General features: G+C 34.5%; 12 protein-coding genes across 22 annotated transcripts in view; 8 read left to right on the forward strand and 4 right to left on the reverse strand.

The window, feature by feature from the left end:
* Positions 1-4,556: 4,556 nt before the first annotated feature.
* On the reverse strand, positions 4,557-22,105 carry si:dkey-24p1.6 (protein sel-1 homolog 3). Of its 3 annotated transcripts, none has more exons than XM_078792653.1 (24): positions 21,514-22,105; positions 19,502-19,569; positions 18,945-19,416; positions 17,106-17,232; positions 16,917-17,038; positions 14,089-14,204; positions 13,952-14,013; positions 13,753-13,885; positions 13,545-13,680; positions 13,360-13,476; positions 11,838-12,043; positions 11,578-11,757; positions 9,567-9,686; positions 9,354-9,494; positions 8,485-8,547; positions 7,680-7,853; positions 7,488-7,615; positions 7,314-7,397; positions 7,161-7,251; positions 6,993-7,080; positions 5,555-5,664; positions 5,338-5,465; positions 5,161-5,263; positions 4,557-5,084 (listed from the first exon to the last, which is right to left on the reverse strand). In XM_078792653.1, the coding sequence occupies exons 2-24, from the start codon at positions 19,550-19,552 to the stop codon at positions 4,995-4,997; spliced, it is 3,042 nt and encodes a 1,013-aa protein (XP_078648779.1). In that variant the 5' UTR covers positions 19,553-19,569; positions 21,514-22,105; the 3' UTR covers positions 4,557-4,994. The 3 variants fall into 3 exon arrangements, with proteins under 3 accessions (XP_078648779.1, XP_078648778.1, XP_057936866.2); XM_078792652.1 differs by having other exon boundaries at positions 5,161-5,221; positions 19,479-19,569; XM_058080883.2 differs by having other exon boundaries at positions 19,479-19,569.
* A 616-nt stretch (positions 22,106-22,721) lies between these two features.
* LOC131134430 (stromal interaction molecule 1) lies at positions 22,722-53,654 on the reverse strand. Of its 4 annotated transcripts, none has more exons than XM_078792664.1 (14): positions 53,490-53,654; positions 52,511-52,635; positions 47,273-47,403; positions 44,774-44,888; positions 40,286-40,397; positions 40,045-40,160; positions 35,185-35,362; positions 30,876-31,053; positions 29,101-29,268; positions 28,910-29,010; positions 27,362-27,594; positions 26,751-26,831; positions 26,311-26,374; positions 22,722-24,324 (listed from the first exon to the last, which is right to left on the reverse strand). In XM_078792664.1, exons 2-14 carry the CDS (start codon positions 52,605-52,607, stop codon positions 23,829-23,831), a joined length of 2,070 nt encoding a protein of 689 aa, XP_078648790.1. In that variant the 5' UTR covers positions 52,608-52,635; positions 53,490-53,654; the 3' UTR covers positions 22,722-23,828. The 4 variants fall into 4 exon arrangements, with proteins under 4 accessions (XP_078648790.1, XP_057935689.2, XP_078648791.1 ...); XM_058079706.2 differs by having other exon boundaries at positions 53,521-53,651; XM_078792665.1 differs by lacking the exon at positions 26,751-26,831.
* An 888-nt stretch (positions 53,655-54,542) lies between these two features.
* Positions 54,543-59,568, reverse strand: LOC131134432 (acyltransferase PGAP2-like). 4 transcript variants are annotated; one of them, XM_058079716.2, is made up of 7 exons: positions 59,319-59,568; positions 59,192-59,241; positions 57,699-57,872; positions 57,373-57,622; positions 56,500-56,606; positions 55,013-55,121; positions 54,543-54,931 (listed from the first exon to the last, which is right to left on the reverse strand). In XM_058079716.2, exons 3-7 carry the CDS (start codon positions 57,858-57,860, stop codon positions 54,801-54,803), a joined length of 759 nt encoding a protein of 252 aa, XP_057935699.2. In that variant the 5' UTR covers positions 57,861-57,872; positions 59,192-59,241; positions 59,319-59,568; the 3' UTR covers positions 54,543-54,800. The 4 variants fall into 4 exon arrangements, with proteins under 4 accessions (XP_057935699.2, XP_057935700.2, XP_057935697.2 ...); XM_058079717.2 differs by lacking the exon at positions 59,192-59,241; XM_058079714.2 differs by lacking the exon at positions 59,192-59,241 and having other exon boundaries at positions 59,315-59,568.
* A 17-nt stretch (positions 59,569-59,585) lies between these two features.
* Positions 59,586-68,801, forward strand: chrna10a (cholinergic receptor, nicotinic, alpha 10a). Of its 2 annotated transcripts, XM_078792654.1 has the most exons (6): positions 59,586-59,750; positions 61,927-62,072; positions 63,584-63,738; positions 65,206-65,738; positions 67,969-68,087; positions 68,157-68,801. In XM_078792654.1, exons 1-6 carry the CDS (start codon positions 59,672-59,674, stop codon positions 68,607-68,609), a joined length of 1,485 nt encoding a protein of 494 aa, XP_078648780.1. In that variant the 5' UTR covers positions 59,586-59,671; the 3' UTR covers positions 68,610-68,801. The 2 variants fall into 2 exon arrangements, with proteins under 2 accessions (XP_078648780.1, XP_057935695.2); XM_058079712.2 differs by having other exon boundaries at positions 67,969-68,801.
* Positions 68,802-73,781: 4,980 nt separating this feature from the next.
* On the forward strand, positions 73,782-74,968 carry LOC131134902 (olfactory receptor 52N2-like). The gene is given in 2 exon segments (XM_078792954.1): positions 73,782-74,776; positions 74,958-74,968. Coding segments are annotated over 2 exon segments (978 nt in total). The 5' UTR covers positions 73,782-73,809.
* Positions 74,969-78,654: 3,686 nt separating this feature from the next.
* LOC131134903 (olfactory receptor 2A12-like) lies at positions 78,655-79,599 on the forward strand. Its single transcript, XM_058080590.2, has one exon. It carries the CDS (start codon positions 78,655-78,657, stop codon positions 79,597-79,599), a length of 945 nt encoding a protein of 314 aa, XP_057936573.2.
* Positions 79,600-84,798: 5,199 nt separating this feature from the next.
* Positions 84,799-85,764, forward strand: LOC131134523 (olfactory receptor 52E8-like). The gene has a single exon (XM_058079910.2). It carries the CDS (start codon positions 84,799-84,801, stop codon positions 85,762-85,764), a length of 966 nt encoding a protein of 321 aa, XP_057935893.2.
* Positions 85,765-94,274: 8,510 nt separating this feature from the next.
* LOC131134904 (olfactory receptor 52E8-like) lies at positions 94,275-95,225 on the forward strand. Its single transcript, XM_058080591.2, has one exon. It carries the CDS (start codon positions 94,275-94,277, stop codon positions 95,223-95,225), a length of 951 nt encoding a protein of 316 aa, XP_057936574.2.
* Positions 95,226-98,409: 3,184 nt separating this feature from the next.
* On the reverse strand, positions 98,410-104,621 carry hmgb1b (high mobility group box 1b). Its single transcript, XM_058080582.2, has 5 exons — positions 104,428-104,621; positions 103,155-103,310; positions 102,924-103,069; positions 100,843-101,017; positions 98,410-98,979 (listed from the first exon to the last, which is right to left on the reverse strand). Exons 2-5 carry the CDS (start codon positions 103,299-103,301, stop codon positions 98,836-98,838), a joined length of 612 nt encoding a protein of 203 aa, XP_057936565.1. The 5' UTR covers positions 103,302-103,310; positions 104,428-104,621; the 3' UTR covers positions 98,410-98,835.
* wdr95 (WD40 repeat domain 95) lies at positions 103,463-136,374 on the forward strand. The gene is made up of 29 exons (XM_078792666.1): positions 103,463-104,300; positions 108,390-108,458; positions 109,459-109,600; positions 113,052-113,105; positions 113,184-113,261; positions 114,387-114,452; positions 116,279-116,512; positions 116,572-116,645; positions 116,765-116,857; positions 116,919-116,964; positions 117,039-117,085; positions 119,197-119,314; positions 119,389-119,458; positions 119,524-119,764; positions 120,041-120,146; positions 120,800-120,951; positions 125,004-125,106; positions 125,170-125,276; positions 125,346-125,425; positions 125,485-125,539; positions 125,612-125,657; positions 127,471-127,530; positions 129,704-129,854; positions 129,923-130,012; positions 130,095-130,153; positions 132,667-132,799; positions 132,866-132,905; positions 134,625-134,713; positions 136,021-136,374. The coding sequence occupies exons 1-29, from the start codon at positions 104,197-104,199 to the stop codon at positions 136,197-136,199; spliced, it is 2,886 nt and encodes a 961-aa protein (XP_078648792.1). The 5' UTR covers positions 103,463-104,196; the 3' UTR covers positions 136,200-136,374.
* A 3,566-nt stretch (positions 136,375-139,940) lies between these two features.
* On the forward strand, positions 139,941-208,966 carry b3glcta (beta 3-glucosyltransferase a). Its single transcript, XM_058079025.2, has 15 exons — positions 139,941-140,170; positions 149,691-149,734; positions 162,245-162,284; positions 178,729-178,838; positions 184,138-184,214; positions 184,559-184,670; positions 188,152-188,288; positions 188,376-188,439; positions 189,949-190,080; positions 192,921-192,990; positions 194,743-194,856; positions 205,051-205,150; positions 205,407-205,526; positions 207,462-207,606; positions 208,571-208,966. The coding sequence occupies exons 1-15, from the start codon at positions 140,110-140,112 to the stop codon at positions 208,730-208,732; spliced, it is 1,488 nt and encodes a 495-aa protein (XP_057935008.2). The 5' UTR covers positions 139,941-140,109; the 3' UTR covers positions 208,733-208,966.
* Positions 208,967-230,190: 21,224 nt separating this feature from the next.
* The window catches only part of LOC131134128 (protein furry homolog), an 84,333-nt gene continuing 26,165 nt past the window's right edge, over positions 230,191-288,358 (forward strand). Inside the window, exons 1-40 of one of the 2 annotated variants that reach the window (XM_058079020.2) lie at positions 230,191-230,461; positions 244,438-244,637; positions 248,663-248,716; positions 249,135-249,274; positions 249,352-249,442; positions 251,314-251,393; positions 251,472-251,552; positions 253,917-254,085; positions 255,445-255,537; positions 255,626-255,724; positions 256,577-256,678; positions 258,011-258,114; positions 258,215-258,323; positions 258,393-258,479; positions 258,554-258,725; positions 258,807-258,939; positions 259,020-259,127; positions 260,924-261,164; positions 261,238-261,408; positions 261,479-261,565; positions 261,637-261,908; positions 263,597-263,786; positions 266,732-266,859; positions 267,777-267,834; positions 268,847-268,938; positions 269,006-269,178; positions 271,883-272,043; positions 276,060-276,170; positions 276,281-276,435; positions 277,608-277,707; positions 277,775-277,946; positions 279,912-280,171; positions 280,285-280,431; positions 282,013-282,184; positions 282,258-282,345; positions 283,532-283,614; positions 285,288-285,438; positions 285,546-285,649; positions 286,986-287,171; positions 287,520-287,718. In XM_058079020.2, the coding sequence (XP_057935003.2) occupies positions 230,269-230,461; positions 244,438-244,637; positions 248,663-248,716; positions 249,135-249,274; positions 249,352-249,442; positions 251,314-251,393; positions 251,472-251,552; positions 253,917-254,085; positions 255,445-255,537; positions 255,626-255,724; positions 256,577-256,678; positions 258,011-258,114; positions 258,215-258,323; positions 258,393-258,479; positions 258,554-258,725; positions 258,807-258,939; positions 259,020-259,127; positions 260,924-261,164; positions 261,238-261,408; positions 261,479-261,565; positions 261,637-261,908; positions 263,597-263,786; positions 266,732-266,859; positions 267,777-267,834; positions 268,847-268,938; positions 269,006-269,178; positions 271,883-272,043; positions 276,060-276,170; positions 276,281-276,435; positions 277,608-277,707; positions 277,775-277,946; positions 279,912-280,171; positions 280,285-280,431; positions 282,013-282,184; positions 282,258-282,345; positions 283,532-283,614; positions 285,288-285,438; positions 285,546-285,649; positions 286,986-287,171; positions 287,520-287,718 (5,516 nt within the window). In that variant the 5' untranslated portion in view covers positions 230,191-230,268. Of the gene's footprint in view, positions 230,462-236,024; positions 236,255-244,437; positions 244,638-248,662; positions 248,717-249,134; positions 249,275-249,351; positions 249,443-251,313; positions 251,394-251,471; positions 251,553-253,916; positions 254,086-255,444; positions 255,538-255,625; positions 255,725-256,576; positions 256,679-258,010; positions 258,115-258,214; positions 258,324-258,392; positions 258,480-258,553; positions 258,726-258,806; positions 258,940-259,019; positions 259,128-260,923; positions 261,165-261,237; positions 261,409-261,478; positions 261,566-261,636; positions 261,909-263,596; positions 263,787-266,731; positions 266,860-267,776; positions 267,835-268,846; positions 268,939-269,005; positions 269,179-271,882; positions 272,044-276,059; positions 276,171-276,280; positions 276,436-277,607; positions 277,708-277,774; positions 277,947-279,911; positions 280,172-280,284; positions 280,432-282,012; positions 282,185-282,257; positions 282,346-283,531; positions 283,615-285,287; positions 285,439-285,545; positions 285,650-286,985; positions 287,172-287,519; positions 287,719-288,358 lie in introns of those variants that run through there. The other variant, XM_058079024.2, reaches the window with a different exon arrangement.

Raw genomic sequence — 288,358 nt, forward strand, 5'->3', positions numbered from 1 at the left:
ACATATTTCAATTAGCCTGCTTCATGCTATTAACTGTACATTAAGGCTTGCTAGCATTAGCCATTTCGCTTATGTTCAAATGATCTACAACACATTTTGTAACAAACATTTAGCAGTCAGCTGTTTACTCTAGCAATTTTCTAAACTCTTTATACGTAGCCGTTAAAATATAAATTATCTCTACTTTGTACTAACCTGTGGTACAGAATATGGAAGACAATCCACGATGACTTGACGTATATTCACCCTCTGGATTTATTCTTCCTCTGTCGTTTTGTCACCTACTCTATACCACCATCGCTGCTAGCACCCCCTAGTGGACATTGCGGTATTACACCCAAACGCCAACAATGGAGATTTGGTTATTTTAGACTTGACATATATTCACATATATTCACACTCAAGATTTATTCTTCCTCTCAAAAATAGCAACATTTCAGATCTCATAAGATGATAACATCAACAATTACCAATTTGTTTCCAGACACATTGCACATATTTCAATTAGCCTGCTTCATGCTATTAACTGTACATTCAGGCTTGCTAGCATTAGCCATTTCGCTTATGTTCAAATGCTCTACAACACATTTTGTAACAAATACTTAGCAGTCAGCTGTTTACTCTAGCAACTTTCTAAACTCTTTACAGCCGTTAAAATATAAATTATCTCTACTTTGTACTAACCTGTGGTACAGAATAAGGAAGACAATCCACGATGACTTGACGTATATTGACCCGCTGGATTTCTTCTTCCTCTGTCGTTTTGTCACCTACTCTATACCACCATCGCTGCTAGCACCCCCTAGTGGACATTGCGGTATTACACCCAAACGCCAACAATGGAGATTTGGTTATTTTAGAAACAAACAACTGAATTTTATATGTATGACATGAACTATTACTACTCTTAAATACTCTAATCATATTTATGCATTTCAAACATTTTTTTAAAACCATGTTACCTTATCTTTTATGTACCTTACACAAACGTTTTCCTTCTTTGCATGTGGGACAACAGGTTCCATACCATCTGCCTCCCTATGCAATGCTTCTACTTCTAAGGCTTGTCCCCCTACCCCCGTTTGCGTGCCTCACAAGCAGCCCCCCCATCCTTGTCGCGACTCTATTTTTCCACAGCCCCCCGAGTGCCGTCTTCAGAATTGTGATGCTTTGTTGGAGAATTCCAAGGCTATGGAGAGCAGGTGCAGGGGCATTGTGACAAGTGCAATTTATCGGCTGCTCCCAAGCAGGGGGAACGCATTCAATAATGTGCTGGGAAAGATTAATCCTTCCACACAAACACCAAACACGGGGCTGGGCTCGCAGGGTTGCGGCGCCAGAGGTAATTTAAACAAGCAGCACGCCCAACACGGTAGTTAGTTGTAAAATAGCAAAATATTTGCATCCCAAATCCATTTAATTACACTTAATCTCTCTAGCGTGATATCACGTCATAAATCAAAGACTGGCAAGCTACCACTGAGGCCATACATTACGCTTTTGGACAATTTGTCTCTCGCTATAATTTGTTCTGGAGGCGATGCAGTTGTGACTTTGTGTGCAGGAAAAGGTCAAGACAAGACAAATGAATTGCCAGCGAGCATCAGGCTTTTGTGGCTTTCACCTCACCTGTAGATATAAATAACATCGTATGGCACAAAGCAACGGGAGTGCACCCTACACAAAGATGACAGTAGGAGTTCTTCTCGGCACGAAGGATGAAGCACCATCGACGGTCTTGGAGGTAGGGGGGTTTTAGCAGCCAGACGTGAAGAACATCTGCATAGAGACTGCATTTGGTGAAAGGTCGATCGCATGACCACAACTTATTTGACAGACGGATGGATGTTTGCATATTATGTGTACAGAGTAGAAAAAAACAGACCACTGGAACGTCACAGTGCTTGGAGTTGGGTAAAAAAAAAAAGGATACTTAAGACTTGATGGCCCCGGTGACTCCCCAGTAGAGAGCGGACCAGCAATGGCTTTTACAGCATTCTCTATTTCTATTTCTCTTTAAGTTTGGTAAATTAAAACCAGGCAGACCAAAATAAATGGCATCTATGTTAATCTAAAACAGGGGTCTCAAACATGCGGCCCGCGGGCCAAATGTAGCCCGCAGGACACTAGTTTGAGGCCCCTGCCTTGATATGAAAGTTTAATAGTTTGATATGGATGCTATATGGTATCAGAAAAAATTATTACGTTTGATTAATGTTCATGTTAAAGGTTAAATAACTGTTAATAGTTATCCTCCCTATCCGTGTGGAAGTGGTAAGTTTTTGGCTATTTAAGTTGAAAGGAAATAACTTGGAGGCTACCGTTTAGGTCGCTAGCTCTCTAGTTTGCGAGTTAGCATGTGTCTCAAGACCCTGCAGTTGCGGAATATGTTGTAAATAAAAAGAGTATAAATGTGACTATAGTCGTGTTTTGTCATGTCTACAGGGCTCTAATAATGCTTTGTTCATTTTAATCCGAAAAAAATCATTTGTCTACCCACCAACTATATGTGGTTTCTTAAGTTTTTATTATTATTATTATATTTATTTATTTATTACTGATGGGTTGATTTTCTTTATTCTTGATTTGTTTATTTATTTTTCATCTTATTTTGTGTAGAAAAATAAAAATTAAGATATTTGAGAACAGTGGAATGTTTTATCAGAGCTTTTCTTGTAGAAAATCGGAACCAAAGCACTGAAAAAGTTTGTATATTTTTCTGTTTTTAATCATCATGTACATCATGTGAATAACTAGCACAAAAAACAACCTCACAAGAAATGACACATATATTAAAACAAAAGAAAATAATAGATTTACTCAATAGAGAGATATTACAGGCCAGATTATACTATAGGAAAATGTATATATAGGATAATATAGTAATAACTACTAAATAATTGAAGCTTATGACACAAATTGTCCCCATCTCAGAACATCATTAGCACTGCAATGACGCAACACTGCCATCTAGTGGTAAAAGAAAAGACATTCATAAACATAAATAATGATTCAACTGTAAAGCACTGGTGTCCAACCGTTTTCCACAAACTGATTTTTTTTATGTGACTGCAAAACTTGATATTTATTTAAATTTTTAAAAAATTAAGGCTAAAAAATATATATATATTATATGTTTTGTGTTAAAATATGTTATTATTGTCAAGCTTTTGCTATACATTGGGTCTAAATGCTGTATATTTCGAAATTTTGAAAACAAATCATGGGCAGCAAATGGCTCATGGGCCACACTTTGAACAACCCTGCTGTAAATAATAAGATAATAAGATAAGACACCTCATACTGGAGTTTTATTCTTTTGTCACCGAATTGAATTCTGCACACGTCAATGTGATTTTTTTAATGTACACATATTGAAAACAAATAAACCATTACCACGTTCCTTCTCCTATGCTAAGAAAAAAGCACCTGACGTTCTCAATTGTACACAAGTGCTACCGCTCTTACATAACATGCAGGAGGAGGTGGTCTCCAGCAGCTCTTACGGTGCTCTTGTGTCAGCAAATTATGCATAATATGGATTCCACAGCGAGATAAATGTCCAACACCAAAATAGAGCACAGTTAATCAAACAGCGGTCTGTGTATGAGAGTGAAATATGGAAGCGCTGCCCGGAAAAAGGTCGTTAGTCTCGGTGTCCCACTTGGTGGTACTTGGTACAAACTTTTATACGAATACCAAATGTGGCCTGTAAACTTATTATTTTACTATATGTTTTACGATGCCTATGTATTTCATATACTCAAACTGAGCTGCTATAGAAGGACTTTCAGTTCTTACCTTGACCTTCTGGTCTCCAGGCGAACTCCAGAGGGTAGGATGCAGAGGATGGAGTGGTTTTGCTGTAACATGTGACTCGAGTGTTAGCACAACACAATACACGACTCTGGAACGTCTGAGACTTCCTTAAAAATGTTTGGCCTAAACAAACCGAGCAGATATTAGATACTCACCATTGAGGGCCATAGTGCAGTAGCCAGTCAGATCCGATAGATGGCAGCGTTTGTCTCCCAATTTTTTTTTCCTGGGTATTGTATGGCAACCTTTTTTGAGCCACGGCACGTTTTTTTTTACATTGGAAAACATCACTAAGTCTATAGGACAGGGGTCTCAAACACGCTGCCCGCTGGCCATATGTGGCCCGCAGGACGATAGTTTAGGCCCCCGCCTTGATATGAAAGTTTAATGTAAAAAATTATTACGTTTGATTCATGGTCATGTTAAAGGTTAAATAGGTTATCCTCCCTAGCCGTGTGGAAGTGGTAAGTTTTTGGCTATTTAAGTTTAAAGGAAATAACTTGAAGGCTACCGTTTAGGTCGCTAGCTCTCTAGTTTGCGAGTTAGCATGTGTCTCAAGACGCTGCAGTTGCGCAATATGTTGTAAATAAAAAGAGTATAAATGTGACTATAGTCGTGTTTTGTCATGCCTACAGGGCTCTAATAATGCTTTGTTCATTTTAATCTGAAAAAAATCATTTGTCTACCCACCAACTATATGTGGTTTCTTAAGTTTTTAGTATTTGGCGTTTTTTAATTATTATTATATTTATTTATTTATTACTAATTGATTGATTTTCTTTATTCTTGATTTGTTTATTTATTTTTCATTTTATTTTGTGTAGAAAAATAAAAAGTAGGATATTTGAGAACAGTGGAATGTTTTATCAGAGCTTTTCTCGTAGAAAATTGGAACCAAAGTGAAGTTTTTTAAATTTTTTAATTTTTAATAAATGCTTTTTTTTTTTTTTTTTGAAAACCTGATGCGATCCAGTCTCACCCAGACCCTAGCTCCAGTGGCCCCCAAGTAAATTGATTTTGAGACCCCTGCTGTACAGTCATGTCTCATGGCATTTATTAAAAAATCTATGATATCAATCAATACATTACTTTCACACTCAAACTACTGTACCAATCAATTAGTTCTACACAAGGCAAGATGTCGACTTCATCGATACTGGTAGAATTTTGGAGTACTAGTTGACAGACAAAACATGTCTTCTGAGGAAGCGCAGGACCATTAGGACAATAACGGGAGCGCCGACTGCAACAATGGTGGTGCGGTACTGTGACATGGAATATGAAATTGTATATAACCAGTGCACACTTTTACAAAAAAAACCATGTCCATGCTGCACAAACCTTAATAAAAGTGCTGAATTCCTTTCGGAAGTCTTGTAGATACACTTTAAAAAGAGCCAGGCTGCAAGGCAGGTAGGAGTCAGAATTTTCAGAGTCTCTACACCTTTTGCAAGAGAAAAAAAAGGAGGAAAACAATAAAATATCATTCTGTTGTAGGGATATGATTGCAAAACAAACCTTTGGTACAAAACACTTGGAAGTGTATCGCCGTCTGCCAAATACAACTCCAAAAGGCCCAGTTCAGACAACAGAGGCAATGGCAGTCTGTAACCATCTTCAACAAGGAGCCCGAGGTTGTACCACCCCTTATGTGACAGGTACACAGCAATAATTGTAATAATGATGATACATATACAGTATTTAAAAAAAAAAAAAACAGAAAAGGATGACTGACCTGCGGCTCGTTCCGTAGTGCTGCCAGTTTGTACATTTCTGCTGCGTACTGCAGTCTTTTCTGCCCGTCGACCTGCCCCTCGTACCACATGTCACCCATGCGGATCAACGCTGAAAAAAATGCGTAAATCAGGGGTCTCAAACTCAATTGTTAGTGCGGCCCACGCAAGTTTGATATGGATGCTGTATGGTATCATGTACCCAGAAAAAATTATTACGTTTGATTAATGTTCATGTTAAAGGTTAAATAACTGTTAATAGTTATCCTCCCTATCCGTGTGGAAGTGGTAAGTTTTTGGCTACTTAAGTTTAAAGGAAATAACTTGAAGGCTACTGTTTAGGTCAGTAGCTCTCTGGTTTGCGAGTTAGCATGTGTCTCAAGACCCTGCAGTAGCCACTGGAGCTCGGGTCTGGGTGAGACTGGACCGCATCAGGTTTTCAAAAAAAAACGCATTTATTAAAAACAAAAAAATAAAAACAACTTCGATTTGGTTCCAATTTTCTACAAGAAAAGCTCTGATAAAACATTCCACTGTTCTCAAATATCTTAATTTTTATATTTCGGCACAAAATAAGATGAATAATAATAAATCAAGAATAAAGAAAATCAATCAATCAGTAATAAATAAATATAATAATAAAAGGGCAAAATAAAAACTTAAGAAAGCACATATAGTTGGTGGGTAGACAAATGATTTTTTTCAGATTAAAATGAACAAAGCATTATTAGAACCCTGTAGACATGACAAAACACGACTATAGTCACATTTATACTCTTTTTATTTACAACATATTGCGCAACTGCAGGGTCTTGAGACACATGCTAACTCGCAAACTAGAGAGCTAGCCACCTAAACGGTAGCCTTCAAGTTATTTCCTTTCAACTTAAACAGCCAAAAACTTACCACTTCCACACGGATAGGGAGGATAACTATTAACAGTTATTTAACCTTTAACATGAACATGAATCAAACGTAATAATTTTTTCTGGGTACATGATACCATACAGCATCCATATCAAACTTGCGCGGGCCGCACTAACATTAAACTTTCATATCGAGGCGGGGCCCTCAAACTAGTGTCCGCATGTTTGAGACCCCTGATCTACAGTAACTCTGCCGAGTTCAAAAGACTGTTTCTGGAATACTGACTACACTATGAGAAGAAAATATTTGTTTGCTGCCATTACTTTGAACCAAGCTGCCACATAAACACAAAGAATATCTAAGAAAACCTTCCAAAATGCTGCTGCTCGAGTATTACTAGAACTAGGAGAAAAGGTCTTGTTTTTGCTGTTATTAAACTGGTGTTAAGTACCAACTAAGTAGCCACGTGATATATCAAGCAGACAACCAAGGTCACTACAGACCCATGACCCGGTCCTCGAAGCTGCGGTTCGAGTACCGATGAATGCAATCACTGAGTACTCTTGAGTGTACCGTATGGATCATGCTTCTGATTCTGTATGGTTAGGTTGTAATATCTTCGCATGCACTGCGATGCAAACACGGGATCCAGAAAATCGCCCTACGAACAAACGCAGCATGAATACAAACGATAAAAAAAACACAAACCGGTAACATGACTCCATCTTGGATCAGACTCACCTTGTGTTGATCACAAAGATAAGCCACGTTAAACTGAGCTGCTGCGTAGCCCAGCTCTGCGGCCATCATGTAATACACCAACGAACCAAACCTGGACACCAAATATCAGCAGAAGCGTTGGAGGTGGCGTTCAAGCACATTAATTCCACTTACATGTCACTCTTCAGGAAGCAGTCCAGGGCCCGCCTCAAAAGGCGACCCAGGTACCCGTTGTGCTCTGCTGCCCATTTTGCCCATCTGTAATCAAATAAAAAAAAAACATCAGAATTCCATAAGAAAGCAAAAAAGTTCTCATCATGCCAAGTGCGGAATAATTAAGGAGCCAACAAGACTGCATCCGACGGACGCCGAGTCACACGTCCGTGGATCCCCGTGGACCAGATGTTGGCGACCTCAGCTGCACCCCTGATGTGTCCTCGCTCTGCTGCCTTAAGGTAGTACTTATAGGCCGTGTACTGCAGGAAGTACACGCTAATTAGAAAAATTCACTGAAATACATTTTAGTGAAATGTGCCCCACCTGGTCGGGGGCCCGTCTTGGATAAAGACCGACTGAGTACACGACACCGAGATTCAGGGCTGCATCCGGGCTCCCGAGGTGGTCCGCTTTCTCCCAGAGCTGCACCGCCTTGTCGTAGTCACGCTCGGATTGTTCGTAGTACCACGCCAGGGCGCTGATTGCAGGTACGAAACCCTAAGGTTTGGAAAGACAGACCATTTATCCATTTTGTCTGCTTATCCGGGTCCGGGTCGCGGGGGCAGCAGTCTTAGTAGGGAAGCCCAGACCTCCTCCAGCTCCACCTGGAGGACACCAAGGCGTTCCCAGGCCAGCTATGAGACATAATCCCTCCAGCGTGTCCTAGGTCTGCCCCGGGGCCTTTTCCCGTCTGGGGATGCCCGGAACACCTCACTAGGGAGGCGTCCGGGAGGCATCCGGACTAGATACCCGACTCGACTCCTCTCGATGTGAAGGAGAAGCGGCTCCTCACCATATCTCTTAGGGTGAGTCCAGCTACCCTACGGAGGAAACTCATTCCAGCCGCCTGGAATTCTTTCGGTCATGAGCTTTGGGTCAAGACTGAAAGAATTCCAGGTGAGTTTAGGAACATAGATCAAACGGTAAATTGATAGCTTTTCACCACGACGGATCGGTACAGCGACCGCATTACTGCTGAGGCTGCACCGATCCATCTGAGGGACAGACATGGATCATAAAAGCCGCAGTGTCAGCATATGAAAGTCCAGTTTGACCTTAGAACAGACTATTTCTGTAATTTCCAATGAGAAAACTGGTATTGAAATTTTTTTTTCGGACAATACCATACCTTGTCCATTGCTTTTTTCAAAAACATGATCGCTTTCGGAATGTCCTTTTGGAGCCCGTGTCCCTACGGAGAAACACAATGCAACATCAGTTAAAACAAACGAACAAAACAAACACTAGTGTTTTTCAACCTTTTTTCAGCCATGGCACGTTTTTTTTTACATTGGAAAACATCACTATTATTATTATATTTATTTATAACTGATTTGATTTTCTTTATTCTTGATTTGTTTATTTATATTTCATCTTATTTTGTGCAGAAAAATAAAAATGAAGATATTTGAGAACAGTGGAATGTTTTATCAGAGCTTTTCTTGTAGAAAATCGAAACCAAAGCAAAGTTTATTCATTTTTCTGGTTTTAATAAATGCGTTTTTTTGGGGGTTTTTTTGGAAAACCTGATGCGGCCCAGACCCTAGCTCCAGTGGCCCCCAGGTAAATTGAGTTTCAGACCCCTGGTTTAGATTCTGTTCCACAGATGGCACTAATGCACACGAAAGCTGCTTGCCAACCGCCAATAAACAACAGAAGAAGAAAAACGCACCCTGACAACTTTCTGTTTGAGCGGGTACAAGATACCTCAATCGGATTGGGGAAAGGAATATTCCACCCCTGTTAATCTGATTATATGTTCATTCGGATTGGCACTATTCTTTGGGAATGAGGTGTATAAGGTTAAATTCTTTCCGTTTGAGCAAATAAACCAAATGCAATTGGAATATGAGTCCACATATACGTGGATATTGACATAATATTTGCAAATGATGATTAATGAATGTTAATTATAAAAAGTGATATTGGATATTGGCACAGTGGTTGAAAATCACTGCTGTACATTAAAGCTATGAACACTTCAGGGATGAATCTGACCTGCAGGAGCGCGATGCCAAAATCATACATGGATACTGGGTCCTCCAACAGCACCGCCCCCCTCTCATAGTGCCGCAGGGCCGCCTGGATGTTAGGAGAAACTCCCTGCTGACCCCAGAACAGCATGCGGGCAATAGCTTGCTAGGAAAAAATACATTAGTACAAATACATGTGTACATTATTGATTTTACTCCTTCCCATGAGATGAGTTACCTCTGCATCAGGTGCACCTCTACCGGCCTGATGTTTCAGCCACTGGAAGATGTGATGGTCTTCATTGGTTTGAAGATTTAGGACTTCCTCGTTGTGCAAGTAAATGTCCTCCACATACACCTGGAAAGAAACATGGAAAAAAGAGAGTAGTTTAGGACCTGAACCTGCAACAACTCAAAATTTAAACTGAGGAAAATATGATTCAAACTTGAACCACTTAAAACCAAAAAAATCTGTATGCATTCTACAGTACAGGTTACCAAAGTGCGATCTGGGGGCCATTTTCAGCCTGCAGTTGTTGTTTTTTTTTTTGGCCTTCAGCATGTTCTAAAAATGGTAATGGTAATGGTTTTACTTCATTTGAACATGCGTCAGATTCCAATTGAGTGCATCCTATAAGTAGGAAGAAGCACAGCTTATTAAATCCTACCCCTCCATCTGGTACTTTTATAGTACTTTTATACTTTTTATCAGTAACTGTTACATTTGTTCACTTCTTGCTTTCCTCCTTTAATTAATTTTTTTTGTTTTGTTTTTTTATTAATTTAATTAATTTTTATTTAATTAATTTTAAAAAATAATATATATTTTTTAATTTTTTAAATTTTCTAAAAAAAATGTAAATTTTTGTCCCGTACCAAAATACGAGGTGATATGAGCATCCAATGCCATAATGGGTACCATAGTAAGTGTCAATATAGTGATATATATAGCACATCATGACTGGTCCTACCCCTCCATCTGGTACTTTTACAATCAGTAACTGTTACATTTGTTCACTTCCTGCTTTCCTAATATAGTTTAAGGGATTTTATTTTATGTTATGTTATGTTATGTTATGTTATGTTATGTTATGTTATGTTATGTTATGTTATGTTATGTTATGTTATGTTATGTTATGTTATGTTATGTTATGTTATGTTATGTTATGTTATGTTATGTTATGTTATGTTATGTTATGTTATGTTATGTTATGTTATGTTATTTTATTTTATTTTATTACAATCAGTAACTGTTACATTTGTTCACTTCCTGCTTTCCTAATATAATTTAAGGGTCAATATAGAGTTCAAGGTTCAAGACTCTTCATCCTTGTATTTAGCATCATCTGCTTGTATTGTTTCTTGAATTGGCTCATCGTTGTGCATTGTTTGATTTCCTTACTCAATCCATTCCATAGTTTGATTCCACATACTGAAATGCTATGGCTAGCATAACGTAGTCCTCGCATAGAAGTGTTTCAAATGTACTTCTACCCTGAGATCATATTTCTTCTCTCTTGTAGAGAAGTATTAGATGACATTGGGTACCATATTAACTGTAAAAGTAACATTTAAAAAAAACAAAAATGGGGGGAAAAGTGGAATAATTTCATGTGATTCAAGTGCAAATATTATAACAAGTTATAACACTAACAGAATATTTCAAGAAAAAAAACATGAAGGGAAATGTTTAATTTAGAAGCATATATGGAAAAGAAAAATATTGTCCATACTAGGTATGAATGTGAGTGTGAATGGTTGTTTGTCTATATGTGCCCTGTGATTGGCTGGCCACCAGTCCAGGGTGTACCCCACCTATTGTCCCTAGACAGCTGGGATAGGCTCCAGCATACCCACAACCCTTAGTGAGGCATAGAAAATGGATGGATGGAAGTTATAATATTTGGGGAATAAAGTGAAAGAAAGACCTAATTTACAATAAAAGTTCATAGTAATAATTAGGGATGTCCGATAATTATCGATTATCGATATCAGCATAACAATGCAATATCGGTTGATGTCAGTATTTTTTTTACCGATCATGAAAACCGCTAAAAAATAATTGCTGTATATTACCCAGCACATTACACATATCGGTATCGTTATCGGGTGATATCGGTATCAGAAATCGAGCGCTGGACAATATCGGCAAAAAATTTTCAGTAAAAAAGCTAATGCATTTTGTCAACTATGACGCAAAGCTGAGCTAAATGCAAATATAAACTAATAAAATGTTATTTGTGTAGCACCTGCTCCGGCGATGGATTCTGACGGTCCACTGTGGTCTGTTTGGCGATGTTTGCATAGTACGCGTAGGCCACATCTGGGTCAGCGTGGACCCCGTGGAGGCCCTGGTGGTGCAGGTGGCCCAGTCGCAGGAGAGCTAATCGATCATCTTTCTGGGCAGCCAGTAAAGCCAGCAGCCATGCCTGCACGACATATCTTGACAGGTATCACCAAAATAGAAAACAATTTTATTTTTACAAAAAAAACAAAACAAAACACGCACCTTGCTGGGATCTTTGTCGACCCCCAGGCCTGAGCTGTAGATGACGGAGGACATGTGCAGAGCTCGAGTGTCACCTAAGCAGCCGGCTTCCATCAGCAGCGGTAATATTTCGCCGAGCACTTTCACGTTGTTGCCGATGTCGAGTTTGTGAATCGCGAGTGAGTACAGCGCTCTGCCCACGGCTTGAACGCTGAGCCTTCTTCCTCCTGAAAGTGTTATTCGGTCAGTTTAATAAGAAACCTCCACATTCAAACACCCCTGAGGTCATATATTCAGATTCCCACTGATACAGTGGTATGAAAAAGTATCTGAACCTTTTGGAATTTCTCACATTTCTGCATAAAATCACCAACAAATGTGATCTGATCTTTGTCAAAATCACACAGATGAAAAAAACAGTGTCTGTTTTAACTAAAACCGCCCAAACATTTATAGGTTTTCATATTTTAATGAGGATAGCATGCAAACATGCTATGCATGGTGTTTTCCACTTCATCGTATCACAGTATAGAAGTAAAGTAATCCCTTGTTTATCGCGACTAACTGGTTCCACACTAAACCGTGAGAAGTGAACTTCTGCAAAGTAGGATTCCTTATTTATAAATGGAAGGTTTCATAGTTAGAGCATAGAAAACCTGTTTATGACCTTCCAAATACAGATTTCTGAGCCCTCTAGACATTAAATAACACCCCTTAGTCAGGCTCATCAAAATGTCTGATCCACTTGTGATACTCTTCCTCATCTCTCAAGCAAACCCAGCCATCATCATTACCATTTACAGCAGTTTCTTGGTTTTATACATTTGTGTTATTTTAGGAGAAACATGAGATTTATACAGTGGTATGAAAAAGTATCTGAACCTTTTGGAATTTCTCCCATTTCTGCATAAAATCACCATCAAATGTGATCTGATCTTTGTCAAAATCACACAGATGAAAAAACAGTGTCTGCTTTAACTAAAACCACCCAAACATTTATAGGTTTGTGTGTTCCTCTCAAAGAAATCAGTCCACAAAATATTAAACAGTGCAGCTTTAAGCCACTCATCAGTGATTGGGCACACACCTGACTTCAACCAAAAAATGGTTTCAATTGCTCTTCAAGTCTCCTTAGGCAGAGGGTTCAGTTATTTATTCCTTCTGTCATTGTTTACATGCTATCCTCATTAAAATATGAAAACCTAGAAATGTTTGGGTGGTTTTAGTTAAAGCAGACACTGTTTTTTTCATCTGTGTGATTTTGACAAAGATCAGATCACATTTGATGGTGATTTTATGCAGAAATGTGAGAAATTCCAAAAGGTTCAGATACTCTTCCATACCACTGTATACATCATGTTTCAGCTAAAATAACACAAATGTTTAAAGCCAAGATCCTGCTGTAAATGGTGATGATGATGGCTGGGTTTGCTTGAGAGATGAGGCAGAGTATCACAAGTGGATCAGACATTTTGATGAGCCAAATTCCAAAATTACAAAAAGTTCAGATACTTTTTCATACCACTGATAGTTTGCCTCATACCATGTTTGAGAGACAAATATTTGGCAACTTTGGCACCATATCGAGGACTCGGTGCCTCCCACGGCTCACACTTCTTTAACGAGTCTTCACGTGTCTCATTATGGAAAACGTCCGCGCCTGAGACAAAAATGGTGGTTTTATACACGGTTGTAGCAGCATCTAGTGGCACAATAGAATTCTACTACCTGATTTGTTGCCTTGTTGGGCCAGAAGAGAGTAAAAACTGATACTTTGCTGTATACTAAGAGTCATATCTTGGCAGTCTTGCAGCCACCCGGGTAGGTTGACATCCTTAATGACTTGTGGAATAGCAACATCTGACTGAGGATGAGAAGAATAACGAAATAAAAGCCAAAACTGGTTACAAATGAACAGTGTAGTGTATTACCATACCAGGCTTTGAGGGGACGCTCTGTTTCGGTAGTAAACCAAGGGTCCAAAGTAACCTTCAACGCCTTTTATGTACCTCCCGCCTCCGATCACAAAGTAGCCGTCAGTGTCGATCATCGTGACGTCATGGCTCAACCTACGCAAGAGGAAAAACATCAACAGAAGCTCAGCTTATGACCCGCATCCGCTGCATGAGTGCCACCTGTTTTCCGTGGACTCCACTTGTCTGGGCTGCGTGCCCAAGCACACCATGGCGACGGTCACCTGACGACACCATCACATGACTTTTACTTTTTTTTATCTTACCGTTTTTTTTGCACTGTTTGGAACTCTGCTTACTATTCTGCCTTGCAACGTCAAACTGAGCTGACACCACGCCCTCAACGGCACTTTAAAGAGAGATAAGATGGCGGTAGATTCATTCGGACCTCCGTGGACTTGGACATGCAGCTGACCTGAGCACAAAGTCGATGAACAATGAATGAGCATTTAGACTTCAGCAGGCATTTTAAAAACGACTCATTGAATGACGCCATTGAAAATGACTCAATGGCGCTCCGGAGGCTGCACAAGTGCTGCCGACATTGGTGTAGCTGTGGTTCATTGAGGGGAATCATGAATTCCAACATGTGATACTGTGAAGCACACCGCGATCACCTTGTGGTGACCTTGAAAGTTGACCTTATGACAACGTGATAAGGGGTCCAAACACACATCATGGGATGTCATGCCCAAGAGGATTAAGGCCATGGTAATAATAAAAATAAAAATAAAAATAAAAATAAAAATAAAAATAAAAATAAAAATAAAAATAAAAATAAAAATAAAAATAAAAATAAAAATAAAAATAAAAATAAAAATAAAAATAAAAATAAAAATAAAAATAAAAATAAAAATAAAAATAAAAATAAAAATAAAAATTGATTATTGATTATTTAGTCTTTTTAAGACAGAAAGAATAAAAAAAAACAATCTTCACTAAATGTACTGCAAAAAAGGCCAGTAAGGCTAATTCATAATGCCGCCGACAGAGAAGATACTAACTCCTTATTTCTAAAATCACAAATACTTCAACTTGCTGATATAGTTCATCTTCAAACAGCTAAAATAATGCATAAGGCTAAAAATAACCAATTAGCTAAAAATGTCATCCAATACTTCTCTACAAGAGATGAGAAATATGATCTAAAATAAAAATAAAAATAAAAATAAAAATAAAAATAAAAATAAAAATAAAAATAAAAATAAAAATAAAAATAAAAATAAAAATAAAAATAAAAATAAAAATAAAAATAAAAATAAAAATAAAAATAAAAATAATTTTGGATGGTGTACCGTAGAGCAGGGGTCTCAAACTCAATTTACCTGGGGGCCACCAGAGCTAGGTTCTGGGTGAAGCCGGGCCACATCAGGTTTTCAAAAAAAACCCAAAAAAACAAAAAAAAACGCATTTATTAAAAACTGGAAAAAAAATCAATATAAAAACTATCTTCAATGCTTTTGCTTCTGCTATACCCTACACTTTTTCAGTACTTTGGTTCCGGTTTTCTACACCAAAATATCTGATAAAACATTCCACTGTTCTCAAATATCTTCATTTTTATTTTTCTATACACAAAATAAGATAAAAAAAATAAATAAACAAATTAAGAATAAAGACAATAAATCAATCAATCAGTAATAAATAAGTAAAATAATAATAAAACAGCAAATAAGAAAAACGTAAGAAACCACATACAGTTGGTAGAGAAATTATTTTTTTCAGATTCAAATGTACAGTATTAGGTTATTTAACCTTTAAGATGAACATTAATGAAACTTAATAATTTGACCCAATTAGCAAGTTAGCATGTTAGACGTGTATTTTCCGTTTTATTCCAAATCATTTCCTGCATTTATTCGTACCCAGCGTCATAAGCTTTTAGCTTTGTTGCTAATCCAAAGCAAAAAAGGGCGGGGTACAACAGGGTAGGGTAACAGTATGGGCGGGGCAAAATCATGTTAATTGTGTCCAGTGGGCACACATTTCAACATTAAACTTTGGTATCAAGGTGGGGGGCTCAAACTAGCGTCTCGCGGGCCAAATGCGGCCGTAGAAAATACTGTTGCAGTAGTCCATTCTGGGTGTGGATTCAGTGGCAGAGAATGTAAGTGATGTTCTTAAGATGGCAAAAATTAAAAAATGCAATCCGGGTTAATTGTTTTTAAGTGGGGCTCGAAAGAAAGGGTGGATGCCGATGAGCGGGGATGGAATGACGTGAGGCTCTATCGAGTTTGAGACAAAAGTTATGGGTGGGTGTTGTGATGTTTTTGGGACCGATGATGATAATATCTGTTTTGTCACTATTAAGTTTAAGAAAATTTTGTTCCATACAAATTTTGATATCAGCTAAGCAGTTGGTGAGGGTGGAGTAGATGTTGGAGTTGATGGAGGTGTTGGAGATGTATAATTGAATATCATCGGCAAAGCTGTAGAAACTGAGGCCATGTCGACGGATGATATTGCCAAGTGGAAGGATGTAGGGGATGAAGAGAAGAGGACCTAGCATTGAACCTTTGGGGACGCCTCGAAGTAAAGGGGCTTTGGAGGCTGATTTTGAGGCGGGACAGGAGGATAGAGTGGCTAATGGGGTGAAGTCTAGGAGGATGAGGATGGTAAGATGGGCGGAGTCGGAGGAGAGAAGAAGATGATTGGTGATTTTAGGATTTTGAAAATCAAGGATTTTGGACAGAAAAGGGAGGTTGGATATGGGACGGAAACTGGAAAGGTTATTGGAATTTTGAGTGTGGGGGTGATTGCCGCCAGCTTGAGAGACTGTGGAACGGAACCAGTGGTAAGGGAGGTGTTTATACTTCCTGTTAGCCACAATGATGCTAACACTGAACGTGTGATTGTGAGGTGTACTCACTTGTGTAAACAGTAATGGTTGCCCTATACAAAATGTATACACCTGGCAACTGCTTGCAATAGTATATTGCAATTAATGCTCCACTAATGAACCGCAGCTCCCCAAAGCCGGCAGCACTCGTGCGCCCCCCGACAATTGTTGATTGCTACTGCAATAATGGCTGTGTTGAGGTATTTTCAGTGTATATACTGTAATAAAAATGTGAGTGGTGCGATGCAGGAAACAGCGATGCATTCTGGGAAGAAGATGTTGGCCAACCTGATTTCGTGAGCAACAGCGTTGGCGTGGCGTAGTCGTTGCGAGAGTCGATGTGGTAAAACAGCCCGCATGTGCTGCCCCGGCAGCTTCTGGTCACGAACACCCACATGGAGAACGTGCACCTGTTTTTTGGACACGTGCTGAGATGATGGCAAGATGTGACGCTCATTTGTCGTGTTTCTTGCTTACCACGGGAAAGAGAAGGCGCCAACTCGCAGATGCTCCAGAGTGTTGCTGCCGTATGGGCGGAGAGACTTCGTGATGCCGAACAGCTCCCCGGTGGAGGCAAATATGGAGGACAGGAAATGGACTGTTTCTGAATATGACAAAGACACGGACATCTCACCAATTATTTATAGGATTAGAATAACATAATCGTTCTTTTAATACGTATGTCATTGCTCACAATTGGCATTTGTGATGTATTTTCTTACACGCAATTCTACTGTCTAACATTTGCAGCATTTCTTGAAATGCTGGCTTTTCAACTGTATTAAAGAGCATCATTTCTTTTGTCATGACAAACAGCTGAAATAACACTAATAAAGCAATTAGCTAACAATGTCATCCAATACTTCTCTACAAGAGAGGAGAAATATGATCTCAGGGAAGAAGTACATTTGAAACACTTCTATGCTAGGACTACGTTATGCTAGCCATAGTATTTCAGTATGTGGAATCAAACTATGGAATGGATTGAGTAAGGAAGTCAAACAATGCACAACGATGAGCCAATTCAAGAAACAATACAAGCCGTTGATGTTTGCTAAATACAAGGATGAAGAGTCTTGAACCAGTCATGATGTGCTATATATATATCACTATATTGACACTATATTGACCCTTAAATTATATTAGGAAAGCAGGAAGTGAACAAATATAACAGTTACTGATTGTAATAAAATAAAATAAAATAAAATAAAATAAAATAAAATAAAATAAAATAAAATAAAATAAAATAAAATAAAATAAAATAAAATAAAATAAAATAAAATAAAATAAAATAAAATAAAATAAAATTCCTTAAACTATATTAGGAATATAGTTTTATATTAGGAATATATATCACTATATTGACACTTACTATGGTAACCATTATGTCATTGGATGCTCATATCAACTCCTACTTCGGTATGTGACAAAAATGTAAAAAAAAATTAGAAAATTAAAAAAAAAATTAAATTGTTAAAAAAAAACTTAATTCAATAAAACTTAATTAAATTAATAAAAAACAAAAAAAACATAAATTACCTCGTACTTCGGTACGTGAAAAAAATTAAATATAAATTTTAAAAATATATGAAAATCAAAAAAAAACTTAAAACTATATTAGGAAAGCAGGAAGCGAACAAATGTAACAGTTACTGATCATAAAAGTACCAGATGGAGGGGTAGGATTTAATAAGCTTTGCTTCTTCCTACTTCTTTTGGACATGTGGAACTGGGAACTGATTATGGGATGCACTCAATTGTAATCTGATGCATGTTCAAATGAAATAAAACCATTACCATTACCATGCACACAATTTTGCACGGTTCTGTTTGCGTATATTGTCCACTGATTATCGACGTCTGAGTTTGATGCATGTTTTTTCCCCAGATGGGAAATTGAGATCGGGTAGATGTGTTTGTTTTCATGTATTATTTGATGATTAATATATGATTTATTTATGTCATTCATTCATTCATTTTCTACCGCTTTTTCCTCACGAGGGTCGCGGGGGTGCTGGAGCCTATCCCAGCTGTCTTTTGGGCGAGAGGCGGGGTACACCCTGGACTGGTGGCCAGCCAATCACAGGGCACATATAGACAAACAACCATTCACACTCACATTCACATGCTAGGTTAATTAGCGACTCCAAATTGTCCATAGGTATGAATGTGAGTGTGAATGGTTGTTTGTCTATATGTGCCCTGTGATTGGCTGGCCACCAGTCCATGACAAGCGGCATAGAAAATGGATGGATTAATTATTAATATTATAACATAATTAAAAACAATAAAAAACAGTATTGGAAAGCCGCCTACCTTCCTCCAGTGGGCACTGTTCCTTAGTAACGTCCCGTCTGAATCCCAACATGAGCCCACCCCAATCAAAGCAGACCTGATGCGGTTTCACAGGTCGACGGTAGGGCGGCCGAGTCTGCAGCGGCGCCACATCCTGCGCCGAGACCGTCCACGCGTCGACTTTCTGGTACCTCACCGACGCTCGAAGGATGCAGCTCAACACCCACTGAGAAGCCGGGACTATTCCGTCCGGTTGATAAACCAACCAATCCGGCAGAGTCACCCGGAGGGTCTTTTTCTTCAATTTTCCAGGGATGCACCTCCATTCCCTCAGCAGGGAGGTGGAGATGTTTCCCACGTCAAAGGTCACCACACAATCCAGTCGCACGAAGGCAGGTGCATCACAAGAGTAGAGAACTTGAAGCGGAGCATGACCCGTAAGAGGCTCCTCGGGAGGGTTCAGGAGTCTCACTGAGTCTAACGCCAAGACGACCTGAAAAATAACAAAGGAGGACAGGTTCTTCTGTGTACTCACAGATTGCCGAGTAGTCGTACCTGCACGCTGAGCCAAAACCTACAGATATATTTGTACTGCAAATCCATTCTCCATGCGGCCTTCTCAGAGCCATTCAAGAAACATCCAAATCTGTAGAACAGACACAAAACGCAAGACGTTAGACCCGGACCAGATCCTGCTCCACCTCCACCGACGGTGCCAAAGTCAATATTGAATAGCAACACATACTAGTAGTGACTGATGGCTGCAGTCATGGGTGCAGCTTTAGGAATTAGCTGTCATGTGGACAACTCATGTACAGCATTCTGTACTGACATTATAATTAGCATTGACATTATAATAGTACAAATACAAAATACAATATAGTACAAATCAATGAGCATTTTTCAAATGGTAATAAAACATTAGGAATCATTCATTGGATGTACCCATAAATAGCAATGAAGCAAAAAAAGGCTGTTTTTTCACAAATAATCATATGAAAATATAAAAAAAATAATTACCCGTAAATAAAATACATGACTAAAAACTAAACAAATCAAAATAAACCAGAAATAATATTACTTATTTAATACCATAGGATAAATATTAATTCATCAGGACATGTAGATTAATTTATATACATTTTACACATTTTAGTTGTGACATATGAAAATACAAAAAAATAATTACCCGTAAATAAAAAACATGAATAAAAACAAAATAAATCATGTATGCATATGTAAAATACCCAAAATAATATTACTTAATACCATAGGATAAATATTAATTCATCAAGACAAGTAGATTAATTTATATACATTTTACACATTTTAGTTGTGACGTATGAAAATATAAAAAAAGAATTACCTGTAAATAAAATACATGAATAAAAACAAAATAAATCATGTATGCATATGTAAAATACCAGAAATAATATTACTTATTTAATACCATAGGATAAATATTAATTCATCAAGACATGTAGATTAATTTATATACATTTTACACATTTTAGTTGTGACATATGAAAATATAAAAAAAAGAATTACCTGTAAATAAAAAACATGAATAAAAACAATATAAATCATGTATGCACACGGAAAATACCAGAAATAATATTACTTATTTAATACCATAAGATAAATATTAATTCATCAAGACATGTAGATAAATTTATATACATTTTACACATTTTAGTTGTGACATATGAAAATATAAAAAAAAGAATTACCTGTAAATAAAAAACATGAATAAAAACAATATAAATCATGTATGCACACGGAAAATACCAGAAATAATATTACTTATTTAATACCATAGGATAAATATTAATTCATCAAGACATGTAGATTAATTTATATACATTTTACACATTTTAGTTGTGACTTGTGAAATATAAAAAAATAATTACCTGTAAATAAAATACATGAATAAAACCAAAATAAATCATGTATGCATACGTAAAATACCAGAAATAATATTACTTATTTAATACCATAGGATGAATATTAATTCAGCAAGACATGTATATTAATTTATGTACATTTTACACATTTGAGTTGTGATGTATGAAAATATAAAAAAAGAATTACCTGTAAATAAAAAACATGAATAAAAACAAAATAAATCATGTATGCATACATAAAATACCAGAAATAATATTACTTATTTAATACCAGAGGATAAATATAAATTAATCAAGACATGTAGATTAATTTATAAAAATTTTACACATTTTAGTTGTGACTTTCTAATTATTCCAACTTGCAACCCAGTATTTTAAAGAAATGGATACCCCAGTAGCCAGGGTTATGCTACAAAATTCAGGGTTCTAGAAGAGTGAGCTGTGAGTACAGTGTTTTTCTCGCTCTTCTCGTTCTAGTCGACACTTGTGCAGCAGCATGCCGGCAGCATTGCAGAGTTCTTATAATAACAAAAATAATCCTGCTTTGTCACTTAACAATATACTCGTTTTTCTGCATTGCATTGAGATTAATAAACGAGGGTGTGCTAAGAGAATAGTACAACCAGTGTGGTTGATAAATGTTAAATATTAATGTAAAATAGATATAAAAATACTGCACACTATACCTCACAGAAGTCATGTGTTAACATGTCTTGTCCAACAGGGGGAGTGCTACTACTAGCTTTACCCTAGCTTACTAGCTTTTGCAGATTTCAGCAGCCACTTAATGGCAAGTGAAATCTGAAATAAAATTTCAGGAAACGCGCCGAATGTTTATCTCATTGGGACAAATCAGCTCCAGTTAATTCCAGTTTTCTTCTCTATAATGGAGGACGAAGCGGAACTAAACTAAAGGAGGAAAGGAGAGGACCTGCTAGCATGTACAGGAAGTCATGCTAACAGAACAAGCACTTAAATGCTAACGACAGAACTACGAACTCCAGTTATGCTGTTCTGTATATTACTGCTGTTTTACACATTATATATTATATATCATATATTACATGTATATTTTACAGTAGTCGCGTTACACAGTGGAGGGAAAAAACGTTGATTTCTTCGAATAGTAAATACTAGCAAAACAGGAAATGCAGTGACAGCAGCCATAACCGGAAATTGCGTAGCACGCTAACCTCATGACGTCACCACGTCGGTAGTAGATGGTGTCAAAACGACAATAAGCTATTGTTATTAGTATTAACTTCGGGCTTTGCTCTTGTTTTTAAATCAATTCGATAATTTTATTTTAGCATTATTATGACATGATGCCCATGATATTTTGACTTTTATTACAATATAATCGGATTATTCCTGATTTTCGACTGACTTAAAAAAACGTTTATAATATTTAAACCGTAATGCTATTTAAATGACATTAATATTTAGATTTTTTTTTCTTAAAATTTGGAATTTACTCTTGTAAAATAGATTTTCCATAACTTGCAGGGTTGTATTTGTTTTTCTTGTTAAATTATTTTTCTATGATTTTATGTGCCAATAAAAAACAGCATGCTGCGGCCCCAAATGGTCCAGACCCCACCCCCACTTTAGACACCCCTGCACAAGCCCAATCTAATAAGTGTCAATAGCTCTTCCAAAATATTTTGAGAACAATTTTAGGAACAATAAATGCAATTAGTACAGTTTGAACCATAAAAGCAAATAGAATTAATTCATTCATTTTGTACCGCTTTTCCTCACGAGGGTCACGGGGGGTGCTGGAGCCTATTCCAGTTGTCTTCGGGCGAGAGGCGGGGTACACCCTGGACTGGTCGCCAGCCAATCACAGCCAATATTCATTTCAATTCATTGTGTTGAGTCATAGTTTGATACGTTCATTTAAAATACTTTATTGCTTTCATGCAAGAGTGCCATAAAAGACAGACATGACAGAAGATGCAAAAGTTATCTCTTTTCTCCCCCACCCCCTGTACAAATATACGGTTTGGATTCATAAATAGAAGCTGAAAAAAAGGTTCTGGAGCGGTTCCCATTGGGTGGTGTAGTTACAGCACTTTGCATGCATCAACAGCACAGTGCAAACAACATGTTCATGGTTTCCTTTGTAGCTCGTCGTGCAAAAACACATACAAACGACTCCTTTTTCAGTAGTAAAAGTAGCTGCTTTTAAAAGCTTCTACATTTGGGAGAAGCAAACTTTGTTTTTTTTTTTTGGTTTGGTTCTTAATACCTACAACTACAAATGCATAGTCATTGTGAGGCTCTGCGACCAATGTAAACATACTAGACAAAAGACTTTGCCGGGTTTTGGCACTTTGATAGGATAAATCGGTCTTCCTCTAATCTTTCACTACAAGTGGCTCGGTATCAAACTGCTGAGTTATGCTTTAGCCCTTTTCCAGCACCCATTAATACATACTTTTAAGATATTGTACCACAATAGGATCCTAGTCATCCGGGAAGAGGATAGTCGTCACAAAAAAACAAGACACCAGATTCAAATAAATAGGTGTTGAATTCACAAAGTATTCCCTCCCGCTCACAACAACAAAAATAGAACAAGTTTCATGGCTACCGTGTAACATAGCTGGCTCTTTTAGTGACAAAAAAACCGCAAACAACCAAAAAGGAGCCCTTTGCTCTCCCGGACAAACACTGACAAGTGTCAGAAGAGGGATCGTTTTGCAGTTCAGTCATCGGAAAAGAAAGAAAAAAAAGCTGATCAGACGTCGGCGTTCCGTTTAAACAAAAAGCCAAGACATGCAAAGCGATCCAAGAAAGGAGTTTTTCCCTTAGAGACTGGCACGATTTACTGCAGAATAAATACATTCTTTACATTGCATTGTACAAACGCCCTCCCATATAAGCAGAGAGGAAGGTTGCTCCCACAGTCCGTAAGGTTTTAAACCTCACAAATATTGAAAGGAAATTAAAATTAAAGACCCCAAACAAGAAAAAAAAAGGTCCCGCCTTGTAGCCCTTATTTCTTCTGCTTCTTGAAGATCTTGAAGGTGTGTTTCTTGCGGCTGGCTGTGGAATCCGTGTCCTCCCCCGTGGAGGCGCTGTCCTCTTCCATTGGACTCTTCTTGGAGGACAGCTGCGGGATACGGCTGTTGCCCTTTGCCCCTGCTTGACCCACTCCTCCAGTGGGCGACGGGGTTTCCGGTTCGGTGGAATTGGGGCTGAGGGAACGGGACGACTCCGCGGGGCTGTTGAGCTCGCCGAAGCCAGGCGAAACCTCCGTGCCGTACGCCCTCCTCATGAGGATGGGGCTGTCCGGGAGGTGGTCGCCGCCCTCGTGGACGCGGTTGCCGCCGTTTGGGGTGTATGCGTGAAGCGAGGTGGTTTCGTGGAGCGGCAGGCCGTGGAGGAGCGAGGAGGGCTTGATCAGGTGGGCCTTGGAACTGAAGGCAGACAGGCGGTCGCCCATTTGGGAGAGGGAAAGTGATGAGTCTGAATCCGAACGGTTTAGGTCCCTGTGTGGGGAAAACCCATGTCAGAGTCCAACAAATATAAGCTGAATGTTTGCAAACCACCGTTATGTACACGCTGGGGTGGGGTAGCGTCCGCACACTCAAACGCTATATTAGTTTGGCAGGAAAGGAAAACCAGGAAAACTGACAAAAATGGAACAGACCAGGAAGTTTGTAGTCACCAATTTTGCAAGGCTGTGTTTGCACTTTCAAATACTTCAATGCAGCTTGTGACTTTATGAATTACTGTGAAATTTTATTTTTTTGTGAAACAGATGAAAAAACAGTGTCTGTTTTAACTAAAACCGCCCAAACATTTGTAGGGTTTCATATTTTAATAGCAAGGATAGCATGCAAACAATGACAAAAGGGGGTAGGAATAAGTAACTGAACCATCACATTTAATAGTTTGTGCCCCCCCTGAACCCCCCTTTGGCAACAATAACTTCAACCAGACTCTTAGACGCCGAACCCTGAAGCTGCAGATCAGTCTGGCCACTCCAGAACCTGCATTTTGTTCTTCTGAAACCATTCTGAAGTTGATTTACTTCTGTGTTTTGGATCATTGTCTTGTTGCAGCATCCATCTTCTTTTTAGCTTCAACTGTCTCACAGACGGCTTCAGGTTTTTTTCCTGCAAAACATCCTGATAAACTTTTGAACGGCCACTCCTTGGGAGGGAATTAAGAGTTCCAAACTCTCTACATTTGTAGACAACTTCTCTGACTTTTAGAGATGGTTTTGTATCCTTTCCCGGCTTTATATAAATCAACAATTCTTGATCGGAAGGTCTTCAGACTGCTTTTTTGAGCGAACCATGGTGCACATCAGACAATGCTTCTCACCAAGACAACTGGGCACACACCTGACTTCAATTGTTTGGTAAAAAATTGGTTTCAATTGCTCTTTAAGTCTCCTTAGGCAGAGTCTGCATGCTATCCTCATTAAAATATGAAAACCTACAAATGTTTGGGCGGTTTTAGTTAAAGCAGACACTGTAGTGCTTGGTTACCGGTACATAATTCACCCCGGATTGATCGATAGGGGAGTGGGTGCCACCCGGAGGGGTGGGTGCGAGGGACAGGGGTTTCCCCCGCTTCTTCCTGTTGTGGTTTGCGAGACGGCGTTCGGGTCTCACGTAGCAAAGAGTGAAAGTTAATGTTTGTGAAGGGAATAAAGTTTTCTCCCAAATTCGACACTCCGCCTCAGACTCCAGTTCTTTGGCGCTTCAACACTACTTTTGTTTTTGTTTGTATTTTACTTCTATACTGTGATACGATGAACTGGAAAACACCATGCATAGCATGTTTGCATGCTATCATTAAAATATGAAAACCTATAAATGTTTGGGCGGTTTTAGTTAAAGCAGACACTGTTTTTTTCATCTGTGTGATATTTACAAAGATCAGATCACATTTGACGGTGATTTTATGCAGAAATTTGAGAAATTCCAAAAGCTTCAGATACTTTTTCATACCACTGTAAATGACAATAATAAAGTATCATTGTCCATATCGATATTTACACTTACATAACAGTTATTACTCCAACAACATCAGCAAGCTCCAAGTACGAACACAGCCAAAAAGTTGCACGCGTCAAAGTGAGTGACAGCCGGTGGTTAACGCGCATGCAACACGAGCTCAGAGGCGGCGGATACCCGAAACTGTCGCTACGCATGGAGCGCGCTTTGGAGACATCGGAGAAGGTGAAATCAGGAATGGGGTCCATGGGCTGGAAAGAAGGGTGATAAATGTGGGAGGAATGAGAGGCGACGGCGCCCCCCGCCGAGCAGGACGATTGCGGGCCCTGCAGACTGGCGCTACAGATGATGGAGGGGTGAGACACAGCGGAGGACAAAGAGGGCGGAGACAGACTCTCCAGGTGCCCGAAAGACTGGCTGCGGGATTCCCGGAAAGTGGAGCGACACCTTGATGGGTGTGAGCTTCCCTCCCCGTGTTGGCCCTCCAGCAAGGGACCCTCTACCAACCTCTGTGAGCTCATAGCCAGGTGGGGGTCAATGTGGCGTTGGCGCAGGGACATCATACTGGGAGCTGTGGGCACAAAGGCGACAATGTTATCGGAGATCACACATGCTGGTCCAAGGTCAGCGGAAAGACACTCCAAAAGTTGCTGGGACTGATTCAGTTCTTTTTTTTAAAATGGACTTCACAATAAAAGCCAATTGCGCAATCCCATCACTTGTCGTATCTTTGCTGATTTCAGGAGGAAGACACAAAAGGGAACTAGGACTCATATGCTAGCATTTTAATCAAATTTTTGCGAATTAAGTGCCGATGAGAAGCAAGGAAGTGCGCTCACGGTGACAAGGTTCAAGATTAAAAGGGTGTTTTTTTTTTTTTTTGTGGAAATAATAAAACGAGGTGTGAGTGGGTTGACAGGGGAAAACGCATCAATAAAATGGCCAACCGAGATAGTTCCACACAGGCTGACAGTCCGAGCCCACGGACCACAGGTCGCTGGCTCGGCGCTCCGACAGCCGGGTGCCGTCTGCGGTCACGGCGACGAGATGCGGCGGTGTAGGTGTGACAGGGTGAGGGAGGAAGAAAGTGGAGTGAGATAGTGATGGAGTGTCAATAATGATTAAAAGACTTACTATTGGAGCCATCATATCTTCTGTGTGATGGTTAAACGCCCGCCCCCCCAAAAAAGATGTCCGTATTTACTACATTGTTGCAGCAAATCACAAGAGCACAGGTCCGCTAAAAAAACTCCAGAACAAAACATTCTTTAAGAAATCTATATTTTGGTTTTGGACACATAAAAAAATCTTACGTCATTATAATGGATCGGTGTCCAAGTGTTTCCAGATGAGCTACAAACCAAAAGCAGCATTCAAAAGGACTGATGACAAAGTAATTGAATGTACATGATTGACAGATACCAAATGAAGCCTAACAAGGTCCAAAACCCTCATGAGGTCTGATGTTTGGGTTTCCCCAGCAGGCTCTTGGGGTGTTTAAGCGTCCGTTTGCTATTTCCCGTAGCAGACGGCCCCAAGGATTCGTACGAACTCTTACATGGCAGAGTCGCGGGCATGATGTCCTCGTCTAAGTCGTCCATGTCGTCGGTCACGATGAAGTGCTGCGGCGTGGCGGCTCGACCCCCAACGAAACTGGGGTCCAGGTTGAGAGCCGACGCAAGCGATGGAAGGCCCGGGTTGCTGACGACGGCGAGACCCGTGAGGATCTCGATCTGCTGCCAGCGGTGGAGCCTCTCTCGAAGGGCGGCCGTGACCTCGCCCAGCGCTTGTCTGAAGGAACACCCCCCCCCTCCATGAGTACCATGTTTTTGGTTTGTACAACCCATAATCTTACCGGAAGATGTTTCTACTATTTTGGAAGCCCTGTTTAACCCTCCTCTTTTTATATTTTAATGCATAAAATTAATCACATAACATTTGTTTACTGCATCAAGGCTTTTTCACTTAAATAAAAAACAAAACCAAAAAAAATATTTTTTACTACATTTTACAATGGTCTGGTTAAAATTATGACCACAGTATTGTACGGTTATAACAATATGACTATAAAGCAGGGGTCTCAAACTTGCGGCCCGCGGGCAAAATGTGGCCCGCCAGATGCTACTTTGAGGCCCCCACCTTGATACCAAAGCTGTGTGCACACTGGACACAATTAACATGATTTTGCCCCGCCCATACTGTTAACCTACCCTGTTACCCCGCCCTGTTTTGCTTTGGATTAGCATTGAAGCTAAAGGCTTATGACGCTGGGTACAAATAAATGCAGGAATAAAACAGAAAATCCACGTCAAGATAAAGCATCTCATCAAACATGTTGTTAAAGTTACGACGCTGCTCCCAGATGGAACTGAGTACGATGCTAACTTGCTAATTGGGTCAAATTATTAATTTATCCATTAATGTTCATGTTAAAGGTTAAATAACTGTTAATACTGTACATTTGAATCTGAAAAAAATAATTTCTCTACCAACTGTATGTGGTTTCTTACGTTTTTCTTATTTGCTGTTTTATTATTATTTTACTTATTTATTACTGATTGATTGATTTATTGTCTTTATTCTTAATTTGTTTATTTTTTTAATCTTATTTTGTGTATAGAAAAATAAAAATGAAGATATTTGAGAACAGTGGAATGTTTTATCAGATATTTTGGTGTGGAAAACCGGAACCAAAGTACTGAAAAAGTGTAGGGTATATATAGCAGAAGCAAAAGCATTGAAGATAGTTTTTTTATTGATTTTTTTTTCCAGTTTTTAATAAATACGTTTTGGGTTTGTTTTGTTTTTTTTGAAAACCTGATGCGGCCCGGCTTCACCCAGAACCTAGCTCTGGTGGCCCCCGGGTTAATTGAGTTTGAGACCCCTGTTTTAGTGTATTTTATAGCTGATTTAATACACGGGTCAAAACCGACCCGTTAACATGAGAGATGATACCAGAAAGCTAGGTTAACAGCATGTAAAGAATACTTCAAACTACAAGTACCTGTGACGTCTCAACTACTACATGACACTCCTCAGTATGATACAGTGCAATTGTACACCACTGCAAACCTCAATAGTATTCTATTGGGGGGTCCTGACTTACTTTGCTGCCAAAATTTTGTGGTCCACATCATCCAGGGACGAGCTGTGCGCCACATGGAACGTCCCAAACAGGGTGTTCCTCTTTTTCTTGATCTTCTCAGCCTGTGGAAGAGGGAAAAAAAGGGTTACGGCATCATAATAAAAAGATGAAGTGTTTCTCCCAATTGGTCACATGACTCCCCCGGTGCATACCCCCTCTTTAGCCACCAGGAGCTGGCGTTCTGCGTTCTGCTTCTTGATGTTGTAGTACTGAACCTCAACCTCATGTGTGAGTTGAAGCCACTTCTGGAGAGCCTCCGGAGGGGACCAGCTACTCCGCGATTCCAGTTCCTTCTCGGCTTTCTTCAGAGCCATGCGCACCTGAGACGGACGTAGAATGTGAGTTGAACACGGGAGAGGAAGTCATGTTTTTCATTTTCTTTGTGCTTCCAGAAAAGACCTGGAAGAGGGCTGTGCTGTGTTCCTGCCATGCTCCTAATACAACATACGTGGAATGGCAATACACTTATGGTAATGGTAATGGTTTTATTTCATTTGAACATGCATCAGATTCCAATTGAGTGCATCCTATAATCAGTTCCCAGTTCCACATGTCCAAAAGGAGTAGGAAGAAGCAAAGTTTATTAAATCCTACCCCTCCATCTGGTACTTTTACAATCAGTAACTGTTACATTTGTTCACTTCCTGCTTTCCTAATATAGTTTACATTTTTTGTTTTTTTTAAATCAATTAAAATAATTTGTATTAATTTTTATTTTATTGATTTTTATTATTATTGATTTTTTATTTTAAAAATTTTGTATTTTTTTTGTCACATACCGAAGTACGAGGTGATATGACCATGGGTACCATATAAACTGTAAAAATTAGTACTTTTACAACCAATAACCATTACATTTGTTCACTTCCTGCTTTCCTAATATAGTTTGTTTTTTTGTTTTTTATTAATTTAATTAATTATTATTTAATACATTTTTATTTTATTGATTTTTATTATTATTGTTTTTTTAATTTTTAAAGATTATTTTTTTATTTATTTTTTGTCACATACCGAAGTAGGAGGTGATATGACCATATAATGACATAATGGGTACCATAGTAACTGTAAAATGTAAAAATTTGTACTTTTACAATCAATAACCACTACATTTGTTCACTTCCTGCTTTCCTAACACAGTTTTTATTTTTATTTTATTTTTTTATTTATTATTTTTGTTTTTTATTTTATTGTATTTTTTTATTTTTTGTCACATACCAAATTGCATCGAGAAGTATGGGATGACATTTTTAGCTAATTGCTTATTTTTAGCCTTATGCATTATTTTAGCTGTTTGAAGATGAACTATATCAGCAAGTTGAAGTATTTGTGATTTTAGAAATAAGGAGTTAGTATGTTCTCTGTAGGCGGCATTATGAATTATCCTTACTGGCCTTTTTTGCAGTACATTTAGCCAGTGAAGATAGCTTTTATAGTCATTAGCCCATATTTCCACACAATAAGTAAGATATGGTAGAACCAGAGAGCAATAAAGAGTGTGGAGTGATTTCTGATTGAGAACAAATTTTGCTTTGTTTAATACTGAAATATTTGTTCACTTCCTGCTTTCCTATAATAATTGAAGTTATTTGTTTATTCTTATTTTTATTTTTCCTGAGATCATATTTCTCCTCTTACATTTGTTCACTTCCTGCTTTCCTAATATGGTTTTATTTTTATGTTATTTTTTTATTTATTATTTTTATGTTTTTTATTTTATTTTATTGGGGTTTTATTTCAAATTTTGCTTTGTTCAATATTGAAATATTTCTGGCCACCTTATGTTGTATATTTGTAATATGAGGTTTCCAGCTCATATTTTCATCTATTGTGATCCCCAGAAATGTATTTTCGGAGTGATTTCTGATTGAGAACAAGTTATGCTTGGCTTATTGTTTGACACCGTGAGCCACACTACAAAATGGAATACCTGCTCAAGCTCCTCTTCTGCGTACTTTTGGCGACTGAGTTCATTCTCCGTGCCCTCTCGGAGATCCCTCAGTCGTTGGGCTTCCTGCTTGGCTGTGCTGATCTCATCCCGCAGCTTCTGCTCCAGGTTGACCTTCTCCACCTCCACTGAGCGATGTTCCTCCTGGGCGATCTGAAGCCTGGGTGGACAAAACGGGGATGCTATGTTTTTGTTTTTTGTGCAAGTGTACCTAATAGTGTGCCGCGTGGGCATGGCTCGAACCATGACTTGCGTCAGCAGAAAGCATGACTGACGAGCATCTAGAGGAGCGAAGAGCTCAGTTCAGCTGCTGGGGCGCTCACAATAAAATGGTGTCGGACGGAGCGAAGCCAAGAATGGGAACAGCTGTTAGCGTACAATTATAGAACAGTACAGTGCGCTGTTCTATGCTTGTATACGTGTGTTTATACGTGGGTTTATTTTTAGACCGGAGCATGACTTTACAAAAGTCTTCCAGAGGAGGAGTTTATCGCCCATGACTTAATTACTTAGTGCTTAGTCACGCACAGGCCCTTTTGAAAAAAGACCTTGATTTGAGTCCAAGCTAATCGTAACGGTGCAATGTGCTTGTGACATTGAAGCGGGACGGTGGCAATACCGTGTTCTGTCACCGAGGAGCAGCATTCTCCTCCCGGTGAAGCACAGAATGGGAATGAAAGGCGATCCAGGCGGCCGTGGTGGAAAAATGAGGCTCGGTCGAGGCTGTCGACCGTGACCTCTCCTACACTTGCAGCTGAGCTTTGAAAGCACCACCGCAACGCCACAGAGAAGATTGTGACAACTGTGGACTCTTTCCGAGAAAAAGGTGATGAATAAGTGGTACTTTCTTGATACAGACTGCTGTGTTTATGAGATTGACTGCCAGAAAATGTGGCCCGCAAGCTCATTCATTGCATCACATGCGCCGTCCTTGTCGCCGGGCCCTTGACGCCACTGCTTTTTTTTTTCCACCACGTCTGTCTGCACACCAGTCCCAGTGTGGCTAAATTAGCGCCACAGCCCACATGTTAGGCGGTCATGCTTAACAGCATCTCCCAGCAGTGAATCAAGAGGGCCCGGGTCAAAGCGGCACTCTCAAAGGGCTCCCAGGAAATCCAGCTCCGGTCAAAAACCTCCTCCCGCTGTCTCCCTACAGGCCGGGCTACTTGATACCATCACAGGACGGGCTTGAAGGTATGGAAAGAAAGCAGCTGGCGGGGGGATCAGGATGAAAAGTGCAACCACAGACATATCTCACCGCCTCAGCTCAAAGACCAGTTCAACAAACGTCATTCCAACTTTGGTCCACTACACCTTTGTCACAAACTCACCAATTTCAACCCAATAATGCGCATGCACTATTGTCAGCAATATATCTATGTTATATATATATACACACACACACACACACATACACATATATATATATACACACATATATATATATATATACACACACACACACACACATATACATACACATATATGCACACACATACATACACATATACATATATATACACACACACATATACACTCACACACATGTGTTTATACACATATATACATATATACACACATACACACACACACATATACACATATATGTATACATAGACACACACACATATGTTTATACACATATATACACACACACACACACATACACATATGTTTATACACATATATATACACACACACACACATATACATATATATACATATACACATATATATACACACATATATACACACACATATTAATATATATATATATATATATATATATATACACACACATATACATATACACACACATTGATACATACACACATACACATATATACACACACACACATACACACACATATATACACACATATACACACACACACACATGTATATACACACAGATACATACACACACACACATATATATATATACACTATATACATACACACACACATATATACATACACACACACATATTTAGATATTGTCAGCAAATATAGAATGTGCATGGTGCACATTCTATATTTATATAGAGAGAGATTACAGGAAAAATTGTGTTTCTGTACTAAGAAAAAAATCCTAGCAGTGAATAAAACATTACCAACATTACATTACCAAGATGCCTTGAAAATTCCAGCAATTTAGGACTCATGAGAAGCAAGAAACTATGACAATATGTGACAAACTAGGACCATTATGACTAATTAAAGCAGCACAAGTACTGGATATGAATGCATGCACATATGTTTTTCATTCAAACTAAATTCCAAGACTGGACGAAGGAAAAACTGGCAATACGGAATTATTCCAACAAGTGGAAGAAAAACTCGAAGTCGGTATCACGTGATGTTGGTGTTTACGTTTTACTGGGCATGCCCCATTGACTATTCTGGTTGATTATAGCGACGCATGTAGACAAGAGATTGGAATATTCCTTTCCATGTATACCATTATTTCCGGAAAAGTCATTCGGAAAGAGAAAAACTCCTCATGTAAACATGGCTACTGTTGAGTGTCCGTGGTGTAAAGACTGCCAGAGTAATGTAATATCGGTCCGTGTGGCAACACCTACCTCGTTCCTCCTATAGACTCAGTGATGTTTTCCAATGTAAAAAAAAAAACGTGCCGTGGCTCAAAAAAGGTTGAAAAACACTGGTCTATCGCATCTAAAAGTCTAAAAGGTGAAAAGGAGCCATGCATGAGATCAACGTATTAGCCTATTAGCCTTGAAAGGAATAAGAAGAGACGGTGCACGCACTTGTAAGCACATTCTGATCATTCCCGGTCCTATTAGCAAGGCCAAGAATAGTCTTAGGCTTCAATCACCTACAACTCGGATGCTTCTGCTGCTTTTGCACAACCCTCAAAAAGGATCAAATCAGTGTTTTATCTTAAAAAAGGCACTGTTGGTCTACTCTGACTAGAGAAACATAATGAATCACTGAAGACTTATTTAAAAGCTGGAAATAATGATTACTGAAAATGCTAGTTTCATGGGCAAGTAAAAGCTACATTGTGTGAAAAGCTCATAGGGCAGGGGCCTCAAACTAGTGTCCTGCGGGCCACACTTGGCCCGCGGGCCGCGCCTTGATATGAAAGTTTAATGTTAGTGCGGCCCGCGCAAGTTTGATATGGATGCTGTATGGTATCATGTGCCCAGAAAAAATGATTACGTTTGATTAATGTTCATGTTAAAGGTTAAATAACTGTTAATAGTTATCCTCCCTATCCGTGTGGAAGTGGTAAGTTTTTGGCTATTTAAGTTGAAAGGAAATAACTTGAAGGCTACCGTTTAGGTCGCTAGCTCTCTAGTTTGCGAGTTAGCATGTGTCTCAAGACCCTGCAGTTGTGCAATATGTTGTAAATAAAAAGAGTATAAATGTGACTATAGTCGTGTTTTGTCATGTCTACAGGGCTCTAATAATGCTTTGTTCATTTTAATCTGAAAAAAATAATTTGGCTACCCACCAACTATATGTGGTTTCTTAAGTTTGTATTATTTGCCCTTTTATTATTATTATTATTATTATATTTATTTATTACTGATTGATTGATTTTCTTTATTCTTGATTTGTTTATTTATTTTTCATCTTATTTTGTGCAGAATAATAAAAAATAATATATTTGAGAACAGTGGAATGTTTTATCAGAGCTTTTATTGTAGAAAATCGGAACCAAAGCACTGAAAAATTTATAATTTTTATTATATTAATATATAACTTTAAATAAATAATATATAATAAATAATATTTTTAATATTAACATATTAAAATATATATTAACATATTAAAATATATATTAACATATTAAAATATATAATATATAATAAATTTATTTTAAATATTTTTCTGTTTTTTATAAATGCGTTTTTTTTGAAAACCTGATGCGGCCCAGTCTTGCCCAGACCCTAGCTCCAGTGGCCCCCAGGTAAATTGAGTTTGAGACCCCTGTCATAGGGTGTTCGTCAAGTTTGCTGCAAAAAGACAGCAACTGGTGATCAAAACCCTGTGACCATACATGGTGACAATATAAAACCGGTGACATCATACAAGTAGCCACTGTCTGTGCTAAAATCCATTAGCGCCTTCACTTCCTGCGGAAGACTACGGTTGTTTGGTGTCAGCAAAAAAACATCATGCAAATTTTCTACAGAACAACAATAGAGTTTATCAGTCATACATGCTATCCATGAGAGCATTTTTATACTTTTAAGCAACTCAACTAAGCGTCTTTCAAAAAACAAGAGTTCCCGCAAAAATGACCCAAATGACTCCTCACTTTTGTTGTAGATCATGAAGACTCTGTTCGGCTCTCTGCAGGCCCTCCAGGTCCTTCATCATCTTCTTCATGTGGTCCTTGGAGTAGCGGTTCTGGATGTAGGCGAACCAGCAGCCGCCCATCCCGATGACGATGGACACCACCAGCATGAAGTCCTTCAAGTGGTTGTGTCTGTTCACTGGAGGGACATTTTAGTTATTTTCTGCTTGATTTATATTTATAATCTTATCTATTATTTTTTAATATTTACAATTTGTAAATCATTTAAAAAAACAGACAACCAGTGCTCCCTAAAGAAAGAAAAAACTATTTAATTTAATGTATTAATTACTGGTTTTCTGACACAGAGCAAATCTGTTTAGCACGTAAGGGCATTTAGATCAGCAATACTATAAAATTTATTAATTACTGGTTAGGCTGCATTGTGTCCGAGTGGTGAGCACGCAGGCCACACAACTAGGAGACTCGGGTTCAATTCCACCCTCGGCTATCTCTGTGTGGAGTTTGCATATGTGGGTTTTCTCCGGGTACTCTGGTTTCCTCCCACATTGCAAAAACATGCTAGGTTAATTAGCGACTCCAAATTGTCCATAGGTATGAATGTGAGTGTGAATGGTTGTTTGTCTATATGTGCCCTGTGATTGGCTGGCCACCAGTCCAGGGTGTACCTCCGCCTCTCGCCCGAAGACGGCTGAGATAGGCTCCAGCACCCCCGACGACCCTCGTGAGGAAAAGCGGTAGAAAATGAATGAATGAATTACTGGTTAGGCTGCATTGCGTCCGAATGGTTAGCGCGCAGGCGACACAACTAGGAGACCCGAGTTCAAATCCCCACTCGGGCATCTCTGTGTGGAGTTTGCATGTGTGGGTTTTCTCCGGGTACTCCGGTCCCATTCCAAAAACATGCTAGGTTAATTGGCCACAGGTATGAATGTGACTGTGAATGGTTGTTTGTCTATTTGTGCCCTGTGATTGGCTCCGGCCCGAAGGCTCCCTCGTGAGGATAAACGGTAGAAAATGAATGAATTACTGTTTATTCCCACAGTCAAATGTTCATTGAATGCCACAAAGGCAACAATGGCTGTATATTCCATCATTAAACCCAGCCACTCCTTGGCACCTGGAAACCAAAGTCATTAAATATTCAAAAGTAAGACAATACAAATATTTGGGTGCAGCCTCGGATCAGGTTTAGACCTGTCCTACAGCTAATCTTAAAGTGTTGCTATGGCCCACTACTCTTTTGATGTTGCTGAGCTGTAAAATGTGCACCCCAGCTTTCAAGGAAAAATATTTCTAAAGTACATTATTGACGTTGCTGAAACAGGAAGCCGTATACTAGTCCTTTTAAAAAAAAAAATCAGCATATTGTGATAAGAAGGCCTTGCACCTTCTTATTTGTCTGATCTGCTTTTACTATATCAACCCCCGCGGACCCTGCGGTACCAAAACCCAGAACAAAAACCCACGGTGAGACCCAGCCTGCTGGATTCTCAGGACTGCAGAGACTGTTGATATTTAAAAAAACAAAAAAAAATTAAAGACGCACCTTTTTAATAAAGGCTTTTAACTGATATTTTAAACTTTTTTTTTATTTTAATTTTTTTTTATCTTTTTAGTCCTATTTTATGCTCTTAGTCTTTGGCTTTTAAACTCCAGTGTTTCCTCAGAGGGGGTCCTCCACACGGGGGGCTGTGTCGGGTCTGCTGTCCTTGGGTCCCTACGACCCGGCCGGCTGGGGGTTCCTCCCTTTGGAGGGGGTCTAGTATGGAATTTTTTGTAATTTTTTTTGTAATTGTTTTTCCTTTTAATTGGTAATTGTTTTTAATTCTGAAAAGCTCTTTGTGTTGCATGTCTTTGCAGGAAAAGTGCTCTACAAATAAAGTTGATTTGATATTAAAACAATAAAAGGCTTGAACTACTTCAGTTGTGTGTAATGAATCTAAAATCAAAGTCTAATGTTTATCGGTACATTACAGAAAATAATGAACTTTTTTTCCACAATATGCAAATTTTTTGAGAAGGACTAGTATGTTAACAAGTCAGACAAGTGTTTGTCAGTCCAAAGCACTCCCTGAATTGCAATGCAGCTGCACAGCTCAGGCTGACACAACAGAAGCTTTCAACATTCATATACTCGTGCCCTGAAGTTATTTCACTTGAGGATTTGCAGGATAATCTACAGCCTAATTCCACTCTTTCCTGCGGCTCTACTGTTGGAAAGGCGCAGATGTGCTTTAATCAGCGTGTTGACTTGTGTAACGTTGGGGCCCGGAAGACGATGGGCTTCATTGTGCGCGTGTCTTAAAATGCTGCTGCAGCGAGGAAGTCACAGTCAGTGTGAGCTTGTCACTTGGAGAGGCTGTCAAAGCCAGACGCCGCTCGCTTTGCATCTTCCTCGAGGTGAGGCAAAATCCAGTGTGACACATGCCACACACAGACGACTGCACAACATGGTTTCTTCCTTATTAAAATTCTCTTTTCCCACTTTTTTTGTAGTAAGGATCGACCGATACATCGGCCGGCCGATATATCGGGTCGATATTTGCATTTTTTCCTTTTATCGTATCGGCCGATACACGCATGAAAACAAAACGGTATCGGCCCCAAAAAAAAAAAACATCGGCCATCGGCTAAAGGTGATGGAAAAAAATCGGTATCTGCATCGGCCGCAAAAAAAAAAAAAACACATGGGTCGATCCCTAGTGTTTACATTTCAATAAATATTTGTTTAAACATGAGACCTGTAATATTTGTTATCATGGTCATTTTTTCATAGAAATTGATTGATCAAAAGCAGTATCGGCCACAAATATCGGCCCAAGCAAAATCGGCCATCGGCCAAGGGTGATGGAAAAAAATCGGTATGGGCATCGGACCCAAAAAACCATATCGGTCGATCCCTAGTGTTTACATTTCAATAAATGTTTGTTTAAAAATGAAACCTGTAATATTTGTTATCATGGTCATTTTTTCATATAAATTGAGTGATCAAAAGCAGTATCGGCCACAAATATCGGCACAAGCAAAATCGGACATCGGCTAAGGGTGATGGAAAAAAAATCGGTATCGGCATCGGCCCAAAAAAAACATATTGGTCGATTCCTAGTGTTTACATTTCAATAAATATTTGTTTAAACATGAGACCTGGAATATTTGTTATGGTCATTTTTTCATAGAAATTGATGGATCAAAAGCAGTATCGGCCACAAATATCGGCCCAAGCAAAATCGGCCATCGGCGATGGGCGATGGAAAAAAATCGGTATCTGCATCGGCCCCAAAAAACCATATCGGTCGATCCCTAGTGTTTACATTTCAATAAATATTTGTTTAAACATGAGATCTGTAATATTTGTTATCATGGTCATTTTTTCATATAAATTGATGGATCAAAAGCAGTATCGGCCCAAGCAAAAATCAGCCATCGGCTAAGGGTGATGGAAAAAAATCGGCATCGGCCCCAAAAAAAACATATCGGTCGATCCCTAGTGTTTACATTTCAATAAATATTTGTTATCATGGTCATTTTTTCATGTAAATTGAGGAATCAAAAGCAGCATTGGCCACAAATATCGGCCCAAGCAAAATCGGCTAAGGGTGATGGAAAAAAATCGGTAGTATCGGCCCCAAAAAAAACACATCAGTCGATCCCTAGTGTTTACATTTCAATAAATATTTGTTTAAACATGAGACCTGGAATATTTCTTATCATGGTCATTTTTTCATGTAAATTGAAGGATCAAAAGCAGTATCGGCCACAAATATTGGCCCAAGCAAAATCGGCCATCAGCTAAGGGTGATGGAAAAAAACGGTATCGGCCCCAAAAAAAAAACATATCGGTCGATCCCTAGTGTTTACATTTCAATAAATATTTGTTATAATGGTAATTTTTTCATATACTAAATTGAGGGATCAAAAGCAGTATCAGACACAAATATCGGCCCAAGCAAAATCGGCCATCAGCTAAGGGTGATGGAAAAAAATCGGTATCGGCCCCAAAAAAAACATATCGGTCGATCCCTAGTGTTTACATTTCAATAAATATTTGTTATCATGGACATTTTTTCATATAAATTGAGGGATCAAAAGCAGTATCGGCCACAAATATCGGCCCAAGCAAAATCGGCCATCGGCTAAGGGTAATGGAAAAAAATCGGTATCGGCCCCAAAAAAAACATATCGGTCGATCCCTAGTGTTTACATTTCAATAAATATTTGTTATCATGGTCATTTCTTCTTATAAATTGAGGGATCAAAAGCAGTATCAGACACAAATATCGTCCCGAGCAAAATCGGCCATCGGCTAAGGGTGATGGAAAAAAATCGGTATCTGCATCGGCCGCAAAAAAACCATATCGGTCGATCCCTAGTGTTTACATTTCAATAAATATTTGTTTAAACATGAGACCTGGAATATTTGTTATCATGGTCATTTTTTCATATAAATTGAGCGATCAAAAGCAGTATTGGCCCCCAAAAAACCATATTGGTCGATCTCTAATTTGTAGTAGCGGATGTAAGCTTGTCAATGTAGGACAACCATTGTTGCATAGTCGCTTGATGCTATTTGTCATTTGTATTAACTGGCACGCACTAGCTGGTCGCATGTGGTGAGATTACCAGGCAAGATAAATCCATCATTACACTGACTGACATTTCCTGCTTTCACACACGGCTTCCGTCTGACTGAGCTGAACATTTTAGGAATATTTTGCAGTCCACCTCGTGACCCTGGACTGTGACCCCTCCCTGCCTCGAGGCTCCTTTCAAGTTTAGAACTATCTGGAATTAACCAGCGATGCATGAACAAGCGGGAGAATCACACATAAAAGCCAATTACGCGATGATGCCACTTACTGAGAGGCGCTCCGAACAGCACGGTGTCCAAAGCTTTGAGCTGCAACTTTTGAACGTGGCTGCGATCCAGAATCTTGAGAATCGTGTGTGTCAGAGTGTTGTTCTTCACCGCCAGCCTGAAAGAGAGCAGACACGCGTAAACGGAAGTCAATGCCAGATGCATAAGCTCCGCTTAGCAAAGTGGGAAATACAACCACACGGCATGCCATTTGAAAATATTAGACATTTTATGCCGTCTTACCTCGGCATGGTGCTCCCGTTAAAGCTCATCTTGCGGAAGGCCTCAACATACTGAGGCAGTTCCACGTAGGTGATGAGCCACTCAACCACCTCGTCCACAGTCCAGTTATACACTGAAAAAAACAGTAAGAAGTAATACTGCATTTATAGTGCAATTTATTTTCATTTTATGCATTCATATATTTGAATTTTTCTAATTCGTCTTTGTATGCCAAAAAAAATTGCGATCTTGATTCGACGAGCGAGCAAGCTGTCATTTCTAAATGACTTTTTTTTAATTTGACATTGTCAGTTAGGGTGGTCCTTATATGGGGGGGGTCAGAAATTTGTTTTGGAAATGTTCAACTCTCACCCTCTAAATGTGTTAGGATATCAATAAAAACTCACTGTGCAAAATTTTGAATTTTTTTAACAATATTTAGAGGTTGCTCAAGGCCTCTGAATATTTCCAGAATTGCTCTTTTTTGAGGAAATTGTACCATTTTAAGAACGCAAAGCAAAATAAAATAAAACTTTATTGACTAGTCACTGTGACAGAGTGGTAACCAGCAAAATACAAGTAAATGACATCATTGAAATAAAAGATGAAACAAACTTCTTATGCTTGTATCTCAAATAATGAAATCAGAACCATAGTATAATCTAAGCAATAATCAAAACTGAACAAAGCATTATAAGAGCCCTGTAGACATGACAAAACACGACTATAGTCACATTTATACTCTTTTTATTTACAACATATTGCGCAACTGCAGGGTCTTGAGACACATGCTAACTCGCAAACTAGAGAGCTCGCCACCTAAACGGTAGCCTTCAAGTTATTTCTTTTCAACTTAAATAGCCAAAAACTTACCACTTCCACACGGATAGGGAGGATAACTATTAACAGTTATTTAACCTTTAACATGAACATGAATCAAACGTAATAATTTTTTCTGGATACATGATACCATACAGCATCCATATCAAACTTGCGCGGGCCGCACTAACATTAAACTTTCATATCAAGGCGGGGGCCTCAAACTAGTGTCCTGCGGGCCACATTTGGCCCGCGGGCCGCGTGTTTGAGACCCCTGGTATAATCTAACCAATAATGCAATTGAACTGTTGTCACTCATATTTAATATGTAGTTCACAGTGGTGCAACATCAACCACTAACACAGCGCAGGTAAACCTAATGGTTTGTTCTAGGCTTGTTCTAGGCTTGAGTTCCCAAATGAGTTCGCAGATATCAGGTGTCATAACAGTGAAGCCGGAGGGGGAGGGTAACCTGCTCCACAGCTGCTGGCGTGAAGTGTACTTACTACGAGTGTGAAAAAGGCAGCCGGCAGAAAGGGTGTAAAAGATGAGATAGCCAGATACGGCACAGCACATAAAAGAGCCCTCGTGATGGTCTGACCAGACTTGCCGGTTGAGAGACGGCGACAGTGTGTGTGCTGATTTGGTGATGACAGGCTGGAGGATATCGCAGAGTGCCCGGCAAATTTCCTCCACACGCCTTGACCGTGCGGACTGCGCTTGCATGGGAAAAGCTAAATATCATTTCACAGCATTGTCACAAGAAAGACAACTAAAAGAGAATACACATCTGCAAGTTCATATATTACGTGCGGAGTTCCCCAGGGGTCAACACTGGGGCCAAAACTGTTCAACTTGTACATCAATGATATCTCCAAAGTTACAAAAAACTTAAATCTGGTATTATTTGCGGATGATACCACTGCTTTTTGTTCTGGAGGGGGTACAGACAAAATCATTAGAAAGGTCAAACACTAAAAAGATGCTTTGATGATAATAGATTGTCCTTGAACTTAAATAAAACTAAAATCATGCTGTTTGCTAACAGCAGAAAGGACACGCACCAGCAAATACAAATAGACGGTGTAGACATTGAAAGGGTGAAGGAAAATACATTTCTGGGGATCACAATAGATGAAAATATGAGCTGGAAACCTCATATTACAAATATACAACATAAGGTGGCCAGAAATATTTCAATATTGAACAAAGCAAAAATTGTTCTCAATCAGAAATCACTCCACACTCTTTATTGCTCTCTGGTTCTACCATATCTTACTTATTGTGTGGAAATATGGGCTAATAACTATAAAAGCAATCTTCACTGGCTAAATGTACTGCAAAAAAGGTCAGTAAGGATAATTCATAATGCCGCCTACAGAGAACATACTAACTCCTTATTTCTAAAATCACAAATATTTCAAGTTGTTGATATATTTCATCTTCAAACAGCTAAAATAATGCATAAGGCTAAAAATAAGCAAATAGCTAAAAATGTCATCCAATACTTCTCTAGAGAGGAGAAATATGATCTCAGGGAAGAAGTACAAGCAGTTGATGTTTGCTAAATACAAGGATGAAAAGTCTTGAACCAGTCATGATGTGCTATACAGTGAAGAAAATAAGTATTTGAACACCCTGCTATTTTGCTATTTCTCCCACTTAGAAATCATGGAGGGGTCTGAAATTTTCATCGTAGGTGCATGTCCACTGTGAGAGAGATAAACTAAAAAGAAAAATCCAGAAATCACAATGCATGATTTTTTAACAATTTATTTGTGTGATACAGCTGCAAATAAGTATTTGAACACCTGTGTATCATCTAGAATTCTGACCCTGAAAGACCTGTTAGTCTGCCCATTAGAAGTCCACCTGCACTCCATGTATCATCCTGAATCAGATGCACCTGTTTGAGGTCGTTAGCTGCATAAAGACACCTGTCCACCCCATACAATCAGTAAGACTTTAACTTGTAACATGGCGAAGACCAAAGAGCTGTCCAAAGACACCAGAGACAAAATTGTACACCTCCACAAGGCTGGAAAGGGCTACGGAGCAATTACCAAGCAGCTTGGTGAAAAAAGGTCCACTGTTGGAGCTATCATTAGAAAATGGAAGAAGCTAAACATGACGGTCAATCTCAATCGGAGTGGAGCCCCATGCAAGATATCACCTCGTGGAGTCTCAATGATTCTAAGAAAGGTGAGGAATCAGCCCAGAACTACACGACAGGACTTGGTCAATGACCTGAAAAGAGCTGGGACCACCGTTTCCAAGGTTACTGTAGGTAATACACTAAGACGTCATGATGTGAAATCATGCATGGCACGAAAGGTTCCCCTGCTTAAACCAGCACATGTCAAGGCCCGTCTTAAGTTTGCATATGACCATTTGGATGATACAGAGGAGTCATGGGAGAAAGTTTTATGGTCAGATGAGACCAAAATAGAACTTTTTGGTCATAATTCCAATAAGCGTGTTTGGAGGAAGAAGAATGAAGAGTACAATCCGAAGAACACCATCCCTACTGTGAAGCATGGGGGTGGTAGCATCATGCTTTGGGGGTGTTTTTCTGCACATGGGACAGGACGAGTGCACTGCATTAAAGAGAGGATGACTGGGGCCGTGTATTGTGAGATTTTGGGGAACAACCTCCTTCCCTCTGTCAGAGCATTGAAGATGGGTCGTGGCTGGGTCTTCCAACACGACAACGACCCGAAGCACACAGCCAGGAAAACCAAGGAGTGGCTCCGTAAGAAGCATATCAAGGTTCTAGCATGGCCCAGCCAGTCTCCAGACCTGAACCCAATCGAAAATCTTTGGAGGGAGCTCAAACTCCGTGTTTCTCAGCGACAGCCCAGAAACCTGACTGATCTAGAGAAGATCTGTGTGGAGGAGTGGGCCAAGATCCCTCCTGCAGTGTGTGCAAACCTGGTGAAAAACTACAGGAAACGTTTGACCTCTGTAATAGCAAACAAAGGCTACTGTACCAAATATTAACATTCATTTTCTCAGGTGTTCAAATACTTATTAGCAGCTGTATCACACAAATAAATTGTTAAAAAATCATGCATTGTGATTTCTGGATTTTTCTTTTTAGTTTATCTGTCTCACAGTGGACATGCACCTACGATGAAAATTTCAGACCCCTCCATGATTTCTAAGTGAGAGAAATAGCAAAATAGCAGGGTGTTCAAATACTTATTTTCTTCACTGTATATATCACTATATTGACACTTACTATGGTACCCATTATGGCATTGGATGCGCATATCACCTCCTACTTCGGTATGTGACAAAAAATTTAAAAAAATTTAGAAAATTAATTTTTTTTTTAAAATAATTAAAAATTAATTAAATAAAAAATAATTAAAATAATTTAAATAAAAACTTAAACAATATTAGGAAAGCAGGTAGTGAACAAATGTAACAGTTACTGATTGTAAAAGTACCGATGGAGGGGTAGGATTTAATAAGCTTTGCTTCTTCCTACTCCTTTTGGACATGTGGAACTGGGAACTGATTATGGGATGCACTCAATTGGAATCTAATGCATGTTCAAATGAAATTAAACCATTACCATTACCATAAAAGGGTCACAGTGAGGACACCCACATCAACCACTGATTTGACCTTTCAACAATCTCATGTCAAGAATAACTTGACGTTTACTTGGATTCAATGCAGTACCTTCAGAGCCCTTCCATGTGTTCCACAGGTCCTCCACGCTGATGAACTGGTCATCGCCATGGAAGCTGTTGTGCTTGGCCTTGGGGTCGTGGTAGTTCAGATCCTCCCTCAGGAACTGCAGGGCAAGCACATGATGATTTGGTAACTAGGACATGACTCTCTGTGTCCTAATGGGAATGATGTGCTAGGACAGCAGAGAACTTGTAGTACTCTTGTCGATTTGTTCTACATGTCAATAAACATGTCAAACAAGTTCAGATAAGAAGCCACTCTTACTATCGCCACTGAATTCAACCTCTCGCTTGTCAGTAGACAAAGATGGGCTATCTTGTTGCAGGCCGCAGTGTGAGCCAACTCGGTCACCATGTCAATGCTTTGTCATCAAGGATGGGTGGAGGACCTCATGCTTCTCTTGCTTGTTTGATGAATTGATGGAGGTCAGACGGCACCCCTCCAAATCTCCGTGTCATGCTAGTAACGTTGGTAACCATTAGGGCAGGGGTCTCAAACACGCTGCGCAGGACACTAGTTTGAGGCCCCCGCCTTGATATGAAAGTTTAATAGTAATAGTGAGGATAGTGAGTATAATAGTGAGGATAGTTATCCTCACTATCCGTGTGGAAGTGGTAAGTTTTTGGCTATTTAAGTTGAAAGGAAATAACTTGAAGGCTACCGTTTAGGTCGCTAGCTCTCTAGTTTGCGAGTTAGCATGTGTCTCAAGACCCTGCAGTTGCACAATATGTTGTAAATAAAAAGAGTATAAATGTGACTATAGTCGTGTTTTGTCATGTCTACAGGGCTCTAATAATGCTTTGTTCATTTTAATCTGAAAAAAATCATTTGTCTACCCACCAACTATATGTGGTTTCTTAAGTTTTTATTATTTGTCATTTTATTATTTTTATTATATTTATTTATTACTGATTGATTGATTTTCTTTATTCTTGATTTGTTTATTTTTCATCTTATTTTGTGTAGAAAAATAAAAATTAAGATATTTGAGAACAGTGGAATGTTTTATCAGAGCTTTTATTGTAGAAAATTGCAACCAAAGCACTGAAAAAGTTTGTATATTTTTCTGTTTTTAATAAATGCGGGGTTTTTTTTGTTTTTTTTTTGAAAACCTGAAGCGACCCAGCCTTGCCCAGACCCTAGCTTTAGTGGCCCCCAGGTAAATTGAGTTTGAGACCCCTGCATTAGGGGTTCCATTTTTTCCTCATCAGAATAAAACTTTCTTCCATTTTTCAATGTCCATGTTTGGCGCTCTCAGTTTTGTGGCGTGGAAGTAGACAAGGGCTTTGAAGATGTTTTTGTTCTTAAAACCATTTTCTCGCAGACGCCATCTGATGGTTATTAGCCTATGCTCGGTACCAGTAACAACTTCATTTGGGCTGAGGATCGTTCTATGTCTTGATAGAGAGCCAATCGGATCCTCCGGCTCAGGGCCTCTGACAATTTTTGGGTGTACCTACGATTTTTTCATTCCACAACCATAACCAATCATAATCAGGTTCTTTTAAGAGGTTTAAAATTACTGTCAGCCATGTGCAATGAGATCGGGAGCATGGTGAATTTCTTATAAATTGTAAAAACTGACTCATATATTAACCAAGCTACATTGTTATTGTAGCAGCTAACATAAAAAACTATATTTACCTGGCGGACTAACACTACACCTCGCTAACTGCTTGTCTCTGCGTCATTTACACACTGAAGAGTGAATACCGAGACGCAACAAGATGCTTGATTGCAGTCAGTATTTTTACCCGAGGACTGGAGAGCACGTCATGTGCTGGAAGACACAGCCATCCCGAGGAGATCGGACATGTCACTGAATCTATGCTGTTGTTGTTGACGGAACTAGCATAAGTAAGTGTATGAACGCTACCAAGGAAAGAAGTTTCGGTAGTGTTTTGAATCATTAAAATACAGCAAGATACTGCAACTATTAAATGTTACATCATCAAATCATATACAGACTGTGAATGACGGGCAAAATTCCAAATAGAGTGCAGTTCCCCTTTAAGACAACATCTTCTGTAGTTTCAAAGAAGTGCATTTGTAATACAAGCAAACAAAAATGCTTGACCTATCAAAGCATAAACGGGCGAAGTGACGGCACCGCCTTCTTTAGCTTGAATCAAAGCATCATGAGACTCCAGAAGAAGTCACCCTGAGGTCTCGCTGGCCCGTTTACAGATGATCAAGCATGATAAATGAACCGCAGGCAGCTCTGATGATTAAGAGCTGCTCACACTAAAAGTTAGTTTAAGAAACGACGTAAACCTGTTAATGGCAGAGCATCTTCATTTGCAGCGATGCAGAATAACATGAGGTCAGCCGTGTGTGCTTTACGTTAATTATTGACACAAACTGCACGGAAAAGGGCAGCGGGGCATACAAATGACAATACCTCTTTGGACGAAGGAATGACGTTATTAAGAACTTCTTGATCCAAAATATTCCCAGGAGTGAATCAACTGCCATGTTTGTACCTACCCCGTCTGTCTCCACCTCGTCCACGTTGCCGTTTTTATCGTCGTCCATCTGCTTGTGGATGCTGCGGATGGCCTCATAGCTGAGAGCGCCATTCTCATCCCTGCACAGCGGCTCGTCGATGCGACAAAAATCTGTTGGAGGTCATATAGAAGTGCGTGAAAAACACACTCTTGTGATAACATGCGGTTGCTGGCTTTGATTATTTAGTCTTTTTAAGACAGAAAGACAGAAAGAAGAAAAAAAAAGCAATCTTCACTCGCTAAATGTACTGCAAAAAAGGCCAGTAAGGATAATTCATAATGCCACCTACAGACAACATACTAACTCCTTATTTCTAAAATGACAAATACTTCAACTTGCTGATATAGTTCATCTTCAAACAGCTAAAATAATGCATAAGGCTAAAAATTAGCAATTAGCTAAAAATATCATCCAATACGAGAAATATGATCTCAGGGAAGAAGTACATTTGAAACACTTCTATGCTAGGACTACGTTAAAAAGTCATAGCATTTCATGTGGAATCAAACTATGGAATGGATTGAGTAAATAAAAATAAAAATAAAAAATAAAAAATAAAAATAAAAATAAAAATAAAAATAAAAATAAAAATAAAAATAAAAATAAAAATAAAAATAAAAATAAAAATAAAAATAAAAATAAAAATATAAAAAAATAAAAACTTAAATTATATTAGGAAAGCAGGAAGTGAACAAATGTAACAGTTAGTGATTGTAAAAGTACCAGATGGAGGGGTAGGATTTAATAAGCTTTGCTTCTTCCTACTCCTTTTGGACATGTGGAACTGGGAACTGATTATGGGATGCACTCAATTGTAATCTGATGCATGTTCAAATGAAATAAAACCATTACTATTACCAAAGAACGCAGTCCCCATCTGGGCTGCCCCTCGCTTAACCACCATAGACTGAATATAGGAGACCTTGTTGGGGATGCAGTGCCGATATGGAGCTGTGTGAAGACTAAGATAAACTGAACTGCGTTTGTGCAAAGAGTCAGTACAAAACAAACAAAAAGTTTGTGTATCTGCTGCTGGAAAGCACCAAACCAGATCGACAAGCTTTCCTGCGCTGTGGCTTGTTTAGACAAGGGCCCAATTTAAAAGCTTGGATTTATTATTGTCTGTTTGATGACTCGTCGCTCGAAGTATTGACATGTTAGTGACACTGAAAGATGATGATATAATTACGTAATCGGGCAGTCTGTCAATCTGTCAGTGAAGCCTTATCGAATGATTCCCGTCTTCCACGCACCGCCAAAGCACTTTCTCTCTTTCCCAAAGTCTCACAGAAAAAGCGGATGATCCCACATATGAGAGACCTTGTTGGGAACGCACTGTAGATATGGAGCTGTGGGAAGCCACAAGATGTGTGGATAAGGTGTACGCAGCAGGTATAAGAAAGGAATATTCTCTGGCTTTTAACTCGGAGTGAATCGTATGGTCCTGTGTCTTTTAGTTCTTCCTTTTTATTTTAATTGGTTTTATTTTTTATATTTTTTTGCTTTGCTTCTTGTTTTTAATATTTTTTTACTATTTTATTTCTTATTATATTAAAATTATTATTATTCAATAAATTATTAAATAAATACATTTAATTTATTTATTATTAAATAAATTATTATTATTAAAATTATTATATTATTTGATCTTTTAGTTTGGGATTAAATTCAATTTGTGCCTTTATTTATTGTATTTTATTTTTACTTTATTTTACTAGTTTGTGCAGCACTTTGTAAACTATTTTAATATTTATTTTACTATTTTATTTCTTATTATATTAAAAAGTATTATTAAATAAATTATTAAATAAATAAATGTAATTTATTTGTTATTAAATAACTTATTATTATTAAAATTATTATACTATTTGATCTTTTAGCTTTGGATTAAATTCAATTTGTGCCTTTATTTATTGTATTTTATTTTTACTTTATTTTACTAGTTTGTGCAGCACTTTGTAAACTATTTTAATATTTATTTTACTATTTATTTCTTATTATATTAAAATTATTATTATTAAATAAACAAATGTAATTTATTTATTATAAAATAAATTATTATTATTAAAATTATTATATTATTTGATCTTTTATTTTTGGATTAAATTCAATTTGTGCCTTTATTTATTGTATTTTTACTTTATTTTACTAGTTTGTGCAGCACTTTGTAAACTATAAAATGTGCTATATAAATAAAGTGGATTGGATTGAATAGGAATGTGTTACTAACATTTACGGCTGAAACCATAAAGCAAAATAAACTCCCAAGGTTGTACAATATCACTAAAATTCATATCTGCCGATACATTTGCCAATATCAGAGCTCTATTTATTTACTATGCAACCTGCATATGTGTAGCACCGTACACACAGAATCACTGACATGTTCAAGGACTCACAGGCAGTCGGATTATTCACATCGCATACAACCTCCGGGTTGCTACATTATCATTCTTGTTGATTATTTTACATGAGGCTGTGATGACCTCCTCTTTCCAGGCAAGTATGATATCGCCACGACCTGTCAGTTTTGTATGTGTTAAGAGTTGTTGAGATGTCCGACTGTTTTATGAGGCCATGAATGCGTCAGTGAGTGTGTTGATATCCTACTGACAAGATTAAAGCATGGCTCATGGACTAAAAATGTCTGCAGGTGGTATCGGCAATTTCCGATGTGTTAATTACGCCAGCATCGGAATCAGATATCGATACTGATATCGTGATGACCCCATCAATCAATCAATCAAACTTTATTTGTAGAGCACTTTTCATACATTATGTAGCACAAAGTGCTTTATATGTTAAAAAAAAAAAAAGAAAGACAACAACAAGACATGGCGGTCTAGTGGTTAGCGCGCAGACCTCACAGCTAGTAGACCAGGGTTCAATTCCACCCTCGGCCATCTCTGTGTGGAGTCTGCATGTTTTCTCCGGGTACTCCGGTTTCCTCCCACATTCCAAAAACATGCTAGGTTAATTAGCGACTCCAAATTGTCCAAAGTTTGATTGATTAATTGTCCATAGGTATGAATGTGAGTGTGAATGGTTGTTTTGTCTATATGTGCCCTGTGATTGGCTGGCCACCAGTCCAGGGTGTACCCCGCCTCTCGCCCAAAGACAGCTGGGATAGGCTCCAGCACCCCCTGCAACCCTCGTGAGGAAAAAGCGGTAGAAAATGAATGAATGAATGAACAACAAGACACATACACACACACACACACACTCGCACAGACACCGCCACAGAGCTCCCAGCCACCCCAGTCGGTAAGCCCCACGAGAGGAGACACCCCAGCCCCCAGCGCAGAGAGCCCCCACTGAGGAAACACTGGATATATGGGATAAGAAATAAGAATATAGAAAGTATATATAGCAATAAACATAAAACTTGAAAAAATAAAAAAACATTCATAGTTTGTTGTTATTAAACATCACATGAAAGTTAAGCAACTAGTCTCATATTCAATCAGCACCACAATAAGCAATGTCAATAAAAAAAAAAAAACATGTGGTGGTAGTGTGTGTTTATTTTATTTATCTCGAGTGCTGAACTTCTTTTTAAAGTTGTGTGACTATAATTAAAAAATAAAAATAAACCGCAGTATCACACTGGCATTAGCTGAAAAGTCTATTTTTTATTTTTATTTTTTTTGCAATGTGACAGCATGTGGCCATTAATTGCCGTCACAGACACGCCGCATGACGTTTGCAGCAGACTAATTCGCCGTGCGATGTTCGCATACCATTTAGTGCTCTCTTTATTCCCAGAGGAATGTTATGTTACATGTTATGACAAGCAAGAGAGCCTGAACAGAAAGTAATGTGTGAATCCTTGCAACTGGGGCACCGAGTTTGTGCAAAGAGTCGGTACAAAACAAACCAAAAAAAAAAAAGTTTGTGTATCTGCTGCTGGAAAGCACCAATCCAGAAGTTTCTGAGCCGGGAGGTCAAAATACCAATAATGCACACACTGGATCACCATGGTAACAACAAAGAATGACAGGTGGCTAGACAACAAGATAAGAGATTTGCAAAACCAGTCAGCCTGCTTTTTTTTTTTTAAGAGAACTCCAGTTATGCAAGACGTCAACCGTTGACTGCAGAAGCCATAAGGCCTCAATGCTGTGCTGCACAATATTGGTAACTAGTGCAATATGGGTGTCTAATTTATTCTGGCTTTTGCATGCATTAAATAGAATTTATCGTGCATCTTATCGCGATATTTTTTCGATATATATATAGTTACTGCAGCACGGGAAAGATGTAATACTTGACCATGTGTGTAAGAATTGTGTGCAAACCACACACATTCCACAAATGCACAACAATAATGAAAACCACATTTTAAAGACTTGACCATATTTATTCTAATAGGGTTCTAAAATATAGCTAAAATATATAAATATAGCTATAGCTAAGGTGGAATTTCCATTTTAGTGATAAAACACAGGTGGAATTACGCCGTGGTAATAATTTATCTTTACAGTACCATCACTGCAACTGATCTACTCTCCAGAGCAGCAGACATTTATGGTGTTTTAGTAAAAAAAAAAAAAAAAAGCTAAACATTTCAACACTGACCCAAAAAAGAATGAAAGGCTTGCGGGGGATGAAGAACAAAGTACTGCTTTTAAAAAACGTCCCTTTTGTGTGTGTCGCTGTCCTGAATACATGGAGCACCAACACTGGACAAAGTCCAAACAAACAAAGAGAGATAAGAGTGAGTATGTAAATTATTTATTATAATTTCAATTTCCCGGGAAAAAATATTTAAATTTGGGAAAATTCAGTCATCAATTGACGATGTTTCCCAATTATATAAAGTAAATCTCGACTAATTTTTAAGTTTTTTTGTCTTTGTGACACCTTTTTGATACACTACACTGCCTTTCCGACTATGGATTGAATTACAGTCTGCATGAAAGCTCATTATATTTTCAAAATCCATAAAGTCTTAAAGATTGCTTAGAAATCCCGCTCCACCATAACTCTGCAAATGATAAACAACACCGGCGGGCCATTAGGTCAACTGCTTCCTGTCTGACTAAGCGGTTTGATGTTTGTTAGAGGACGTGGCTTATTGGAGAATGCGGGCCGGACTATTCTCAGCATGGCTACAAATAGTACCTGCATAATCACAAAAGACGCATGCAGACAGAGTACTGCAAAAGTATAGCCGCCAAACTTTAACACCAATTAATATCATCACTGATCACTCACCCGATATTCCATTTTCGGCGATGTGGCCATCCGAACTTGGTTTATCTGTCTGACTTCCTCCAATTAGACACAAGCAAAATATCCACAAGGTCACCATTTTGTTGAACTCTGTGATTGCTTCACGGCTGAAAAGACAAGAGAATGGCGCTGAATCATCCTTGCATTATTCATTTGCAGTGCATCGGTGTTGGCAAGCGAGCATTGCTTTCTAATGTCATCAGAACAGGAAGTGCAGCAATATTACCTCAGAAGACAAGGAAATGGTTGCACAAACATGATTATTTGCCAAATGAGGCTCTCGTGGTCATTTAAATGTGTCAAATAAAAGCTATTTGTGCTCCTTGGGGAAATATGATTATGAATTATAAATATGATAATGAAAACTAACATTTGCTCTGTGCAAACACTGAAGAGACAGTGACTAAAAACATCAATTTGAACGTGTACTGTTCACGTAATCCAGCTCGCAGATTCGTTTTTTTGTATATAAAATATTATTATTATTTTACCTTATTCCATCCCGCTGTGCTTGTTGAATTGTTATTTTTTAGCCACTTTGTGCTATCGGCACATTATCAACATAATACTTCACATTACCTGATATGTGTACTATTTACCGCTATATAGCTCAATTACTCTTGTCCTGTTTAAAAATGTGGCGAATCTGCGAACGAGAAACTAAACATTGATCTACAATAAATCACAGTAGTTTGTAAGCAAAAAAAATGCCTACTAGCTAGCTAGATGACACATAAGCTAACGAGGAAGTGAACTCGCCCATCAGTTTCAATGTACTTACACATTATTCACATTAAAGCCTGTTAAGTGTTTTTTTTCTATTACGTTTATCGACTGTTAAAAGTCCCGGTGGGACGTTTACGACCACTTGATGTTGAGCTAAGTCGCCGCAAGTCAAGCTACCACATCTGCACGGTAAGTAGTAACACGCTGCGGCGTTCAATTGACAGGCAAAACTTACGTGTCATGAATAAGAGCCGTCAGATACGTACTTCTGTTAGTCGTGCATTGTCGTCGCAGTGGAAAACCGAGAGGAAGCAAAAAAAACCAGGACGGCGCCCCCCTTTCAAAGATCTCTCGGTCTTTCCCCCCCCAGATGGAGGGACTGAACCGAAAAAGCCGCAGAATGTGCAAGAGACAAGCTTGGTGGTCTTCTTCTACGCTTTGATGTTGCCTGGGTTGTCCGGCGGCAACAGTCGCCCCCTAGAGTGTAGAGTTAGTACGGTTGCCGCTTCGCATAGCTCAATGTTGCCATCTTGTGGATAAGAAAAGCACTTACTGTACTGTACTGTACTGGTGTGCCATTACTACTACTATTCTAATATTCTATTTATGGTTTTATTGTAAAGGTAGTAAAAGGCGCATATAATATAATATAATATAATATAATATAATATAATATAATATAATATAATATAACATAACATAACATAACATAACATAACATAACATAACATAACACAACACAACACAACACAACACAACACAACACAACACAACACAACACAACACAACACAACACAACACAACACAACACAACACAACATAATATAATATAATATAATATAATACAATATAATACAATATAATACAATATAATATAACATTACATTACATTATAATATATTATATTATAATATATAATATAATATTATATTATAATAATATATATATTATATTTAATAATATTTATATTATATTATATTATATTATTATATAATAACAATATATTATTAATACATAATTATATTATATTTAATAATATTATATTTATATTATATAATATTATATCAATATTATAATAATAATATATATACATTGTATTTAATAATATAATATTTAATCATATTATATTATATTATTATTATTATTATTATTATTATTATTATTATTATTATTATTATTATTATTATTATTATTATTATTATTATTATTATAACATTATTATCCAGTTTCAGGATTACATTTAGAACGAGAACTCACAATAAATAATATGCGCTCTCCATTCTGCAATATGTAGTATGTATTTATTGAAGTTTTTTGATAATACTGCCAAGAACGGTGACTGTGGTACAAAAGTTGACATTTACATTGACGTGACACACTGTAATGTAAACCAACAAGCGGGACATGGAACCTCGCCTCACATCCACGTCGTTGTCTGGATTTCATCATAGAAACACGGAGGAAAAAGGCCTTCCAAGTCTAAACCTTTGGCACCAGGCAGAAGGTCCATCTTGATACCTCCTCCTACTCTTTTGGGAGTCTCTAGTCAGAAAGCGTTGTCTTCTGAAGACGAAATGACCATCATCTCACGACCCCCGAAGTCCCAAACGGCCGTCAGGTGGAAGGCCATGTTGGAGAAGACAATGAGATACTCAAACAGTGCGAAGAACGTGTAGACTGTGGAGAGATTAATCGTTTGTCATTTTTAATCATCTTTAACCTTTAATAATAATAATACTTATTTAATTTAATACTTACTCCCTGACTGACAGTACAGGTTGTGTTTGATGTAAAAGAAGCCAGCGAAAGCGCAGAAGCAAACGTTGAGAAGTAAAAAACGGACTTTCCAGTGATGAGATTTAGCATCCTGGGATACAAAAAGGAAAACAACTGTAAAAAAAAATTTTTAGCTTTTAGTTCTGTCAACATTTTGTGTGTCAGGTCAATAAAATTTTGCCAAAAGTTGCTGATACATTCTGTAAAAAATTCCAAGTTGACCCAAAAATTGTAACCCCGCTGCCTTAAAATTTGGATTAAATCTGGCAAATTATTTCACATTATTTCAACACAGAATTAAGTTTCTCCAAATTAAAAGACCAAGTTCACGGGACTTATTGATTTGTTTTGGGAACTTTCCTTTTAAATTAAACTAAACTAAACTAAACTAAACTAAACTAAACTAAACTAAACTAAACTAAACTAAACTAAACTAAACTAAACTAAACTAAACTAAACTAAACTAAACTAAATTAAATTAAATTAAATTAAATTAAATTAAATTAAATTAAATTAAATTAAATTAAATTAAATTAAATTAAATTAAATTAAATTAAATTAAATTGGAGGCTACCGTTTAGGTCGCGAGCTCTCTAGTTTGCGAGTTAGCATGTGTCTCAAGACCCTGCAGTTGCACAATATGTTGTAATAAAGAGTATAAATGTGACTATAGTCGTGTTTTGTCATGTCTACAGGGCTCTAATAATGCTTTGTTCATTTTAATCTGAAAAAATCATTTGTCTACCCACCAACTATATGTGGTTTCTTAAGTTTTTATTATTATTATATTTATTTATTACTGATTGATTTTCTTTATTCTTGATTTTTTTATTTATTTTTCATCTTATTTTGTGTAGAAAAATAAAAATTAAGATATTTGAAAACAGTGGAATGTTTTATCAGAGCTTTTATTGTAGAAAATCGGAACCAAAGTTCCAAAAGTTTGTATATTTTTCTGTTTTTAATAAATGCTTTTTTTTTTTGGAAAACCTGATGCGGCCCAGCCTTGCCCAGACCCTAGCTCCAGTGGCCCCCAGGTAAATTGAGTTTGAGACCCCTGAGTTAGACTAAATCAAAAGTGAGTTGACATGACTTGAGCTCTATTGTTCATACAACAAAAATATTTATTTGACCTAATAAAGATGTTAAAATTTAATTTAATTTAATTTAATTTAATTTAATTTAATTTAATTTAATTTAATTTAATTTAATTTAATTTAATTTAATTTAATTTAAAAAGAAAGTTCCCAAAAAAAGCAATAAGTCACGTGAACTTGATCTTTTAATTTGGAGAAACTTACTTGTGAGTTGAAATTATCTGAAATAATTTGCTAGATTTAATCCAAATTTTAAGGCAGCGAGGTTAAAAAAATTTTTAAGTTGAGTCAACTTGTATTTTTTTTTACAGTGCACACATAAGAAATAATATGAACAATCAGAGAGGTGGTGGTGGGGGGGGGGTTGCTTACCTCAGGATTTAACGAGTACTTCTTAATGGCCTTCCATAAACGACACGTTATCAGCATGTTGATCAGCGAGCTTAAAATGAAGAGGATGAAGCCTTCCTTGTGGACAACTTAGATATGAAAGATATGAAAAAATGAAAAGTATCTACATAATTCCATAACATTTTCTGTGGCTTTTAATGTATGCATACTTTATATGATAGAAGTACTCAACTACATGGGTGTGGCCCGAAAGTTGTTTTTGGTTCTAGCTCATTTTCTAGCGGCTCTGCATATTCTAAAAATAACATCAATGAAGTATTATTAAGATATGTAATTAGATAGGGCTGCACGTTGGACGAGTGGTCGGCATGTTGGAGACACCGGGATCGAATCTCAGCTCTGTGTGGAGTTTGCATGCGTGGCTTTTCTCCCCCGTTCCAAAAACATGCTAAGTTAATTAGCCACTCCAAATTGTCCATCAGTATGAATTTGAGTGTGAATGGTTGTTTGTCTATATGTGCCTTGTGATTGGCTGGCCACCAGTTCGGGGTTGACCCCGCCTCTTGTCCAGCTAACGCTAATGATGATATTTGCATTAGCTAGGCTAATGTGTTGAGGTTTTCAGCATATCCTGTAATGTCCATACAACAACAACAACAACAACAACAACAACAACATGCTAACTGTAGCTAAGTAAATAGCATGAAGCTAAAGGCACAATGTTGACTAAAGACTAGGGAAGCTATACTTTGTTTTAGTAGTATTTTGTTTCTTTACAGTGAAAATGTTACTGTTGTGTACATTGTAGTGGCAACAGTTTGACCCTGGAACAGACTAATTCAGTGTTTTTGACTTTCCAGCGTTATTTGAAGTGTATTTTGTGCAACAACTCACAGTACGTCTCTTTGGATGACACGTAGGAAAGGAGCAGAAGTCCGAGGTTTTCCAAAACGGAGAAAGCTAAGCTCAAGTAAGCGAGTGACCTTTCAGGGAACCTGGAGGTGAATCGCATCTTGTAGAACTTAAAGTAAATAAACGCCACCAGGAACCTCGGCGCCGAGTGCAGGCCAATGCAGAAACGCCATATGTGGCATTCGGGGCTCTGACTGATGGAGGCACTGATGGACGGCAGGTAGTTCTGAACCTGGAGAAACACCCCAAAAATGATGCTTCATCAGAAAAAACACGGACGTACGCCATTGTTTAGTTGAAGTTCTTACGTGGCAGTGTGTGTACGTGGATTCATCGAAGTGATAAACAGAGGATATAAGGACACAGGTGATAAGGCCCAGCAGTGGGAGGCACACGGTACACAGGACAAACGTGGTGAAGGAGATCCTGATGATGAGCGGCCTCTCGTGGTCGTAGGAGCCTGGTATCATCTTGATGTGGTTCTGGAACAACGACAACATCTGATATTCTTATATCTGGAATTGATTTCTATTATTATATCAAGTAATTAATACTCCGCTACGCTACTTGAGTGAGTTTTGGGAGTTTGTATTCGGAACCCCTGAAATACCAGCACTGTAAAAAAAAAGTTGACTCAACTTAAAAAAAATTGTAACCTCGCTGCCTTAAAATTTGGATTAAATCTAGGAAATTATTTCAGGTAATTTGAACTCACAACTATGTTTCTCCAAATTAAAAGATCAAGTTCACGCGACTTATTGCTTTTTTGGGGGAACTTTGTAATTTAATTTAATTTAATTTAATTTAATTTAATTTAATTTAATTTAATTTAATTTAATTTAATTTAATTTAATTTAATTTAATTTAATTTAATTTAATTTAATTTAATTTAATTTAATTTAGTTTAGTTTAGTTTAGTTTAGTTTAGTTTAGTTTAGTTTAGTTTAGTTTAGTTTAGTTTAGTTTAGTTTAGTTTAGTTTAGTTTAGTTTAGTTTAGTTCGGGTCGAATCAGTTCAGTTCAGTGTAGTTTAAGTGTATTTAATTTAATTTAATTTAATTTAATTTAATTTAATTTAATTTAATTTAATTTAATTTAATTTAATTTAATTTAATTTAATTTAATTTAATTTAATTTAATTTAATTTAATTTAATTTCCTCACAAGGGTCGCGGGGGTGCTGGAGCCTATCCCAGCTGTTTAATAAAATAAAATAAAATAAAATAAAATAAAATAAAATAAAATAAAATAAAATAAAATAAAATAAAATAAAATAAAATAAAATAAAATAAAATAAAATAAAATAAAATAAAATAAAATAAAATAAAAAAGCAGGAAGTAAACAAATGTATCAGTTACTGATTGTAAAAGTACCAGATGGAGGGGTAGGATTTAATAAGCTTTGCTTCTTCCTACTCCTTTTGGACATGTGGAACTGGGAACTGATTATGGGATGCATTCAATTGTAATCTGATGCATGTTCAAATGAAATAAAACCATTACCATTACCAAATGTATAAATACCTTATTAGTAAATAAATGAAGAAATAGAATATAGCTGTAAATGGACATATATATATATATATATATATATATATACACAAACTATAACAGGCTATGACTATGATACAGTGTGGATATATACAGGGATATAAATGACTATAGTATGGCTATTGCAGATTATAGAGATTACAGTATGAACTATGAATATGACAAGCTATAATAACAGTAATATGTACAGTTAATGAATATTAATGCACATATTGTCAAAAATTGAGCCTTCTTGCATTGGATCTCGTGTACCTAATGAAGTGGCCTTGTAAAGATGGCTTCCATTGCACTGATGGATCTGACTGATGCAGGCAAAAGACACGCAGATTCTAAGGCATCACACGAAGAGACACGAACAGAAGAACACGTTTGCACCCACTAGATGAGAGTCCAGTAATCCCAGTAGACGGGGCGCCAGTGGAATCCTTTGCAGCAAACCAGCAGCGTAAAGGAGGATGCGCTCTGATCACGTGATAATACACGCGTGACCGAAGACTTATCCCATTCAAATGTGGCAACAAGATGAGTGGTTTTGATTTGAGGAGGCGCGGGAGCTGTCCTCGGTGCTGAAGCCAACAATTGATGGTGGCGGTGAGGCTACCCGTGACGTTCTTGCAGGCTTCCTGCCCCGCCTCTCCGGGCGCTGCGAGTTCACACACAAAACGCACCTCCGTGTGATGTTGCGCTGCTGTTTTTTGGCTGTTTTTTATGTTATTATTGTTATTTTAGTGAATGTCACATGGTTTCATCATGAAACGACTGGATTTCTCTACTTTATTTTGCTTGTTGCTTTGTGTCACAGGGTTGCCAGGTAAGTTTTAAAGCCGTTTTATCCTACAATAATACAATTAATGGAGATTTGTCAAAAACAACTGAAGAAAATGTAATACAAATATTTATTTTCGTAATATTTTCTACATATATGTATATATATATATATATATAATAAGCCTGCTCAGACTTGCTCATATGTGAAAAACAGTAATTTATCATATATAAATAAATATTATACAAATAATAATTACATAGTATGATATGAAATGCGTGTACTCACAAAAATGTTTTACTTAATAATTTTTTTTTACAAAAATCAGACCTTCGTAATGAACAAGTGTTTTTAAGACAAAAATAGAATGTAAATTCTACGTATATATATATATATATTATATTAATTATATATATATATTAATATATAAATAACGGCTTGCTCATATGTGAAAAACAGTAATATATCATATATAAATAAATATTATACAAATAATAATTACACAATATAATATGAAATGCGTGTACTCACAAAAATGTTTTTACTTCCTAACCTTCCTAATGAACAAGCGTTTTTAAGAAAAAAATTGAATGTAATTTCTAATTATATTATATTATATTATATTATATTATATTATATTATATTATATTATATTATATTATATTATATTATATTATATTATATTATATTATATTATATTATATTATATTATATTATATTATATTATATTATATTATATTATATTATATTATATTATATTATATTATATTATATTTCTTTATAAATTACTTCAATTTTTTTCTTTAAAACGCTTGTTTATTAGGAAGGTCTGATTTTTGTAAAAAAAAAAATAAATGTAAAAAAAATTGTGAGTACACACATTTGATCATTAATACATTGCATTCAAATGATGGCAAACATAAAAATATTAGGTAAGTTTTAAAGCCGTTTTATCCAACAATAATGCAATTAATGGAGACATTTGTCAAAAACAACTAAAGAAAATGGAATACTAGTAATATTTTCTTTGTGTGGATTATATGTAGATTTAATGCACAATCAAATTTTTAAAAAAGTGCAATTACTTCATGTATGCAATATTTACTTTAATCTCTGTAGCTTTAAAAAATGCCCACAATAATTTCCTTTCACAATAATTTTCTTTATAATAATTTCACAATCTTTCTCAAAGAGTCCAGTCCCATCCAGTGCATCTGCAGACTTGCATCCATCTGTTTAGGGATTTCGCCGCCATCATAATCCCTACTGTGGGCCTTCTTTGCATCTCACTCACTCTCAGCTTTTAGTGCATCTGCGATTCACATAAAACATCTGGCTCATCCACATGTCCAAATCCAACCTCCAGTCCATGTGCCGTCATTGTTTTATTTTTTTTTACAGTTTACATTCATATTTAAAACAGCATCTTTCATCTTGGCGGGCAAATTCCTAAATCCATTCATTCATTCAGCACAGCATAAAAGTACATTGAATGCATTTGATTTTCTGCTAGCTAATGCTAACAGAAAGAAAAAAAAACACTGGCTTTTCCTCTATGGAAGTGCGTTTTATTGTCAAATTGGCAAAAATAATAACATCACACTTTTTACATCATTTCCGATGTACTTTTTTGTTAAATTTTGAACGCTGTGGCTTATACAACATTGTAACTAATTCATGACTGCGTTATAATTTTGTGCTACTTCAGAAATACTACTTATTTTCATGAGGTCAAGCCAGGGAATAATGTATTATAGGAAGACGTTAGTTCAGTTACTTATTGGTATTGTATATTTCTTAGCTACCTTTGAGTGTTAAGTCGCTGTGCGATGATTTAGTCTTTTAATAATAATAATAATACATTTTATTTGTATAGCGCTTTTCAAAATACTCAAAGACACTTTACAGAAGAATGGAGTTGAATAAACGGAGTAAAAGATACAACATACAACAACATACAACATTCATTCGTTAATACACAGTTAAAACATGAGAAAAGTGGGGCGGGGCACTTTTATGTTACAGGAGTGAGTCAGACTATTATTTTGAGTAATCCCCATTATGTCGACAGTCAGTGTAAAAACTACCAGCATGAGGCAAAATTTCAAAATTTCCAAAAGTTCAGTTTTCCTTTAAAATTACATGTTTTTTAAACATTAAATTCAATGCAAATGTACAAATACTTTTTGTATAACATGTTTTATTTATCGTGTTCTCACAGCTAGCCGGTGCGCCCACAGCAAATACGCACAGAAGCTCCTGACCGATCTGTTCGCCAACTACACGAGTGCTCTGAGGCCGGTGCAGGACACCGACGGCATACTGAACGTCACCCTGCAGGTCACGCTATCGCAAATTATCGACATGGTAAAATCCAAAAAGGGTACACAGTATAATTAGTAGAAAAACCCCACTCAACTACACATAATTGACAGAAAAATATTCAAGACTAAACAGCACCTCTGGTGGTTGGAACCTAGTACTGCACTCATTTTGCTATACATGCTTTAATTATAGCTAAGGGATATTTACTTACCGAAGCCGTTATTGTGTTATGGTGTTATTTGGAGACTTTTAATTCTTAGTTAATAGACTAGGCCAGGGGTCGGCAACCTGCGGCTTCAGAGCCACATGAGGCCATTTTCTGCATGAATACATTATCATATGTGCCCTTCATCGTTTCGCTGCATTGTTTATGGGAGCTCTATCGACAATTTTACTTTGCATATTATGTACTGTTTCTTGGCTGTTGGAGGATAGGTAGCTAGCTAGCAAGCTACACTTCCAAGTCCTCAATGGAGCATCGCTGAACATTCTTCCAGGTGGTTCCGTTTTACATTTTTGAGTTGCAACCATGTTTTTTTAAAATATTTTTTTATATTTTTATATTTATATTTTTATATTTTTTAGATTTTTAGATTTTTTATATATTTTTATATTTTTTTATATAAAAAACATGCATCAGATTCCAATTGAGTGCATCCCATAATCAGTTCCCAGTTCCACATGTCCAAAAGGAGTAGGAAGAAGCAAAGCTTATTAAATCCTACCCCTCCATCTGGTACTTTTACAATCAGTAACTGTTACATTTGTTCACTTCCTGCAACATTTTATTTTATTTTATTTTATTTTATTTTATTTTATTTTATTTTATTTTATTTTATTTTATTTTATTTATTTTGTATTTTTTATTATTTTTTATTATTTTTTAATTTAATTTAATTTAATTTAATTTAATTTAATTTAATTTAATTTAATTTAATTTAATTTAATTTAATTTAATTTAATTTAATTTAATTTAATTTAATTTAATTTAATTTTTCATTCATTCATTCATTTTCTACCGTTTTTTTCCTCACAGCCAATCACAGGGCACATATAGACAAACAACCATTCACACTCACATTCATACCTATGGACAATTTGGAGTGGCTAATTAACCTAGCATGTTTTTGGAATGTGGGAGGAAATCGGAGTACCCGGAGAAAACCCACGCATGCACGGGGAGAACATGCAAACTCCACACAGAGATGACCGAGGGTGGAATTAAACCCGGGTCTCCTAGTTGTGTGGCCTGCGTGCTAACCACTCGGACGCAATGCAGCCTAACCAGTAATTAATAAATTTTATAGTATTGTTGATCTAATTTTATTTTATTTCATTTCATTTCATTTCATTTCATTTCATTTCATTTCATTTCATTTCATTTCATTTCATTTCATTTTATTTTATTTTATTTTATTTTATTTTATTTTATTTTATTTTATTTTATTTTATTTACTATGGTTACCATAGTAAGTGTCAATATAGTGATGGGCCCAGTCCTAACTGGCCAATGTGTTTCCTTTTAATCCCATCAAATGAATAATGTCTTGCAGGACGAGCGAAACCAAATTCTGACTGCTTACTTGTGGATAAGGCAAGTCTGGCTGGATGCACATCTTAAATGGAGTAGAGACGACTACGATGGCCTCGATACCATCCGTATACCTAGCAGTTATGTATGGAGACCTGATATTGTCCTATATAACAAGTAGGTCGGACTGGTGTCGAGTTACCATGTTGTTGTCAGTACAAAAAAGGCACAAGCTGGACATATCTTGAAGGAATTATTCATGGGAGTCTGTTTTTATAGCACCGGTAAATGTCATGATAAAAAACAAAAATACAAAATACAAAAAAACACAATAATAGTAATACGTTGATTTTATATAGAGATAACATAGCGGGCCGAAATGGAAGCGTCCTGATGCTTATTATTACTATTATATATAATCTTTGTCATCTTTGTGTTCTTTTCACATATTGGTAATGGTAATGGTAATGGTTTTATTATTAATAAGCAAAGCTCATTAAATCCTACCCCTCCATCTGGTACTTTTACAATCACTAACTGTTACATTTGTTCACGTCCTGCTTTCCTAATATATTTTAATTTTAATTTTAATTTTAATTTTAATTTTAATTTTAATTTTAATTTTAATTTTAATTTTAATTTTAATTTTAATTTTAATTTTAATTTTAATTTTAATTTTAATTTTGTCTAGGCAAGGCTGGGCCACATCAGGTTTTCCCTGAAAAAAAACGCATTTATTTAAAACAGAAAAATATACAAACTTTTTCAGTGCTTTGGTTCCAATTTTCTACAATAAAAGCTCTGATAAAACATTCCACTGTTCTCAAATTTTTATTTTTCTGCACAAAATAAGATGGAAAATAAATAAACAAATCAAGAATAAAGAAAATCAATTAATCAGTAATAAATAAATATAATAATAGTAATAAAAACTTAAGAAACCACATATAGTTGGTGGGTAGACAAATTATTTTTTCCAGATTAAAATGAACAAAGAATTATTAGAGCCCTGTAGACATGACAAAACACGACTATAGTCACATTTATACTCTTTTTATTTACAACATATTGCGCAACTGCAGGGTCTTGAGACACATGCTATCTCGCAAACTAGAGAGCTAGCCACCTAAACGGTAGCCTTCAAGTTATTTCTTTTCAACTTAATTAGCCAAAAACTTACCACTTCCACACGGATAGGGAGGATAACTATTAACAGTTATTTAACCTTTAACATGAACATTAATCAAACGTAATAATTTTTTCTGGGTACATGATACCATACAGCATCCATATCAAACTTTAACATTAAACTTTCATATCAAGGCGGGGGCCTCAAACTAGTGTCCTGCGGGCCACATTTGGCCCACGGGCCGCGTGTTTGAGACCCTTGATCTACTGTGTTCTGAGGAGCTCCATTTTAGAAGAAAAAGTTATTTTTCGCTTCTTCGGACCTGATTAGAATCAGACGTGCATTACCGGGTTGTCATAAAACACAGACGTAGAAACTGAGGAACGAGTTCAATCCCCCGAAAGAGTGTGGACCCGTCCCTCAGTGGGTACACTTGTGCCTTTTTACACAATCCCAAATATTCAACAGTGCCATCAAATCTGTCTTCTACTTGATGGATGTTTCTTGACTTCTAGCGCTGATGACCACTTCACGGGTTCCATGGACACCAACGTGGTGATCCGCCATGACGGTCAGATCACATGGGACTCGCCGGCCATCACCAAAAGCTCCTGCAAAGTGGACGTGTCTTTTTTTCCCTTTGATGCTCAGCAGTGCAGATTCACATACGGTTCCTGGACCTACAACGGCAACCACTTGGACATCCTGAACGCCATGGAGAGCGCCGACCTTGCAGACTTGGTGGACAACGTGGAATGGGAGGTGCTGGGAATGCCGGCCAAGAGGAATGTGATTCTTTACGGATGCTGCGCCGACCCGTACCCGGATATTACTTACACTTTAAAACTCAAAAGAAGGGCGTCATTTTATGTGTTCAACTTATTGATACCCTGCGTCATGATCTCCTTCTTGGCTCCTCTGGGTTTCTACTTACCTGCTGATTCTGGAGAGAAGGTGTCGTTGGGTGTTACGGTGATGCTGGCGCTGACTGTGTTTCAGCTGTTGGTTGCGGAGATCATGCCGCCATCGGAGAATGTACCGCTCATTGGTAGGAACAGGAGTCATTACTGTTGTGTAGTAATAATAATAATAACTAGAAAATTCCCGCAGAAATTTTGATGGGCTTGCCACCTGGGCTGTGAACCTTGGGCCCGGTGCGCCAACGGCTACCATGCTAGCACCTAGCAAGACAGCCTCAAGTACCGAAAAGGTTGATGCAGTCCCATAGTGTCCCCACATCATGCCATGTGTCTATTCGCCTTTAGAAATGAGTAAATTAGCTAAAATGCTAACATGCTAACAGTCATCATGCTAGCACCTAGAAAGAGAGACTCAAGTTTAGAAAGTGCCAAGGTTGTCCTATAACCTTCCTACATCATGCCATGTGTGTATTTGCCTTTAGAAATGAGTAAATTAGCTAACATGCTAACAGTCATCCCGCTAGCACCTAGAAAGAGAGACTCAAGTTTAGAAAGTGCCAAGGTTGTCCTATAACCTTCCTACATCATGTCATGTGTCTATTTGCCTTTAGAAATTAGTAAATTAGCTAAAATGCTAACATGCTAACAGTCATCATGCTAGCACCTAGCAAGAGGGCCTCAAGTTTAGAATGTGCCAAGGTTGTTCTATAACCTTCCTACATCATGCCATGTGTCTATTTGCCTTTAGAAATGAGTGAATTAGCTAAAATGCTAACATGCTAACAGTCATCATGCTAGCACCTAGCAAGAGGGCCTCAAGTTTAGAATGTGCCTAGGTTGTTCTATAACCTTCCTACATCATGCCATGTGTCTATTTGCCTTTAGAAATGAGTGAATTAGCTAAAATGCTAACATGCTAACAGTCATCATGCTAGCACCTAGCAAGAGGGCCTCAAGTTTAGAATGTGCCAAGGTTGTTCTATAACCTTCCTACATCATGCCATGTGTCTATTTGCCTTTAGAAATGAGCGAATTAGCTAAAATGCTAACATGCTAACAGTCATCATGCTAGCACCTAGCAAGAGGGCCTCAAGTTGAGAAAGTGCCAAGGTTGTCCTATAACCTTCCTACATCATGCCATGTGTGTATTTGCCTTTAGAAATGAGTAAATTAGCTAAAATGCTAACATGCTAACAGTCATCATGCTAGCACCTAGCAAGAGGGCCTCAAGTTGAGAAAGTGCCAAGGTTGTCCTATAACCTTCCTACATCATGCCATGTGTGTATTTGCCTTTAGAAATGAGTAAATTAGCTAAAATGCTAACATGCTAACAGTCATCATGCTAGCACCTAGCAAGAGGGCCTCAAGTTTAGAAAGTGCCAAGGTTGTCCTATAACCTTCCTACATCATGCCATGTGTGTATTTGCCTTTAGAAATGAGTAAATTAGCTAACATGCTAACAGTCATCACGCTAGCACCTAGCAAGAGAGCCTCAAGTTTAGAAATGCCAAGGTTGTCCTATAACCTTCCTACATCAGGCCATGTGTGTATTTGCCTTTAGAAATTAGTACATTAGCTAAAATGATAACATGCTAACAGTCATCATGCTAGCACCTAGCAAGAGGGCCTCAAGTTTAGAAAGTGCCAAGGTTGTCCTATAACCTTCCTACATCATGCCATGTGTCTATTTGCCTTTAGAAATGAGTAAATTAGCTAAAATGCTAACATGCTAACAGTCATCATGCTAGCACCTAGCATGAGAGCCTCAAGTTGAGAAAGTGCCATGGTTGTCCTATAACCTCCCTACATTATACCATGTGTGTATTTGCCTTTAGACATGAGTAAATTAGCTTAAATGCTAACACGCTAACAGTCATGCTAGCCCCTAGCAAGAGAGCCTCGAGGTTAGAAAGTGCCAAGGTTGTCCTATAACCTCCCTACACCATGCCATGTGTGTATTATCCTTTAGACATGAGTAAATTAGCTTAAATGCTAACATGCTAACGGCTACCATGCTAGCACCTAGCAAGAAGGCCTCAAGTTGTCCTATAACCTTCCTACATCATGCCATGTGTCTATTTGCCTTTAGAAATGAGTAATGAGTAAAGCAGCAGTCTATGGGCTTGCATTACTGAGCAAGCCCATAATAATAACTAAACATCACAAGGAATAACAATATGGGCTTGCTCAGTAATGCAAGCCCCATAGACAGCAAGCCCATAATAATAACTAAACATCACAAGGAATAACAATATGGGCTTGCTCAGTAATGCAAGCCCCATAGACAGCTGCTGTCTATGGGGCTTGCATTACTGAGCAAGCCCATAAATAGAAAAGTCCTGTTTCTTGTGTCTACAGGAAAGTACTACATCGCCACCATGACTATGATCACAGCATCCACGGCTTTGACTATCTTCATCATGAATATCCACCACTGCGGCCCGGACGCCAAACCAGTCCCGGTGTGGGCCAAGAAGGTCATTCTACAGTACATGGCTAGAATATGTTTCGTTTATGAAGTCGGCGAGAACTGCTTGTCTACTCAGGCGGAGAAACGGGATACTTCAGTAGTGAACCGCAACATGAACGGCCGAGTGGGGGCCTCCATGGAGGACCGTACGTTTGTAATGGAAAGGGGGCACGAGGAAGCCGGCTTGGATCAACTCATGAGTCCTGATGAGTCCTCGATGGGCGTCAACCCTACTAATCACTTCAACTTCTGGAAAAATGGTGCGTTTATGAGCCCGGATTGTGAGGATTCGGCCGCCGGGATGAGATACCGGAAAGGCGGAGTCAGCGAAGTAGAACGTAAAGACGAGAGATTGTTGATTCTGCCCAACGTTGAGTACATCGCAAACTACTACAGAGAGCAGAGGGCCACCCAGAAGAGGACTGGGGAGTGGAAGAAGGTGGCCAAGGTTTTAGATCGCTTCTTCATGTGGTTGTTCTTCATTATGGTCTTTTTTATGAGTCTTCTCATCATCGGGAAAGCCGTCTGAACCCCAGTTATTCATAATCCCGAAAAATCCTTTCCAGATGCTGGAACTGCTCCAATGAACGCCACGCCATCTACCTCACTTATGTATATTTGTTGTCTTAATGCTGATTGAACAATTTGCTCCTTACCACTACTAACCTTTCCACTTTCTCATGCATCCTACATTATTATTATTAAAGTCATTCCAATTGCACGCTTCAAATTCATGTCTCTTGCATTTGAGCATTTATGGTATTTTTTTCTATAGAGGACAATAGACGGCTTTCACCATGTTTAATGTTTAACTCTTAGATGCATAAGTGGGTCAAAAATCACCCAGTCAGGTTGTTTTCTTGAAATATCTTCGTTATTAAAATTTTTTATCATTTCATATTCCAGGTATTCTTAAAAAAACATGTTTTTGATATCATGCCATTCACATTTTTAATTTAACTTTTATACATTTTAAGAAATTTTAAGAAATCTTCCATAAGTGGGTCAAAAATGACCGGGTCAGGTTGTTTTCTTGAAATATCTTCATAATGAAAATTTTTTCATCATTTCATATTCCAGGTATTCCTCAAAAAGCATCTTTTGATATCATACCATTCACATTTTTAACTTACCTTTTATACATTTTAAGAAATTTTTGGTTTTGTGTTACTACCCCAACCTTCCATAAGTGGGTCAAAAATGACCCAGTCAGGTTGTTTTTTTTAAATATATTAGTAATGAATATTTGTTATCATTTCATATTCCAGGTATTCCTCAAAAAACATGTTTTTGATATCATGCCATTCACATTTTATGCATTTTAAGAAATTTTAAGAAATCTTCCATAAGTGGGTCAAAAATGACCCGGTCAGGTTGTTTTCTTGAAATATCTTCATAATGAACATTTTTATCATTTCATATTCCAGGTATTCCTCAAAAAACATATTTTTGATATCATGCCATTCACATTTTTAACTTACCTTTTATACATTTTAAGATATTTTTAGTTTTGTGTTACTACCCCAACCTTCCATACGTGGGTCAAAAATGACCCGGTCAGGTTGTTTTCTTGAAATATCTTAGTAATGAAATTTTTTTATCATTTCATATTCCAGGTATTCCTCAAAAACATGTTTTTGATATCATGCCATTCACATTTTTAACTTACCTTTTATACATTTTAAGAAATTTTAGTTTTTGTGTTACTACCCCAACCTTCCATAAGTGGGTCAAAAATGACCCGGTCAGGTTGTTTTCTTGAAATATGTTTTTAATGAAAATTTTTCATCATTTCATATTCCAGGTATTCCTCAAAAAACATATTTTTGATATCATACCATTCACATTTTTAACTTACCTTTTATACATTTTAAGAAATTTTTGGTTTTGTGTTACTACCCCAACCTTCCATAAGTGGGTCAAAAATGACCCGGTCAGGTTGTTTTTTTTAAATATATTAGTAATGAATATTTGTTATCATTTCATATTCCAGGTATTCCTCAAAAAACATGTTTTTGATATTATGCCATTCACATTTTATGCATTTTAAGAAATTTTAAGAAATCTTCCATAAGTTTGTCAAAAATGACCCGGTCAGGTTGTTTTCTTGAAATATCTTCATAATGAACATTTTTATCATTTCATATTTCAGGTATTCCTCAAAAAACATATTTTTGATATCATGCCATTCACATTTTTAACTTACCTTTTATACATTTTAAGATATTTTTAGTTTTGTGTTACTACCCCAACCTTCCATACGTGGGTCAAAAATGACCCGGTCAGGTTGTTTTCTTGAAATATCTTAGTAATGAAATTTTTTTATCATTTCATATTCCAGGTATTCCTCAAAAACATGTTTTTGATATCATGCCGTTCACATTTTTTAACTTACCTTTTATACATTTTAAGAAATTTTAAGAAATCTTCCATAAGTGGGTCAAAAATGACCCGGTCAGGTTGTTTTCTTGAAATATCTTAGAAATGAATTTTTTTTATCATTTCATATTCCAGGTATTCCTCAAAAACATGTTTTTGATATCATACCATTCACATTTTTAACTTATCTTTTATACATTTTAAGAAATTTTAGTTTTTGTGTTACTACCCCAACCTTCCATAAGTGGGTCAAAAATGACCCGGTCAGGTTGTTTTCTTGAAATATCTTCATAATGAAAATTTTTCATCATTTCATATTCCAGGTATTCCTCAAAAATCATATTTTTGATATCATGCCATTCACATTTTTAACTTCCCTTTATGCAACACACAATGGATCCTCCCATTTTCTATTGTTGTACGGGGTCATTTTCTTTTTCAAAGATGTAAAAAAGTGAAAAATGAAGATGTTTCTAACATGAAATCATTCTTGTGTGGTCCTAAATATAATACTAAATATCATACAAGTTAACCAAAATGGCAAAATGGTCATAAAAAGGCATTGATTCTAGTATGGGTGATTTTTGAGCCACTTATGGAAGAGTGTAGGGTCCAGTCACTCGTGCATTTAAGACTTAAGCGGGCGTCTTGCGTGTCCTTGGGTCCAAAGGTAATTTCCAGCAGCAATTAGAAGGTCAAATCAATTATGGAAGCCACTTAGGGTCCATGATGTCCATACTGTGCCTCCTGGGAGGCACCATTAATTTTAAACTGGCCTTTCATGTGTATTCACTCTGTGTTCATTGACACTGCATGTATTGACCTTGTGTTCTTTTCCAACTGTTATTTTGTTGTTGTTATGATCAATGCTCAAGCTAAGGGGCTAATTTAAATGGGGAAAAGTGTCATTTAAGGTTGACAAAACATGTTGTCACGCTCGGATGTCGACTTCCTTCCTCAGGGTGTTGTTAAACAGTTGCCAAATAACAACGTCATTAACCACCAGAGGTTTGACAAGCGTACAGGGGAATAATTACAAACGCGAGACGCTTAATAACAATAACAATATTTACTTCAATCCCACAGGGGCTCATTAATAAAGATGATGTTTTGACCAAGTAATGAGGCTGATGTCATAATCTCTTCAGTCTCATCGTTGGCAGTGTAATATAGCCATATTATATATTTCAGTAAATGCATATCATCATTAAAAAATGTTTTTCTTACACTTATTATATTGACAGCACATTATTTTTGATTTTTCAAGCAATATTTAACATAAATTGATGGAATTATGTCATTGTTAGTGTTTTTTACTCATATAGCATGCAGTTTGACACATAAACAACAAACGTAACAATGACAAAACAGCCTTAAAATGTTAAGTACAAAATCAAAAAAGGTGACTTTACCAATAGTTTTACATAATTAGATTGCACTAGTATTTTTTTTTTTCATTTTTTTAAGAATATAAAAATATTATTATTATATATCCCATAATCAGTTACCAGTTCCACATGTCCAAAAGAAGTAAGAAGAAGCAAAGTTTATTAAATCCTACCCCTCCATCTGGTACTTTTACAATCACTAACTGTTACATTTGTTCACTTCCTGCTTTCCTAATATAGTTTAAGTCTATTTTTGTTAAAAAATGTTATGTTTTTTTATTTAAAAAATTATACTTTTTTTTGTCAACTTCCTACTTTCCTAATATAGTTTTAAGTTGTTTTTTTTTTATTTCTATATATTTTTTCACGTACCAAAGTAGGAGGTGATATGACCATATAATGACATAATGGGTACCATAGTAACTGTAAAATGTAAAAATGAGTACTTTTACGATCAGTAACTTTTACATTTGTTCACTTTCTGCTTTACTGATAAAGTTTAAGTCTATTTATAAATTTTCCATTTTTCTATTAAATTTTTCTATTTTAAAATTATTTTTGTCAACTTCCTGCTTTCCTAATATAGTTTTAAGTTGTTTTATACATATATATATATATTTATTATTTATTTATTTTCACATACAGAAGTACAAGGTACTTCGTGCTTTCCTTCCTGCTTTCCTAATATAGTTGAAGTTATTTATTTATAAATTTTTATTTTTATTTTCATTTTCATTTTTATTTTTATTTTTATTTTTATTTTTATTTTTATTTTTATTTTTATTTTTATTTTTATTTTTATTTTTATTTTTATTTTTATTTTTATTTTTATTTTTATTTTTATTTTTATTTTTATTTTTATTTTTATTCTAAATAAATAGCATTTATTATGCTAAATAAATGCTATGGCGTTTTAACGTAGTCCTAGCAAGTGTTTCAAATGTACTTCTTCCCTGAGATCATATTTCTCCTCTCTTGTAGAGAAGTATTGGATGACATTTTTAGCTAATTGCTTATTTTTAGCCTTATGCATTATTTTAGCTGTTTGAAGATGAACTATATCAGCAAGTTGAAGTATTTGTGATTTTAGAAATAAGGAGTTAGTATGTTCTCTGTAGGCGGCATTATGAATTATCCTTACTGGCCTTTTTTGCAGTACATTTAGCCAGTGAGGATTGCTTTTATAGTTATTAGCCCATATTTCCACACAATAAGTAAGATATGGTAGAACCAGAGATCAATAAAGAGTGTGGAGTGATTTCTGATTGAGAACAAATTTTGCTTTGTTCAATATTGAAATATTTCTGGCCACCTTATGTTGTATATTTGTAATATGAGGTTTCCAGCTCATATTTTCATCTATTGTGATCCTAATGTATTTTTCCTTCACCCTTTCAATGTCTACACCGTCTATTTGTATTTGCTGGTACGTGTCCTTTCTGCTGTTAGCAAACAGCATGATTTTAGTTTTATTTAGGTTCAAGGACAATCTATTATCATCAAAGCATCTTTTTAGTGTGACCATTTCTTCTCTGACCTTTCTAATGATTTTTTCTGTACTCCCTCCAGAACAAAAAGCAGTGGTATCAACCGCATATAATACCAGATTTAAGTTTTTTGTAACTTTGGAGATATCATTGATGTACAAGTTGAACAGTTTTGGCCCCAGTATTGACCCCTGGGGAACTCCGCATGTAATATATGATCCCCAGAAATTTATTTTCCTTCACCCTTTAAATGTCTACACCGTCTATTTGTGTTCTAATCAGACACACTCTTCTCATGTAACTAATATGATGTAATATATTCTAATTTTTGATACGAGTGAGTGCTCACTAAAGAGCCAATGTTCCCATAGGAGGACGCTGACGTCAACATAACATTAAGACGGCTTTAAAAGCACGCCACTGCTTCAGACTGACTGATTGTTAGTATTGCATTAGAATCTCGAATCATCTGAAAATGCTCAATGAATCTTTGGCGTTCGGCCCCTACGTGAGCCTGGACACCTTCGCCATTCCGCACGGAGGCAGGTACCCCATCTTTTTTCTGGGCCTCTTCATTTATCTGTTTTGCGTCTTTTGCAACGTGACGTTGCTGAGCTTGATCATCCTGCGGCGAAACCTCCACAAGCCCATGTATTTCATCCTCTTCAGCCTCCCCCTCAACGACCTGATGGGCATCACCGCCATGCTCCCGAAGGTCCTGTCGGACATCGTCACCGAGACCAACCAGATCTCCTACAATCTGTGCGTGTTCCAAGCTTTTCTCCTGCACTTGTACGGCGGCGGGATTCTCTTCATCCTGGCGGCCATGTCTTTGGATCGCTACATCGCCATCTGCATGCCTTTACGCTACAGCGCCATCATGACCCCCAAAACTGTCGTATGCGTCGTCTCGCTCACGTGGGGTCTGGACTTCATCCTCATCGCCGTGCTCTTCTCGCTTCAAACCAGACTCCCTCGCTGCAAATTCGTTATCAAAAACGTCTTCTGCGATAATCCATCGCTTGTGAAGCTACGGTGCGGAAACGCCACCGTCAACAACGTCATTGGTCTCTTCGCTACTACGCTCATGCAAGCGATAAGCGTGTCGATTCAGGCTTTTTCATACGTGAAGATTCTGATCACTTGCTTGGTTACGAGGAGATCCGATGCCAAGAAGAAGGCCATCAACACTTGCGTGGCGCAGCTGGTGATTATTATCATATTCGAGGTTGTGGGCACTTTTACTATTTTATCCCATCGCTTCCAAAACGTGTCGAGTGACCTGCAAAAGATTATGGGGGTGTTGATATTTCTCATATCGCCGTTTTTGAACCCGTTGGTGTACGGGCTGTACACCAGCGAGATACGACAAACGATGCTGAGGGTCTTACAAAATAGACCCTCTTTCTAAAAAAAACAGGTTTCACTTTTGGGGCTGAGAGGTAGCCTCAAAATTGTTTTTTTTAAATATTGTCCGCATCTAAATTGCTTTTTTTGTTGCATTACTGATATTTTCTTTGATGCTTTCATTTACTTTAATGTATTTTTTTATTATGTGTGTGATTTATTCATCTATTATTCAAAAACCATTGCATCTTCCTGCTCTTATTGGAATCATCATAGTGACCATGTGAAAAAGAATACAATTAATAAACAAAAAATAAAACAATAAAGGAAATAGCAGTGACAATTGGGAAGTAGTAAGACTCAATTGTGATTATTTAATTTTAGGTATTTTAACCCTTAGATGCATAAGTGCGTCAAAAATGACCCGGTCAGGTTGTTTTCTTGAAATTTCTTCCTAATGAAAATTTTTTATCATTTCATATTCCAGGTATTCCTCAAAAAACATGTTTTTAATATCATGCCTTTCACATTTTTAACTTACCTTTTATACATTTTAAGAAATTTTAAGAAATCTTCCATAAGTGGGTCAAAAATGACCCGGTCAGGTTGTTTTCTTGAAATATTTTCCTAATGAAAATTTTTTATTATTTTATATTCCAGGTATTCCTAAAAAACATGTTTTTGATATCATGCCATTCACATTTTTAACTTACCTTTTATACATTTTAAGAAATTTTAAGAAATCTTCCATAAGTGGGTCAAAAATGACCCAGTCAGGTTGTTTTCGTGAAATATCTTTGTAAGGATTTTTTTTTTATCATTTCATATTCCAGGTATTCCTGAAAAAAAACATGTTTTCAATATCATGTCATTCACATTTTTAACTTACCTTTTATACATTTTAAGAAATTTTAGTTTTTGTGTTACTACCCCAACCTTCCATAAGTGGGTCAAAAATGACCCGGTCAGGTTGTTTTCTTGAAATATCTTCGTAATGAACATTTTTTTTATCATTTCATATTCCAGGTATCCCTCAAAAAACATGTTTTTCATATCATGCCATTCACATTTTTAACTTGCCTTTTATACATTTAAAAATTTTTTAAGAAATCTTCCATAAGTGGGTCAAAAATGACCCGGTCAGGTTGTTTTCTTGAAATATCTTCGTAATGAAATTTTTTAAAATCATTTTATATTCCAGGTATTCTTCAAAAAACATGTTTTTGATATCATGCCATTCACATTTTTAACTTAAATTTAATACATTTTAAGAAATTTTTATTTTTGTGTTACTACCTCAACCTTCCATAAGTGGGTCAAAAATGACCCGGTCAGGTTGTTTTCTTGAAATATCTTCATAATGAAAATTTTTCATCATTTCATATTCCAGGTATTCCTCAAAAAACATGTTTTTGATATCATGCCATTGACATTTTTAACTTACCTTTATGCAACACACAATGGATCCTCATATTTTCTATTGTTGTATGGGGTCATTTTCTTTTTCAAAGATGTAAAAAAGTGAAAAATGAAGATGTTTCTAACATGAAATCATTCTTGTGTGGTCCTAAATATAATACTAAATATCATACAAGTGATTATTCCTAACCAAAATAGAAAAAAATTGTCATAAAAAGGCATTGATTCTAGTATGGGTGATTTTTGAGCCACTAATGGAAGAGTGTAGGGTCCAGTCACTCGTGCATCGAAGGGTTATAGAATATTTTTTTCTCTCACATACTTTTATTTTTCAAACAGTGATGTTTTTATATCCTTGTTAGCTTGTGATGACTGGTGTGGTTTCTTATTTTCTTTTGTACTGGACTATGTACATAGGATGACTAGTAATGAATTGGGACGAGATAAGTCTTGACTTCTTCCCACTCCCTTTCGAACATGTGTACGTTTATATACATATACATGGGTATTTTTATTTGTATTTATTTTGGTTGGTTTGTTGTGCTTTGGATGTTTTTCATGTTTGAAATAAAGAAGAAAAAAAAGTGTGTTAATTTTTTAATTTTCCAATGAGGGTATTATGAAATACTTCATCTGTAAGTACCAGAATATGGACTCAATTGAGAATTATATCATTGTAGAAACCAGGGATTACTATCATCATTATTTTTCTTCTGACTATTACTACTACTACTACTACTAGTAGTAGTAGTAGGCTAGTATTAGCCTGCTGTTGCCCTATCATATGAAATTTGTCAGAGATTTTTTTGGGTAAAAAATAAAAATAAAAATAAAAATAAAAATAAAAATAAAAATAAAAATAAAAATAAAAATAAAAATAAAAATAAAAATAAAAATAAAAATAAAAATAAAAATAAAAATAAAAATAAAAATAAAAATAAAAATAAAAATAAAATAAAAAAATATTTAGTGGGGTCTTAAGAACATTTTAAAATAGGCCTAATGACGCCACTGTTGTTTCGCAACTTGTCTTTGTGATTTTCTGAAAAAAAAAAAAAATCAGATTTCAATAATTTATTGTCAAAAAACTGCTGGATTTTCTCGGTTTTATCACATCCATCCTGCCGAAGCCAAAGCACATTCGGAATTAAGAAGTTAATGGGGGTACACCCTGGACTGGTCGCCAGCCAATCACAGGGCACATATAGACAAACAACCATTCACACTCACATTCATACCTATGGACAATTTGGAGTGGCCAATTAACCTAGCCTGTTTTTGGAATGTGGGAAGAAACCGGAGTACCCGGAGAAAACCCACACACGCACGGGGAGAACATTCAACTCCACATGCCCGATGGTGGAATCGAATGCCCGTCTCCTAGCTGTGTGGCCTGTGTGCTAACCACTTGTCCATCGTTAGCTATAGTATTTAAGCTATTTAGTGATATTGTTTTACATCAAAATTGCATCTGTTTATACAATAGATTTGAGCATTTTTGCTTTAAATTAATTTAAGTTAATTAAATTTAATTAAATTTAAATTTAGGCTGGCAACCAGTCCAGGGTGTACCCCACCTCTCGCCCGAAGACAGCTGGGATAGGCTCCAGCACCCCTGCGACCCTCGTGAGGAAAAGCAGTAGAAAATTAATTTTAATTTTAATTTTAATTTTAATTTTAATTTTAATTTTAATTTTAATTTTAATTTTAATTTTAATTTTAATTTTAATTTTAATTTTAATTTTAATTTTAATTTTAATTTTAATTTTAATTTTAATTAAATTTCATTATTCAGTCCAGGGTCTTCTCGCCCGGTGTCAGGTTCAAACTCCTGTGACACTTGTTAAAACACTTAAATACAATAAGAGACAGACAACAATATTCAAAGTTACTCGCAGCGAAGAGAGTGAAACAACATACTCAGTGACATGCCGCTCTAATCTGAATATGCAGTTTCTTTTTATTCTCTTTCGGGGGTCCCTACTACATGGTCGTGCAACTCTAAGTGGGGGGGGGCTGTATTTGTTTGTTTTTGAGAGTAATTACTTTTATTGTTTTATGAGTTCTTATTGCACATTCTTGCACATTCTTTAACATGAACATCTGCAGGGTCGCAGTTGGCGCATCCAGGCACCTCCAGGACCTGGGGGGGGGGTCGCTGGGGGTCTCTGATCGGGGTCACGGGAACCTTCTTCAGCACATTCAAACACTTTCTATAGTTTAAGAAAATGCATATAAGGGTGATAACTAACATTATGTTCATTCTGTTTACATTTTATTCTAACGCCGGAACACAGCTGGGATAGGCTCCAGCATACCCAACGGATGGCGGATCACCCCGTAGTTGCTTAGAAACCAGATTGCATCACAAACAGAAGAGGTTGTGTTGGTTAATCTCTTGGGTTAGCATCTGCGAATAAAAGACGCTAACGCTGAGGCGGTGTCTTACCAACTGCGGTGCAGTTGAGGATAAGCCAGGTGAGGCGTTTGAGGAACCAATTCCCTGCATGATGATGAATCTTGTACATTGCTAACGAGTCAATTTTTTTCAGGCATGACGGACACCAATGCGTCTTCTCAGTGGTTGTTGCTGCAATCGCTGGAATTGTCTTGGATTCAAGTTTATCCATCGTTTGTGTTTGGCGCTTTAACTTATCTAATTATTATCGTTTGCAACTTGCTGGTGTCGGCGACCATCGCCATGAACAAGAAGCTCCACAAGCCCATGTTCATCCTGCTCTTCAACTTGCCTCTAAGCGACCTGCTGGGAGCTACAGCTTTCTTCCCGCAATTTTTATTCAGCATCCTGTCGCACAATAGACTCATTTCTACCGACGCGTGCATGCTACAAGCGTTTCTTATTCACGTCTACGGCACGGCAAATTTGTTAACATTGGCCGCCATGGCGTACGACCGATATATCGCTATATGTTCGCCTCTGAGGTACCACATCATTATGAGTCCAAAGAAGCTCGTTAAAATAATATTTTTTATCTGGTTCATCGATTTCTCCATCATGGCCGTCCTGTTTGCGTTGTTCGCACGGCTCACATTTTGCAGTCGTAAAATGGTGGATTTGTTTTGTAACAATCCGTCGCTGCTGAAGCTGACTTGCGAGGACAAAACGGTGAACAACATTTACGGTTTGGTGGGCATCGTTTTTCTGCAAGGCGGCACTTTGTCGATAGTGATATACACCTACGCGCAAATACTGCGAGTGTGCGTCATGACTAATAATATGGACACGCGCAAAAAGGCGATACAGACGTGCGGCACACATTTGACCGTTTTTGTCATCCTGCAGGTCAATACCGTTTTCACGCTGCTGGCGCACAGGATTGAAAGCGCCTCGCCGGCAATGAGGAGGCTGCTCGGTTTGTCTGTTTTAGTCTTTCCGCCTTTTTTGGACCCCATGATTTACGGGCTGAAGCTCACTGAGCTGAAGGAAAGCATTCAGTTCATTCTAAGAAAGACGCTAAGCAAATTGCGTCGGGAGTGAATAATTCAGTGTATATACACAAATATCCATATATATGCATACTTATTATATGTATGAATTAGTGATATGTCGCTCAGGAGGTGAATGAGCCATCGTGTTTATCATCTGATGTGTCGACACGAAGCAGAAGTGTGATGGGAAGGTTTACACGCATAATTAAGCTGGAAATGTACGGTGCGCTATACTTTATTTATTTATGTGATTATTTTTCATTTATTATTGTTTATTTATGTCACAAGTAAGGAACATTTTGGCATTTACATTTTCTTATCTTCCTCTCTAAAAAGAAAGAAACGTGTTAATATAACAAATAATAAAAACCCTAATAATAATAATAATAATAATAAACCTAACTATAAATAAAACTCTTAAGAAGCACATGGGAGTTAAAAATAATCAGACTCTAAACCAGGGGTCTCAAACACCGCAAATGTGGCCCCACATGACACTAGTTTGAGGCCCCCGCTTTGATATGAAAGTTTAAAAAACTACATCGGAGGTTGCCTACAGCCACAACTCTCCTCACAAATGGATTATGTGGAATAACCAATACATTTTGCACAGAAACAAGTCCATGTTCCACAAACAATGCCTGGAAAAGACATCATTTTTATATCAGTAAATATGAAACAAACACATAAGGAACACGTTTAGTTTAGATCAGGGGTCTCAAACACGTGGCCCGCAGGACACTAGTTTGAGGCCCCCGCCTTGATATGAAAGCTTAATGTTTGATATGCATGCTGTATGGTATCATGTACCCAGAAAAAATGATTACGTTTGATTCATGTTCATGTTAAAGGTTAAATAACTGTTAATAGTTATCCTCCCTATCCGTGTGGAAGTGGTAAGTTTTTGGCTATTTAAGTTGAAAAGAAATAACTTGAAGGCTACCGTTTAGGTGGCTAGCTCTCTAGTTTGCGAGTTAGCATGTGTCTCAAGACCCTGCAGTTGCGCAATATGTTGTAAATAAAAAGAGTATAAATGTGACTATAGGCGTGTTTTGTCATGTCTACAAGGCTCTAATAATGCTTTGTTCATTTTAATCTGAAAAAAATCATTTGTCTACCCACCAACTATATGTGGTTTCTTAAGTTTTTATTATTTGTCGTTTTATTATTATTATTATTATATTTATTCATTTATTACTGATTGATTGATTTTCTTTATTCTTGATTTGTTTATTTATTTTTCACCCCTGCTCTAAACCTTGTGCAGTGTTAATTAAAAGGAAAATATAAATATGGAAAACGAAGGATAAAATAAGATTAAAAATAGGCATAAAATCATCCCTGTGTATAATTTGATCAGTAGATTATTGCTTATATCAGCTATATTATTGTGGCGTGATTGTAGTTGAGATAAAGTTGAGGAAAAAAACAATCTGAGGCTCACAGATGCTGCTTTTTTTTCATTTTGCTCAATTTCATGTCTATTTGTTTATGTAGTGTATTTCATAATAGTTTGACATGCGTTAATAATTATGGATTAGATTTTATATCGTGCTTTTCAAGGCAACCAAAGCGCTTCGCAATGAAGTGAACCCATTATTCAATCAGACACTGGTGGTAACCTCCAGCTGTCCTCGGGCGAGAGACTGGTGGCCAGCCAATCACAGGGCACATATAGACAAACAACCATTCACACTCACATTCATACCTATGGACAATTTGGAGTCGCTAATTAACCTAGCATGTTTTTGGAATGTGGGAATTTACAGTAATACATTAATTTTAATTTTAATTTTAATTTTAATTTTAATTTTAATTTTAATTTTAATTTTAATTTTAATTTTAATTTTAATTTTAATTTTAATTTTAATTTTAATTTTAATTTTAATTTTAATTTTAATTTTAATTTTAATTTTAATTTTATGGCTAATTGGTTCCAGTGCATCCATTCCATCCTTCCATCCTTCCATCCTTCCATCCTTCCATCCTTCCATCCTTCCATCCATCCATCCATCCATCCATCCTTCCATCCATCCTTCCATCATCCATCCATCCTTCCATACATACTTCCATACTTCCATCATCCTTCCATCATCCATCCATCCTTTCATCATCCATCCATCCATCCATCCTTCCATCATCCATCCATCCTTCCATCAATCCAACCATCCTTTCATCCATCCTTCCATCATCCTTCCATCATCCATCTATCCTGCCATACATACTTCCATACATCCATCCTTTCATCATCCATCCATCCTTCCATACATCCATCCTTCCATCATCCATCCATCCTTTCATCATCCATCCATCCATCCATCCTTCCATCATCCATCCATCCTTCCATCAATCCAACCATCCTTTCATCCATCCTTCCATCATCCTTCCATCATCCATCTATCCTGCCATACATACTTCCATACATCCATCCTTTCATCATCCATCCATCCTTCCATACATCCATCCTTTCATCATCCATCCATCCTTCCATACATCCATCCTTTCATCATCCATCCATCCTTCCATACATCCATCCTTTCATCATCTATCCATCCTTCCATACATACTTCCATACATACTTCCATACATCCATCCTTCCATCATCCATCCATCCTTCCATACATACTTCCATACATCCATCCTTCCATCATCCATCCATCCTTCCATACATACTTCCATCCATCCATCCTTCCATTATCCATCCATCCATCCATCCTTCCATACATACTTCCATACATCCATCTTTCCATCATCCAACCATCCTTTTATCCATCTTTCCATCAGCCATCATCTATCCATCTATCCATCTATCCATCCATCCTTCCATCATCCATCCATCCTTCCATACATACTTCCATCCATCCATCCTTCCATTATCCATCCATCCATCCATCCTTCCATACATACTTCCATACATCCATCTTTCCATCATCCAACCATCCTTTCATCCATCTTTCCATCCAGCCATCATCTATCCATCCATCCATTCATCCATCATCCATCCATCCATCTGTAACCCATGTCATGCCACGACACTAATGAGGAGCAGTCCTATGACTTGGTCAGCTGACGTGAGGTCCCCTCCTGATTGGCTGTCTGTGCTGGAAGGAAGCAGTAAAGGACCAGCAGGTGTAGGCAATCAGTGGCTCCTGCTGTGGCTGGTCAACAAGTGGCACGCTCACAACCCTTTTTTAGAATCAAACCTAAAGAAAAGAACTTTGGGGTAAACTTTTCCCTTTCATCGCCCACGTCTGAGGCTGATCCATGTGTATGTTTAGACGTACGTATGATTCAACTGCTCAACGTATTGCTAGCCAGGAAAGTGGGATGAATGGCACATGAGTGAATTGTTAAAGTGTAAATTGACTACGGCCATCTTGAATTGGAAATGTAATTGTTTCAAATGTTTACCGGTAAATCATGGCTGACATGTTGATGCCTGTTTCTGGTCTACAGGTCAGGTTTTTATGGACACCTTTGGTTCTGCACCAAGCAAGGAAGCCTTCACAAGTGGCAGCGAACGGGTAGGACTGTCTTTCCTTTTGACTCTGTGGATAGTGGACTGGATAGTGGACTGGATAGTGGACTGGATAGTGGACTAAAAGATGGAGGACCATTCCTCCACAGTGGAGTTCCTCAATCCACCTTTACCACCTATACCAGCTACTTGACAAAGGTTGCTGTGATCTTCTGTTTGTGAATATTTGCTTTTGTCGGCCATTTTGTTCACCTTACCCCCCCCATGGTTCTGTTTCATTTACACCAGTTCAGACTCTTAAGAACCTTAAGAAGTATTCTTCTGCATTTAGTCAGCCTAAAATAAGCCTGCACTACATATCCTTCCATCCATACACCCATTTATCCATCCTTTCATCCTTCCAATATCCATCCTTCCATTATCCTTCCTCCATCCATCCATCCTTCCTTCCTTCCTTCCTTCCATTATCCATCCATCCTTCCTTCCATCATCCATTTATCCATCCATCATCCATCCGTTCATCAATCCTTCCATCCTTCCATCTATCCATCTATCCATTCTTCCATCATCATCCTTCCATCCATCCTTTCACCATCTATCCATCCTTTCTTCCATTATCCATGTATCCATCATCCATCGTTCCATTATCCATCCATCCTTCCATTATCCATCCATCCTTCCATCAATCCTTTCATCTATCCATCCATTCTTCCATCATCCATCCTTTCATCTATCATCCATCCATCTATTCATCAATCATTTCATCTATCTATCCATCCATCCATCCTTTCATCAATCCTTTCATCCATCCATCCATCCTTTCATCTATCTATCCATCCATCCATTCATCAAACCTTTTATCCATCCATCCTTTCATCTATCTATCCATCCATCCATTCATCAAACCTTTCATCCATCCATCCATCCTTTCATCAATCATTTCATCATCCATCCATCCATTCTTCTATTCTTCCATCCATCCATTCATCAATCCTTTCATCCATCCATCCATCTATCCTTCCATCCATCCTTTCATCAATCCTTTCATCTATCTATCATCCATCCATTCTTCTATTCTTCCACCCATCCATTCATCAATCCTTCCACCCATCCATTCATCAATCCTTTCATCCATTCATCCTTTCATCTATCTATCCATCCATCCATCCTTTCATCAATCCTTTCATCTATCTATCCATCCATCCATTCGTCAGTCCTTTCATCCATCCTTCCATTATCCATCCATCCTATCTTCCTTTCATTCATTCTTCCATCATCCATTCATCAATCCATCCTTCCATCATAAATTCAAGCGAAGATTCAAACCCAAATCTTCCCGATGTCCTGACTGTGTCCAACATTTATTTATTTACTGCTATTTATTTTCCAGTGCATGTAAAGGTACGGGGTGTGGGGGTGGGGGGGGGGTCTCTCCAGGAGTGCTATGAATAACAACAAACACAATAATCAACAAAAAAAATCAAACATTAGAAAATTCAGTAGACTGTCTCTTATTTTCTACTTGAAATAAGAACCTTTAATAATTCACCCTTTGTCTCTTTGCCTGTTTGCTGTGTACGCATGTGGGTGGCCATAGTGAAAAATATCTTCCTCTTGGAGGCCCCTGGAGCCTTAATGGGTGTCACTCACCTCTTCTCCTCTTATTATATAAAGCAGCCAGTCTTAGTCAGTGTTTGATCAGTGTGGCAATGACATATCTTATATATTCTATATCTTATATATCTTATATATCCTATATATTCTATATCTATGGAGAGCCTGCACAACGTATCTTCTGCTATAACGTTGGAGAGCTTCAACATACCACCCCAGGGCGTCATACCCGCCTTCCTCTTCGCCAGCCTCAGCTACATGATCATCCTTCTCTGCAACCTCATCCTCATCTTCACCATCGTCCTGAGCAAAAACCTGCACCAGGCCAAGAACCTTTTCCTGCTCAACATGCCCATCAACGACCTGATTGGCTCGTCGGCCTTCTTCCTGCAACTCATCAAAGAGATCCTGACCGACAGCAGGAGCATCGAATACTCGCCGTGCGTCACGCAGGCTTTCTTCATTCACGTCTACGCCGCCGCCACCGTGCTCATTCTCACCGCCATGGCGTACGACCGCTACGTCGCCATATGTTTGCCTCTGAAATACAACGCCGTCATGACGCACGCGCACATTACGAGAATAATCGCCGCCGTCTGGGTGACTTCTCTGCTGATGATGGCGGCGCTCTTCTACTTGCTGCTTCGTTTGCCTCGTTGCCGCTCCAAGATCACGCAACTGTACTGCGACAACCCCAGCCTGCTGAGTCTCGTCTGCGCCAGCACGGCGGTTAATAACATTTACGGGCTCTGCACGGTGGCGTTCACTCAGCTGTTCGCCAACGGTATGATTTTATACACGTATCTCCACATCCTGGTGGCGTGCTTCCGGTCCAAGCGCTCGGACACGAAAGCCAAAGCTCTGCAGACGTGCGCCACGCATTTGTTTGTCTTTCTGCTGCTGGAGTGTCTCGGTCTTTTCACCATCATCTCGTATCGAGTGAAGGAGATGACGCCGAATTTGCGGAGATTCATGGGGTCTTTGACTTTGATTTTTCCGCCCACGCTCAACCCCATCGTTTACGGACTGAAAACTCGAGAGATCCGTGAAAATGTCATGCGATTTTTTAGAACGGTCACCTCATCCCGGTGCAGGAATCGGGTTTTACATCCCTCATGTTGAACCCTGAACGCATCACTTAAATGTACTTCCATTGTACAGTACTTATTTGATTTTTTTAAGATTATTTATACATATTTTAATCATTTGAAAATTTTTTACTTTGTTGTCAAACTCACTGATTTTCATTTATTAATCATTTTGTGCAAATATTATGTCATTGTCAAGTGTTCCTGCTGTAAAGCCTGGCAGAGACAAAAAGTCCTCGGTTTGTTTTTTTCCAACCTTTTGTTTGAAAAATACAAAACAAAAAAAATTAAATAAAAAACATAAAAATAATAAATAAAAAAATAAAATTAAAATAAAAACTATATTAGGAAAGCAGGAAGTGAACAAATGTAAAAGGAGAAATATGATCTCAGGAAAAATAAAAAATAAAAACAAATGACTTCAATTATTATAGGAAAGCAGGAAGTGAACAAATATTTCAATATTGCAAAAATATACAAAATTAGTTCTCAATCAGAAATCACTCCACACTCTTTATTGCTCTCTGGTTCTACCATATCTTACTTATTGTGTGGAAATATGGGCTAATAACTATAAAAGCAATCTTCACTGGCTAAATGTACTGCAAAAAAGGTCAGTAAGGATAATTCATAATGCCGCCTACAGAGAACATACTAACTCCTTATTTCTAAAATCACAAATACTTCAACTTGCTGATATATTTCATCTTCAAACAGCTAAAATAATGCATAATGCTAAAAATAAGCAATTAGCTAAAAATGTCATCCAATACTTTTCTATGCAATTTGGTATGTGACAAAAACAAAATTAAAAAAATAATAAAATAAAAAACATAAATAATTTAAAAGTAAAAATTATATCAAGCATACAATGACATAATGGGTACCATAGTAACTGTAAATGTAAAAATTATTACTTTTACAATCAGTAACTGTTACATTTGTTCACTTCCTGCTTTCCGAATATAGTTTTAAGTTGTTTTTTTATTTATATATATATTTTTTTTCACGTACCGAAGTAGGAGGTGATATGACCATACAATGACTTAGTAACTGTAAAATGTAAAAAATTATTACTTTTACAATCAGTAACTGTTACATTTGTTCACTTCCTGCTTTCCTAATATAGTTTAAGTCTATTTTTCAATTTTTTTTAATGTTTTTACATTTTTTAAATGTTATTTTTGTCAACTTCCTTCACACTTTCAATGTCTACACCGTCTATTTGTATTAAAACCAAAATCACCTCACTTACAAACAAACAAGTTTGCTTTTAAACTTTAATAATGATATGGAGTGCATGATAAAGTAAAGAAGAAAACCAACTTTGACCACGGGGTTTACTTATTGGCAAGGAAGCAACAGAACCAATTTTGTAATGGCGCTATGGAGGCTGATGCCATCTTTTGGTGTTGATACCAAAACTACATCGGAGGTTGCCTACAGCCACAGTTGTTGGTTTTTTTTTTAACTTTTTATGTCTAATACTCTTGACATAAAAATGGAAATGGTCTTATTTCTACAATGCAACCTTCATAAAGATTTACAGAATGCTGTGAAATTTATGTGTTTATTAGGAAAATTCTATATTCACAAATCCAGAGTCATGTTATGTAAGCCAAATATAATCAAAAACAGAATAGCAGTAAAAACCTTCCATTGGAGAACGTTCTAAAAACAATTCATATGAAGAACAAGCTTAAGTGACATGTTTTCTATTTTTATTTTCTTGTTTTTATTTTCAAGCAACATCCCTCGTACATTCCTTTCTTTATATACTTTTTCTTATTTATGTTATTGTTCTGTAGAATTTCACTTTTAAGTTCCTGTAATTCTGCTTATATTGTTTTATACTGTTTTGTAATTGAAGTTTGTAATAAAATATATATTTAACCCTAAAAAAGCCTGGGAGAGCAATGTAATATTGGTCCGTGTGGCAACACGTCGCTGATTGCCTGGTTCCTTTATTATTATTCCGCTAAGATTTTTCCAATGTAAAAAAATCGTGCTGTGGCTCAAAAAAGGTTGAAAATCACTGCTTGAACTTATGGGGACTTATGGGGGACTGCATGAATAAAATGAACCACTAGATGGAGCCAAAGTCAAACGATATGATTATGAAATCTTCATTTGGACGTTTTGCTTCCCCCTTTTGGTCATTTGCGGTAGGAGCGGTATCGAGTGTAAACTTTGGCATAAAAATAAACACGGTTTCTTAATGAAACTCGGTATAAGTCCATAAGCATAAATGACAGAAGAAGCTTTTTATTTCACAACAATAATGGCTACTGTCGGTAGTAACCACGCCGCTAAAATTACAGCCAGCAACTCAATCGTACTTCCTCAACGACATGGTGCATTCACAGTCACCCGGAACAGTCAGACACTCAAGAGCACAACATGTCAACATGAACACGTCAGTATATTTAACTACTTCATTCTTGTAATACTGCTGTACATTCGTGTGCTTTTCAGGGTTAAAACGAAGTAATCAGGATTAGATGCGTGCACATCTGAATCCGAATTGAATCACTGGAATGAACATGAATTATGAAGTGAATTTGGAAATGAGCGGAAAAAAACGGATTGTAGTGCTTGGTTACCGGTACATAATTCACCCCGGAACGATTGATACGGCAGTGGTTGCCACCCGGAGGGGTGGGCACGCTTCTTCCTGTTGTGGTTGCGAATGTTTGTGAAGAGAATAAAGTTTTCTCCCAAATTCGACACTCCGCCTCAGACTCCAGTTCTTCGGCGTTTCAGGATCTTATTTTCTTTGGGTGTAATGACTAAATGTGTCCTTGTGGAAACGGCGATTTTACACAAAATGTTCCGCCTCATTAACTTATATGCAGCTAGGTAGGAACCAAAAACCAACATAGGTAGGAACTTAAAACTGACATTAAACACTCACTGAGAGGCAGTTACAATCTTGAAAAATGCACTTTTAACATGACGTGTTGAAATAACCCAGTGGGCGCCCAAATGTAATTTAAAAAAATAGTTTTTGAACATGTTATCATATTTATATTCACCGTGAGTGTAAAATATGATCTTGTCTGTTATTTGTATGCAACATATACTGTCTTGTCATCTCTGATTGACTGATATGAGAAACGTAAGAATACCACCTTAATACCCTTGCAACTATAAATTGGTAGAAGTACCTAGGCTAATCATACATAAATATTATCATTATTGTTATTAATTATTACTTTACAAAAAAATAGTAATAATGGACAGCAAGACATAATTGCTTGATGATCATTGCAATGAAGTCTGTAAAATTAAATAATTTTAAAAAAATCCCGAAATTGTTAACTATAATGATGAGAATGGTAATATTAATGATGGTAATAATGAGAAAGATTATACAATAATGATAATAATGATAATAACAATAATAATATTACAATGATAATAATAAGAGGGGAAAACAAGACTGTGGCATGAATATGATTATATCTTGCAAAAAGGGGTAGGCATTTATAAGCTTTTGCTTCAGCCTACTCCTTTTCGGCTTGTGATCAGATAGTTGAATACAAATGGAAATAATGGAAAATAACAATAATAAAAAATAATAAATAATTTAGAAAAACATGATTATATCTTGCAAAAAGGAGTAAGCATTTATAAGCTTTTGCTTCAGCCTACTCCTTTTGGGCTTGTGATCAGATAGTTGAATACAAATGGAAATAATGGAAAGTTATATTTTGATTGATGTAAGAAATGCACTGTAATGGTTCATATATTTGCCCAAATTAAAAAAAAATATATGGCTGCATGCATGTCTATGTGGTTGTTGTTTCATTTTCCCTATTGGGCCTTGAGTGGAACAACACTGTGCCCCGCATGCGTCATATCTTCGTAAATGTTTGTCTTCCTCTTTGTTCATTATGGTAATGACTTGTTTGTTTGTGAGCTGTTGCTGTTACATAGGAAAGACATGTCAAACTCTAAGACTCCAGAGGCGACACTAAAGTCTGTTAATGAATCTCAGGGGAAGGAGCCGGGCTTCCTCGCGGAGTAAACAGCTACCGGTGTGTTTTGCAACACTTTCAACACCATCCAAGTGATCTCGAATACATCTCCGATACAAAATGGAGCACACTTGACGTTAAAAGGAAAATAACCGCATGGAAATGAGTGATAGCACTAAAAAGATGCTTTGATGATAATAGATTGTCCTTGAACCTAAATAAAACTAAAATCATGCTGTTTGCTAACAGCAGAAAGGACACGTACCAGCAAATACAAATAGACGGTGTAGACATTGAAAGGGTGAAGGAAAATACATTTCTGGGGATCACAATAGATGAAAATATGAGCTGGAAACCTCATATTACAAATATACAACATAAGGTGGACAGAAATATTTCAATATTGAACAAAGCAAAATTTGTTCTCAATCAGAAATCACTCCACACTCTTTATTGCTCTCTGGTTCTACCATATCTTACTTATTGTGTGGAAATATGGGCTAATAACTATAAAAGCAATCTTCACTGGCTAAATGTACTGCAAAAAAGGTCAGTAAGGATAATTCATAATGCCGCCTACAGAGAACATACTAACTCCTTATTTCTAAAATCACAAATACTTCAACTTGCTGATATAGTTCATCTACTACTTTGGTACGGGACAAAAATTAAATTAAAATTAATAAATTAATAAAAAATAAATAACTTCAACCCTAACCCAATTATAACCCAAAATTAAAATTAAAATTAAAATTAAAATTAAAATTAAAATTAAAATTAAAATTAAAATTAAAATTAAAATTAAAATTAAAATTAAAATTAAAATTAAAATTAAAATTAAAATTAAAATTAAAATTAATTATATCAGGAAAGCAGGAAGTGAACAAATGTAAATGAAAGGGTGAAGGAAGTTGACAAAAATAAAATTTAAAAACATTTAAAAAATTAAAAAACAACTTAAACAACTTAAAAACAACTTAAAACTATATTAGGAAAGCAGGAAGTTGACAAATATAAAATTCTTATAAAAAAAAAATAAAAAAATAAAAAAAATAGACTTAAACTATATTAGGAAAGCAGGAAGTGAACAAATGTAACAGTTAGTGATTGTAAAAGTAGCAGATGGAGGGGTAGGATTTAATAAGCTTTGCTTCTTCCTACTCCTTTTGGACATGTGGAACTGGGAACTGATTATGGGATGCACTCAATTGTAATCTGATGCATGTTCAAATGAAATTAAACCATTACCATTACCATTACCATTACAGTAGTACTTCACTGCCAGGGAGTATCAAACACGGGATATTGAAGGGTGGAAAACATATTTATTTTCCGATAAAAAAAAATGTACCTTGACGGTCCAGATGGCTTCCAACATAACTGGCATTCAAGTAGATCCTTCCTGAGATGTTTTCTACCCGACACACTGGAGCTTCGGGTGGTGCAGGGTCGTCAAACGGTGGATGGTTCCATGCAGATGTTGCAGTGGGTATCCCTCACAACTGAGGGCCCTGGTCTGTGTGGTAACAGCTGTGTTTTTCACCGGGACAATGCTGCAATTCCCAATGCTCTCTTAACTCTGAACCCCATGACGCCACTTCCTGTCCACACCCCCGGAACACATTGACAGCAAAACACACAAGCACGAGTCGTTTTATGTCTTAAATGGCTTATTTTCAGTTATTTTGTCGACTATATTGGGTAATAGGAGATTAAAATGTGACTATAGGGGTGTTATTTCATGTCTGGGGTCTCTATTTAGAAGGTCGTCAACAGGTTTTCTAAGCTTTGATTACTAAAATATTCAAATTAAAAGTAGGGAATCCTCAGTGGAAATTCCCCAATCACAGTCTGGACCCACTGAATATACAGTGCATCCGGAAAGTATTCACAGCGCTTCACTTTTTCTACATTTTGTCATGTTACAGCCTCATTCCAAATTGTATTAAATTCATCTCTTACCTCAAAATTCTACACAAAATACTCCATTATGACAATGTGAAAAAAGGTTTTTTTGACATGTTTTGAATTTATTAAAAATAGAAAACAAAAGAATCACATTTATATAAGTATTCACAGCCTTTGCCATGAAGCTCAAAATTGAGCTCAGGTGCATCTTTTTTCCACTGATCATCCTTGAGATCTTTCTACAGCTTAATTGGAGTCCACCTGCAGTAAATTCAGTTGATTGGACATGATTTGGAAATATAATAACTGTCTATATAAGGTCCCACAGTTGACTGTGCATGTCAGAGCACAAACACCAAGCATGAAGTCAAAAGAACTGTCTGTAGACCTGCGAGACAGGATTGTCTTGAGGCACAAATCTGGGGAAGGATACAGAAACATTTCTGCTGCTTTGAAGGTCCCAATGAGCACAGTGGCCTCCATTATTCGTACATGGAAGACGTTTGGAACCACCAGGACTCTTCCTAGAGCTGGCCGGCCTTCTAAACTGAGCGATCGGGGAAGAAGGGCCTTAGTCAGGGAGGTGACCAAGGCCCCGATGGTCACTCTGTCAGAGCTCCAGCGTTCCTCTGTGGAGAGAGGAGAGCCTTCCAGAAGGACAACCATCTCTGCAGCAATCCACCAATCAGGCCTGTATGGTAGAGTGGCCAGACGAAAGCCATCAGACCAGAGAATTTTGTTTCTCATGGTCTGAGAGTCATTCAGGTGCTTTTTGGCAAATTCCAGACGGGCTGCCGTGTTCCTTTTACTAAGGAGTGGCTTTCATGTAAATGTGATTTTTTTTTGGTTTTCTATTTTTAATAAATTCAAAACATGTCAAAAAAACCTTTTTTCACATTGTCATAATGGAGGATTTTGTGTAGAATTTTGAGGTAAGAGATGAATTTAATTCAGTTTGGAATGAGGCTGTAACATGACAAAATGTAGAAAAAGTGAAGCGCTGTGAATACTTTCCGGATGCACTGTAAACATAAACAAGGGATTACTATATACTATGTACTATATATTATATACTATATATTATATACACATGTACTCATCCTGTGCTGCATTAGTCAGTGACAATACTGTGATGACGCACACGCCTACTGTATTAAAGGCCCAGTGCCAAGAGACCAGCATTAAACACAAGGGATAACACCACCAATCAATTTCAATACACAGTGGGGGGGTTCCTCAACACTTCTTCATGTCACCCCTGGGGGGTTATAATTCATTAGGATGATTAAATCAGTGTTTGAATGCTTTTACTGTACTGCATGTACCGAAGTAGGAGGTGATATGACCATACAATGACATAATGGGTACCATAGTAACTGTAAAATGTAAAAATGAGTACTTTTAAAATCAGTAACTGTTACATTTGTTCACTTCCTGCTTTCCTAATATAGTTTAAGTCTATTTTTACATTTTTTTTAAAATGTTTTTAATTTAAAAATTCATCAGATTCCAATTGAGTGCATCCCATAATCAGTTCCCAGTTCCACATGTCCAAAAGGAGTAGGAAGAAGCAAAGCTTATTAAATCCTACCCCTCCATCTGGCACTTTTACAATCAGTAACTGTTACATTTGTTCACTTCCTGCTTTCCTAATATAGTTTAAGGTCTTTTAATTTTTTTTTACAATCAGTAACTTACATTTGTTCACTTCCTGCTTTCCTAATATAATTTAAGGGTTTTTTGCTTTGTTTTTTGTTTAATTTATTTTACTAATTTTATGGTATAAATTTATTCATTTTAATTTTTTTAATTAATTTATTTTATTTATTTTAGTCCCGTACCAAAGTAGGAGGTGATATGAGCATCCATTACTTTTACAATCAGTAACTGTTACATTTGTTCACTTCCTGCTTTCCTAATATAATTTAAGTTTTTTTTGTTTTTATTTTATTTATTTTAAGTCTATTTTTTAAATATTTTTTATTTTAAAAATATGTATATTTTTGTCAACTTCCTGCTTTCCTAATATAGTTTTAAGTTTGTTTTTTTTTTAATTTGTATATATCTTTAATTTTTAATTTTATTTTTTTCACGTACCAAAGTAGGAGGTGATATGACCATACAATGACATAATGGGTACCATAGTAACTGTAAAATGTAAAAATGAGTACTTTTACAATCAGTAACAGTTACATTTGTTCACTTCCTGCTTTCCTAATATAGTTTAAGTCTATTTTTTAAATTTTTAAAAATGTTTTTAATTCAAAAAAATGTTTTTATTTCATTTTTGTCAACTTCCTGCTTTCCTAATATAGTTTTAAGTTGTTTTTTTTGTTGTTTTGGTGTTAACATCAACAGGTCTATAAAAATATATCAAATATACTCTAAATATGTTTTTTGTCAGCATATCAGTTACATGCAGTGTGTCAACATCAAGAAACGTCAATCCACCGGGTGGGGGTGGGTAGGGTATGGGGGGGGGGGTGTTCACATAAAATAAGGTATCAACGGAGGGTTTGAGCAGGTGAGGCGACACTCAGGTGAGATGTTGCAGGATGAGCCTGACAAGGTGTGGCACGTTTTGTCGCTTTGGTTTGAAACACGCAACGACTTGTATGTTCTCTTTGCAGATCCAGATCTTGAACATCCAGGGAAGATGCTGTCCACCAACGTGACCAGGATTAGACACTTCATTCTTCTTGGATTTCCAGGCCTTCCTGCAATGTATTACACTCCCGTGTCCATCTTGCTTCTGGTTGTCTTCCTCGCCATCGCCGTGGGGAATATTTTCATTTTAGTCATCATTAAGATGGACCGGATGCTTCAAAAGCCGACGTATTTGATCTTCTGCCACTTGGCTCTCTCCGATTTAGCATTCGGGACCGTTACCCTGCCGAAGATCATATGGAAGTACTGGTTAGGCGATAGCGTCATCGCTTTTTCCACTTGTTTTGTTCAGATGTACTTTGTTCACTTCCTGGGCGCCACGCACTCCTTCATCTTGATGGTGATGGCGTTGGATCGCTTCTTGGCCGTTTGTCTCCCGTTACGCTACGCCACCATCTTCACCAACGCCGCCGTGACCGTGCTGTGCGGGGCGTCCTGGCTGATGCCCATTTCCTGGATGGTGGGCATCGTCTTGGACGCGCTGACATTGCCGTACTGCGACTCCAACTTGATCGTTCAGTGCTACTGCGACCATATCGCTATCACGGCGCTGGCGTGCGAGAACGTGTACAAGGTTCAGATCGTTGCTTTTGGTCTCGCTATGTTCAGCCTGCTTTTCCCGCTTGCGTTTGTTATCTTTTCCTACTTTTTTATCATCGTGACCGTAATGAGGATGTCCAGCGGCGTCGGGCGTAGAAAGACGCTGTCCACGTGCACACCGCAGCTGCTCGTCACGTGTCTTTACTACATGCCTAGGTGCTTCGTGTACGTGGCCAATAACGTGGGCTTCACCTTCAGCGCGCCCATTCGGATCATCATGGTCATGACGTACAGTCTCTTGCCCGCCGCCATCAACCCGGTCATCTACTGCTTCAAAACGCAGGAAATTAAGGAGAAGCTGAAAAGGAAGTTCTACAGAAGGAAAACAGGAGCACAGTAACGTCTAATTATAATTCTAATTTATATTCTTTCTTTTATTATTAGCTTTGCTAATCATTTGATTTTAGGTCATTTTTAGGTAATTTTTAGGTAATCTTTGGGTATTTTTAAGGTAATTTTGCTTGCTTTTTTATTTGAATGTTAATCAGCTACGATGCATTTTTTTAGATGTAATTTAACGTTTTAACAAAACATGGCAATAATATTCTTTCTTTTATTATTAGCTTTGCTAATCATTTGATTTTAGGTAATTTTTAAGTTAATTTTTAAGTTAATTTTTAGGTAATTTTTAGGTAATTTTTAGGTAATTTTTAGGTAATTTTTAGGTAATTTTTAGGTAATTTTTAGGTAATTTTGCTCGCTTTTTTACTTGAATATTAATCAGCTACGATGCACTTTTTTAATGTAATTTAACGTTTTAACATAAGATGGCAATAATATTCTTTCTTTTATTATTAGCTTTCTTAATCATTTGATTTTAGGTAATTTTTAGTTAATTTTTTGTTAATTTTTAGGTAATTTTTAGGTAATTTTAGGTAATTTTGCTCGCTTTTTTACTTGAATGTTAATCAGCTACGATGCACTTTTTTTATGTAATTTAACGTTTTAACATAACATGGCAATAATATTCTTTCTTTTATTATTAGCTTTGCTAATCATTTGATTTTAGGTAATTTTTAGGTAATTTTTAGGTAATTTTGCTCGCTTTTTTACTTGAATGTTAATCAGCTACGATGCACTTTTTTTTAATGTAATTTAATGTTTTAACGTAACATGGCAATAATATTCTTTCTTTTATTATTAGCTTTGCTAATCATTTGATTTTAGGTAATTTTTAGGTAATTTTGCTCGCTTTTTTCTTGAATGTTAATCAGCTACGATGCAAAAAAAAAATGTAATTTAATGTTTTATCCTTACACTGTAAAAAATTTTTTTTTAGCTTTTAGTTCCGTCAACTTATTTTTGTGCGTGAGGTCAACGCACTAGACAACTAGAAATGTTTCTAGTTTTCCCAAAACAAATCAATAAGTTCACGTGAACTTGGTCTTTTAATATGGAAAAACTTAGTTGTGAGTTGAAATGACCAAGTTGACGTGACTTATTGATTTGTTGTGGGAACTTCATTTTTTAGGTCAAATAACCAAATATTTTGGTCGTAAATCAAGTCATCTCAACTCATTTTCAATTAATTTCAATGTAATTGTGAGTTGAATTTACTTGAGCTAATTAGACTAAATCAAAAGTGAGTTGAGATGACTTGAGTTCTATTGTTTGTACAACAAAAATATTTATTTGACCTAATAAAGAAAGTTCCCAAAACAAAGCAACAAGTCACGTGAACTTGGTCTTTTAAGTTGGAGAAAGTTGGAATTGAATGAAAAAGGCAGCGAGGTTAAAACATTTTTAAGTTGGGTCAATTTTTTTACAGAACGTATCAGCTTCTTAAATCATAACAAAGAGAAATGCCATGTTAAATCAACTATTTTGTTACAAAACAATAGGCTACCAAACAGAAATTTGGATTACAATTACAAATTTTTTTAAGTTGAGTCAACTTGGATTTTTTCTTTTACAGTGTATGTGATCAGGAAGAAAACACACATTCAAAAAAACAAATGGAATATTAGAAATGTTGTCTGTGCTGGTTCTCATTTTGCTTGATTTATTGCTATTTTGTGTGTACTTTGCTGAAAAAAACAATATAGTTTCATAATTTAATCTGCCATTATGCTTGTACTCATATTCAATGTAATATTTTTATGTTATTCATTTGTCATAATGTAACTTTTAGTGTAACATGACGTGAATTTTTGTTTTTCAATCAACATTTTGCATTTAGATGTAATCAGCGGGAACATAATACTTGTAGGTTATTTTTATGAGCTTTTTTTAAAATTGCAATTTCTGGTGCATTTTAATAAAATGCAGAAATAACACGGGTTGGATATATTATTTTGCTGATAAATATGGCCTTTTTTTATTCCTGACCATTGCTGAGAACATGCTGAATAATCCAATAATCCACATAACATAAAATAATAATAATCATAATAAATAACAAAAAAATAAAAAAATAAGTATTTAAAATTAGCTTTTGACGTCACCTTAACGTTAAATTTTCTGAGCATTTAAAAAAAATATTTGTTATATATATATATATATGACAAAATACATTAGAAAAACACTAAATCAGGGGTCTCAAACATGCGGCCCGCAGGCCAAATGTGGCCCGCAGGACACTAGTTTGAGGCCCCCACCTTGATATGAAAGTTTAATGTTAGTGCGGCCCACGCAAGTTTGATATGGATGCTGTATGGTATCATGTACCCAAAAAAAATTATTACGTTTGATTAATGTTCATGTTAAAGGTTAAATAACTGTTAATAGTTATCCTCCCTATCCATGTGGAAGTGGTAAGTTTTTGGCTATTTAAGTTGAAAGGAAATAACTTGAAGGCTACCGTTTAGGTGGCTAGCTCTAGTTTGCGAGTTAGCATGTGTCTCAAGACCCTGCAGTTGCGCAATATGTTGTAAATAAAAAGAGTATAAATGTGACTATAGTCGTGTTTTGTCATGTCTACAGGGCTCTAATAATGCTTTGTTCATTTTGATCTGAAAAAAATAATTTGTCTACCCACCAACTATATGTGCTAAGTTTTTATTATTATTATATTTATTTATTACTGATTGAATGATTTTCTTTATTCTTGATTTATTTATTTTTCATCTTATTTTGTGTAGAAAAATAAAAATTAAGATATTTGAGAACAGTGGAATGTTTTATCAGAGCTTTTCTTGTAGAAAATTGGAACCAAAGCGAAGTTTTTTAAATTTTTTTGTTTTTAATATATGCTTTTTTTTTTTGGAAAACCTGATGCGGTCCAGTCTCACCCCGACCTGAGCTCCAGTGGCCCCCAAGTAAATTGAGACCCCTGAACTAAATGCATGGCAACACTTGCTTTAATCTAATTTTCAAGGTTTTTAAAATAATATATAGTATATTAAATATAAACTCTAATCAGCAGAAAGGACAATGAAGTAGTGGAGGGAAGCCATCCATCCATTTTTATGCGGCTTATCCTTATTAGGGTATGATTGACTTCACCGTAAAAAACATTTGCCAATTAACCTAGCATGTTTTTGAAACGCGGGATTCCAACGAATGACTTCTTAAAAGAACAAAAAAACAGAAAAACATTTATTCAATTAAATAGGACATTCTGGAATGTCGACAGCTGCACTTCATAGTGGTGTGGTATTCAAATGACAATAAAAATACAGGATGGCACATGAAAAAAGTAATAAAAAAAATAACAATACCTTACAATCAACTCAGAAGTCTCATTTTTGAGTGGAAACACCTAAAGACTAATACTGTCCTGCCGACGGAGACGGCAGTGATAAAGAAGGACCACCAGAGAAGTCCCAAAAGGGAAGATATGTGGTTTTGTTTTTTGTTTTTGTTTCTTTTTTTTTTTTAACACTGTACAGTACATCGTAAAAACATTAAATATACACATTATTGACGTCAACGTGGTGGCTGGAGTACATTGTGGTTGGTTATATACGGAATCGACCAATATCAGGCCCCCGCCCCTTCCTCCCTGACAACTACTCATCCTCCTCGTCGTCTTCATCGTCGTCTTCGCCCTCTTCGTCTTCATCCTCCTCGTCCTCCTCATCGTCATCTGCCGCTGCGGCGGCTGCAGCAGAGCCGGAGTCTACTTTGCCCTTTGTGCGGTAGGCCACGATGTCCTGTGGGAACGCAGTTGGTTTTTTTTTTTACTTCGTAAAGTAATGGTTTTATTTCATTTGAACATGCATCAGATTCCAATTGAGTGCATCCCATAATCAGTTCCCAGTTCCACATGTCCAAAAGGAGTAGGAAGAAGCAAAGCAATCACTAACTGTTACATTTGTTCACTTCCTGCTTTCCTAATTTAATTTAAGGTTTTTTTTGTTTTTATTTTTTTACAATCAGTAACTGTTACATTTGTTCACTTCCTGCTTTCCTAGTATGTTTGTTTTTTTTTTTTTTTTTACAATCAGTAACTGTTACATTTGTTCACTTCCTGCTTTCCTAATATAATTTAAGTTTTTTTTTGCTTTGTTTTTAATTTATTTTACTAATTTTTATTTTATAAATTTATTCATTTAAATTTTTCTAATTAATTTATATTTTTTCCACCCTCGGCCATCTCTGTGTGGAGTTTGCATGTTCTCCCCGTGCATGCGTGAGTTTTCTCCGGGTACTCCGGTTTCCTCCGACATTCCAAAAACATGCTAGGTTAATTGGCCACTCCAAATTGTCCATAGGTATGAATGTGAGTGTGAATGGTTGTTTGTCTATATGTGCCCTGTGACTGGCTGGCCACCAGTCCAGGGTGTACCCCGCCTCTTGCCCGAAGACAGCTGGGATAGGCTCCAGCACCTCCCCCGACCCTCGTGAGGAAAAAGCGGTAGAAAATGAATGAATGAATTTTTTTTTTTAGTCCCGTACCAAAGTAGGAGGTGATATGAGCATCCTTTACTTTTACAATCAGTAACTGTTACATTGATTCACTTCCTGCTTTCCTAATATAGTTTAAGGTTTTTTTTTGTTTTTATTTTATTTATTTTTTTTTACAATCAGTAACTGTTACATTTGTTCACTTCCTGCTTTCTGTTAAGTGTTTCAAATGTACCCCCCCCAGATCATATTTCTCCTCTCTTGTAGAGAAGTATTGGATGACATTTTTAGCTAATTGCTTATTTTTAGCCTTATGCATTATTTTAGCTGTTTGAAGATGAACTATATCAGCAAGTTGAAGTATTTGTGATTTTAGAAATAAGGAGTTAGTATGTTCTCTGTAGGCGGCATTATGAATTATCCTTACTGACCTTTTTTGCAGTACATTTAGCCAGTGAAGATTGCTTTTATAGTTATTAGCCCATATTTCCACACAATAAGTAAGATATGGTAGAACCAGAGAGCAATAAAGAGTGTGGAGTGATTTCGGATTGAGAACAAATTTTGCTTTGTTCAATATTGAAATATTTCTGGCCACCTTATGTTGTATATTTGTAATATGAGGTTTCCAGCTCATATTTTCATCTATTGTGATCCCCAGAAATGTATTTTCCTTCACCCTTTCAATGTCTACACCGTCTATTTGTATTTGCTGGTGCGTCTCCTTTCTGCTGTTAGCAAACAGCATGATTTTAGTTTTATTTAGGTTCAAGGACAATCTATTATCATCAAAGCATCTTTTTAGTGTGACCATTTCTTCTCTGACCTTTCTAATGATTTCATCTGTACTCCGTCCAGAACAAAAAGCAGTGGTATCATCCGCAAATGATACCAGCTTTAAGTCTTTGGTAACTTTGGAGATATCATTGATGTACAATTTGAACAGTTTTGGTCCCAGTATTGACCCCTGGGGTACTCCGCACGTAATATGTGTATATATTTCATATATGTATACATGTACATCTACAAAAATGTAAGATATATCCTATTTACACTTGATCTTACAAGCTTGTCATAAAAAGGTGCCGCTATGCGTTTCTGGTGCCTTCCTTTCAAAGTAAAAAGATTTTCCACAACAAGCGCACCCAAATCCTTCGCTCTGCGCTCACCTTGTCGTATTTCTCCTTCAACTTGGCCGCCTTCTTCTCGTACGGCTGCTTGTCCTCCATGGAGGAGCCATTCCACATCTCTCCCAGCTTCTTAGCCGTGTCGCCGATTGACAGCCCCGGATTCTCGCCCTTGACCTTGGGGCGGAAGTCGGCACAGAAGAGGAAGAACGCAGACCTGCATGGCGGCACAGAAGAGACGCTGAGTGAGCGTAGCTGGGATCAGCACCGATCAAGTCGAACAGAGGTGCTGTTGAGTCTCAACTCGATTGATAACGGCAAAGGCGGGAATGCGCTGTGTGAAGGAAGCTTCCGTTTACGATCAGTTCCAAGTGTTACTTTTCCAATATTCCCAACGGACGTTAAAAAACATAAAAAAAAATAAATCTATACTATAAATATACACATTTTTTTAAATCTCTGCACCACTTTAACACCAATAGAGACCATTTCAGTAGCAGGGCAGAAAACAGTTAATCGGCGTTAGCTGCATGCTTTCAATGGGGGTAAAATAGTGACATCTGGTGGACAAATAGAAAAATAAATACTTAAGGCAAGCGGTCATATTAAATTTATTTAAAATCATTAGCCTCTGGCAAATTTGACCTGTATTTACAAAAAGGCACACACAGAATTCTAAAAATCACATTATTATAAAAGCCACATTTTTTTTTAAGTTTAAACTCACAAAAATGGAAATATCTGGTCTACAAGGAAAATATGTAATATGATTTTTTTTCTATTCGTTTATATTTTCTGAATGGAAAATGTATGCAAGTATGTCAGAGCATATTGCAAATCACAGCTACGACACAAATTTATTTTTACATGCATATTTTAAAATTGAAAAAAAATATATATATTTATTGTCATTGCCATGATACAACGAAATTAAAGTGCATACCAAAACACACAAGAAACATGCAATCATGAGTCCAATAGATGTTTGTAAAAACATATTTGTAATTATCTTTTAATTAATCTTAATTCTAAATGATATTATATTCATTCTTTTTTTTTCTTTCAAGTTTTAAACTCACAAAAATGGAAATATCTGGTCCACAAGGAAAATATGTCATGTATTATTTTTTTCCATTATTCTTTTATGTTGTATGAATGGAAATTGTATGCAAGTATGTCAGAGCATATTGCAAATCACAGCTTCGACATAAGCTTATTTTTTACATACATATTTTAAAATCGCAAAATAAAGAATAATAAAATATTTATTGTCCTTGTCATGATTCAATGAAATTGAAGTGCATACCAAAACACACAATAAAGTTCAATCATAAATCCAATAGATGTTTGTAATTATCTTTTAATTAATCTTATTTCCAAATAATTATTTTTTTATTATATTCATTATTTTTTTTTAAATATTTTAAGGTTTAAACTCACAAAAATGGAAATATCTGGTCCACAAGGAAAATATATCATATACGATTTTTTTGTATTATGCTTTTATATTTTATGAATGGAAAATGTATATAAATATGTCAAAGCATATTGCAAATCACAGCTACGGCACAAATTTATTTTTACATACATATTTTAAAATTGCAAAAAAAGTCATTATTATAAATAATGTTAGAATTTTTTATATTTATGTTTTTTCCCCTAAAGTATTAAAATGTTCATGAAAGTAACAACCTTAAACCATTTCATACAATAGGCTCCAGCATACGCTCGCAACCCTAATGAAAAAGAGTGGCACAGAAAATGGATGGATGGAACATTTCATACTCTATCAGTAGCTTGTGAGCAGCCCTGATGTGGAAGCGACTTGCTTGTATTTCACTCTCTTCAGTTTCTTAGTGACTTCTTAGAATTGTAAAAATGTCTAAAAACAAAAAAATACTCATAAAATACTATTTTAATTGAAAAAAATACAGGACCGTGTCCCCAAGGTCACTTAAGGCAGATGTGTCCAAAGGGTTACCCATGGCCATTAGCGGCCTGTAACTTGTCCCCTCGTCCCCCACCCCCCATCAGGACTTTGTGGAAATATAATTTAAGCAAAAGGGCACATGTCAACCCCCGGGGTACCGTTACTGGACTTGCTGTTAATGAAGTGTACTCACGGTGGTCTCTTAGGGGCATTGGGGTCCTTAAACCGCTTCATCTTCTGCCCCTTAGGTGGGATGTAATTCTTCATCTCCGCCTCATAACGCACCTTGTCCTGCTTGGCCATATCTTCAAATTTACCTTTCTCCTTCGGGGACATCGTCTGATAACATTTAAAAACAAAATGTCAGTTTTGCAACAATATAAATGTTAACGTAAAAGATTTAAGCTGGAATAGACGCCCCTACCTTCCATCGCTCTGAGCATTTCTTGGAGAACTCTGCAAAGTTGACGCTGGCCTCGGGGTGCTTCTTCTTGTGCTCCTCTCGGCATGTTTGCACAAAGTACGCGTAGGAGGACATCTTGCCCCGGGGCTTCTTTGGATCCTTGCCCATCTTTTTATGCTGAACACAAAAAGAATAAAAAGGATTGTGATTCAAATGCACGTCTACCTAGACCGGAGGGGCACAGGCAATATGTAAATGTGGGCCATCGTCTGGTCTTTGTCTATTGTTTAATGCGGATGGAGAGGGAGGAGTTGGTGGGGGCTGACTGATTATCCTTTGTACATAAGGGACCACCATGATGCTGCAATATTAATCACAATTTACACATTTTTATAATTTAAAAGCAAATTTGCTACTTAATAGACATCATGCGTGTAGGTGCGTTTTAGAAGGACGTGAAAAAAAATGTTGCCGGTATTGTTGCTAGTTAATGAAGACATTAGCATTAGCTCCGCCTTACGCTTAAGCGCTGGCTTTGTGTCCTCCAGCTTTATTAGCATCGGTGCTAGCTGTTAGCACACAAGCTAACCAACCTGTGATTAAAATGGCCTCCAGCGTATTAGCATCGGTGATAGCAGCCATGCTAACACCAAGCGGCGACTAAAATGGCCTCCGGCGTATTAGTATCGGTGCTAGCAGACATGCTAACACCAAGCGGCGATTAAAATGGAGAATAAACCGCTTTAATTCGCCGTGTTCACACTATAGAGAAAGTTAACATTTAAGGTGGAAACGACAGCAGAGCCTGTAATAAGCGGTTTGCTACGGTCACATCCTTGTTGGCATCACTGCTAACATCAAAAAGCCATTACTGCCGGGCTAGGCTAGGCTAACATAGCATGCTATGTTAGCGCTCGCTCGCTAGCATGCTATATTAGCCTAGCGAGCGCTCCATAGTGACACAATGACGGACGTTACGCTGACCCACAGCGTGTGTTGACATTGTGAGGGAGGAGTCACCCCCTTTCCCTCACTTGAGTCCACGCTCCCGTGGACCATATAAATGTCGGGGACATCCGCAAAGACAAGTGACAAACACGCACGCACGCATGCAGATGTGCGACGCTCCTTGCTAGCATCCTTCCTATCCTGTCGCTGTCATTCAAAGTAAGCCCGTTCATTCACACGCAACTTAACCTTGTATGTGCGGCACAACGCATTGCGGTTCGCACACGTACGCACACTTTTGCACACAAAACCCGCAACAAAACACAAGTTGTTAAATGACGCTTACCGCTGGAGGACAGCTGCCGTGTCGCTACGTCTCAAGACAATGGGACAAAAAAAGCACGGTGAGTGCGCAGGGGTGCTTGTGTGTGTTTATCCTGATTGTTAGGAGCCTGACTGGCGGACATTGGCTGCAGCCGAGCGCCGGTAGTGTCTAATTGGGCAAGCACACGCTTCCACTGATGGGACGGTTGGTTGTCTGCAGCTGGACAGTATGGCGCTAAACTTGAATGGCAAACAGCGGCAAGGCTATAGTGAACTTTTAGGGCTGCAAAACGCGTGCAAAGCAAAAGAAGAGTAGGATCGTAAACCGAGTAAATCACGTGGTATTATTGTGATACGATTGCAGGAATTGCGCCGGTAAAGCAAACTATAATTTATTTCAATTTCCCTCAGAAATGCCAAAAAAGGATACAGAAAAAGCAACAGAGGAGGGAAGAAATTAATTAAAAATGTGGGTAAGTACGTCACAGCACCCCTAGTGGCTAGGGATGACATCGCAGCAATTACACTTTAAAAATAGAAAAGAACAGAAGAATAGAATATTTATTGTCATTGTTATGATACAACAAAATACCAGTGCATACCAAAACACACAATAAAGTTCAATTATGAATCCAACATATTTAACGTATATTACAAACTTTCCTTGTGGACCAGATATTTCAATTTTTGTGAGTTTAAAGCTTAAACAATTTTTTAAATTATGAATATAAGAAAAATATAATTATTTAGAAATAAGATTAATTAAAAGATAATTACCTTAAAATTATAAATATAATAAAAGTATAATTATTTAGAAATCCTATTTCTAAATAATTTTATTTTTATTATATTATTTTTTAATTTTTAAAAAAAGTTTTAAACTCACAAAAATGGAAATATCTGGTCCAGAAGGAAAATAAATAATATATGATTTTTTTCCCATTATTCTTTTATATTTTATGAATGGAAAATGTATGTAAGTATGTCAGAGCATATTGCAAATCACATCTACGACACAAATTTTTTTTTACATATACAGTGAAGAAAATAAGTATTTGAACACCCTGCTATTTTGCTATTTCTCCCACTTAGAAATCATGGAGGGGTCTGAAATTTTCATCGTAGGTGCATGTCCACTGTGAGAGAGATAAACTAAAAAGAAAAATCCAGAAATCACAATGCATGATTTTTTAACAATTTATTTGTGTGATACAGCTGCAAATAAGTATTTGAACACCTGAGAAAATGAATGTTAATATTTGGTACAGTAGCCTTTGTTTGCTATTACAGAGGTCAAACGTTTCCTGTAGTTTTTCACCAGGTTTGCACACACTGCAGGAGGGATCTTGGCCCACTCCTCCACACAGATCTTCTCTAGATCAGTCAGGTTTCTGGGCTGTCGCTGAGAAACACGGAGTTTGAGCTCCCTCCAAAGATTTTCGATTGGGTTCAGGTCTGGAGACTGGCTGGGCCATGCTAGAACCTTGATATGCTTCTTACGGAGCCACTCCTTGGTTTTCCTGGCTGTGTGCTTCGGGTCGTTGTCGTGTTGGAAGACCCAGCCACGACCCATCTTCAATGCTCTGACAGAGGGAAGGAGGTTGTTCCCCAAAATCTCACAATACACGGCCCCAGTCATCCTCTCTTTAATGCAGTGCACTCGTCCTGTCCCATGTGCAGAAAAACACCCCCAAAGCATGATGCTACCACCCCCATGCTTCACAGTAGGGATGGTGTTCTTCGGATTGTACTCTTCATTCTTCTTCCTCCAAACACGCTTATTGGAATTATGACCAAAAAGTTCTATTTTGGTCTCATCTGACCATAAAACTTTCTCCCATGACTCCTCTGTATCATCCAAATGGTCATATGCAAACTTAAGACGGGCCTTGACATGTGCTGGTTTAAGCAGGGGAACCTTTCGTGCCATGCATGATTTCACATCATGACGTCTTAGTGTATTACCTACAGTAACCTTGGAAACGGTGGTCCCAGCTCTTTTCAGGTCATTGACCAAGTCCTGTCGTGTAGTTCTGGGCTGATTCCTCACCTTTCTTAGAATCATTGAGACCCCACGAGGTGATATCTTGCATGGGGCTCCACTCCGATTGAGATTGACCGTCATGTTTAGCTTCTTCCATTTTCTAATGATAGCTCCAACAGTGGACCTTTTTTCACCAAGCTGCTTGGTAATTGCTCCGTAGCCCTTTCCAGCCTTGTGGAGGTGTACAATTTTGTCTCTGGTGTCTTTGGACAGCTCTTTGGTCTTCGCCATGTTACAAGTTAAAGTCTTACTGATTGTATGGGGTGGACAGGTGTCTTTATGCAGCTAACGACCTCAAACAGGTGCATCTGATTCAGGATGATACATGGAGTGCAGGTGGACTTCTAATGGGCAGACTAACAGGTCTTTCAGGGTCAGAATTCTAGATGATACACAGGTGTTCAAATACTTATTTGCAGCTGTATCACACAAGTAAATTGTTAAAAAATCATGCATTGTGATTTCTGGATTTTTCTTTTTAGTTTATCTCTCTCACAGTGGACATGCACCTACGATGAAAATTTCAGACCCCTCCATGATTTCTAAGTGGGAGAAATAGCAAAATAGCAGGGTGTTCAAATACTTATTTTCTTCACTGTATATTTTAAAATCGCAAAAAAAAGAATAGAATATTTATTGTCATTGATATGATACAATGAAATTAAAGTGCATACCAGTGCATACCAAAAAACACAATAAAGTTTAATTATGATTCAATAGATGTTTGTAAAAACATAATTGTAATTAGCTTAATTATCTTGATTATCTTAATTATCTTAATTAATCTTATTCTAAATAATTATATTTTTATTATATTAATTATTTTTTATTTCTTTCTTTTTTTATCTGGTACATAAGGAAAATATATAATATGATTTTTTAAAATTCTTTTATATTTTATGAATGGAAAATTTATGTAAGTATATCAGAGCTTATTGCAAATCACAGCTATGACACAAATTTCTTTTTACATACATATTTTTAAAAGTTTTAAACTCATAAAAATGGAAATATCTGGTTCACAAGGAAAATATGTAATATATATATTTTTTCCATTATTCTTTCATATTTTATGAATGGAAGATGTATGTAAGTATGTCAGCGCATATTGCAAAGCACAGCTACGACACAAACTTACGACACAAATTTATTTTTACATACATATTAAAAAGTTGCAAAATAAAGAAGAATATAATATTTATTGTCATTGTTATGACACAATGAAATTAAAGTGCTTACCAAAACACACAATAAAGTTCAATCTTGAATACAATAGATGTTTGTAAAAAACATATTTGTAATTATCTTTTAATTAAACTTATTTAAAAATAATTAGATTTTTTATTATATTAATTATTCTTTTAAAGTTATAAACTCACAAAAATGGAAATATCTGGTCCACAAGGAAAATATGTAATATTAAATTTTTTTCTCTATTATTCTTTTATATTTTATGAATATAAAATGTATGCAAATTTATTTTTACATACATATTTTAAAATTGCAAAAAACCTAATTATTTTAAATAATGTTTTAATTTTTTTATATTTTTGTTTTTTCCCCTAAAGTATTAAAATCTTAAAATGTTCACGAAAGTAATAACCTTAAAACATTTCATACAATAGGCTCCAGCATACGCTCGCAACCCTTATGAAAATAAGTGGCACAGAAAATGAATGGATGGAACATTTCATACCCTCCTATCAGTAGCTTGTGAGCAGCCCTGATGTGTAAGCGACTTGTGTCTTGCAAGTGACGGCTTGTATTTCACTCTCTTAGGTTTCTTAGTGACCACCTGCTCCTCTCAGGTGTAACATGACGAGCGTCCACATGTGACGTCTGGTGTGGTTGACACGACAACGAAGGACATTTGCTAACACTTGGAACTCAACTGTTATTCTTCTTACATTTTTTTTTTTACATTTTTTTGTAACCACTAGGATGCCCTTGAGCGGAACGACTCGCTCTTCATCCGCATCAGGAAGATTGCAAAGCCAAAAAGTTCCCAGGTAATCTTCTTTTATACTGTCCTCGATTATTTTGTTAATTTGCATCTCCTGTCATTGCTCTGTATTATTTATAATCTCTGAGGATGCGATGTTGTGCAGCAAATTGGAATCCAGATTAGATGTTTACTGTTGTCATGACAACACAGTGGCTACCTAACTAGTATTGCAGTTACTGCCATCTTGTAGCGCGAATGAAAACCACATCCGGAGGTTGCCCACAGCCACAGCTGCTACTGGCTGTTAATGACAGACCCTGGTGGTTATTTTTATGGACTACGCACCCGGAAACTACTGCGGTTAATTGAATAAATTGTGTTAATTATTATTATAATACTCTTTTTTGTTCATTTGTGCATGTATTTAGTTATTATTTTAAACAAATCTTTAAATTTTATTTTTGTTTAATTTTTTTTTCTCGTAATATTTTATGTAACATTATGACTTCACCCCAAAATATTTTGACTTTATTTTCATAATATATCCCCCAACCTAACACCCTTATTGTACATTTCTTATTTTTGTTTTCCAATTTTTGAAAAAAAAAATTCCCCCAAAAAAATTGCATTTTTTTCCCCCTCATAATATAACGACTTTCCTTGTAAGACTACCTTTTTTATTTGTTATTGTGATAACTTTTTTCTCTTCATATTTTGACCTTATTCTTGTAAAATTACTGCTCGTCTATATTTTCTGCAGTTTTTTGTTTTCCTATTTAATTGTATCAGAATAAAAAAAAACTGCTGTCCAAATGGCCCCTGGGCCGCAGTTTGGACACCCCAGCAGTAGCCCATCTATGTTCGTCACTCCTCCACATTTTGTGTCTTTGCACATTGCTTGCTACTTTGCGTTATGTTGACAATCACTGAATATTGATTAATCTGTTGATTAATAGACAATCACTGAATATTATTTAATCTATTGGTTAATAGACAATCTCTGTTACTGTGCAGGACAATCTCTTCGCGTTACAGTAACCCACACAACCTTTACATTCTCCCAGCATTCCCTCCGAATCCGGGGGCTTGGGGTGCTCATGCTACCCGGGTGACGACGATAAGGAGGAGCAGCTGGGGCAGAACTGGCGAAGACGCTCGCTCTCCGGGGTGCAACACCGAGCCATCGATCCCGCTCTCAGCTTCAAGGTTCAGCCTCGATAGAAGCCAATGTGACCCTTTTAAATGTCAACTAAACTGACCTTCTCATGACAAGGCCTCCATTATGTAATGCTATTGATTGACAGTGCCTGTTTTAGCCTCAAGGTGTCACTAACGTCACAGTCTTCTACCTGAGCAGCAGGGGGCACATGAAACCAGAGTGATTCAATAAATCACCCTGGTGATCTGTTTTACTTTCAGTTTTACTTTCAGAACAATACATCCCCAGGATGAGGATCATTATGTTTTGCACCAAAAATTTTACCTTCCTCTTTTGTTAGCTTTCTGGTATCATGTCTTAATGGGTCGGTTTTGACCCGAGTATTAAATCAGCTATAAAATACACTAAAAACAATAAGTTACCATCAAATTAGCTTCTCATGTCTTGGTTACCTTCTTAGGCTTCCTCATCCATGAAAATGTTGCTTTTAATACTTTTGGTGTGGGCATGTAGGCCTGTTTTTGTCCTTTTTTTACCCCTCGATTTCTATTTCCAAAATCGTACTTCGTTACGAGGTGCATTATTAAAAAAAAAACAAAAAACCTTAAACTGTATTATGGAAAGCAGGAAGTGAACAAATGTAACAGTTACTGATTGTAAAAGTACCAGATGGAGGGGTAGGATTTAATAAGCTTTGCTTCTTCCTACTCCTTTTGGACAAAAAAACAAAAAAAAGCTTAAAACTATATTAGGAAAGCAGGAAGTGAACAAATGCAACATTTACTGATTGTAAAAGTATGGTCATATCACCTTGTACTTCGGTACGTGAAAAAAATAAAATTTTAAAAATTAAAAAAACAACAAAACTATATTAGGAAAGCAGGAAGTGAACAAATGTGACAGCTACTGATTGTAAAAATATGGTCATATCACCTCATACTTCGGTACGTGAAAAAAATAAAATTAAAAATATATATATATTTTTAAACAACTGAAAACTATATTAGGAAAGCAGGAAGTGAACAAATGTAACAGTTACTGATTGTAAAAGTACCAGATGGAGGGGTAGGATTTAATCAGCGTTGCTTCTTCCTACTCCTTTTGGACATGTGGAACTGGGAACTGGTTATGGGATGCACTCAATTGGAATCTGATGATTTTTTAAATTAAAAACATTAAAAAAAATTAAAAATAGACTTACGTATACTATATTAGGAAAGCAGGAAGTGAACAAATGTAACAGTTACAAATTTTATATTTTACTATGGTACCCATTATGTCATTGTATGGCTATATCACCTCCTACTTCAGTACATGAACAAAATAAAATAGAAAAATAAAAAAATATATAAAAATTTGAAAAACAACTTAAAACTATAGTAGGAAAGCAGGAAGTTGACAAAATTTAAAATAAAATCAATAAAAAACATTATTTTATAATTTTTTTAATAGACTTAAACTATATTAGGAAAGCAGGAAGTGAACAAATGTAACAGTTACTGATTGTAAAAGTACTAAATTTTACATTTTACACTTACTATGGTACCCATTATGTCATTGTATGGTCATGTTCAAATGAAATAAAACCATTACCATTACCAAAAATGGTAAAATGAACCTCAAAAGAATCATATTAATAAGTTGAAGGTTCTTTTGTTAATTGGCTATTACTTAGTGCGATAGAACATATCTCTTAAATCAATTAGTTTTATTTATTTTCTCATTTTAATGTTAATCACTAAAGAAACATCTATGGTGTTGAGGTGAATTTTGACTCATATATATTCATGTCAAAAAAAGGTAGAAAAAGTTATTGTTTTCAGCAACAGAACTTTAGTATAAACTGAAATCAAAAAGCAGAACAGGTCCAGATCTTGGTTCACTGTACTTGTTGCCATTCTTTCCATGATCCAAATTGTAAATGTGAAATCAGCCAATCAAATGAGTGAATTCACCTCACATGTCTGGACGTTGTTTTTATGCTGGTATACTGGAAAAGCGGTCAAAATGAGAATCCCCTGAAGCTTCCATGATGAGAAGAGGAGCTGGTTGTCATTGTGTTGGCTAATTGGACACTTATGATTTCAGTTTTGGCTCAAAATATTGCTTTATAGTCATATTATTATAACCGGGTAGAAACCGACCCTAACAATACAGTGGTCATAATTTCAACCAGACCATTTTAAAATGTAGTAAAAATTATTTTTGGGGGTTTTATTTTGTTGAAATAGAGCAGGGGTCTCAAACTCAATTTACTTGGGGGCCACTGGAGCTCGGGTCTGGGTGAGACTGGGCCGCATCAGGTTTTCCAAAAAAAACAACAATTTATTTAAAAAAGAAAATTTCAAAAAACTTCGCTTTGGTTCCAATTTTTTACAAGAAAAGCTCTGAAAAAACATTCCACTGTTCTCAAATATCTTACTTTTTATTTTTCTACACAAAATAAGATGAAAAATAAATAAACAAATCAAGAATAAAGAAAATCAATCAATCAGTAATAAATAAATATAATAATAATAAAACGGCAAATAATAAAAACTTAAGAAACCACATATAGTTGGTGGGTAGACAAATGATTTTTTTCAGATTAAAATGAACAAAGCATTATTAGAGCCCTGTAGACATGACAAAACACGACTATAGTCACATTTATACTCTTTTTATTTACAACATATTGCGCAACTGCAGGGTCTTGAGACACATGCTAACTCGCAAACTAGAGAGCTAGCGACCTAAACGGTAGCCTTCAAGTTATTTCCTTTCAACTTAAATAGCCAAAAACTTACCACTTCCACACGGATAGGGGGGATAACTATTAACAGTGATTTAACCTTTAACATGAACATGAATCAAACGTAATAATTTTTTCTGGGTACATGATACCATACAGCATGCATATCAACATTAAACTTTCATATCAAGGCGGGGGCCTCAAACTTGTGTCCTGCGGGCCACATTTGGCCCGCGGGCCACATGTTTGACACCCCTGAAATATAGTGTCCTGACAAAGTCAAAAAGCCTTGTTGCAATAAACAAATGTTATGTGATTCTTTTTATGCATTAAAATGTAAAACGGGTCGGTGCCGACCCTAACACAAGAGGAGGGTTAAACATCACAAGATTTAAACATGGCGATACTACAAATATTGGATATCAAGTGAATATGGGGCATTAATGCCAATACTGTACTAATTTTATGCAAAATACATATTTTTATTCAAATGCAATTATAAACACAAGTTGCATTAAAACTACACAAAATAAAAATATTTTATATTTAAGGTGTTTTTATTTGTGTTTTTAAGCACCCAGACATTGCAGTCAACTGCGTGGTGAGTAGATGGAGTGGAGTGGAAATGTAATTTTCCAAATGTAATTTAGATATTAGTTCTACCGTGCCGCTCAAGCATGTAACTAGAAATGATTCAACATGCATGATGGATAATGTCCAATGTTATCTCCTAATGACTTTTTTTTTTAATCCCTCCCCACGGCAAGATTGATGAAAGCATATCGCTTGATTGCCTCCAGAAGATGAAACTGGCATTTGAGGTATGCATCTTGTAAAGACGCTGCAGTTTATTTGTTTTATAAAAAGTACATTTGATTTTTTTTTTTACTTTTTAAAAGGAATTCGAAAAAGACGGCTTGAAGTCCATTGATATGAAGATTTTTGTCCATATCGTAAAGAAATGTTTGCCAACCATGGTAAGACTCTCGGTATTGTAATTCCCCTTCAGTATCTGTACCCAATCGCAGTCATCCAAGACTAGGTCGAGGTTGAATGGCAGGTGGATCTGCAGTAATCCGGACGGTCGTTATGAAGATAGAGCTGAGCTTGATGGCAAAGCTCTCAATTTAAAAGGAATTCGAAAAAGACGGCTTGAAGTCCATTGATGTGAAGAGTTCTGTCCATATCGTAAAGAAATGTTTGCCAAACATGGTAAGACTCTCGGTATTGTAATTCCCCTTCAGTATCAGTACCCATTCGCGGTCATCCAAAACAAGGTCGAGGTAGAATGGAGCGTGAGGTTGACAGATGGATCTGCAGTAATCCGGATCGTTGTAATGTACCGATCTACAGTACGTATGTGTGCACACTCACCAATGGTCATGAGCGTTGGGTCGTGACCAAAATTGCAGATCCAATCGGTCAAAATGAGTCCTCCGACTCACCCTACGAGCTCGGGCGGGATGGTGTTCGGGAGGAGGCCCCGGTCATAACCTAGGACATGTTGAAGAGACTATGTCTCACAACTGGCCTTGGTGTCCTCCTAGTGGAACTGGAGACCAGGAAGTCTGGGATTCCCAATGGAAATTACTGCCCCTAAGACCTGGACCTAAATAAGCTGGGGAAAATGCAATGGAATAGATTCCATACCTCTTTCAAACCAGCGGTCTTCCCTATCCGGAATATCGTTTTTAAATTTTTTGAGATGCAAATGAACTGCTGGTCCAGGCCCGAATAAACGCGGTGCTACGTTGTACCACACGTTTCTGTAAGAGTTGTTTGGTCTCTCCAATGTAGGGGCCATTACACTCCTTGCTACACTGTATAAATAACATTGCTGAGTTTACGCTTTGTAATGCATATGAGAGTTTCTGATAAGGAATCAAATTAGTTCCTTCTTATCAGAACATGGTATCCTAAACATTTCCCAGTCGGGTCTTATACCTGGAAATAGTACTGTGTCAGCAACCACAAAGACTGTGAATGACATTGCTCATGTTTTGGATAACAAACTTGATTGTGTTGCCCTTTTATTGATGTTTGAGGGTTTCACCTTCAACAGATTTGTTCATTTTCTTTCTTTTGTTCCTTGAATTTCACAGGACCAAGGGTTGATTGGAGGGTTATTTAGGAAGATTGATTTCTCAGGGAAAGGAACCATCTCATGGGTAAGTAATATCTAGTAATGTAATGTTTTGGAAGACCAGAAATGAACCAAAAACCTCTTACTCCACTGTAGTACTGTAGTCAATTACCTGATTCATGATGGAAAGCGGAGGTAATAAAGTAAAATATACTGAGGGACTTTAAAAACACATCATTGCCTCATAGTAAATAATCGTCTCCCTGCATGGACCACTCCTTAAAATCACTGGAGCTTGGTGGTATGTCTCAAAAGGGAGTAACTATTGAGTATTACTATCCAGCAATGTACCATTAGGATGGCCTGTAAAAGACCAACCCAAATGGCGTCATTTGTTCAATGTTTCTCGATGCCACGACTAAGTACAGATTCCAGAGACCAGGCGATGGACATGCTGATGGCAGGGATGCGGTAGCCAAACGGATGGGAGTTCTCGATGCCATGACTAAGTACAGATTCCAGAGACCAGGCGATGGACATGCTAATGGAAGGGATGCGGTAGCCAGACGGATGGAAATTCTCGATGCCACGACTAAGTACAGATTCCAGAGACCAGGCGATGGACATGCTGATGGCAGGAAAGCACCGGGATGCGGTAGCCAGACGGATGGGAGTTCTTGATGCCATGACTAAGTACAGATTCCAGAGACCAGGCAATGGACAGACGGGTGGGAGTTCTCGATGCCATGACTAAGTACAGATTCCAGAGACCAGGCGATGGACATGCTTATGGCAGGAATGTGGAACCAGACGGATGGGAGTTCTCGATGCCACGACTAAGTACAGATTCCAGAGACCAGGCAATGGACAGACGGATGGGAGTTCTCGATGCCATGACTAAGTACAGATTCCAGAGACCAGGCGATGGACATGCTTATGGCAGGAATGTGGAACCAGACGGATGGGAGTTCTCGATGCCACGACTAAGTACAGATTCCAGAGACCAGGCGATGGACAGACGGATGGGAGTTCTCGATGCCACGACTAAGTACAGATTCCAGAGACCAGGCGATGGACATGCTGATGGCAGGAATGCACCGGGATGCGGTAGCCAGGGGGATGGGAGTTCTCGATGCCACGACTAAGTACAGATTCCAGAGACCAGGCGATGGACAGACGGATGGGAGTTCTCGATGCCACAACTAAGTACAGATTCCAGAGACCAGGCGATGGACAGACGGATGGGAGTTCTCGATGCCACAACTAAGTACAGATTCCAGAGACCAGGCGATGGACAGACGGATGGGAGTTCTCAATGCCACGACTAAGTACAGATTCCAGAGACCAGGCGATGGACATGCTGATGGCAGGAATGCACCGGGATGCGGTAGCCAGACGAATGGGAGTTCTCGATGCCATGACTAAGTACAGATTCCAGAGACCAGGCGATGGACATGCTTATGGCAGGAATGCACCGGGATGCGGTAGCCAGACGGATGGGAGTCTTCCAGAACAATTATCCGCCTCCAGACACATTTTCATGACCAAGCGCGACCAAGTCGATTGTGATCGATTCCGAACTGCTTCAAAGACTTCACAGCTGCAGAGACCCAGGGACGTGGACGACCGTAGGTTTGGTTCGCTGAAGACTACAAAAACTACAAATTAAACCCCATGGTCCTAAGGAACGGACACAACAAAAATTGCGTTTTTAAAGTCCCTCTGTGTACTACTGAGGTGGTACTTAGTGAAAAAAACGAAGAACCACGAGTTTAAATAATTTCTCGTTCTTATTTTTTTCCTTCTGCGGTCACCACAGCCAGTCAATCGGATGACTAGTTTGGTTTAGTCTTTATGCCGAATGACCAGAACATCACCAATGACTTTGTGTTTGGACAATGTCCTTCACAGAGCAACTTCAGTGCACACATGCTGCAGGAGTACAAGGAAAAAGAGAGGCGATCAAGACGGAGCACACGTGTCGCTTTCGGACTTCCGGCCACCATTAGAACGAGACGCCACGCTGCCAGCCCTATGGTCAAAATCCACAACAGCCCCGACGGCGTTGTTATGACATTGCAAGAAGATGGATCCATATCCTGCTGGAGTCCTCAACTTCACCCTTTGAGAACCAAACACATGTTTGTACGTTTTAACGTCACAACAAAAAATGTAAAAAGTATTTAATTTTTATTGTCTGTCAGAGTGATGCAACCAGGAAGTGGGCGAGTGACTTCATGCTCATGACTGACTTTAACAAGCTGATCATTGCCACAGGGTAACATGCTGTGAAATGGAGTAATTCATTAGACAGTAAAATGAGTGGCTGAGCACTACGTTTTAAATTCCTGTCGTTCTTCATTTTGATGGCCTTTTTTTTTTTTGGTTACATCGCAGCGACAGGGAGCTACAACTTTACGAGTTGTCCACGCTGGAACCTTACTGCCAAATCAATGCCCTGGACACAGTCCCACTGAGTCTGGACTACAGGTATAAAACACAACACAAATATAACATCAAAAATCTGAGGGGTTTTTGTGTTTACTTACAGCTACTTAGGTCCTGACCAATGCTGCGTTATTTACGGAGACATCAACGTGAGTCTCAATGGAACCTAATCATTTGTCTTAACATTTGATTAACACTAATTTATTGACATGTCTGTTTTCAGGGATGTGTCAATATCATTTCAATATCCGCTGTTGAAGATACCCTCAGGTAATAAACGGCAATAAATGTCTAAAACATATTTTTTTTACCTGAAAAAAACCTGCATTTTTCCACCTTTTTCTGTCTATACTGCATAAAAACCACCAACACAGAATAAGGGGATTGAACCCAGCAATTGGCTACCAAAGTACGTAACATCTGTAACACATTTTATGCCACCTGTACTATTTCCCAGCCTTTTTTCTGTGTGGGTTCCTGTAAAAGACAACATTTCCCACCTTTTTTCCCGTCTGTGTCACTTTTCTGTATAAAAGGCCCCAACATGGAAGAGCAATTTTGCCTACGAGTAAGTGTTAGCCATCTAAGCCTGCCTGTAAGTGACTTATAACATTTTTCTGTTTTGCTGTTCTGTATAAAAGGCATCAACACAAACCAGGGGGACCAAGTCCACCTGGCATTTTTGCTCTTTCTTCTGTCTATACTCTGTATAAAAACCACCAACACAGAATAAGGGGATTCAACCCAGCAATTGGCTGCCTTAGTATAACATCTGTAACACAATTTCTGCTGCCTATACTATTTCCCAGCCTTTTTTCTGTATGAAAGGCACCGACATGGTGACCAGCCTAGATGTGGCAGTTTTCCACCGTCTGAGGTATTATATGGTGCCTCCTTTGAGGTTACCTGTAAAAGACAACATTTCCCACCTTTTTTCCTGTGTCGCTTTTCTGTATAAAAGGCACCAACATGGTGGACAGCCTAGATGTGGCAGTTTTCCACCATCTGAGGTATTATATAGTGCCTCCTTTGAGGTTACCTGTAAAAGACAACATTTCCCACCTTTTTTCCTGTGTCGCTTTTCTGTATAAAAGGCACCAACATGGTGGACAGCCTAGATGTGCCAGTTTTCCACCGTCTGAGGCATTACATGGTGCCTCCTTTGAGGGTGCCTGTAAAAGACAACATTTCCCACCTTTTTTCCTGCCTGTGTCACTTTTCTGTATAAAAGGCACCAACATGGAAGAGCATAACAATTTTGCCTACGAGTAAGTGTTCGCCATGTAAGCCATGTAAGCTGCCTGTAAAGTGACTTAAAACATTTTTCTGTTTTGCTGTTCTGTATAAAAGGCACCAACACAAACCACGGGGACCAAGTCCACCTGGCATTTTTGCACTTTCCTAAGTATTACCATTACGACCTTTTATATAGTCTGTAAGATTCTACATTTTCCCACCCTTTTTCCTGTGTCACTATTCTGTATAAAAGGCACCAACATGGAAGAGCATAACAATTTTGCCTACGAGTTAGTGTTAGCCATCTAAGCCTGCCTGTAAGTGACTTATAACATTTTTCTGTTTTGCTGTTCTGTATAAAAGGCACCAACATGGTGACCAGCCTAGATGTGGCAGTTTTCCACCATCTGAGGTATTATATGGTGCCTCCTTTGAGGTTGCCTGTAAAAGGCAACATTTCCCACCTTTTTTCCTGTGTTGCTATTCTGTATAAAAGGCACCAACATGGAAGAGCATAACAATTTTTCCTACGAGTAAGTGTTAGCCATCTAAGCAATGTAAGCTGCCTGTAAGTGACTTATAACATTTTTCTGTTTTGCTGTTCTGTATAAAAGGCACCAACACAAACCAGGCATTTTTGCACTTTCTTAGGTAGTACCATTATGACCTTTTATATAGCCTGTAACATTTTACATACAAGTAAGTGTGAGCCATGTAAGCCATGTAAGGTGCCTGTAAGTGACTTGTAACATTTTTCTTTTTTGCTGTTTTGCTGTTCTGTATAAAAGGCACCAACACAAACCAGGGGGACCAAGTCCACCTGGCATTTTTGCGCCTTCTTAGGTAGTACCATTATGACCTTTTATATAGCCTGTAAGATTCTACATTTCCCCACCCTTTTTCCTGTGTCCCTATTCTGTGTGAAATGCACCAACACTGAATAGGGGATGGATTGACGCTTCTGAAGTAGCTTCAGTATCCCATTGCTAATCCGTATAAATGTCACCATGATGAAAGAGAGGTGACCACTTTTACACTGTCGGTGAAGGCTGACATTTTTCAGCCTTTTTTATTCTGTGTAAAAGGCACATAATGAAATAGTGGACTGAATTCAACCCACTTGTACACTACATTTGTTCCTGTAGGTCGTGGAATAAATCTCCAAAGACCGGAAGGATGCCCAATATCGGTATTGACACCGCAGCGCTTTCGCCAGATGTAAAGTTTGTGCGATGGAAGGTTCATCAGGATTGGGTGACGCAGGTGAGCATGTTTACGTTTTTTTTTTTTTTTTTACATCATTAAATGACAACATGATTTGTTTTAACCGTGTTCAGGTCAAATACGTTCCAAGTTTGAAATCTGTCGTCTCGTCATCAAGCGAAGACGCTTCATCCCTTGTAATAGGTACTAAAAATATACTTTCTAATAATAGCCGTCGACATTTTGTGAAGAACTTTTTGCTTCCAAAGGCTGCTTGCTGCCTCAAACTGATGTCCAGCAGGAACTGAGCAAAATCCGAGAAGCCTGCTACGAGGGAAAAAACACAAAGGACCAACTGAGCTGGACGCCACAGCTCCGGGCGTCATGTGACCAGACGGTGTTTGCCATTCACAAAGGGGTGGAGACTTTTGACCTTTGTGAGAAGAACAGCTTGCTGGTTACTGGAGGAATGGACCGACTCATACGCATGTGGAACCCTCATTCTTCTAGGTGGGGTTAATATTACATCATAATCGATTCTAGAACGGTATAACTCTTGCTTATTCCATCAAATTAATAACATGTTGAATAACTGTGCATGTTAACAAAGCACACCAGACCCAACTCAAAAATCAGTACATTCTTCCTTTGCCCCTTTCTCACAGCTACATAAAGTTCTTTGGAAGTCAACCAAGTCTTTTTTTGTGTATTACTGACAACAAACAAACAAACTGGGATGAAAAAAATGCAAGCTAATACATTTAAAAGCTTTGTTTTTTCTTTCAGAAAGCCGACTGGAATTCTGAAAGGTCATGTTGCTCCCATCGTCTACCTTTGCATCTCAGGGGAAGATGCTCAAATCTTCTCAGTTTCTGTAGACAACACAGCCAAAGTGGGTCCACAATTGCTTTTTATTTCTCATATAGGCCAGTGGTGTCCAAAATGTAGCCCGATTGCTATTTGCGACACACAGATTGTGTTTTATTGGCCCTTGGTAAATGGTAGATTTTCAAATTGAACCAAATCACCCAGCAAAAATGGGAAAAAATAAACAAAAAGTGCAAAATATAAAAAGAAGCTGAGATGTTGATGCTAATTACGAATAATAAAACAAAGTCTTGTCTTATACACATATTTTTTTAGCCATTTTACAAAATAAAAATGCGTAAATAAGACATAATATACAGTCACATTAGCACATTAGCTTTTTTTTGTTTTGGATTTTACTTGTTCTTGTACTTGTTCAGTGTAACATTACTGACACCCAGTGACCAGTGTAGAGTACTACATATCATCTTTCAATGTATCTACTCAATATTTGTTTTTCTGTGCATTTAGTTATTTTTATGCGTGAAAATTAAGCAAATAAATCAGCTTAAATGTGTGTAATTTTAGACAAATATGCAATATATATATTTTTTTAAAACCTGATAGAAAGTGATACAAACGTGATAGAATGAAGCCGCGAAATCGAAACACGTCAACAACAGCTTAGAGCTGACAAATGAACATTTGAATCTCTAATTTCCGTCACTCTTGTTTCAGATCTGGGCGATCCAGGAGCAGTATTGTCTGTTTACAGCAGAATGCAAAGAAAATGGCATCCGCGGTGACATAACGGCTTGCCTATATTTCTCCGCTGCGAGGTCACTCTACATTGCGACTGACTCTTTGGCTGTGCTCGCTTTGGAGACCAGGTGTGTTGCACTTTAAACATCGCTGAGCTTTGGATTTGGGAGCATGCAGACACTATGTAGCACTTTTAGTGCAGGAGGCACTTTACTTGTATGCGGGGCTGACTCCGGATAATGTGTGATGCACTTCAAACGGGTGTTGTGCACACTGATATCACACTGACAGGGAAGTCACAGGGAGTCGGCTGCATCTGCGCTTCAGAAGGCAGCAGATACCTGCTTTCCATTCAGGTTTTCAGTGAATAATCCAAGAAGACTACACATAAATGCACTGTGAAATAAAAAATAAAAAATGAAAATAAACATTACAAAATTAGTAGCTCTTTGCCATTTTCATTAAAAGTAGCTCTCACAAGAAAAAAAAACCCTAATATAGCTAGTAGTACATTTGAACAAACACTGCATGTATATGCTCGGTACCGGTAGATTTTACTCATATAGAATATCAATTTCGGCAACAAAAATTATTGTGTGCAAATACGGGCTAATAACTATAAAAGCAATCTTCACTGGCTAAATGTACTGCAAAAAAGGTCAGTAAGGATAATTCATAATGCCGCCTACAGAGAACATACTAACTCCTTATTTCTAAAATCACAAATACTTCAACTTGCTGATATAGTTCATCTTCAAACAGCTAAAATAATGCATAAGGCTAAAAATAAGCAATTAGCTAAACATGTCGTCCAATACTTCTCTACAAGAGAGGAGAAATATGATCTCAGGGAAGAAGTACATTTTAAACACTTCTATGCTAGGACTACGTTAGCATTAGCATAGCATTTCAGTATGTGGAATCAAAGTATGGAATGGATTGATTAAGGAAAATTAAAATTAAAATTAAAATTAAAATTAAAATTAAAATTAAAATTAAAATTAAAATTAAAATTAAAATTAAAATTAAAATTAAAATTAAAATTAAAATTAATTAAAAACTTTAATTATATTAGGAAAGCAGGAAGTGAACAAATGTAACAGTTACTGATTGTAAAAGTACCAGATGGAGGGGTTGGATTTAATAAGCTTTGCTTCTTCCTACTCCTTTTGGACATGTGGAACTGGGAACTGATTATGGGATGCACTCAATTGTTATCTGATGCATGTTCAAATGAAATTAAACCATTACCAATACCACAACATAAAATCATAATCGGAATATCCCATTAAACGTATATAAAAAAAATTGAATTGAGCCAAAGTACACCACGGTATTGTTATAAAGGCTATATACCGTGTTTAAGTAGTCATAATAGTGTTATAGACATATTATTAATTCATAGTAAACAGTTCTACTACAACTGGATTGCTTGTTTTTTTTTTATATATTTTAAGGTAATGCCACATTCATAGAAATCTTATTATATGCTCATAGCAGTTTATTACATCTTTATAAAGTGTTAACAACCTTCTTAATGATGATTTGTAAGTCATATATAAACCATTTAAAGGGTATCACTGTTGTAAAATGCTACAGATCGTTGTTTCGATTGTTTTGTTTGTAATGGTAATGTAATGGTAATGGTTTAATTTCATTTGAACATGCATCAGATTACAATTGAGTGCATCCCATAATCAGTTCCCAGTTCCACATGTCCAAAAGGAGTAGGAAGAAGCAAAGCTTATTAAATCCTACCCCTCCATCTAGTACTTTTACAATCACATTTGTTCACTTCCTGCTTTCCTAATATAGTTTTTATTTTAATTTTTTTTAATTTTATTTTTGTCATATATGTACCGAATTGCATAGAGAAGTATTGGATGACATTTTTAGGTATTATTATTATTATTATAGCCTTATTATTTTTATTTTTTTTTTAGCCTTATGCATTATTTTAGCTGTTTGAAGATTTACATAAGTATTCACAGCCTTTGCCATGAAGCTCAAAATTGAGCTCAGGTGCATCTTTTTTCCACTGATCATCCTTGAGATCTTTCTACAGCTTAATTGGAGTCCACCTGCAGTAAATTCAGTTGATTGGACATGATTTGGAAATATAATAACTGTCTATATAAGGTCCCACAGTTGACTGTGCATGTCAGAGCACAAACACCAAGCATGAAGTCAAAAGAACTGTCTGTAGACCTGCGAGACAGGATTGTCTTGAGGCACAAATCTGGGGAAGGATACAGAAACATTTCTGCTGCTTTGAAGGTCCCAATGAGCACAGTGGCCTCCATTTTCCTTCGTACATGGAAGACGTTTGGAACCACCAGGACTCTTCCTAGAGCTGGCCGGCCTTCTAAACTGAGTGATCGGGGAAGAAGGGCCTTAGTCAGGGAGGTGACCAAGGCCCCGATGGTCACTCTGTCAGAGCTCCAGCGTTCCTCTGTGGAGAGAGGAGAGCCTTCCAGAAGGACAACCATCTCTGCAGCAATCCACCAATCAGGCCTGTATGGTAGAGTGGCCAGACGAAAGCCACTCCTTAGTAAAAGGAACATGGCAGCCCGTCTGGAATTTGCCAAAAAGCACCTGAATGACTCTCAGACCATGAGAAACAAAATTCTCTGGTCTGATGAGACAAAGATTGAACTCTTTGGTGTGAATGCCAGGCGCCATGTTTGGAGGAAACCAGGCACTGCTCATCACCAGGCCAATACCATCCCTACAGTGAAGCATGGTGGTGGCAGCATCATGCTGTGGGGATGTTTTTCAGCAGCAGGAACTGGCAGACTAGTCAGGATAGAAGGAAAATGAATGCAGCAATATATAGAGATATCCTGGATGAAAACCTGCTCCAGAGCGCTCTTGACCTCAGTAGACTGGTCATGTACCTTGACCATATAGACAGTAGACATTAGCACACAGCCAAGATCTCAAAAGATTGGCTTCAGAACCACTCCGTGAATGTCCTGGAGTGGCCCAGCCAGAGTCCAGACTTGAATCCGATGGAACATCTCTGGAGAGAATGGCTGTGCACAGACGTCTCCCATCCAACCTGATGGAGCTTGAGACTTATTGCAAAGAAGAATGGGCAAAACTGCCTAAAGATAGGTGTGCTAAACTTGTGGGATCATATTCAAAAAGACTTGAGGCTGTAATTGCTGCCAAAGGTGGATCAACAAAGTATTAAGCAAAGGCTGTGAATACTTATGTAAATGTGATTTTTTTATTTTCTATTTTTAATAAATTCAAAACATGTCAAAAAAGCCTTTTTTCACATTGTCATAATGGAGTATTTTGTGTAGAATTTTGAGGTAAGAGATGAATTTAATTCAGTTTGGAATGAGGCTGTAACATGACAAAATGTAGAAAAAGTGAAGCGCTGTGAATACTTTCCGGATGCACTGTATATCAGCAAGTTGAAGTAATTGTGATTTTAGAAATAAGGAGTTAGTATGTTCTCTGTAGGCGGCATTATGAATTATCCTTACTGACCTTTTTTGCAGTACATTTAGCCAGTGAAGATTGCTTTTATAGTTATTAGCCCATATTTCCACACAATAAGTAAGATATGGTAGAACCAGAGAGCAATAAAGAGTGTGGAGTGATTTCTGATTGAGAACAAATTTTGCTTTGTTCAATATTGAAATATTTCTGGCCTCTTTGTCATTTTATTTCGAGCAAAAAAAACAACAACCAAAAAAAAATCGCAAACATAGAACAGGATACACACAAATCAGCACAATCAAGACCACAACAGTCTTGAGCAAGAAGGAATAATATATTTTACACATTGAAAGCTCGAAATGGAGTGGGAAGAAGTAAAACTTATTAAATCCCACCCCAGTATTTATAGGGTAATTTAATAGAAACCAAACGCAGCTTTTTTTTTTGCTTTCTTCCTTGTAATTCCTCAGCATTTATTAATATTTATACATGTGAAGGGATTTCTAATACCAGCCGTAGTCATACAAATACTTCAAAATGTTGTAAGATACTTTAAAAATAAACCTGGCTGTATATAATTTTACTAAATTATGTATTTTTATTTTTATTTTTATTTTTATTTTTATTTTTATTTTTATTTTTATTTTTATTTTTATTTTTATTTTTATTTTTATTTTTATTTTTATTTTTATTTTTATTTTTATTTTTATTTTTATTATTTTTTTAGGCCGCAGCATTCCAGGATTCAACCCGTTTCACACATGGAGCCAGTCACGTGCTGCGGATACAGTAAGGAATTCCGGAAGGTTGTCAGCTGCTCTGAGGGATCAGTGAGTAAATCTTCTTTGTGTCGTCACATAAACAAATTCATATTTTCATCATAATTATCTTAGTCGGTGAAGGTTTGGGATTTCAACACCGGATGCGAGGTTTTTGAGTTTGGCGACACACAACAACGGTCCGAGATCACTTGCGTGACATTTGATACGAAAGGCAGGAGGTACAGAAGAAGAAGAAGTATCACAGTTGTACTAAAAAAAATATACTAACTTCTTGTGTTTTTTGGCAGACTCATCACAGGCGGAAAAGACGGTCAACTGAAGATGTGGAATTTCCAAAATGGCTGCTGCTTGAAGACCCTCATGAGCGGTATGTACCGGGAAAAACATTTCCGATGACTTTTTCCTAAAATAACTTCCAACCTCCAGGGGGCAAATGTTCCGAGGTGCACGACTGCATCTACTTGAACGTTAACAATAATTTGTAAGTTGCGCTTTCACATTTACTGCTTTATGATGATTATTACGTGTTGAGGGTACGGGTTTTTCCTTGCAGCTTCGTGATCTCAGTCGGCCAAAACGCATTCATGAACATCTACCCAGTAAGCACACTTAAAGGCTGTGTTGGAAAGCTCATACTACTACTACTACTACTACTCATACTAACTCTTTGAGTATGCAGTGTGTCTTATGCACATACTGCATTCGCCAGAAATGTTGAGTATGTATCATCAGCTTACTACTCATACCCACATTTCCCAGGATGCAACGCGACGTGACGTCACCACGAAATTTAAACGGTGTTGTCAAGCAGGATATGTATTGTGAGTTGGTTCAATTTTTGTTTTCAAAGTAAAAGCAGTGATTTATCACTATGGTAATGGTAATGGTTTAATTTCATTTTAACATGCATCAGATTCCAATTGAGTGCATCCCATAATCAGTTAATTTGTTCACTTCCTGCTTTCCTTATATAGTTTTAAGTTTTTTTATTTTTTTATTTTTTTATTTTATTTTTTTCATGTACCAGTACGAGGTGATATGACCATACTTTTACAATCAGTAACTGTTACATTTGTTCACTTCCTGCTTTCCTAATATAGTTTTAAGTGTTTTTTAAATTTTTCAGTTTTTTTAATTTTATTTTTTTCCCATACCAAAGTATGAGGTGATATGACCATACTTTTACAATCAGTAACTGTTACATTTGTTCACTTCCTGCTTTCCTAATATAGTTTTAAGTGTTTTTTAAATTTTTCATTTTTTTAATTTTATTTTTTTCCCATACCAAAGTATGAGGTGATATGACCATACTTTTACAATCAGTAACTGTTACATTTGTTCACTTCCTGCTTTCCTAATATAGTTTTAAGTGTTTTTTTAATTTTTCATTTTTTTAATTTTATTTTTTTCCCATACCAAAGTATGAGGTGATATGACCATACTTTTACAATCAGTAACTGTTACATTTGTTCACTTCCTGCTTTCCTAATATGGTTTTAAGTTTAAAAATTGATAATTAAAAAAAATTAATTTATTTTTTTCACGTACCGAAGTACAAGGTGATATGACCATACTTTTACAATCAGTAACTGTTACATTTGTTCACTTCCTGCTTTCCTCATATAGTTTTAAGTTTAAAAAAAAAAAATATATATATATATATATTTTTATTTTTTTTTTCACATACCGAAGTACGAGGGGATATGACCATACTTTTACAATCAGTAACTGTTACATTTGTTCACTTCCTGCTTTCCTAATATAGTTTTAAGTTTTTTTTTATTTTTTTTATTTTTTAATTTTATTTTTTTTCACATACCGAAGTAGGAGGTGATATGAGCATCCAATGCCATAATGGGTACCATAGTAAGTGTCAATATAGTGATATATATAGCACATCATGACTGGTTCATGGTTTTTTCACCGCGAAAAAAAAACGTTGACTGAACACCGAGCAGCAATGGACCAAACGGTGGTGTCAAGCAGGATATATTGCAAGTTGGTTCGCTTCTTGTTTTCAAAGTAAAAGCAGTGATTTATCACTATGGTTTTTTATATGAGAAAAGTAAGGGGTGTTTTATTTTGTGAAAAGTACTGGAAGTGCGTTGCTCACTTCAGCTAGCTTAAATGTTGCCGATTTTGTCCAAACAAAATTGTAAAAGTTTCGAGCGAAAGTGAAATCAGCCTCAGGCTGTCGTTTTCGGCTCGGGTAGGAGCGCAATGCATTGTGGGTTATCATGTAGTACACTGTAGTGTAAACACTTTGCATACTGTCTGATGGATTGGGTATGCAGTATGGAAGTATGTAGTAGTTAGTATGTGGTTTCCAACACAGCCATAGTATTTTTATTTTTTTAATTTTTTTAGACTTCTTTATAATCCAAACATAAGAAATGTTGTTTTTGTCCTCAGGACTTACCCGAGGAGCCGCATCATGTCCAGAGACCACAATCTTCATGGCACGATGATGTGGTAAAATGAAATAAAATAAAAGTACTGTAGTATGCATTACATTACATAATATCAAATTAAAAATACATAAAATCAAATAAAATTACTCAATTAAAATTACATTATTCAATCCCATTAACTTATTTAATATAAATAAGTTAAAACTAGTTTAATGTGCTGTTAGCCTTTATTAGCCTTTAATACAGATTCTTAATGATTTTGATGGAGAGGTAAGGTAGAAAGAAAGCTTTCCATATCTTCCAGAATCTGCACCTATTCCACGGGTATTTTTTTGGATTTTGTGCTTCCCGCAAAAATGGTCTCTTTTCCAGACACGCCTACTCCGCTGTGGTTGGTCACACCCCTGAGTGCATAGTAACACTTCCTGTTTGTGCCGCTAACTTTACTGGAGTTGATAAATGGCGTTGGAGTTCATAATAAACGGAGATTTATCTTTATAAAGTGAGGGCTTTTAACATGCAGCTATATGTGTTGGATCCCAAATCCGATCCGGAAGTGGAGAGTGGACAGTCCGAAGTTTCGAATCGAAAGAAAAGAGGTTACTTCGAGACGTGTCTAAATAGTAAGTAGGGTTAGCATTTTAGCGTTAGGTCTTTTGACAGCATTGGTTACATCTAATTTGGCCACTAATTGTGGAAACAGCTATTAGCTATTAGCTCCCTGTATGCAAGCGCTACGCAAGATAAACACAGACCAAGTAACGTTAGAAAGGAGTCAGGCTTCAGCTAGTTTTTGGCTAGTCCAGCTGCATAGTGGCCCATGTTTACCAAACAGTCCAGTATGAAATGCAGTTGACAGATTAAAATGCATTTCTTTTGCCGGTAGGGAATCAGGAACTCCAACCACTTGTGTCTGATGTTTGCCGTCTTTAGGATTTGGAAACAAATGTAGCTTTGCCTGCAAGTAAACAAGGGAGCAGAACTTGGGGGAGGGCATTATCTGGCTTACAGCCACGCCCATATAAGAAAGTCAGCCCCTCTGTGACATCACAAAGGGTCAGTTTTACCATGCCTTTTCAAACCGAGCATTTAGAACCATCCCAAACATCTTTCCGAGCTCACTTCCGAATGTGCAAACCTCATTATTTGAAACTTTGGCATGGTTTAACACCAGAATACAACATAATAGCTACCCTTTTAATAAAAGAAATATTTTTGTAGCTAGAGCATAGAAAACCTTTTAGGTTTTATCATTCTTAAAACCCAGTAGACATGAAATAAAATCCCAGTAGCCACTGCTATTATACCTTATTTGCCGGCTGCCACTAGCAAAGCTACCTGCTGAGCTAACTAGTCATCCTCTCCAATTTACTTATTCCAAACTCAAAGTGTAGATCAGAAGGAGATGAAATTATTTTATTTTATTTTATTTTATTTTATTTTATTTTATTTTATTTTATTTTATTTTATTTTATTTTATTTTATTTTATTTTATTTTATTTTATTTTATTTTATTTTATTTTATTTTATTTTTCATTCATTCTCTACCGCTTTTTCCTCACGAGGGTCGCGGGGGGGTGCTGGAGCCTATCCCAGCTGTCTTTGGGGCACCCTGGACTGGTGGCCAGCCAATCACAGAGCACATATAGACAAACAACCATTCACACTCACATTCATACCTATGGACAATTTGGAGTGGCCAATTAACCTAGCATGTTTTTGGAATGTGGGAAGAAACCGGAGTACCTGGAGAAAACCCACGCATGCACGGGGAGAACATGCAAACTCCACACAGAGATGGCCGCGGGTGGAATGGAACCCTGGTCCTCCTAGCTGTGAGGTCTGCGCGCTAACCACTCGCCCGCCGTGCCACCTTTATTTTATTTTATTTTATTTTATTTTATTTTATTTTATTTTATTTTATTTTATTTTATTTTATTTTATTTTATTTTATTTTATTTTATTTTATTTTATTTTATTTTTTATTTTATCACGTACCGTAGTGCCGTAGCAGTTATTACGTTTGTGGGTGTAACAGTCCCCATATGTTTTACAGTAATGGCTGCCAGAGAAAGGTCAGTACAGTGTCGGATAAATGCATTTAATTATATAGACTCTCAATGTAGATCTTCACAAAATCTGTCCATACAAGTTTTCCGCTTAAAAATGTACCAGTTTATTATTCTCTGCAAGCGATGTTCGAGAAAACGGGCATAATGGCGTCTCTTCCTCAGAAAAAAGGCCATAAAGAGGACGTCCTCTGCGTGGCACATTGTCCGCCGTCCCTCCTGGCCACTGGCGGCTGTAACAGAGAGATTACAGTGTGGGATTTGATTTCTGGACAAATCCACAGTCGCCTCGTCAGCCCTCTTCCAGCTGAACAAGGTGATCATGGTAACCATTACGGTCGTTAACGTGTCCCTGCAACAAGGTCATATTTTATTGTGAAGCAGAGCTGGACACCAGCGTTCCGTGTATGATCTTCCTCAAATTAGAGCAGGTCTCCTCGGCCGTAGAGTCTCTCCTGTCTTCAGGCACAGTGGGTTAGTGCCGCTGAATGACATCACTTCCTGAGTCTGTCTCGCTTGCTGTACGAGTTTAACGATGTGCTCTCTGTTTTTAAAGGCTGCATAAATCTGTGGGACATTCACGGAGGGGGCGGGCTGGTGAGCTGCTTCAAAGCTGTAAGACACTTTTGAATATGAAAATTGTGCTTTTTTTTGCTGTCACACCAGTTGTTGAACAACTACAAAGCTGCGACAGAGTGCAAAGGTCAATGAACCATTTTTGGTAACCTAAATGGTAATGATAATGGTTTTATTTCATTTAAACATGCATCAGATTACAATTGAATGCATCCCATAATCAGTTCCCAGTTCCACATGTCCAAAAGGAGTAGGAAGAAGCAAAGCTTATTAAATCCTACCCCTCCATCTGGTACTTTTACAATCACTAACTTACATTTGTTCACTTCCTGCTTTCCTAATATAATTAAAGTTTTTATTTTTATTTTTATTTTTATTTTTATTTTTATTTTTATTTTTATTTTTATTTTTATTTTTATTTTTATTTTTATTTTTATTTTTATTTTTCATTTTTTTAATTTTTATTTAATTTCTTTTCATTTCTTTTCATTTCATTTCATTTCATTTCATTTCTATTCATTTCTATTCATTTCTATTCAAATTTTTAGCTTTTAGCTTTTCGCTTTAGATTTTTAGCTTTCATTTCTTTTCATTTGTTTTCATTTCATTTTTATTTTTATTTTTATTTTTATTTTTATTTTTATTTTTATTTTTATTTTTATTTTTATTTTTATTTTTATTTTTATTTTTATTTTTATTTTTATTTTTATTTTTATTTTTATTTTTATTTTAGCTAATTGCTTATTTTTAGCCTTATGCATTATTTTAGCTGTTTGAAGATGAACTATATCAGCAAGTTGAAGTATTTGTGATTTTAGAAATAAGGAGTTAGTATGTTCTCTGTAGGCGGCATTATGAATTATCCTTACTGACCTTTTTTGCAGTACATTTAGCCAGTGAAGATTGCTTTTATAGTTATTAGCCCATATTTCCACACAATAAGTAAGATATGGTAGAACCAGAGAGCAATAAAGAGTGTGGAGTGATTTCTGATTGAGAACAAATTTTGCTTTGTTCAATATTGAAATATTTCTGGCCACCTTATGTTGTATATTTGTAATATGAGGTTCATGTTCAGCTCATATTTTCATCTATTGTGATCCCCAGAAATGTATTTTCCTATTGAGTTGGCTTTTTTTCAATTTCTTTTATACTTGGCTGAAGTTTTATATACATTATATATAAAAAAATAAAGGCTCTATCTTTTCTGGTAACATTTAGGGTAATAACTGTGGTTTTAGTGTATGAGCCGGCCTCTTTTATTATCAGTCATAGCTTTAAGGGAAAAGGCAATGATGTGACTTTTATAAGGTTATAAGCTGGCGCAACCTTTAAAAAGTATGTGTATGTCTTAAAGGTCCCAAATGATATTATTTTTGCACACGCCCAATGTAATAAATGCCATATATTAGCAACAGGAGCACACAAACATTAGCAACACTAGCCTAGCTTGGCACTCCAGTGCTAATATTACAGTTACATTTTCATTTTTACATTTTACAGTTACTATGGTACCCATTATGTCATTGTATGGTCATATCACATTGTACTTTGGTACTTGACAAAAATAAATAAATAAATAAATAAAACAAAAAAAAAACTATATTAGGAAAGCAGGAAGTGAACAAATGTATCCGTTACTGATTGTAAAAGTACTCATTTTTACATTTTACACTTACTATGATACCCATTATGTCATTGGATGGTCATATCACCTCGTACTTTGGTACGTGACAAAAAAAATACAAATTTTAAAAAATTAAAATTAAAATTAAAATTAAAATTAAAATTAAAATTAAAATTAAAATTAAAATTAAAATTAAAATTAAAATTAAAATTAAAATTAAAATTAAAATTAAAAAAAATGATAAAAAATTAATAAATAAAACACTTAAACTATATTAGGAAAGCAGGAAGTGAACAAATGTAATAATTACTGATTGTAAAAGTACAAATTTTTACATTTCACAGTTACTATGGTACCCATTATGTCATTGTATGGTCATACCACCTCGTACTTCGGTACGTGACTTAAAATTAAAATTAAAATTAAAATTAAAATTAAAATTAAAATTAAAATTAAAATTAAAATTAAAATTAAAATTAAAATTAAAGGTTGCTCAAGCTTAGCTTATATTAAATTAAATAATTAAAATTATAAAATGGAAAAAAAAGAAAAAAATTAATAAAAAAAAACACAAAATGTTTAAACTATATTAGGAAAGCAGGAAGTGAACAAATGTAACAGTTAGTGATTGTAAAAGTACCAGATGGAGGGGTAGGATTTAATAAGCTTTGCTTCTTCATACTCCTTTTGGACATGTGGAACTGGGAACTGATTATGGGATGCACTCAATTGGAATCTGATGCGTGTTCAAATGAAATTAAACCATTACCATATATTAGCAACAGGAGCATACAAACATTAGCAACACTAGCATAGCTTGGCACTGCAGTGCTAACATTACAGTTACATTTTCACAACTCGGGCTTTATTTCATTTAAGATGTGATTGGCATATGGTAACGTCCATTTAATCTTTTATTTTCCAGTCTAAATTCCAAGAGAAGATCACAAAAATGGCCAAAACAGACAAGGACACGTTGCTGTATGCTGCTGATTGCATCGGTTACATCTACATTTATGACGTGGAGAAGTTATCCGTTGGCCCAAAGCCGCTGGAAGGTTAGTGTCTCAGGAATAAATGTGCAATATCTGTGCAAACTCACATTTTGGATCCTATTCTTGCAGCCGGAACCTTCTGGCGTGCCCACACCGGCAGAATTACAGGGTGAGATACATTTCTTTTATCATCTCGAAGCAGACCCCAGTGAATATATACAGTGAAGAAAATAAGTATTTGAACACCCTGCTATTTTGCTATTTCTCCCACTTAGAAATCATGGAGGGGTCTGAAATTTTCATCGTAGGTGCATGTCCACTGTGAGAGAGATAAACTAAAAAGAAAAATCCAGAAATCACAATGCATGATTTTTTAACAATTTATTTGTGTGATACAGCTGCTAATAAGTATTTGAACACCTGAGAAAATGAATGTTAATATTTGGTACAGTAGCCTTTGTTTGCTATTACAGAGGTCAAACGTTTCCTGTAGTTTTTCACCAGGTTTGCACACACTGCAGGAGGGATCTTGGCCCACTCCTCCACACAGATCTTCTCTAGATCAGTCAGGTTTCTGGGCTGTCGCTGAGAAACACGGAGTTTGAGCTCCCTCCAAAGATTTTCGATTGGGTTCAGGTCTGGAGACTGGCTGGGCCATGCTAGAACCTTGATATGCTTCTTACGGAGCCACTCCTTGGTTTTCCTGGCTGTGTGCTTCGGGTCGTTGTCGTGTTGGAAGACCCAGCCACGACCCATCTTCAATGCTCTGACAGAGGGAAGGAGGTTGTTCCCCAAAATCTCACAATACACGGCCCCAGTCATCCTCTCTTTAATGCAGTGCACTCGTCCTGTCCCATGTGCAGAAAAACACCCCCAAAGCATGATGCTACCACCCCCATGCTTCACAGTAGGGATGGTGTTCTTCGGATTGTACTCTTCATTCTTCTTCCTCCAAACACGCTTATTGGAATTATGACCAAAAAGTTCTATTTTGGTCTCATCTGACCATAAAACTTTCTCCCATGACTCCTCTGTATCATCCAAATGGTCATATGCAAACTTAAGACGGGCCTTGACATGTGCTGGTTTAAGCAGGGGAACCTTTCGTGCCATGCATGATTTCACATCATGACGTCTTAGTGTATTACCTACAGTAACCTTGGAAACGGTGGTCCCAGCTCTTTTCAGGTCATTGACCAAGTCCTGTCGTGTAGTTCTGGGCTGATTCCTCACCTTTCTTAGAATCATTGAGACCCCACGAGGTGATATCTTGCATGGGGCTCCACTCCGATTGAGATTGACCGTCATGTTTAGCTTCTTCCATTTTCTAATGATAGCTCCAACAGTGGACCTTTTTTCACCAAGCTGCTTGGTAATTGCTCCGTAGCCCTTTCCAGCCTTGTGGAGGTGTACAATTTTGTCTCTGGTGTCTTTGGACAGCTCTTTGGTCTTCGCCATGTTACAAGTTAAAGTCTTACTGATTGTATGGGGTGGACAGGTGTCTTTATGCAGCTAACGACCTCAAACAGGTGCATCTGATTCAGGATGATACATGGAGTGCAGGTGGACTTCTAATGGGCAGACTAACAGGTCTTTCAGGGTCAGAATTCTAGATGATACACAGGTGTTCAAATACTTATTTGCAGCTGTATCACACAAATAAATTGTTAAAAAATCATGCATTGTGATTTCTGGATTTTTCTTTTTAGTTTATCTCTCTCACAGTGGACATGCACCTACGATGAAAATTTCAGACCCCTCCATGATTTCTAAGTGGGAGAAATAGCAAAATAGCAGGGTGTTCAAATACTTATTTTCTTCACTGTAAATCAGCACGGAAATATGACATTCAAAAAGAAAAATCTGCTTTTCCTTCATTGTGCTGCAGCCTGGAGATTGTCGACAATGATCAAGTGGTCCTCACCTCCTCGGTTGACCACACAGTGCGTCTCTGGGGGGCACAGGGACAATTCATAGGTGGGTGTTCCTCCAGAAGACTCTTTCACATAATAACTGTAATAGTAGTTTTTTTTATGCAGAATATTACTGCACACAGGGACACGGTATCACACATCCCATAAATAGTGTGTGATGATGTCATTGCTATCTTAATACGCTATACGATGGTCGCTGTCAACACGTACTGGTGCTGACAAAGTCTTTTAATGTAATGGTTTCATTTCATTTGAACATGCATCAGATTCCAATTGAGTGCATCCCATAATCAGTTCCCAGTTCCACATGTCCAAAAAGAGTAGGAAGAAGCAAAGCTTATTAAATCCTACCCCTCCATCTGGTACTTTTACAATCACTAACTGTTACGGTTGTTCACTTCCTGCTTTCCTAATATAATTGAAGTTATTTTTTAATTTTAATTTTAATTTTAATTTTAATTTTAATTTTAATTTTAATTTTAATTTTAATTTTAATTTTAATTTTAATTTTAAATACGAGGTGATATGACCATATAATGACATAATGGGTACCATAGTAACTGTGAAATGTAAAAATTAGTACTTTTACAATCAGTAACTATTACATTTGTTCACTTCCTGCTTTCCTAATATAGTTTAAGTTTTTTAATTATTAATTTTTTATCATTTTTTTTATTTTAATTAATTTAACATAAGCTGGCGCAACCTTTAATTAATTTTAATTTTAATTTTAATTTTAATTTTAATTTTAATTTTAATTTTAATTTTAATTTTAATTTTAATTTTAATTTTAATTTTAATTTTAATTTTAATTTTAATTTTAATTTTAATTTTGAAAGATTTCAGAATGTGTGCATGATGCCGTGTCGCTGTGTGACAATATCCCTATACTCGGTTCTGTATGAAAGGCAAAGGTGTGTAAATGGACTGTTACAGCTCTTGCGCGTCTTTATTCCTGGACCAGGGCTCTAACAGCACCTCAGAAACTGTAAAAGTTTGGATATTGTCTGTGTGTAAGGTCAGAGATTAGATCACGGAAACAACAAGAATCAGTCTTAAAGCGCCAGAGCTCAGCGAGAGGATTCACACACGACTTGATGAACCCACCAGAGGGCCCTGCAGTGATAATGCCGACATGTCCGAAACACGAAAGCTACGCCGCACACCGCCTGCCTACACAATTCTCCTTGAATGTCAAGTAAACAACTCCTACACTGCGGTTAGGGTTCGGACTCCCTGAAACGGCGTGGCTCATTTGGAATGACACTCCAACCTTTCCACAATGCTTACAATGCTGACTACAAAAACAGTCAAAGCTGCAGTTAGTAGCCTCCATTTTGTTGTCTCTAGGCACCTTTGGCCAATCAGATGTCTGGAACGTCCACATCACGTCTTCCTGGAAGCATCCCGCTGTTCCTTACGAGGTCTTGACTCATCCTCTCAGCATGCCAGACTGGGAACTTGTCAATGGAGCAACATCTGATTCCGTCAATTATGTTGCACAAGGAATCAAACTCAGGGGGAATTAATGGGAATTAATGGGAATTAATAGGAATTAACTGATATTGTTAATTTTTTAAATCAAAAATACATACAATATATTCCAAACTCGCTTCCTCAGCTGAACCCCACAAACGTAATAAACCACAAACGTAATACAAATCTGCAGCTTTTAATGTAATAATCCCACAAATGTAATAAATTTCCCACAAATATGTAAAAATGTAATAACTATTACATTTGCAGGAAATTATTACATTTTGTTTGTGGGTGTACATGTGCGTTTTAGTTACAGTATATTATTGTATGTGTGATTTTGTGTGTATATGGGGAAGAAATAATCAAACAAAATAATAAAATATAATAATAGTAATAATAATTGTATTAAAACAATTATTAATTAATTATCACAATTATGTTATTTTTTAAATTTAAAATAAATTATAATTTAATAAATAAAGATTCCATTAATGTATTCAAATGATACTCTTTGAATAATATTTTTTCCACAAAAAAGAAAAAAAATCTTATTAAAATCCTCAAAATGACATCTAGTAATAATGTAATAATGTAATGTAAATGTAATAAATTTCCCACAAACGTAATAAAATTTGCCTACTGCAAACGTAATACTGAATTTCCTGCAAATGTAATAACTATTATATTTACAGGAAATTATTCCATATGTGGGAAAGTGAAAAACTGTAAATGTAATAACTTCCCCCAAATGTAATATGGGACAAAATAATGATCTTTGTGGTTATTGTTGTTGTTTGTTCTTTCTTCTTTTAATGGGGGAGAAGGTGTAGATGTCATTTGGAGGATTTTAAGGAGATAATTATTTTTTTTCTTTTTTTGTGGAAAAAATATTATATATAAATATATATATTATATATAAATAAATATATTATATTATAATTTGAATACATTAAAGTATTCTTTAATTATTAAATTATAATTTATTTTAAATTAAAAAAGATAATTGTGATAATTGTAATTGTTTTAATAAAATTATTATTACTATTATTATTATTTTTATATTTTATTATTTCTTTTGATTATTTCTTCCCCATATACACACAAAATCACACATACAATAATATACTGTAACTAAAACGCACATGTACGCCCACAAACAAAATGTAATAATTTCCTGCAAATGTAATAGTTATTACATTGTAATATTAAATGTTAAAATTAAAATGTAAAATTACGTTTGCGGGTGTAACACCCCACATGGAAAGTCCAGAAATATTCCATCCCCAAATTGATTTGAAATATTTTCATGCATGCTGGCAATGTGTTCGCACACAACGACACACTCACACACACACACAACTCTGCAAACAAAAATAAACTGTGGCAGAAATATTGGAATAACGTGATGTTGCATCATGGGAAATGCATGGCAAATTGCATTTTGCACAGTCCACTGTGTACAATGTCAGTGAGGCGTTTCATCATCATTAAAATGCAGCGCTTTATCATCCTTTTGCACACGTTCACCTTGACAGGAGCGTGCAGCCATATATATATATTATATATACACGGTATATAGATATGATTATTACATTTGGAGCTGTATGGTACATTTGACTTGTATTTTTCAGACCATGGTGGTTACCCATGGACTGGACTGATGTGGGTGTTGGTCTCAGAGGCTGCAAACTATAAAGTGATGCTTTCATTTCAGTCAACACACTCAATGGGGGACGTCTGAAACCTGTACATATATCTCACAATATACTATCTCATATCATATCTCATATCACATCCCAAATATCTCAAAACAGCCCAAAAATAAACGGAACCGGATTTGTACTGACAGGTGTCACTCTCCTTCCTGAAACGTAAACAATGTATGTTTTTATTTATTTTTACCCCCCAAAAAGTTACACATATGCATATGCACACGTGGTAATAAAAATAATACTGTATAACTATTATGTTTGGATAATTTTATTCCGGTGCTAAATATATAAAATATATTTAACTGCACTTTTTAAAACTGCATTTTCATCTTTTTAAGCTTAAAACTGCTGACTGAAGAGTAAAAAAACCCCAAAAATATATTTAACTGCACTTTTTAAAACTGCATTTTCATCTTTTTAAGCTTAAAACTGCTAACTGAAGAGTAAAAAAAATGTAAATATATTTTAAGCTTAAACCTGCTAACCGAAGAGTTAAAAAAAACTAAAATATATTTAACTGCACTTTTTAAAACTGCATTTTCATCTTTTTAAGCTTAAAACTGCTAACCGGAGAGTAAAAAAAAAACTAAAATATGTTTAACTGCACTTTTTAAAACTGCATTTTCATCTCCTTAAGCTTAAAACTGCTAACTGAAGAGTAAAAAAACCCCAAAAATATATTTAACTGCACTTTTTAAAACTGCATTTTCATCTTTTTAAGCTTAAAACTGCTAACTGAAGAGTTAAAAAAACTAAAATATATTTAACTGCACTTTTTAAAACTGCATTTTCATCTCTTTAAGCTTAAAACTGCTAACTGAAAAGTTAAAAAACCTAAAATATATTTAACTGCACTTTTTAAAACATCATTTTCATCTTTTTAAGCTTAAAACTGCTAACTGAAGAGTAAAAAAAATTAAATATATTTTAAGCTTAAAACTGCAAACCGAAGAGTAAAAAAAAAACTAAAATATATTTAACTGCACTTTTTAAAACTGCATTTTCATCTTTTTAAGCTTAAAACTGCTAACTGCAGAGTAAAAAAAAACCTAAAATATATTTAACTGCACTGTTAAAAACTGCATTTTCTTCTTTTTAAGCTTAAGACTGCTAACCGAAGAGTAAAAAAAACCTAAAATATATTTAAGTGCATTTTTCAAAACTGCTTTTTCATCTTTTTAAGCTTAAAACTGCTAACTGAAGAGTTAAAAAAACAAATATATTTAACTGCATTTTTCAAAACTGCATTTTCATCTTTTTAAGCTTAAAACTGCTAACTGAAGAGTAAAAAAATGAAATATGTTTAACTGCAGTTTTAAAAAAGCTTAAAACTGCTAACTGAAGAGTAAAAAAAAACTAAAATATAATTAGCTGCACTTTTAAAAACTGCTAACTGAAGAGTTAATAAACTAAAATATATTTAACTGCACTTTTTAAAACTGCATTTTCATCTTTTTAAGCTTAAAACTGCAAACTGAAGAGTAAAAAAAGTACAATATTTTTAACCGCACTTTTTAAAACTGCATTTTCATCTTTTTAAGCTTAAAACTGCTAACAGAAGAGTAAAAAAAACTGAAGAGAAAAAAATAAATAAATATATATTTAACTGCACTTTTTAAAACTGCATTTTCATCTTTTTAAGCTTAAAACTGCGAACTGAAGAGTTAAAAAAAAACTAAATATATTTAACTGCACTTTTTAAAACTGCATTTTCATCTTTTTACCTTGAAACTGCTAACTGATGAGTAAAAAAAACCAAAAATATATTTAACTGCACTTTTAAAAACTGCATTTTCATCTTTTTAAACTTAAAACTGCTTTTGTTTAATATCTGCTAACATTAATATCATTTTAAAAAATATATAGGAATAAACTGTAATATATGTATTTATAGAAATCGGTGTGGATTTCTACAAACTCAAATTTCCAATTATACCAGATTATTATTAATTATAAATTTGATAATAAAATCATCAAAAATACATGATAGAATAGCGGTGAAGTTCCCTTGTCTGCCAGGCGATCCTCTCCTGGACAGCAGAGGGCGCCCCTGAGCTGCAGACGTCAAGTGACGAGGCCTCCCACAACAAGGAGAAGAGAACAGAGAGGAGGAATCCCACTCCTCCTCGTTTTCCCGTGGAAGTGTTGGGAGAGCAAAAACAGCCTCCGATGTTCTTTTCCGCCACATAGCCCGAACGCGGCGAGGTGTGCGGGGCGCCGGCATTGGCGACAACTGGACTGTTCGACAATGCTTCGGAACCGCCGACACGTCGGACACGGAGCGGCGGTGACGGTTCTGCTCTTCTTTGGTAAGTGGCCACCTTACTTTTCCTACTATCTATGTGTTTGTTTGTTTTCCAGTGTGTGTTATGTGGTTAAGAAGACGTGACAATTCCATTTGGTGCCCTTGTTTTCTCCAGAGTTCCACAACTAAGCTGTCATTGTCGCTTCCAGCTTCCTGAGAAGTTGCAGGAGACAAAAATAAGCGTACCCAGTAGCCGTAAAACTCACACATTTATCTCCAACCAGACAAAAATGTCAGCTTCTCAAAACCTGCTGCTAAAATATCATATATGAATCACTTACACTTCTTTAAAGCTACTGAAACATGCATATCGAACATTAATGTGCAACATTATTTTCATGTTAGATTTCCAAACGATAACTCGCATGCAAGATACTCAAGCAGCTGTAGAACTATATTTTTTCATTATTATTATTATTATTTTTATGTAATGTATATAATATTATTTTATTATTTTTTAATTTTTTTTTCCTGTTGCCACTTTTCCTCAAGCCAAAAGCTTAAAAAACTGTCAGGTTCTCAAAAGCAGCTGTAGAACTATCTTTTATTTTTAGTTTTAGTTTTAGTTTTAGTTTTAGTTTTAGTTTTAGTTTTAGTTTTAGTTTTAGTTTTAGTTTTAGTTTTAGTTTTATTTTTTTTGTTTTTATTTTTTTAATTTGTTTTTTATATTATTTATTTATTTATTTATTATTTATTTCCTCAAGCCAAAAGCTTAAAAAACTGTCAGGTTCTCAAAAGCAGCTGTAGAACTATCTTTTATTTTATTTTATTTTATTTTATTTTATTTTATTTTATTTTATTTTATTTTATTTTATTTTATTTTATTTTATTTTTGTTTTTATTTTATATACAATATTATTATTTTTATTATTTTTTAATATTTTTTTCCTGTTGACACTTTTTATTATTATTATTATTATAATAATTATTATATATAATAATAATTATTATTATATTACCTAAGTGAAATTATTATTATATGATGATATATAGATATATATATAGTATAATAATAATAATAATAATAATAATAATAATAATAATAATAATAATAATAATAATAATAATAATAATAATAATAATAATAATAAAGTGGCAACAGGAAAAATATATTATTATTATTATTTATTTATTTTTTTCCTGTTGCCACTTCAGTCACTTTACCCAGAAACAAGGACATCAAACAGATTGATTGATTGACATTTCAGATTTGAGAACACACTCAAGGCAAATATTACATATGCAGCCCCCCCCCCTCCCCAAACCCCCCCAACACACACACACTTCACAATAGGTAATATACTGTTTTTAATGTTGTCATTTTAACTAACTTTACTTAACATTGCGGGGGGCCTTGGGGGGGTTAATGCATTTTGGACCCAATCCTATGGCGTCATGTGACTCCTCCAACTAATACTGTACAACTATGCAAATTTTACAGTAGCATCCTGATTGTTTTAGCGACTGTCCTTACATGCCATGATCATGTGCGTGGGGGGGAGTATAGTGCGGTGGGTTTGTGGGTGGGTGGGGGGGGTGTGTGTGCTGTGCCGTGCTGCACACTCTTGCGTGGCTGCAGCTGTGGAGGGAGTTGCAGCAGCAAACCATGTGGAATAGATAGCAGCTGAATGGAGAAAAAGAGGAGTCACACTGCCCTGCAAGCACTGGAAATGGAATCATGTTAAGAAATGACAAAAGTAAAAAAAAAATAATAAAAAAACATAGAGGCTTTTTTTTGTCCTGCAAAAATGTGACTCTTTTAACACTAAGATTATTTGGAAATCCAAAATATAGTTGGAATATATATAATCCATGCGGCAAAGGTGGCTACTAGAGCAGGGGTCTCAAACTCAATTTACTTGGGGGCCACTGGGCCGCATCAGGTTTTCCAAAAAAAAAAAAAGCATTTATTAAAAACAATTTTTTTTTTTTAAAACTTCGCTTTGGTTCCAATTTTCTACAATAAAAGCTCTGATAAAACATTCCACTGTTCTCAAATATCTTACTTTTTACTTTTCTACACAAAATAAGATGAAAAATAAATAAACAAATCAAGAATAAAGAAAATCAATCAATAATAAATAAATATAATAATAATAATAAAAACTTAAGAAAGCACATATAGTTGGTGGGTAGACAAATGATTTTTTTCAGATTAAAATGAACAAAGCATTATTAGAGCCCTGTAGACATGACAAAACACGACTATAGTCACATTTATACTCTTTTTATTTACAACATATTGCGCAACTGCAGGGTCTTGAGACACATGCTAACTCGCAAACTAGAGAGCTAGCCACCTAAACGGTAGCCTTCAAGTTATTTCCTTTCAACTTAAATAGCCAAAAACTTACCACTTCCACACGGATAGGGAGGAACTATTAACAGTTATTTAACCTTTAACATGAACATGAAAAGTTGTCCAGTGTTTATGTAGCATAAACACTTTTTTCATTTATAAGTCGCTCTGGAGTATAAGTCGCAGGAACAGCCAACCTATTCCCATTCTGTCCAGTACGCGTAAATGAATACATCTGATCAGTCTCTTGAGTATTTCAAATCGGAAAATAATTGAGAAGCACTGCCTCAGATAGACGGCTAAAATCACCACACAGCAACTTAACAGTCAAAAGGTAAGCTTGGAAATGTACAAGACAAGTACTAATACAAGTTATAAAACAAAAAAACACATTTAAAAAAATCTTCCGACAATGCATTGTTCCGAGCAGAGCCATTCATTGGCTAATCTATTGCTCACCTAACAAGAACAACAAGAGAATGAATGAATGCCTCAGATAGAGGGCTAAAATCACCACACAGCAACTTAACAGTCAAAAGGTAGCTAGGAAATTACCAATTTACCAAATTAAGTACCAATACAAGTTATAAAACAAAAAAAACATATTTTTAAAAATCTTCCCACAATGCATTATTCCGAGCAGAGTCATTCATTGGCTAATCTATTGCTATCTATAGCAGCTATCTATATATTTTTGTCGAGCTACTCAGCCATGTTCTCCCCGTGCATGCGTGGGTTTTCTCCGGGTACTCCGGTTTCCTCCCACATTCCAAAAACATGCTAGGTTAATTGGCCACTCCAAATGAATGAATGAATGAATGCCTCAGATAGAGGGCTAAAATCACCACACAGCAACTTAACAGTCAAAAGGTAGCTAGGAAATTACCAAATTACCAATTAAGTACCAATACTAGTTATAAAACAAAAAAAACATATTTTTAAAAATTTCGAGCAGAGCCATTCATTGGCTAATCTATTGGTATCTATAACCGCTATCTATATATTTTTGTCGAGCTACTCAGCCATGTTCTCCCCGTACCCGGGACTGGAGTTGAACTGTATTATTATTAAATATTGCCTTTCATGCTTTTTGATTGGCTCACCTAATCTAATTCTTGCAGAACAAGGGGAAGCTCTTAACGAATGCAAAGACGGAAACCATTTCCTAATTAATGTCTGTGAGTTTTTTGAGCGCAATATAGTGTTTGCTGGCATGGTGCTTGGTCTGCATGCTTTAGAAACGGCCTTTTATCTTAATGAACACACTCTGGTTCCTCGTTCCTGTATATGGAGACAAGGGAGTCACACCGCCGGTTCTGGCGTGGAGGCAAACATGTGTTGAATATTCATGATATCAGCAGGAAGCGGTTAGGAATGTGTCCACTTAGGTGACACTTGCAGACATTCTGTGTTTTCTATGCGTTCACCGCCATGTTGGAGGTCTCCTTTCTCTGTTGTGGGCTCGGAGAAAGGGTGGCTGCTCAGAACTGAGTCGGATGCTAACATCTGGACCACGCTCCCAACAGCCTGTCGTCTTGGCAGAAGAATTCATTTGACATGAAAGTCCCACTTTCATTTTTAAAGCTAAAACTCTGCAGCTCTCATTAGCCACGTTTACATGAGGAGTTTTTCTCTTTCCGAAAAACCTTTCCGAAAGCAGGGGTCTCAAACTTGCGGCCCGCGGGCCAAATGCAGGCCTCGAGACGCTAATTTGAGGCCCCCACCTTAATACCAAAGTTTAATGTTGAAATAACAGCTTAAAGCTGTGTGCACACCGGACACAATTAACATGATTTTGCCCCGCCCATACTGTTATCCTACCCTGTTACCCCGCCCTATTTTGCTTTGGATTAGCATTGAAGCTAAAGGCTTATGACGCTGGGTACAAATAAATGCAGGAATAAAAAAGAAAATCCACGTCAAGATAAAGCATCTCATCAAACATGTTGTTAAAGTTACGACGCTGCTCCCAGATGGAACTGAGTACGATGCTAACTTGCTAATTGGGTCAAATTATTAATTTATCCATTAATGTTCATGTTAAAGGTTAAATAACTGTTAATACTGTACATTTGAATCTGAAAAAAATAATTTCTCTACCAACTGTATGTGGTTTCTTACGTTTTTCTTATTTGCTGTTTTATTATTATTTTACTTATTTATTACTGATTAATTGATTTATTGACTTTATTCTTAATTTATTTATTTATTTATTTTTATCTTATTTTGTGTATAGAAAAATAAAAATGAAGAAATTTGAGAACAGTGGAATGTTTTATCAGATATTTTGGTGTGGAAAACCGGAACCAAAGTACTGAAAAAGTGTAGGGTATAGCAGAAGCAAAAGCATTGATTTATTGATTATTTTTTCCAGTTTTTAATAAATACGTTTTTTTTTTTTTTTTTTAAACCTGATGCGGCCCAGCTTCACCCAGAACCTAGCTCCGGTGGCCCCCAGGTAAATTGAGTTTGAGACCCCTGGTATACATGGAAAGGAATATTCCATTCGCGTGTCTACATGCGCCACTATAATCAACCAGAATAGTTAATAGGGCATGCCCAGTAAAACGTAAACACCAACATCACATGTTACCGACTTCCTCGAGTTATTCTTCCGCTTGTTGGAATAACTCCGTATTGCCAGTTTTGAAATTTTGTTTGAATCAAAAACAAACTTTCCGCAGCAATCCAGTGCCGATTGCTAGCCTCCATTTTTTTAACCTTCCTCTTGTGTTAGCTTTCTGGTATCATCTCTTATGTTAACGGGTCGGTTTTGACCCGTGTATTAAATCAGCTATAAAAGAGCTAGCGACCTAAACAGTAGCCTTCAAGTTATTTCCTTTAAACTTAAATAGCCAAAAATTTACCACTTCCACACGGATAGGGAGGATAACTATTAACAGTTATTTAACCTTTAACATGAACATTAATTAAACATAATCATTTTTTCTGTGTACATGATACCATACAGCATCCATATCAAACTTTAATATTAAACTTTCATATCAAGGCGGGGGCCTAAACTAGCGTCCTGCGGGCCACATTTGTCTCGTGGGCCGAGTGTTTGAGACCCCTGACCTACACCTTGCACACTTTTTATTCAAAGCGCTTCGTTTCAATTTTCCACCATTACATCCTTGATTGAGTTCAAAGTTAAATGATTCCCAATCGTGTTATATTTTAATTGCATTCGACATCTGATGCCGGTAATTATAACTTGAGTAGAGTGTGAAAGAATTTTTTTTTTTTTTTTTAAAGCCGGTAAAATCAGCCGCTTGGCCTTGCAGCTCAATAGCAATAGCAATCAAGAGTGGAAGCAAACAAGTTGAGCTCGTGGGTCAAGGACGTGATTGGATGGAGTTGCTGCCATCTGCTTCCCTTTTCCTGTGCGTCCTCTCAAACATATGGATAGAAAATGGAATACTTGGGGATTATGCAATCTTGGTGCCCACTTGGAATATGGAATGAACAATTTTTTTTAGGTATTACGTTCAATGGGGTTGCTCTCTTTGAGTTTTTTGAATTCCTCGATTTATAAGTGTTAGCACAAGTCTTAGCAGGGCTCGACAATAACGATGTGCCGATGGCCCGGGGCAATTAAAACAAAATTCGGGCTAGTAAATCCAATCAGTGATATTCCCGTCTGGGAAGTGCACTTTGGCATGCCATACTGCCAAGAGTTTTTTTAAAAGGGGTTCTTGTTGGGTGTTGGTAAAACACGGACTGCGTAATTAATAATAAAAACGCTAACTGCTACCATGCTAACAACCTACGAGAATGTTGCTTCAATATACATGTCCTAAAATGCTGGAATTCAATGATATACCTCTGCCATGACCTCTGCGACCCCACCCTTAAATAAAAAAAATAAAAAAAATGCATGTCCCTCTGATGGATTCATTCCTGATCCTATCCATCCTGGTCACTCCCAATGAGAAGCTCAGCATCCTCATATCTGCTACCTCTAGTTCCACTTCCTGTCTTTTCCTCAACATGTAATGTCCCTCTGATGGATTCATTCCCGATCCTATCCATCCTGGTCACTCCCAATGAGAAGCTCAGCATCCTCATATCTGCTACCTCTAGTCCCGCTTCCTGTCTTTTCCTCAACATGTAATGTCCCTCTGATGGATTCATTCCTGATCCTATCCATCCTGGTCACTCCCAATGAGAAGCTCAGCATCCTCATATCTGCTACCTCCAGTCCCGCTTCCTGTCTTTTCCTCAACATGTAATGTTCCTCTGATGGATTCATTCCTGATCCTATCCATCCTGGTCACTCCCAATGAGAAGCTCAGCATCCTCATATCTGCTACCTCCAGTCCCGCTTCCTGTCTTTTCCTCAACATGTAATGTTCCTCTGATGGATTCATTCCTGATCCTATCCATCCTGGTCACTCCCAATGAGAAGCTCAGCATCCTCATATCTGCTACCTCTAGTCCCGCTTCCTGTCTTTTCCTCAACATGTAATGTTCCTCTGATGGATTCATTCCTGATTCTATCCATCCTGGTCACTCCCAATGAGAAGCTCAGCATCCTCATATCTGCTACCTCTAGTCCCGCTTCCTGTCTTTTCCTCAACATGTAATGTTCCTCTGATGGATTCATTCCTGATTCTATCCATCCTGGTCACTCCCAATGAGAAGCTCAGCATCCTCATATCTGCTACCTCTCGTCCCGCTTCCTGTCTTTTCCTCAACATGTAAAGTCCCTCTGATGGATTAATTCCCGATCCTATCCATCCTGGTCACTCCCAACAAGAATCTCATCATTTTCATATCTGCTACCTCCAATTTTTTAAAAATTTAAAAAAGGAATTCAATGGTATGCAAAATGGTGAAATGTGTGCAATTTAATGTGAGGATCTGGACCTAACAAGACCTGACACATTTTAATTTAATTTAACATTCTCGTAGGTTGTTAGCATGGTAGCAGTTAGCATTGTTAGATTTTTGATTTGTCGCCATACTACCAAGATTAGTTTAAAAGGCAAAGCCTAAGAGCCAAAAAGTCGGTCTCAAACGGCAGGCAAGCGGTTCGAGATTTAAAATTTCCACATTAATTTTTTTTTTTGTTTTTGCTTTTAACTTTTGGCTGCGCTTTTGCATTTTTTTTTTATGCCTCAAGCATGCTTGGAAGTCAACTCTGAATAATAAATGAGGCTCGCTTTCAATGTGAATGATTGGAATAATATCTGACCAAATGACTGCACGCTGGGTTATAAAAGCCAGCAGCTCCAGGAGAAATATGTGTATTCTTATTAGACACTTTTATTACTATTACTGTGGCCGACTCGGCTGCATAATGAACGTCTGCAGGCTCGTTCCTGGAAAAGAGCTGTTTTTATGTCTTAATCAAGGCACTGGAGTTCCCCTCTAATGGACGCCGCAGCACTTCTACTTTCTCAGCACCGGGATCTAATAGAGGTCAAAATTCTGTTGCGTACTTGTTGGCATGGAGTCTTGATTTAATAACCTAGCATTCGCTGGCATTTTTGGTGCATTGATTTCCCGGGAATCAACCCTACGAGGATGATCAGGATTGATGACAGCGTAATTGGAAATAATCTCATCATGGCAGTGATGGATGAACGGAGTCTAGGCTTGTTTATTTAAAAAAACACTCAGTTTGGTGGAATAATTTGATTAGCTCTGTTCTTACAAGGTATATAAAACTGTGGTGAGACCAGCCATGTTGTTTGGTCTAGAGACAGTGGAAGCGAAACTAGAGCTAGCAAATATGAGGATGCTGAGGTTCTCATTGGGAGTGACCAGGATGGATAGGATCAGGAATGAATCCATCAGATAGACATTACATGTTGAGGAAAAGACAGGAAGCGGAACAACTAGAGGTAGCAGATATGAGGATGCTGAGGTTCTCATTGGGAGTGACCAGGATGGATAGGATCAGGAATGAATCCATCAGAGGGACATTACATGTTGAGGAAAAGACAGGAAGCGGAACTAGAGGTAGCAGATATAAGGATGCTGAGGTTCTCATTAGGAGTGACCAGGATGGATAGGATCAGGAATTAATCCATCAGATAGACATTACATGTTAAGGAAAAGATGGGAAGCAGAACCGGAGGTAGCAAATATGAGGATGCTGAGGTTCTCATTGGGAGTGACCAGGACGGATAGGATCAGGAATGAATCCATCAGAGGGACATTACATGTTGAGGAAAAGACAGGAAGCGAAACTAGAGCTAGCAGATCTGAGGATGCTGAGGTTCTCATTGGGAGTGACAGGGATGGATCGGATCAGGAATGAATCCATCAGATAGACATTCCATGTTGAGGAAAAAACAGGAAGCAGAACTAGAGGTAGCAGATATGAGGATGCTGAGGTTCTCATTGGGAGTGACCAGGATGGATAGGATCAGGAATGAATCCATCAGATAGACATTACATGTTGAGGAAAAGACAGGAAGCAGAACTAGAGGTAGCAGATATGAGGATGCTGAGGTTCTCATTGGGAGTGACCAGGATGGATAGGATCAGGAATGAATCCATCAAGATAGACATTACATGATGAGGAAAAGACAGGAAGCGGAACTGGAGGTAGCAAATATGATGCTGAGGTTCTCATTGGGAGTGACCAGGACGGATAGGATCAGGAATGAATCCATCAGAGGGACATTACATGTTGAGGAAAAGACAGGAAGCGGAACTAGAGGTAGCAGATATAAGGATGCTGAGGTTCTCATTGGGAGTGACCAGGATGGATAGGATCAGGAATGAATCCATCAGATAGACATTACATGTTGAGGAAAAGACAGGAAGCGCAACAACTAGAGGTAGCAGATATGAGGATGCTGAGGTTCTCATTGGGAGTGACCAGGATGGATAGGATCAGGAATTAATCCATCAGAGGGACATTACATGTTGAGGAAAAGACAGGAAGCTGAACTACAGGTAGCAGATATGAGTATGCTGAGGTTCTCATTGGGAGTGACCAGGATGGATAGGATCAGGAATGAATCCATCAGATAGACATTACATGTTGAGGAAAAGACAGGAAGCAGAACTAGAGGTAGCAGATATGAGGATGCCGATGTTCTCATTGGGAGTGACCAAGATGGATAGGATCAGGAATGAATCCACAAACAAAAACTCTCCACTTGTCTTTTTTAGCGACCTAAAAAGCATTTGGTGTGTTGACAAAGCCAAAACTTGACAAAAACTTTGTTGACATGATTTAACTTGTCACTGATTTTCCCTGCAGGTCACATCGTCTTAGCTGCTGGCAGCTCGGAAAAAGCCTCACAGGTAAGAAAACTGCTTTTTTGGGAACAAAGTTGATGGTCCACTCGCTTGTTTGTCGAATGGAGACGTACTCGTTTTCCACGTTAATTACCTGCTCAGAGCTACGCTTCAGCCCAGTGCCCCAAATTACTTCATTACGAGTCTCGGCATCAAACGTGTCATGTGCTTTGCGGCTCTCCCTCTTGCGCTGTTCTTTTTTTTTCCCCCCTCACATCTGAGTAACTTTTTGTGTTTTTCCGCTTTGGCATTGGCTGCTCGCTATAATAAATAATGAACGCGTTGAGTTGCTCTTCTGCTTCTGCTTGCTGTGAGACATGTTGACAGCGAGCCTCCTGGCAGGGCTTGCTTAGCATGGCAGGGATGGCAATTTACCGCCTGGTTTCTCTCTGATCTCGGCCAAAGAGATTTGACTTTGTCTCGATGAAGTATGAACTAGCGGACACACCATGTGGCGGGCATCGAGCCCACCACCATGATTTGATGGGTAAACACCTCCGCCATCGGGTGGAGATATATTTGGAGCTTTGGTGCTTTGCTTTTCACTTGTCATGGTTCCACAATTGATTCGAATTTCGGGGTTCAACTCAGGCTCATAATATTGCATTGCATTTGAAGGCGTGCCCATAAAATTGTAACGGATAAGAACCCTACCAATGGTGTAATGCATCCACAGGCGAATAATAAACCTCGTAGAATATAGAAGAACTGTCCTTAAATCCAAAGAAGGACTACTACAAAGCTTATTAAATCCTACCCCTCCTCTGGTACTTTTACAATCACTAACTGTTACATTTGTTCACTTCCTGCTTTCCTAATTTATTTTATTTTATTTTATTTTATTTTATTTTATTTTATTTTATTTTATTTTATTTTATTTTATTTTATTTTATTTTATTTTATTTTATTTTATTTTATTTTATTTATTTTTATTTATTTTAAGTAGGAAGTGGGAGGTGATATGAGCATCCAATGACATAATGGGTACCATAGTAAGTACGTAATAAAAATCTGCAGCTTTGAATGTAATAATCTGGCAAATGTAATAAATTTCCCACAAACGTAATAAAATTTGCCGACTGCAAACGTAATACTGAATTTCCTGCAAATGTAATAACTAACTATTACATTTGCAGGAAATTATTCCATATGTGGGAAAGTGAAAAACTGTAAATGTAATAACTTCCCCCAAATGTAATATGAGACAAAACTAGAAAATTCCCGCGGAAATTTTGATGGACTGGCCACCTGTGCTGTGAACCTCGGGCCCGCCGTAGCACCTAGCAAGAAAGCCTCAAGTACGGAAAAGGTTGATGCAGTCCCATAGTGTCCCCACATCATGCCAAGTGTGTATTTGCCTTTAAACTTGAGTAAATTAGCTAACATGATAACGGCTACCGTGCTAACACGTAGCAAAACAGCCTCAGGTCCTGAAAAGTTTGGGGCAGTCCTACAGTGTCCCCACATCATGCCATGTGTGTATTTTCCTTTAGACATGAGTAAACTAGGTAAAATGCTAACATGCTAACAGTCATCATGCTAGCACCTAGCAAGAGGGCCTCAACTTTAGAAAGTGCCAAGGTTGTCCTATAACCTCCCTGCATCATGCCATGGGTGTATTTGCCTTTACACATGAGTAAATTAGCTTAAATGCTAACATGCTAACAGTCATCATGCTAGCACCTAGCAAGAGGGCCTCAAGTTTAGAAACTGGCAAGGTTGTCCTATAACCTCCCTACATCATGCCATGTGTGTATTTGCCTTTAAATGTGAGTAAATTAGCTTAAATGCTAACATGCTAACAGTCGTCATGCTAGCACCTAGCAAGAGAGCCTCAAGTTTGGAAAGTGCCAAGGTTGTCCTATAACCTCCCTACATCATGCCATGTGTGTATTTGCCTTTAGACATGAGTAAATTAGCTTAAATGCTAACATGCTAACGGCTAACATGCTAGCACCTAGCAAGACAGCCTCAAGTTTAGAAACTGCCAAGGTTGTCCTATAACCTCCCCACATCATGTCATGTGTGTATTTGCCTTTAAACGTGAGTAAATTAGCTTAAATGCTAACATGCTAACAATCATCATGCTAGCACCTAGCAAGAGAGCCTCAAGTTTAGTAAGTGCCAAGGTTGTCCTATAACCTCCCTACATCATGCCATGTGTGTATTTGCCTTTAGACATGAGTAAATTAGCTTAAATGCTAACATGCTAACGGCTAACATGCTAGCACCTAGCAAGACAGCCTCAAGTTTAGAAACTGCCAAGAATGTCCTATATCGTCCCTGCATCATGCATGTGTGTATTTGCCTTTAAACATGAGCAAATTAGCTTAAATGCTAACATGCTAACAGTCATCATGCTAGATCCTAGCAAGAGAGTCCCACGTTTAGAAAGGGTCAAGGTTGTCCTATAACCTCCCTACATCATGCCATGTGTGTATTTGCATTTAGACATGAGTAAATTAGCTTAAATGCTAACATGCTAACGGCTAACATGCTAGCACTTAGCAAGACAGCCTCAAGTTTAGAAACTGCCAAGTATGTCCTATAACGTCCCTGCATCATGCATGTGTGTATTTGCCTTTAAACATGAGCAAATTAGCTTAAATGCTAACATGCTAACAGTCATCATGCTAGCACCTAACAAGAGAGTCCCAAGTTTAGAAAGTGCCAAGGTTGTCCTATAACCTCCCTACACCATGCCATGTGTGTATTATCCTTTAGACATGAGTAAATTAGCTTAAATGCTAACATGCTAACGGCTACCATGCTAGCACCTAGCAAGAGGGCTTCAAGTTCAGAAACTGCCGAGGTTGTCCTATAACCTTCCTGCATCATGCCATGTGTGTATTTGCCTTTAGACATGAGTAAATTAGCTTAAACGCTAACATGCTAACAGTCATTATACTAGCACCTAGCAAGAAAGCCTCTAGTTTAGAAAGTGCCAAGGTTGTCCTATAACCTCCCAACATCATGCCATGTGTGTATTTGCCTTTAGACATGAGTAAATTAGCTTAAATGCTAACATGCTAACAGTCATCATGCTAGCACCTAGCAAGAGAGCCTCAAGTTTAGAAAGTGCCAAGGTTGTCCTATAACCTCCCCACATCATGTCATGTGTGTATTTGCCTTTAGACATGAGTAAATTAGCTTAATTGTTAACATGCTAACATGCTAGCAATTAGCATTTAGCCACACAGAGAGTTCAGAAGTTTATCTAAAAAATTAGCCATCAATCACGTTTCTGCGCGGCCGTATGGCTGAGCTACAAGGCTGTGAAATGTCTGTAAATTCTCAGTTTTTCTCTGCCATGTGCTGTTCTAAAAATAGAAAGGGTATACCTAATCTAGTGGCCCATTTTTTAACGTTTCGGTTAATAGCGTCGCCATGGTTACACAAAATGTTCCAAAAACTAAATACCGCTGTAGTCCCGAGCGCCACGATTCCGGCGGTGTAACATGTGTGGGGGTCCTTCTTGCGGTTTTGGCCGCATTACGCGCGCAAAAAAGGGAAGATTAAGATATACGGAATAATAATAACTAAACAGCAATAACAATATGGGCTGGCTCAGTAGCCAGCCCATAGACTGCTACTTGCAGTAGCCAGTCCATAATAATGATCTTTGTGGTTGTTGTTGTTTGTTCTTTCTTCTTTTAATGGGGGAGAAGGTGTAGATGTCATTTGGAGGATTTTAACAAGATAATTCATTTTTTTTGTGGAAAAAATATTGTTCAAAGAGTATCATTTGAATACATTATTCATTCATTCATTTTCTACCGCTTTTCCTCACGAGGGTCGCGGGGGGTGATGGAGCCTATCCCAGCTGTCTTCGGGCGAGAGGCGGGGTACACCCCGGACTGGTCGCCAGCCAATCACAGGGCACATATATAGACAAACAACCATTCACACTCACATTCATACCTATGGACAATTTGGAGTCACCAATTAACCTAGCATGTTTTTGGAATGTGGGAGGAAACCGGAGTACCTGGAGAAAACCCACGCATGCACGGGGAGAACATGAAAACTCCACACAGAGATGGCCGAGGGTGGGAATTGAACCCTGGTCTCCTAGCTGTGAGGTCTGCGCGCTAACCACTAGACCGCCTTGAATACATTATTTTTATTTTTATTTTTATTTTTATTTTTATTTTTATTTTTATTTTTATTTTTATTTTTATTTTTATTTTTATTTTTATTTTTATTTTTATTTTTATTTTTATTTTTATTTTTATTTTTATTTTTATAAATAAATAACTTCAATTATATTAGGAAAGCAGGAAGTGAACAAATGTAACAGTTACTGAAATCTGGTAAAAGTACCAGATGGAGGGGTAGGATTTAATAAGCTTTGCTTCTTCCTACTCCTTTTGGACATGTGGAACTGGGAACTGGGATGCACTCAATTGTAATCTGACGCATGTTCAAATCCCAAAATAAAACCCTGACCATTTATTAAAAGAAAGTAACAACACTCTGCTTTTGTCTCGACCAGTTTGTGAGTCACTAAAAGAGTTTGTGTGGTGTGAAGACGAAGGAGACGAAGGACGGTTCTGGTGGCCAGCAGATACACGTTTTTCATCAGACCGCTCTTCTTTCATAATGATGGATTGCTTTTCCATGGAGCAATAAATGTACACAATCAAGAAGCAGGCGGCGATGTCGTTCGTCTCGACCTTTTCAGTACATCTATTCTTAGACTCGACTGACCGCAAAAGACAGAAAATAAATGACCTAAATAAAGTTTTGACCCTGACATGTGGCAGCAAGAGGGGTGTTGCTAAGTTACCGGGTGATGTAGCATTTTGTGTATGTGTGTATGTGAGATGCACACTACTTTAATGTGAATTAATGAGGATTCCCGTAACACTCGCTGCATGCTAATTGCTGATAGAAGGGACCACACGTTTCATTTCATTTGTACTACTTTGTTACACCTGCATATTTCTCACCCCATCTACAAAAAAACTGTTTGACCCGCCTCTTTGTTTTATTTATTTATTTTTTTTACATTTCCTGAACTGGAGGCCAACACAAACAAATTATGGAGGAATGCACATTTTTAGGTCATGGTCGTGCTCCAGTTTAGTCTTGGCTGCAGCTGACAAACAGGACCGTGAATAATTACGTGACATAATTAACGTCGGGGTTATTAACGTCGTAGCTTTGTCAATTTGTTTCGGCTTTAATCTTCTCACGTGTTTTTTTAGTTATTGTTTGTTTGGAGGTTATTGCGCTGAAGGTTGAACAACACAGACTTGACTACAATAACCAAGCTTGAGTGGGTTAACACAGGTTAGAATACAATAAAAACTATTGTGCTCATTTTTCGGCCCTTTGTATTGAGTTGTGGACTCCTATAGAGCAGCTACACACAATAACCAAGCTTGAGTGGGTTAACACAGGTTAGAATACAATAAAAACTATTGTGCTCATTTTTCGGCCCTTTGTATTGAGTTGTGGACTCCTATAGAGCAGCTACACACAATAACCAAGCTTGAGTGGGTTAACAGGTTAGAATACAATAAAAACTGTTATGCTAATTTTTCGGCCCTTTGTATTGAGTTGTTGACTCCTATAGAGCAGCTACACACAATAACCAAGCTTGAGTGGGTCAACAGGTTAGAATACAATAAAAAACTATTATGCAATTTCTTCCGCTCTTTGTATTGAGTTGTTGACTCCTATAGAGCAACTACACACAATAACCAAGCTTGAGTGGGTTAACAGGTTAGAATACAATAAAAACTATTGTGCTCATTTTTCGGCCCTTTGTATTGAGTTGTGGACTCCTATAGAGCAGCTACACACAATAACCAAGCTTGAGTGGGTCAACAGGTTAGAATACAATAAAAACTATTATGCAATTTCTTCCGCTCTTTGTATTGAGTTGTTGACTCCTATAGAGCAACTACACACAATAACCAAGCTTGAGTGGGTTAACAGGTTAGAATACAATAAAAACTATTGTGCTCATTTTTCGGCCCTTTGTATTGAGTTGTGGACTCCTATAGAGCAGCTACACACAATAACCAAGCTTGAGTGGGTTAAAAGGTTAGAATACAATAAAAACTATTATGCTCATTTTTCGGCCCTTTGTATTGAGTTGTGGACTCCTATAGAGCAACTACACACAATAACCAAGCTTGAGTGGGTTAACAGGTTAGAATACAATAAAAACTATTGTGCTCATTTTTCGGCCCTTTGTATTGAGTTGTGGACTCCTATAGAGCAGCTACACACAATAACCAAGCTTGAGTGGGTTAACTTCAGGGGATTTTCATTTTGACCGCTTTTCCATTATACCAGTATAAAAACAATGTCCATACATGTGAGGTAATTAGCTAATTAGCAATCTAATCTAATAGCCAAGAAATTTGGAGTTGAATTTACATTTAAATGTGTAATTAGTTTTCATATCCAGATGTGATTGAAATCACTGTATGAATTGCTAATGCTAATTAGAAATCCAATGCTAATAGCCAAGAAATTTGGAGTTGAATTTACATTTAAATGTGTAATTAGTTTTCATATCCAGATGTGATTGAAATCACTGTATGAATTGCTAATGCTAATTAGCAATCTAATGCTAATAGCCATAAGCACAAACAAAAAACCCCTGAAAAGCGTCTTTTTTGTCACATACACCTCTTTGAATAATGGCACAAAAATATTATGAGGATAATAATAATATGAAAATATGATAATGACAGTATATAAACAGTATATAAAATGTACTTTAATAACATGTATCTGAATTATGTGCATGTTAGAATTAGGGTAGGTGAGTTCAAATTAATTATATTATTATTACTACAGCTAATATTAACATGATTTAATATTAAAAAACCAAAAATGTGCCATTAGAATGTCAAAGCAAGGCAGAAAAATGGACTTTTAAAGGGTATAACACGACAATTAATTGCGGTCTCGCTCATGCAAACGTCATGCATTGTTTGTGTCAGCACGCCAAAGACGGGGCAGTGACGGGACATTGCTGTGCGACATTTGTTATATTTGTTATATATTTTTAGTGTTATTACTTGAAAAAGACTCATTGTGTGCACAGCGACAGTTGCCCCGGGCAACAAGAGTCAGGCCATAGTGAACAATTTGGTCCAGTCCTTTTGGAATTCCGCACATTTCTGCATAAAATCACCCTCAAATGTGATCTGATTTTTGTCAAAATCACACAGATGAAAAAACAGTGTCTGCTTTAACTGAAACCACCCGAACATTTATAGGTTTTCATATTAAAGCAGTTGATCTGCGTTTGTCAAAACTGCCTTTGAACACAGCAGTGTGGGGTTGTCTGAGCGGGACAAGTTGTCACAGCTGCCATGTTGTTAGTTGTCATGTCATATTCATGTCATAAACGTATGCATATGCAGTCATTTTTTGTGGTGGCCCCCCCACAAATAGATTTGCCGCTGCCTGCTTGCCCTCGCTCATCAACATTATAATGGGACTGTGGCTTGTCGTTACAACTCTTTACAGTAGGGGGCGGTATGCATTTTAAAGGTGACTATAGGGGTGTTATTTAATGTCCCGAAGGCTCTAATAATGTAAAAAACACGTTTTTGTAAACAGTTTTTCTATGTTCTAATTACAAAAATAATACATTTCTAAGTAGTATTTGAGTAATTTCTAATTGTAATATGTAAAGGTGACTATAGGGGTGTTATTTCATGTCCACAAGGCTCTAATAATGTAAAAAACACATTTTTGTAAACTGGTTTTCTATGTTCCAATAATGAAAATAATAAATTTCTAAGTAGTATTTAAGTCATTTTTAATTGTAATATGTAAAGGTGATTATAGGGGTGTTATTTCATGTCCAGAAGGCTCTAATAATGTAAAAAACACATTTTTGTAAACAGGTTTTCTATGTTCTAATTACAAAAATAATACATTTCTAAGTAGTATTTGAGTAATTTCTAATTGTAATATGTAAAGGTGACTATAGGGGTGTTATTTCATGTCCACAAGGCTCTAATAATGTAAAAAACACATTTTCGTACAGGTTTTCTATGTTCCAATAATGAAAATAATAAATTTCCAAGTAGTATTTAAGTAATTTTTAATTGTAATATGTAAAGGTGATTATAGGGGTGTTATTTCATGTCCAGAAGGCTCTAATAATGTAAAAAACAAATTTTTGTAAACAGGTTTTCTATGTTCTAATTACAAAAATAATACATTTCTAAGTAGTATTTGAGTAATTTCTAATTGTAATATGTAAAGGTGACTATAGGGGTGTTATTTCATGTCCAGAAGGCTCTAATAATGTAAAAAACACATTTTTGTAAACAGGTTTTCTATGTTCTAATTACAAAAATAATGCATTTCTAAGTAGAATTTGAGTAATTTCTAATTGTAATATGTAAAGGTGACTATAGGGGTGTTATTTCATGTCCCGAAGGCTCTAATAATGTAAAAAACACATTTTTGTAAACAGGTTTTCTATGTTCTAATTACAAAAATAATACATTTCTAAGTAGTATTTAAGTAATTTTGAATTGTAATATGTAAAGGTGACTATAGGGGTGTTATTTTATGTCCAGAAGGCTCTAATAATGTAAATAAACACATTTTTGTAAACCGGTTGTCTATGTTCTAATTACGAAAATAATACATTTCTAAGTAGTATTTAAGCAATTTCTAATTGTAATATGTAAAGGTGACTATAGGGGTGTTATTTCATGTCCACAAGGCTCTAATAATGTAAAAAACACATTTTTGTAAACAGTTTTTCTATGTTCTAGCTACGAAAATAATACATTTCTAAGTAGTATTTAAGTAATTTCTAATTGTAATATGTAAAGGTGACTATAGGGGTGTTATTTCATGTCCCGAAGGCTCTAATAATGTAAAAAACAAATTTTTGTAAACAGGTTTTCTATGTTATAATTACAAAAATAATACCTTTCTAAGTAGTATTTGAGTAATTTCTAATTGTAATATGTAAAGGTGACTATAGGGGTGTTATTTCATGTCCAGAAGGCTCTAATAATGTAAATAAACACATTTTTGTAAACCGGTTGTCTATGTTCTAATTACAAAAATAATACATTTCTAAGTAGTATTTAAGCAATTTCTAATTGTAATATGTAAAGGTGACTATAGGGGTGTTATTTCATGTCCACAAGGCTCTAATAATGTAAAAAACACATTTTCGTAAACAGGTTTTCTATGTTCCAATAATGAAAATAATAAATTTCTAAGTAGTATTTAAGCAATTTCTAATTGTAATATGTAAAGGTGGCTATAGGGGTGTTATTTCATGTCCACAAGGCTCTAATAATGTAAAAAACACATTTTTGTAAACAGTTTTTCTATGTTCTAGCTACGAAAATAATACATTTCTAAGTAGTATTCAAGTAATTTCTAATTGTAATATGTAAAGGTGACTATAGGGGTGTTATTTCATGTCCCGAAGGCTCTAATAATGTAAAAAAAAACCATTTTTGTAAACAGGTTTTCTATGTTCTAATTACAAAAATAATACATTTCTAAGTAGTATTTGAGTAATTTTGAATTGTAATATGTAAAGGTGACTATAGGGGTGTTATTTTATGTCCAGAAGGCTCTAATAATGTAAATAAACACATTTTTGTAAACCGGTTGTCTATGTTCTAATTACGAAAATAATACATTTCTAAGTAGTATTTAAGCAATTTCTAATTGTAATATGTAAAGGTGACTATAGGGGTGTTATTTCATGTCCACAAGGCTCGAATAATGTAAAAAACAAATTTTTGTAAACAGATTTTCTATGTTCTAATTACGAAAATAATACATTCCAATTGTAATATGTAAAGGTGACTATAGGGGTGTTATTGCATCATCATAGCCAATTATGCAAATTGGCCGATGACATCATTACACAACTTGAGCTACAGTATACTGGACCTGTACTCATGTGCGTTAGTACGAATAAGAAAAATGTAATTCAAACGTTGACATCTATAAGATGAGGCCGTCGGTTTCTGTTACCACCTACCGTGGCTGGCGTGATGCTTGTTGCTATGGTTACAGCCCAGCACCCTTCATTTAATCACGGCCCTAATTTACCTTGACTTGGACGTGTATAATTACTCATATGTTATGCGGCTAATAAAGCTGCTAGAGTGATGGACTGTGACAAATAACATCAGCTAACATAACATCGCCCCTGTGTAAATATTTCCATATACTGCTGAGGTGCGGCATGCAAACAGGATGTCAGAATCCATATCCAGTGATGCCGATAGCGCAGGCTGGTGCTTTAGGAGGCGACAAAACGCGTTCATGCATTAATCTCATTATGCATTCATATACTTCATGTTTTTTGGAACCCCTTGAAAGTAAAAAAAAATTGCACTTTAAAGTAATTTTATTCCATCATTATTATCAACGTCAGTATTATCCACCATGCAAAGACCTGCTCGTGTTTGGAAGTATCTCACAAACCCTGCAACCTTCAGTGGATCTCGCCATCACTCCACACAAAGCTAATGTGACCTGACACATCTGCACTGTGTGTGTGTGTGTGTGTGTCCCTGGGCATGGATTGTGGCTCAAGGTATGAGCTTTATGTATGAAGAGCTTCCAAAGCAAAGGTTTAGCGGTTGCTGGCTTGGAGGGCATCTTTGGTTACGTAACTATTTTTTTTTTTTAGGTGAAATGAGTGTGGTTTTTCGAGGAGTTAGATCACACTCACTTCCTCTGACAGGCTTGTACTGAAAGGAAAGAAAAGTAATAAAATCGAAATGTCCAACAACATGGAAGTGAAATACAAATAGGTGTGAGGATACATAGCTAGAAATCTGCAAAATACACAAAACCGTATTTGCTTTTCCTTTGGTTCAGGGTACTGAAGTACTTCCTTTTGCTCCAGCACTGCCCTAAGTCCCCTTTCGGGAAAAATGTATCTCCTGACAAAGCTTTTTACTTCATCGTTGTTACAAATGATGCTGCTGGAAGCCCAGCCAAGCCACATTTAACTGTCATTATCTGGATGGCCTTCAAACTTTGTGTTTTCAGAAACACAATTTTTATGAAGTGATTAAATGTTCCTCATAGTCTTCAATTTCACTGAAAAGTCAACTTTAATGACACATGCAACTTTACATGTTTGTTTATGGCTTTTTGGAAGCTAATTTTTCTACTCCTGAATCACACAAATGCCGAATTTAATTTCATTTGAACATGCATCAGATTCCAATTGAGTGCATCCCATAATCAGTTCCCAATTCCACATGTCCAAAAGGAGTAGGAAGAAGCAAAGGTTATTAAATCCTACCCCTCCATCTGGTACTTTTACAATCACTAACTGTTACATTTGTTCACTTCCTGCTTTTTTATTTTTATTTTTATTTTTATTTTTATTTTTATTTTTATTTTTATTTTTATTTTTATTTTTATTTTTATTTTTATTTTTATTTTTATTTTTATTTTTATTTTTATTTTTATTTTTATTTTTAATGGTAATGGTTTAATTTCATTTGAACATGCATCAGATTCCAATTGAGTGCATCCCATAATCAGTTCCCAGTTCCACATGTCCAAAAGGAGTAGGAAGAAGCAAAGCTTATTAAATCCTACCCCTCCATCTGGTACTTTTACAATCACTAACTGTTACATTTGTTCACTTCCTGCTTTTTTATTTTTATTTTTATTTTTATTTTTATTTTTATTTTTATTTTTATTTTTATTTTTATTTTTATTTTTATTTTTATTTTTATTTTTATTTTTATTTTTATTTTTATTTTTATTTTTATTTTTATTTTTATTTTTATTTTTATTTTTAATAGTAATGGTTTAATTTCATTTGAACATGCATCAGATTCCAATTGAGTGCATCCCATAATCAGTTCCCAGTTCCACATGTCCAAAAGGAGTAGGAAGAAGCAAAGCATCTGGTACTTTTACAATCACTAACTGTTACATTTGTTCACTTCCTGCTTTCAAATGAAACTCTAATTGTAACATCCAATGTACCCTCCACTTATTTGCAGTGACTTTGTTCAAATCCTCAAAAGGCCGCAGCAACATGCTGATGCAGCCGTACGTCATCGTAAATCAAAACAGGCCTCCATTTTTTTTTTCATTATCTATTAATACTACCGCCGCTGCTTTCGCTCCAGCTCCTGCACCGTGTCGTTCTTCACAAAAGTTTCCCTTTTCTTAAAAGGCACAAGCAAAGAAAGATACATCTTCAAAGTTTGCTCGGCTTGTGATTGATTTGCTCGTTGCCTCCGTGGTCTGCTGCACGCGCTCGCAGCTTCAGAGTGTCGATTGCGCAGCTGGCACAGAACACATACACTAAATTAGCGGGGGGAACTAATGGCGTGGCGTAACCGCCATTAATTCTCCATGTCACCCACAGGGCTTCTTAATTAGCCGTAGCAATAGTCAATATTTACACATCATGTTTGTGATGTTTCGTTGAAAAGGAAGCGTTGTTATCATGTGAACTTTTGTTTTCGCAACTCTTGTTTGCTTAATAATTAAAGCGGCTTCTCTCTTTTTCAGAGTCGGGAAGATTCGCATGGGATCGCCCGCAGGCAACTCGGTGAGTCTAATAACAAAAGGGAAGCAAAAGAACAAAACAAAAATCTGAAGGAAGCCCTTTGTTCCACACCCCCGAACATGACTGGGAGAAGGCTGGTGGAGCCGAGACGCTTTAACCCTTCGATGCACGAGTGACTGGACCCTACATTCTTCCATTTTTGACCCACTTATGGAAGGTTGGGGTCGTAACACAAAAACAAAAAAATCTTAAAATGTAAGTTAAAAATGTGAATGGCATGATATTAAAAACATGTTTTTTTAGGAATACCTGGAATATGAAATGATGACAAATTTTAATTACAAAGATATTTCAAGAAAACAACCTGACCGGGTCATTTTTGACCCACTTATGGAAGGTTGGGGTAGTAACACAAAAACCAAAATTTCTTAAAACGTATAAAAGGCAAGTTAAAAATGTGAATGGCATGATGTCAAAAACATGTTTTTTGAGGAATACCAGGAATATGAAATGATAATAAAATTTAATTATGAAGATATTTCAAGAAAACAACCTGACCGGGTCATTTTTGACCCACTTATGGAAGATTTCTTAAAATTTCTTAAAATGCATAAAAGGTAAGTTTAAAATGTGAATGGCATGATATAAAAACATGTTTTTTAAGGAATACCTGGAATATGAAATGATAAAAAATTTTAATTATGAAGATATTTCCAGAAAACAACCTGACCGGGTCATTTTTGACCCACTTATGGAAGGTTGGTGTAGTAACACAAAAACTAAAATTTCTTAAAATGTCTAAAAGGTAAGTTAAAAATGTGAATGGTATGCTATCAAAAACATGTTTTTTGAGGAATACCTGGAATATGAAATGATACAAATTTTTCATTATGAAGATATTTCAAGAAAACAACCTGACCGGGTCATTTTTGACCCACTTATGGAAGATTTCTTAACATTTCTTAAAATGTATAAAAGATAAGTAAAAAATGTGAATGGCATGATATCAAAAACATGTTTTTTTATAGGAGGACCTGGAATATGAAATGACGAAAAATTTCAATTATGAAGATATTTCAAGAAAACAACCTGACCGGGTCATTTTTGACCCACTTATGGAAGGTTGGGGTAGTAACACAAAAACAAAAATTTCTTAAAATGTATAAAAGGTAAGTTAAAAATGTGAACGGCATGATATCAAAAACATGTTTTTTGAGGAATACCTGGAATATGAAATGATAAAAAAATTTAATTATGAAGATATTTCAAGAAAACAACCTGACCGGGTCATTTTTGACCCACTTATGGAAGATTTCTTAAAATTTCTTAAAATGCATAAAAGGTAAGTTAAAAAATGTGAATGGCGTGATATTAAAAACATGTTGAATATGGAATATGAAATGATGACATTTCATTTTTGACCCACTTATATGCATCTAAGGGTTAAGCAATAAAATCAGCACACTTTGTTAAACGCTAGTATTTCAATCTATTATGAAATGTACAGAAGCCTGGTTTATTTTTTGTTTAATACTTTTGCTGAAACCAAAGTTTGACATTCCTTCTAACTATTTTAGTTCATAATTTCATAACCACATGTACCCAAGTGTATTATCCAATTGTGTTACTTGTGCTCTTAATCAAAAGCATTGCTGTTTAATTATGCCTTTTCAGGATAATGAAATATATTTCCCGTATTTTATTTAACACTTCATAAATTGATTAAAACCTTAGCTATGGGAAATAATGCGGATGTATGAAATGTAATGAAGTGTAATTTGTACACAGGAGTGAAGTACCGTTAAATTGTTGAGGGTAGAATTGTTCTTTTTTTTTTTTTTTTTGAATTGCTAAATTATTTAATCTCATCTCCGCCGCAGTTTGGCAGCTGTCAGAGATGTCTCCCGTAAGTAGCGTCCCACTTCGGGCGGGGAGCATATCCCACCGCCATTTTTCTTTTTTTACTCTATTTTTTATTGTTCAGCTTTTATGTGTTTTTCATTCTCACTGCAAATGCAATAGCAGCAAACTTGATGAGGTTCTCGTTTATAGCAGATTAAAAGAATGAGGGGGTGGTGAGAAAACGATGCTATCCAGCACCAACCAAGACGGATTGCCTTTTTTTTTTTTGCACCGGTCTTGTGAAGAACATTGCTATCTATAGGAGGAACAAAGGCCCTGAGATACCTTTAAATATAATACCCAAAAAATAATACAATTTCACTGCAAGCTGCCCATCACTATCAAACATGAATAGAAATAACGAGGGCATAAGCATCATGTGATGCTAAAGAAAGTTTATTATTTGGTCTCACTACTGAGTTATGTAAAAGCACTGTTGGATCCACTATATATAATATTATAATATACGTATGTAATATTACTATTATTGCACTTTCCTAACATTTTTAGGGCCTTAACACATAAAAACACTGAAATGTCATTTATTATATACATTTTATTTATATAAGAAATACATTTATTTATTATATAAATAAATGATTATTTATTAATTTAATTAATTATTACAATAATTATTAATTATTATTAATGAGGAAAATATGCATCTTTGTAATGTGTTTTGAAAATAATCAGACTTTCTGTGAGACCGTATACTAGCAAGAGTACTCGATCAACTCCGCTTTTTCTACTCTGAACTACTTTGATACCCCAAAATTCCCTCCAAATCTGGAAGTCAATTAAAAAAAAAAAAGTTAATTAAATTATTATTATTAAATTATTGTTATTAAATTAGAAAGATTCAAGAGTTTTTTTTCAAAAATAAAAATAAAAATAAAAATAAAAATAAAAATAAAAATAAAAATAAAAATAAAAATAAAAATAAAAATAAAAATTATAGTAAAAGTAAAAGTAAAAATAAAGAAATAATAAAATAGAAAAAATAACAAAATAGAAATAAATAAAATAGAAATAAATAACAAAATAGAAATGAATAAAATAGAAATAAATAACAAAATAGAAATAAATAACAAAATAGAAATAAATAATAAGTAAAAAAAAAGTATTCTCATGACGCTAAAGGTTGCCGACCCCTGTTCTACACAGTCCGATCTTGTCAAAAATGTTCAAGTGGGTTTAGCATAGGACATTATATGACAGCATGGGCACCTTGAGATCAGTGTCAATCCTCATTGTCATAACTACCTTCTCACAGGTGGTCATAAAAGACAATGACTTGCTTACTCCCGTTGGAACGAATCGAGAACACATCACATCCACAGCAAGTTAACGCATAGCATAAATCAACTTCTACGTGGGCTATAAACAACAGCTAAGTGCCAAACATAACGCGTAAAAAATGTTTTATTTTTAAGTGCCGCAAGGCATGCCGGGTATCAACAATATGAGCTATGAACAATAAAACATTGGATATTAAGAGTATGTCGACTTCCCTGACAAACTCAAATCAAGCAAAAATGCAACAAACGCAACAAAATATTGCGAGAGACAGTACCACACTACCCAGCATGCCTTGCGGTAGAACTATATGGGTGTCCTTTTTGTACAAGTTACAGTTAGCATCTGACTATTCCCTGTCCGACTTAAGCGTGCCACAATAGAACTGCACGTCATGTCGCCCGGAGGGCCAGGTTAAGATGGTTGTAGTGTTTAGAACCACTTCTATACTTTATTCACAAGTATAAAATATAAAAAATATATATATAAATATAAATATAATTTAAACATTTTTTTAAAAATAATAAATGATATATAAATATTTTTTTATTTTAATAAAAACGTTAATAAAAAAATATATTTTTTCTATTTTAATAAAACCTTTAATAAACCTTAAAAAAAACGTTCTTCACTTTTAAAAATGGAGGCCAGCATGTTGCCCGGAGGACCAGGTTAAGATGGTTGGCGGACCTACTGTGGCCTACAGGCCGCACCCCAAGCTCTAATCCCCTCCAGATTTTAGAAGTAAAATAGAAATAAATAAAATAAAAATAAATAAAAATAAATAAAAATAAATAAAAATAAATAAAAATAAATAAAAATAAATAAAAATAAATAAAAATAAATAAAAATAAATAAAAATAAATAAAAATAAATAAAAAGGAAAAAAAATAATGATTTCTTTCCAATTTTTCCTTATACAAATACAAATACAAGTAAAATTATAAAAATACAAATAAAAATAAAAATAAAATGAAAAAAATATAAAATGATAAAAATAGAAATAAAAATAAAATGAAAAAAATAATAATAATAAATGAATAATAAAATAGAAATAAATAGAAATAAAATAATTAAAAAGTAAAAATAATAAGTAAAAATAAAAGTATTCTCATGACACTATTATATAATTATCATTTGTAATTACAGTATATTAAATGTAATATTAAGAATTAACTCATCTTTTTTCCCTCCTCACATGACTCATTTGGACAGTGACATTTCCTGAGGAAAGCTGAAGATAAATCGGCCACACTTGTTCTCCTACACGGCAATTATAAGTCTCCATTATTAATCAAGGAATGTCTGATTGAAAGTCACCTCGCTTTTTTTTTTTTTTTAAATAGCTACCTCAAAGTCCTCGCTATTGAAATGGGTTTTTATGATACCTTCAGTTGGTCTCCATGATGCGGGTCGGTGAGGTGACAAAGATTATTTCGTGCAGTAATCTTCATGATGTTTGGATGGCCGGGTAGTCAGATCTGCAGTGTATGGAAATGAGACATTGACAGTCTCCATCACGTGTAATTACGGTTCGGGAGCGAAGACGGCGGTGTCTTGGCAGAATCATTGTTCTCCTTTTTTCCACATGGCCCCCGCTTTGCACATTTAGACTTCAGAACACATTTGTCGTTTCAAATGAGGAGTCCTGTAGCGAGCACAAGTGTGGTACTTGTACACAGTCCGGGTTGTCCTCCATCCTTGGATGCTCAGTTTTTTATTCATTTATTTTCACCAGGTTCTACAGAGATGTTGATGTTTTGGCTTTCCCTTTTCATGACTGTTGTGCTGGTGTAATTACGATAGTCGTTAAAACTAATAGCATTTCAAGGTAAGAAAGAGCGATGGCGCTTGCAAAGTAGCAACTGTAACAGTTTGAGTGGAGACGGATATTTTTCATTGGGTGGTCAAGGTGAGACGATAACTCACAAGGAATGGCAATTAGTTGATATGAAATGTCTAGATGGACGTTAGCCACGTTTACATGGACCCAAATATAAATATAATATATTGCATTCGTTTTATTTGCCGAAACAGAAAGAATGTAATCTTTGTATACACCTCATTCCCAAAGAAAAGTACCAATCCCAATGAATATATAATGGGATTCATGGGGGTGGAATATTCAGTTTCCCAATCCGATTGAGATATCTTGTACCCGCTCAAACGGAAAGTTGTCAGACTGCGTTCTTCTTCGTGGTGTTTTTCTTCTTCTGTTGTTTATTGCAGCTTTCATGTGCATTAGCGCCATCTGTGGAACAGAATCTAAACACTTATATACGCCATTCACAAGTCCACTTTTATTCATTCATTCATTCATTCATTTTCTACCGCTTTTTTTCCTCATGAGGGTCGCGGGGGTGCTGGAGCCTATCCCAGCTGTCTTCGGGCGAGAGGCGGGGTACACCCTGGACTGGTGGCCAGCCAATCACAGGGCACATATAGACAAACAACCATTCACACTCACATTCATACCTATGGACAATTTGGAGTCGCTAATTAACCCGGAGAGAACCCACGCATGCACGGGGAGAACATGCAAACTCCACAAAGAGATGCCCAAGGGTGGCCAGTTTTTATTAATATATAAAAAATAAATAAATAAAACATTTTTATAATTTTTTAAATATTTTAATAAAAAAATAAATAATATAAAATGAATAAATAAGAATATATATAATATTAATATTTTAATAAAAACCTAAATAAAATACATAAATATTTTTTTTTATAAAAACTTTAATAAAAAAAATATATACATATATCTATATGAAAAATGTCTAGAGTTTAATTCTAAAATATTAGCAAGATTGAATTTTATCTTTTCCTATTTAAATTTATCCCGGGTTCGAGCAATCGGCACTGGACTGCTAAGGAAAGTTTGTTTTTGATTCAAACTAAATTCCAAGACTGGACGAAGGAAAAACTGGCAATACGGAGTTATTCCAACAAGTGAAAGAAAAACTCGGGGAAGTCGGTATCACGTGATGTTGATGTTTACGTTTTACTGGGCATGCCCTGACTATTTTGCGGCGCATGGAGACAAGAGATTGGAATATTGCTTTCCATGTATACCATTTTTCAGTTTTCGGAAAGATTCCATTCAGAAAGAGGACAAACTCATATAAACGTGGCTACTGGGGTGGCCGAGGGTGGAATCGAACTCTGGTCTCGGAGCTGTGAGGTCTGCGCGCTAACCACTCGACCGCCGTGCTGCCCCCTGACTTAAATTGTTTGGTAAAAATTGGATTCAATTGCTCTTTAAGTCTCCTTAGGAAGAAGGTTCAGTTATTTATTCCTTCCCCTTCTGTCATTGTTTGCTATCCTCATTAAAATATGAAATCCTACAAATGTTTGGGTGGTTTTAGTTAAAGCAGACACTGTTTTTTCAGGTGCAAGTTTTGACAAATTTATTTTCCTGGTTAGTACCTTTAGTCAAGGTGCTGACACAAGATATCTAGATGCTCTTGGGGAGATGCTGACTTCCTCCTGACACGACCTCGTGCTTCCCGAGATTCTCTTCCGTATGCGGGTTGCATAATGTTCACATTGAGACGTCAAAAGACACGTAATGAAACCTTTCCACACACCTGCACGGCGCGCTGATGAAGATGACAGGAGCGCCCTCCATGCCTCCTCCTCGTCATCCGCCGTGCCCGTCGCTGGAAGGAAGTGTCATCATTGATTTGTGTTAATGAGGCAAAGAGGCTGCAGGCGGTGCGGCATATGTACACTCACACGCCTACAAACGCGTAACATATTTCACTTTGGCGCCCTTGATCCTTTTAATCACGCCGAGGGGGGTGGCGAGCCTCGTATGCGGAGATGGCGAGCAGACTGAGTTTGCCAGAGGCCAGACATCGGCGGTCTTAGGATGAAGGCTCCACACTCTGAGAAGATGAGAAGGAGGAGGAGGCCTCCTGTGTCTCATTTCATTCAATATATCTCAATGTCTTTTTTTTCCCCCTCCTAAGCTCTTTCACCGGAATATTAAAGGAGTCGGGAGGTCGAAGGAACACAGTATTTTTCTCCTCCCGATTCCTCTGGTGAATTAATCTGCTCCAAGGTGACCGAGGCTTTTTGACTTTAGACCCCCAAGGAACCCTCAGTGTTACATTTTAAAGGTATACCATTTTTAACCGAGTTGCATCTTTCATCACGTATCTGGTGTTGCTCGTTTGAGATAATTTTTTTTGTACACTTTTTCACGTTCATACAGCACTGGAGGCATATACAAAATAATAATAATAATGATAACATTAAATATGAATTTATATCAAGCTGTACAGCGGTCGTGTGGTTAGCGCGCAGACCTCACAGCTGAGTTCAATTCCACCCAGTTAGCATGTTCTCCCCGTGCATGCGTGGGTTTTCTCCGGGTTTCTTTGAAAAGGGCGAGAATTTGTCAAAACTTGCACGTGAAAAAACAGTGTCTGCTTGAACTAAAACCACCCAAACATTTGTAGGTTTTCATATTTTAATGAGGATAGCAAACAATGACAGAAGGGGGAGGAATAAATAACTGAACCCTCTGCCTAAGGAGACTAAAAGAGCAATTAAAACCAATTTTTACCGAAAATTTAAGTCAAGGGGCAGCACGGCGGTCGAGTGATTAGCGTGCAGACCTCACAGCTCGGAGACCAGGGTTTGATTCCACCCTCTCGCCCGTATGAATGTGAGTGTGAATGGTTGTTTGTCTATATGTGCACTGTGATTGGCTGGCCACCAGTCCAGGGTGTACCCCGCCTCTTGCCCCAAGACAGCTGGGGTAGGCTCCAGCACCCCCGCGACACTCGTGAGGAAAAAGCAGTAGAAAATGAATGAATAACATTAATTATGAATTTATATCAAGCTGTACGGCGGTTGTGTGGTTAGCGCGCAGACCTCACAGCTAGTTCACAACTGAGTTCAATTCCACCCTCGGAGTTGGCATGTTCTCCCTGTGCATGCGTGGGTTTTCTCCGGGTTTTTTAATTTTTTTTTTTTTTAAAGGGCGAGAATTTGTCAAAACTTGCACCTGAAAAAACAGTGTCTGCTTGAACTAAAACCACCCAAACATTTGTAGGATTTCATATTTTAATGAGGATAGCAAACAACACAGCTCGGAGACCAGGGTTCGACCCTCGGCCATCTCTGTGTGGAGTTTGCATGTTCTCCCCGTGCATGCGTGGGTTTTCTCCGGGTACTCCGGTTTCCTCCCACATTCCAAAAATATGCTAGGTTAATTAGCGACAAATTGTCCATAGGTATGAATGTGAGTGTGAATGGTTGTTTGTCTATATGTGCCCTGTGATTGGCTGGCCACCAGTCCATGGTGTACTGTACTGTACTGTACCTCTCGCCCAATGACAGCTGGGATAGGCTCCAGCAACCCCCGCGATAGACCCTAGCGGTAGAAAATGAATGAATAATAATAATAATAATTACCACTGTTATTATTATTCCTGATACTACTATTCCTTTTACCACTACTTCTACAAATACTACTACTAATAATGATGTTCTTTATTATTCATTATATTTCAATTACATTTTAATGAGATTTTATGTTTTTTTTTCTTCGATAGCATTGTAGTTTTATGTCATAATAATAAAAAAAACACTCCCAACAAATAGGTATGAATATGAGTGTGAATGGTTGTTTGTCTATATGTGACCTGTGATTGGCTGGCCACCAGTCCAGGGTGTACCCTGCCTCTTGCCCCAAGACAGCTGGGATAGGCTCCAGCCACCCCCGCGAGCCTCGTGAGGAAAAAGCGGTAGAAAATGACATTTGTTCACTTCCTGCTTTTTTATTTTTTTATTTTTATTTTTAAAAATATATCACCTCGTACTGAAGTATGATGTTCGGCTTGGAATAAGCTATGGAAATAAATGTTACTTATCTGATACTTGTATGACATTCATGATATGACGCTATCATGATGATGGTGTTCTGTGTAGTATTAGTATGTATGTAGTTTTTCAAATGGAAATACACTGTCCTTTTTGACACATTGTACTTGTTAATAAATCACCGTGTGGTCAGAGAGCTACGTTATGCTTTAGACCAGGGATCTCAAACATGCGGCCCGCGTGCCAAATGTGGCCCGCAGGACACTAGTTTGAGGCCCCCGCCTTGATATGAAAGTTTAATGTTTTATATGGATGCTGTATGCTATCATGTACCCAGAAAAAAATATTACGTTTGATTAATGTTCATGTCAAAGGTTAAATAACTGTTAATAGTTATCCTCCCTATCCGTGTGGAAGTGGTAAGTTTTTGGCTATTTTAAGTTGAAAGGAAATAACTTGAAGGCTACCGTTTAGGTGGCTAGCTCTCTAGTTTGCGAGTTAGCATGTGTCTCAAGACCCTGCAGTTGCGCAATATGTTGTAAATAAAAAGAGTATAAATGTGACTATAGTCGTGTTTTGTCATGTCTACAGGGCTCTAATAATGCTTTGTTCATTTTAATCTGAAAAAAATCATTTAAAAAATAATTTAAAAAAAATTAAATAATTTTATTATTTGCTGTTTTATTATTATTATATTTATTTATTTATTACTGATTGATTTTCTTTATTCTTGATTTGTTTATTTATTTTTTGGGAAAACCTGATGCAGCCCAGCCTTGCCCAGACCCTAGCTCCAGTGGCCCCCAGGTAAATTGAGTTTGAGACCCCTGCTTTAGACATTCCCATGCATACCGAAAATGAGTTTTTAGCAATCAAAGGAAAATGTTTTCGATGTCATCCCTGACCGACACGTGTTTTTGTTTTGTTTGACACCAAAGCCGATAGAAATATTGAATGCACCTTCGTGGCCCATGCAGCATGGTCAGTCACGAGTGGCGAGATGGTGCCAGACAGTGATTTTCACCTGAAAGGGAAAGGACACAATGGAAGATAGCGGAAAAGGAAGGACGCTCACAGGAATTTTCTTTTTCTCCATGCAGTTTGAGGAATAATCGAAAGCCATTAGTATTGAGCCGAGGCCGGGGAATTCAGTCTTAATTTGTTTCTTTATTCTTTTGCCCCTCAACTCTCCTTTGCCTCGACACTGAGCACACTTTTATCTACACAACGAGGGATTGGGAAATGGTTTATCTGATTTGCCTGTCAGTCTCTGCTGTTGCCGGCTTTGCTGATGTCCTGCGCGCTGGCATGGACGCTATCTCACCCGTGAGCAGAAATGCACTCACGCATGGCAAAGTCGGTCATTTAGCAAGCTCAGCAGAAGGACATTTAGAGGTGGCTGACGGCGGATTTGCTCTCTAAGCTTGACTTTTGCCAAAGGTTGGCTCCTTTGGGAGATGCAGAGGCTAAAGTTTAGCGAGAGGCGGAATCGACCGACGTTTTTGACCCTGGTTTTGCCGTCTGAACCTGACTTTTTGCGGTTTTGTCTGTTGTTCTATTTTCTCTTTGTTCTTTTTATACCTTTTTCCCTTCTTTAGTAATCATCAGTCGTTTCAGGGAAATATCAGTTCCCAACTAAAATACAAGGATGAAGAGTCTTGAACCAGTCATGATGTGCTATATATATCACTATATTGACACTTACTATGGTACCCATTATGGCATTGTATGGTCATATTACCTCCTACTTCAGTACGGGACAAAAAATAAAATAAAAACAACAACCTTAAACTGTATTATGGAAAGCAGGAAGTGAACATATATAACGGTTACTGATTTAAAAAATTAAAAAAAATTAAAAAATTTAAAAGAAATTTAAAAAATTTAAACAATTTAAAATTAAAAAAATACAAAAATAAAAAAAACTTAAACGATATTAGGAAAGCAGGAAGTGAACAAATGTAACAGTACGGGACAAAAAAATTACAAAATAAAAAAAAAACCTTAAACTGTATTACGGAAAGCAGGAAGTGAACAAATATAACGGTTACTGATTAATTAATTAATTTAAACTTTTTTAATTTTAAACAATTTTAAACCATTTTAAACCATTTTAAACCATTTTAAACCATTTTAAACCATTTTAAACCATTTTAAACCATTTTAAACCATTTTAAATTAAAAAAATACAAAAATTAAAAAATTAAAAAAACTTAAACGATATTAGGAAAGCAGGAAGTGAACAAATGTAACAGTTACTGATTGTAAAAGTACCAGATGGATTCTTGTAAACAATTCTTGTTCTTGTAAACAATAGCCGTATTTGCCTGCACGGCCGCGGTGTCATAGATTTCTGTCACTTCCGAGATTAGCCTCTTGTCGTCCATTGTTTCATCAGAAAACAAACGTTTCTTTATACCTTTTTTCTGTTGTTTAATAATCATCAGTAGTTTCGGGGAAATATCAGTTCCCGACTAAAATACAAGGATGAAGAGTCTTGAACCAGTCATGATGTGCTATATATATCACTATATTGACACTTACTATGGTACCCATTATGGCATTGGATGCTCATATCACCTCATACTTCGGTACGGGACAAAAAAAATTGCAAAATTAAAAAAAAAAACCTTAAACTGTATTACGGAAAGCAGGTAATGAACAAATATAACGGTTACTGATTAAAAAAATTTAAAAACATTTTAAAAATGTAAAAATTGTAAACAATTTCAAACAATTTTAAACAATTTTAAACAATTTTAAACAATTTTAAACAATTTTAAACAATTTTAAACAATTTTAAACAATTTTAAACAATTTTAAATAAAAACAATACAAAATTTTAAAAATAAAAAATAGAAAAAAACCTTAAACTGTATTACGAAAAGCAGGAAGTGAACAAATGTAACGGTTACTGATTTAGAAAATTTAAAAAATTTTAAAAATACAAAAATAAAAAAAACTTAAACGATATTAGGAAAGCAGGAAGTGAACAAATGTAACAGTTACTGATTGTAAAAGTACCAGATGGTCTCTGTAAACAATTCTTGTTCTTGTAAACAATAGCCGTATTTGCCTGCACGGCCGCGGTGTCATAGATTTCTGTCACTTCCGAGATGAGCCTCTTGTCGTCCATTGTTTTATCAGAAAACAAACTTTTTCCGTTGTTTAGTAATCATCAGTAGTTTCGGGGAAATATCAGTTCCCGACTAAAATACAAGGATGAAGAGTCTTGAACCATTCAGTCATGATGTGCTATATATATCACTATATTGACACTTACTATGGTACCCATTATGGCATTGCATGCTCATATCACCGAGTACTTCAGTACGGAACAAAAAATGACAAAAAAAAAACAAAAAAAAACCTTAAACTGTATTACGGAAAGCAGGAAGTGAACAAATGTAACGGTTACTGATAAAAAGAAAATTTAAATTAAAAAATAAAAGAATTTAAAAATGAAAAAACTTAAGCGATATTAGGAAAGCAGGAAGTGAACAAATGTAACAGTTAGTGATTGTAAAAGTACCAGATGGAGGGGTAGGATTTAATAAGCTTTGCTTCTTCCTACTCCTTTTGGACATGTGGAACTGGGAACTGATTATGGGATGCATCATTTATCCATCCGATGTCAGCCTCCTCGTTCTATTTTTTTTTTGATTGTTCACACCAAAGGACATCTTTGCAGCAGAATCCTAAACACAGCAGAGCACTCCTGTCATAGAGCATTTTTGCCATTGGTAGCTTAGCTTTTCTCAAAATGCAGCCCCTTGAACTGTCTTGTTGATTAGCCCTGCCGTCAGCAACGTTGTAAAGCTTGGCTTTAATCGCATACCCAGGAGGAAGCATGTTTGAAAAGACCTCTTCTGAAAATTACCATCATGATTCCCAAGGAGGTACGACTATTCTTGTGAACAATTCTTGTTCTTGTGAACAATAGCCGTATTTGTCTGCACGGCCGCGGTGTCGTAGATTTCTGTCATTTCCGAGATGAGCCTCTCGTCGTCCGTTCTTTAGTAATCATCAGTAGTTTCGGTGAAATATCAGTTCCCGACTAAAATACAAGGATAAAGAGTCTTGAACCAGTCATGATGTGCTATATATATCACTATATTGACACTTACTATGGTACCCATTATGGCATTGGATGCTCATATCACCTCCTACTTCGGTACGGGACAAAAAATTACAAAATGAAAAAATAAAAATAAAAAAAACCTTAAACTATATTACAGAAAGCAGGAAGTGAACAAATGTAACAGTTACTGATAAAAAAAAATAAAAAATTAAAAAATTAAAAAATTAAAAAATTAAAAAATTAAAAAATTAAAAAATTAAAAAATTAAAAAATTAAAAAATTAAAAAATTAAAAAATTAAAAATAAAAAAAAAACCTAAATGCTATTAGGAAAGCAGGAAGTGAACAAATGTAGCAGTTACTGATTGTAAAAGTACCAGATGGAGGTGTAGGATTTAATAAGCTTTGCTTCTTCCTACTCCTTTTGGACATGTGGAACTGGGAAAAAAAAATTAAACTGTATTACGGAAAGCAGGAAGTGAACAAATGTAACAGTTACTGATTAAAAAAATTAACAAAATTAAAAAAAATTAAAATACAAAAAATACAAAAATACAAAAAATACAAAAATTAAAAATTGTAAAATTAAAAAAACTTAAAAACTTAAACGATATTAGGAAAGCAGGAAGTGAACAAATGTAACAGTTAGTGATTGTAAAAGTACCAGATGGAGGGGTAGGATTTAATAAGCTTTGCTTCTTCCTACTCCTTTTGGACATGTGGAACTGGGAACTGATTATGGGATGCATCATTTATCCATCCGTTGAAAAGACCTCTTCTGAAAATTACCATCATGATTCCCAAGGAGGAATGACTATTCTCTACAAATGATTACGGACTATCCGAACTGCCTGTCAAGAGCAGAAAAAAAAACCCAAGACATCTCTATTGCTTTTTCTCCGACTCTGCTCCTCGGTATTGCCTCCCACCTCCCTGCTGTAAATCCCCCCAAGAAAAGCTGTTCTGTTTGTCAGCGTCATTCCAGCTAGCCAGGTGCAGTGCAGACTGTTTAGATTGGAGCGTCGGCTTCCCTCTTTTCGGGGTTGTCATCTGTAAACGCGCGGAGCCAAAGACAAAATGACAGATCTGTTTTGTTGCCTTTGGTTCCGTTTGGATTGTACAAGGCGTGGGAGCCGCGGGGGTTTAATGTGGACTTGTTTGTGCAAACCCAATGTCATTCATCACTGAGCAGTGTCACTATTGCCCGCCTTTAAACGGGTGTCACATGAAGATGAATTGTGGCCGGTGAGCTGGCTTAATGACAACAATGATCTCAAAGCTGCAGCGCAGTCATGTGTGACGGCGTACACGGTGCAATATGCGCTGAATTCCGATGACATCACATCCACACAACAGTTAGAATCCGAAAACAATTGCAGAAAGTTTTATAATTCAGTAACGATTACAACCAGTAATCCACCACCGGTAGTCGGTCTTTGGTTTACCGTTTTGGGGTTACAAAGCCATAAATTTAAACGTAAAAATATCCATAAACGCAAGACTAGCTACAGTGGGTGCGTCACGGAAGAATACATTGCATGTTTAATATTGGTCACCTGACCGACCGCCATTAACGCTGACTCCGGTAGGCACTGACATCAGCTCTACCCCCGTTGCGGAAACCTAGCCTAGCATAACTAGCCTTGTGTACAGGAAGTTCTTGTAAACAATAGCCGTATTTGCCTGCACGGCTACGGTGTCGTAGATTTCTGTCACTTCCGACATAGGCCTCCATTGTCGTCCGTTGTTTCATCAGAAAACCAAAGTTTCTTTATACCTTTTTTCCATCCTTTAGTAATCATCAGTAGTTTCGGGGAAATATCAGTTCCCGACTAAAATACAAGGATGAAGAGTCTTGAACCAGTCATGATGTGCTATATATATCACTATATTGACACTTACTATGGTACCCATTATGGCATTGGATGCTCATAGCACCTCGTATTTCGGTACATGACAAAGAAAATAATAAATTAAATAAAGAAATTAATTAATTAAAAAAATACACTTAAACTACTAGGAAAGCAGGTAGTTGACATAAATTAAATAAAAAAATTAAAAACATTAAAAAACATTTTTAAATAGACTTAAACTATATTAGGAAAGCAGGAAGTGACCAAATGTAACGATATGTAATGATATATATATCACTATATATATCACTATATTGACACTATGGTACCCATTATGGCATTGGATGGTCATATCACCTACTATTTCAATACGGGACAAAAAATTACAAAATTTAAAAATAAACAAAAAACAAAAAAAACAAACTGTATTACGGAAAGCAGGAAGTGAACAAATATCATGGTAACTGATTTAAAAATTTAAAAATTTAAAAATTTAAAAATTTAAAAATTTAAAAATTTAAAAATTTAAAAATTTAAAAATTTAAAAATTTAAAAATTTAAAAATTTAAAAATTTAAAAAATACAAAAATAAAAAATATAAAAATAAAAACTTAAACGATATTAGGAAAGCAGGAAGGGAACAAATGTAACAGTTACTGATTGTAAAAGTACCAGATGGAGGGGTAGGATTTAGTAAGCTTTGCTTCTTCCTACTCCTTTTGGACATGTGGAACTGGGACCAAATATCTTAACAACTATACCACAATATGAACAAGACAAAGAAAGGTTTTTTAACATCACAATAACAATTTATTTATAAATATAACACAATGAACTATTTCACAATTTTTAAGTTTGTGCATATTTATGTGAATGTGCATACGTTAATATTTCAACACAATGCTAACCTTCTGCACGTTACGCTCCTCCATGCTCCAACACGTTACCCTTACTGTTGAGTGTGTTCATAAAGATAAATATAAATAAATAAAAGAATTTTTTTTATAATTGAACTATGAACTATTTCACAATTTTCAAGTTTGTGCATATTTGTGTGAATGTGCATGCGTTAATATTTCAACAAAAAAAGTGAAAGGCTGAACTGTGGACGGTTATGGTGTCGAGTTAAAAACACGGTCATAAAATGTGAAAACATGTTTTCTGTAGCTTTTCAAAAAAGAGAAATGTTGTTATTATGCTGTTCAAACCACCATAAAGTTGATCCGAGGTTGTGTTGCTCAGCCTCAATTGGAAAAGCTGCTCTTTGTTAACCTCTAGGCTGTTGTGGAACTTCAGAGGAATCAAACATTTTTCACGACTGGACCGTGACATTTACGTTTTCTCCTAGCCAATTAAGCTCTTGATGTGTTGCTTATTATCGCCTGTAATGGAGATTAGTGGAAGTGGCCTCGGTTATTCCCAGCTCTTATCGTTCCTGCCTGCGGCAAGAAGGTCATCGATCGCTTTTGATCCTTCCGGAGCAGGAGTGTAACGTCTCGGAACTTTGCGTGTCCCCGCAGACCTTCAGGATATCGTGTTTGTCATCCAGAGTCAAAGCAACTCCTTTCACGTGAGGCGGGCGGAAAAGCAGAGGGCGGATTTACTGCAGCAGGCACGCGCTCAGTCAGAGGTAAGATTCCAAATGGTATCGCCTTTTTTTTATTTCAGCACATTTATGCCACTTTTTTATTTATGAATATTATATTAAATCACACCAAAAAGTAATAGAGGTATCTGTGGGAGATTATTATGTAAAAATACAGTTTAATTGTTTCACATATTTCACAGAATACACATCTGCAAGTTCATATATTACGTGTGGAGTACCCCAGGGGTCAATACTGGGACCAAAACTGTTCAACTTGTACATCAATGATATCTCCAAAATTACAAAAGACTTAAAAAGCTGGTATTATTTGCGGATGATACCACTGCTTTTTGTTCCGGAGGGAGTACAGACGAAATTATTAGAAAGGTCAGAGAAGAAATGGTCACACAAAAAAGATGCTTTGATGATAATAGATTGTCCTTGAACTTAAATAAAACTAAAATCATGCTGTTTGCTAACAGCAGAAAGGACACGCACCAGCAAATACAAATAGACGGTGTAGACATTGAAAGGGTGAAGGAAAATACATTTCTGGGGATCACAATAGATGAAAATATGAGCTGGAAACCTCATATTACAAATATACAACATAAGGTGGCCAGAAATATTTCAATATTGAACAAAGCAAAATTTGTTCTCAATCAGAAATCACTCCACACTCTTTATTGCTCTCTGGTTCTACCATATCTTACTTATTGTGTGGAAATATGGGCTAATAACTATAAAAGCAATCTTCACTGGCTGAATGTACTGCAAAAAAGGCCAGTAAGGATAATTCATAATGCCGCCTACAGAGAACATACTAACTCCTTATTTCTAAAATCACAAATACTTCAACTTGCTGATATAGTTCATCTTCAAACAGCTAAAATAATGCATAAGGCTAAAAATAAGGCTAAACACTTCTTTGCTAGGACTACGTAAAAAAAAACATAAAAAATTTAAAAATAATATTAATAACAATGATAATAAATAATAATAAATGAATTTTAAAAATACACTTAAACTATATTAGGAAAGCAGGTAGTTGACAAAAATATATTTTTTTAAATTAAAAACATTAAAACAAATTTTTAAATAGACTTAAACTATATTAGGAAAGCAGGAAGTGACCAAATGTAACGATATGTAATGATATATATATAACTATATATATCACTATATTGACACTATGGTACCCATTATGTCATTGGATGCTCATATCACCTACTATTTCAGTACGGGACAAAAAATTCCAAAATTTAAAAATAAACAAAAAAGAAAAATAAAACTTAAACTGTTTTACGGAAAGCAGGAAGTGAACAAATGTAATGGTAACTGATTTAAAAATTTTGAAATTTTTAAATTTTGAAATTTAAACATTCAAAAACTTAAATTAGGAAAGCAGGAAGTGAATAAATGTAACAGTTACTGATTGTAAAAGTACTGGAGGGGTAGGATTTAATAAGCTTTGCTTCTTCCTACTCCTTTTGGACATGTGGAACTGGGAACTGATTATGGGATGCACTCAATTGGAATCTGATGCATGTTCAATTGAAATTAAACCATTACCAAGTTCACATTGTATGTCCATGCAGATGTTAGCTCATTTGCATCTAAAATTGTGTTTGGAATAATAATAAGCCATAATAATAAGCTGTTATATATATATAACAAAATATATGTCAAATTTCACGAGAAATAATAAGAAAGATACCCTCCCCCTCCCTCTCCCCAATACCTCTGCTCAACTTTAAAACTGTACCGTGCATAAAAATACAGATTTTAGTTTATTGAAGAAATCCAGGCTGTTTCTGTGCTTTGATGTGATCTCAACATCTCCCTTCCTAATTTGGGAGCATTAGCAGCAACTTTTACTTCATGGGAAATGATGGCAGCTGGCGAATGCTTGTTTTAATGAGCGTGCGTCCTTTTTCAACTGACGCTAAACTTAATTTAGTGTGGCCATTTTTAAGTCAATGTAACATGCACAAAGTGTGTGTGGGGTTGCCGCTGTGATACATTTTGAACATTATAGATGCAAAAATCAGATTTACTTCAATATATGCTAAGCTATATATAGCTTATGTTACAGGTGACAACACACAATATCATTTATCATGAATTAATTTTGGGCGGCACGACGGTCAAGTGAGTTCAATTCCACCCTCTCTGCCATCTCTGTGTGGAGTTTGCATGCATTAATAAGGTGTTAGTATGTTCTCTGTAGGCGGCATTCTGAATTATCCTTATTGACCTTTTTTGCAGTACATTACCACATGTCCAAAAGGAGTAGGAAGAAGCAAAGCTTATTAAATCCTATATCCTTTATTTTTATTTTTATTTTTATTTTTATTTTTATTTTTATTTTTATTTTTATTTTTATTTTTATTTTTATTTTTATTTTTATTTTTATTTTTATTTTTACTGTTACATTTGTTCACTTCCTGCTTTCATAATATAGTTTGTTTTTTTAATTTTTTGATTTAAAAAATTTAAAAAAATTAAAAATTTTAACATTTTAACATTTTAACATTTTAACATTTTAACATTTTAACATTTTAACATTTTAACATTTTAACATTTTTAAGTTTTTAAATTTTTAAGTTTTTAAATTTTAAAAATTTAAAATTTTAAAATTTTAATTATTTTTTTTTGTCCCGTACCAAAGTAGGAGGTGATACGAGCATCCAATGACATAATGGGTACCATAGTAAGTGTCAATATAGTGATATATATAGCACATCATGATTTTTTTTTTATTTTATTTTTGTCACATACCGAATTGCATAGAGAAGTATTGGATGACATTTTTAGCTCATTGGTTATTTTTAGCCTTATGCATTATTTTAGCTGTTTGAAGAAGAACTATATCAGCAAGTTGAAGTATTTGTGATTTTAGAAATAAGGAGTTAGTATGTTCTCTGTAGGCGGCATTATGAATTATCCTTACTGACCTTTTTTGCAGTACATTTCCACATGTCCAAAAGGAGTAGGAAGAAGCAAAGCTTATTAAATCCTACCCCTCCATCTGGTACTTTTACAATCAGTAACTGTTACATTTGTTCACTTCCTGCTTTCCTAATGTAGTTTTTATTTTTATTTTTTTATTATTTTTAAATTATTTTTATGTTTTTTATTTTATGCCCTGTGATTGGCTGGCGACCAGTCCAGGGTGTACAACCCTCTTGTCCGAAAACAGCTGGGATAGGCTCCAGCATACCCACGACCCTCGTGAGGATTAGCAGTAGAAAATGAATGAATAATAATAATAATTACCACTGTTACTATTATTCCTGATACTACTATTCCTTTTATCACTACTTCTACAAATACTACTACTAATAATGATGTTAGAAAATGAATGAATGAATATTGGGTCATATGAGTGTAAAGGTGACTATAGGGGTGTTACTTAATGTCTAGAGGGCTCTAATAATTATATTTAGAAGGTGCTTTCCTATGATGATAACGATGAAAATATTCCATTTTAATATAAGGAATTCTATGTGGGGGCTGCACGGCGGACTAGTGGTTAACGCGCAGACCTCACAGCTAGGAGACACGGGTTCAATTCAATATATTAAACAATATATTAGCAACACGGAGAGCGCTAATGTAGCAAGTGTATATTCCTACAATCACCAAAAAGTTGTTCATGTGTTTTTATTTTTAATGTATGAATCTGCTGGATAGAAATAACCCAAATTAAAGTAAAATATAAAATATTAAGGAGAATATTTGCTTTTTTTTGTTTCCTTGATTTTTATTGGACAATTTTGAGGATTTTTTTTTGCACCACTCTTCAAAAATATTTAATAAGTTTTTAAATCATGGTTACATGGTTTTCCCCAAATTAATTAACACTGATTTGTGTTTTTTAAGCAAATTCTACTTTTCAAACTGCATTTTCAAACAGAAAAATGGCTAAATGAGCTAACTAAATGAACTAAAATCCAAATACCATTCAGAAGACACATTCTAATTATTAAAGATTTTAAAATATTTTTTAATGTATGAATCTGCTGGATAGAAATAACCAAAAATTAAAGTAAAATATAAAATATTATGCAGAATATTTGCTTTTTTTTGTTTCCTTGATTTTTATTGGACAACTTTGAGGATTTTTTTTCACCACTCTACAAAAATAATTAATAAGTTTTTAAATCATGGTCACATGGTTTTTCCCAAATTAATTAACACTGATTTGTGTTTGGCTACGGCCATTTTTTTAAACAAATTCTACTTTTCAAACTGCATTTTCAAACAGAAAAATGGCTAAATGAGCTAACTAAATGAACTAAAAATCCAAATACCATTCAGAAGACACATTCTAATTATTAAAGATTTTTAAAGATTTTTTAAATGTATGAATCTGCTGGATAAAAATAAGCAAAAATTAAAGTAAAATATAAAATATTATGGAGAATATGTGCTTTTTTTGTTTCCTTGATTTTTATTGGACAATTTTGAGGATTTTTTTGCACCACTCTACAAAAATAATTAATACGTTTTTAAATCATGGTCACATGGTTTTTCCCAAATTAATTAACACTGATTTGTGTTTGGCTACGGCCATTTTTTTTAAGCAAATTCTACTTTTCAAACTGCATTTTCAAACAGAAAAATGGCTAAATGAGCTAACAAAATGCACTAAAATCCAAATACCATTCAGAATACACATTCTAATTATTAAAGATTTATAAAGATTTTTTATTGTATGAATCTGCTGGATAGAAATAACCAAAAATTAAAGTAAAATATAAAATATTATGGAGAATATTTGCTTTTTTTTGTTTCCTTGATTTTTATTGGACAATTTTGAGGATTTTTTTGCACCACTCTACAAAAACGTAATAGATAAAACCCGAATAATAATAATAATAATACATTATAATAATACATTATTAATAATAATAATGATAATAATAATGATAATAATACATTATAATAATACATTATTAATAATAATAATGATAATAATAATGATAATAATACATTATAATAATACTTTATTATTATTATTATTATTATTCGGGTTTTATCTATTAAGTTTTTGTAGAGTGGGGCAAAAAAATCCTCAAAATTGTCCAATAAAAATCAAGGAAACAAAAAAAAGCAAATATTCTCCTTAATATTTTATATTTTATTTTAATTTTTGGTTATTTCTATCCAGCAGATTCATACATTAAAAAATCTTTAAAAATCTTTAATGATAATAATACATTATTATTATTATTACGGAAGATGTAGTCACTCATGCAATGTAAAATATAAAATATTAAGGAGAATATTTGCTGAAAATTTGTGTTTTTTTGTTTGTTTTTTTTTGTTTTTTCAGAAACCACCAGTGGTTTTGCTGCTCCACAGTTTATCAGACAACGAAGGAGACTGGAGTATCCTTCCTCTGCTGCCTTAGTGAGTACACCTGAGCTCGTGATCGGCGTTCACGAAGATAATCAACCATCTGGTGGTTGACGTTTGAGTGCTCCTCCCACACGGACAGGCCACTAAAATCGTACAGCTTGTACGATTCCGCCATTGACATTTACTCGTGTCATCGACAAGATGAATCCATATACTCTCGTTCCGGAACAGAGATGTCTCGGTGCTTGTGATGTTTGTGTGGAAACGCGCCTCGGGGGAAATCCGCTCGCCTTGAATTTGACAGGCCGGGCGCTACTCAGCGACGCCTACATCGAAATTAAGCATTCCATTTGTTCCGATTCTGATTTAAAAATGTTTTTTTTGTATATCCTCAGCTTGTCTATCTCCTTTGGGAAGAATTCCTCCTGGATTCTGTTTCTGGAGGAGGAAACCGACGTGAAGATGACGAGGCTGGTTCAAGTCCTGGCAAAGTTTGACAAAAATAAAGTAAGTCTCCAATTTCTTCTATTTCCGTTTGCTGAAAAAACAAAATGAGCCGGCAGGTACAAAGCGTTGTGAGCTGGGTTGATCATCTCTGCTCAATTAAGAGATCTGCCATCTGCTCGGCTGAGGCGGCTCACGGTGAAAACTGACAAACGTGTCACTCACGTCGCCGCTGTAGTGCTAATTTCAGTCTCCGGGTGCCGGATTTTAAATTATATATTGCTTCTCAGATTGTTACCAATAAATGTATGTGCTTTAAAAGTGTATTTCATAATATGGCTTAAGTTTCGTACCTTTATATACAATACTCTATATACCACTATATTAAATGTGGCTTAATGTTTTTATCAGTAAAAGTGTTGAGATGATTGGTAATAATAATAATAGGAGGATTTTTTGGTTTCTATTCACACAAAGATGTTAAATATTAATAAAATAAAAATCAAGGAAACAAAAACAAAAAAAAAGAAAATATTCTCCTTAATATTTCATAATTGTTGCATAGAAAACCTGTTTACAACGTTATTAAGGCCATCTAGATGTGAAATAACACCCCTATAGTGACCTTTACACTCCTATTACATATCTTCCAAATGCAGCTGGAATTGCATGAGTGACTACATCTTCCGTAATAGTAATAATAATGTATTATTGTTATTATTATTATTATTATTTTTGGGGTTTTATCTATTAAGTTTTTGTGCAAAAAAATCCTCAAAATTGTCCAATAAAAATCAAGGAAACAAAAAAAAAAGCAAATATTCTCCTTAATATTTTATATTTTACTTTAATTTGGGTTATTTCTATCCAACAGATTCATTCATTAAAAAATCCTTAAAAATCTTTAATAATTAGAATGTGTCTTCTGAATGGTATTTGGATTTCATTGAGTTAGCTCATTTAGCCATTTTCTGTTTGAAAAAGCAGTTTGAAAAGTAGAATTTGCTTTAAAAAATGGCTGTAGCCAAACACAAATCAGTGTTAATTAATTTGGGAAAAACCATGTGACCATAATTTAAAAACTTATTAATTATTTTTGTAGAGTGGTGCAAAAAAATCCTCAAAATTGTCCAATAAAAATCAAGGAAACAAAAATAAAGCAAATATTCTCCTTAATATTTTATATTTTACTTTAATTTGGGTTATTTTTATCCAGCAGATTCATACATTAAAACATCCTTAAAAATCTTTAATAATTAGAATACGTCTTCTGAATGATATTTGGATTTGAGTTCATTTAGTTATCTAATTTAGCCATTTTTTTGTTTGAAAATGCAGTTTGAAAAGTAGAATTTGCTTTAAAAAAATGGCCGTAGCCAAACACAAATCAGTGTTAATTAATTTAGGAAAAACCATGTGACCATAATTTAAAAAGTTATTAATTATTTTTGTGGCGTGGTGCAAAAAAAATCCTCAAAATTGTCCAATAAAAATCAAGGAAACAAAAAAAGACAAAATATTCTCCTTAATATTTTATATTTTACTTTAATTTTTGGTTATTTCTATCTAGCAGATTCATACATTAAAAAAATCTTTAAAAATCTTTAATAATTAGAATGTGTATTTTGAATGGTATTTGGATTTGAGTTCATTTAGTTAGCTCATTTAGCCATTTTTCTGTTTGAAAATGCAGTTTGAAAAGTAGAATTTGCTTAAAAAAAATTGCCCGTTGCCAAACACAAGTCAGCAAGCATGTATTAATTAATTTGGGAAAAAACATGCGACCATAATTTAATAAGTTATTAATTCTTTTTGTAGAGTGGTGCAAAAAAATCCTCATAATTGTCCAATAAAATCAAGGAAACAAAAAAAGCACATATTCTGTTTAATATTTTGTATTTTACTTTAATTTGGGTTATTTCTATCTAGCAGATTCATACATTAAAAAATCCTTAAAAATCTTTAAAAATTTTAATGTGTCTTCTGAATGGTATTTGGATTTTAGTTCATTTAGTTAGCTCATTTAGCCATTTTTCTGTTTGAAAATGCAGTTTGAAAAGTAGAATTAGCTTGAAAACAAAAAGGGCCCGTAGCCAAACACAAGTCAGCAAGCATGTATGAATTAATTTAGGAAAAACCATGCGACCATGATTTAAAAAGTTATTAATTATTTTTGTAGAGTGGTGCAAAAAAATCCTCAAAATTGTCCAATAAAAATCAAGGAAACAAAAGAAAATATTCTCCTTAATATTTTATACTTTACTTTAATTTGGGTTATTTCTATCTAGCAGATTCATACATTAAAAAATCTTAAAAAATCTTTAATAATTAGAATGTGTCTTCTGAATGGTATTTGGATTTTAGTTCATTGAGTTAGACAGAAACAGAAAAATGGCTAAATGAGCTAACTCAATGAACTAAAATCCAAATACTTAATTTATTATTGTCTATATCTATATATCTTTAATAAAATAATTATTAAAGATTTTTAAAGATTTTTTAATGTATGAAATCTGCTGGATAGAAATAACCCAAATTAAAGTAAAATATAAAATATTAAGGAGAATATTTGCTTTTTTTTGTTTCCTTGATTTTTATTGGACAATTTTGAGAATTTTTTGCACCACTCTACAAAAATAATTAATAAGTTTTTAAATTATGGTCGCATTGTTTTTCCCAAATTAATTAATACATGCTTGCTGACTTGTGTTTGGCTACGGTCATTTTTTTTAAGCAAATTCTACTTTTCAAACTGCATTTTCAAACACAAAAATGTCTAAATGAGCTAACTCAATGCACTAAAATCCAAATACCATTCAGAAGACACATTCTAATTATTAAAGATTTTTAAAGATTTTTTAATGAATGAATCTGCTGGATAGAAATAACCCAAATTAAAGTAAAATATAAAATATTAAGGAGAATATTTGCTTTTTTTTGTTTCCTTGATTTTTATTGGACAATTTTGAGGATTTTTTTGCACAAAAACTTAATAGATAAAACCCCAAAAATAATAATAATAATAATACATTATTATTACTATTACGGAAGATGTAGTCACTCATGCAATTCCAGCTGCATTTGGAAGATATGTAATAGGAGTGTAAAGGTCACTATAGGGGTGTTATTTCACATCTAGATGGCTTTAATAATGTTAATAACTCTATTTAGAAAGTTGTAAACAGGTTTTCTATGCAACAATTATGAAATTAATATCTATTAATGAATCCTACTAATTTGTAGGCAATTCTGGAACCAACAAGGGCCGATTTTATTTAATAATTTTGGACAAGAACAAGTAAAAAATATATTAATATGTCTCACCGGCTGCACGGTGGAGAAGTGGGTAGCGCGCAGGTCTCGCAGCTAGGAGACCCGTGTTTGATTCCACCCTCTGGCATCTCTGTGTGGAGTTTGCATGTTCTTCTTGTGCATGCGTGGGTTTTCTCCCGGGTATTCCGGTTTCCTCCCACATTCCAAACAGACACTGGTATCATATAATGCTAATGCTAATGCTAATGACCTTATCCCACTATTCCATCAGGAATGGTTTCTCGGGAAGCCCCTCCATGACGAGGAGTCCACCATCATCCATCACTACGCCTTCGCAGAGAACCCCTCTGTCTTCAAATACCCCGACTTCTCCGCCGCTTGGGCCTTAAGCATCCCCCTGGTGGTCCGGTGAGTGCATGACACTTTTTGAGTTTGATTCCGCGATCTTAGATGTCACACACAGTCAAGTGTAACGCTGTCATTTCTTATTTTAAGGCTCGCCGACAAAGTCAGAGAGGAGCCGCTGAAATCAGACTTCACCATTGACCTGAAACACGAGGTGAGATAAAAAGTTGATTGACACTTTCTGGTAAACTTGTACTGGTAAACGTTATCCTGGGATGTACCAACTTGTGTAAAAGCTGTCTTAAGTTGCCGTGGAAACAGAATCAACGTCTCAAACTCTAAAATGAATGCAAGGAAAGGCATGTTGGGGTTTTAGATGGGCCAGTATGACATGACCTCGTGTTATTGGTAATGGTAATGGTAATGGTAATGGTAATGGTAATGGTAATGGTAATGGTAATGGTAATGGTAATGGTTTAATTTCATTTGAACATGCATCAGATTCCAATTGAGTGCATCCCATAATCAGTTCCCAGTTCCACATGTCCAAAAGGAGTAGGAAGAAGCAAAGCTTATTAAATCCTACCCCTCCATCTGGTACTTTTACAATCAGTAACTGTTACATTTGTTCACTTCCTGCTTTCTTAATATAGTTTAAGTCTATTTTTTGTTTTTTTATTTATTTATTCATTTTTATTCTATTTTTGCCAACTTCCTGCTTTCCTAATATAGTTTTAAGTTTTTTTTGGTTTGTTTTTTTGGTTTGTTTTTTATTTTATTTTTGTCCCGTACCAAAGTACTCGGTGATATGAGCATCCAATGCCATAATGGGTACCATAGTAAGTGTCAATATAGTGATATATATAGCACATCATGACTGGTTCCATTCTTATTCTCACGACTCAGAGGTGCACTGGCCTCCACCAAGGCCAAACAATTAAATCCTACCCCTCCATCCTACCCCTCCATCTGGTACATTTGTTCACTGCTTTCTTAATTTAGTTAAATTTTATTTTATTACTTACTGCTTTCCTAATATAATTTTATTTTTATTTTTATTTTTATTTTTATTTTTATTTTTATTTTTATTTTTATTTTTATTTTTATTTTTATTTTTATTTTTATTTTTATTTTTTTACTGTTACATTTGTTCACTTCCTGCTTTCTTAATATAGTTAAATTTTATTTTATTACTTCCTGCTTTCCTAATATAATTTTTATTTTTATTTTTTTGTTATTTTTTTACTGTTACATTTGTTCACTTCCTGCTTTCTTAATATAGTTACATTTTATTTTATTACTTCCTGCTTTCCTAATATTATTTTTATTTTTATTTTTATTTTTATTTTTATTTTTATTTTTATTTTTATTTTTATTTTTATTTTTATTTTTATTTTTATTTTTATTTTTATTTTTATTTTTATTTTTATTTTTATTTTTATTTTTATTTTTATTTTTATTTTTTTACTGTTACATTTGTTCACTTCCTGCTTTTCTAATATAGTTTGTTTTTTAATTTTTTGATTTTTAAATTAAAAAAATTTAAAAATTTAAAAATTTGAATATATATATATATATATATATATATATATATATATATATATTTTTTTTTTTGTTTTGTTTTGTTTTGTCACGTACCGAAGTACGAGGTGTATTGTTTCTTGAATTGGCTCATCGTTGTGCATTGTTTGATTTCCTTACTCAATCCATTGCCTTATTGCAGGTGGCCTTGTACATTTGGGACAACGGCAACGGTCCACATCTGACCGCCGTACCCGAGCTGTGCACTGAACCTGAGGACTCTCCAAGGGCTGACTTCTGCGCCACGACTCTGAGCGCCCAACCTCCGCCCTGTGTGAGTATCGCCCTTCGCCATCCAACCACCTGTTCCAACAGGAAATTTAAAGCCAACGTGATCCACTTACGGTATTCCAGCTTCAGGCATAACCTTGAATGTTCCCGCTTCCGTATGTCACTTCGAGAGTGTAGTTGCAAGTACTGTTCCAGTTTATGTTCATGTGTCTACTTTTATATTTCATTAGCCTCCTACTGGATCTTTTCTTATTTACTATTATCTCCACCAAAGGCTCTGCTTGGATTAGATCTCATTCCGAGGAAATTGCATTTCGCACACACACACACACACACAAACACACACACACACTTGTATCAATGTTGTCTCCACAGCTCAGACGGATACGCTTGATTAATGAGACACGCTTAGGCTTTAATATTGATCTGGCGTATGCTGCTTCCTGTTTACTACAAGATAGAAGAGAAAAAAAGATCCACTCGGCTGCTTGTGTGAAGAACCAGTTATTAATTAAAGGCGGCCTTTTGGCTACGAATGTTTGATGGGAGTTTGACGTGATTTTGATTGACTAGCGGGAACGTTTTCTAATTATTCAAATATTTAAGAAAGAAATGACATTTTTTTTTCTCGTAGATATATACTATTATTTAATAATAATAGAATCACCTCGTACTTTGGTACATGACATAAATAAAATTACAAAAAATAATATATTTTTTATTTTATAATATAAAATATATATTTTTAAAAATTATATATTATACTTAAAGCATGCGTTTCAATGCCTTATTCTTCCAAACCAAACTTGATTAAAAAAAATAAAAATTAATTTAATAATTTAATAATTTAATAATTTAATAATTTAATAATCATAAAAAATAATTTGATTTACCTTGGCAACCCAAACTGATAACTGTTGCATCAAATAAATAATAAATAATAAATAATAAATAATAAATAATAAACAATAAACAATAAATAATAAATAATAAATAATAAATAATAAATAATAAATAATAAATAATAAATAATAAATAATAAATAATAAATAATAAATTTTTAACAAATAACAATTAAAAAATAATAAAATAAAAATGTATTTAAAAATGCAAAAAATTATATTAGGAAAGCAGGAAGTGAACAAATGTAACAGTTACTGTAAAAGTACCAGATGGAGGGGTAGGATTTAATAAGCTTTGCTTCTTCCTACTCCTTTTGGACATGTGGAACTGGGAACTGATTATGGGATGCACTCAATTGGAATCTGATGCATGTTCAAATGAAATAAAACCATTACCATTACCATTAACCACCAATTAATCATAAAAGGCTATGTAACCAATGGAGTGGAACATCGGTTAGCGTCAGACTGTAACCATTGCATATCCAAATCCCATAAGAAATGATGCAAATGCTAGTAGAATCAGACCAAGGTAATGAAAAATACATTCCAAGCAGTTGGACTCACACGTATTCAAAACAAAATGTGTTATATTGTTGTATTGCTAATAGGCGTGTAAGAAACTATACTTATATGGGCATGCCCGGGTTAGCACGGAGAAATGGCTTTCAGGAAATGTTTGCTCAGGTTTGAGGGAAAGATAACCTGCCTAAAGAGGCAAGCATCAGGCAGAAGTGGTTGGGGTTTTTGATTCTCTTCCAGGAAGAGAAAAATACGGGACTGCTCTGTGAATATGGGTGTTGTCCGATGCCATTCCAGAGCATTCATTCATTCATTTTCTTCCGCTTATCCTCACGAGGGTCGCAGGGGTGCTGGAGTCTATCCCAGCTGTCTTCAGGGGAGAGGCGGGGTACACCCTGGACTGGTGGCCAGCCAATCACAGGGCACATATAGACAAACAACCATTCACACTCACATTCATACCTATGGACAATTTGGAGTCACTAATTAACCTAGCATGTTTTTGGAATGTGGGAGGAATGGCATGATATCAAAAACATGTTTTTTGAGGAATACCTGGAATATGAAATGATGAAAAATTTTCTTTACGAAGATATTTCAAGAAAACAACCTGACCGGGTCATTTTTGACCCACTTATGGAAGGTTGGGGTAGTAACACAAAAACTAAAATTTCTTAAAATTTACAAATGGTAAGTTAAAAATGTGAATGGTATGATCGCAAAAACATGTTTTTTGAGGAATACCTGGAATATGAAATGATAAAAAAAAATTTCATTACGAAGATATTTCAAGAAAACAACCTGACCGGGTCATTTTTGACCCACTTATGGAAGGTTGGGGTAGTAACACAAAAACTAAAATTTCTTAAAATGTATAAAAAGTAAGTTAAAAATCTGAATGTCATGATATCAAAAATGTGTTTTTTGAGGAATACCTGGAATATGAAATGATAAAAAAAATTTCATTATGAAGATATTTCAAGAAAACAACCTGACCGGGTCATTTTTGACCCACTTATGGAAGGTTGGGGTAGTAACACAAAAACTACAATTTCTTAAAATTTACAAATGGTAAGTTAAAAATGTGAATGGTATGATAGCAAAAACATGTTTTTTGAGGAATAGCTGGAATATGAAATGATTTTCATTACGAAAATATTTCAAGAAAACAACCTGACCGGGTCATTTTTGACCCACTTATGTATCTAAGGGTTAAAAACCACATAGATAGCTGAGCAGGTGTGTTTCCCTGCTAGCATTATCAGCCTGCAAAAGTGCCTTTTCAGCTTGGAGGACGCAAGTCCAACCACCACTGGAGAGAAAATGTCATTCCATACTCTTGTGCAGACTTCTTGACACACAATAACAGCCTGCAAACTCAATCTCCCGGCTTTGTTGCATTTGAAATCCAACTCTGCGATTCCATTTTCTTGATTCATGTCTGTTATTTTCACAAAAGGGGGAGCCGGTGAATAAAGAAAATGTCTTTGTGGCTGTGAAAACGTGTAAGAAGTTCCACAGTGAAAGAGGTGGGTGCTCTCTGCGATATCTATTCAGATACATGACACATATTGATTGCCTTGTAGTTCATTCGGCCAGGAGCAAGGCATTAATACGACGATTTTTATTCATCGGCCTAATAGCCCATGAATCAAAAATGTGCATATTGCAGCAAATTGTATGTATTTTTTCCCCGAATTAAACATTTTCAAGCATAAAAGTGGATAAATGAAGTCTAATAGAAATATAAGGCATTAATACGGCGATTTTTAATAATCAGCCTAATAGCCCATGAATCAAAAATGTGCATATTTCAGCAAATTGTATGTATTTTTTCCCCGAATTAAGCATTTTCAAGCATAAAAGTGGATAAATAAAATCTAATAGAAATATTAGGCATTAATAAGCCGATTTTTATTAATCGGCCTAATAGCCCATGAGTCAAAAATTTGCATATTTCAGCAAATTGTATGTATTTTTTCCCCAAATTAAGCATTTTCAAGCATAAAAGTGGATAAATAAAGTCCAATAGAAATATAAGGCATTAATAAGACGATTTTTATTAATCGGCCTAATAGCCCATGAGTCAAAAATGTGCATATTTCAACAAATTGTACGTATTTTTTCCCCAAATTAAGCATTTTAAGCATAAAAGTGGATAAATAAAGTCTAATAGAAATATAAGGCATTAATAAGCCGATTTTTAATAATCGGCCTAATAGCCCATGAGTCAAAAATGTGCATATTTCAGCAAATTTTATGTATTTTCTTCCAGAATTAAGCATTTTCAAGCATAAAAGTGGATAAATAAAGTCTAATCGAAATATAAGGCATTAATAAGCCGATTTTTAATAATCGGCCTAATAGCCCATGAGTCAAAAATGTGCATATTTCAACAAATTGTATGTATTTTTTCCCCGAATTAAGCATTTTCAAGCATAAAAGTGGATAAATAAAGTCTAATAGAAATATAAGGCATTAATAAGCCGATTTTTAATAATCGGCCTAATAGCACACGAATCAAAAATGTTTCAAAAATGTCATCAAATTGTATGTATAGCCACTCGACCGCCATAACATCATAATAATAATCATAATAACAACATGGGCGAATGTTGCCGCCATAACCCACAACAAGCTAAAACTCAACATTTCATTCCTGTCCGTTTTACTGCGACACACAATAATATTGAAAAAAACATATTTAGAAAATATTAACAGATTTTCTATGCCATAACTAGGAAAAAATTCCATTTAGAAAAATGGAATTCTACTTTGAGGAAATTCAGTTATCACAGTGGGGTCTGCAACAAATTAACTGTGATAAACGAGGGATTACTGTTATAAATAAATTATTATAATGTTATTATTTTTATTATTATTAATATTATTATTATTATTATGCAGTTATAAATACTGCAAATAAATAAATCGCTCATGTCTTTAATAACCATTATTATGTGTGTCCATTATTGTATGTTTTCCTGCCATTTCTCATATTTTGCTGACCTTATTTAGCTGCATAAGAAGTGCAATATATGAGACGACTTCCATGATACGTAAGCTTGCATCAAGAAGCTTATTGAAATGTCACAGGTTGTAAACAGTATCTACAGAGTCTCGCTCTATTCCCGGAAGGCCTGGCAGAAACTCATTTAAAAATGTCACATTGAAATTACGTCGCACCTCACACGACAACATCAAGTTATTTTCCTGCGGGTTGTTTTTGAAGCAATTGATAAGACTATTTCCCGTGATAAAGTTATGTTTTTTTATCACAGTTCCAGTGATCAAGAAGACCTGGGAGCGGGATGCCGTGTATCTGGAATACTACAGCGACCATGCCGATCCGGCACTACCCACCGTTAATTTAGGGGTGCCCAACACCGAGAGAGGTAAGAGATTTTCAGGGTCAAAGAGATGGAATTGAAAATTGTTGGGGGACATCACCGATGCGACATCTGTATTTGAAAGTAATGGTAATGGTTTAATTTCATTTGAACATGCATCAGATTCCAATTGAGTGCATCCCATAATTAGTTCCCAGTTCCACATGTCCAAAAGGAGTAGGAAGAAGCAAAGCTTATTAAATCCTACCCCTCCATCTGGTACTTTTACAATCAGTAACTGTTACATTTGTTCACTTCCTGCTTTCCTAATATAGTTTAAGGGTTTTTTTGTTTATTTTTGTTTTTAATTTATTTTATAAATTTTTATTTTATTTACATTTTTTTTTTATTTTGAATTTTTTTATTTTTTGTCCCGTACCGAAGTACTCGGTGATATGAGCATCCAATGCCATAATGGGTACCATAGTAAGTGTCAATATAGTGATATATATAGCACATCATGACCGGTTCAAGACTCTTCATCGTTGTGTTTAGTCAATAACTGTTACATTTGTTACATTTGTTCACTTCCTGCTTTCCTATTTTTATTTTTATTTTTATTTTTATTTTTATTTTTATTTTTATTTTTATTTTTATTTTTATTTTTATTTTTATTTTTATTTTTATTTTTATTTTTATTTTTATTTTTATTTTTATTTTTATTTTTATTTTTATTTTTATTTTTATTTTTCATTTGAATATGCGTCGGATTCCAATTGAGTGCATCCCATAATCGGTTCCCAGTTCCACATGTCCAAAAGGAATAGGAAGAAGCAAAGCTTATTAAATCCTACCCTTCCATCTGGTACTTTTACAATCAGTAACTGTTACATTTGTTCACTTCCTGCTTTCTTAATATAGTTACATTTTATGTTATTACTCCCTGCTTTCCTAATATAATTTATTTTTATTTTTATTTTTATTTTTATTTTTATTTTTATTTTTATTTTTATTTTTATTTTTATTTTTATTTTTATTTTTATTTTTATTTTTATTTTTATTTTTATTTTTATTTTTATTTTTATTTTTATTTTTATTTTTATTCTCATTCTCAGGACTCAGAGGTGCACAGTATCCATGTTTGCCTCCAATCTGTCTGCAGTCGTCTTTGCTTTTGTTACGGAGTCATCCTAAAGATAAAAATGGATGCAATTGAAGCACCCCCAAGATCAAGCTAGCATCTCCCCAGGAATTAGTCACTGCAGAAGCCAAGTTCTCGCAGCCTGAGCTACTCCTTCTTCCCTGCATGTTTGGATGCTTGTTGACAATTTGAAGTCCTGTCAGAATATTTCAGCTCGTGCAATTTATTGTAGCCTACAGTGATGTTTACTAATTCAGAAGAGTACCTGCAGAACATTCCGGTTGCCGTGTCCTACGGACAAGGTGAGGGCTTTGCCTCTGGGGGGGCCTCCAGGCAAGACTTTTGTTGCCACTGTCGAAACAGGTTCTCTTTTGCAGTCAGCCGTGTAACCACATTGTGTCGAGCTCTACACGCTTTCTCTCGTCTGCCTGAGGCTGAGGCCAAATTATTCCAGACAACAGATAGCTGGCGGTGACTAAAAGACCACCTAAGACCTTTGGTATTGCACCTTAATAGGATGATGCATGGGCTGCGGTCACTTTGGAAGAGGGGGGGGGGGGGGGGAGGGTGGAATCTTGTCGGAGGAAGAGCAGTGCAATCTGCAGCCTGTCGTCCGTGACGGTGTGGAGGCTAACGAGCGGAGCAGGTCTGAGTCCTGGGCTCTGCCGGGCCTCGACGGGCTGCGAGCCGTCCAAGCGTGTCTTCTCTCACGCGGGACTGTCTTTTTAAAGTTGCTTCAAACTCTCAACCATGTTAGTCGTAAAAGTAATGGTAATGGTAATGGTTTTATTTCATTTGAACATGCATCAGATTACAATTGAGTGCATCCCATAATCAGTTCCCAGTTCCACATGTCCAAAAGGAGTAGGAAGAAGCAAAGCTTATTAGATCCTACCCCTCCATCTGGTACTTTTACAATCAGTAACTGTTACATTTGTTCACTTCCTGCTTTCATAATGTAATTTTTATTTTTATTTTTATTTTTATTTTTATTTTTATTTTTATTTTTATTTTTATTTTAATTTTAATTTTAATTTTAATTTTAATTTTAATTTTAATTTTTATTTTTATTTTTATTTTTATTTTTATTTTTATTTTTATTTTTATTTTTATTTTTATTTTTATTTTTATTTTTATTTTTATTTTTATTTTTATTTTTATTTTTATTTTTATTTTTATTTTTATTTGAACATGCATCAGATTACAATTGAGTGCATCCCATAATCAGTTCCCAGTTCCACATGTCCAAAAGGAGGAGGAAGAAGCAAAGCTTATTAAATCCTACCCCTCCATCTGGTACTTTTACCATCAGTAACTGTTACATTTGTTCACTTCCTGCTTTCTTAATATAGTTAAATTTTATTTTATTACTTCCTGCTTTCCTATTTTTATTTTTATTTTTATTTTTATTTTTATTTTTATTTTTATTTTTATTTTTATTTTTATTTTTATTTTTATTTTTATTTTTATTTTTATTTTTATTTTTATTTTTATTTTTTATTTTTTTACTGTTACATTTGTTCACTTCCTGCTTTCTTAATATAGTTAAATTTTATTTTATTACTTCCTGCTTTCCTAATATAATTTTTATTTTTATTTTTTTTGTTATTTTTATTTTTATTTTTATTTTTATTTTTATTTTTATTTTTATTTTTATTTTTATTTTTATTTTTATTTTTATTTTTATTTTTATTTTTATTTTTATTTTTTTATTTTTATTTTTATTTTTATTTTTATTTTTATTTTTATTTTTATTTTTATTTTTATTTTTATTTTTATTTTTATTTTTATTTTTATTTTCAGGACTCAGAGTTGCACAGGCCTCCACCAAGGCCAAACAATTAAATCCTACCCCTCCATCTGGTACTTTTACCATCAGTAACTGTTACATTTGTTCACTTCCTGCTTTCTTAATATAGTTACATTTTATTTTGTTACTTCCTGCTTTCCTAATATATTTTTTATTTTTATTTTTTATTTTTTTTATTTATTATATTTATATAAATATTATATTTTATATATATTTATTTATTATTATATTATAGTATATAATTATTTTTTTGTATTTTATGTTTTTATTTTATTTTATTTTTTTAATTTTTTTTTTTTCACATACCAAATTGCATAGAGAAGTATTGGATGACATTTTTAGCTAATTGCTTATTTTTAGCCTTATGCATTATTTTAGCTTTTTGAAGATGAACTATATCAGCAAGTTGATGTATTTGTGATATCCAATATCCTCTAATATCAAATGAATGTGTCATTGTCGCCTTTGGCTGGCGTTAATGTATCCTTTTATTATTATTAATAACAATAATGGATGTCACATGAGCAGATTACATGTCCCTTTGAGCCTTGGGAAAAAAACGTCTGAGTCACTAATCTTGCAAAAAAAAAATCTAGTTTAACGCATACAGACATGCATCACTTCCTGCTGTCTGCTGTTTTTTCCAAGAACCTGCAGCTCCATGCTAATGATGTCCGGGAGCATCCCCGAAGCGTTCAAACAGTCAACAGGCACCAACGTGTCACCGCCGCGCTGTCACTTGTGTTTTTATATTTATTACTTCTTCACTCATTCTTAATGGCGAGGCCAAACATATCATTAATGTATTCACACGTGAAATGCAAAGCGCTGATGTCAAGTTGAGGTCAGGAAAAAGTGAAGGCGCTTAAGCGGGATGACGGACGGCCGGGAGACGAGCTCTTCGATGCATAATTCAGCAGCCTTTGAAGGAATACGCATCAGCAAAATTCAACACGGTTTCATCTTAAAGGTGGCAAAAAAAACAAGTCAACATTGTATTTATTGATATTATATAATCCGCATCATCTGGAAAAGATCATGTCAGTTTATAGTTGGTGGACAATTTCTCCAGAAACAATCCACGGCGATTGTCATGCACGTCAGACCTGAGAATTCCCGCTTTTTTTTAACAAGATGTTCACCCCAGCAAAAAAAAAATAAGCTATCGATGTTTTTTTGTGGCTTTGGTCTTCTTTCTTGGGTTGTGTCGCAAAAAAACAAAACCACAGAAAAAGATTTGGTCACGCCCTGAACTTAGTCTCACAGGATTTGACAGTCACTGACCGTTTTTTGGTAAAATATATATATATATAAATATATATATATATATATGGTAATTTCATTTGAACATGCATCAGATTACAATCGAGTGCATCCCATAATCAGTTCCCAGTTCCACATGTCCAAAAGGAGTAGGAAGAAGCAAAGCTTATTAAATCCTACCCCTCCATCTGGTACTTTTACAATCAGTAACTGTTACATTTGTTCACTTCCTGCTTTCCTAATATAATTTTTTTGAATTTTTAAATACATTTGTATTTTATTATTTATTATGTTTTAATTGTTGTTTTTTATTTTTTTTATTGTTATCACTTCCTATTTTTAATTTTATTTATTTTTCATTTTATTTGTATTTATTTTTATTTTTATTTATTTTTTTATTTTTATTTTTATTTATTTTTTTATTTTTATTCTCAGGACTCAGAGTTGCACAGGCCTCCACCAAGTCCAAACAATTAAATCCTACCCCTCCATCTGGTACTTTTACCATCAGTAACTGTTACATTTGTTCACTTCCTGCTTTCTTAATATAGTTAAATTTTATTTTAACTTTTTATTACTTCCTTCTTTCCTAATTTATTTTTATTTTTATTTTTATTTTTATTTTTATTTTTATTTTTATTTTTATTTTTATTTTTATTTTTATTTTTATTTTTATTTTTATTTTTATTTTTATTTTTATTTTTATTTTTATTTTTATTTTTATTTTTATTTTACGTGTCCAAAAGAAGTAGGAAGAAGCAAAGCTTATTAAATCCTACCCCTCCATCTGGTACTTTTACAATCAGTAACTGTTATATTCGTTCACTTCCTGCTTTCTTAATATAGTTTAAGGTTTTTATTTTATTTTATTTTATTTTGGAGCATCCAATGCCATAATGGGTACCATAGTAAGTGTCAATATAGTGATATATATAGCACATCATTCTGGTTCAAGACTCTTCATCCTTGTATTTAGCAAATGTATTTTATTTATTAATTTATTTTAATAATTTTTAGAAAATCTTTTTTTAGTTTTTAACATTTAAAAAAAAACATTTATTTTTTGTCACGTACACATTTTGTCACAACATAATGGGGGCAAAGAAAGTTGCTCAAGGTGAGAAACACTATTGGATTCGATCTTGCCAGAATGTCCGTCCAAAAAGTCCGTCCATTGTCATTTCTAATAATTTCACCTTGTTTTCTGCGCGTAAAACTGCAGTTTTTTTGATAACATATACTTTTTGTTAGTTTTTGGATCTAATTCATTGTATTTTGATGATTTTTCCAAAGGTTAAAATTGCTTGGGTTTTTGTTTTTTAGCCTTATGCATTATTTTAGCTGTTTGACGATTAACCGATTAACTATATCAGCAAGTTGAATTATTTGCGATTTCAGAAATAAGGAGTTTCAGAACTCCGATTCACAGAACAGTCTCGTATTTTTCTCTTCTTGGAAGACAATCAGGACCCCAACCACTTCTGCCTGATGCTTGCCTTTTTAGGCAGGTTAGCTTTCGCTCAAACCTGAGCAAACATTTCCTGAAAGCCATTTTTTTGTGCTAATCCAGGCATGCCCATATAAGACTTCCCCAGAAAATTGTTCACCATCGCAAATTGTACACATTTTTTTTTGTATTTTGCTTTTATGTGACCGTTATTATTATTAAAAATACTGAATAAAAACATGCTACTGTATGGCAAGGTGTCTCCAGGTGAATATACTGTTTTTCTTTCACATTATACAGTGGTTACTTTCTTTGATATCTGATAAATACAATGGTAATTTAGCTCAAGCTTTTTTTTTTAAAGTTGTTTTTGTGTTGTTGCAACTCGCTTCCCTTTGTGGTGACAAGCAGCGCCTCCACCGCCCCCCCCTGGAGGTGATCTTACTAGCGTGTTTTTGTATTTTTTTATTTTCCAGTAAATGCAAGCAACACTGGTACTGACATTTAATGACAGCTACCTTGAGGCACACCAACATGGAAGCGACTGCATCTTCCCACGGGCTTCAAACGTCAGTCAAGCTAGGCGCTCTAACTAGAAACCAGGTTGCCAGCCTCGTCTGGAAGATTTGGATTTTATTCCTGTCAGCAGTTCAAGGTGTCCTCTCTTATTCTATATTCAGGTACCAGGTAGAAAACACCTCGGGTGCCACATAAATAATACAGTAAGGCCTCTGTACTATATTCCCTGTGATGCCTGCCACGGGGGAGCTGACGTCTTTGCAGCACCGACGGCGTGCACGTACTTCAGATGCGATGATTCTACCAATGGACTCCTCATTTGGTAGAGCGGTTTTGGTCCTACTTGGCCCAGTTCAGTTCAATTTTGGTCAGAAATCACGGAATTAACAGATTCAAACTGCGCCCAACATAAAAACGTTATTAACTTTATGCAATGTTTTAATCCACCGACCCGTTTTACATTTTAATGCATAAAAAGAATTGCACGAAGGCTTTTTGACTTTGTCAGGAAACTCTATTTCAACAAAATAAAAATAATTTTTACTACATTTTAAAATGGTCTGGTTGAAATAATGACCACTGTATTGTTAGGGTCGGTTTGGACCCGGTTATAATAATATGACTATAAAGCAGGGCGGTGGTTGAGTGGTTAGCGCGTGGACCTCACAACTAGGAGACCAGGGTTCAATTCCACCATTGGCATGTTCTCCCGGGTTCTCTGGGTACTCCGGTTTCCTCCCACATTCCAAAAACATGCTAGATTAATTAGCGACTCCAAATTGTCCATAGGTATGAATGTGAGTGTGAATGGTTGTTTGTCTATATGTGCCCTGTGATTGGCTGGCCACCAGTCCAGGGTGTACCCCGCCTCTCGCCCAAAGACAGCTGGGATAGGGACCCTCGTGAGTTAGTTCGTTTGTTCGTTCATGAGTGAGTGAGTGAGTGAGTGAGTTATTTGATTTGAACATGCATCAGATTACTGTTACATTTGTTCACTTCCTGCTTTCCTAATATAGTTTTTTTTTTTTTATTCGGGTTATTGGTGTTTACATGGCCGCGCCCAACTGGGTTATTGCTAATATTGCGGTCATGATGGTTCTATTTGACTGCATGTAAACGTCTGCGTCTGTCTTTGTCTTCAGGTCACTGTGGTAAAACATAAACAGTAACTTACATTTGTTCACTTCCTGCTTTCCTAATATAATTTTTAAAATTTTTAAATACATTTTTATTTTATTATTTATTCTTTTTTAATTGTTATTTTTTATTTTTTATTTTACACAACAGTTATGAGTTTGGGTTGCCATGGTAAATATAAATGATAATGTTTTATTTCATTTGAACATGCATCAAATTACTGTTACATTTGTTCACTTCCTGCTTTCCTAATATAGTTTAATTTTTTTTTTATTCAGGTTATTGGTGTTTACATGGCCGCGCCTAACCGGGTTATTGCTAAGTGAGTGAGTGAGTGAGTGAAAGAAAGGCCTACATGCCCACACCAAAAGTATTAAAAGCAACATTTTCATGGATGAGGAAGCCTAAGAAGGTAACCAAGACATGAGAAGCTAATTTGATTGTAACTTATTGTTTTTAGTGTATTTTATAGCTGATTTAATACACGGGTCAAAACCGACCCGTTAACATAAGACATGATACCAGAAAGCTAACACAAGAGGAAGGTTAAGTAGCATTTGTTTTAGCATTTAAATACGACACAGAGAACAAAGAACACCTATACAAAGGAATGCTTCTGCATGTCGTAGCCACCGATCGTTTCCCAGTTCTCATCCTTTCCGGCTGATTTTTGTTAACTTTCGCCCTCGCCGCTGGTGGTCCGCACCCCGTGGTGCAGCTCAGCAAGGATGGCTCATGAATGCATGTTATGGTAAGGCTTGCTGTGTCTCCCAGCATGGTGTTAAGGAGACAGGAAGCAGACAAGTCAGTACATCAGGTTCTGTCGTTGGGCGTGTTCACGTTCAGCAGTGACCACCAGAATTGGTTAGTTGGTTTCTTGGTGAGTTGGAGAGACGCATATCCTTACAGGAAGTCTGAGGGTGACAGCAGTTCCTGTTTCACGGAGGCGATGACGCCATCGACCGATCTAACCATTCCCCAGACCTCAATCCGATTGAGCACCAGTGGGACGTCATGTCACCTTCTATCCCCCGACAACACCTTGCACCACAGACTACCAGACTTTATTTTTTATTTTTTATTTTTTATTTTTTATTTTTTATTTTTTATTTTTTATTTTTTATTTTTTATTTTATTTTTTATTTTTTTATTTTTTTATTTTACGTGTCCAAAAGGAGTAGGAAGAAGCAAAGCTTATTAAATCCTACCCCTCCACCTGGTACTTTTACAATCAGTTACATTTGTTCACTTCCTGCTTTCATCATTATAAAACAAATTTTTTTTTCGGGTTATTGGTGTTTACATGGCCGTGCCCAACCAGGTTATTGCTAATATTGCGGTTATGATGGTTCTATTTGACTGCATGTAAACGTCTGCGTCTGTCTTTGTCTTCAGGTCACTGTGGTAAAACGTAAACGGTAAAACAGTAACTTACATTTGTTCACTTCCTGCTTTCCTAATATAATTTTTTAATTTTTAAATACATTTTTATTTAATTATTTATTATTTTTTAATTGTTATTTTTTATTTTAAATTTTTATTTTTTTATTTTTTATTTATTTTATTATATATATATATATATATATATATATATATATATATATATATATATATATATATAATTATTTATTTTACGCAAAAGTGATGAGTTTGGGTTGCCAAGGTAAATATAAATGGTAATGGTTTTATTTGATTTGAACATGCATCAGATTACTGTTACATTTGTTCACTTCCTGTTTTCCTAATGTAGTTTAAGTTTTGTTTTTTTATTCGGGTTATTGGTGTTTACATGACCGCGCCCAACCAGGTTTTTGCTAATATTGCGGTTATGATGGTTCTATTTGACTGCATGTAAACGTCTGCGTCTGTCTTTGTCTTCAGGTCACTGTGGTAAAACGTAAACGGTAAAACAGTAACTGTTACATTTCCTCACTTCCTCACTGTTATACTTCCTGCTTTCCTAATATAATTTTTTGAATTTTTAAATACATTTTTATTTTTTTATGTTTTTTTTTTTTTTTTTTTTTTTTTTTATTTTATTTTACGTGTCCAAAAGGAGTAGGAAGAAGCAAAGCTTATTAAATCCTACCCCTCCATCTGGTACTTTTACAATCAGTAACTGTTACATTTGTTCACTTCCTGTTTTCCTAATATACAGTAAAGTCTCGTTATATCGATATCGGTTAAAACAAATTACTACTTATTACAATACTATTTTCATTTCCCGGCAAATTTCTAGTCTTTTATGATATAATTAGCTCCGTTAGTACGATACCCGGTTATTATGATAATCCGGTTACTAGGATGCCCTTTTCATCTCCCGCCAGCCAATTTGGTCTGCTTATATCGATACAAAAGCAGCTTAAATCAATCTTTGCTTAAGGATTTCAATACCAAAAAAGAACACGGCGAACGGCTGCTTCCAGTCAACTTTATTTTTCACACTTCCACCACCAGAGTGCAGTACACACAGCGGAAAACACCCGTCCCTCGCGCCTACCCCTCCGGGTGGCAACACCTTCCCTATCGATAGTTCCGGGGTGAATTATGTTCCGGGGTGAATTATGTCCCGGTAACCGGTAATCACTACAGCGTAAGTTTATTTTTATTTACTGTAGTACAAAATGTATTGTAGTACAAAAGCATGCTAGATACGCAATCCATGAACTCAAGGAGAAAATTACATGCCATATCAAAGATCCGCCCACTTTTAATGCAGTTCGGCGCAGGATCGGATATATGGATAGTCCGGTTATATCGGTATTTTTTCCGACTCCCGAGAATATCGATATAACGAGACTTTACTGTAGTTAATTTTTTTTTTTTTTTAATTCGGGTTATTGGTGTTTACATGGCCGTGCCCAACCGGGTTATTGCTAATATTGCGGTTATGATGGTTCTATTTGACTGCATGTAAACGTCTGCGTCTGTCTTTGTCTTCAGGTCACTGTGGTAAAACATTCGCCATCCTGAAACGATTCCTCAGCGGCGACGTCCCGCGGACCCAGTGGCTTGTCATCGTGGACGACGACACGCTGATCAGGTTCCGTGTCTCAATGCACTCGTAGCTTTACCCAGAAAATTAGCCCGGGGATCACTTTGGTGTGAAGCGAGCCAGGCCTCACACTGCGGAACATCTTTAAAAAAATCCGCCTTCACTTTGGATCTGTCAGCTTGCTCCTTCATGTGGAAGTCCGTGCACGTGGAATCGCGCCTGAGGGATTATTTCCACACATTTTATATATATTTGTGTGTGTGTGTGAAGATGATGAGTTTGATGTGCGTGTGTTTTCCCGCAGCCTCCCCAGACTGCGAGGCTTGCTGAGCTGCTACAGCCCGTCAGAAGCGGTGTGTCTCGGGGAGAGGTACGGCTACGGCCTCAGCCAGGGAGGTTACAGCTACATCACGGGAGGCGGAGGGTGAGTTTGGCGCTTTATAACGATGAAAGATAGAACGGCAGCCACGGCCAGCTCAGGGACCGCCAGATGTATAATGGAAATCCTGTTATCTGTCATTTAAAGATAAAGCGCTTCAATTTGCTTCTCGCCTGCGGACATTTTTAGTCGGTTGGCGAGTGCATAGTGATAATCGCACAGAAAAGTTGAACACAAAAAAGCTCCGGGATGCCGGTCAAACTCCCTTTGGGAATATTGGAAATAAATAATCTCTTTCAGGGTTAAACCTTTATGAACACTGAATGTTCATTCAAGTGTAAAAAGAAGTAAAAACCAATCGATTTCTTTTCTGTGGATTTTAAATAAAGACATACCACTGCTTTTTGTTCCGTAGGGAGTACAGACGAAATCACTACAAAGGTCAGAGAAGAAATGGTCACACCAAAAAGATGCTTTGATGATAATAGATTGTCCTTGAACCTAAATAAAACTAAAATCATGCTGTTTGCTAACAGCAGAAAGGACACGTACCAGCAAATACAAATAGATGGTGTAGACATTGAAAGGGTGAAGGAAAATACATTTCTGGGGATCACAATAGATGAAAATATGAGCTGGAAACCTCATATTACAAATATACAACATAAGGTGGCCAGAAATATTTCAATATTGAACAAAGCAAAATTTGTTCTCAATCAGAAATCACTCCACACTCTTTATTGCTCTTTGGTTCTACCATATCTTACTTATTGTGTGGAAATATGGGCTAATAACTATAAAAGCAATCTTCACTGGCTAAATGTACTGCAAAAAAGGCCAGTAAGGATAATTCATAATGCCGCCTACAGAGAACATACTAACTCCTTATTTCTAAAATCACAAATACTTCAACTTGCTGATATAGTTCATCTTCAAACAGCTAAAATAGGCTAAAAATACGATACGGTACGTGACAAAAAAATTTAAAAATTAAAAAAATGTAAAATTAAAAAAATAATAATAATAATAATCAATAAAATAAAAATTAATTAAATAAAAATTAATTAAATTAATTTAAAAAATGAACTAAAAATGTAAGCTTATATTAGGAAAGCAGGAAGTGAACAAATGTAACGGTTACTGATTTTAAAAGTACTAATTTTTACATTTTACAGTTACTATGGTACCCATAATGTCATTGTATGGTCATATCACCTCGTACTTCGGTATGTGACAAAAAAAAATTGAATTTTTAAAAATAAAAAACAATAATAATAAAAATCAATAAAATAAAAATTAATAAAATATAAATGTATCAAATTATTTTTTTAAAAAACAAAACCAAAAAAATTAAACTATGTTAGGAAAGCAGGAAGTGAACAAATGTAACAGTTACTGATTGTAAAAGTACTAATTTTTACATTTTACAGTTACTATGATACCCATTATGTCATTGTATGGTCATATCACCTCCTACTTCGGTATGTGACAAAAAAATAAAAAAAAATAAAAAAAAACAATAATAATTAAAATCAATAAAATAAAAATTTCTAAAATGAAAATTAAATTAATATTTTTTAAAAACAAAACAAAAAAACTATATTAGGAAAGCAGGAAGTGAACAAATGTAACAGTTAGTGATTGTAAAAGTACCAGATGGAGGGGTAGGATTTAATAAGCTTTGCTTCTTCCTACTCCTTTTGGACATGTGGAACTGGGAACTGATTATGGGATGCACTCAATTGGAATCTGATGCATGTTTATTACCATAACCATAAACGAGGGTTGAGGGACCGCTTGGTTCCTCAAAAAATGCATTGAATTTTGAACACGTTCACATTTTCCTTTATTGCTGTTCTTTTAGTTGTAAATCAAATGATGCATAATCCAGCTTTTAAAGACATATATATTATTTCCTGGCCTTGCCCTAACAATTTGAGGTGTGTGTGTGCGTGTGTGTGTGTGTGTGTGTGTGTGCAGCATGGTGTTCAGCCGTGAGGCGGTGGTGCAACTCCTGAATAGCGGCTGTAAATGTTATAGCAACGACGCTCCGGATGACATGGTGCTGGGAATGTGCCTCAACGCTCTAGGAATTCCTGCCACGCACAGCGCACTTTTCCACCAGGTACCACAAACACACCAGCTGCTGAGCGTTCATGTTAAATCAGGGGTCTCAAACTCAATTTACCTGGGGGCCACTGGAGCTAGGGTCTGGGCGAGACTGGGCCGCATCAGGTTTTCCAAAAATAAACAAAAAAAAACACATTTATTAAAAACAGAAAAATATACAAACTTTTTCAGTGCTTTGGTTCTGATTTTCTACAATAAAAAATATATATATCAAATATCTTAATTTTTATGTTTCTGCACAAAATAAGATGAAAAATAAATAAACAAATCAAGAATAAAGAAAATCAATCAATCAGTAATAAATAAATATAATAATAATAATAATAAAAACTTAAGAAAGCACATATAGTTGGTGGGTAGACAAATGATTTTTTTCAGATTAAAATGAACAAAGCATTATTAGAGCCCTGTAGACATGACAAAACACAACTATAGTCACATTTATACTCTTTTTATTTACAACATATTGCGCAACTTGGGTCTTGAGACGCATGCTAACTCGCAAACTAGAGAGCTAGCCACCTCAACGGTAGCCTTCAAGTTATTTCCTTTCAACTTAAATAGCCAAAAACTTACCACTTCCACATGGATAGGGAGGATAACTATTAACAGTTATTTAACCTTTAACATGAACATGAATCAAACGTAATATTTTTTTTCTGGGTACATGATACCATACAGCATCCATATCAAACATTAAATTTTCATATCAAAGCGGGGGCCTCAAAGTAGTATCCTGCGGGCCATATTTGGCCCGCGGGGCCGCATGTTTGAAACCCCTGTGTTAAATGTTAATTGCAGCAAATGTGCAGGAAATATCTTCTTATTGTGGTCAAGAGTCAGTCATTGAGTGTACTAAGTCCGGTATAATCCTGCACTTTAGTCGCAGCGCCATTGATTTGTGCCGTGCGTGTGTGTGTGTACTGATATAGATCAGTGTACTTTATCCTACCTCGCAGGCCCGGCCGGAGGACTACGCCAGAGACTTCCTCGCTCACCAGGTGCCCATTTCTTTCCACAAACACTGGAACATCGACCCGGTGGCCGTTTTTAACAAATGGCTGACAGACGGGGCCAAAAACTCAGCAGGACTTAATAGGAGCATGAAGACGGAACTATGAAATACTTCAAATATGGCCTGTGTGAATGAATATGTTTGTGTTACTCATAGAAATGTTATTAAAGTGCGTATGTGATTGCATGTGGTTATGTATGAGTGCATTCAGTGTATGTACCATATATGGTATATGAACACACCCTGCATACAGGAAGATATGATCTCTTTCTGGAGTGTTCACAAGGTGCCATTAATGCTGTACAATCTATTTTGAAATAAATGTGGACATTTTTTGAAGTTGTGTTTTGAATTATGGTTAATTTAATAATAATAATAATAATAATAATAATAATAATAATAATAATAATAATAATAATAATAATAATAATAATTTTAAAACAATTGCAATTATCACAATTATGTTATCTTTTTAAATTAAAAATAAATTATAATTTAATAATTAAAGATTATTTTAATGTATTCAAATGATACTCTTTGAATAATATTTTTTCCACAAAAAAATAAAAAAAATAATTATCTTGTTAAAATCCTCCAAATGACATCTACACCTTCGCCCTCATTAAAAGAAGAAAGAACAAACAACAACAACAACCACAAAGATCATTATTTTGTCTCATATTACATTTGGGGGAAGTTATTACATTTACAGTTTTTCACTTTCCCACATATGGAATAATTTCCTGCAAATTTAATAGTTATTACATTTGCAGGAAATTCAGTATTACAAATGATTCCATATGTGGGAAAGTGAAAAACTGTAAATGTAATTACTCACACAAATGTAATATGAGACAAAATAAAGATCATTGTTTTTTTTCTTTTTTTTGAAAAATATTATTCAAAAAAACATTTTTATTTGAATACATCAAAGGAATCTTTAATTATTAAATTATATTTTCTTTTAAATTAAAAAAGATAACATAATCGTGATAATTGCAATTGTTTTAATAAAATTATTATTACTATTATTATTATTTTATTATTTCTTTTGATTATTTCTTCCCCATATACACACAAAATCACACATACAATAATATACTGTAACTAAAACTTCCTGCAAATGTAATGAAATTCAGTATTACGTTTGCAGTAGGCAAATTTTATTACATTTGTGGGATTATTACATTCAAAGCTGCAGATAATCATGTGGGAGACAATAACTTATGTAAACGGGCACTGCTGATTATAAACAGGCTAAATTGCATATTGATATATTGATAAATAGTGCTTCCGTTTTTTGTGTGTGCGCAGCACAACACGTAATATGTTTAATTTTTGTGTATATATTGCAAACGAAAATTCTTCACTTCAATTTTTCAACCTCTTAGTCAGACGATTTTGATTGATCTTTCAAGGGACACAGAATATTTAACGTTTTTCTGGCTATATAGACATGGAACATACCACAACTCTTTAGTTCTCAGCAGTAGAACATAGTTTCAGGAAAATATCGGTTCCAAACTAAAAAAAAAAGGGTACATTCATTCATTCATTTTCTACCGCTTATCCTCACGGGGGGTGCTGGAGCCTATCCCAGCTGTTTTGGGACGAGAGGCGGGGTATACCCTGGACTGGTGGCCAGCCAATCACAGGGCACATATAGACAAACAACCATTCACACTCACATTCGCTAATTAACCTAGCATGTTTTTGGAATGGGGGAGGAAACCCACGCATGCAAACTCCATTGAACTTAGGTCTCCAAGCTGAGGTCTGCGTGCTAACCACTCGTCCACCGTGCAGTGAAAAGGAACATTTTAAACAAAATTTTTACTTTTGACGCAAATTTTTCTCAAATATCCGTCCAACTATACCACAACATAAGCGACACAAAAAAGGGTTGTTTTACATCAGCATAATTTATTTAATTACAGATATAACACCATGAGCCGTTTTTGTGGCTTGAATTTTCTCCAAAGTGACATCCATTAGTGCGCAGTTGCATCATCACCTCTTGTTGCCTCTCGCACAACAAACTTATGACTATATTGTTGGTATTGACATTTGTGTTTAATTGCCAAACTTTGCCAAAAATTGCCTTTATTTTAGTTGTCAGAATATATAAAGGGGAAACAGAAGGGGGCATGGATGCGAAGCCTGTGGGACGCCTGGCTATAACAGTATTATTTTTAAGCTCTACACACATGGAATAGAATCCAAGTCTTTTATTTACTTATTTATTTATTTACTTTTTACTTTAATTTACATGCTGGTTTACATCAGCCTCCTCTATAACTCCTCAAGTTATAGAAGATAATAATAATTGCCGCACAATTTCAAAAGAGCGAAGATGGTGGCGAGTGCAGACAGATCAATTCAGTTGTTATCTTTTAATTACAAAAGTGGTCCAAAATTGTTCACTGGGGAAATTTCACTGATGCTATTCCATTAAAGTATATTTTGCTGATACGGAACATTCTGTATTTCCAGGCAGTGACGGAAAATGCAGCCAAGACTGGCAAGTTATTCACATCTCAATAACGATAATCATAGGTTCCAATATGAACATAATCCAAACAGCAACAACATTAACCCTTCGATGCACGAGTGACTGGACCCTACACTCTTCCATAAGTGGCTCAAAAATCACCCATACTAGAATCAATGCCTTTTTATGACAATTTAGCCATTTTGGTTAGGAATAATCACTTGTATGATATTTAGTATTATATTTAGGACCACACAAGAATGATTTCATGTTAGAAACATCTTCATTTTTCACTTTTTTACATCTTTGAAAAAGAAAATGACCCCGTACAACAATAGAAAATGGGAGGATCCATTGTGTGTTGCATAAAGGGAAGTTAAAAATGTGAACGGCATGATATCAAAAATATGATTTTTGAGGAATACCTGGAATATGAAATGATAAAAATTTTTCATTATGAAGATATTTCAAGAAAACAACCTGACCGGGTCATTTTTGACCCACTTATGGAAGGTTGGGGTAGTAACACAAAAACACAAATTTCTTAAAATGTATAAAAGATAAGTTAAAAATGTGAATAGCATGATATCAAAAACATGTTTTTTGAGGAATACCTGGAATATGAAATGATAGCAGTTTTTTATTACGAAGATATTTCAAGAAAACAACCTGACCGGGTCATTTTTGACCCACTTATGGAAGATTTCTTAAAATTTCTTAAAATGTATAAAAGGTAAGTTAAAAATGTGAATGGCATGATATCAAAAACATGTTTTTTGAGGAATACCTGGAATATGAAATGATACAAATTTTTCATTACTAAGATATTTCAAGAAAACAACCTGACCGGGTCATTTTTGACCCGCTTATGGAAGGTTGGGGTAGTAACACAAAAACTAAAATTTCTTAAAATGTGTAAAAGATAAGTAAAAAATGTGAACAGCATAATATCAAAAACATGTTTTTGAGGAATACCTGGAATATGAAATGATAAAAAATGTTCATTCCAAAGATATTTCAAGAAAACAACCTGACCGGGTCATTTTTGACCCACTTATGGAAGATTTCTTAAAATTTCTTAAAATGTATAAAAGGTAAATTAAAAATGTGAATGGCATGATATCTTAAAATATGTTTTTTGAGGAATACCTGGAATATGAAATGATAAAATGTTTTCATTACGAAGATATTTCAAGAAAACAACCTGACCAAGTCATTTTTAACCCACTTATGCATCTAAAGGTTAAAAGCTCAACAAAGTCTGTTTTAGAACAAGCTGTAACTTTGATGTACTTCCTGCCAGAAAGTATTTGCACTCCAGGAAAAGTGAAGTATATTCTAAGAGGATTATTTTGATTGGTGTGAAGCAAGCGAGACTGTGTAATCTTGCAGACTCCACTTTCTCCTCTGTGGAGCGTTTAAGTGGCGCTCCGACGTGGCTTGAGGTTATATTTAGCATCATATAACGTCACACGCTGCACCTGATTATGTTACCCAAATCCACCTGCGGTAAAATCACCATATGGTTGAACTCATTTTGCGGCTCTGCTCTGTTTTATTCATGTTAGGTTGGATTTGACCTGAGTTAATTAGTGCAGATCCTGGGAAGAACCTCTGGCTCGGAATGGAATTTACATTTATTAGAAATATTCTGTAACATGGGCTCCATCACGCTATCTAATAAGTCCATTTCCCACGTAGATGGGAGATGTGTGGTCTGGGTTATTTGCTGCAGATATGCTTAACATGATGCATTAAGGAACATCACGTTTGCACAATTCAACATGTCCGACAGAGAACGGAAAGAGCTAATTTAATCTTACCCTTCCATGTCTATTACTAATAATTCATTCACAATATATCTTTTACATGTTGACATATTCAATAAGCAAAAGGGGACAAAAATTAGTTAGTCAAAAAATATTAATACATTGTGAATAATAAATAGAAACCAATTGGAATAAATGGAGAAATTAAATTATGACTAAATCAAAAACATTGCGGACAAAAATACCAATACTACAGTCAAGATTTGGATTGAATCGCAGTTCCGCAGTACAGTAATAAACTCTCGTTTATTATGGTTAATTGGTTCCACATTCATTTTTCGGGTATGCGAATAATTCAAGCCTGCAATAAAAGCCTGTTGTTTTGGCGATTGTGTGCCTCACCAAACATTACAGTGACATTACTGACACCTAGTGACCAGTGTAGAATACTACATATTAAACACCTTTGAATACCTTATACTATATATGTTGTAGTATACGTGTGTAGAACAGGGTTTCTCCAAACATCGGGTCGCCGCCCACGGACAAGTCCATTTGCACTCCGAACCGGGCCGTGGTTAAACTTAAAAACTTTGAACATAGTTTTGTAAATAACTACATCAAATTTGATGTAAATGCATATCAATTTAGTAAATAATATAGTATTGGAAATTCCATATTTTTTGCATGTTTATGTTGTTTTTGTTTCATTACATTTTGTGTCTTTGTTGTCATTTTTCTGTTGCCCATTTGAAGAGTCTCTTCCTTTCAGCTTCTCTTGTTGAACACTAAACTAAACTTAGACTAGCTTTGATGTCATGTCGGGTCCCTCTGATGTACTCCTTCTTGATCCTATCCATCCTGGTCACTCCCATCCTGGGGATGGCTGGTCTCAAATATGGCTCATCTCACCACAGTTTTGCCGGATCATGTTATGGGCAAGCCACAAATGGCTCCCGTGCCACAGGCTTGCGACCCCTACCCTAGACGGGCCAAACCATTATGAACCAAATCCCAACAGTTAGTGGTTTGGCCCGCAACATCCCAGAAAAGCTGATATCTTGTTTTGTCTAAAAGACAAAGATAATAGGTCTGCTTTTATGGATGACTAAATATATTAAAACATACATGGATATTTATATGTTTACATAAAAAAACATTAATTAAATACCTTAATAGTTGTTGATAATTAATCAATCAGTGATTAATTGTGGCAGCTGTACAATATGTATGGGGAAAGTCTTAGGTATCATTATATAACTGTCATACAATTGTTGTTTTATTTAGCTTTTTATTAACCACTGTTTAATAAAGCTAAATAAAACTAAAATAAAGCAAATACGCATAAAGAGGTTCTGTTCAGTTTGTCGCTTTCATGCTAAATGATGGTTTGCAAGTGCACACATTGGGTATTAACCCCCCCCTCTCCCCTGCCCCATGGATGACTAAGGATATTAAAAAAATAAATGGATATTTACGTGGTTAAATTTAAAAAACATTAATTAAATACCATAATAGTTGTTGATAATTAATCAATCAGTGATTAATTGTGGCAGTTGTACAATATGTATGGGGAAAGTCTTAGGTAACATTATATAACTGTCATACAATTGTTGTTTTATTTAGCTTTTTATTAACCACTGTATAATACAGTTAAATAAAACTAAAATAAAGCAAATACGCATAAAGAGGGTCTGTTCATGTTCTGTCTGTAAAGCCTTTTTAAGTGATGGAATGTATGTTTTGACGTGTTTGCAAGTGCCCCCCCCCCCCCCCCCATCCGAATGACAGAACTGGATCTTAGGACCATCTGCTTGTTGTTTGCTGTGAAGTAAAAGACTACAAAAACAAAGATACGGGGCCTTTGGGGCGTAATAAAAGGAAGGCATTAAACTTTGCGGATTCATTAGTGCCTACTCAGGCGGGATAAAGGAGCGACAGAACAAACACACGGCAACATTTTGCAAAGAGGGTTAAGGGGTGGCTTTTAACAAGCTGCAAATTATTTCCTTTTGATTACTTCAAAATAAAACATCAAGGGATGATGATGAGGGGTGGAGTTGTTCAACTTTTTGGACACTCCACATCCACACACAGTAAGCTTTCACCCGATTGGCTTAGAATGGACATTAGGGCCAATCCAACAGTACATTTTTAACTTACCTTTATACATTTTAAGAAATTTTAGTTTTTGTGTTACTACCCCAACTTTCCATAAGCGGGTCAAAAATGACCCGTTCAGGTTGTTTTTTTGAAATATCTTCGTAATGAAAATTTTTATAATTTCATATTCCAGGTATTCCTCAAAAAACATGTTTTTGATATCATGCCATTCACATTTTTAACTTATCTTTTATACATTTTAAGAAATTATTAAGAAATCTTCCATAAGTGAGTCAAAAATGACCCGGTCAGGTTGTTTTCTTGAAATATCTTTGGAATGAAAAATTGTTATCATTTCATATTCCAGATATTCCTCAAAAAACATGTTTTTGATATCATGCCGTTCACATTTTTAACTTATCTTTTATACATTTTAAGAAATTTTAGTTTTTGTGTTACTACCCCAACCTTCCATAAGTGGGTCAAAAATGACCCGGTCAGGTTGTTTTCTTGAAATATCTTTGGAATGAACATTTTTTATCATTTCATATTCCAGTTATTCCTCAAAAATCATGTTTTTGATATCATGCCGTTCACATTTTTAACTTACCTTTTATACATTTTAAGAAATTATTAAGAAATCTTCCATAAGTAGTCAAAAATGACCCGGTCAGGTTGTTTTCTTGAAATATCTTCGTAATGAAATAATTTTCATCATTTCATATTCCAGGTATTCCTCAAAAAACATGTTTTTGATATCATGCCATTCACATTTTTAACTTACCTTTTATACATTTTAAGAAATTTTAGTTTTTGTGTTACTACCCCAACCTTCCATAAGTGGGTCAAAAATGACCCGGTCAGGTTGTTTTCTTGAAATATCTCCGTAATTAAATTTTTTTATCATTTCATATTCCAGGTATTCCTCAAAAAACATGTTTTTGATATCATGCCATTCACATTTTTAACTTCCCTTTATGCAACACACAATGGATCCTCCCATTTTCTATTGTTGTACGGGGTCATTTTCTTTTTCAAAGATGTAAAAAAGTGAAAAATGAAGATGTTTCTAACATGAAATCATTCTTGTGTGGTCCTAAATATAATACTAAATATCATACAAGTGATTATTCCTAACCAAAATGGAAAAAAAATGGTCATAAAAAGGCATTGATTGTAGTATGGGTGATTTTTGATCAACTTATGGAAGAGTGTAGGGTCCAGTCACTCGTGCATCGAAGAGTTAAAGCAGTAGCTATTTTGCATTAGGGGCAAGTAGACAAGTGCCCCACCATAGCAACAATGGTGCCATTGAGAAAGAAAATGCAATTGAATTTGAAACTTGTAATAAATAATATACATAGATACAGTGAAGAAAATAAGTATTTGAACACCCTGCTATTTTGCTATTTCTCCCACTTAGAAATCATGGAGGGGTCTGAAATTTTCATCGTAGGTGCATGTCCACTGTGAGAGAGATAAACTAAAAAGAAAAATCCAGAAATCACAATGCATGATTTTTTAACAATTTATTTGTGTGATACAGCTGCAAATAAGTATTTGAACACCTGTGTATCATCTAGAATTCTGACCCTGAAAGACCTGTTAGTCTGCCCATTAGAAGTCCACCTGCACTCCATGTATCATCCTGAATCAGATGCACCTGTTTGAGGTCGTTAGCTGCATAAAGACACCTGTCCACCCCATACAATCAGTAAGACTTTAACTTGTAACATGGCGAAGACCAAAGAGCTGTCCAAAGACACCAGAGACAAAATTGTACACCTCCACAAGGCTGGAAAGGGCTACGGAGCAATTACCAAGCAGCTTGGTGAAAAAAGGTCCACTGTTGGAGCTATCATTAGAAAATGGAAGAAGCTAAACATGACGGTCAATCTCAATCGGAGTGGAGCCCCATGCAAGATATCACCTCGTGGGGTCTCAATGATTCTAAGAAAGGTGAGGAATCAGCCCAGAACTACACGACAGGACTTGGTCAATGACCTGAAAAGAGCTGGGACCACCGTTTCCAAGGTTACTGTAGGTAATACACTAAGACGTCATGATGTGAAATCATGCATGGCACGAAAGGTTCCCCTGCTTAAACCAGCACATGTCAAGGCCCGTCTTAAGTTTGCATATGACCATTTGGATGATACAGAGGAGTCATGGGAGAAAGTTTTATGGTCAGATGAGACCAAAATAGAACTTTTTGGTCATAATTCCAATAAGCGTGTTTGGAGGAAGAAGAATGAAGAGTACAATCCGAAGAACACCATCCCTACTGTGAAGCATGGGGGTGGTAGCATCATGCTTTGGGGGTGTTTTTCTGCACATGGGACAGGACGAGTGCACTGCATTAAAGAGAGGATGACTGGGGCCGTGTATTGTGAGATTTTGGGGAACAACCTCCTTCCCTCTGTCAGAGCATTGAAGATGGGTCGTGGCTGGGTCTTCCAACACGACAACGACCCGAAGCACACAGCCAGGAAAACCAAGGAGTGGCTCCGTAAGAAGCATATCAAGGTTCTAGCATGGCCCAGCCAGTCTCCAGACCTGAACCCAATCGAAAATCTTTGGAGGGAGCTCAAACTCCGTGTTTCTCAGCGACAGCCCAGAAACCTGACTGATCTAGAGAAGATCTGTGTGGAGGAGTGGGCCAAGATCCCTCCTGCAGTGTGTGCAAACCTGGTGAAAAACTACAGGAAACGTTTGACCTCTGTAATAGCAAACAAAGGCTACTGTACCAAATATTAACATTCATTTTCTCAGGTGTTCAAATACTTATTAGCAGCTGTATCACACAAATAAATTGTTAAAAAATCATGCACTGTGATTTCTGGATTTTTCTTTTTAGTTTATCTCTCTCACAGTGGACATGCACCTACGATGAAAATTTCAGACCCCTCCATGATTTCTAAGTGGGAGAAATAGCAAAATAGCAGGGTGTTCAAATACTTATTTTCTTCACTGTAAATATGTTTACTGATTTGGTCCTATATGTGCCGACTTGCCCTGTCCTTTCTCAGCGGTGTGTGCCAGTGGTAAGAAAGTTTACAGTTATTTTTTTAAGTCATGAAAACATAATGAATGCATGTTGATACATCTTGTTCTGTTTTGAACTCTGAGTTATTTCTTGCCGGGTCTCCTTGTCCTTTCTGTCCAGTTTGAGGCAGATTTTATTTTTATGTTTTGTTTTTTTTTTGTTTGTTTTGTTGTTGTTATTGGACTGCAAACCTGACCATTTCTGCCTAGCAACAAGTTACCAGACATTAGAGTGACGCAAATTGCGAAAGGTCAGTCCATATACTTTCATTTAATGGCTTTGTGGATATCAGCACGATTCATCATTTAAGATCCGGGCGTGCTAATGCTGGGACAAATTGATTGACCTTCACATAATAAGATACTCGCAGCTTAGTGACACACACACACACACACACACACACACACACTTAGACAGATGTTAAGGCTTTGCAGCAGCCAGTCAATCAATGGAATAACAAGTAGGAATAGAAATGATTTCCGACAGCAACACATGATTCTTTGTTCATAAACAACGTCTCTTATGTTGTTTCATTCTTCGCCGTTGATTGATGTGCTCTTAGACGGGTAATAATGCGCTTCTTTGACACTGACGGAAAAGTGCCGACTTCATATTTCTTTTTGTCAGCCACACAAATTGAAGATGTGACCCTTTGGTGAGTAGTTAGTAAGATCTTCTTCTTTCTCTTTGGGGTTTTCTCTTCACTTCCCTTTATAATTTTAGTAGAATAAATAATATTATGAGAATAATGTATGAAAATTAAGTTGTAAGTTTACGAGAAAAAATCTTACAATCTTACAAGAATAAAGTCATAATTTTAGTAGAATAAATTCATAAATGTATTGGAAACAACTGGTAATATTACGAGAATAACGTATGACAATTACATTGTAAATTAACAAGAAAAAAGTCACAATATTACCAGAATAAAGTCATAATTTTAGAAGAATATTTATTAAGTTGTAAATTTATGAAAAAAAGTCACAATATTACAAGAATAAAGTCATAATTTTAGTAGAATAAATGCATAAAGTGATTGGAAACAACTGGTAATATTACGAGAATAACGTATGAAAATTAAGTTGTAAATTTACCAAAAAAAAGTCACAATATTACAAGAATAAAGTCATAATTTTAGTAGAATAAATTCATAAATGTATTGGAAACAATTGGTAATATTACGAGAATAACGTATGACAATTAGATTGTAAATTAACAAGAAAAAAGTCACAATATTACCAGAATAAAGTCATAATTTTAGAAGAATATTTATTAAGTTGTAAATTTATGAAAAAAAAGTCACAATATTACAAGAATAAAGTCATAATTTTGGTAGAATAAATTCATAAATTTATTAGAAACAACTGGTAATATTATGAGAATAATGTATGAAAATTAAGTTGTATATTAATGAGAAAAAGTCACAATATTAGAAGAATAAAGTCATAATTTCAGTAGAATAAATTAATAAATGTATTGGAAACAACTGGTAATATTACCAGAATAACGTATGACAATTACATTGTAAATTAACAAGAAAAAAGTCACAATATTACAAGAATAAAGTCATAATTTTTGTAGAATAAATTAATACATTTAGTGGACGCAACTGGTAATATTACGAGAATAATGTATGAAAATTAAGTTGTAAATTGATGAGAAAGAGTCAAAATATTACAAGAATAAAATCAGAATTTTAGTAGAATAAATTAATACATTTAGTGTAAACAACTGGTAGTACTATAAGAATAATGTATGAAAATTAAGTTGTAAATTCACGAGAAAAAGTCAAAATATTACAAGAATAAAGTCATAATTTTAGTAGAATAAATGCATAAAATTACTGGAAACAACTGGTAATATTGCAAGAATAACGTATGAAAATGAAGTTGTAAATTTACGAGAAAACAGTCACAATATTACAAGAATAAAGTCATAATTTAATTAATTATCTCTACACTTTCAAATAGTATATTATCTCATTAAACACAAAACACACTACATTTTCGAGTGTGCCACACCAACATGCAATGTCCCTCTGATGTACTCTCTCCTGATCCTATCCATCCTGGTCACTCACATTGAGAACCTCAGCATCCTTATATCTGCTACCTTTAGTTCCACTTCCTGTCTTTTCCTCAGTGGCCTGTCTCTAGACCAATGGCTGTTAAATCTGGTAAGATGATGCAAAAGAAAAATAAGGGCTTCAGGATTTAAGATGTGTAGCAAAGCCTGATTTTTATACATATAAACAAGGTTCAGGGACACATATAGCTGTTACCATCACCATTAAAAAGTCACTTTTATACAAAATGTGTCCTTTAAATCTTCACAGAGAAGACCTCCAGTGGACCCGCTGCTTCTGGACCAGTTCTAGACCAGTTCTCCTATCAGTCATGAAGGCTTCCATGCACGCTTGGAAGGGTAAACGGTATAAAACAGGTGTCTCAAACATGCGGCCCGTGGGCCAAATGTGGCTAGCAGGACACTAGTTTGAGGCCCCCGCCTTGATATGAAAGTTTAATGTTAAAGTTTGATATGGATGCTGTATGGTATCATGTACCCAGAAAAAAATTATTAAGTTTGATTCATGTTCATGTTAAAGCTTAAATAACTGTTAATAGTTATCCTCCCTATCCATGTGGAAGTGGTAAGTTTTTGGCTATTTAAGTTTAAAGGTAATAACTTGAAGGCTACCGCTTAGGTCGCTAGCTCTCTAGTTTGCGAGTTAGCATGTGTCTCAAGACCCTGCAGTTGCGCAATATGTTGTAAATAAAAAGAGTATAAATGTGACTATAGTCGTGTTTTGTCATGTCTACAGGGCTCTAATAATGCTTTGTTCATTTTAATCTGAAAAAAATCATTTGTCTACCCACCAACTATATGTGCTTTCTTAAGTTTTTATTATTATTATTATTATTATTATATTTATTTATTACTGATTGATTGATTTTCTTTATTCTTGATTTGTTTATTTATTTTTCATCTTATTTTGTGTAGAAAAATAAAAAGTAAGATATTTGAGAACAGTGGAATGTTTTATCAGAGCTTTTCTTGTAGAAAATTGGAACCAAAGCAAAGTTTTTTTTAATTTTTTGTTTTTAATAAATGCGTTTTTTTTTGTGGCCCCCAAGTAAATTGAGTTTGAGACCCCTGGTATAAAACAAGAATTAAAAAATCAAGCTTTTTTGACGAATCTGGAAAAGACAAAATACTTAAATCTCCATGGAATACACTCCGAGTGATGTGGAATTACTTCGTTTTGCCTTTGCATACTGCATACTGTACATATCTGTATATTTAATCATCAAAATGTTCGTGTTGATGCCCCTGTTGTTGTAGTATCCACTCAAGTGTCCTCTGGCGTCATCTGCTGGACAAAATGTTGAATATACCGGAAGTGGATGTTGCTACACTGGATTGTGTACACTTAGCTTTATTTGACTTTAGACATATTTTCTAATAAAATGTCAGTTAACTCAATTTTTTTTTAAACTAAACTTTAACTTAAAGTTAAAACTTAAACTAAACTCAAGTGTATGTTGCGGTAATAAAGATGATGAATTAAAGATGTCGCCTTCATTATTCAGGAGAACCGGAGCAGGTTGTCCACTGAAGGTGAGGTCTTTGGAGACAAGAAGCGGACCAGAAGTTGAGGACAACCTGCATATTAAAAAGGAATATTAAAATGGCAACACCGTCTCCAAACCAAGGTACTTTCTGTTATTTTATCATGCTGGAATTGTCGTGTTTATTTGTGGGATATTCGAGCTAACTTGAGTGGCCATTTTGTTTGTATTTTCGCTTTCTGTGCCTAAACTTCATCCAGTTACCTACAAATATCTAAATATATATATCAATGTCAATATCACGAGATAACAGTACGACAATGAAGTTGTACATTTTTTAGAATAAATTCGAAAATGTATTAGAATAAATCTGTAAATTTACTTTTTTAAAAACCCTTGTAATATTACAAAAATAATGTATGACAATAAAGTTGTACATTTCCAAGAATTAAGTCGCAATATTACAAGAATAAAGTCATAATTTTAGTAGAATAAATTCATAAATTTATTGGAAACAACTGGTAATATTACGAAAATAATGTATGAGAATTAAGTTGTAAGTTTACGAGAAAAAGTCGCAATATTACTAGAATAAAGTCATAATTTTAGTAGAATAAATTCATAAATTTATTGGAAACAACTGGTAATATTATGAGAATAATGTATGAAAATTAAGTTGTAAATGAATAAGAAAAAGTCACAATATTACAAGAATAAAGTCATAATTTTAGTAGAATAAATTCATAAATGTATTGGAAACAACTGGTAATATTCCGTGAATAATGTATGAAAATTAAGTTGTAAATTTACATGAAAAAAGTCACAATATTACAAGAATAAAGTCATAATTTTAGTAGAAAATATTCATATATTTATTGGAAACAACTGGTAATATTATGAGAATAATGTATAAAAATGAAGTTGGAAATTTATGAGAAAAAAGTTGCAATATTACAAGAATAAAGTCATAATTTTAGTAGAATAAATTCATACATTTATTGAAAACAACTAGTAATATTATGAGAATAATACATGAAAATTAAGTTGTAAATTCACAAGAAAAAAGTCAAAATACTACAAGAATAAAGTCATAATTTTAGTAGAATAAATTCATACATTTATTGGAAACAACTGGTAATATTATGAAAATAATATATGAAAATTAAGTTGTAAGTTTACAAGAAAAAAGTCAAACTATTACAAGAATAAAGTCATAATTTTAGCAGAATAAATTCATACATTTATTGGAAACAACTGGTAATATTATGAAAATAATATATGAAAATTAAGTTGTAAGTTTACAAGAAAAACGTCAAACTATTACAAGAATAAAGTCATAATTTTAGTAGAATAAATTCATAAATGTATTGGAAACAACTGGTAATATTACAAGAATAATGTTTGAAAATTAAGTTGTAAATTTATGAGATAAAAGTCAAAATATTACAAGAATAAAGTCATAATTTTAGCAGAATAAATTCAGAAATTTAGTGGAAAGAACTGGTAATATTATGAAAATAATGTATGAAAATTAAGTTGTAAATTGACAAGAAAAAAGTCATAATTTTCATAGAATAAATTCACAAATTTATTGGACACAACTGGTAATGTTATGAGAATAATGTAGGAAAAATAAGTTGTAAATTTATGAGAAAAATGTCACAATATTACAAGAATAAAGTCATACTTTTAGTAGAATAAATTCATAAATTTATTGGAAACAACTGGTAATATTACAAGAATAATATATTAAAATTAAGTTGTAAATTCACGGGAAAAAAGTTTGAATATTACGAGACTAGAGGCCAAAGGTCACAAAAGCCCCCCCTTTTCATAGCTGTCTCAGCTAATACCTGTTATGAGTTTTTTCTTGTAAATGTACAACTTTATTTTGGTAATATTAAAATGTTTTTCTCCTGAATTTATGACTTTATTTTGGCAAAAAAAAATCTCAGATTTTTTCCCCTCCTTAATGTATTAGCATCCCATTCCAAGGACAACTATTGTTTGTCATTTTAAGTCAGCACAGACTTGTGCAACCAAAATATATGTATTATACATTATAACCAATTTCCCCCTCAAATGGACCAGTCCATTTGCAGCGTGTAAGAACGTATGACATCCCCTGTAATTGGATCTGTGGCGCCTTCACCTCCAAAGGGGCTGAAATGTTCCTTCGCTTTTGTATGAAGACGTGAGCCACGCTTGGCTTTTTAAGGCCGTATGGGTCCCACTATGATAAATTAATTTCCCATAAGTGACATCATTGTAGCGGCAGTGGTGGTCCTTGTTGTTTGTGCACTCGTGTAACTCCACAGTCCACAGAAGTCCACCTTCACAGGAAGCCTGCTGTCTATCAATTATTCAGCATCCGCTATTCTAAATGTGTCTCGCCATGGAAACGCTCCTCTGTGTCGCTTTCAGTGTTTGACTCCCAACTTGTTGTATGCTGCTCATCCTAATCCAAACTATTTTACTACATTTATTTAAATAACTGTTATGTCTTGGTTATTGTGTTTCTTTTCTGGTTGTGTTCATCAGGGTTCAATTCGACTCGAAATTCTGAAAATTAAGTTGAAAATTTACGAGAAAAAAGTCACAATATTACAAGAATAAAGTCATAATTTTAGTAGAATAAATTAATACATTTATTGGAAACAACTGGTAATATTATGAGAATAATGTATGAAAATTAAGTTGTAAATGAATGAGAAAAAGTCACAATATTACTAGAATAAAGTCATAATTTTAGTAGAATAAATTAATGAATTTATTGAAAACAACTAGTAATATTATGAGAATAATGTATGAAAATTAAGTTGTAAATTTATGAGAAAAAGTCAAAATATTCCAAGAATAAAGTCATAATTTTATTGGATAATAAAATTATTGGAAACAACTGTTAATATTACGAGAATAACGTATGAAAATTAGGTTGCAAATTTACGAGAAAAAGTCAAAATATTACAAGAATAAAGTCAGAATTTTAGTAGAATAAATTAATAAAATTATTAGAAACAACTGGTATTATTACAAGAATAATATATGAAAATGAAGTTGTAAATTTATGAGAAAAAGTCAAAATATTACAAGAATAAAGTCATAATTTTAGTAGAATAAATTAATACATTTATTGGAAACAACTGGTAATATTATGAGAATAATGTATGAAAATTAAGTTGTAAATGAATGAGAAAAAGTCACAATATTACAAGAATAAAGTCATAATTTTAGTAGAATGAATTAATGAATTTATTGAAAACAACTAGTAATATTATGAGAATAATGTATGAAAATTAAGTTGTAAATTTACAAGAAAAAAGTCAAAATATTACAAGAATAAAGTCAAAATATTACAACAATGAAGTCATAACTTTAGTACAAAATAATTCATACATTTATTGGAAACAACTGGTAATATTATGAGAATAATATATGAAAATTAAGTTGTAAATTTATGAGAAAAAGACAAAATATTACAAGAATAAAGTCATAATTTTAGTAGAATAAATGAATACATTTATTGGAAACAACTGGTAATATTATGAGAATAATGTATGAAAAATTAGACAAATTAGACGTACTACTTACTACCGGTGCCTGTGTTGTTGTCATACATATGTTGAACACTAGAGGGTACACTTTTGCCAGATTTGCTGCTTTTATACTGCAGCTTGTTTAAAAACATTTATGAAATGAATATAGATTGTGTCTCCTAATGTGTTTGATATACATTACATACATAATAAATAAAACAATATTTAAATAAAAACAATATTTTATGTCCACAAATTAGACGTACTACTTACTACCAGTGCCTGTGTTGTTGTCATACATATGTTGAACACTAGAGGGCGCACTTTTGACAGATTTGTGGCTTTTATACTGGAAACAACTGGTAATATTACGAGAGTAATGTATGAAAATGAAGTTGTAAATTTGCGAGATAAAAGTTGCAATATTACAAGAATAAAGTCATAATTTTAGTAGAATAAATTAATACATTTATTGGAAACAACTGGTAATATTATGAGAATAATGTATGAAAATTAAGTTGTAAATGAATGAGAAAAAGTCACAATATTACAAGAATAAAGTCATAATTTTAGTAGAATAAATTAATGAATTTATTGAAAACAACTAGTAATATTATGAGAATAATGTATGAAAATTAAGTTGTAAATTTATGAGAAAAAGTCCAAATATTCCAAGAATAAAGTCATAATTTTAGTAGAATAAATTAATGAATTTATTGAAAACAACTAGTAATATTATGAGAATAATGTATGAAAAATTAGACATATTAGACGTACTACTTACTACCGGTGCCTGTGTTGTTGTCATACATATGTTGAACACTAGAGGGTGCACTTTTGCCAGATTTGCTGCTTTTATACTGCAGCTTGTTTAAAAACATTTATGAAATGAATATAGATTGTGTCTCCTTATGTGTTTGATATACTTTACATACATATTAAATAAAACAATATTTAAATAAAAACAATATTTTATGTCCACAAATTAGACGTACTACTTACTACCAGTGCCTGTGTTGTTGTCATACATATGTTGAACACTAGAGGGCGCACTTTTGACAGATTTGTGGCTTTTATACTGGAAACAACTGGTAATATTACGAGAGTAATGTATGAAAATGAAGTTGTAAATTTGCGAGATAAAAGTTGCAATATTACAAGAATAAAGTCATAATTTTAGTAGAATAAATTCATTAATTTATTGGAAACAACTGGTAATATTATGAGAGTAATGTATGAAAATTTAGTTGTAAATTTACAAGAAAAAAGTCATAATTTGAGTAGAATAAATTAATAAATTTACTGTAAACAACTGGTAATATTACGAGAATAACGTATGAAAATTAAGTTGTAAATTTATGAAAAAAAGTCCAAATATTACAAGAATAAAGTCATAATTTTAGAAGAATAAATTAATACATTTAGTGGAAACAACTGGTAATATTACGAGAATAATATATGAAAATTAAGTTGTAAATTTACAAGAAAAAGTCAAAATATTACAAGAATAAAGTCATAATTTTAGTAGAATAAATTAATAAATAAATTGGAAACAACTGGTAATATTACGAGAATAACGTATGAAAATTAAGTTGTAAATTTGTGAAAAAAAGTCACAATATTACAAAAATAAAGTCATAATTTTAGTAGAATAAATTAATAAATGTATTGGATACAACTGGTAATATTACGTGAATAATATATGAAAATGAAGTTGCAAATTTATGAGAAAAAAGTCACAATATTACAAGAATAAAGTCATAATTTTAGTAGAATAAATTCATAAATGTATTGGAAACAACTGGTAATATTACGAGAATAACGTATGAAAATGAAGTTGTAAATTTACGAGAAAAAGTCACAATATTACAAGAATAAAGTCAGAATTTTAGTAGAATAAATTAATACATTTATTGGAAACAACATTTATTTAAAAACATTTATGAAATGAATATAGATTATGTCTCCTAATGTTTTTGACATACATTAAATACATAATAAATAAAATAATATTTAAATAAAACATTTTTTTGTCCAAGACATCGGTGTATCTCTAATTTTTGTTTTTTTTTATATTATTTTATTTTTTTATATTATTTTATTTCCCAATGGCCACATGCAAATGTGATTTAAATTCAGTTGTCTTTTCATATGCAAACAAACATTCAGTCCTGTTGGTATTCAATTGTACCTTACTAATGTATGACAACATGAGTACATTCTTCAGCCCTTTAAAAAAAAAGCATGAAAAGAAGCCTTGAGGCTGCTTGTTCCATGTTGTCACAGTGAAAACAAGAAACCGCCTTCACAACAAACTCACACACATGCACTGTTTGCATTGCTGATGGAGGTCAGACCAAGAAAAACTGGTTCATGTAAACAACCTGGCATGGCTTCATTGGCTGAGGAACGGGTTCTATTTTATTATATTATTTTTATATTTACCTATTTGCTACGTCACGGTTCAAACATAACTCCGCGCTGTTAAGCAACTTTTAAGCTTCAAATCCAGTATACTTTAAGTCATTAAGGACATCATGACTATTTTACATGACTCACTAATTACTCAGTAATTGTTATGTGAGACGAGCAGCAACAACAGACTTTTATTTCAGGCTACAATTTCAATAATAATAATTCTAGTGATAATAACAAGCTAAAACTAAACTCTGAACCCCCGATATCACTTTCTGCCCACCACCGATTCTCCTCCTCGACTATGACTATAGGGGTGTTATTTCATGTCTGGATGGCTCTAATGATGTTATAAAAAATATTTTGACCATTGTAAACAGGATTTCTATGCCATGACAATATAAAAATAAAAACAAAAAACATAAATTTATTGGAAACAACTGGTAATATTACGAGAATAACATATGATAATTTAGTTGTAAATTTATGAGAAAAAGTCACAATATTACCAGAATAAATTCAATCTAAATTTGATAAATTGCAATTTTACAAGAATAAAGTCATAATTTTAGTAGAATAAATTCATAAATGTATTGGAAAAGAACTGGTAATATTACGAGAATAACGTATGAAAATTTAGTTGTAAATTTACAAGAAAAAAGTCACAATATTACCAGAATAAATTCAATCTAAATTTGATAAATTGCAATATTACAAGAATAAAGTCATAATTTTAGTAGAATAAATTAATACATTTATTGGAAACAACTGGCAATATTACGAGAATAACGTGTGAAAAGTTGTAAATTTAAGAGAAAAAGTCAAAATATTACAAGAATAAAGTCATAAGTTTAGTAGAATAAATTAATAAATGTATTGGAAACAACTGGCAATATTACAAGAATAACGTGTGAAAATTAAGTTGTAAATTTACGAGAAAAAAGTTGCAATATTACAAGAATAAAGTCATAATTTTAGTAGAATAAATTCATAAATTTATTGGAAAAAACTGGTAATATTACGAGAATAACATATGATAATTTAGTTGTAAATTTACGAGAAAAAGTCACAATATTACCAGAATAAATTCAATCTAAATTTGATAAATTGCAATCTTACAAGAATAAAGTCATAATTTTAGTAGAATAAATTCATAAATGTATTGGAAAAGAACTGGTAATATTACGAGAATAACGTATGAAAATTTAGTTGTAAATTTACGAGAAAAAAGTCACAATATTACCAGAATAAATTCAATCTAAATTTGATAAATTGCAATATTACAAAAGTCATAATTTTAGTAGAATAAATTAATACATTTATTGGAAACAACTGGCAATATTACGAGAATAACGTATGAAAATTAAGTTGTAAATTTAAGAGAAAAAGTCAAAATATTACAAGAATAAAGTCATAAGTTTAGTAGAATAAATGAATAAATGTATTGGAAACAACTGGTAATATTACGAGAATAATATATGAAAATTAAGTTGTAAATTTACGAGAAAAAGTCAAAATATTATAAGAATAATGTCATAATTTTAGTAGAATAAATTAATAAATTCATTGGAAACAACTGGTAATATCATGAGAATAACATATGATAATTTAGTTGTAAATTTACAAGAAAAAAGTCAAAATATTACAAGAATAAAGTCATAATTTTAGTAGAATAAATTCATAAATTTATTGGAAACAACTGGTAATATTACAAGAATAATATATGAAAATTAAGTTGTAAATTCACAAGAAAAAGTCACAATATTACAAGAATAAAGTCATAATTTTAGTAGAATAAATTAATAAATGTATTGGAAACAACTGGTAATATTACGAGAATAACATATGATAATTTAGTTGTAAATTTACAAGAAAAAAGTCACAATATTACAAGAATAAAGTCATAATTTTAGTAGAATAAATTCATAAATGTATTGGAAACAACTGGTAATATTAAAAAAATAACGTATGAAAATTTAGTTTATTTATCTCTACAAGATAAGCTGTCTAAAATGTTGGGTAATACAAATGTAAAGATGACTATAGGGGTGTTATTTCATGTCTAGATGGCTCTAAAGATGTTTAAAAAATGATTTAGACGATTGTAAACATGTTTTCTATGCCATAACAATATCAAAATATTTATTTACATTTAATTCACATTTATTTTATTTTATTTTGGGACTTCTTAGCTCTTTGAGGCAGCAAGGAAGCTAGTATTCCAATATGTCTGATTTAATTATTTGTAGTTTCCACTCTAATACAAATGTTCCTTTTTGTTTGTTACTCAAGTGTTTTAAAATGATATATATATTTTTTGTAGTTTGAAATATATGTCAGGAATTTACTAGTTTGGCCTTAATTTAATATTGATTTGTACTTCAATTCGGGAGTGTGCTTTGCAACCGAGCACCAACCGTGGGAGACGTCGGCTGTTAAGACGTGACAAGACAAATACAGGATATTTATTCAGGAATGCCTGGTGGGCACCCACACTAGGCGGGGCTGTTGCTCTCTCCGTCGCCTTTTGGCCCCAAAAAGAGGAGGGGCTGTCCAAGTAATCTAATACCTGTCCAATTCATGCTTTTTTTTTTTGACTGTAACTAGCTGAACTACCCTGACAAGCGAAGGGCTGGGAACACATGAGCAGACATCGATAGAGAAGGCAGGTACTATACTAGGAAGGCAAAAAAAATAATCCTCACATGGGATCATGAAGGAAGCCACTCGGGGCTCGCCGTTTCACAAAATGACCTCAGGACCCGAGACCGGGACAGGCTGTCCAGAAGAACTCCTAAGCGAGGTGGTGCTGGGGCGCATTGCCAGCTTGGACCCGTTCCCTCCTCGGGACTTAAGGGGCAAGTTTAAAAAGCCGCGGCACAGGAAGAGGCCCACCATTCTTGAAAGTAGGTAGAAAAATGCCTCGCTTGTTTATTGAATTTGGAACGCCGACTCGGGAATTATTATTATTATTATAATTTATTGGAATAATAACACACCTGATGTACAAAACTCTCATCTCGTGTTAAATGAGTGATGGTCTTAGGATGTGAGCGGCCAAGGGGCCTCTGGGGGTCCGAGCAGGGAGTTAAAAAAGTCCATAGATAGCCGATGAGAGCAGACACATAGCTGGCATTCCTCACCTTCATCAGCGCTTGATAATGCTCTTAATAAGTTCTTAATATGGCCCACTCTTTCCCCCCCCCCCTTTTGCATGTACACAGCTATGAAAAATAAAAAGTCAGCAGGCCATCAGTTGGTACGCCTTCATCATAAATAAACCAGCCGTGTTGCAATTGTCATAAATCATTAGTCATTTATTTATTTTTTTAAATCACTTTATTTATTTTTTTTTTTAGATCTGGTCTCACTATATGAGGTAACCAAAATATTAGAACTTTTTTTTATTATAAATTATTTTTAAAAAGCATAACAGCTCCTCTTTAAGATTGACGTTGTGACTGACAATTCTCCTAATATTTTGTATTTATTCTCATAAAAATTGTAAAAAAAAAAAAAAAAAAAATTGCTGTTTTTTTTTTTTTTTACTTCTCTTGTTTAATTGTATTTTGGGAATATACCAAGGGTCAACAAAAAAAAAAAACAGCCTTGTGTCTTAAGTGGACCGCGGGCTGCATGTTGACATGTTGAATGTCTTTATTCTCATAAAAATTCTCATTAAAAAAAAAAATAAAATTTTTGCTTTTTTTTTTTTTTTTTTTACTTCTCTTGTTTAATTGTATTTTGGGAATATACCAAGGGTCAACAAAAAAAACAGCCTTGTGTCTTAAGTGGCCCGCGGGCTGCATGTTGACATGTTGAATGTCTTTATTCTCATAAAAATTCTCATTAAAAAAAATCACATTTTTTCTTTTTTTTTTTTTTTTTAGTTCTCTTGTTTAATTATATTTTTGGAATGTACTGAGGGCCAACAAAAAAAAACAGCCTTGTGTCTTAAGTGGCCAGCGGGCTGCATGATGACATATTGAATGTCTTTATTCTCATAAAAATTCTCATTAAAAAAAAATAAAATTTTTGCTGTTTTTTGGGGGGTTTTTTTTAGTTCTCTTGTTTAATTGAATTTTTGGAATATACCGAGGGCCAACAAAAAAACAGCAAAGCGGTAGTGAATGAATGAATGAATGTGTCTTAAATGGCCTGTGGGCTGCATGTTGGATATCTTTATTCTCAGAAAAATTCTCATAAAAAAAATACCATTTTTGCAGATTTTTTTTTTTTTTAGTTCTCTGTTTAATTGTATTTTTGGAATGTACCGAGGGTCAACAAAAAAAACAGCCTTGTGTCTTAAATGACCCGCGGGCCGCATGTTGGATGTCTTTATTCTCGTAAAAATTCTCATTAAAAAAAATCAAAATTTTGCTGTTTTTTTTTTTTTTTTAGTTCTCTTGGTTAATTGTATTTTTGTAATGTACCGAGGGCCAACAAAAAAACAGCCTTGTGTCTTAAATGGCCTGCGGGCCGCATGTTGGATGTCATTATTCTCATAAAAATTCTCATTTTTAAAAAATCCCATTTTTGCTGTTTTTTTTTTTTTTTAGTTCTCTTGTTTAATTGTATTTTTGGAATGTACTGATGGCCAACAAAAAAAACACCCTTGTGTCTTAAATGGCACTGGGCCGCATGCTGGACACCTGTGGTGGCCTATAGACCCTCCTGCTAGCTTGACGTTGACATTCTCGTCCCATTTTTCTCTCTCCTTCTCTCTTCAATTGCCATTGTTCACTAGCGACAGAAGCGAACAAGCAACTCCAGTTTAATTTAATTTAATTTAATTTAATTTAATTTAATTTAATTTAATTTAATTTAATTTAATTTAATTTAATTTAATTTAATTTAATTTAATTTAATTTAATTTAATTTAAAAAATATTAATAAATAATTTAATTTAATTAAAAATATATAAATAATTTAATTAAATTTACAAAATATAAATTAATTAATTAATTTAATTAAAATATATAAATACTTTAATTTAATTTAATTTAATTTAAAAAATATAAATAAATTAATTTAATTTAATTTAATAAAAAATATAAAATAAATAATTTAATTTATAAATTATAAATTATACATTTTATTATAAAAAAATTTATTATACATTTTTAATTTATTTTATTTTATTTTAATTTATTTTATTTTTGCAACTCAAGTTTAAGCTTCACACTTTTCCCAATAATGGATTTGATTCTGATAGAACCTTACCAGGTACCCAAAGCCGCCACTCGTTCAGTAACATACGGGTGGTAAACTACATCTGTAGCCACAACCGCGGTACACTGACGGAAATATGGCTGAAAATGACGATTCCACCAAAGCTAACCAGCACATGAGCTATTCCCTGGAAGTCTCAAGGAACTCACTGTGCTTTGTGACGCTACCTCGGGCCATGTTATGTCAGACCCTTTCCACTTCCTGTCCAGGCTGTAATAAGACAAAATGTTAGTTTAGTGAAAGCTTGCCCGAGGCCAGTGATGACACCTCCGTCGTAAAAGTATATTATGTAATCAAGCGTTTGGATGGAGATTACGCCGCTGAGAGCCAGCAGAGGATGGATGATGTCATCAATGATGGCGCCGGCACTTTCAGTGTCGTCAAGAGACGACAGTATGCTGAGAACACGTCTTAAAAATGCTCCGATTAATCGCCATTAATCACTTATCACCAACAAACACCGCTTTGGTCTGATAAATATTTATTCATTAGAATTATAATAAGATTTTCCATATGGACAAAATGGTGCGATGGACCACACCTTTCCACATTTCCTCAAGCTTTTATTGAGGCTATAAATCCAACTTTCCATCCTTCAAATATGTAACAGATGAAGTAACCACACCCATTTTACACATTTATTATTTAAAAACACACAATTCTATAAATAGCTTAGCTTGAGGCGATTTTGCTTGAGGATCTTCTTGTTTACCGAGCGATATACGTATGCCGCAACTGAGAATATATTAATGCATTTGCATGACAGATTAGTATTACAGTAAGAGTAAGTCATATGCCGTATAGATATGACATAACAAGGATTTTATGGCATACTTAATAATATGAGTACTTTATAGAAGCTTGCTCTCATGAAAAATGTCATTGTATTTGCTCAGGAAGTCATGCAAATTTTGAGGTGACTTAAAAAGAGTTTAAGTAGTAAAATATCATGAAAATGATATGCTAAAATGTGAACCGCATTGAAATATTATTTTATAATTTTTTGAAGTGTATTGCAAAAACACTTCCTACAACTGAGAGAAGTACAATGTTCAAAGTTATTTATTCTGTTACGGGGGGAAAAAGATTTCCTCAATTTTTGTTAGAGAATTTAATTTATTTGGACTTCTATTATACTCCATTAGTCAAAAATGACCCGGTCAGGTTGTTTTCTTGAAATATCTTTGTAATGAAAATTTTTCATCATTTCATATTCCAGGTATTCCTAAAAAAAACATGTCTTTGCTATCATATCACATTTTTAACTTACCTTTTATACATTTTAAGAAATTTTAGGTTTTGTGTTACTACCCCAACCTTCCATAAGTGGGTCAAAAATGACCCAGTCAGGTTGTTTTCTTGAAATATCTTTGTAATGAAAATTTTTCATCATTTCATATTCCAGGTATTCCTAAAAAAAACATGTCTTTGCTATCATATCACATTTTTAACTTACCTTTTATACATTTTAAGAAATTTTAGGTTTTGTGTTACTACCCCAACCTTCCATAAGTGGGTCAAAAATGACCCGGTCAGGTTGTTTTCTTGAAATATCTTCATAATTGAAATTTTTCATCATTTCATATTCCAGGTATCCCTCAAAAAACATGTTTTTGATATCATGCTATTCACATTTTTAACTTATCTTTTATACATTTTAAGAAATTTTAGTTTTTGTGTTACTACCCCAACCTTCCATAAGTGGGTCAAAAATGACCCGGTCAGGTTGTTTTCTTGAAATATCTTTGTAATGAAAATTTTTCATCATTTCATATTCCAGGTATTCCTAAAAAAACATGTCTTTGCTATCATATCACATTTTTAACTTACCTTTTATACATTTTAAGAAATTTTAGTTTTTGTGTTACTACCCCAACCTTCCATAAGTGGGTCAAAAATGACCCGGTCAGGTTGTTTTCTTGAAATATCTTTGTAATGAAATTTTTTTGTCATTTCATATTCCAGGTATTCCTCAAAAAACATATTTTTGATATCAAGTCGTTCACATTTTTAACTTATCTTTTATACATTTTAAGAAATTTTAAGAAATCTTCCATAAGTGGGTCAAAAATGACCCGGTCAGGTTGTTTTCTTGAAATATCTTTGTAATGAAAATTTTTCATCATTTCATATTCCAGGTATTCCTAAAAAAAACATGTCTTTGCTATCATATCACATTTTTAACTTACCTTTTATACATTTTAAGAAATTTTAGGTTTTGTGTTACTACCCCAACCTTCCATAAGTGGGTCAAAAATGACCCGGTCAGGTTGTTTTCTTGAAATATCTTCATAATGAAAATTTTTTATCATTTCATATTCCAGGTATTCCTCAAAAAACATGTTTTTGATATCATGCCGTTCACATTTTTAACTTATCTTTTATACATTTTGAGAAATTTTAAGAAATCTTCCATAAGTGGGTCAAAAATGACCCGGTCAGGTTGTTTTCTTGAAATATCTTCGTAATGAAAATTTTTCTTCATTTCATATTCAAGGTATTCCTTAAAAACATGTTTTTGATATCATGCCATTCACATTTTTAACTTATCTTTTATACATTTTAAGAAATTTTAGTTTTTGTGTTACTACCCCAACCTTCCATAAGTGGGTCAAAAATGACCCGGTCAGGTTGTTTTCTTGAAATATCTTTGTAATGAAAAATTGTTATCATTTCATATTCCAGGTATTCCTCAAAAATCATATTTTTGATATCATGCCATTCACATTTTTAACTTACCTTTATGCAACACACAATGGATCCTCCCATTTTCTATTGTTGTACGGGGTCATTTTCTTTTTCAAAGATGTAAAAAAGTGAAAAATGAAGATGTTTCTAACATGAAATCATTCTTGTGTGGTCCTAAATATAATACTAAATATCATACAAGTGATTATTCCTAACCAAAATGGCTAAATGGTCATAAAAAGGCATTGATTCTAGTATGGGTGATTTTTGATCCACTTATGGAAGAGTGTAGGGTCCAGTCACTCGTGCATCGAAGGGTTAATGTCATCTTCACGCTGCTCTACCAGTCGTTCGGAAGAGATGCCCAGCGCTCTTATAATCATCATCACTAGCATCATCATCATCATCATCAGGCGCCACACGCAGACAAACAGCAGTTATTATTACCGACTAAGAGGATTGCTCCCTGCGCTCTCAGCCTCCACTCGCGGTTATTTAAAGGGAGCCCCGCCCACTGCCCGCCTCCAGCTTTAGAGATGCTGAGAGCGAGCAAAGGATAACGCAAGCAGGGAGGACGGCACAGAAGAACAGGGAAGGGGCGCTTATCGAGGACAGGGTGTCTTCCGAGTGTGTCCTCTCTGGATGTACATCGGAGAGGTGACAGCATTCCTGAGCTTCGGCGGGAAAAATCGGAAACAAAGTGCATGTCATGGCCAGCCAGCAGGACTCGGGATTCTTTGAAATCAGCATCAAATCTCTGCTGAAGTCATGGAGCGGCTGTGAGTACAACTCGTTTTTTTGTTGCTGTTCTTTGTCAAACGGGAGTTGTACTTGTGGCCGTCTCCTAGCAACAGCACAGTCGAAACTGTTTCATCGCCATCGTGCAATGATTCAGCACCTCGGGTGCGCCGCACGGCTTGTTTTTAACTGGAGTGTGCCAGTCACTCACATGGTCTAAATAGTTCTTAGTAAGCGTGAGGACACGCTAATAGGATTAGCCGAGCTTCACCTGAAGGCTCCACTGCCTTCTTGATGGGATCGGCTCCTGGTTGTTGTGTGTTTTTACGAGTTGAAAAGGAAAGTTATTGCAATCGCAAAGTAATTCATGTCAAAACCAGCAGGGGAAGCGCTCATAGTGCCCGTGTAAATACTTCCGCGTGGAAGTATCTCAATGCAAAGTTTGCACGGTCAACACTGAGCCATCTCCTGACGATGTTGCGTAATCCTCACAGCATGTTACTGTTGATAACGGCAAGTTTTCCAATGTAAACAACATGATTGTTTGTCGTTATTTGCTAGCAATTAACTAGCAACAAGCAACTAGAAAAACTAGAACAGGGGTCTCAAACTTAATTTACTTGGGGGCCACTGGAGCTAGGGTCTGGGCGAGACTGGGCCGCATCAGGTTTTCCAAAAAAAACCCAACAAAAAACGCATTTATTAAAAACAGAAAACTTAATAAACTTTGCTTTGGTTTTGATTTTTTTACAAGAAAAGCTCTGATAAAACATTCCACTGTTCTCAAATATCTTACTTTTTATTTTTCTACAAAAAATAAGATGAAAAATAAATAAACAAATCAAGAATAAAGAAAATCAATCAATCAGTAATAAATAAATAAATATAATAATAATAATAATAAAACGGCAAATAATACAAATTTAAGAAACCACATATAGTTGGCGGGTAGACAAATGATTTTTTTCAGATTAAAATGAACAAAGCATTATTAGAGCCCTGTAGACATGACAAAACACGACTATAGTCACATTTATACTCTTTTTATTTACAACATATTGCGCAACTGCAGGGTCTTGAGACACATGCTAACTCGCAAACTAGAGAGCTAGCCACCTAAACGGTAGCCTTCAAGTTATTTCCTTTAAACTTAAAAAGCCAAACACTTACCACTTCCACACGGATAGGGAGGATAACTATTAACAGTTATTTAACCTTTAACATGAACATGAATCAAACGTAATCATTTTTTCTGGGTACATGATACCATACAGCATCCATATCAAACTAACATTAAACTTTCATATCAAGGCGGGGGCCTCAAAGTAGTTTCCTGCGGGCCACATTTAGCCCGCGGGCCGCGTGTTTGTTTGTACAGAACTCTCAACAGAGTTTTAGTTTTGGATTAAATTCAATTTGTACTTATTTTTACTTTTTTTTCTAGTTTGTGCAGCACTTTGGAATCTCTGTTTATAAAATATGCTATATAAATAAAGTGGATTAGATTGGATGATACGATACCATTGTGATACTATTCCACTGGCCCCCCAACATCGAAAGCTTTAAGTCTCGTCTTAAAACCCACTTTTATTCTCTGGCTTTTAACTCGGAGTGAGTCGTATGGTCCTGTGTCTTTTAGTTCTTGCCTTTTATTTTAATTGTTTTTATTTTTTATATTTTTATTGCTTTGCTTCTTGTTATTTTATATTTTATATTTTATATTTTATATTTTATATTTTATATTTTATATTTTATATTTTATATTTTATATTTTATATTTTATATTTTATATTTTATATTTTATATTTTATATTTTATTTAAATTATTATATATTATATATAAAATATCATATATATTATATATAAAATATATATTTTCTATTTTATTTAAATTATTATATAAAATATATAAAATATCATATACGTATATTATATATAAAATATATTTTTAAAAATATTTTAATTTTAATTTTTTTATAATTTATCTAAATAAAATAATAAAATAACAATAAAAATATTTTTAAAAAATTATAAAAATAATGTTAATAATTAATTTATATTTTATATTTGTAATATATAATTAAATATATATATATATAATATATAATGTATATTTTAATTTAAATTTTTAATAATTTATATAAATAAAATAATAAAATAACTAAAAATATTTAAAATAATAATAATAATAATAATAATGTTAATAATTTTATTTCTTATTTGATCTTTTAGTTTTGGATTAAATTCAATTTGTACCTTCATTTATTGTATTTTATTTTTACTTTTTTTTATTTTACTAGTCTGTGCAGCAGTTTGGAAACTCTGTTTATAAAATATGCTATATAAATAAAGTGGATTGGATGATACGATACCATACTATTGATACTATACCATACTATTGATACTGATACTATTCCACTGATATCAATCGATAGTTACAAAATACACGGTTTGCCATGAAAAAGTGGTCAGAAATGGACATGCAGCAAGCAGCATTTTAACGAGTGAGGCGCATAACAACAAGGCTTGTTCATTTTTTTTTCCACTCTCCCTTTGACGTAAAAATGTATCATAAACCAACCGGCAGGGAGGTTCCTGCTCATTACATAACGTGACGCGCAAGCTTTTATTAGCCTCACATTCTACTGTTGGAACAGTTTGCCTTTATTTTTAGTCCTGTGTGTGTTTTCATAATGGCCCCCCTACCACCATCATGCTGACCCTGGAAATTCTGGCACAGTTAATGAGGTCATTTGTGCCCAAATGTCGACCCACTCGTCACTAATGGCTGATGGCTAAAGTGGGTGTTTATGCTCCTGTCTCCATGGATGAATTTGAACGAGACTTATATAAGAATTGCACTGTAAATCAAATATTGAGTTGTGCTAAAATATCATTTTCTGTATCGTTTGTTGCATGTTTATTTTGCTATTTCGCAGCAGCCAGCAGAGGGCCTGGTTTATTTATTTATTCAGACCCAGCTAGTTTGCTTCCTAAATGGGCTGCCATAGCAAACTGAATGGGAAATACAGCGGAACCTCAGTTAGCGTCCGCCCCGGTTAGCGTGTTTTTCGCTTAACATTGAAAATTTACACCAAAATCTTGCCACGTTTTGCGTACTTTTCCTGGTTAGCGTAAACTACGGCGCTTGTCTTTTTGTGTTATTAATGACTCAAACTGTGTTCTTAACATATTTTTATCACAATCCATCCTGTTAACCTTCTGGAAACAGAAGTTAGCGAAATGACAGGAATAAATGAACATTTAAGCTCGCCTTTTTTTATCAAAATGAATCAAAATTTATCAAAATTTATATGAATGTTTCTTTGGTTTCCATTTTGGCTTATCGAGGCAAGGAACACTATTGAATTTAAGAAATTTTAATTTTAATTTTAATTTTAATTTTAATTTTAATTTTAATTTTAAATAATTTATATAAATAAAATAATAAAATAACAATAAAAATATTTTAAATTAAAAAATTATACAAATAATGTTAATTGTATTTCTTATTTGATCTTTTAATTTTGGATTAAATTCAATTTGTACCTTTATTTATTGTATTTTATTTTTACTTTTTATTTTCTAGTTTGTGCAGCACTTTGGAAACTGTTTATAAAATATGCTATATAAATAAAGTGGATTGGATTGGAAGATACGAATTTTTAGTTTTTGTCAGAGATTTTTTTGCAATGTATGCAGCCTGTCTTGTGGTGCCGCGTGTTTCAGGGGCAAAGAGATGAAATTGAAAACTGTGGGGGGGCATCGTCGTCGCAACATCTGTAGTTGAAAGTAATGGTAATGGTAATGGTTTTATTTCATTTGAACATGCATCAGATTCCAATCGAGTGCATCCCATAATCAGTTCCCAGTTCCACATGTCCAAAAGGAGTAGGAAGAAGCAAAGCTTATTAAATCCTACCCCTCCATCTGGTACTTTTACAATCAGTAACTGTTACATTTGATCACTTCCTGCTTTCCTAATATAGTTTAAAAAAATTTTATTAATTTAAATAATTTTATTTTTATTTTTATTTTTATTTTTATTTTTATTTTTATTTTTATTTTTATTTTTATTTTTATTTTTATTTTTATTTTTATTTTTATTTTTATTTTTATTTTTATTTTTATTTTTATTTTTATTTTTATTTTTGTCAGTACCTGTACCTGTCAATATAGTGATATATATAGCACAGTATATAGTTTTTTTTGTTTGTTTTTTGTTTTTAATTCATTTTATAAGTTTATTTTATTTATTCATTAATTTTAATTTTTTTTTTTATTTATTTTTAATAAAAATGTATTTTCCATCACGTACCAAAGTACTCGGCGATATGAGCATCCAATGCCATAATGGGTACCATAGTAAGTGTCAATATAGTGATATATATAGCACATCATGACTGGTTCAAGACTCTTCATCCTTGTATTTAGCAAACATCAACTGCTTGTATTGTTTCTTGAATTGGCTCATCGTTGTGCATTGTTTGATTCCCTTACTCAATCCATTCCATAGTTTGATTCCACACACTGAAATGCTATGGCTAGCATAACGTAGATGGTGTATTTTTAGCTCTGTTATTGTTTCTAAACTGTTACAAGTATAATCGAGGGGGGCGCTTGTTTTCATGATGGTGCCAGGGGAGGGTGGTGATGTCATGCCCCGTGAGCCCCCTTGTTTTACTTGTGTGATGAGTCTTTGTGCAGAATCGGACACAAGGGGCTTCATGCACTGCGAGTCTTTTAGCCTCGGTTATTTTTTGTCGATTTAATCGCAGCAAAACGTGTCCGATGTCTGATGTCGCGAGTATAGCGTGCACCCCGGGGTAATAATAGTCACACAGCTATGTATGCCCCCTGGTAGCATCACCGGTTTGCTAAAAATTCCCGCTTGACCTTCACTCCTGGAAGGCACCACAGGCTGGTCACAAGGCAAAGCAAAGCAACTTTAGAGAAGAAGAAGCAGAAGAAGAGACAAACGGTTGTGTCGTCTCCTGTCTGGTGGGACTTATTTAAGCAACACCCACCGGTGGCTGGCGGGGTGGGTGTCTGGGTGTCTGGCTTGAGCGCTCCGTGGAAAATATGCCCCAGGAGGACTCGGCCAGCCGACACACAAGACATGGACGCTGATGTGTTTCCTAAGGGAGATTTTTAGCCTCGGTTAAAGGGAGCTCGAACCGTGGGTTCAACCGTTGTTCTCCGCTATGGACGGGACGGCCGTGTGCTGGAGCAAAGCCAGTGTCATCAGCTTCATCAAGGGCCTGGGTAGGTGCTGAGAGGGTTTGCACATGCTGGGCATTCCGTGAAAGGCACCGTGACATGCGTGTCCCGAGTAGACCTGGAGAACATCTCCTGTTGTTCACTTCAGTTTTTATGCTTTTGTGTGTCGCTCTTAAAAATGGGACAACTATGATTGTGCGATTATCGAGGGAAGTTGCTTTCTTAGTTGTCATTTATTTTGCATGCTTTGTGCAAACCAAGTACAAATATATTTGCATCTAAGTTACTAGTGGAATAATTATAATATATAATATATATAAAATATCATTTATAAAATATATAAAATATAATAATAATAAATATAATAATAAAATATATAAAATATAATAATAAAATATATAAAATATAATAATAATTCATCAAAACCTCATGTCAAAACAGTTTACAACAGGTAGGATCATGGCAAATAATTGTTTTAAAAAAATTTGTCTTTGCAGCATAATTCTTCATCAATAATTATAATAATAGCATTTTTGATAATTTTTGTTGTTTTGTTTTGTTGTATTTAGTTATTATTATTATTATTATTATTATTATTATTCACAGTAGTAGTGTTACTTGTGTTATAATAATAATAATATAATAATAATAATAACAATAATAATAATAATAATAATAGTAATAAATAGTATTATAATAATCGTAACATTGTTGTAATGAAAAGGTAATTGCTTGTATCATTATTGTCAATTATAATGGAAAAAAAAATATGGAAAATACATGTAAAAAATAATAGATGAACAAAAACATTTATTTTAAATAATAAAAAGCAACCGGTTGGATCAAGGCAAAAAATTTATTTTTACAGCATAATCAATAATAATTCTTCATCAATAATAATAATAGTATTTTTAATATTTTTTGTTGTTGTTCATGTTATTATTATTATTATTATTCACAGTAGTAGTGTTAATGTTATTATTTCTAATAATTTGATATAATAATGTGACATTATAATAATAAACTGTAAGATTTGTTCACTTCCTGCTTTCCTAATATAGTTTAAGTTGTATTTATTTTATTATTATTATTATTTTATTTATTTTTTTAATGGATTTTTGCAGCATAATTCTTCATCAATAATAATAGTATTTTTAATAATATTTGTTGCTGTATTTTATGTTATTATTATTATTATTATTATTCACAGTAGTAGTATTGTTATGTTGTTATTTCTAATAATAATCCTAACACTAATCATTGTAATGAAAAGGTAATTGCTTGTATCATTATTGTCAATTATAATGGAAATAAAAATATGGAAAATACATGTAAAAAATAATAGATGAACAAAAACATTTATTTTAAATAATAATATTATTGATAGTAATAAATGTGAAAAGCAATAGGTTAGATCAAGGCAAAAAATGGATTTTTACAGCATAATTCTTCATCAATAATAATAATAGTAAAATAGTAAAATAGTAAAATAATAGTAAAATTTGTAATCATTTTTGTTGTTGTATTTCATGTTATTATTATTATTCACAGTAGTAGTGTTAGTTATGTTATTATTTCTAATAATATGATGTAATAATGTGACTAATAATAAACTGTTACATTTGTTCACTTCCTGCTTTCCTAATATAGTTTAAGTTGTTGTTTTGTTTATTTTGATTATTTATTTATTTTTTATCCTGGATTTTTGGAGCATAATTCTTTATCAATAATAATAATAATAGTATTTTTAATAATTTTTGTTGTTGTATTTCATGTTATTATTATTCACATCCGTGGTGTTAGTTATGTTATTATTTCTAATAATGTGATGTAATAATGTGACATTCTAATAATAAACTTACATTTGTTCACTTCCTGCTTTCCTAATATAGTTTAAGTTGTTGTTGTTGTTTTTTGTTTTTTTTCTGGATTTTTACAGCATAATTCTTTATCAATAGTAATAATAATAATAATAATAATAATAATAATAGTATTTTAAATAATTTTTGTTGTTGTATTTCATGTTATTATTATTATTATTATTCACAGTAGTAGTGTTAGTTATGTTATTATTTCTAATGTGTTGTAATAATGTGACATTCTAATAATAAACTGTTACATTTGTTCACTTCCTGCTTTCCTAATATAGTTTAAATTGTTGTTTTGGTTTTTTTTCTGGATTTTTACAGCATAATTCTTCATCGATAATAATAGTATTTTTAATAATTTTTGTTGTTGTATTTCATATTATTATTATTATTATTATTATTATTATTATTATTATTATTATTATTATTATTATTATTATTATTATTCACAGTAGTAGTGTTAGTTATGTTATTACTTCTAATAATAATCGTAACACTAACCATTGTAATGAAAAGGTAATTGCTTGTATCATTATTGTCAATTATAATGGAAATAAAAATATGGAAAATACATGTAAAAAATCGTAGAAAAAATACAAAAAAATATAAAAAAATATTTTAAATAATAATAATATTGATAGTAATAAATATGAAAAGGCGTACTTTTTTTACAAGTGATTCCAGTACCAATTCCAGTAAATATTTTACATGAAATTCTTGACTAGACTTAGCAAATCTTAGTGTGGAGGCAAACCTTGAACTTGCATGTTGGCTGGCATGGTTCTCATGGCCCGGGCCGTGCGTAATCAAACACGGGCCACACCATAGCACAACACTAGATGGTCACAAGATGGTTGTGACATCTTTGGTAGGATACGAAAACAGCAGCTGCTGGCCGTGGGCCTTTCATTTCCTTTGGGAGATGTCAGTGCCCTTTGGACAGTGTGCGTCAGGAATGTTCAACATGGTGGGAATTTTTATGTCCATGTTTGGGGAAACCTTGTTCCAACACCCAAATCGGTCGTCTCTCTTTGTAAACACCTCCATGGCTTATCCTGTCGCTCACGTATTCCTCAATTGGTCATGTTTTACTTATTAAAACACCTTTTTTTTTTTTCCATTTGTTGTTTCTTCAGCATCACCCGTCGGGAACGGCTACAGCAAACCCCCCATCCCTCCAGTCTGCAGTCCTCAGGGAGAGAAGGGTCCCCCGGTCATGATGCCGATCAGCGTGGACCCGGAGAGCAAACCGGGCGAGTACGTCCTCAAGAGCCTGTTTGCCGTCTTCGCCACCGTATCGGAACGCAAGATTAGAATCATCATGGCGGAACCGCTGGTGAGTCTAACGTTGAAGAAAAAAAAAACAAAACACAAAAACCTTCCAAATGCTCCACGTGCATGAACTCCCTTTCGGCGTTCCGACTCCTTTTCCATGTATTCATTTTTTTACCGCTTATACTCAATTGAGTCGTATGCGGGTATGCTGGAGCCTACCCCAGCTGTCTGAGAGGCGGGGTACACCCTGGACTGGAGGCCAGCCAATCACAGGGCACATATAGACAAACAACCATTCACACTCACATTCATACCTATGGACAATTTGGAGTGGCTAATTAACCTAGCATGTTTTTGGAATGTGGGAGGAAACCGGAATACCCGGAAAAATCCCACGCATGCACAGGGAGAACATGCAATCGAACTAGCTGTGTACCCTGCGTGCTAACCACTCACTCACCATGCAGGCCATGAAAAACATGAAACATGAAAAATAATGATAAATAATATTCAAATTTCAAAGTGATAAAATGGGAATAAATTGTTAATAATATATAAAAATAAGTGAAGTTAAAGCATATTTTAACAGAGGCAATGTTGGCATAATTCACGGAATAGAAAACTTAAATTGGAAATTAATTTTTTTTTAATTAATTAATTAATTAATTAAATTTAATTAATTAAAATTTATTTTTTATATATTTTATTAAAAACCTGTGTTTTTGTGATATAAAATATGCATCATTAACAATATTGTCATTTTTAATAATTTCACAATTTATTGTATTGTATAATTATTTATTTTAATTAAAAAAAATAATACAAATATTATAAAAAATATAATTATATTTAAATATATATTTAAAAATATTATTAATAAAATATTATTTTATTCAATGTTATATTTATGAATGCTTAGTGCTTTTTGGTGCACCACTTTTTCTCATTCATTTTTCTGCTTGTTATATATTTTATAAAAGCCTGTGTTTTTGTGATATAAAATATGCATCATTAACAATATTGTCATTTTAATAATTTCATAATTTATTGTATAATATTTTATTTTAATACAAAAATTAATAGAAATGTTATAAAAATATAATAAATATATAAAATATGCATCATTAACAATATTGTCATTTTTAATAATTTTACTATTTATTATATTGTATAATTATGTATTTTAATAAAAAATTAATTTAAAAAAATTGAATTGTCTTTTTGGTGCACCACTTTTTCTCATTCATTCTTCTGCTTGTTATATATTTTATAAAAGCTTGTGTTTTTGTGATATAAAATATGCATCATTAACAATATTGTCATTTTTAATCATTTCATTATTTATTGTATATTTTTTTATTTTAATACAAAAATTAATAAAAATATTATAATATATAATATTATAAAAATATTATTAATAAAATATTAATAGCCTGTGTTTTTGTGATACAAAATATGCATCATTAACAATATTGTCATTTTTAATAATTTCATTATTTATTGTATTGTATAATTATGTATTTTAATACAAATTAATAAAAAATAATAGAATTGTATTATTTTATTCAATATTATATTTATTAATGCTTATTATGCACATTATGCACATTGTCCACTAATTGATTAAACGCCAAAGTTCCTGCTAACCCTCAGCTGTCAATCCAGACTCCATTTGCTAACAACGAGAATGTGCGAGGGGTGTAAAACTAATTAAGATCAGCCTTAATCCCTCATGAAAGCCGTCATTGCCCGTGATGGACGACTTTCATAACGGGAGGCGTCATTAATATCCCATCTTTTAGCCTTCATGCTGATGCCGCAGTGAATGATGGCGTTCTCGTTAGCTGGAAAATGTGGGACGAGTGAAGCTGCGGGCTAGACTTTAATGGCTTGTTTTTAAATGATAACATGATTTTTTGGGTTTGCTTTTGCAGGAAATAAAATTGACAAACAACGCCAATGTTTAAGATAATGAAGTTTGTGCATTTGATGACTTGTTTTCAAATAATAACATGATTTTTTGGGCATTTTTTGGGCATTTGATGACTTGTTTTCCAATGATTTTTTGGGTTTGTTTTTGCAGGAAAAAAAATTGACAAACAACGTCAATGTTTAAGATAATGAAGTTTTTGCATTTGATGACTTGTTTTCAAATAATAAGATTATTTTTGGGGCATTTTTTGGGCATTTGATGACTTGTTTTCCAATGATAACATGATTTTTTGGGTTTGCTTTTGCAGGAAAAAAAATTGACAAACAACGCCAATGTTTAAGATAATGAAGTTTGTGCATTTGATGACTTGTTTTCAAATAATAACATGATTTTTTGGGAATTTTTGGGGCATTTTTTGGGGCATTTTGGGGGCATTTTTGGGCATTTGATGACTTGTTTTCCAATGATAACATGATTTTTTGGGGTTTGCTTTTGCAGGAAATTTTTTTTACAAACAACGCCAATGTTTAAGATAATGAAGTTTGTGCATTTGATGACTTGTTTTCAAATAATAAGATTATTTTTGGGGCATTTTTTGGGCATTTGATGACTTGTTTTCCAATGATAACATGATTTTTTGGGTTTGCTTTTGCAGGAAAAAAAATTGACAAACAACGCCAATGTTTAAGATAATGAAGTTTGTGCATTTGATGACTTGTTTTCAAATAATAACATGATTTTTTGGGAATTTTTGGGGCATTTTTTGGGGCATTTTGGGGGCATTTTTGGGCATTTGATGACTTGTTTTCCAATGATAACATGATTTTTTGGGTTTGTTTTTGCAGGAATTTTTTTTTACAAACAACGCCAATGTTTAAGATAATGAAGTTTGTGTATTTGATGACTTGTTTTCAAATAATAACATGATTTTTGGGGCATTTTTGGGACATTTGATTACTTGTTTTCCAATGATAACATGATTTTTTGGGTTTGTTTTTGCAGGGAAAAAAATTGACAAACAACGCCAATGTTTAAGATAATGAAGTTTGTGCATTTGATGACTTGTTTTCAAATAATAACATGATTTTTGGGGCATTTTGGGGGTATTTGATGACTTGTTTTCCAATGATAACATGATTTTTTGGGTTTGTTTTTGCAGGAAATTTTTTTACAAACAACGCCAATGTTTAAGATAATGAAGTTTGTGCATTTGATGACTTGTTTTCCAATAATAACATGATTTTTGGGACATTTTTTGTGCAATTGATGACTTGTTTTCAAATAATAACATGATTTTTGGGGCATTTTTTGGGCCTTTTTTGGGAATTTTTTGGGCATTTGATGACTTGTTTTCCAATGATAACATGATTTTTTGGGTTTGCTTTTGCAGGAAATTTTTTTTACAAACAACGCCAATGTTTAAGATAATGAAGTTTGTGCATTTGATGACTTGTTTTCAAATAATAACATGATTTTTGGGGCATTTTTTGGACATTTTTTGGGCCTTTTTGGGGAATTTTTTGGGCATTTGATGACTTGTTTTCAAATGATAACATGATTTATTGGGTTTGCTTTTGCAGGAATTTTTTTTACAAACAACGCCAATGTTTAAGATAATGAAGTTTGTGCATTTGATGACTTGTTTTCAAATAATAACATGATTTTTGGGGCATTTTGGGGCATTTGATTACTTGTTTTCCAATGATAACATGATTTTTTGGGTTTGTTTTTGCAGGAAAAAAAATTGACAAACAACGCCAATGTTTAAGATAATGAAGTTTGTGCATTTGATGACTTGTTTTCAAATAATAACATGATTTTGGGGGCATTTTGGGGGTATTTGATGACTTGTTTTCCAATGATAACATGATTTTTTGGGTTTGCTTTTGCAGGAAATTTTTTTTACAAACAACGCCAATGTTTAAGATAATGAAGTTTGTGCATTTGATGACTTGTTTTCAAATAATAACATGATTTTTGGGGCATTTTTTGGGCATTTGATGACTTGTTTTCCAATGATAACATGATTTTTTGGGTTTGCTTTTGCAGGAAAAATTTTTGACAAACAACGCCAATGTTTAAGATAATGAAGTTTGTGCATTTGATGACTTGTTTTTAAATAATAACATGATTGTTTGGGTTTGTTTTTGCAGGAAAAACCTTTAACAAAGTCTCTCCAAAGGGGTGAAGATCCTCAGTTTGACCAAGTAAGCAAGACTTTATTTCATTTGTCGTTTTTCGGGATGCTACCTGAAAAGGCTCATTCGCCCGCATCCAAAAAAAAAGCTCTTTGAGCGCCAGTCAAGGGCAAGCGTGTTTACCTTGCGCCTTGGCGTTGGTCCGAGGTGCGTCCAGCCGCCGTGCGGTTGCGCAGAGAGCGTCCTTTCACAGCCACAGGGCCGTGTTTGTGCTGCAGCGTGAGGCCATTGAAGCGGCCGCACAGAGCCGTGATTCTTCTCCGAACTCGTGTTCAATGAAGGCCTCGCTTGTGTCGCCCCCGCCCTGCCCGGTCTGGTTGACTCTCCTCCCTTCCTGTGTGCCCAAACCCGCCCGTTCCTTCCTTTCACTCACCCCACCCTGCCTGGGTCCCCACTATATCTGTTTGTGTTTTTCTCCTCTTTGCAGTTATTAAGCACCATGAGCTCTTTGGCTGAGTACTGCCTCCCCTCCATCCTCCGAACTTTATTCGACTGGTACAAAAGACAAAACGGCCTGGAGGAGGAGTTGCACGAGTACCGTCCCAGAGCTAACACCAAGTCCAAAAAGTGAGAATAATGACGTAAAGTGGTCCCATGTTCCGTTCGCTGTGAGCCTGTTTTCATTCTTTGTTGTCTTTCTGCAGTGATGAGCAGCAGAGAGATTATTTACTTGAAAGGAGGGACTTGGCCATCGACTTTATCTTCTCTCTCGCACTCATAGAAGTTCTTAAACAGGTGACTTTACAGTTATTAATTATTATTATTGTACAAAGTATTCAATAAAATATTTTGAAACAGGAGGTAGAGAAGGTCGTGTAGAAAGCCGTAGGCTTCAATTGGCAGCCATTTTTCCATCAGATGACTCCAGGGCAGCTGTGTATACAGATATGGAGTACAATCAGTAACTGTTACATTTGTTCACTTCCTGCTTTCCTAATATAGCTTAATTTTTTAATTACATTTTTTTTAATTTTTAATTTTTACATTTTTTAATTTGTACATTTTTTAATTTTTTAATTTTTTTGTTATTTTTTTTTATTTTTTTTAATGTTTTAATTTTTCAATTTTTTAATTTTTTATTTTTTTAATTTTTAATTTTTTAATTTTTTAATTTTTTAATTTTTTAATTTTTTAATTTTTTAATTTTTTAATTTTTTAATTTTTTTTAATTTTTTTTTATATGTAATTTTTTATTTTTTATTTTTTATTTTTTATTTTTTATTTTTTATTTTTTATTTTTTATTTTTTATTTTTATTTTTTATTTTTTATTTTTTATTTTTTATTTTTTATTTTTTATTTTTTATTTTTTATTTTTTATTTTTTATTTTTTATTTTTTATTTTTTATTTTTTATTTTTTATTTTTTATTTTTTATTTTTTATTTTTTTTTAATTTATTTTTTATTTTTTTTTAATTTATTTTTTATTTTTTATTTTTTATTTTTTATTTCTTATTTCTTATTTCTTATTTCTTATTTTTTATTTAGTTTTTTTTGTCCCGTACCAAAGTACTCGGTGATATGAGCATCCATAATAGCTTTCTGTGCTGGTTATTGTGTGTAGCTGCTCTATAAGAGTCCACAACTCAATACAAAGAGCCGAAAAATTTGCATAAATGGTAATGGTAATGGTTTAATTTCATTTGAACATGCATCAGATTCCAATTGAGTGCATCCCATAATCAGTTCCCAGTTCCACATGTCCAAAAGGAGTAGGAAGAAGCAAAGCTTATTAAATCCTACCCCTCCATCTGGTACTTTTAGTAACTCTTGCATTTGTTCACTTCCTGCTTTCCTAATATAGTTTAAGTTTTTTTTTGTTATTTTTTATTTTATTTTATTTTATTTTATTTTTTTAATTTTTGTCCCGTACAAAAGTAGGAGGTGATATGAGCAATATAATATACGTAATGTCTGTTTTGGTCAAGTAGTAAAATAAATTACCCGCAAAAAACGCGATTTATACTTCAGTGCGACTTGTAGTCCAGAAAATACGGTATGTGCAGATATTGGAATATCTAGCTTATAGCTAATAGCTAAAGCTTGTTAAATCCTGGTACTTTTACATTCAGTAACTGTTACATTTGTTCACTTCCTGTTTTCCTAATATAGTTTAAGTTTTTTTTGTTATTATTTTTTCATTTTATTTTATTTTATTTTATTTTATTTTATTTTATTTTATTTTATTTTATTTTATTTTATTTTATTTTATTTTATTTTATTTTATTTTATTTTATTTTATTTTATTTTATTTTATTTTATTTTATTTGTTAAGAAAGTCTATGTCTATGTTATCTAGCTAATAGCTTTCTGTGCTGGTTATTGTGTGTAGCTGCTCTATAAGAGTCCACAACTCAATACAAAGAGCCGAAAAATGAGCATAATAGGTCCACTTTGACTAGGTTGCTGCTAGAACCCAAGCTTCCATAATTAATCCATTCCAAAATGGTCACACGAAAACCAAAATTTAGTCAGGCAGTCCAAAAACTGATACATAAGTTTAGCAATAAAAACAAATTGTACAAAAATGTCTTCCACTATAAAGTTGTAAATGTACTGTAAACTCGATGTAAACATGTTTTATTAAGTCATTCTCTCCTGTCGCTAGATGCCATTGCACCCAGTCCTGGATGGTTTGGTCCATGAGGTCATCACCGTAGCCTTTAAGCACTTTAGATACAAAGAAGGGTAAAAATACTTTTCAATTTTAAAGCATATTTATTTCTCTTTTCTCCACCAAATGTACTTTTTGTTGTTTTTTTGCAGATATCACGGTCCTAACACTGGCAACATGCACACTGTAGCTGACCTCTATGCTGAGGTTATCGGAGTATTGGCTCAGTCCAAGTGAGTACTTTCCAGTAAAAAGCTGTACAGGTATTATTTTTGTTAAATGATAATGAATTCAATTGGCTGGGTACCAGTCCAGGGTGTACCCCACCACTTAAGTCACTGGCACCCTAGTGAGGACTAGCATCCAAGAGGATACACGGTGGTGATGGATTCATGTTCAGGACACTGGAACGCACATTTTTGGCCAGTACCCCCCCCCTCGCACCAAACTAGGACTGGAAATTGATGTCCGTCCAGTTGATGTTTTCAGATCAGAAGCAGCACGGAACAAAGTTCTTAAAATAGAGACAGGGCTACGTGAGCCGCACGTTGCAGAGAACGACAACGTTCGGTCAAAGCTTTAACCGAGGAGAGGAGGAGGGGCGGCGAGTGATATTTTTAGGAAGTATGCGTCTCGGAATAGCGTCGAGGTTCTCTTGGAATCATGCCAAGACACCCAGGAAGTGCATATATATAAATTAAATTAAATTAAATTAAATTAAATTAAATTAAATTAAATTAAATTAAATTAAATTAAATTAAATTAAATTAAATTAAATTAAATTAAATTAAATTAAATTAAACTGGAGTTGCTTGTTAGCTTCTGTCGCTAGTGAACAATGGCAATTGAAGAGAGAAGGAGAGAGAAAAATGGGACGAGAATGTCAACGTCAAGCTAGCAGGAGGGTCTATAGGCCACCACAGGTGTCCAGCATGCGGCCCAGTGCCATTTAAGACACAAGGGTGTTTTTTTTGTTGGCCCTCAGTACATTCCAAAAATACAATTAAACAAGAGAACTAAAAAAAAAAAAAAACCAGCAAAAATGGGATTTTTTTAAAATGAGAATTTTTATGAGAATAATGACATCCAACATGCGGCCCGCAGGCCATTTAAGACACAAGGCTGTTTTTTTGTTGGCCCTCGGTACATTACAAAAATACAATTAACCAAGAGAACTAAAAAAAATGGAATCATGCCAAGACACCCAGGAAGTGTATATATATATAGTGTATATATATATATATAATATATATATATATATATATATAATAATGAAAAATTAAAATTAAATTAAATTAAAATCATATATATATATATACGTATATTATATATTATTATATAATATATAATGTTAAAATTATATAATATTATATAACTATTATATGTATTATATATATAATTCATATATAATTAATTCATATCACCTCCTACTTCGGTATAAATAATAAATAAATAAATAAATAAATACACAATTTAAATAAATGAATAAATACAATAAAAATTAATTAAATAAATTAAATATACATATCACTATATTGACACTTACTATGGTACCCATTATGTCATTAGATGCTCATATCACCTCCTACTTTGGTACGTGACGGAAAATAAAAAAATAAAAGTCAATTAAAATTTAAAATCAATTAAATATTAAAAATTGAAATAAATTAATAAAATAAAAATTAATAACATAAATTAAAAACAAAAAACAAAAAAACTATATACTGTGCTATATATATATATATATATATATATATATATATATACGTATATATCACTATATCGACAGTTACTATGGTACCCATTATGTCATTAGATGCTCATATCACCTCCTATTTTGGTATGTGATGGAAACTAAAAAAATAAAAGTAAAAAAAAATTAAAATAAATAAAAATAAAAAATCAATTAAATATTAAAAACTAAAATAAATTAAGAAAATAAAAATTAATAACATAAATTAAAAACAAAAAATAAGAAAACTATATACTGTGCTATATATATATATATATATCACTATATTGACAGTTACTATGGTACCCATTATGTCATTGGATGCTCATATCACCTCCTACTTCCGTATGTGACAAAAAATAAAAATAAAAATAAAAATAAAAATAAAAATAAAAATAAAAATAAAAATAAAAATAAAAATAAAAATAAAAATAAAAATAAAAATAAAAATAAAAATAAAAATAAAAATAAAAATAAAAATAAAAATAAAAATAATTAATAATTCATTCATTCATTCATTTTCTACCGCTTATCCTCATGAGGGTCGCGGGGTGCTGGAGCATACGGAAATGCAGATTACATAATTTTCTCCCAAATTAGCATCTATATTTAGTCGGCCTGAAGAATATCATGACTGGTTCAACTGGAGCAAAGGATCAGGTGCTAAACTAGCAGCTCATCTTTAGCTTCAGACTCACCGTCTGCTTGTGGAAGGAAAAGAGGAGGAGGGGCGGCAGTGATATTTTTAGGAAGAATGCGTCTCGGAATAGTGTGGAGGTTCTCTTGGAATCATGCCAAGACACCCAGGAAGTGGCAATTTGTCTCCAGTGTCTTTTATAAATGTGATGTTTGGTTCTTCTCGCAGGTTCCCTGCCGTGAAGAAGAAGTTCATGACTGAGCTGAAGGAGCTGAGACAGAAGGAGCAGAGTCCATATGTAGTCCAGAGTACTATTAGCCTCATCATGGGGGTCAAGTTCTTCCGTATTAAGATGTATCCCGTGGAGGATTTTGAAGCTTCTTTTCAGTTCATGCAGGTAGTCTAACCTTCTGGGGGAACCGTTTGGGGGTCCAAAAATATCTGCCCGCATGAAAATGCACTCTTGCCCCAAAGAATCCTAAGGTCATTTTGGCCAATATAAAGCCTGAATAAGTCATATCTTGTGGTTGGGGGGAGGTAAGGTAATACATAAATAATATAATAAAAAATACTACATAAAATAATATATATATAGAATAATATAAAATATATTAATATATTATATTATATAATATATATAATATTTATAATATATTATATTATATATATATTAATAAAATAATATATAATATATATATAATAAAATAATAAATAAAATCGAAATTAAAAATCTAAATAATAAATAATAAATAATAAATAATAAATAATAAATAATAAATAATAAATAATAAATAATAAATAATAAATAATAAATAATAAATAATAAATAATAAATAATAAATAATAAATAATAAATAATAAATACTTTAGCTTTTATTAAATAATAAATAATTTAGATTTCATTAAATAAGAAATAAGAAATAATAAAATATAATAATAATAATAGTAATAATAATTTTATTAAAACAATTGCAATTATGACAATTATTTTGTTTATCTTGTTATCTTTTTAAATTTAAAATAAATTATAAATTAATAATTAAAGATTCTTTTAATGTATTCAAATGATACTCTTTGAATTTTTTTTTCCACAAAAAATGTCATAATGTAATAATTTTAAATAAATTTTAATTTAATAATGAAAGATTCCTTTAATGTATTCAAATGATCCTCTTTGAATAATATTTTTTTCACAAAAAAGTCATAATGTAATAATTTAAAATAAATCATAATTTAATAATTAAAGATTCCTTTAACGTATTCAAATGATCCTCTTTGAATAATATTTTTTCCACAAAATAATGTCATAATGTAATAATTTAAAATAAATTATAATTTAATAATTAAAGATTCATTTAATGTATTCAAATGATACTCTTTCAATATTTTTTTTCCACAAAAAATTTCATAATGTAAGAATTTTAAATAAATGATAATTTAATAATTAAAGATTCTTTTAATGTATTTAAATAATCAAAAGAAATAATAAAATATAATAATAATAAAAGTAGTTATCAATTATGCAACTATCACAATTATGTTATCTTTTTAATTTAAAATAAATTATAATTTAATAATTAAAGATTCCTTTAATGTATTCAAATGATATTATCTAATAATATTTTTTCCACAAAAAAATGTAATAATGTAATTATTTAAAAGAAATTATAATTTAATAATTAAAGATTCCTTTAATGTATTAAAAAAATATATGATTAGCTTTTCTGTTCCATCTTGAGTAAATGTGTTCTTGCAGGATTGTGCTCAGTGCTTCCTGGATGTGAAGGACAAGGACATTAAACATGCCTTGGCTGGGCTCTTTGTGGAAATTTTAGTTCCTGTCGCTGCGGTAAAAGCTCACATTACGATATTACCGCAAGTTATTACTAAACTGAGTTTCTGCGGTCATGTTTTCAACAAGCGTTGTTCCCGTGCAGGCAGTGAAGAATGAGGTGAACGTCCCCTGCTTGAGGAACTTTGTGGACAGCTTATACGACTCAACACTCGACCTGTCCGCCAGAAAAAAGCACTCTCTGGTGAGCTAACAGCTGCAAGTGTAACAGATAGTTGGCTGACTTTTAAGAATTTTAAGATGTGTAGCAAAGCCTACTTTTTTGGACAAACTGTCCTACTTGAAGTGTTTGGAAGTTTGTTTGTTTTTTTTTGGGGTGCAAACAAGGTCTCTTTAAAGCAGGGGTCTCAAACTCAATTTACTTGGGGGCCACTGGAGCTAGGGTCTGGGTGAGACTGGGCCGCATTAGGTTTTCAAAAAAAAAAAACGCATTTATTAAAAATAGAAAAATGAAAAAACTTTGCTTTGGTTCCAATTTTCTACAAGAAAAGCTCTGATAAAACATTCCACTGTTCTCAAATATCTTAATTTTTATTTTTCTACACAAAATAAGATGAAAAATAAACAAATCAAGAATAAAGAAAATCAATCAATCAGTAATAAATAAATATAATAATAATAATAATAAAAACTTAAGAAAGCACATATAGTTGGTGGGTAGACAAATGATTTTTTTCAGATTAAAATGAACAAAGCATTATTAGAGCCCTGTAGACATGACAAAACACGACTATAGTCACATTTATACTCTTTTTATTTACAACATATTGCGCAACTGCAGGGTCTTGAGACACATGCTAACTCGCAAACTAGAGAGCTAGCCACCTAAACGGTAGCCTTCAAGTTATTTCCTTTCAACTTAAATAGCCAAAAACTTACCACTTCCACACGGATAGGGAGGATACTATTAACAGTTATTTAACCTTTAACATGAACATGAATCAAACGTAATCATTTTTTCTGGGACCCTTTGAGACCCCTGCTTGATGCATTCAGTGCTTAAAGATTATTTGTTGACCCCCCCCTCCCCAAACAGGCTTTTTACCCGCTGGTGACGTGCCTACTGTGTGTCAGCCAGAAGCAGTTCTTCCTCAACAGGTGGCACATCTTCCTCAACAACTGCCTCTCAAATCTGAAGGTAACTCCATTCAGTTCTTCCCCATACTGTTCCCACACTGTTGGAGGCCAAGAATTGTCCAAAATGTTTGAGTAAAATGAAGCATCAATGGTAATGGTAATGGTAATTGTAATGGTAATGGTAATGGTAATGGTAATGGTAATGGTAATGGTAATGGTAATGGTAATGGTAATGGTAATGGTAATGGTGATGGTTTCATTTCATTAGAACATTCATCAGATTCCAATTGAGTGCATCCCATAATCAGTTCCCAGTTCCACATGTCCAAAAGGAGTAGGAAGAAGCAAAGCTTATTAAATCCTACCCCTCCATCTGGTACTTTTACAATCAGTAACTGTTACATTTGTTCACTTCCTGCTTTCCTAATATGGTTTAAGGTTTTTTTTGTTATTTTTTTTATAATTTATTTTATTATTTTTTTATTTATTAATTTTTATTTTAATTTTTTTTGTCATGTACCGAAGTACAAAGTGATATGACCATACAATGACATAATGGGTGTTTTTTATTTTATTTTATTTTATTTTATTTTATTTTATTTTATTTTATTTTATTTTATTTTATTTTATTTTATTTTATTTTATTTTATTTTATTTTATTTTATTTTAGTTTAGTTTAGTTTAGTTTAGTTTAGTTTAGTTTAGTTTAGTTTAGTTTAGTTTAGTTTAGTTTAGTTTAGTTTAGTTTAGTTTAGTCCCGTACCAAAGTACTCGGTGATATGAACATCCAATGACATAATGGGTACCATAGTAACTGTCAATATAGTGAAAGAACATTTGTTCACTTCCTGCTTTCCTAATATGGTTTAAGTTGTTGTTGTTTTTTTAATTTTATTTGTTTATTTTTATGGATTTTTGCAGCATAATTCTTTATCATAATAATAATAATAATAGTATTTTAATAATTTTTGTTGTTGTATTTCACGTTATTATTATTATTATTATTCACAGTAGTAATGTTAATTATGTTATTATTTCTAATAATGCGATGTAATAATGTGACATTCTAATAATAAACTGTTACATTTGTTCACTTCCTGCTTTCCTAATAAAAAAGTTTTTTTTTTATTTTTTATTTTTATTATGTAATTTATTTTTTATGGATAATTCTTCATCAATAATAATAATAGTATTTTTAATAATTTTTGTTATTGTATTTCATGTTATTATTATTATTATTCACAGTAGTAGTGTTAGTTATGTTATTATTTCTAATAATAATCATAACACTAATCACTGTAATGAAAAGGTAATTGCTTGTATGATTATTGTCAATTATAATGGAAATAAAAATATGGATTCTTCACTAACAAGTTATGCCGTTATGTTGCAGAGTCGAGACCCTAAGATGGCTCGCGTTGCACTGGAGTCTCTGTATCGCCTGCTGTGGGTTTACATGATCAGGATCAAGTGTGAGAGCAACACCACAACCCAAGGGTGAGTATTAAAACTCTTATTATCACGGTTATTATTTTATTATTTTACCACTTCTGCATTTTTTTATGCTGTTTTTGTCCTCGTTTTTCCCCATGCTCAGTCGCCTCAACACCATCGTAACAACACTTTTCCCAAAAGGATCTCGTAGCGTTGTTCCGAGAGACATGCCTCTTAACATCTTTGTTAAAATTATACAGTTTATTGCACAGGTAAACAACGCAGCATAGATGAAGTTATTTTTCATTTTAATATCATTTTAAATATGAATTTCATTACAGGAAAGACTTGATTTTGCCATGAAAGAAATAATATTTGATCTTCTGTGTGTCGGCAAACCCGCCAAAGCCTTCAGTCTTAATCCAGAGGTACACAACTAATTGTTATGTGGAGAAAAAGTACAAAAAGTACAACTTCAAAGTACATTACGTATCTTGCACAGAGAATGAACATCGGTTTGAGAGCATTCCTGGTCGTCGCCGATAAACTTCAGCAGAAGGACGGCGAGCCTCCGATGCCCAACACGGGTTGTACTCTACCCTCGGGGAACACGCTACGAGTGAAGAAGACGTACCTGAGTAAAACACTGACAGACGAGGAGGCTAAAGTCATCGGTGAGTTAGTCCAAATCGAACCCAGGAATGATCATAGTACTTAATACTCTGAATTTAAGTTAATGCTTTTCTGCTCTACAGGGATGTCCCAGTATTACTATCATGTGAGGAAAGCTATGGACAACATACTGAGGTACCTGGATAAGGAGGTGGGACGCTGCATGATGATGACCAACGCTCAGATGCTGAACAAGGAGCCCGAGGACATGATCACGTATGTTCAAGATATGCTATAAATATTTGGCCGCCGCAGTTCACATGATTATTGACTTATGATATTATTTGTATTTGCAGCGGTGAAAGGAAACCCAAGATCGACTTGTTCAGGACGTGCCTCGCCGCCATCCCTCGCATGCTGCCGGACGGCATGTCCAAGACCGAGCTTATAGATCTGCTGTCACGGTGAGATGGTGTTTTGGGGTTTTTATGTTACAACACGGTCATTGTTGAAAATGCTACGTTTTTGCTACATAAATACTGTATTTAGCACAAAGCACACATTGTGCAACTACTACTTCTACTACTACCGGGTACTCCAAACACATTACTTCAACAACTTGTCGCAAAGCATGCTGGGAAGTTGGAGTCTCTCCCAACATGTTGTAAGTGGTTGCTCTAAGTGCATGTTTAGAGTTAATAGAGTGTTTATTATTATTTATTATTGTTTATTATTATTTATTATTATTTATTATTATTTATTATTATTTATTATTATTTATTATCATTTATTATTATTTATTATTATTTATTATTATTTATTATTATTTATTATTTATTGTTATTTATTATTATTCATTATTTATTATTATTCATTATTAAATGTTTGCCCTGTCCATTTATTTACTTATGATTTATTATGATGTATTATTGTTTATTATTATTTATTATGTATGATTATTTCTTATTATGTATTATTATTATTTATTATTAAGTGTTTGCCCTGTCCGTTTATTTACTTATGCTTTATTATTATTTATTATTGTTTATTATTATTTATTATGTATTATTATTTCTTGCTATGTATTATTATTATTTATTATTATTTATTATTAAGTGTTTGCACTGTCCATTTATTTACTTATTTATTATTGTTTATTATTGTTTATTATTTATTTATTATTATTTATTATTAGTTTATTATTAAGTGTTTGCCCTGTCCATTTATTTACTTATGTAATGTTTATTTATTTGAGTGATATGCAGCATTAGCATGCTAATGTAACAAATTCAGGTTGTATTCTGATTACAATTAATTAGAAGATTGTCGAATGAGACGAAAAAATTAAATTTGGTGCAAATCTGGATAAATGGTCACTTTTCAGATTCACAAGAGCATAAATGGTACAATCCACCCAATACAAAAATGACACCGTCCATCTTTGCAAAGCGTCCCTGGATGATAACGTGAACCAGGAAGCGAGTCGTTAACGAGCAAAATATCAAACTAAATTATCTTTAAATAAATTGAAGGATGCAGAGGCTACTTTGAATCATTTAGAGAATTAAACACGCTGAACCCAATCCTATGCAGGTATCTTTTTCATAATGAAGTCACTTCATTTTCAGAATAAAACCAATGCATAAAACTAATGCATAAGGCTAATTTTATTTTATTTTATTTTATTTTGTCTGTGACCCAGGACTGGATACGTGGAGGAAAATGGATTTTATTTTATTTTATTTTATTTTATTTTATTTTATTTTTTTTTTTAATTTTTTTTATTTTATTAAATTTGAATTTAATTTAAATAAAAAATATAAATACATTAATTAATTTAATTTTAATTAAAAAATATAAATAATTTTAATTTAATTTAATTTAATTTAATTTAATTTAATTTAATTTAATTTAATTTAATTTAATTTAATTTAATTTAATTTAATTTAATTTAATTTAATTTAATTTAATTTAATTTAATTTAATTTAATTTAATTTTTAAAAAAACCTTTAACTGTATTTTGGAAAGCAGGAAGTGAACAAATGTAACAGTTACTGATTGTAAAAGTACCAGGTGGAGGGGTAGGATTTAATAAGCTTTGCTTCTTCCTACTCCTTTTGGACATGTGGAACTGGGAACTGATTATGAGATGCACTCAATTGGAATCTGATGCATGTTCAAATGAAATTAAACCATTACCAAAATGGCCGCCCGGGCCGCACTTTGGTCACCCCTGACATAAGCTTCTTTCTCTTACAGCTTGACGATCCACATGGACGACGAGCTCCGTCTCATAGCTCAGAACTCCTTACAAAGCCTGCTGGTGGATTTCTCCGACTGGCGCGACGACGTTCTGTTCGGATTCATCAACTTCGTGTTACGTGAGGTCCAAGACGCCCATCAGGGGCTGTTGGACGCTTCGCTCAAACTCCTGCTGCAACTGCTCTCTCAGTGGAAAGTCACTGTGGCAGCCGTGGGGAAGAACTGTGATGTCACTAAGGTACGTACACAACGTCGTCATCATGGATTCAGCTGGTCTTCCTGATACGGATTTTTCGTTTTTTGTTTCACAGCTGCTCCAGACAAAGATGGTCCCAGAACGAGGACCCCACGCTGCTGTTCTTCATGCCGTGGAAGGTCTGGCCCTCATGCTGCTTTGCTCCTGTCAGCTCAGCACACGGAGACTCGCTCTCGTCATCCTCAAGGAGATCCGCAGCCTTTTTTCCGTCATCGGGCAATCCGAGGTAAAGATGGAGAAAAGATGATGCATGGTTGTCGGTTTTAGCTAATCATGTTGTCCTTTCTTGTCTCCAGGATGATGATAAACCAATGATTGAGGTCATGGACCAACTCAGTCCGGTGATACTGCAGAACTTGGTCAACGTTGCTGTCTCTGACACAGTAAGTGAGATGCTTAAATCAATAAATATTAAAAAGCAACAAAAATATTTCTTTATTGACTTTTTGTTTAGCCGCTGCAGGCTAACATGTCCGCCGGCCACCACAACGTGGACCTTCAGTGGCTCGTGGAGTGGAACGCTCGTCTCGTGAACAGTCACTACGATATCCGTAGCCCCTCCCACGTTTGGATCTTGGCGCAGTCGGTGAAAGACCCGTGGGTGCTGTGCATGTACGGTTTTCTTCGACAAGACCACCTACCCAAGCACTGCCCCGCTGCCCTCAGCTACGCGTGGCCCTACGCCTTCACCCGGATGCAGACGCTCATGCCCGTGGTGGACCCCAAGTAAGCGTGCTTCAAATGGTTTAATTTCATTTGAACATGCATCAGATTCCAATTGAGTGCATCCCATAATCAGTTCCCAGTTCCACATGTCCAAAAGGAGTAGGAAGAAGCAAAGCTTATTAAATCATACCCCTCCATCTGGTACTTTTACAATCACTAACTGTTACATTTGTTCACTTCCTGCTTTCATAATATAGTTTAAGTTTTTTTTATAGTTTTTTTGTTTTTTGTTTTTAATTTATTTTATTATTTATTTATTTAAAAGTTAATTTTTTTTTGTCCCGTACCAAAGTAGGAGGTGATATGACCATACAATAACAAAATGGGTACCATAGTAACTGTCATAGTATATATATATATATATATATATATATATATATATATATATATATATATATATACAGTGATATGTATATTTAATTTAAAAAAAAATTAAAAAATATATAATTTTTTATTGTATTTATTCATTTATTTTAATTTTTGATTTTAAATTTTTTTTATTTTTATTTTTTTTTGTCACGTACCGAACAACATCCAATGTGACCATCCAATGACATAATGGGTACCATAGTAATTGTCAATATAGTGATATATATATTAAATGTATTTTATTAATTTTTATTTTATTTATTCATTTATTAAAAAAAAAAAAATTTAATAAGAATAACCGAAGTACGTGGTGATATGACCATACAATGACAAAATGGGTACCATAGTAACTGTCAATATAGTGATATGTATATTTAATTTATTTGAATAATTTTTTATTTTTTTATTCGTTTATTTTATTTTTTGATTTTTTGATTTTTTTTATTTTTGTCACGTACCGAACTACGAGGTGATATGGCCATACAATGACATAATGGGTACCATAGTCACTGTCAATATAGTGATATGTATATTTAATTTATTTTATTAATTTTAATTGTATTTATTCATTTATTTATTTATTTTTATTATATTTTTTTTTTTATTATTATTTTTTTGTCCCGTACCGAAGTAGGAGGTGATATGAGCATACAATGACATAATGATACCATAGTAAATGTCAATATAGTGATATGTATATTTAATTTATTTTATTAATTTTTATTTTATTTATTCATTCATTTAAATTTTTATTCATTTATTTATTTTTAAAATGTCATTCCATAGTTTGATTCCACATACTGAAATGCTATGGCTTTTTAACGTAGTCCTAGCATAGAAGTGTTTCAAATGTACTTCTTCCCTGAGATCATATTTCTCTTCTCTTGTAGCGAAGTATTATTTTTATTTTTATTTTTATTTTTATTTTTATTTTTATTTTTATTTTTATTTTTATTTTTATTTTTATTTTTATTTTTATTTTTATTTTTATTTTTATTTTTATTTTTATTTTTATTTTTATTTTTATTTTTATTTTTATTTTTATTTTTATTTTTATTTTTATTTTTATTTTTATTTTTATTTTTATTTTTATCTTTATTTTAGATCATATTTCATATTGGATGACATTTTTAGCTAATTGCTTATTTTTAGCCTTATGCATTATTTTAGCTGTTTGAAGATGAACTATATCAGCAAGTTGAAGTATTTGTGATAATGTATCCAATTTCTGCATGTATATGTATTACAATGCAGATATGAGCTCCGCATTGCATATCAGATCTATGAATACATTCCTCTGCTATTATTATTATTTCCAGTAATCCGGTCAATGCAAAAAAAACCAGCACGTCCGGCAGCACCGACAATTACGTGACCCTGTGGAGGAACTACTTGATCCTTTGCTTTGCTGTAGCCAAGCCCAGCGTCATGAGCCACGGACACCTGAGAGCGTCGACATCTGAGATCACCACAGCCACGCCCGACACCGCGGTCGGCTACGATAACAAGGTAGCAGCGTCCTCGGTATCAGGAGTAGCGTATCAAATTACTCAGGATCAGTTACATGGCTGCCGATAACGATTTTTTTCCATCACCCTTAGCCGATGGCCGATTTTGCTTGGGCCGATATTTGTGGCCGATACTGCTTTTGATCCCTCATTTATATGAAAAAATGACCATGATAACAAATATTACAGGTCTCATGTTTAAACAAATATTTATTGAAATGTAAACACTAGGGATCGACTGATATGATTTTTGGGGGCTGATGCCGATACCGATTTTTTTCCATCACCTTTAGCCGATGGCCGATTTTGTAACAGGCCGATATTTGTGGCCGATACTGCTTTTGATCCCTCAATTTATATGAAAAAATGACCATGATAACAAATATTACAGATCTCATGTTTAAACAAATATTTATTGAAATGTAAACACTAGGGATCGACCGATATGGTTTTTTTGGGGCCGATGCCGATACCGTTTTTTTTTCCATCACCCTTAGCCGATGGCCGATTTTGCTTGGGACGATGTTTGTGACCGATACTGCTTTTGATTCCTAAATTTACATGAAAAAATGACCATGATAACAAATATTACAGGTCTCATGTTTAAACAAATATTTATTGAAATGTAAACACTAGGGATCGACTGATATGGTTTTTTTGGGGCCGATACCGATTTTTTTCCCATCACCCTTAGCCGACGGCCAATTTTGCTTTGGCCGATATTTGTGGCCGATACTGCTTTTGATCCCTCAATTTATATGAAAATATGACCATGATAACAAATATTCCAGGTCTCATGTTTAAACAAATATTTATTGAAATGTAAACACTAGGGATCGACCGATATGGTTTTTTTGGGGCCGATGCCGATTTTTTTTCCATCACCCTTAGCCGATGGCCGATTTTGCTTGGGACGATATTTGTGACCGATACTGCTTTTGATCCCTCAATTTACATGAAAAGATGACCATGATAACAAATATTCCAGGTCTCATGTTTAAACAAATATTTATTGAAATGTAAACACTAGGGATCGACCGATATGGTTTTTTGGGGCCGATGCAGATACCGTTTTTTTTTCCATCACACTTAGCCGATGGCCGATTTTGTAACGGGCCGATATTTCTGGCCGATACTGCTTTTGATCCCTCAATTTATATGAAAAAATGACCATGATAACAAATATTACAGGTCTCATGTTTAAACAAATATTTATTGAAATGTAAACACTAGGGATCGACCGATATGATTTTTGGGGGCTGATGCCGATACCGATTTTTTTCCATCACCTTTAGCCGATGGCCGATTTTGTAACAGGCCGATATTTGTGGCCTATACTGCTTTTGATCCCTCAATTTATATGAAAAAATGACCATGATAACAAATATTCCAGGTCTCATGTTTAAACAAATATTTATTGAAATGTAAACACTAGGGATCGACCGATATGGTTTTTTGGGGGCTGATGCCGATACCGATTTTTTTTCCATCACCCTTAGCTGATGGCCGATTTTGGTTGGGCCGATATTTGTGGCCGATACTGCTTTTGATCCCTCAATTTACATGAAAAAATGACCATGATAACAAATATTTATTGAAATGTAAACACTAGGGATCGACCGATATTTTTTTTTTTGCGGCCGATACCGATTTTTTTCCCATCACCTTTAGCCGATGGCCAATTTTGCTTTGGCCGATATTTGTGGCCGATACTGCTTTTGATCCCTCAATTTATATGAAAATATGACCATGATAACAAATATTACAGGTCTCATGTTTAAACAAATATTTATTGAAATGTAAACACTAGGGATCGACCGATATGGTTTTTTTGGGGCCGATGCCGATACCGATTTTTTTCCATCACCCTTAGCCGATGGCTGATTTTGCTTGGGCCGATATTTGTGGCCGATACTGCTTTTGATCCCTCAATTTATATGAAAAAATGACCATGATAACAAATATTCCAGGTCTCATGTTTAAACAAATATTTATTGAAATGTAAACACTAGGGATCGACTGATATGATTTTTGGGGGCTGATGCCGATACCGATTTTTTTCCATCACCTTTAGCCGATGGCCGATTTTGTAACAGGCCGATATTTGTGGCCTATACTGCTTTTGATCCCTCAATTTATATGAAAAAATGACCATGATAACAAATATTCCAGGTCTCATGTTTAAACAAATATTTATTGAAATGTAAACACTAGGGATCGACCGATATGGTTTTTTGGGGGCTGATGCCGATACCGATTTTTTTTCCATCACCCTTAGCTGATGGCCGATTTTGGTTGGGCCGATATTTGTGGCCGATACTGCTTTTGATCCCTCAATTTACATGAAAAAATGACCATGATAACAAATATTTATTGAAATGTAAACACTAGGGATCGACCGATATTTTTTTTTTGCGGCCGATACCGATTTTTTTCCCATCACCTTTAGCCGATGGCCAATTTTGCTTTGGCCGATATTTGTGGCCGATACTGCTTTTGATCCCTCAATTTATATGAAAATATGACCATGATAACAAATATTACAGGTCTCATGTTTAAACAAATATTTATTGAAATGTAAACACTAGGGATCGACCGATATGGTTTTTTTGGGGCCGATGCTGATTTTTTTTCCATCACCCTAAGCTGATGGCCGATTTTGCTTGGGACGATATTTGTGACCGATACTGCTTTTGATCCCTCAATTTATATGAAAAGATGACCATGATAACAAATATTACAGGTCTCATGTTTAAACAAATATTTATTGAAATGTAAACACTAGGGATCGACCGATATGGTTTTTTTGGGGCCGATGCAGATATCGATTTTTTTCCATCACCCTCCCCCAGCGCGGATGGCAGCACTTCCTGAACTGGTTCCTCTGTACTCAGGCAAACAAAGTTCTTACGTTTGTGTACGTAATGCTGTTGTTTGATGCCCCAGGTCGTCGCGGGCTGCCCTTCTGTTGCTTGGCTCCTGAAGCAACTGGTTCCACACATGAGGGCGGAGAGCGTGGAGCTGACGGAATCATTAGTTCTGGGTTTCGGTCGCACCAATTCCCTGGTCTTCAGGTATTTCACACAGAAGCGGTGAACTCCGGGAATCGGAGCGCAATCCATTGCTGTTTTTGAAATTAAATGAAAGCACACTGACCTGTATTGGTGTGGATTTAAATGTGGGGCAAAGAGGATTACTGTGACGTTTCCTTGTTATTTATTGTAGCGACTAAATGATTTCCTAAAAATAACATTTCAGGTTAAATGCTTTTTGCAATTATAAACATTAGATTAGATTCCACTTTATTGTTATTGCTCATGTCACTGGTACGGGGCAACAAAATGCACTTAGCATCCAACCAGAAGTGACAATTAATAAATACCTTATTAGTAAATAAATGAAGAAATAGTATGCATAACTTCATTTATTTTTATGATTTAAAGTGTCTTAAGTTGTATGTAAACTATGTTTTTAAGTTAATCTTACTTAATATAATAGTTCAATTTCATCAAAACATATTAGTTAAAAGTACTCAAAATGGAACAAAATGTTAAATGAACTTAATTAAATTATTAGAACTTTTTTATGCATAACTTCATTTATTTATGTACTTTGAACATTCAGATTTAAAGTGTCTTAAGTTGTATGTAAACTATGTTTTTAAGTTAATCTTACGTAATATAATAGTTCAATTTCATCAAAACATATTCGTTAAAAGTACTTAAAATAGAACAAAATGTTAAATGAACTTAATTAAGTTATTAGAACTTTTTTAAGAACTTTGAGTATGCATAACTTCATTTATTGAAGTACTTTGAACATTCGGATTTAAAGTGTTTTAAGTTGTATGTAAACTATGTTTTTAAGGAAGAGGGGGCAATGGGGGCAGAGTTCAAAAAGGAGACAGCTGTTGGATTGTAGTTATCAGATGTATTGGTGTTATTGATTGACACAGTGACTGCTGATTGACATGATGTCTTTGTGGACTCAGGGAACTTGTGGAGGAACTTCATCCACTCATGAAAGAGGCACTGGAAAGGAGACCAGAGGTTGGTTGTTGTCATTTTAACAATATAATTTATTTTAATTATAAATAATATAATAAAACTAGAAAATTCCCGTGGAAATTTTGATGGACTTGCCACCTGAACCTCGGGCCCGGTGTGCCAACGGCTACCGTGCTAGCACCTAGCAAGAACGCCTCAAGTACCGAAAAGGTTGATGCAGTCCCATAGTGTCCCCACATCATGCCATGTGTCTTTTTGCCTTTAGACATGAGTAAATTAGCTTAAATGCTAACATGCTAACGGCTGACATGCTGGCACCTAGCAAGACAGCCTCAGGTCCCGAACAGTTTGGGGCAGTCACATAGTGTCCCCACATCATTGCCACGTGTGTATTTGCCTTTACACATGAGTAAATTAGCTAAAATGCTAACATGCTAACAGTCATCATGCTAGCACCTAGCAAGAGAGCCTCAAGTTTAGAAAGTGCCAAGGTTGTCGTATAACCTCCCTACATCATGCCATGTGTGTATTTGCCTTTAGACATGAGTAAATTAGCTAAAATGCTAACATGCTAACAGCTATCATGCTAGCACCTAGCAAGAGGGCCTCAAGTTTAGAAAGAACCAAAGTTGTCCTATAACATCCCTACATCATGCCATGTGTGTATTTGCCTTTGCACATGATAAAATTAGCTTAAATGCTAACATGCTAACGGCTACCATGCTTTGCAGCTGTCTATGGGGCTTGCTACTGAGCAAGCCATAATAACTAAACAGGAATAACAATATGGGCTTGCAAGTCCATAATAAATAAAATAAATAAAATAAATAAAATAAATAAAATAAATAAAATAAATAAAATAAATAAAATAAATAAAATACATAAAATACATAAAATACATAAAATAAATAAAATAATTTTTTTATTTTTTTAAATTTTATTTATAAATTATAATTTTTTACTTACTATTGTCCACATTGACATGATTCTCTTATGTCGTTATGTATTATTATGTATTGTTATGTATTATTATGTTTAATGATCGTTTGTATAGAACAAGAAGCGGCGTGAGCGTCGGGACCTCCTGCGACTTCAATTGTTGCGCATCTTTGAGCTACTTGCTGACGCCGGCGTCATCAGCGACAGGTTAGTGCATCCATCGGAATGTTTTATACCCGAGAACCGAAACCGACTCAAGCGTATGTGTTTTTAGTACAAACGGTGCTCTTGAACGCGACACCCTCGCCCTTGGCGCTCTCTTCCTGGAGTACGTGGATCTGACCCGGATGCTTCTGGAAGCCGAGAATGATAAAGATGCGGAGATTCTGAAGGATATCCGAGCTCACTTCAGCGCCATGGTAGCCAACCTCATCCAGTGTGTACCAGGTAGTCTAAAAATACTATTATATTCTACTATTCTACTTCTATATTCTACTATTCATAAAAAACACATTATAATTGATCGGAAATTTCAACTTTAGTATTTACGTAAGTGTTAAGTGTGTGACTTTTTTTTTTTTAATGTAAGCTCCTGAATTGTTTATTACAAACAATATTACGATAATAAACCACAAACGTAATACAAATCTGCAACTTTGAATGTAATAATCCCGCAAATAATAAATAATAAATTTCCCACAAACGTAATACAATTTGCCCACTGCAAACACTGGAAATTATTACATATGGGAAAGTGTTAGATAACATAATTGTGATAATTGCAATTGTTTTAATCAAATTATTATTATTATTTTTATTATTATTAAATTACTATTATTATTATTATTATTATTATTATATTTTATTATTTATTTTGGTTATTTGAATGTAATAATCCCGCAAATATAATAAATTTCCCACAAACGTAATAAAATTTGCCCACTGCAAACACTGGAAATTATTACATATGTGGGAAAGTGTTAAAAAAGATAACATAATGGTGATAATTGCAATTGTTTTAATCAAATTATTATTATTATTATTATTATTATTATTATTATTATTATTATTATTATTATTATTATTATTATTATTATTATTATTATTATTATTATTATTATTATTATTATTATTATTATTATTATTATTATTTCTTTTGGTTATTTGAATGTAATAATCCCGCAAATATAATAAATTTCCCTCAAACGTAATAAAATTTGCCCACTGCAAACACTGGAAATTATTACATATGTGGGAAAGTGTTAAAAAAGATAACATAATTGTGATAATTGCAATTGTTTTAATCTTATTATTATTATTATTATTATTATTATTATTATTATTATTATTATTATTATTATTATTATTATTATTATTATTATTATTATTATTTCTTTTGGTTATTTGAATGTAATAATCCCGCAAATGTAATAAATTTCCTGCAAACGTAATAAAATTTGCCCACTGCAAACGTGATACTGAATTTCCTGCAAATGTAATAGTTATTACATTTATTATACATATTATACATTTATTATACAATTTATATATACAATTATTACATTTTGTTTGTGGGCGTACATGTGCGTTTTAGTTAGAGTATATTATTGTATGTGTGATTTTGTGTCTATATGGGGAAGAAATAATCAAAAGAAATAATAAAATATAATAATAATAATAATAATAATAGTAATAATAATTTTATTAAAACAATTGCAATTATCACAATTATGTTATCTTTTTATTTAAAATAAATTATAATTTAATAATTAAAGATTCCTTTAATGTATTCAAATGATAAGTTTTGAATAATATTTTTTCCACAAAAAATTTTAATAATGTAATAATTTAAAATAAATTATAATTTAATAATGAAAGATTCCTTTAATGTATTCAAATGATACTTTTTGAATAATATTTATTTCCACAAAAATGTAATAATGTAACAATTTAAAATGAATTATAATTTAATAATGAAAGATTCCTTTAATGTATTCAAATGATACTCTTTGAATAATATTTTTTCCACAAAAAATGTAATAATCAAAAATAAATTATAATTTAATAATTAAAGATTCCTTTAATGTCTTCAAATGATATTCTTTGAATAATATTTTTTCCACAAAAAAATGTAATAATGTAATAATTTAAAATAAATTATAATTTAATAATGAAAGATTCCTTTAATGTATTCAAATGATACTTTTTGAATAATATTTTTTCCACAAAAAAATTTATAATGTAATAATTTAAAATATTTATAATTTAATAATTAAAGATTCCTTTAATGTCTTCAAATGATATTCTTTGAATAATATTTTTTCCACAAAAAAATTTAATAATGTAATAATTTAAAATAAATTATAATTTAATAATGAAAGATTCCTTTAATGTATTCAAATGATACTTTTTGAATAATATTTTTTCCACAAAAAAATTTATAATGTAATAATTTAAAATATTTATAATTTAATAATTAAAGATTCCTTTAATGTCTTCAAATGATATTCTTTGAATAATATTTTTTCCACAAAAAAATTTAATAATGTAATAATTTAAAATAAATTATAATTTAATAATGAAAGATTCCTTTAATGTATTCAAATGATACTTTTTGAATAACATTTTTTCCACAAAAAAATATAATAATGTAATAATTTAAAATAAATTATAATTTAATAATTAAAGATCCCTTTAGTGTCTTCAAATGATATTCTTTGAATAATATTTTTTCCACAAAAAAATGTAATAATGTAATAATTTAAAATAAATTATAATTTAATAATTAAAGATTCCTTTAATGTATTCAAATGATACTTTTTGAATAACATTTTTTCCACAAAAAAATATAATAATGTAATAATTTAAAATAAATTATAATTTAATAATTAAAGATTCCTTTAATGTATTCAAATGATACTCTTTGAATAATGTTTTTTCCACAAAAAAATGTAATAATGTAATAATTTCCTGCAAATGTAATAGTCATTACATTTGCAGGAAATTCAGTGTTACGTTTGCAGTGGACAAATTTTATTACGTTTGTGGGAAATTTATTACATTTGCATATTATTACATTCAAAGCTGCAGATTTGTATTACGTTTGTGTTTTATTACGCTTGCAGGCGTAAAGCTTGTTTTCTCGCCATAGTGCACCACAGGCGCTTCCTGTTTCCACAGCAGAGCCTGCGTCATCATCTCTTCATCCTCTTCAGCCAGTGGGCAGGCCCCTTCAGCATCATGTTCACCCCTTTGGATCGATACAGTGACAGAAATCACCAGATCACAAGATATCAGTACTGCGCCTTGAAGGTAAACCTGGCCTGGTGAGAAAAATTGGTGGAAAATCATTGACCCCATAAATTTGGAGGGGTTTTGATTTAAAATGACAGATAAATAAATAATAAATAAATACAGTGAAGAAAATAAGTATTTGAACACCCTGCTATTTTGCTATTTCTCCCACTTAGAAATCATGGAGGGGTCTGAAATTTTCATCGTAGGTGCATGTCCACTGTGAGAGAGATAAACTAAAAAGAAAAATCCAGAAATCACAATGCATGATTTTTTAACAATTTATTTGTGTGATACAGCTGCAAATAAGTATTTGAACACCTGAGAAAATGAATGTTAATATTTGGTACAGTAGCCTTTGTTTGCTATTACAGAGGTCAAACGTTTCCTGTAGTTTTTCACCAGGTTTGCACACACTGCAGGAGGGATCTTGGCCCACTCCTCCACACAGATCTTCTCTAGATCAGTCAGGTTTCTGGGCTGTCGCTGAGAAACACGGAGTTTGAGCTCCCTCCAAAGATTTTCGATTGGGTTCAGGTCTGGAGACTGGCTGGGCCATGCTAGAACCTTGATATGCTTCTTACGGAGCCACTCCTTGGTTTTCCTGGCTGTGTGCTTCGGGTCGTTGTCGTGTTGGAAGACCCAGCCACGACCCATCTTCAATGCTCTGACAGAGGGAAGGAGGTTGTTCCCCAAAATCTCACAATACACGGCCCCAGTCATCCTCTCTTTAATGCAGTGCACTCGTCCTGTCCCATGTGCAGAAAAACACCCCCAAAGCATGATGCTACCACCCCCATGCTTCACAGTAGGGATGGTGTTCTTCGGATTGTACTCTTCATTCTTCTTCCTCCAAACACGCTTATTGGAATTATGACCAAAAAGTTCTATTTTGGTCTCATCTGACCATAAAACTTTCTCCCATGACTCCTCTGTATCATCCAAATGGTCATATGCAAACTTAAGACGGGCCTTGACATGTGCTGGTTTAAGCAGGGGAACCTTTCGTGCCATGCATGATTTCACATCATGACGTCTTAGTGTATTACCTACAGTAACCTTGGAAACGGTGGTCCCAGCTCTTTTCAGGTCATTGACCAAGTCCTGTCGTGTAGTTCTGGGCTGATTCCTCACCTTTCTTAGAATCATTGAGACCCCACGAGGTGATATCTTGCATGGGGCTCCACTCCGATTGAGATTGACCGTCATGTTTAGCTTCTTCCATTTTCTAATGATAGCTCCAACAGTGGACCTTTTTTCACCAAGCTGCTTGGTAATTGCTCCGTAGCCCTTTCCAGCCTTGTGGAGGTGTACAATTTTGTCTCTGGTGTCTTTGGACAGCTCTTTGGTCTTCGCCATGTTACAAGTTAAAGTCTTACTGATTGTATGGGGTGGACAGGTGTCTTTATGCAGCTAACGACCTCAAACAGGTGCATCTGATTCAGGATGATACATGGAGTGCAGGTGGACTTCTAATGGGCAGACTAACAGGTCTTTCAGGGTCAGAATTCTAGATGATACACAGGTGTTCAAATACTTATTTGCAGCTGTATCACACAAATAAATTGTTAAAAAATCATGCATTGTGATTTCTGGATTTTTCTTTTTAGTTTATCTCTCTCACAGTGGACATGCACCTACGATGAAAATTTCAGACCCCTCCATGATTTCTAAGTGGGAGAAATAGCAAAATAGCAGGGTGTTCAAATACTTATTTTCTTCACTGTACATATTTACTTGAACTAAGCTTTCTGGATAGTAAAACAACCCACAATAGTATAAATACTGACAAAAATCAAATACTGACAATAATCTCCTATAGTAAAAAAACAGTGGTATTATTACTGCAAAAATCAAATACTGACAATAATCTCCTATAGTAAAACAACCCAGGATAGTATAAATACTACCAAAAATCAAATACTGACAATAATCTCCTTTAGTAAAACAACCCAGGATAGTATAAATACTGCCAAAAATCAAATACTGATTATAATCTCCTATAGTAAAACAACCCAGGATAGTATACATAAATACTGCCAAAAATCAAATACTGACAATAATCTTCGACAGTAAAACAACCGAGGATAGTATAAATACTACCAAAAATCAAATACTGACAATAATCTTCGATAGTAAAACAACCCGGGATAGTATATATAAATACTACCAAAAATCAAATACTTACAATAATCTCCTATAGCAAAACAACCCAGGATAGTATAAATACTGCCAAAAATCAAATACTGACAATAATCTCCTATAGTAAAAAAACACAATGGTATTAATACTGCCAAAAATCAAATACTGACAATAATCTCCTATAGTAAAACAACCCAGGATAGTATAAATACTACCAAAAATCAAATACTGATTATAATCTCCTATAGTAAAACAACACAGGATAGTATACATAAATACTGCCAAAAATCAAATACTGACAATAATCTTCGACAGTAAAACAACCGAGGATAGTATAAATACTACCAAAAATCAAATACTGACAATAATCTCCGATAGTAAAACAACCCGGGATAGTATATATAAATACTACCAAAAATCAAATACTGACAATAATCGTCTATAGTAAAACAACCCGGGATAGTATAAATACTGCCAAAAATCAAATACTGACAATAATCTCCTATAGTAAAACAACACAGGATAGTATACATAAATACTGCCAAAAATCAAATACTGACAATAATCTTCGACAGTAAAACAACCGAGGATAGTATAAATACTACCAAAAATCAAATACTGACAATAATCTCCGATAGTAAAACAACCCGGGATAGTATATATAAATACTACCAAAAATCAAATACTGACAATAATCGTCTATAGTAAAACAACCCGGGATAGTATAAATACTGCCAAAAATCAAATACTGACAATAATCTCCTATAGTAAAACAACACAGGATAGTATACATAAATACTGCCAAAAATCAAATACTGACAATAATCTTCGACAGTAAAACAACCGAGGATAGTATAAATACTACCAAAAATCAAATACTGACAATAATCTCCGATAGTAAAACAACCCGGGATAGTATATATAAATACTACCAAAAATCAAATACTGACAATAATCGTCTATAGTAAAACAACCCAGGATAGTATAAATACTGCCAAAAATCAAATACTGACAATAATCTCCTATAGTAAAACAACACAGGATAGTATACATAAATACTGCCAAAAATCAAATACTGACAATAATCTTCGACAGGAAAACAACCGAGGATAGTATAAATACTACCAAAAATCAAATACTAACAATAATCGCCTATAGTAAAACAACCCAGGATAGTATACATAAATACTGCCAAAAATCAAATACTGACAATAATCTCCTATAGTAAAACAACCCAGGATAGTATAAATACTGCCAAAAATCAAATACTGACAATAATCTCCTATAGTAAAACAACCCAGCATAGTATAAATACTCCCAAAAATCAATTAAAATACACGGGCATAGGCAATATTCAAATTGATTTGCTTTAGTGTTAATATAGTAAACTTAAGTACAAGTAAAATTGAGAAGAATTCTGTTAGAATATAATGTAGACACAAGTATTATAATGTTAGTTATCACCCTTATATCCATTTGCTTAGACAATAGAAAGTGTTTGAAAGTGCAGAAGAAGGTTCTCGTGACCCTGATCAGAGACCCCCAGTGACCCCCAGGTCCTGGAGGTGCCTGGATGCGCCAACAGCGACCCTGATGTTCATGTTAATCCTGCAAGAGTGTGCCAAGATAAGAACTCATAAAACAATAAAAGTAATTACTCTCACATATACACACACACACATAGACAAACAAATACAGCTCGTGCAACTGCCCCCCCCATCTTAGAGTTGCACAACCATGTAGTAGGGACCCCCTGAAAGAGAATACTCAGAGTGGAGTATTCCACTGCGAGTAACTTTGAATATTGTTGTCTGTCTCTTCTGTATAAGTGTTTTTACAGGAGTTTGAACCTGACAAGTTCACACATCAAGTATGTCTTTTGGTCGTTGCAGGCCATGTCCGCTGTGCTGTGCTGTGGCCCGGTCTTTGACAATGTGGGCCTCTCTCCAGACGGGTACCTCTACAAGTGGCTGGACAACATTTTAGCCTGCCAGGACCAACGAGTACGGGACACTTAATTGTAGTCAAAGTTTTCAAACAGTACTATGAATTATACAGTAATTAAGAACATACATTGTGTATACTTAATATTTGTTGTCTCGTCTCGACTCAGGTGCACCAGCTTGGATGTGAGGTCATTATCTTGCTTCTGGAATTGAATGCAGACCAGGTCAACCTCTTCAACTGGGCTGTAGATCGCTGCTACACAGGATCATACCAACTGGACTCAGGTTGCTTCAAAGCCATTGCGACAGTTTGTGGGAGCAGGTACGAGAAAGCGTTTGCATGTCATTAGTTCAAACCTACTATCTGCATCAATAAATGCTGTATGTTTGGGGTTTTTTTATATTTCATTTTTTACATTTTTTAAATTTTGTTAATTTGTTCATTTTTTCAATTTTTTCAATTTTTTCAATTTTTTCAATTTTTTCAATTTTTTCAATTTTTCTTTTTTTTAATTTTTAAAATTTTTTCAATTTTTTCAATTTTTTCAATTTTTCAATTTTTTTCAATTTTTCCAATTTTTCCAATTTTTCAATTTTTTCAATTTTTTCAATTTTTTCAATTTTTATCTATTTTTTTCTATTTTTCAAATTTTTTCATTTTTTTCTATTTTTCCCTTTTTTTAAAGAAAACATCAACAACAATAAAACAAACTCAAAACAAAAAAGGGGCACTGGACACACACAGTTCCTATCTGCATCGATAAATGCTGTATGTTTGTTTTTTAATATTTAATATTTATTTTTTTCAATTTTTTCAATTTTTTCAATTTTTTCAATTTTTTCAATTTTTTCAATTTTTTCAATTTTTTCAATTTTTTCAATTTTTTTTTAAACAAAACATCAACAGCAATACAATCAAACTCAAAACAAAAAGGGGCACTGGACACACACAGCTACTATCTGCATCGATAAATGCTGTATGTTTGTTTTTTTCAATTTTTTCAATTTTTTCAATTTTTTCAATTTTTTCAATTTTTTCAATTTTTTTAATTTTTTTAATTTTTTCAATTTTTTCAATTTTTTCAATTTTTTTCAATTTTTTTCAATTTTTTATTGTTTTCAATTTTTTTAAAACAAAACATCAACAGCAATACAAACAAACTAAAAAAAACAAACCTTCCATAAGTGGGTCAAAAATTACTCGGTCAGGTTGTTTTCTTGAAATATCTTCATAATTAAAAATTTTTATCATTTCATAATCCAGGTATTCCTCAAAAAACATGTTTTTGATATCATGCCATTCACATTTTTAACTTACCTTTTATACATTTTAAGATATTTTAGTTTTTGTGTTACTACTCCAACCTTCTATAATTGGGTCAAAAATGACCCGGTCAGGTTGTTTTCTTGAAATATCTTCATAATTAAATTTTTTTATAATTTCATACTCCAGGTATTCCTCAAAAAACATGTTTTTGATATCTGTCTTTGCAGGAACTACCCAAGTGATGTGGTGACGCTGCTCAACCTGGTGCTCTTCAAGGCATCGGACCCCAACAGGGAGATTTATGAGATTTCCATGCAGCTAATGCAGGTACAAGATAATCCTAGTTGCCATAAACATAACGCACCTTACGGCCATTTTTTTTTTTTTGGAGCAGATTCTCGAGGCGAGGTTGTTTGTGTTCTCCAAGAAGATCGCCGGCCAGAAGCCCAGCAGCATCCTCTACGGAACCCACGCTCCGTTGCCGCCTCTCTACAGCGTCTCGCTCCCTCAACTGTCCATCCAGCTGGCCAGGATGTACCCTGAACTCACGCTGCCTCTATTCTCAGGTTAGTAGCACGCGTGTTAGCATGCTACACGGGGTTCAAACCAGGGGATTTCTGCCTGCTGTCGTACTTCCAGCCTTGTCATCTTCTACGGTTTCCCACTAAACACTCCTTGCTCATCTTTCCAAGTGGGCTTCTGCTGCCGTTACCCACATAGTTATGTCGTGTATGTGTGGACACGCCCAACCGCCGCTAAAAAAGATGACATTCCCACGCCTCAAACATTATATTCTGCACAAAAATTCAAGAAAAATGAGCATGATCACTACACGCATATTGGATAAAAGAACACCATCATCAACATAACATAAAAGTATATAGTACGTATGTAATATAAAACATCAAAGAGTAGCCAAGGCATAGTATGTGTCAGCACGCAACAGTGACCACATATGTCATATCAACATATGACATATGGACATATAAATATGTAAGTATACATTGGTTTAATTTTTTAAAATATATATTATAAAATAATAAAATATATAATATAATTAATAATAAAATCTAAATATATTATATAATATTATATAATATTATAAATAATAAAATAATATAATAAAATCTAAATATATTATATATTATATAATTTATATAATGCATATAATATAATAATATAATAAAATCTAAATATATATATAATATTACATAATATTATAAATAATAAAATAATATAATAAAATATACATATATTATACAATATTATATAATATTATAAATAATATAGTAATATAATAAAATATTAATATATTTTCTAATATTATAAATAATAAAATAATATAATAAAATCTAGATATATTATATAATATTATATAATTTTATATAATTATATATAATATAATATAATAATATAATAAAATATAAATTATATATATCATTATCAATCATATAATATTATATTAATCATAATAAAATATATAATATATTAACATAATAAAATATATTATATAATATTATAATAATATATTAATATAATAAAATATTAATATATTTTATAATATTATCAATAATAAAATAATATAATAAAATCTAAATATATTATATAATATTATATAATTTTATATAATTATATATAATATAATATAATAATATAATAAAATATGAATCATATATATCGTCATCAATCATATAATATTATAGTAATCATAATAAAATATATAATATATTAATATAATAAATATATTATATAATATTATAATAATATTATTAACAATAATATACATAATATAATAATATAATATAATAAAATAAAATATAAATCATACATATCATCATCAATCATATAAATATGATATATGATATATGATATGATATGATATGATATGATATGATATGATATGATATGATATGATATGATATGATATGATATGATATGATATTCTCCTCAGCTTCTCCAAAGGTTCTCGGCTGTGTTAAACCCTGTCACGCCTTCTCTCCTCCCTTTTTGCCACTTGTGCAAGTGGGAGGGACGGAGGTGAGGGTGCGCCGCGCTGCACCGGACTGGCCACACCCCATTGGCGCGGCGCAGGGCAGACTAGTCTACCAAATTAGGCCCATTATGACTACATATTTATTCCCAGAAAATAAATGTTAAAAAATTGTAAAATACTTTTAATTACTCAATTTAAAAAAAAACATGAACACATTATTGATAAATATATTTATTTTTTACTTAAATAATATTAATATTGTTAAATAATAAAATACATATATATTATGTATATATATTATAGTATATTTACAGTAAATTTGTTGTATTATGATTAAATATTATTAACAAATATTATTAAAATATATACAGCATAAATAGTAATATGCTGAGAATATTTTAATATTTTTTTAAATTTTAATTTTTTTTCAGATAATAAAAATTGCTATTTTTGAGTTTTATTATTATTTTATTATAAATGGAGTTTTTGAGACTGCATTTAATGTTCCTTTGCTGATTTATTTTTGTGATTGCTGCAGAGGTTAGCCAGAGGTTCCCCACCACCCACCCCAACGGGAGGCACATTATGCTCAGCTATCTCCTTCCCTGGCTTGGCAACATCGAGCTAGTCGATAGCGGTCTGCCGGTCCCGGCCTTCATACCATCTACCTCCGATTATGACTCCTCTTTCCGGGGGAGTACCTCCTCTTCTTCTTCCCAGCATCTGAGGGGCAGCGGCTGGGGTTGCTTGCAGGCCACATCCATGGTGCTCAACAACCTCATGTACATGACTGCCAAAGTAAGTTCATGCTAAGGTGTCATAACAAACTTTAGGGAGCGTCTGCGTCTGCCAAGATAAATATTTATTCGCGGTGTCAATGAGTTACCGATGTTTTTAATCTCCTTGGTTAGTACGGAGATGACTTACCTGGATCTGAAATGGAAAACGCCTGGAATGCGTTGGTGTGCAATGAAAAGTGGAACAACAACCTGAGAACTGCGCTGCAGTTTCTTATCAGCTTATGCGGCGTCAGCAGTGACACCTCCCTCCTGCCGTTTGTAAGACATCACAATCAGTAACTGTTACATTTGTTCACTTCCTGCTTTCCTAATGTAGTTTAAGGTTTTTTTTGTTTTTTTAATAATTTAAATAATTTTTATTTTATTTTTTTATTTTTTTTAATTTTTTTAATTTTTTTAATTTTTTAAATTTTTTTAATTTTTTAATTTTTTAATTTTTTTTTATTTTTCTATTTTATTTTCTACCGCTTTTCCTCACAAAATAGTTTAATTTCATTAGAACATGCATCAGATTCCAATTGAGTGCATCCCATAATCAGTTCCCAGTTCCACATGTCCAAAAGGAGTAGGAAGAAGCAAAGCTTATTAAATCCTACCCCTCCATCTGGTACTTTTACAATCACTAACTGTTAGATTTGTTCACTTCCTGCTTTCTTAATATAGTTAGTTCTTAATAAGTTTTTTTTGTTTGTTTGTTTTTTGTTTTTAATTTATTTTATGATTTATTTATTTATTTATTTATTTAAAAATTTTACATTTATTTTATTTATTTATTTTTAAAAAATAATAATTTTTTGTCACGTACCGAAGTACGAGGTGATATGACCATACACTGACATAATGGGTACCATAGTAACTGTCAAATATAGTGATATGTATATTTAATTTCTTTTATTTATTTTTATTTTATTTATTCATTTATTTACATTTTGTATTATTTATTTATTTATGTATTTATTTATTTATTTTTGTCACGTACCGAAGTATGTCCAAAAGGAGTAGGAAGAAGCAAAGCTTATTAAATCCTACCCCTCCATCTGGTACAATCACTAACTGTTACATTTGTTCACTTCCTGCTTTCCTAATATAGTTTAAGTCTATTTTTTAAATGTTTTTTATTTATTTATTCATTTTTATTTTATTTTGTCAACTTCCTGTTTTCGTAATATAGTTTTAAGTTTTTTTTTATTTTTATTTTATTTATTCATTTATTTACATTTTGTATTATTTATTTATTTATGTATTTATTTATTTATTTTTGTCACGTACCGAAGTATGTCCAAAAGGAGTAGGAAGAAGCAAAGCTTATTAAATCCTACCCCTCCATCTGGTACAATCACTAACTGTTACATTTGTTCACTTCCTGCTTTCCTAATATAGTTTAAGTCTATTTTTTAAATGTTTTTTATTTATTTATTCATTTTTATTTTATTTTGTCAACTTCCTGTTTTCGTAATATAGTTTTAAGGTTTTTTTTGTTTTTTTTTTACTTTTTTATTTTTTTATTTTATTTTTGTCCCATACCAAAGTACTCTGTGATATGAGCATCCAATGCCATAATGGGTACCATAGTAAGTGTCAATATAGTGATATATATAGCACATCATGACTGGTTCAAGACTCTTCAAGACCCCACAAAAAGTAAGATATTTGTAATAATATTTTGTTAATACAAAAAAAAAACATCAGGAAGTTGCCTTCAGCCACAGCTGCCTTCAGCCATACCTGGTGCTATTTTAAGACCCTGTCGGTTCTTTTAGCGTCAAAAGGAGACTACTGTTACTGAATAGAGGTGTTTGCTAACAGCTATTCTATGTTCATATGCTGCTGTTGTCTCAGATAAAGAAAGTCGTGATCTACCTTTGTCGAAACAACACCATGCAAACCATGGAGGAGTTGCTGTTGGAGTTGCAGCAGACAGAACCAGTCAACCCCGTGGTGCAGCACTGCGACAGCCCGCCTTTTTATCGCTTTACCGCCACGAGCAAAGCCGCCGCTGTCGCAGCTTCAGGTACTTCTCAAACAAGACAACATTTATATCCAGCAACCTGAGCACTTCAAAAATACTTTTAACTCATTTCCAGGTACTACATCCAGTAGCAACACTGTTGTGGCAGGCCAGGAGAACTTTGTGGATTCAGAAGATAGCAAAGCAAAGGACAATGACGAGAGGTGAAGATGACATTAACCCTTCGATGCACGAGTGACTGGACCCTACACTCTTCCATAAGTGGCTCCAAAATCACCCATACTAGAATCAATGCCTTTTTATGACAATTTAGCCATTTTGGTTAGGAATAATCATTTGTATGATATTTAGTATTATATTTAGGACCACACAAGAATGATTTCATGTTAGAAACATCTTCATTTTTCACTTTTTTACATCTTTGAAAAAGAAAATGACCCCATACAACAATAGAAAATGGGAGGATCCATTGTGTGTTGCATAAAGGTCAGTTAAAAATGTGAACGGCATGATATCAAAAATATGATTTTTGAGGAATACCTGGAATATGAAATAACAATTTTTCATTACAAAGATATTTCAAGAAAACAACCTGACCGGGTCATTTTTGACCCACTTATGGAAGGTTGGGGTAGTAACACAAAAACTAAAATTTCTTAAAAGGTATAAAAGGTAAGTTAAAAATGAGAATGGCATGATATCAAAAACATGTTTTTTGAGGAATACCGGGAATATGAAATGATAAAAAAATTTTATTACAAAGATATTTCAAGAAAACAACCTGACCGGGTCATTTTTGGCCCACTTATGGAAGGTTGGGGTAGTAACACAAAAACTAAAATTTCTTAAAATGTATTAAATGTAAGTTAAAAATGTGAACGGCATGATATCAAAAATATGTTTTTTGAGGAATAACTGGAATGTGAAATGCTAAAAAAATTTTATTACAAAGATATTTCAAGAAAACAACCTGACCGGGTCATTTTTGACCCACTTATGGAAGGTTGGGGTAGTAACAAAAAACTAAAATTTCTTAAAATGTATAAAAGATAAGTTAAAAATGTGAACGGCATGATATCAAAAACATGTTTTTTGAGGAATACCTGGAATATGAAATGATAAAAAATTTTCATTATGAAGATATTTCAAGAAAACAACCTGACCGGGTCATTTTTGACCCACTTATGGAAGATTTCTTAAAATTTCTTAAAATGTATAAAAGTTAAGTTAAAAATGTGAATGGCATGATATCAAAAACATGTTTTTTGAGGAATACCTGGAATATGAAATGATAAAAAATTTTAATTACAAAGATATTTTAAGAAAACAACCTGACCGGGTTGTTTTTTTTTACTTTAGCATTTGTGTTTTTGCTTTTTCTGTCGTCAGGTTCAGCCACGTGACTCGAGCTCACAGTCGCCTGGAATCCCGCTACAGCAATAGCTCAGGAGGATCGTACGACGAAGATAAGAGTGAGTGTATTTCGGTGCCACTCGACATTATGAAAGATGTTGTCGCTGTCGGGGGTCGGAGTGTTGAAGATGGCGTCATTGCTAATGTATGAGCACGGTACATGCATGCATGGTGTATCCCGGGGCTCTTCAACTGGCACTGAAAAAAAAAGTAGTTCAGCCCCAGTGTCACGCCCCTGTGTGGGTTCCCACAGGACAGTTTGCCTGTGTTACCTTCTTGGGCTTTAGTTTCCGTGTTTTTGGACACTTTTATTTTGTATTTGACTTCCTGTTTTGTGTGCTTCTCTCAATGTGAACTTGGTATTTTAATTTGGAGAAACTTAGTTGTGTGTTGAAATTACGTGAAATAATTTTCTAGATTTAATCCAAATTTTAAGGCAGCGAGGTTACAAATTTTAACTTGGAATTTTTTACCGAACGTATCAGCTTCTTAAATGCAGTAGTCGGGGTTGAAATCTGACACAAATCATAACAAGGAGAAATGCCATGTTAAATCAACTATTTTGTTACAAAACAATAGGCTACCAAACAGAAATTTGGATTCAAATTTAAAAAATGGCTGGAACAATTTATTTTGAAAACATTCAAAATTTAATGTTTTGTCTTTAACATATTAAAATTTTAACCTCGCTGCCTTAAAATTTTGATTAAATCTAGCAAATTATTTCAGGTAATTTCAACTCACAACTAAGTTTCTCCAAATTAAAAGACCAAGTTCACTTGATCTTCACTTGATAATATAATTAAATATAAATTATAATATAATATAATAAAGTATTAATTATTAATTAACAATTATAATAAATAATTTATCAAATTTTAGTATTTTTTATTTAATTATAATAAACAATTTAATAATATAATAATGTAATAATTATTATAAATTTATAATTTATAATTCATAATCTATAATTTATAATTCATAATCTATAATTTATAAATCATAATTCATTATTTATATTTTATAAAATAAAACATAAATTTATAATTTATCATTTATATGTTTTATTAATAAATTAATTATTAATTAATTATTTTTCTATTAATTTTAATTAATTAATTAATTTTATTTTTATTAACTTTTTCTTAAATAATAACAAAAAATAAAATTAAAAAAATAATATGATATAATTCATTAATATAATATAATTTAATATAATATAATTTATTGTAATTTATTATAATTTATTTAATTTACCATTTATTTTATAAATTATAAATTATAAATGTAATTTAAATTTGTAATTTATTTTATAAATTATAAATTTGATCATTTATAAAAGACCAAGTTCACTTGATCTTTTAATTTGGAGGAACTTAATTGTGAGTTGAAATTACCTGAAATAATTAGCTAGATTTAATCCAAATTTTAAGGCAGCGAGGTTAAAATATTTTTAAGTTGAGTCAACTTGGAATTTTTGACAGAACGTATCAGCTTCTTAAATGCAGTAGTCGGGGGTTGAAATCTGGCACAAATCATAACAAGGAGAAATGCCATGTTAAATCAACTATTTGGTTACCAAACAGAAATTTGGATTCAAGTTTAAAAAAATGTCTGGAACAATTTATTTTAAAAACACACACCTGAACAGCTTTGTTCCACCCATCTGGTTTGAATCGATGCCAAAACTCAGCCTTTTTTTATGTGACTGTAAAAACTCTGAATGCCGCAGGTGAACCGCTGCCTCCTTACGCCGACTGGCTGACGATCGTCACGGAAAGCAACCAGCCCCATCCTCTACCTATGCCTGTAAATGGCGGCTGTTGGGCTCCTCTGGTGGACTTCCTGCCCGAGACCCTGGCCCCCAGAGGACCCCTGCACAGGTATAATAACTACTGCAGTGACGTACAACGTTGATATTTTTGTATCCATTTTATGGTGCCCCATAAAATGATGTATGCAGTATTAAGTATATTTTATTTCCATCCAGGTGTAATATAGCAGTCATACTCATGACAGAGATGGTAGTGGACCACAGCGTCAGAGAGGACTGGGCCTTGCACCTCCCCTTACTGCTGCATGCTTTATTTTTGGGTAGGTTCATGCTAGAATTAGTTCATTCTGGCAAAAAAAACATTTATGTGATGAAAATAACTTGTGTGATACAGTATATACTTTAAGGCAGGCATAAATACTTAAAGAAATACAACCATTTTAAATAAATAATTAAAATGGTAAATAATAACTTAAATAAATTATAATAATTATTAGTTATAATATAATTAAATATAAATTATAATATAATATAATATAATATAATATATAATATAATATATAATATAATATATAATATAATATAATATAATATAATATAATATAATATATATAATATAATATAATATATAATATAATATATAATATAATATTAATATTATATTATATTATATTATATTATATTATATTATATTATATATATAATATTATATATATATTATATTATATAATAAATTATAAATTATTAATTAAAAATTATAATAAAATATAATTATAATTAATTATAAATATAATATATAATAATTATAAATAATTTATCTAATATATTTTTTTATTTAATTATAATAAATAATTTAATAATTTAATATTTTACTGTTGCCTGCTTGTTAAGCCCTTTGAGGCTCTTTTGTGATTAAGGGCTATATAAATAAACTTGACTTGACTTGACTTGACTTGATAATTTAATATTTTGATAATTTAATATTTTACTAATTTACTAATTTTATAATTTAAAATTGTAATAATTTAAAATTTTAATTTAATAATTTAATAATTTAATAATTTAATAATTTAATAATGTAATAATTTAATAATTTAATAATTTAATAATTTAATAATTTAATAATTTAATAATTTAATAATTTTAATCATCATAAATTTATATAATTAATAATCTATCATTAATAATTCATTATTCATTATTTATAATTCATAAAATAAATCATTAATTTATAATTCATACATTTTTTATTAATAAATTAATTATTAACTAATTAACTATTTTTTATTAATTTAAATTAATTAATTAATATTATTATTTTTGAATTTTTTATTAAGTAATAACAAAAAATAACAAATTTTAAACAATATAATATAATTTATTAATATAATATAATTTAATATAATATAATTATTGTAATTTATTATAATTTATTAAATTGATCTTTTATTTTATAAATTATAAATTATACAAATTATAAATTTACATTTTAATTTATTTTATAAACGATAAATTATTTATTATTTATTATTAAATAAAAAAAAATAAATACAATAAATAATGTATCATTTGTAATTAAAATATAAATACAAAAAGTGTTTTTCTGTGCATGATGAATGTGATTCTGTGCAAATGAAGTTGTTATCTGGTCCTCAGGCATGGATCACTACCGTCCGGAGGTGTTTGAGCACAGCAAGCGTCTCCTCCTCCACCTCCTCATCACCTTGTCCTGCCACAACAATTTCCAGTCCGTGGCCTCCGTGCTGCTGCAGACGCGTGAGCTCCACGGCGCCAAGACCCTCACTTGCAAGGGCGGCCTTCATCCCGAGCCTTTAACATCAGGTAGAAAGGAGCGTTCCCGTCAGAGGATGCTGTAGATAAGTCTCTTATCTGACCCTGTTCCAAAAGCAATATGGAGCACAGGGACTTCAGAGATCTTGATTAAAGCATTCCATTCAGCTATTTTTATCCGTTTGCCCCAAGTGGGGCCATCTGTTGGTGCTGCTTTTCCTTGTGGGACAAATGTCCAGACATTCCGGATTGTGTATTTAGGGTATTTACACTAAAAGTGGACGTCTGTGCAATAACATACTGTACTATGATGTAATTACATCATTACCCAGCTTCCCCTGTTTCTGGTCCTTGGAAAAAAAGATCTTATCATGGTGCCATTTCCTCTCTTGTGCTCAGGAGGTTTTGACTTTCTAAGGGAGTGTCAGGCATCCCCGGTACCAGACTCCGGTCTCAGCTCCTCCTCCACATCCTCCAGTCTGAGTTTGGTGGGCAGCACCAGCAACCTGCCCGAGATGGCACACCAAGTGGACAAGTTCGCAGCCCAGACGACCACGGACGAGAAGACAAACAGGCTCATTGAGTTTTTAACCGCAAGGTAACCGTGGATTGGAAAAAAAACACTCTAGTGTAGACAGAGCGTCACCTAGTGGTGCAGACTTGTCACTGTTCAAGCATCACTTCCGCACTCTATCATGGTTTTTAAAAATTGTTTCATGGATAATTGATCGCTGTTTTGTGGTTTATTACAGCATTATTAGTAAAAAAAAATAGCATATTTAAGCAAATTGATTTGATTATAGCTACTATATTGAGTAAAGTGGGTGACATTCTATAATGCTTTTTAAAAATTATTTCATGGATAATTGATTGCTGTTTTGTGGTTTATTACAGCATTATTATTATCCATAATTATCCATAAAAATAATTTTTAAAAAGCAAGATAGAACGTCACCCACTTTACTCAATATAGTAGCTATAATCAAATCAATTTGCTTAAATATGCATTTTTTTTACTAATAATGCTGTAATAAACCACAAAACAGCGATCAATTTTACTCAATATAATAGCATATTTGCATATTTAAGCAAATTGATTTGATTATAGCTACTATATTGAGTAAAGTGGGTGACGTTCTATCTTGCGTTTTAAAAATTATTTCATGGATAATTGATCACTGTTTTGTGGTTTATTACAGCATTATTAGTTTTTAAAAAATGCATATTTTTTAATGCAT

The sequence above is a fragment of the Doryrhamphus excisus genome, linkage group LG8 (assembly GCF_037039965.1).
Source record: "Doryrhamphus excisus strain RoL-2023G ecotype Guam linkage group LG8, RoL_Dexc_Guam_v1.1, whole genome shotgun sequence".
Taxonomy (NCBI): domain Eukaryota; kingdom Metazoa; phylum Chordata; class Actinopteri; order Syngnathiformes; family Syngnathidae; genus Doryrhamphus; species Doryrhamphus excisus.

Bases quoted from the DNA above. Each gene is read 5' to 3' on its own strand.
- si:dkey-24p1.6 (XM_058080883.2), bottom strand. The intron at 9,495-9,566 runs GTAACTCATCTC...ATTTTTTCCTAG, and splicing joins GAGGTGCACCTGATGCAGAG to CAAGCTATTGCCCGCATGCT. The intron at 7,616-7,679 runs GTGGGGCACATT...TACTTCCTGCAG, and splicing joins CAAGACGGGCCCCCGACCAG to TACACGGCCTATAAGTACTA.
- LOC131134430 (XM_078792664.1), bottom strand. From the start codon at position 52,607: ATGGTGACCTTGTGGATATTTTGCTTGTGTCTAATTGGAGGAAGTCAG. The intron at 40,161-40,285 runs GTAAGACGGCAT...GCTCTCTTTCAG, and splicing joins AACGGGAGCACCATGCCGAG to GCTGGCGGTGAAGAACAACA. The intron at 26,832-27,361 runs GTAAGAGTTCGT...CCGTGACCGCAG, and splicing joins CATGCCCGCGACTCTGCCAT to ACGGCACCCGGCTGTCGGAG.
- LOC131134432 (XM_058079717.2), bottom strand. From the start codon at position 57,860: ATGATACCAGGCTCCTACGACCACGAGAGGCCGCTCATCATCAGGATC. The intron at 56,607-57,372 runs GTGAGTTGTTGC...TTCATATCTAAG, and splicing joins GTCATCCAAAGAGACGTACT to TTGTCCACAAGGAAGGCTTC. The intron at 54,932-55,012 runs GTAAGTATTAAA...ATCTCTCCACAG, and splicing joins CCTGTACTGTCAGTCAGGGA to TCTACACGTTCTTCGCACTG.
- chrna10a (XM_058079712.2), top strand. From the start codon at position 59,672: ATGTCACATGGTTTCATCATGAAACGACTGGATTTCTCTACTTTATTT. The intron at 59,751-61,926 runs GTAAGTTTTAAA...GTGTTCTCACAG, and splicing joins TTGTGTCACAGGGTTGCCAG to CTAGCCGGTGCGCCCACAGC. The intron at 65,739-67,968 runs GTAGGAACAGGA...TTGTGTCTACAG, and splicing joins GGAGAATGTACCGCTCATTG to GAAAGTACTACATCGCCACC.
- LOC131134903 (XM_058080590.2), top strand. From the start codon at position 78,655: ATGACGGACACCAATGCGTCTTCTCAGTGGTTGTTGCTGCAATCGCTG.
- LOC131134523 (XM_058079910.2), top strand. From the start codon at position 84,799: ATGGAGAGCCTGCACAACGTATCTTCTGCTATAACGTTGGAGAGCTTC.
- LOC131134904 (XM_058080591.2), top strand. From the start codon at position 94,275: ATGCTGTCCACCAACGTGACCAGGATTAGACACTTCATTCTTCTTGGA.
- hmgb1b (XM_058080582.2), bottom strand. From the start codon at position 103,301: ATGGGCAAGGATCCAAAGAAGCCCCGGGGCAAGATGTCCTCCTACGCG. The intron at 103,070-103,154 runs GTAGGGGCGTCT...AAATGTTATCAG, and splicing joins AATGCTCAGAGCGATGGAAG to ACGATGTCCCCGAAGGAGAA. The intron at 101,018-102,923 runs GTGAGTACACTT...GCCGCCATGCAG, and splicing joins AATGCCCCTAAGAGACCACC to GTCTGCGTTCTTCCTCTTCT.
- wdr95 (XM_078792666.1), top strand. From the start codon at position 104,197: ATGTCGGGGACATCCGCAAAGACAAGTGACAAACACGCACGCACGCAT. The intron at 109,601-113,051 runs GTTCAGCCTCGA...CCCCACGGCAAG, and splicing joins ATCCCGCTCTCAGCTTCAAG to ATTGATGAAAGCATATCGCT. The intron at 125,107-125,169 runs GTGAGTAAATCT...TAATTATCTTAG, and splicing joins TCAGCTGCTCTGAGGGATCA to TCGGTGAAGGTTTGGGATTT.
- b3glcta (XM_058079025.2), top strand. From the start codon at position 140,110: ATGCTTCGGAACCGCCGACACGTCGGACACGGAGCGGCGGTGACGGTT. The intron at 149,735-162,244 runs GTAAGAAAACTG...TCTCTTTTTCAG, and splicing joins GCTCGGAAAAAGCCTCACAG to AGTCGGGAAGATTCGCATGG. The intron at 184,671-188,151 runs GTAAGTCTCCAA...CTATTCCATCAG, and splicing joins CAAAGTTTGACAAAAATAAA to GAATGGTTTCTCGGGAAGCC.